Source organism: Danio rerio, chromosome 11 (assembly GCF_052040795.2).
Source record: "Danio rerio strain M-AB ecotype USA chromosome 11, GRCz13ab, whole genome shotgun sequence".
NCBI lineage: Eukaryota > Metazoa > Chordata > Actinopteri > Cypriniformes > Danionidae > Danio > Danio rerio.
In genome coordinates, this window is record NC_141031.1 from 21,920,001 (window position 1) to 22,122,014 (window position 202,014).

General features: G+C 35.2%; 6 protein-coding genes and 2 long non-coding RNA genes across 16 annotated transcripts in view; 5 read left to right on the forward strand and 3 right to left on the reverse strand.

Annotated features, from left to right (window-relative positions):
- prickle2b (prickle homolog 2b) overlaps positions 1-52,523 on the forward strand; it is a 211,650-nt gene extending 159,127 nt beyond the window's left edge. For 2 of the 4 annotated variants that reach the window (XM_087271905.1, XM_087271906.1), the window contains 7 exons: positions 27,207-27,390; positions 39,906-40,019; positions 40,122-40,259; positions 43,588-43,791; positions 46,265-46,451; positions 48,053-48,913; positions 51,093-52,523. In XM_087271905.1, coding sequence (XP_087128031.1) covers positions 27,207-27,390; positions 39,906-40,019; positions 40,122-40,259; positions 43,588-43,791; positions 46,265-46,451; positions 48,053-48,913; positions 51,093-51,979 — 2,575 coding nt within the window. In that variant the 3' untranslated portion in view covers positions 51,980-52,523. 4 annotated transcript variants of the gene reach the window in all.
- Positions 52,524-55,392: 2,869 nt separating this feature from the next.
- Positions 55,393-58,099, forward strand: LOC147841767 (uncharacterized). Its single transcript, XR_015502554.1, has 6 exons — positions 55,393-55,430; positions 55,751-55,863; positions 56,713-56,842; positions 57,018-57,103; positions 57,417-57,459; positions 57,557-58,099. It is a non-coding gene; the product is annotated as an uncharacterized LOC147841767 (long non-coding RNA).
- Positions 58,100-79,129: 21,030 nt separating this feature from the next.
- slc2a9l1 (solute carrier family 2 member 9, like 1) lies at positions 79,130-92,596 on the reverse strand. Of its 4 annotated transcripts, none has more exons than XM_087272649.1 (13): positions 92,428-92,596; positions 90,067-90,165; positions 89,615-89,710; positions 88,190-88,350; positions 87,134-87,258; positions 86,915-87,044; positions 84,463-84,611; positions 84,195-84,382; positions 82,583-82,693; positions 82,366-82,467; positions 82,216-82,291; positions 81,063-81,190; positions 79,130-79,676 (listed from the first exon to the last, which is right to left on the reverse strand). In XM_087272649.1, exons 2-13 carry the CDS (start codon positions 90,088-90,090, stop codon positions 79,491-79,493), a joined length of 1,476 nt encoding a protein of 491 aa, XP_087128775.1. In that variant the 5' UTR covers positions 90,091-90,165; positions 92,428-92,596; the 3' UTR covers positions 79,130-79,490.
- Positions 91,671-101,477, forward strand: psmd6 (proteasome 26S subunit, non-ATPase 6). Its single transcript, NM_200291.1, is given in 8 exon segments — positions 91,671-91,903; positions 93,178-93,383; positions 95,224-95,369; positions 95,453-95,672; positions 98,172-98,280; positions 98,434-98,602; positions 98,847-98,924; positions 101,279-101,477. Coding segments are annotated over 8 exon segments (1,161 nt in total). The 5' UTR covers positions 91,671-91,767; the 3' UTR covers positions 101,376-101,477.
- A 1,331-nt stretch (positions 101,478-102,808) lies between these two features.
- Positions 102,809-188,169, reverse strand: atxn7 (ataxin 7). Of its 2 annotated transcripts, none has more exons than XM_087273582.1 (14): positions 187,994-188,169; positions 174,396-174,491; positions 165,472-165,696; positions 165,243-165,311; positions 132,477-132,581; positions 117,822-118,041; positions 117,424-117,701; positions 117,228-117,310; positions 114,706-114,974; positions 114,356-114,548; positions 113,958-114,079; positions 112,989-113,872; positions 109,412-109,554; positions 102,809-106,916 (listed from the first exon to the last, which is right to left on the reverse strand). In XM_087273582.1, the coding sequence occupies exons 3-14, from the start codon at positions 165,686-165,688 to the stop codon at positions 106,899-106,901; spliced, it is 2,601 nt and encodes an 866-aa protein (XP_087129708.1). In that variant the 5' UTR covers positions 165,689-165,696; positions 174,396-174,491; positions 187,994-188,169; the 3' UTR covers positions 102,809-106,898. The 2 variants fall into 2 exon arrangements, with proteins under 2 accessions (XP_087129708.1, XP_087129709.1); XM_087273583.1 differs by having other exon boundaries at positions 104,251-106,916; positions 114,868-114,974.
- Positions 138,208-143,781, reverse strand: LOC147841768 (uncharacterized). Its single transcript, XR_015502587.1, has 2 exons — positions 141,059-143,781; positions 138,208-140,038 (listed from the first exon to the last, which is right to left on the reverse strand). It is a non-coding gene; the product is annotated as an uncharacterized LOC147841768 (long non-coding RNA).
- LOC147841769 (uncharacterized) lies at positions 179,304-183,708 on the forward strand. Its single transcript, XM_087273698.1, has 2 exons — positions 179,304-183,371; positions 183,644-183,708. The coding sequence occupies exon 1, from the start codon at positions 182,486-182,488 to the stop codon at positions 183,074-183,076; it is 591 nt and encodes a 196-aa protein (XP_087129824.1). The 5' UTR covers positions 179,304-182,485; the 3' UTR covers positions 183,077-183,371; positions 183,644-183,708.
- Positions 188,170-192,845: 4,676 nt separating the features above from the next.
- thoc7 (THO complex 7) lies at positions 192,846-201,098 on the forward strand. 2 transcript variants are annotated; one of them, NM_001003429.2, is given in 8 exon segments: positions 192,846-192,895; positions 193,510-193,630; positions 193,764-193,891; positions 196,051-196,137; positions 196,223-196,280; positions 196,529-196,595; positions 196,689-196,758; positions 200,907-201,098. In NM_001003429.2, coding segments are annotated over 8 exon segments (609 nt in total). In that variant the 5' UTR covers positions 192,846-192,876; the 3' UTR covers positions 200,966-201,098.
- Positions 201,099-202,014: the final 916 nt, after the last annotated feature.

Below are 202,014 nucleotides of genomic sequence, written 5' to 3' on the forward strand. Positions count from 1 at the left end.
GGCGCTTAATGATATCAAAGATAGCTGACGATGCAAGAGAAGTGTTGTTGGTCTAGCCAGGATGCTGTTAGAATATAAAACAATGTCCTTGCCTTTTTAACATAATTGTAATGTTTTCTTCTCTTCTGCCAGCTCATGCTGCTTGCTGTTATTCTACGTTAGCAAGTGCATTTGTATTATTGTACAAGACATGTAATGGTAAAAGTGCTTGTTATCAAACATGTGTCAACAGAACACACATGCTAGCTGTTATGCTACTGACCTCTGGCCTGAAGATGGTAATTCACGATAAGCTTGATGAAAACAGACACAGTGCCCTTTTCTCCTGTTGCCTTGTGTTTTTGACACTGACCGTTGCATTTCTTTGTGTTTATGAGTTCAAATTCAGGGCACGATAGCTAGAGTTCAGCACAAACGAACAAAATGGGATAATTATGTCATATCCTCTGACTTGTTACGCCCGCACAGTGACGAATCGCCGGAAGGGGTGACAGATGCAGCATTTGTCGGATTGGTCTCTCGGCACCAGCCGTGAATGATAAAATAGAGTGATTACATATTCCAGCCACAAGCTAAATGGTTTTAACATTTTAATCAGTAATTACATCAAGTCAAGAGCCGCTGGGGTGCAGACAAGCTGGATTGAATTTTTCATTATGCTACATGGTGTTGTTATTCATTAGGATTGTGATTTTTAAACTGAAATCTTTCGAAGTAAAAGCTCAGTCAAACACTTATTAATGACGCCTTTAAGTGTAGCAGTGTTTCTTTCAATGTTCCAGTACATTTGCCTATTAGATTCAGTGTTTTAAATGGCTCTTTTTTGTTTAGTGAAAGTGTGCTATTTATGTCCCTTCTTCGCCCACATGCTGGGGGTTTAAGAAACAGCTCTGATATGGCACAGCAGAATTACAGCCTACCTTCTCTCAGGCGTCCGTAGAGGGAACTGTGAGTTATTTCAGATTTCAATGACTTTCACCCAGCAATTAGCAGGGATAGAAAATAGCTCTGAAAAGGCAGGTGTGTTACATCAGAATGTGAGTTTGGGGTTTTAAGACACTTAAAACCATAGTTCATCCAAAAAATAAATCTTTCATCATATACTCACCTTCATGTTTTGAAGAAAATCAGTTTTTTTTCTTTCTTTTGAAAACAGAAGTAGAAAATTTGAAGAATAGAGTCTATCATTCCTGTTTACTTATATAATATGAAAGAAATAAAGTCAATAGGGATCATGAACACATTCTTTAAAAATAGGTTCTTTTGTTATTCAGCAGATGACAGAAATATCTGAACATTTGACATTTTTATGACAAGGTCTAGCTATTTTAAAGAGAAACAATTTACTCATCCACAAGCCATTCTACAGTATGTGTACACTACGTGACAAAAGTCTTGTCGCCTATCCAAGTTTTAGGAACAACAACTTAACTTCTAGTTGATAATTTAGTATCAGAAGTGGCTTATATAGAAGGCAAAGGCCTCTAGATTACGCTTATTTTACCAAAATAAAACATGGTCATATAATCAGCTTGATTGATTTCTTAGACAGAAGTTTTGTCACTTATCAGAAATAATGTACAGTATAGAATATAAAGTCATGGTGCAGTGGAAATAGATTTAATATTGTGTATGACTCTCATGAGCTTGGACAACTGCATCCACACATCTCTGCAGTGACTCAAATAACTTACTAATAAAGGCATCTGGAATGGCAAAGAAAGCGTTTTTGCAGGTCCCCCAAAGGTTCTTTGAATTCATCTTCAATGGCTCCTCCTTCAATAATGTTGATGTCTGGTGACTGGGCTGGCCAATCCTGGAGCACCTTGACCTTCTTTGCTTTCAGGAACTTTGATGTGGAGGCTGAAGTTTAAGAAGAAGCTATCCTGCTGAAGAATTTGCCCTCTCCTGTGGTTTGTAATGTAATTGGCAGCACAAATGTCTTCATGCCTCAGGCTGTTGATGTTGCCATCCACTCTGCAGACCTCTCACATGCCCCCATACTGAATGTAACCCTAAACCGTGATTTTTCCTTCAACAAACTTGACTAATTTCGAGAATCTTGGGTCCATGCGAGTATCAATAAGTCTTCTGCAGTATTTGTGATTATTGGGATGTAGTTCAACAGATGGTTCATTGGAAAACTCTACCTTCTGCCACTTTTCCAAATAATCAACTAAGTCAAGATATAATTTGTTGCTCTTACAACTGGGATTGATGACAAGACTTTTGTCTGGTAGTGTACAAGTCTTTCTTCTTTCACTCCCAGTTTTGTAATTGCAATGGATTGTGCCCATGTTTTAAAGCTCCAAAAAGTGCATTTGTCTATTTCAAAAGTTCTGTAATCCATATAACTACAACGAGTTGATGTAAGCCTTCTAAAGTAAATGGATGGTTTGTGGTAAGTAAACTTTCTCAGTTGTAATGGCTTCTAGCAACATACGTTTACAAGAGAGTTGAGTTACAACCTATGGACCAAACTTGGACACCATTCATGGTTATTACAAAACTGTTAAATGCCAGGATATTATTTGAAATGTCTTTAATAGCATGAGAGCAATTTGTGGGATAAGTAATTTTTTAGCTTAACTTTTAAGTGTTAGTTTGATATAAGTAACAATCTGTTACTAAAAGTACAATTCTTCTGAAAGTCTAGCAGCTCTGGATCTCACAGCCACCCCAGAATAATCTCCATATTTAATCATTGGCAGCTTGCTTAAGGAGACTGCGGAGATTTGGAGCGGCTCCAGTCAATGCCATTGTGTGGCAGACGGGCTGTTTTCCATATGTGGATCAGATCTGGCCTGACAATTCCCACAGTGCCTCGGTCTCTTCCTGCTAAGTAAGGAAAATTAGCAAAGACAAAGGAGGGTTTAATTCCAAGACTAAGAGGTTTGGGGAGCGTGTGCTACTCCAATCTAGCCCCTGTGCTCTGATCCGTCTTTGGGACGTCCTGTACAGAGAAGCTTCTGTGTGTGACACTCAGAAACAAGCACACTTCATTTAAGTGAGAAGATATGTGTGAAATGGACCAGGACCTGCAGTTTAACACCCAACCTTCTCCATGTCCAAGTGTCCCTCACACATACACACGCACAAACACTCCATCCCCCATCTTTCGCAGTTCAAATAAACACACCAAAATGGTGTGTGTGCGAGTATGTGTGTGTGTTTGTGTGCTCCGCTTTCTGCCTGCTGCCTGGGCCATTAATTCCATGTAGGGTGTAACGTTCTTCTTGAATTCATATGAGGGAAATGTAAATAAGCAGAGACCACAGGGTGAGATTTAGAGAGATGAGGACTGTTGAAGTGCAGAGAGAATTTATGGAGCCAATATGAGAGAATAAAGTCATCTTTCTTTCTCGCTCTCTTTAGGTCCTGATTTATTACCTTGCTCATTTTTCATGTATTTCTACTTTTTAACTGTTGCATTCACTACTCTTTACGAGAAGTGCCATGGGATTTTTAATGACCACAGAGAGTCAGGACCTTGGTTTAACGTCTCATCCGAAAGACGGTGCCCACTCACAGTATAGTGTTCCTTTCACTTTACTGGGGCATTAGGACTAACACAGACCACAGATTGAGCGCCCCCTGCTGGCCTCACTAACACCACTTCCAACAGCAACCTAGTATTTATTTATTTGCTTTATTTTGTATGTGGTCTCCCATCTAGCTACTACTAATCAGGCTCAGCCCTGCTTAGCTTCAGTGAGTAACCGGTCTTGGGCTGCAAGGTGATATGGCTGTGGCCATATAGGTGAATTGTATGATCTAAACTGGCTATAGCGTGTATGTTTGTGAATGAGAGACTGGATGGGTTTCCAAGCATTGTGCTGGGTTGTGGCTGGAAGGACATCCGCTGCTTAAAATATATATCAGAGTATTGGTCAGTTTATTCTGCTGTGGTGACCCCTGGTAAATCAGGGATTAAGCCAAAGGTAATTTAATGAATATATTTCAATTATGTCATTTATAATGCTTTATGATAGTTAAGCTACAATTCCCTTTTGACACTGCTCTCTGATTGATGGAATTTTTTACAGCATCATGGGTAATGTAGTTTTTTTTAAAGCAAAAAAATGCTATTGATATTTATCAATGCTATTAAGCAATACTGTTTCTCACAATAAGTCTGTCTTTATGGTCAGTTATTGTTCTGAATACTTTAAGGGGCACCTAGTTTAACCCTTTTTAAAGATTTAATATTAATATTATTTATAATTATTATTATTATTATGGTATTAATATTATACTTCTGAATGTGAATTGTGATTTGAGTCAGTTCAAATCACAATTCAGATTTTTTTATTATAATGTGTTAAAAAGTGTCATTTTGGGGGGGTGTACGCAGGTCGCTGTTTTAGGAGTGTATTGCTTCAAATGAAAATTAGTTTTGACTTCCCACATAACTTAACAAGGGGGCGGAGCCAAGAGCTCCCCCGCTTTGTGTATGGCAACAGACCGGCAGGCAGAGAGAAGCAACATGAGTGAGAGGACCAGCAGTCAGCCGTACATGTATGACTCGGACACAGACCAAGCAGACTACAAAATCCCTTGTGTCTTTGTATAGTTTTACAGCCAACTGTGTGATAGTTTAAAGTTTCGAGCTTGTACACCGAGACTAATAACCATGCACACTGAATTAACTTTGACTGAGGCTATAACTAAAGGGTGTCACACACCGGATGGGTCGGACAGCTTCCGACTTGCGGCACCAGTGTGTGTACCCTGATAGAAACCTATGTTTAGAATTCTAAAATGCATGGTGCTGCGTGGTGCGATGCTGTCCGGCACTTCTAGTGTGCGACCTGCTTAAGGCAAGTTTGTTATTTCCAATGGAGAGGCACGCACATGAGGCAACGCGCTCGCACTTTACAGCTGCACTTAGTTAAGATGACGGAGCTTCTGTGACCGAGGGAAATGCAAACAGCTGAAGTTTAAGAAAGATGCAATGGAAAGTACATGTTTGCAATCCCACCTAAAGTTACAAACAATGACGCCAATGAGAGCTATCATGTTGTGAATGTTGATCTTGTTTTGAACCCAATAAGCCTTGCATCTAAAAATAGAGCAAGGTTGTTTCTTTGGTGACATTGCTTTGACTCACACGTGAAAAAAAATGATGGACGTGAAACAACAAACTGAGGATATGGTAATGCGCGCCTGTCTATCAATATTGGTGGGCAGGGGGACCGCACTCATACGTCAAGTTGCGGTTGATCTCAAAACCGCTCTAATTGGTCCACCGTTTTTATGTTGTTAAATTGAAAACAAAGGACTGTGTGTGTTTATATCATCCCAATATGACGGTCTATACAATATACCCACACCATACGTCTGTCCAAACAGCTTAAAAAGTAGATTTTTTACCATAGGTGCCCTTTAATGGATAGGGATATCATTTAAACAGCATCCATTTGTATCTTTTGAACATTATACATGTAAAACTGCCATTATTGATCTATGAAAGGATTCAAAAGTACTACCCAAACAGTATAAAAATGACTGAGCAGATAAAGCAACCCTCTACAGAACAGCCCTCTGGCTTTTTTATTTGGAATAGTTTATTATCAGATTGAACTTTAAATGCACTTTTCAGCTTTCGATTTGTGCCTTTCAACCCTATAATTGTCAAAGAGTGACACGCTATTTAACGTGCTATCTTCTCCATTCTCTAATCTTTTAGCATCTATAATTTAATTAGCCCATTTTCCACCATGTCCCATGCTTGTTTCCCTATCTTGCGGATTTCTAGCAGTAACACAAATGAATTTCATTTTCCCTTCACGGTTTAACAGCTGTTTAATGATAAAGTCTCCTCCCTAATATGTCAATCCTAAAACTTCTTCTATTTTAATAGCAGCCAGAGCTTTTATTCTCCTCTAATAGATTGTTGTCCATTTCTGGGTGAAGTCCAAATATAATGGACCCTCGTGTTCTTGTTTTTCCACTGCTGGCCTTTGAAATCTCAAAGGTGCAAGGCTAGTCCAGAGGTAATATATCTCTTTTAAAGACAAACTGTTGAAAGTTAGTCCTGACACAGTTTGTCCATAAGAAGGAAGTGTAGGTAAAGCATTTATGGCTGAGAGGTCAGACGTCTCTGGTAATATATTCACCAGATGGGTGATGAAACCAACCTATTAATCTGACAAGTTAAATAATTTTTAAAAAAGTCCAGTGGCTTTTTAAAATGTGCTTGAGAGCTTTAAGGTGCTGTATTATAATGACACAAGGTTATCAGTCATGAAGTGGAGTATAAGTGTGACTCAGTTGGAGTTTCTGTTTTCTGCCAAAATGTTTCCAAACAAACCTAACGTGGACATTTATCTTACCGTTTCTCTCCAACTTACTCTCTTCCGGACATGTCAAGCTCATATCTCAGTCCTTGCTCTGTGTAAATGACTGTTCGCTGGCTGCTGCAGTCTCCCCAAACTAAATATTTAAACAGGGAATACTTGCTCACCCGTTTATTTAACTTTAAAGTTTAACTCGCTGCTTTAGAATGATCTTGAGGGCAAGCTAGAACAGTTTCCTCAGTGATTTCTTCACATTATTAGGTATAATTATTCAAATATTCACTTTTGGTTCTGTTTTATAAGTCGTTACGCTTAGGTGTGTTTTGATTATACATGAACATAAGCAAATATATAATTGACAACTATAATCATTCAGATGCCATTGTAGAATTAAGAACACATCTGAGATTATAATAAGTGACTTTTCCATAAAACATGGCCAGTACTGTACCTTCATATATTGGACTAATTTCTGCCTTCAGCACTGTCTTAATTCTTCATGGCACTTTGATGCCATTCCTTTAAATTTTCAGTCTATATTGACTTGAAAGCATCACATGGTTGCTTCAGATTTGTCGGCTGCACATCCATAATGCAAATCCCAGCATCCCAAAGGTGCTCTGATGCATTTAGATCTGGTGGCTGTGGAGGCCATTTGAGTTAAGTGAAGTTGGTGTCATGTTGGAGAAACCAGTTTGAAATCATTTGAGCCAGTAGGTCCTGGTAGATCAGTAGTTTCTGAAATACTCAGACTAGCCTGTATAGAATCAACAACCACTTTAAATCACCTTTCTTCTTCACTCTGATTCTTGGTTTGAACTTAAGCAGACCTCTTTGATCATGTCTGCATGCCTAAAATGCTAAAGCCCTGCAAAGTTTCAAAGCTCAACATGTTTAATAAAATAAGTTATTGTCCTCCAAAATAAAAAAAATATTCTGAATTACTGAAACAAGTCAGTATTTTCACTCTTACTTACTGCACAAACGTTTCTAACAAGTCTTCCTAATGCAAACCTATGCCTCTTGCTTGAATTTTTGCAGTAAAATCAATGCTTCATTGTATACAGATGCTGAGAAAGCCTCTGGAGCTAATACTTAAATATCATAATAGGCATTTTGACTTAAATGGAAGTGATTGACCAATCATAAAAGGCTTGGCCATCTGACTAATCAGAGCAGAGTAGACTCTCTGGAAGGCGGGGTTTTAAGAGGCCAGGGGCCTCATGTACGAAGACTTGCGTGGAAATCTTACTAAAACATTGCATACGCACAAAGCTGTAAATGTGCGTACGCAGAAAAAAATTCAGATGTATGAAACACTGCGTACGCCGAATCTCACATTCACACTCTTATTCTTTTGTACATCCGAATGAACTTGAAACTGAGCGCAACATGCACGAGCACAAAACCCCTCCTTGCCTCCTCCCCCATATGAATATGCTAATGACTATGCTAATGGTAAAACCCAACGAAAAAGCAATGGCAAAAGCAAGCAAAAAGAGAAACTTTGAACAGAATGTGAATTGGAGGTGCTCCCTTCGGAGGTAGACCGGAGAAAAGTGGTCTAATTTGCAAGTTTTTTTCTCCGGAATTAACAACAAAAGAAAAAAATAGAGTGGGAGAGTTTAGCTGATGCGGTTAACACAGATGGGTCTGAACATCGCACTGAGTGAATTAAAGAAGAAATAGTGTAGTTTATAAATGTAAACTGTTGCAGTATACTTAACAGTCTCAGTGGCGCAGCTTGTTAGACACATGTCATCATGTTTTGACACGTTCGAGCGTGAACTCGGTTCGAATCCAGCGTCTGATGAACTCTTTCTTCTTTTTTCCCCCCGCTACATATCAGATTTTGCCAACTTTTTATCACGAGAAAGACAGGTAGGAATCATTAATAAGTCTGTGCATCATATTATATTTTCACATTTATTGAATGGAAATGTTTCTGATTCACGTATGCAAATTCATCTTCAGATAGTGTCTTTATAGCAATGTGCGAGCAGTAGATAGCTCAGATTACATTTGGAAAACAGGCTACCGCTGCAAATTGCGCTTTAATGTTTAGCTGGTCAACTACGTGGTATGGAAACCTTATATACCTGCTAGATGAACCTGTCTCATACAGCTGCCATTGCAAGGCTCAAAGACACTTTGTAGAGTGCAATTTAACACAACTGCCTCTAGGAGTCGCCAATGGAAATAAAACAGACACGCACAAAAAATGTGCGTACGCCAGCCAGAAAGCTGCCGTGAAGCTGCGCACATTCCACCATTCAGTTCATTGTTAGTAAATCCAAATGTGAGCGATTCTGAGCGTGAAACCTGGCGTACGCAAAGTTTTTGTGCGTACGCAGCATTGATACATGAGGCCCCTGGTCAATGAACTAACCATTTCTGACCCTGGTAAAAAAAAGAGCTGATGCTGAAATGTAGATTAACAATTTCTAACAATTATATTGTGCTTTTCTAGACACTCAAAGCGCTTTACACATTGGGGGAACCTCCTCATCCACACCTGGGGCCTCATGTACGAAGACTTGCGTGGAAATCTTACTAAAACATTGCGTACGCACAAAGCTGTAAATGTGCGTACGCAGAAAAAAATTCAGATGTATGAAACACTGCGTACGCCGAATCTCACGCATATTCTTTTGTACATCTGAATGAACGTGAAACTGAGCGCAACATGCACGAGCACAAAACCCCTCCCTGCCTCCTCCCCCGTATGAATATGCTAATGACTATGCTAATGTCAAAACCCAACGAAAAAGCAATGGCAAAAGCAAGCAAAAAGAGAAACTTTGAACAGAATGTGAAATGGAGGTGCTGCTTTCGGAGGTAGACCGGAGAAAAGCGGTGTTATTTGCAAGTTTGTTCGGCGGAATTAACAACAAAAGAAAAAAATAGAGTGGGAGAGTTTAGCTGATACGGTTAACACAGTTGGGTCTGAACATCGCACTGAGTGCATTTAAAAAAGAAATAGTGTGGTTTATATCTGTAAAATGTTGCAGTACCCTTCGCAGTCTCAGTGGCGCACCTCATAAGAAGCATGTGATCATGTACTGACACGTTCGAGCATAAACTCGGCTCGAATCCAGCGTCTGATGAATTCATTCTTCTTTTTTTTCCCCGCTACATATCAGATTTTGCCCACTATTTATCACGAGAAAGACAAGTAGGAATCATCAATAAGTTTGTGCATCATATTTTATTTGCACATTTATTGAATGGAAATGTTTCTGATTCACGCATGCAAATTTATCTTCACATAGTGTCTTTATAGCAATGTGCGTGCAGTAGATAGCTCAGATTACATTGGGAAAACAGGCGACCGCTGCAAATTGTGCTTTAATGTTTAGCTGGTCAACTGTATGGTATGGAAATCTTACATACCTACTATATGAACCCGTCTCATACAGACGCCATTGCAAGGATCAGACACTTTGTAGAGAATAATTTAACACAACTGCCTCTAGGAGTCGCCAATGGAAATAAAACAGACACGCACAAAAAATGTGCGTACGCCTGCCAGAAAGCTGCCGTGAACCTGCGCAAATTCCCACGTTCAGTTCATTGTTAGTAAATCCAAACGTGAGCGATTCTGAGCGTGAAACCTGGCGTACGCAAAGTTTTTGTGCGTACGCAGCGTTGATACATGAGGCCCCAGGATGATGCGATGTCAGCCATATTGCCCCAGACCGCACACCAGCTGATTGCTTTTTTCAAAAGACATCCTGGGATTTTTAACAATTCAGGACCTCGGTTTAATAGTCCCTTTCACTATACTGGGGCACGATGACCCACACAGACTACAGGTTGAGTACCCCCTGTTGGCCTCACTACACCACTTCCGGCAGCAACCTAGCTTTACCATGTGGTCTACCATCCAGGTACTTAGCTTCAGTTAGCGACCATGTGAGAGCTGCAGAGAGCTAGCTACCGGCAAGTTTGAGATCAATCTTGTGTTTTATGAACTTGGATGTAAATAGACGTATTAAAAAGGACACAAAAACACTTTTGTAATAGTTTTGAATAATAATTTACATTAAAAAAAAACATTTCTTCTAAAGGTCTGATAACATTTCTTTTAGACAAAACTGATTAGAATAACAAATGTTTTCATTTGATGGGATTGAAAATAAGGATTATTCCACCATATATGTTGTTTTCTTAACCCGTTTAAAGTTAAAATTGGCATTGATATGAAATACCAATTGATGTTGCTATTGAATATGACAAATTTATATAAATATGTCTGAAAACCAGGCAGCTTTTTTTATTTTTTATATAAAATTTGATGGTTTTGGAACACATGACTATAAATCGCAGATCAACAAAACAATTAATTTTCTGATGGCTTTTTTTTGTATGAGGGAAGCGTACACTTAAGCCGGCTTTAAGGATTTCTCTTTCTTGGCTGCAGTGTGCCAATTTAATAGCATATAGTTCTTAACCTTATCAAAAAGACCACTGGCAAGACCCTCTCCTGTGTATTTTGTGTGAAATAACATGACTGTGCTGTGGGATGTAACACCTACAGCTTTCTCTGAGTGGATCTTCTCTAGTACTGAATGAATGGGCTCAGGAAGGTGATGTAAGACCCTTTAAGAGTCACTGACCGAGCCCCCTCACATTGTTCTGACTGAAAGCACATGTTTATATTGGTCCATATGATTGCTATGTGCAAGAGAAATGTTTAGAGCAGATGAATCATCAGTTTGGTCCGAATGCTTAAGTGTATTTTTAGACACTTTATTGTTCCTTCTTAAAAACAAGCCAAGTGCTGTATTAAATGTACAGTGTAATAATAGTTCATGTGTCATGTTTCATCGCCACTTGTAACTCGGTAGAAAACTTACAGTCAAAGCAAATGCCCCAGTTTTAGGTTGAGTCAGGAACATGCATGTGGAGGGCTCAGAAAACTTCCCATCGTGCTCTACAGCTGCTATCCTCCCTTTAATCTGATGCACTGATGGATGTGGCACAGCAGCACTTCCGTACAGTGAAGAGCCCTTTCAGAGTGGAAGAAGTAGGGCAGAAATAGCCAGCCAATCTACAAGGTCATGGAGGCGCTCAGGGTCCCAGTGCAGCATTGGATGGCTTAATGTATTACGCAGCTTGTCGTTCTTTTCCTCTCTTTGCCTGTACAGGCTTTGAATAGTTAACGAAACTCTAAAGCAAACTGAAACACACACACACACACACACACACACACAAATAAACAATTTAAAGGGATAGTTCACCCAAATATAAAAGATTAAGATGAAAGATAAAACAATTAATGAAGAGTATTGTAGGCATATGCGATATATTGGTGGCCAAATTGGTAAGACGGAAAATTACCGGGAATTATCTGGAAAGAGATTATGTGTAAACAGGCCCTTTTTAAAAATACCTTTTTGAAAATACTGGTAAATTAACTAGGTTAATTAACCTAGTTAAGTATTTAAATTCCACATTAAGCTGTATAGAAGTGTCTTGAAAAACATCTAGTCAAATATTATTTACTGTCATCGTGGCAAAGATAAAATAATTCAGTTATTAGAAATGAGTTAAACAGAAATTGGAGAAAAAACAAAAACAGGGGGGGCTAATAATTCTGATTGCAACTGTATATGGGTTAAATTTAAACAAACAAATTCAGAAATGTTTGTTAAAATTTAGCCCAAATTAATTGTTTACAACCACTTAACCTAAAAAATTTAGTAAATGCAAGGAATAATCTTTGAATCATTTTTTTCAGTGTGCACTGTGTGAACACAGAAGGAAAACTTTGGATGTCTCTAAGACAAAAGCAGCTGCATGAATGCTAAAGCTTTAAATAAAAGTGAAAACATCAACAAATGTGTTATTATATTATATTTTATTATATTATATTTATACAAGCGCAACCGTTAAAGGCAATTTCTGATTAATGATGTTAGAATTTACTGCTATTTTGCAATGGATGTGTGAATGGTCTTTTTCGGAAAAATGTCAGATAGTCTTTGTCTATGTGAGCAGCGCTTTTTTAAATTAATCGGTAAAGTTCTGAAAATTTTCAGGATGTATCAGTATCACTGTTTGAAAGGGGCTACTGTTTTTTATGTTATCAAGAAGTTCAAGTTGTTTTCTCTACTTGTTTGCTTTTTGTTAAAAAATAATGTTACATTTTTTTTTTTGTTTTTTGTTAATTACTTATTTACTAGATATAAAGACTTATTAGTTCTCAATAGCTACTATCACATTAAGTGATAAAAAAAATGTACAGGAAATGTACAACTTTTGAAGTTTAACCTTCATTGTCACTTTCATTGACACATTTAGTAGTTTGAAATTATATTTGGTCTGGGTTTAGTCATATCAATAATTGAAACATATTATGCAATATATTCTTAAAATGTCAATAACACCAGTATTAAAGTGATGAGTACAATTAACATTTAAAGTGTCCTATAACTCAATTAAAAAAATAGAAATAAATGGAAAACGCTTGTAAATCATCAAATATTAATTAATAGATATGTTTTATTTGTTTTTTTTTCATCTAAATGGCACATGTGTGTGTGTGTGCGTGTGTGTGTGTGTGTGTGTGTGTGTCATAAATAATGTTTATTTCCTTGCACAGACCAATATTTTCTCCTTATAAGACCTGTATGTATTCTATGCAGTGACATATTATTATTTATTTTCATACTCTCAAACAGACCTAATCTATTGTTATGACTTTCATTTTATGAATCACCAAGGTCAACAATTTTAGCTGCAAATCTGTTCTGCTGAAGAATAAAAAATATCAGACAGCAAAATTGTAAGTTTTTAAAGCTATATAACTTTTGAGAACATACATAGAACATACATTTTTGCACATAATTCAATCTGACGAATCATTAAAATAAAGTTCAGGACTGCTTGAAAAGCTGTCCAAAGACATGGATTACAATGATATCAGCATAATCAAAAAATTGGTAGCATAACTTTTATGATAACTTGCTTTATGATTCCTCGAAGCTCATTCCCCTGATGGAATTTGGTTATCTCATCCTGAGGTCGCACCAAAAAAAGAGACGTAAGCATTCCTCACCAATCAGCTGTTGAGCTTTACAGCTGCTCGAGTGTTGACTTAGAATGATGGCTATCAGCATTTTTTGCTCAGGAAAGGGGGGCGTGGTGGTGCTTTCATGATAATAAACCAACATCTATTTTAGTGTAGCTCTGGGTTTTAATTCAAACAACTGCTACTATGAAGAAGGGTTATTATTGTATATTATTGTATTATTATTATTATTGTATTGAAGTCATTTTAACCTCATTGATTAACATTTAGTAGTTTTGTAGTTCTTCAGAAGTGAATTAGTTTTTCTTTATGAATATTTAGTGTTTTGGCCAATTTTTTTGTTTGTTAATTTTATATTTTCTTTTTGTTTCAGTTAATGTTAATAAAAAGTTAAGTTAAAGATCTTTTTTATTTTAGTTTTAGTTAATCATAATTCTGGCCAATAGCTGAATGGGAGACCACATGGGAAAACTAGGTTGCTGTTTGAAGTGGTGTTAGAGAGGCCAACACGGGGGTACTCAGTCTGCGGTCTGTGTGAGTCCTAATGCCCCAGTATAGTGAAGGTGACACTATGCTGTCAGTGAGCGGCATCTTTTAAATGAGATGTTAAACGGAGGTCCTCACTCTCTGTTGCACTTCTCGTAAAGAGTACGGGTCTAACCCCGGTCTCCAGGCCAAATTCCCTTCATTGGCCCCTTAACCATTAGGGCCCCCCAATCATCCCTATCCACCGAATTGGCTCTATTACTGTCTCTCCACTCCAACTATAGCTGGTGTGTGGTGAGCACCCTGGCACCGTTGTCCTGTGGCTGCCGTCACATCATCCAAGTGGATGCTGCACACTGGTGGTGGTGTGGAGAGACCCCGCTCATGATTTTGAAGAATTTTGGGTGTATATTTACATTAGTAAGCCTTTTAAAACTAATAATAAAATTAACAAAACATTTCAGTTAATTGAAAGAACTTCTTCAAGGTATGTAACAATAAACATAAACAAGAAATAAAAATACTAAAGATTTTTGAGAATATGTTTTAATTAAATAATTAACAAAAAGATTTATTTGCAACATGAATAAAGCCTTTAATCGTGAATATAATTCAAACTATGACAGAGATTAACCCCTTGCTTTCAGCTACACTGGGTCCATGCAGATTTGTATTGTACTCATTTGATGTCAAGAATACAGTGGTTTAGCACACACACACCTATAAGCAGGATCATAAAAGAAGCCACTCATCCACATGATCTGGGGGCAGTGGCTGTTGGAGATCCATAGAAGCGCAGGCTTGTGTCAGTGTGTGTTAACTCTAAAGCCTAAAGCTCTGGGGCAGGCGGGGGTAAATGATACTACTGTGTGTTTGTAGTAGTTTGATTCAGGCTGGCATAGTACATGACAAGCACGGGCCAATAAGAGATGCCCATCCACACGGACAATTCAAACCACTTGGAGGTTAAAAAGGCAGCTGCATTCAAATAGATTTATAGACGTTTTATTAAGTAATTTAACCACTCTTTTTTTCCTTCTTTGTTGTGACCTGGTGTTGGGAGAAAGCTTTTGATATCAGTATTGATTTACTCAACCAGGCGTAGCTCATGCTGCTAAGCATCGTCTATGAACGATTTGTGGTGGTCTTTGACTCACCATGAGATTTCAGATTAGGGGAGAGTAGGGTGAAATGTGTCAGTGGGTAAATTGATGTTTCTTTTAACCTTGCAAACAATACTGGAATAATGGCTGATGTTAAAGGCAAGGTTCGCTCAAATATTAGTAGTAATTTTCAGAAACTCTAAAAATAACAGAGAAATGCTAAAATGTATTATTAAAGATCTTTTTGTTATGAAAATACTTTTAACGTATTCAGTGAAAAGAGTTTCTGAATACTATTCACATTATGAAAAATACTCTAATGTATGTGTTAATGTTCACTTCAACATCAGTTTATTCAGTTTTTTTTTTCAATTTATTTCTTTTTAAAGGAACTGAGTTATTTGTGTTTACTAACAGTTGTATGTCTGTTAACTTAGGCTAAAATATAAATAAATAAAGTAACAAATGTAATTCTTAATGTTAAACAATGCTGATTAATCAGTCTTTTTGGGATTTTGTGAAATCGGTGCTTCTTTTGATTTAAAAATAGGAAACTTTTACAAGATTACACAAGTACAAGAATTTAAACAAATAATTCTTTAAGTTTAAATAAATCCATCACAAAATCAGTCATTTTATACCACAAATACATATAAAAAATGCCCCTGCAAAGTCCTGGAGGGACTGGTTAATGCTTTAATACTTCACTAAACCCAGTGGAGCTTATTGTAAAGTGTTGCCATGAAACCGAAACAGAAAAACGAAAATAACGTGCACTCCAATAAGTTTATGCAATAAAATAAATGAATAAATCTCATCTTCATAAGTTTTGTCACGTGATTAAATGTTCTATGTTTATATTAGGCGCAGTGATTAGCACAGCAAGAAGGTCGCTGGTTCGAGTCTTGGCTGGGTCAGTTGCCATTTCTGTGTGGAGTTTGGTTTCCCCCACAGTCCAAAGACATGCACTATAGGTGAATTAAAAGAACTAAGTTGGCTGTAGTCTATGTGTGTGAATGTGAGATTGTATGAGTGTTTCCCAGTACTGTGTTAAAGCTGGAAGGGCATCCGCTGTGTAAAACATATGTGGTATAAGGAAAATGAATTAATGTTTGTATTAATAATATTAATAACTATTATTTATCATTTTAAATAAAAATTATAGTAATAAAAATAAGTCGAAAGAAAGTCGAAAGTCATGTTTTTGGCCAAGTATGGAGACCCATACTTGGAATTTGTGCTCTGCATTTAATCCAAGTGAACACACACAGCAGTGAACACCATGAACACAACCCTGGAGCAGTTATAGGAATACTATGTGTCCAAAAAAAATAAGTCATTACAGGAAAATTATAAACAATTTAATTATAAATTAAATAAAATTAGGGCTTTCCCAGAGATGGGTTGCAGGTGGAAGGGCATTCGCTGCGTAAAAGATATGCTGGATAAGTTGGCAGTTCATTCCACTGTGGCGACCCCTGATTAATACGGGATTAAACTGAAAAGAAAATGAATGTAAGAATGAATAATAGTAATAATACTATCATTACTTATTTATTAAAGTTCTTTGAAATAATTAAGCTAGTTTGACCTACATCTTTTTTCTTTTTGTGCATTAGTAATATACAAATACAGCAAAAACAGGTAACCAACAAAATTTCCAAGAAAAATTTAAATTAATAATTTATAATTAATAAAAAACACAAAACAAACAAACAAAAAACAAAACAAATGGAAGATAAGACGCTAAAAACAGATTCATTATAGCTTACAATAGACAGAGCTTTTGAATTTTTATTTTACAGTTTTAAGAGACTTCATTAACAGAATAAGTTTGTTGACAAACACCTTGTATAAAGGAGGGGATTGTGAAAGTCTACATTTGTGGATAAAGAATTTACCATTCAAAATAATAAAACTGTTAATTTTTATCACCCTTTTCAAAATAACAAAAAAAAATTTTTTTTGCATTAAATGGTATCTCTTTATTGCAGAATAATCAGAAATCAGTCTTTCCAAAATAACTGCAAACTGACAATCAACAAATAAGTGACATAAGGATTCCTCGCTGTTTTACAAAATGAACATTCTTTCTCGATGTCTGATTAATATATTAAGTAAAGTGCTAATTACGTGTTTAGGTTTGTCACACATAATAGTCTCCAATTTATAAACACAGCAGCCCCTCTGTACGTCTCCATATTATTTACACATAAACAGTATTCTTTACCCTGCTCCCTTTTTCTCTTTATTCCCTGTGAAATGCGTGTATTGCCTCGGGTCTTTACAGTTAAGGAAAGTGACTGATTTGCATGTAAATGATTCCAACAACACCAGCTATTCGCGTCGCTAATTAAACTAATGTAGAGACGGTGACTTGCTGACATCACGGACGCTCATTAACATTCACAAGCTCGAGTGGGCAGAGCGAACACAAGAGAGTCACTGAGCGGTTCACTGAGCTTCCACAGCCTGCTATTGACGAGGAGAGGAAGAAGCGCAGGCTGTTTATGGCTTTACTGCTGGATAAACCACGGAGAGTCACGCTGGATCTGCGGGGACCCTGGCGTTTTTATACATGCTTTATCAAAAGTATCAGAGCTTGAGACATGCCTTTCAAGGAACATACCTTTGCGCGGACTAGAATGCTGGCGGTCAGGAGCGCTTGACAAAGACTTGCGGGTTGAATCGTTGCGAGCGCTTGTTTGTGGAGAAGTGAAAGTGCGCCAAATGAACGCTTTTTGCGGTGGAAATGTGTAGCGCGTGCTTTGGTCGATCCACGACGAGCGACACCGCACTCTCTCGTCTTCATTTACGGTAAAAGGTGAGTGTTTGTGGCTCTTTTGTTAGTTTAATCGGGTTTGCGGTTTGAACTCTGCGTGGTGACTTTCTTTTCGTGCGCTGCGTGATGTGGTCGAGGAGGTTTTTCGAGAAAGTTGACCTATGAGCTTGGTTTTATAGCTACATCAAACGCACATACTTTATGTACAGTTTAGTTTATTCGAGAGTAACTTAGTCGTTTTTCGTTGCTTTTACTTCTATAAATGTTTGATTTGATCTAATAAAAGTGCAAAAATGACTGTGAAAGACGCGGGATTTGATACAAGTTTTCACTATAACTATCTTGTATCTAGTCATTGCTCGTTGACCTGAAATGTCAATCGGATTAAGTCTTTATTTGGTGTTGTTTTGCTGGATTAACACATTAAAAGACAACGTTTAGAATAATGCCAAGAAGAAAAAGAAAGCCATTGCAGCTGATTTTGGATATAGGCTTTGTTTATTTAAGCTTTTTTTTTTTTTTTTTACCTCAAGTAGCCTACATTCGCATTGCTTTTGATTCGCATTGCTTATGGATATTGTATAAATACATCATATTTTGTTTTTATATATATATATTTAAGTGGGTTCTTGGGTCATAAATTCACTCATTAAACCGAGTAATCTTCTGCTTCAGAAACTAGAGTCAGGAATTGAATATGATAATGCCATGATGCAATGATTTCTCTGCAGTTTTTAATGAGCTTTCTAATTCTATGAAAATTTACATGCCAGTTATAACTATGGTGACAGATAAAAAAAAAATCTATAGTAATGAGTAAGGGATACTGTACATTCAGCCGGTTGTTATCGCAGAATAAAGCCAGGCAGGCATATCAGAAGCCCTACACAAAGCAAGGGTAATAATAGCAATACGATTCATTTTTGTATTCCAACCACAAGTGGACAATAATGCACAAGTGTAAAGAGGATCCAAAATGCCAAACACTGACCTAATTCTTAAACATTGTGGGTTGACGTTTTCTATCCAAAGAGAATGTGCCTTTGGCTGCCTGAAATTGTAAGTGTGAACATGAAAAATGTCAAGGAGGGTTCAAACATTGTTTTGCAGCTATTGTTCTTCATACAATATCCTGTCTTATCTGTTCAAGCTCATGCAAACTGCACTTAATTTGCTAAATGAGATTGAAGAGTCTTGATAAAATAAGAAAAGTGGCTAAAAGTGGACAAAGATGGATTTAAACACAACATAGTCGTGGATTTGTCTTGCTCATCTGATTGTGATATGACTGACTAAAACACATCTTAATACCAAGTGTTGGTCTTAGATTCATAGTTGTATTTTTGGTGTAATAACCTTTAGGATTTCACTGATGTGGTGTAAATGTCTTCAATGGTCAAATCGAAGTACAATTTCATTGTATGACAGTTTTGTCAAAGCAAACAAAACAGTTGGTTACATATTCAGCTGTCGAGGATGAAATGCAGTTACACAGTGACATGAAAATAACAGATTTTTTTTTAACCATTCATCGAAACCAGTTTGCAAAATGGCATGGACTTTCCATTACTGTTGAGAAGCTTCACTCACTTGCTGTCAATGGGAAGTTACTCCAGGCTGAATCCATCTTATTTTACAGCACTATTCCATTAGATCAATATCTGTTCCTCCTGCATCCCTCACCCGTTTAAAGCAGCCTCCATTAAACTGATTTCTTTTTCCTCAAATAATTGATTTATTCATCCGTCTAACTTCATACAGTAGTAGGTCATCGTTCACCATTCAATTACTTGTATCAGTATTTATATTATGGTAGCTTTTAACATCATGAAAGCTCAGAAATTTGAGTATTGAAGTTTTCCTGTGAATACAGCTGCCCTGTATTCTGTGTTATTGAAGCACAAACTAATTCAGTACCCCAAAACAATGCTTGAATATGAATTCAGTTAGCTGGCTTTTTGAAGAACGCCAATGTGTAATGTGGGAAAAGTATACAGAGTTGCAAATATACAAAAGCTAAGTGAGAATAGATGGTGAATTGGCTTTCAGTAGCACCCAGCTGTGACCAGCTTCTTCACTGTGTGTTGCCCTTTAAAAAAAAAGGTTGTTTAATTCATCCGGAATGATGCCATGGAAAAGCCTGGGAGCCTCATCTGAGACTGGAATTTCGCTAAAGCTACAGACTGTTATTTTAATTTCGAGTAGCATTCTTTTAAAATGGTTTGGTTTTAGTTAGATGTAGGAACCCTGGGTACAGCAGACCTCGTTTCTCACTTTTTTAAATGACAGCTTTATTAAACATGACAATGCCACTGTGTCTAGCCATAGGCTATTGTTAAAAAGAATTAGATGAGATTGTCTGATGATGGCACAGGCCTGGTTTTTAAGGGGATAAGTTTTCCTCGAGCTAACAATAAGTCCACATCTGTTGTTGTCTGAACAATTTAAAAATGCAATGATTAACCCACAATAAGCAATTGTCCGATCAGATCATAAATCACATTTACCCCGTTCCGCTTGGGCGCCTCAGGGGCATAACAACCTTCTGTGTCATCCCTAGATTACATTCCCAGTCTTCCATATTTGCAGTCTTGGACAAAACCTTTCCAAAGGCTCTCAGCGCATGCTTGTAGATCACATTGACCAGGTCTGAGCATGACATTTGTAATAAAATCAGCATGCATAGTTGCAACCCGGCATCCATTTTAATTCAAATCACATTTAGATGATTGGAAGAGCATTATCGATGGAGCGTGCAGTGGTGTTGAGCCTGGAATTTGCAGTCATGTGTGAAGCCTGTCAAAACGTGGAAGGAGTTTCATTCTATCCTTTACTGTGCGGTTGAGAAGGGAATTACGGTGACCTCATTTTAGTCCAGATCATTTATCTGGACCAGACCGGCATCTCCACGGAACTCTTTTTAAAGTCATCCCAGAAAACCCGCCACAGCTTAATAGGTTAATCCTTTTCAGATATGCTGCATGTATTATTGGTTATGATTGGTTAAAGTGTTATGGTTGAAGACTGCACTCACGAGTGAAATCTTTTTTTTTTTTTTTTTTTAATGAGTAGTTTTGCTCTACAGAATGTCTGAGCATTATCGCAGGCAGTGGATAAGTTTCTTAGTAGTGTTTGGTATTCACAGATAAACTGTTGGAGGGTTTTTTGTGTTCCTGTGAGTGTTCAATATTAATGCGAATTGCAAAGTTGCCACCCTCAAGTAATGCAGGTGAATTGTCCTTGCTCAAGGGTGTAGGAACTGTGGAGAGAGCAGCTGTGTGCCCTATATATAAGTCTTCTCTATATCACCTCATACAGAACCTCCAATCTAATGTCCGAGTCATTCATTTTGATTCCGAGAGATGCTTTTAAACAACTTTCAGTTTGTGCAAGTCTAAAAGCACTTTATCCATTTATAGATTGTTTTTGTTTCTTTCTCTTTAAATATTTATAATGAACTATTGTGTCCTATCCCAGTGTTTTCCAACATGCTCTTGACTTATTTGACTTCACTAATGCCAAGGAATGTCTTCCTTTTGAGTTATATTATCCTGGAGTGTCATTTGGCTCTGTTACGATAGAATGAAATTGGAATTGAATATCTTTTTTTCTTGTCTCTCTGAATGCATTGTAAGCTGAAGTCTCTGGTAATTAATGCCAGATTATTCCAATAATCTAACTGCAAGTTTGCATTGAAATATTAATCCATTAAATCCAGAATCTATGGATCTAATGAAGTCCCTGTTCTATTTTTTTCTTTTGAATAATAAACTGATTTGTTTGGAGTTACATTACAAGTTATAAGTTACAAAATGTTTTCCTACTTCTGTTGCAGTGCGACAATTGTTTGTTTGTCCTCAAGTTTTGGTCATTCTGCAGGCTATCATGGATAAATTTTCCCTGAGAGACCTAACAAAGAATTTGTTAAATAATCAAGTCCAGATGGGATGTTAACACAAAAGTGATTTTGCTTTGCACTCAGTATATGGTTTTGTCAAAGGAAAACCATGCTAAAACAACTGCTGTAAATAAGGACTGCATTAAGTAAATTTAGGATTTTTAAAAAAATTTATTAGGCAAGAACACATTACAATCATAAAGTAAGAATAAATACATTTAAAATATAGAAGATTTTATTTCAGATCAATGCATTCTGTTTATCGAAGAATGTATTTAAACCATTTCCATGATGTTTGTGAAACAAACCCAACAGCTTGTCCACCAGCTCATCTTCAGGTGGAGAAATGTGAGTTTGCGAGGGATCCAAAAAAGATGGCTTGCTTGCAAAGCACCGTCATGCAAGGTGATGTGCCAAATAGTCCATCTACAGTGAAGATATATACAAGTGCAAAACAAGCAAAAATCCAAACATACCAAACAAACAATAAACAGATAAATAAATCTGGAAAATATACTCCATATAAATCTACATAAATTATAACAACAGGTATCCACAACATAAGAGTTTGCTTGAGGCACCACAGTAGCAATCTTTTTTACGTGGATTCCTGTTGTTATTATTTTTGTTGATATTTGAAATATATATATTTTTCTGATTTTATTTTCCTGTTTATTGTTTCTTTGGTATTGTTTTTCTGTATTTTTGTTTGTTTTGCACTTGTATATACTTTCACTGTGAAGGGACTATTTGAACGTTTTGCCAAATCCCTAAATTTGAGATTTTGTTTCTTTCTTTTTTTTTTTTTTTGCTTTTATTAGGCAAGGAGAACACTTTAAAATCCTAAAGTGAGAAATACATTTACAATATAGAAGATTTGATTTCAGATATATGCTTTCTATTTATCAAAGAATGTATCCAAAACCATTTCCTTGATGTTTTAATGTTTATAAATGCAATTTAAAATTTGATAAAATAGAAAATTATGTTTATGGTTAGGGCCAGGTTTGGTTGTCTGAGTAGGTGTGGCTTAAGGTAGAAGGCATGTCTCAACAGTTTATTCATAAATGTAATTACAGAAAATAATTGCAAAATGTAATGTCATGTAGATAATATTTAAATACTTACCTATAATAACTTGTGTGTACATAAGTGCATTGTACCAAATAAATAATTGAACTGTAAGTACATAGTAAATAATGCCACTTAATAAAAAGTGGGTCTGAAAATGTTTTTTATTTTTGAAATTCTCATCATTCACTGTTAACAGTATTTTTCCCTAAACAGTTATTTTAATAAAATAAATCTAAGAATTATTATTTTTAAAATATAAACAAATAATTTAGACCCCAAACTCTTAATTTTTTGTGTATGGCAAAATAATTTTTTTTTTTAATTTAAATGGCCCTAGTTGAGAGCTAGGGCTGCACGATACTGGAAAAATCTGACATTGCTATATTTAAATTTTTTTTTTTTTGCAATAAATATTGCATTATGAATACAGTTTCACTAGATTTGTTTGAATTCTCTATTTGACTTTTTCTAGGGAGTCTAACAAGTATTTAGCTACAGAAATGGAATAATAACAATGCAAATCACTTAGGGGTTGCTTTGTTTCCAGTCCAAATATAAAAATATATAGATTTTTCTTAACACTTTCAAAAATAATTATTTAAAATTAAGTGAGATTTTCCTTAGCAAGCTAAAAAATCTGCCTATGGGGTAAGCAAAATAATTTTGTTTTAGGTTAAAGACAATGCAGACATTTGGACATTAAACAATAAAAAAACTATTCTAAGAAATGCCTTTTTTAAAAATAAAAATTATCACTATCATCTTCAGTGTATAAATAATTATTAAGATAATAATAATTCATCTTTGTTACACCTCCAAAAGTCATAATTTCTTGTGCCCAAATGTTTTAAACTTTCTTGAAATGCTCCATCACAGGCCTTAAAAACACAAGCAAATGGTAAACCTTAACTTTTATTATGGTTAATCTTGGCACTGACTCTAAAAATCCTATATTTTGTGGCTCCTGGTCAACTATGATCCAGACTTAATATTGTAAATCCTGCAATGTGATTATTGCGGATGCGCACATTAGCCGCATTTCCACTATCGGGCCGGTGCGAGCCAGGGCTTTTATCGGGCCAGGCCGGGCCAATCGCCCGGGAGGTTGAGTAATGAGGCGAAAATTATGTCGCGTTTCCACTGTCGGGCTAGTAGCTCGCAGTGCGTCACGCAAACACTGCCCCCAGAACGTCCCCCGAATCAAAACATCACACAACCCTCCCACTTCAGCGGGAATCAGGCAGATAAGGCACCCCATGGAATTATGACAAACAAAACCATTAAAATGAAGACAACCTAAACAAACAAATGACATGTTACTGTACAGCAGTACATTATATGTCTATACGCACAGACCTGTGTATTTCCATTCATTACATTTGTTTACTCACCGACTGTTGGCATTCTGCATCGAACGGAGGGACACAGCACAGTGAGCGCACCATCCATAATATAAAACCACAGAAATTCTCCGTTATAACTTGCTATGAAATGCATTTCATAACATCCTTGTTTTGATAGACGTCGTGTTAAGTGTTTCAGCACATAAGAGCAAGTAGCCTAATAAAATATAGGCATATTTGTTGCGCTCAGCAGCTATTCACTAAAGCTCTTCATTTAAAGTTTCATTTATAAATTTGACCTTGTTTTATAAAACATAAACACTTGTTTGAGGACACAGAACACATTTTTTGTTTAGACTTTTCCCCAATGCGTTTAAGCGGCGCTGCGCTGGACTGGGTGACAGAAAAAAAAAGTAGGCTAGATTCTGCTTTCACTCACCCAAAAAATGCTCTGTTTGCACAATTTAATATCGTAGTATCCAAAATACTTTCTAAATAATATTTCAAACCTTCTCCGGTGTTTATTGTTTTTAAAAAATATCTAAAGTATTTTTTTTTTCAGAGAGGCCTTTGTAAAATGAAAGTTATATGTGGCTTAAAAACATAAAAAAATTCTTTAAATTATATTTCAGTATAGCTTAGGCTATTTTATCAATGTATAACACTATATTGTTTAAAGTCTACGAAAGTGGGCACGAAATTTGTAAAGTTTAATGCCTTTCAGTTGTATTCATGTTGTGTAATATCTCCAAAATAAAAAATAAAAAAGCTGCTCGCGGCATCAACAGAGCTGTAAAGGGAGCTCTTTTTCTCGGTCTCACACACATGCAGGCATGTAAACGCGCACAAACACACCTTTTAAACTTGACAAAAACTCTCAAACCTTTACTGTCTGGCTGTGTCTATAATATTGTGTAAATATTATTATGCATTATTGAAACATCGAGGACACAGCAAAGAATGTCACGATAAATTAAAACTACTTTATTATTTTATGCAATAACCTTACATTTAAAAGACCCCATAAGGCTAGATGTTTTCTTTCCCTCATTTATTTATTTGCGCATGTACTCGTGCGATCGGAAAACTGTGTCCACCTCTCCTTTCACCCTGCCCTGAAGCCCCAGTTGGGTCTCTTTGGCCCAAGGTATTCGGCGGGCCGAAAAAGGCCAGCCGCTGCCCCCAAGAAAGCCCCGCTTTGGCCCGATTAGGCCCCGGAAGTGACAGTGGAAACGCCACATTGGAAAAGCGATTGTGATTTCAGTACTAAAACGATATACTGTGTCTACAACAATACTGACTACTACAAGCATAGTTTTAATTAAGTCACAGTGGGTAATAATCTATCCAAGTGTGATCAGATATTTGTTGAAATAAATTAACATTGCATCATCTCTATGAACCAAATCTACAATATCAAGCCTGCTATGCCAAATGAAGCCAAACCACAGTTGCATTAACTCGGTCTGTTAGTCAGACTTCAGATAAACCAGACAGTTGTGATGTCACTCACATTACATGACATTTTAAAAAGACAAATCATTTATTATTCAGAAGGAAACATTACATTTGAGTGTGTGTTAATGGAGTTGAAGCTTGTTGAAGAAATGCCATGACTCAATCTTCATATCCTTAGGACAATGGAGGCACGATGACACAGATCTGCTGACGCCTTAAACTCAACGAACAGAATCTTTTTTTGTCTTGTTTCCATAGCAACTGGAGTCCTTTGACATAAATGATTTTATGGATTAAACATGTTCTGAAGTTAACCATCTGGCTAACGTGAAAACGTCACTCAATCATTGTGCTAGTGGCCGGTGTCTGTCTTTGACACCTTGCAGCCTGTCAGAGGTGCTAATGGGATTGGCCCTAAGTAGGCGGCTTTCTCTTCCTTTGGTCTAAGAGGTTAGTTAATCTGACCAACTGGCCGGCGTGCTCAGAAAGTGTGGTTTTGGCAGAGCTTGACGCCTGTGTCTGCTTGTCTGGACGCTAACCAGACGCTGCGTGTTTGACTGGTGAAGTGTGTGTTTCATCGTGACATGACTCACTGATCGTGTTGAGGGTTTTTGTAGGATTTTTTAGGCCCCTCTTGGTTATAGCCAAATGTAAATCTGTTGATTGACAAAGTAAAACAATACAAAAACTAAAACTAGGTAAGAAAATGTTGAGAGGTTTAATTATAACTTGAGATTAATTTGCTGTGAACAACTCGTTGTTGTTGTTGTTGTTGTTGTTGTTGTTGTTGTTGTTGTTATTATTATTATTATTATTATGATTATAAGTTGTCATCTGAGCTGTATTACCATTTTATACTTTGTACTGACATGAGTTTTTGGAGTTTTGTTTTTTCTGACATTTTGGTGCTTTTTCTCGCAAAATGTTCTATGGTGATTATCCGAAAGGTCAGAGAATAGGTGCTTTATTGTGTGCACTTAATTTAATTGTTCTACTTGAGTATTTACTCTAAGAATGCAATATGATCAAGTGACTGTTTTTGATGTGTACAGCACAAATATTTTGACCCCATTGATATCTATCTTTAGCATCATCCATTCATGATTTGTTTGACCCTAAGTTCACGTTTAAGGATGCTAATGGCTAAATATGTCTAATTAACTAGTTTCTAGTTTTCAAAAATAAATGAATATATATATATATATATATATATATATATATATATATATATATATATATATATATATATATATATATATATATATATATATATATATATAAATAATAATAATAATTCTAATATATATATATAGTTAGAATTATTATTTTTTTTTTATTATTTTATTTATTTATTTTTTTAAAGGTTGCATTTGCATGATGTGGCACATTAAATGCTGCAGAGTTTTTGCTTGAGGGAAGATGAGATGTAGACACTTTTCACTATGAAAGAACTGCAATTCGTAAATGCCTTCACAGAAGAAAGATCTGGATCTTGAATCGCAAAAAGAAAGAAAGACCTGGATGTTTTCTTGCTGTGTCTTTGTTTTCTGGGGAAAAAAAATCAATACATGGATTAAAAAAAAAATTCATGTATTGGCTTCCACATTTAAGCAGTTATTGATAACTATCCTATCAAAATATCCATATCAGTGCATCCCTAAAATAAACAAAAATCAATTATACTATTTAATTAGTTTTATCTGACAGTTTTTTACTTTGCCTTCTAGGAAAATCTGTCTCCACTGTAAGTGCCCTCGTGAGGAGCATGTTGTGACTGCCATGCCTCTGGAGATGGAGAAGACGGTGACCAAACTGATGTACGACTTCCAGAGGAACTCTACATCTGACGATGACTCTGGCTGTGCTCTTGAGGAGTATGCTTGGGTGCCACCCGGACTCAAACCTGAACAGGTAATGCAGTTTACTTATCTTTTTTCAAAGTAGACTTGTGGCCTGTTTACATTGAGTGATACGGTATGGGTCGGTACGGGTCACCTTTATCAGGCTTGTGTTTCCACTGCCAAAAGGCTACCAATGGTATGACACAAAGTTTCATTTGACGTCATCCTTGCTCATGGAAATGTCAAAGTAAAGCAGTACAGGTCATTCACATGTCATATGAGAAGCACTTCTCACAAAACAGATGCTTTATACACATAAATACCTGTGTATAAATGTTTATTACTAATCCTTCTATAAACATGATTTGATTGTAACTGCAGATCAATGATTGAGTGCGATACTGTAATTATATAATGTACATAAATAAATGCAGCACATATATGAACACAAACAAGCCGCTTACAGTTTCTGACATGTTACCAATTACAGGAAATCTACACACAGCATAGATTTAGTCCTTATTTGGGTTAAAAAACAACACGCAACATATAGCACACATTAACCTCTCATCTGTATCTTTAATCTTCAGCAGCACATGTAACCTCTGTTAGAAAATAATTCCATCATTCCGAGTTCATAATAGTCCAAAAGGTGATGATAATAGTTAAACATGGCAGTTTGTTTATGTTTTAGGTTGCATCACTCTTTTGTTTTATCTGTTTCTGAAAGGATGTCAGAAGCACTTCAGTAATCGCTCACGTTATTATCATCAGCTCAAGAAGTTAATTTCAAATATAGAAGTGCACGCAAGCTCTCTAGAAAAAGTAAAACCCCTTGCACTTTTAGACAGCCTCGTAAACAACAAGAGGACATACGGTGGATTCAGCTCTTTTTCTTGGCTTTGTGGCTGTTCATCAAGACGAAGACAAGGTTTGTTTCAGCTTGGAGCGACCATGGCTCATTATATGTATATGATATTACAGTGTATTTTCTTGGCTTTGTATTTTAAAATGCTGCTTACTTTGTTTTCATTCTCCTGGCCTGTGAACACGCTTAGTGACGTTTCACTGTAAACCAATAGCGTTCAACTGCACATCTAGCTCTGGTTTTTGGTACCCTTTTGTTGTGTTAGGTACCCTTTAGAAAGGGTAGCCAAAAATGGTAGATACGGTTTGCTTTTTGGTACATTTGACAGTGTAAATGGCCATAAAAGCATACTTAACCATACCATACCTTACCACTCAGTTAAAATGGGTCAATATAGTATCGTACCTTCAAAAACAGACCCAAGAATCTCAAGGTTTTTGGTAATATTGAAAAAAAAATCCCAGTTAAGTTTGCTCATATTTGCAGTTAATATTGATACAATGCATAAGCATAAACATCTTTCAGTGAACTTTCTCACAACACTTACCTTAATTATTGCATGATTAACCAGTAGGCGAAGAGTAGGCTGTTTTCAAGTGGCTGTTCGAAAGCATTCAACCAAATGAGTGTTTACACCACAAAATCAATTCAAAAAGTGGACAAAGTCAAAAGTTTAGACCTTGTTTATACCCGTATTTAGTGTCCTTCACTTGGGATTTGATGATTGAATCAACAAAAAATACATCATACTAGGTATAATACTTTTGTTAATTAGGACACTTTATAGATTGAGGGTGAAGATGTGTAAAGTAAAACAAAATATTTATATTTCAAATAAATGCTGTTCCTTTTGAGAATTTTACTCGCCAAAAACTTCTGAGAATAGATATTTACCTGACGGCAAGGTGTTTTATTTATAGACTCATTAATAGATGGACAATATTATGTTTAAGGGTGTTTTTCTTTTTTTTCATTGGCATGTTTAAAGCAACATTAAGACATTCTGAATACAATTTTGACAAGGCTTTAAACGCTCAGAATTCAAATACCCTTGAGATGAATGTCTCTTTATGATCGCTCATTCTTCCTCTGCTAATGTTTGTTACTATAGCAATGCTCGACTTCACAAGGCTGGTGAGTGTGTGAGGTTTATAAGACACCGGTGTGTGTAGAGCTCTTTATGGGCCAGTGAAATCATTTATAGATGTGAGTTTTATTTTCATGATGAACTGAAGAAACTCTTGTTAATGCAACTGCAAAACGAGTCAATAAGTAATAAAGCACCAGTAAAGCTGCCAGCCATATTAGGTGTCTGGAGGTCACATGATGTGCCTTGGATTAGTTTTAGTTTATTAATTCACATTTGCTATCCTGAATGGTTCTATCTGAAAAAGATAATAAAACAGATGGTCAGTGCTGGACTGATATTTATATGTTTATTATAAACACTTGACAAAATTGATGGTAGCCAGTGTATATAGCAGAATAATCTCTTAGATATTCAGAATTATACTGATGTCTGATTGTCTAGGCAGCTTTCCAAGAGCCCTCAGTTTGTGGAGGCTCTGGTTTAAGTCAGTACCCACAGTTTTTGCAGCATTCACACAGATGGATTGGAGGAAGTTGCTGGGATACAAGAACTCGGTGTCCATGCATGTTATTAGCAAGCTATTAATTATGCCTTTTCTCTGCGCTTTGAAAGCTGGTGTCTGCAGTTTCACCCAGAGACAGTGATTACCTCAGGCCATGACAAATTAGCTTTGCTTAGACATAGAGTGGAAATTTAGGCCATCCACATCCATAATAAGATAAGATGGCAGATCCCTGCTGTGCATTTCAGAACATTTGGGATCTGGTTTTAGTACATGAAAATTGTAGCTGAGGCATATAGAAACTGAAGAAAGGCTGCATGGGTAAAATGTAAAATCTTGCCCTTCTTTTTTGTTATGTTATTCATTTAAAGGAGTGAATATCTTGGCAATATTACTGCATTGCAGACTCCGAAATCTTTTTTAGACACCTGCAAATGTTCATATAAGACAACTTATTTAATTAATTCTTGTTTCTACAAATGTAATTGTCCATCAACATAGTTGGAGGTAACTACACTTTCTGTATTCTAATGACATTTTTGGGGAACGCAGTATTGTAACGAATTGTATTTTAAAATTGTGTAATTTGATTACAGTTACTTCAGTCTAAATTTGAACAAGTGAATGATGATCTCTTTAAGTCTTTTGAATATGTCAAGCTGCTGTGATCAACCCATTGTAAGGTTTTTTAGTGAATATCAAATTACTGAAAGAGCTGCAGTTTATTTTGTATTTTTATAGGTATATTTTGTTTTAAAAGTAACTTCAAAGTAAAATAATTAGTAATCTGATTACTTTTTACATTAAGTAATTAATAATGTATTCAGATTACAATTTTCCAGTAGTAGTCAGTTATTTGTGATCTGTACTTTTTTTAAAGTAACTTACCCAACACTGTCCATCATTTTGATTTTTCCAAGTTAACCTGCTTGCCACAATATGCTGTATTGTCCTTTTCCTATGTACTGCTGTGAAATAAAATAAATAATATATAAAACATATACAGTAAATACATTTTTCAAGACAACACTTGAAAATGATCTGTTTCCCTGGATTTACTTGAATAATTAGATATGGCTTTTAGTAACATAATAATATTTGTTTTATTCTATAAAGGCCTGATGACATTTACTCCAACAAAAAATCATATTGTGGTTTAACATTTTAAATAAACAAAATAATCAATAAACAATTAAAGGACTATTTAATTGTTAGTTAAACTGTTTTGATTTATTGTGCTTGAAAATGAGCGTTATTTCCAAATTATTTATTTCTTTACATTTTTTAAACTTCCTTTATCTATATTTAATATTACATTTTTACTTTTTTTTTTTTTTTTTTTTTGGTAACATTTTAGTTTAAATATCAATTCTCAGTGTTAACTTAGAACTGGCTTATTACCAGACAATTATTAAGATATTGATTGTTTATTATTATTTATAAAGTACATGATGTCATTCTAAATCCCTAATCCTAAACCTAATTTATACCTTAATATATATTAATAAGCAGAAAATTAGGAGATTGAGGCAAAACTCATTGTAGTAGTGTACCTTACATAAAGTGTGAACAAAATTAGTAATTAATAAAGTTTACAGAATAAACCAAAATGGATGTGTTACTCAAACACCTAACTTTAAATCGTAAATCAAGATGAACTGAGATGTTGCCTCTTAATTTTTCCATGGTTAGTTATACTTGTGTCATAGCTGTGGAATATTCACACAAATCTAATTTAGCATGACCTCTGTAGTCTTACTAAGAATTACTAACAAACACCCCTTAAAAACTGGCCCCTATGATTCAACTTATGTAAATTAATAATATTTTACGTCTATATAGAGTGTAAGTGTTAAGATAAGGTACTGCCAACATAAGTTTTTTAATCAAATTCTATGTCTGTATACAGTGTAAGTGTTAAGATGAGGTACTGCTAACATAAGTTTTTTTTTTTTTAATTCTATGTCTATGTAAGTGTTAAGAGGGGATACTGCCAACATAAGTTTTAATTCCCTATTAATTTTATAAACTTTATTATATTTACATGATTTGCCTGTAGCTTGCGATAGGCCTGTGTGCATTCAGGATCATTTTACCACCAAGAGTCACAATTCATTTTAGTTATCTGAGGGCAAAAAAAGTGATGTGCGTGCAATTCAGTTAAAACTTGATTAATGTTAAAATATATATATATTTAAATATGCAGTTGAAGTCAAAATAATTCTCCCTCCTGTAGATTTTTTTATTCTTTTTCAAATATTTCCCAAATGATGTTTAACAGTCCAAGGAAAATGTCACAATGTTTCCTTTAATGTCTTTTTAATTCTGGAGAAAGTCAAAATTCTTTAACCTAATATTATAAAAGCAGTTAAAAATAAATTTTCTAATAATTTTAAGGTCAACATTATTATCATATTTCTTGGGAGGATTGGCTACAGAACAAACTACTGTTGTCCAATAAGCTGCACAATTTAGCCTCATTCACACTACAAACGACTTGCAGCGACAAGCGACCTGTTCGTTACAACGGAGAGAGAGCAACTTTCGGCGACCTCTGTCTATGCGAGCGACAGCAACCATTGGTGACCAGATGGGCATGTCGAGCTACGCAACAAAGTTGAGAATCCTTTAACTTTATGCAAATGAAAAAGCGGCTTTCTTGAGTGACAGCCAATAGGAGCACCACCAGAGCTCGCATGATCCTCTCTCAGCTCCTGCAAAGACCGGTTGTTTTCTCTGTGCTGTAAAATTATACAGACCTGCGTTTGCAGCAGATCGCCACCTAGAGCAACAGGTAGCTAAAAAGTTACTGCTAGTGTGAATGAGGCATTGTCCTAACTTGCCTAGTTAAAGTAATAATCTAGTTAAGTCTTTAAATGTCACTTTAAGCTGAATACTAGTACCTTGAAAATATGTAGAAAAAAATATATTTACTGTTGTAATGGCAAATATAAAAAAATAGTTAGTAGAAATTAGTTATTAAAACTTATGTTTTTTATTTTCTTCCTATTAAACAACACTTGGGAAATACTTTTAAAAGAGTAACTATAACAGGAGGACTAATACTTTGGATGCCAACTGTATAAACTAACCTTTTAAAATCTTTTGTTGTTGTTTATTTTTGTTTTGGTTTTGTTTTAGCAGCAAATTATGGTTCAGATTTACTGTGTCATCCAGTGTATGCTGTGTCTCTTCTCTGAGGCGTCAGTTTCTTTTATTCAATGAAAACAGCTGTTAGGGCTCTGGATATTTCACCCAAATCAAGAGCTTTTGCCTTTTTTTCATCCTCTCTCTGCCTGACACAAAATACAGTTGCCAGATCCCTTGACACCAGGGCGGGTTGCCAGATCCCTTCCTGCTGATTATAGTTATTTCCACAAGCTGTTCCTCTGTGTGAGTGCTTTGGGCTCTGGGTCCATGTCCTTCAGATCGCTGCGTCACAACAGCTCTTTTGCTGGCCCAGGGAATGTGTTATTGTTGGACGTCTGCACTGTAATTTACCAAGACCAGACCACAGTTGGTGTTTCGTGAAATTTTCAGCTATCCCAAAAGAACCTCTGCACGAGTCTTTCAGAAACCCCTTGCTAACACTATAGCGGCCAACACAAGCAAGGGAAGAGCCATCAGCTTCTTTAAAGAGACAGCTTCTTATTACAAGGAGGCATTAAACACCGGACATGGACACAAATGAAAACAAATCCCACGCCTAACCGAAGCTGATGATTTCGTTTCGGAGCGTATCCCAAATGTTTCCGGGCCTTTGTGGGAACACTTTGGGACCCTGAGATTAACAGTATTTCATCTCTGTCTTTAGATATCAGTCACTCACACAGACATATAGAAGCGCACTCTAGTCGTGTTGATATTTAAAGGTGATTGTGTAGTTTTTGCACCCCTAGTGGGAACAAATATAACTGCAATCTGTTTGATTAAACAATTGAAGAGTAAGATTTGGTAGTGCAGGAGTATTATTTAGTAAACCAATCATTGCTTGCTGTTTTATCAGTCTTTTGTTTTGCAGAATCTGTTTAAGTCGTGACGTATGGAATATGGTTTTCGGATCCAAGTCGCTACTCATTTGAAATGAAAAAATATTTACTTATGACCATTTTTTAGTCATGGTGAACACAACAATTTATAAAACATCAATTACTTTCTGGCCATCCATGATGTCAGACTTAAGAAGTGGATAGATGCTTTGTAATTTTTGAAAAATTCTTCAGATTTTTTTTTTTCAAATTTGGGCAATATTTTTGGGCACTGTAAAACTGCTGGCCAACAGGGGAAAAATTTACTGCGGTGCCCCCACAGAGGAACAAAATCACACAGACATATGTATGTAAACATGTATTTATTTGTTTATTTATTTATTTATATACATAAATATGCATATAAACACCAAAAAATATACTTAAACATTTACATTACAAATGTCTTCTGCAGAAATATTCCTAAATTTAAACATTTACAAAAGGTAAGGAATAAAGGCATCTCTGTACCTGTAGAGTTGGACAGTCTTCAGTGCTGCATTCTGTGTCATACCTGTGCAGCTGCTGATGCCTCTGGAGCAGTGCTGGTCAATCCACCTCATCTTATTCATGTACAAGACAGAAGAAATCAGTCATTTAAAGGAAAAACTCATGACATATCATTAAAACTGGGCTAGTCAAGCACTCATCATAATGTGTCTAAACTACAACCAATATGTAGATTTAACTTGTCTTGCACTATAATTTATGGTGACAAAAGCTGATCCTTGCTCTCAGTATAAATCTAAGATATTTGTTGTTTTTAGGAATAAATGAGTGTATTTTTAAGCAAAAAACTTTAACATTCAGAAAAAAAGTCAACATTAATGAATTCATGTAATAAAAATGGTTTCTGGCCTGTGGCTTACCGTAATGTGACTCATTTTATATTATTGATCTTTCAGAAATCACAGAATATTAGTCAGTTTTGTCGTTTCACCACACCAATCCACCGATTTAAAGACTAAAGAGACCTTATTGTCATTGCAGTGATACAAGCAATAACAACAGCAGCAGCAGCAATAAGAAATATAGAGAAAACAATAAACAATGATATCTGCAAAGAATTGTATAATATATAATTATATAATATAATAACTATATAATAAGAAATAAAACATACAGTGAAATAATTGTGCAGTGCATGTGTATGTACAGTAGCTGGCGTGTAAACAGAATTGTAAAGTATTGCACAAGTTAATAAAAATAATTGAGTTTGTGTAATTATTAGCAACATGGGGTAAAAGGGGAAACTCAAAGTTATGGAACATGTCCTGTCATAGTTTAAAGCACAATGCACAGCAGCAAAGCAAGAAACTGAACGTAAACAAAAACACAAAGGCAGATTTGTGCAATTGATGAGAAGTTTAAACATTAGCATAACTAATTTACTTAACCAAAAATATGTTTTCCAGATTCATTGAAGTTACCTGAAAGTGATACATGTGATTCATCTTGTACTTTTTTCTTCTTCTCGGCTTCAGACTGCTGTTGTCTTTTCACAGGCATAGAGCTGCAACTTGCATCAATTTTAAGTATATACTGCTAGCAGCCGCAAAGATAAGTGGACCGGGCCACGTGCGCGCGCACACACGCAAACATGAAAAAATTTACATCGCATGTTTGTTTTTTGTGTCCGTCATTTTTTAAAATGTATTTAACATGTTATCTATATATATATATATATATATCTATATATATATATATATATATATATATATATATATATATATATATATATTTCACACTCAGTTTATGATGATATTATTAAATAAATATCAATATTTTTTTTAAGCAGCCGAGATGGTGCCCCCCTCCGGAGTTGAGGCTCTATGCAGCCTGCATACTCTGCGTATAGGGAGCAGCGGTACTGCTGTAAATACACTGATTGGTTCCAAACAGTCCGTTTGTGTTGGGACATCATGAAGGAATTAAGTTAACTAGCAAATTTAAGTGGATTTAACATAAAATGATTAAGTTGTGACAAAAAAATATTCAAGAATCGTGTTTTCGCAAACGTCATTTTTTGAGTGTAGGGATTAAGGATTATTTTGATTTCTTGACAGCTATGTATATGCAATAAAGTCATTTTTATCATATTTTTGGGTGGTCCATGTTTGTGTATGTAGGTATATATTAGTACCAGGCAATCTGTTTTGGCTGTTTTGTGTCAGTGTCCAGGGTTGCTGGAGCAACGGGGGCGGAGCCAGCACGAGCAGGCTCACACAGAAGACAACAAGATTGCTAATGAGTGCATACTTCTACTGTTTAACATGACTGCGGGGAAGGCAGCATGTTGTCTGTCACATCATTTGGGATGCCATATTGAAGGTTGCTGCACGGAAAACTTTATATTTTGTACTAAATCTCTTTTATCTTTTTAGATATTAGTCTGAATCGAATCGTTCGGTTCGTAATGCTTACCGAACCGAAAGTCTCGTACCGAAAGGTTTAATACGATTACGCGTATCGTTACACCCTTAATATATATATTAATAATATAATATATATACACATATATACATATATTACGTAAAAATTATCTTTTATTTTGGATACAATTAAGCATAATTAATCTTTGCCCAGCATTAATATTGTAATGGCATGACTTAAAGTTAACAGTTTAAAACTCTTCACACTGACTTCAAGAAGTTGCCAGTACAATGTTTTGTTGAATTAATTTATTAGAAATTGTTTTACAAAACAATGTTTCTTATGGAAGTGAAGGGACATTTTTTTTTCATGATTTTTTTTTTAAAGCTATCCGCTTGTTAAGTCATAACGTATGGAATACTGTTTCAAAATCCAAACCGCTACTCATTTGAATTAAGAAAATATTTGCTTATATAAATAACCACTTTTTAGTCATATTACACATTAAAGTAAATGATACTTTGTTGCATCACAGACACCAATATTTTTATAATTCTTAAAAAATGTATCACTTTCTGCCCAACAGATATTAGGCATGGATACATACACACACACACACACACACACACACACTCGTGTGTGTGTGTGTGTGTTTGTGTATGTATATGTATATATCGTGATTTTCGTAAATAATACAGCGCTTGTTAACGTTTATGATTACCATTTGTTGAGTCTTAACGAACAGATATGTTAATTACTATACTTCTCTGGACTAGTGATTAATTTATTTTGATATATACATTTTTTATATGTTTAATTAGATAGTTCTTTTAAATATTAAATATTTATTCTTGCATGTGGATTTTTGTCAAAATGTACATATTGTAAAGACTAATGAATAGGGGCATATTTGACTTCTATTTCCACCTTTGGTGATTTTAGTACTTAAATAGTTTTGTTTCAGCTATTTGCCAGGTCAACAAACATGATAAAAATGTTTTGATGGATTTAATTGTTTTGAAGCTGTAGCAAAACTATTTGCAGCATTATTTTTTTATGTCTCAGTTGCTCTTTATCATGTTTTTATTCTGCTTGTTGTTTATTATGGTATGGCGACAGAGGCAGATGGCCCCCGCTGTATATCAGATTAAATCATTAGGCATCAGATCTGTGTAATAGGTTTGGACGGGTGGTCTGAGGCTCCTGCTAAGTCTGGACTCTTTACTGGCCTGTTTGCATTTTTTAGAAAACGACTCCCCAGACAATTACATTATATAGTAAACCATAGACTCGTGTTATCACTATTTGGCCAATTAGGAAATTAAATGTGAGATTTAATTACACTTAAATAGATAAACGTTGATTAGATGCCTTTTTTGATTTTCTTGATTTGACATTTTCATCCAAAGATGTAAAGCTTGTATGGTTAATTAAGTTGAGATGAGCTCTGTCTTAAATGCTTGTTATTTTGAGATAAAGTATCCTCCACATAAGCAGCACACAGGGGATAAAAGGGGCCGATTCCATTAACTCATTCTCTGCTCCTTCATAAATCACTCTGACTGTTATAGCTGTGTGTGAAAGGCAAGGACGGGGGTCGAAATGGGGGGAAGGGGTTAATAACAACAGCCATGTAGAAATTCCACCTCTGTGTTTGTGACACCATCACCTAAGTGCCAAAATCACAGTATTTGATTAACAGACCATCTGAAAACAAGACTTACCTGCATTTAAACCTGCTGCTGCTTTAGTGGAATTTTTTATATATCTTCACCTTGGAGTTTTAAGGTTCTATCTGCTTTCTTAACAATTTTGAGATATTGAGCTTCAAAGTTTTTGCATTCCATATAGCAGGTCTCTTTCATACATTAACATGACAGTGACCCTAAATGTACTCTAAATGTAAAACATCAAAATTCCCTTAAATTTGCAAGTTGGGGTAAAACAAACAGGGCAAATGCAGATATTTATTCATTCATTCATTTTCTTTTTGGCTTAGTCCCTTTATTAATCTTCCAGCTGCAACCCATCACTGGGAAACATTTATACACACTTATTCACACACATACACTATGGACAGTTTAGCTTACCCATTTCACCTCTTTGGACTTGTGGGGGAAACCCGGAGGAAACCCATGCGAACGCAGGAAGAACATGCAAACTCCACACAGAAATACCAACTGACCCAGTCGAGGCTTGAACCAGCAACCTTCTTACTACCTGCTGCACCACTGTGTCACCCTCAAATGCAGATAGTCATTTTCAAGTCATTTTCTGCTTAAATTATATGGTTCTGTCTAGCAGATCATTACTTGGAGTGTGACTTTTTAAGAAATAAAAAGTTTTTGTTTTTGTTTTTTTATACTACAATATCTCTAGCAGAAATGATGCCGTTTTAAATTGTAAAAAAAAATCGTTTTTTAAAACCAATGCAGACAGTGAAATTCAATAACTCATTTAGCCTGACGTGTTTACTGCTCTAAAATATTTGAAATAAAACCGTGATATTTTTATCCAAGGTTATCATACCTTTAGAATCTAATGGTATACCCATGCCTATTAAGTATACAAGACTGTGCTAAATATTTTTTCCAGTGCAGATGTTACTTTTATGTAATTAATATGGTAATATTTATTGAATTATATACTTTATATGAATTATTGAATTATATGATTCATAAATGAAATTAAGTATTTGCCCTTCAAGACTTAATATCAAATTAAAATTAAAAATTTTATTTCTTTAATTTAAAGAACACAGACAATGAGCGAATGAGTTTAAAAAGGATGAAGACTATGTAGGTCGAAATTTTGTCACATTAAAAAAAAATTGACAGTTAAAGTGGCAGTGTGCCGATTTTTATTTTATTTATTTTTTATTATTATTATTTTCTTTTGATCAAATGAGTTTAATAAACACAGAAAAAAATTAACTGACTATATATACACAAATAAAAATATATTTCACATTTAATATATATGTTTTTTATATTCATCACATTTACACAAATCTTTTCAGTTTCAGGTTTCTTCTCAATTTTGTATGGTGCAATATTATTTACTCGACATGATTTTGTTTTTTGTTTTTTCTGGTCTTTCCCACTGTCAATGGAGCAATCCCGCAAAATGACAAAGAAAGCTGATAAAAATCCTGATTGGTCCTTGTGTGTGCCTTCGAAATGCTGATTGGCTCACAGAAAGAACCTTTTAGAGCAAAGCTAGAGTTTGACTTTATAGAGAAAACCTTTTTTGTTTTTTAAAATAAAGTCTTAAATTGTAAACCACTTCATATAAAAACATTTAAATAAGGTTTAATTAATAAGAATCAAGTCATTTAATAAGAATATGTAAACAAAATTTTGACAAAATATAATATATATTAATATGCTTTGTTTTATTTTATAGAATTGTTATTTATTGTTTTGAGTAGTTTTTTAAATTGTATTTATTTAGCATTTAATTTAGTTTTTTTTTACAATTTAATATTTATTTTATTCATTTATATTTGCGAATTTTCTTTATTTATTTTTTTATTTAATTAAATAAATAAATATTTTTATTTATTTATTTTCTTTTTTTTTCACACAAAAGCCAAATGTGTCACTCAAACCTACGCATTTAAGCTTGATTGATTTAAAAAATAATAATTTTTTTGGTTGTTATTTTAAGTGAAAGAGGATTGAGAATAACCCAACAGCGGTTTCTCTCTCTGTTGTTGTTCCAGGTCCATCAGTATTACAGCTCTTTGCCGGAAGATAAAGTACCATACGTGAACAGTCCTGGAGAGAAGTATCGCATCAAACAGCTCCTGCATCAGCTTCCACCCCATGACAATGAGGTATGATCAGCTTGAAAAGGTCACCTTTCACGGTGCATGTATGTTTGCACCTTCACATGTTCACCTTTTCATGACACCTCTGACCTGGGCTGTTGTAAGCAGGTGAGATACTGCAACAGTCTGGATGATGAGGAGAAACGAGAGCTCAAGCTCTTCAGCAACCAGAGGAAGAGGGAGAACCTGGGCAGAGGAAACGTCAGACCCTTCCCTGTGACAATGACCGGAGCCATCTGTGAACAGGTGGATATATTATTTATTAGAGATGTTTATCAGCAGAAACACCAACTAGTTGTCTAAATGAACAGACAAATTAATGTGGGAAAAAGACGGCATATTTCAAATCATTTTGTGAGATTTGTCAATCTAGAAATCAGTTTTTATATGTATTCCCTTAAGAAAACAGAAGTGCCCTTACTGCTGTCTTAAGAGTATACAGTTGAAGACTTAAAGTTATTAATTATTCTTTTTCAAGTATTTCTAAAGTGCAGTTAAATGGAGAGAAGATTTTTAAATGTAATATTTTTAATAATAAATTCTAATAACTAATTTATTTTATCTCTGCCATGGTGACAGTACATAATATTCTACTAGATATTTTTCAAAATACTAGTATTAAGTGCTATTAAAGGCTTAACTGGTTTAATTCCAGTAAGTTAACTGGGTAATCTAGGTTCATTAAGCAAGTCATTGAACAATGGCCAATACTAAAAATATATATCAGGTGATATGGCTGTATTTTGGTGCTGTTGGGAGGTGTGCCTTAGTGTCCCACCAATGATGATATATAGCCGTATCGCACTTCTACTCGTGTGATATTGCATTTATACAACAATTTGACAGCACAATCGTGTATATAGAAAGATCAAACACAGAAAGTCTAAAAACCCTTTTGTAAGAACTACTTTCTTCGGCCATTCTTTCACATCTGCAGCTGACGTTAGAACAGCAGAAACCATGGCTACTTCACAAATGTCACTTTAGAGCTAATGTTTGAATGATTCTCTAGTGTAATGTCTAAAATTATGACAAAACAGGAGATGTTGCTCACATTTTACGATTATAAGGCTGAACAGCATGAAATACCACCAATCTACAGAGAAATCTCCCAGTATTTTTCTGTTGCAATCGAGATATCACAACAATTAACCCTGAACAACGTTAACACTACCAGATGCAGTTATTATTTAAATTAAATTCTGTAGTAGTATTAAATTCTGCTGTAACGAAAACAGGAGACTCACTAGAAACAAACAGATGGCCAACAAAAAAGTAACTCAGGGTTATACAAAGAGTGGCCAACACAAAATACATACAATCCTGATATCTGAGTCCAATCTCACACTCAATGCACTACAACTACAAGAAAGACACTTAGCAGTTTTATAATGATTTGATAAGCTGTAATTTAAAACTACATTGGGTTTTTCTCCGTTAAGGGCTTATTGTGTGTTCTTTGTCGCCATCTTGTGGACGGTGGTGGATCTCAGTAATTATAAACATTTTAAATAGGCACTATCCTTATAAATAAACTGCATAGTTGCAATCTAAACAGCTACATTCTCACCTAAAAAGTCTCAAAAGTACATTATGTTGTCCAACAGCTGCAATATTTGTCAAACTGAAGTGAGTTTATTGTTCTGCTGTCACTTTATGTAGGCGGAGTATTACAGAAGAGTGACGAGTTCTGATATTGCAGAATATTGCACAACTATCAGCCAATCTGATTCAAGAACCAGAGAGAACTGTACTGTGTGTGTGTGTGTGTGTGTGTGTGTGTGTGTGTGTGTGTGTGTGTGTGTGTGTGTGTGTGTGTGTGTGTGTGTGTGTGTGTGTGTGTGGATAGATAGATAGATAGATAGATAGATAGATAGATAGATAGATAGATAGATAGATAGATAGATAGATAGATAGAATCAAACTAAAAAAGCTTTCTCCAGAAGAAAAAATATAATAGGTATATACTAAGAAAATGTTAAAAATCACAGACCTTATATTTTTGCCTTTTACTATAGGAAAAAATGTTCTTGCATATAATATATGAATTAAGTAAAAGCCCATTTCAGTTTACATGTAGAGAATCATTTCTATTGCAAGTTTGTGTGTCTCTTGATCATGTGTATATTTGTTCTATTGTATTTATTTGTGTGATTTGATGTATTTTGTTCATTACTTTTAATGTGCTTATTACTGACTGTTCACTCCTCTGTCACAATGTTTTAACGTTGTATAATTTAGGTTAGTAGTTTCTTCTCTAATACTGAGATTGTAATTAAGAATCGCGAAATCTATTAGCATACTAAATGGCATACTTTATCAGAATGTTACACGGCAGCTGAACAAGAGAAAGTATGGGTAGGGCAAGCAAATATCTAAACAACTGGCCTGACTGGACCAATAATAAAAGTCTGTAGCATTGAGACATGCCTTACCTCAAAAATAAATAAATTAAGACATGCATTTCCTCATGGTTTTGAAGATGATATCAAGTTGTGGTCATTTGTGTGTATTGTTCTTGTCAAAGTTAGAATTTCAAGTATCAAGATAACATTAGTTCATTGAAACTTATGCATATTTTCATATTTAGTTTTAAGGCTTCCTCTGTAGGTTTGTGTGTGTGTCGCCCACCTGGGATACCATGTTAGTGCCAGTAAGTGAATTAGAGCTGAGTCTAAGCTGGATATGCATGTCTGTGACCACCTGCCTTGTTTCTCTCCCCTTCTGCTACCTCTCAGGAACAGATGTCACACTGACACAGTTTGTCTTTTTTTCACGTTTGAAATGTATCTGTGAAACACGTGAAGCCCCCCATTTAGCCCCCACTGCAGTTAGAAAGATGCAGTCTTTCTAATAAATATTGGTCTCGAAGGCAAATAATGTACAAGTGTGTGTGTGTGTGTGTGTGTGTGTTTGTGTGGAGATTCATGCATCTGTCTGTCCCATTAAACATTTGCTGAGTCTCGACGTAGCACATGATATTGAAAAATGCTGAAGCGGCCTTTAATGGAGAAAGCAGCTAATATCAGCTCTTGCATTCTGTTCTTAGATTCAGCACGGTGGTCACAATGTTTTCAGAATGCTAGATGTGCAAAAATATTTTAACACAAGTTTGATGGCAGGATGATGTTTTTTTTTTTTTTAAAGAAAAGGCTATATATTTAATCAAACAGAATACAATGAAATTGATGATTTAGTTGTTATTAAATAAAGATAAGAAATATTTTATTAGATTAATACAATAAAGATGACTATCATGTCATAAAATAATTACATTTGTTGAAGATATTTAAGAGAATTTAATGAGGAATTGAAAAAAATACATAAATATTTAGCCTGGAGCACACATGTAATCCTCTTAAGATGTATTTTTAATGTAATATTTTCAGTCACTAATAAATAATGTGGTCACTTTTTTATATTAGAACTTCAGCTAATTATTTGGTGGACAACAAATTGAACTGTAAACAGGTTACCCTGCTACTAAATCAGCCGTAAATGTCAACACACCTCTTTTTAACCCTTTCCTTCCTGTCTTGTAACTCTCTCCCTCCCACTGTTCTCTTATTTTCAGTGTGGAGGACAGATCAATGGAGGTGACATTGCAGTCTTTGCATCACGAGCAGGTCATGGTGTTTGCTGGCACCCCCAGTGCTTTGTGTGCAGCATGTGTGATGAGCTGCTGGTGGATCTGATCTACTTCTACCAGGACGGGAAGATCTTCTGCGGTCGCCATCATGCAGAGAGACTCAAACCCCGCTGTTCAGCCTGTGATGAGGTTAGACACTTTCACATTGACATTACTGGACATGAGTCTCTATATGCTAAAAATAAACATCATTACTAAATGTAACATTGCAGATATTTAGATTCAGTCCTTTGTAAAAATGCTAGTTGGATAAATTATGAACAAAACTAACATGGAGCAAATTAAAACATTAAAGAGAAATATATATATATATATATATATATAATTACACCCACCGACCACTTTATTAGGTACACCTTACTACTACCGGGTTGGACCACTTTTGCCTTCCGAACTGCCTTAATTCTTCATGGCATAGATTTAACAAGATACAAGATTTTGGTCCATATTGACATGATAGCATCACGCAGTTGCTGCAGATTTGTTGGCTGCACATCCATGATGCAAATCTCCCGTGATTCAAATTCTACCAAATCCCAAAGGTGCTTTGGTGAGATATGGTGAATGTGGAGGCCATTTGGGTACAGTGAACTCATTGTCATGTTTTAGAGTTCCATGTGTCCTGCTGAAAGTAGCCATCAGAATATTTATACACTGTGTTCATAAAGGGATGGACATGGTTAGCAACAAAACTGTGGCGTTGACACAATGCTCAGCTTTGTAATTATGGGCCCAACGTGTGCAAGAATATATCCCCCACACCATTACACCCCCACTAGCAGCCTGAACTATTGAGACAAGGCAGGATGGATCCATGCTTTCATGTTGATGCCAAATTCTGACCCTACCGTATGAATGTCGCAGCAGAAATTGAGACTCATCAGACCAGGCAACGTTTTCCCAATCTTCTATTGTCCAGTTTTGGTGAGCCTGTGTGAATTGTAGCCTCAATTTCCTGTTTTTAGCTGACAGGAGTGGCACCCGGTGTGGTCTTCTGCTGCTGTAGTCCATCCGCCTCAAAGTTGGACGTGTTGTGCATTCAGAGATGCTCTTCTGCCTACTTCTATTGTAACGAGTGGTTATTTGAGTTACTGTTGCCTTTCTATCAGCTCAAACCAGTCCGGCCATTCTACTCTGACCTCTGGCATAAACAAGGCATTTGCGCACAAAGAACTGCCTCTAACTGGATATTTTCATTTTTTTTCTGACCATTTTCTGTAAACCCTAGAGATGGTCATGCGTGAAAGTCCCAGTACTCAGACGAGCTCGTCTGGCACTAACAACATGTCAAAGTTCAACGTCACTTAAATCATCTTTCTTCCCCATTCTGAGGCTCTGCTTGAACTGCAGCAGATCGTCTTGACCATGTCTACATGTCTAAATGATTTTAGTTGCTGCCATGTGATTGGCTGATTAGAAATTTGCATTAACAAGCAGTTGGACAGGTGTAGCTAATAAAGTGAGTGTATAAAAATAAGTAAAAATGTATAGTAGCAAAGTGGAATATAATGTAAATATATTGCATCAGGCAGATGCTATTAAAATGTGGGATACTGAAGCTGCTTTTGGATGTGGTTGCTTTTTACGTTCGCTATCGAATTTATGAATTATTACTGACTCCTCATTTTACAAGATATAAAATTCCTAAAATTCTCTTTCCTCTCTATAAGCATCAGACACTTCCTTATAAAACAGTTTATGATTCTACACAAAGCAATATGCAATTCTGAGCTTGGTTCATGCCTGTGAGTGGGCTTGAGAAACCTCCTGTAGGAGATGCTCTCTTTCCTCTTCGTATGTACCAGACGCTTATAAACACACTGTTACAAAGAACATATAAATAATTTTTCACTTATAAACAAGCAGCTTTGTTGTAGTAAATGAGTCAGATTTTATTTGAAAATCAAACAAATTTGAATGATCACAAAATTAGATTCCTATTGAGGTTACTTGTTGGTTGCTTATATGGTTTTATTTCTCATTTCTCTGAGAAATTTTGTTGACTTAAATCAGTCTGAACAAGAAGTTGTATGTTCATAATTGTGTCAAAAACACTTGATGTTAATTAAATTTGACTGCATTAAATTGTGGTCACATTTATTGTTCCTCTGCTAACAGGCAAATTCCAGATGAGATCTCATCAATCTTAAGTTTCACATGACCAGAGGTCTTCATTGTGTCAAGATTTAGCAAAACCATGTTAGGAGTTAATTAAAACTAATTCCAATATGAAATCTGATTCCTGAAATTTAGTGGAGGAACTGAATTGAATTTGTAGCATCAACCAACAGAAAGCTTCTTTGTTTAAAAGCAATGCTTCATACATCTCTATTCTATTCACGATAGATAATGAACCTTTTCTTCCTGCAATTTCACTAATAGGACCATGCTTTTTGTTGTTAAAGTAAATGTAACCACACCTTTAAATCTTTCATTGTGTAGTTAAAGATTGCACACAATGATGTTTTTCTAGTCCTCATTTGATGTTGAGGCCGCCGAATATGTTGCATGATTACCATGGTTACAGAACTTCATCTGTGTAGTGATAATAGAGTTGTGCAGAAACAGCACCTGACTCTTTTTTTCTGCTTGTGTCTCTTAGATTATTTTAGCAGACGAGTGCACAGAGGCTGAGGGCAGGCACTGGCACATGAAGCACTTCTGCTGTTTCGAGTGCGAGACAGTTCTGGGCGGCCAGCGCTACATCATGAAGGAGGGTCGGCCCTACTGTTGCACCTGCTTCGAGTCCTTGTATGCCGAATACTGCGACTCCTGCGGGGAACACATCGGTAAGAGCCCATCCATCAGTGACGACCTGAAATCCTCTCAGTGTCCATGCAAGTCTGGTCCACTTTGCTTTTGCAGACATTGCATCGTAGTTACTGGCTGACCTGCTTTTAGTCTTTTGTTAAGATATTCAATGAAGAAGAGCTGCAAACAAAACAGTTGTTTTTTTATATTTTATTTAAGAATGATAACTCTATATTATATTATAGTATATTATAGTATATATATATATATATATATATATATATATATATATATATATATATATATATATATATATATATATATATATATATATATATATATACTATAATTTATTTTAAAATATCTATATAAAAATGCAAATCATTTATAGTTGCTTGAACAAAACCTCTTTTACAATCCAGATTTTTCTATAATTGAAAAAAGGGCCTTGTTGATTATGAATATTTGAAAACTTTTGTCAACATGTATGCATGTACTACACTAAATAAGTGCAAATTATGCAAAATTATGCAAAAAATGCAAATATAGTAACTTGAATAAAGCCTATTGTAGAATATACATGATTTACCAATAGTTTTCAACAGGGAACATCCATTACCTTGCCACATTTGTCAACACTAATGCATCTGCTAGATGATGAATGTGTCATAAAACAATCAAATTATATTGACAAATATAATATAATCATACATTAACTTGAATAAACCCTCTAGGATACTCATGGTTTCTACGTAATTGAGAAAATAAAGTCTTTGCTTGCCTCTTATAATAATAATAATACTAATAGTATTAATATTTGTTATCTTTTGTCAACACTTCTGAATGTGCCACAGTCAATATGTGTACTGAAAATGATCGAATTCTAGCATTTTTCAAGGTTAGGCAAGGTCGTAACAAAAAACGTAAGAATAAAACGTGGTCAGGAGACGGCTGATCCTGCTTTTTGTCTTTCAGTAACATATTAAAAGAGAAGAGCTGCAGACGATAGTTTAGTCTGGCGTTCACGTTCAGCATTTGGCAGCCGGTTTCAGAGAAATTCAATCCGGAATTACTTTCCACACAGGACCACAGAAAGTAAATTGGTGAAACTGATTATAAACAGGAAGCATCAGGGCGAGTTTTCAAAACAGATGTTGTCCATTAGAGCGTGGCTGCTTAAAGAGAGCTGTGATTAAAATCAAATGCATTTCTGCAATATGTGGCACACCGTATAATCAGTTTGCTCCAAACACATCTACACCTCACCAGAGCCACGCCATCCATCAAAAACCTCTTTGTTCTGTACTTGTTTACTTAGTCATTTCAAATGCACAAGATCTGAAGGTTATGTAACATCACTAAATGTTCACACAGTGCTGTTAAGTGGCTTTTTGGAGCATTTTCTAGGACTATTGGAATTTCTGTTGAAAAATGTTATATTTTTTCTGTTATTAAAAATGTTTCATTGCTATGTTTCTGTCTTTAAAAATGTAGTTTTTATTATTTTTTTAAAGTAATAAAATGCAAATCATGTATTTAGGAAACACATTTGTCTGTTAATATTTTTTTTTCATGTACTAAGATTGTCTTTATAAATAATATATAAATATATTAATTTATTTATGTACTGGTTGTGCAGGTATTGACCAGGGCCAGATGACGTATGATGGTCAGCACTGGCATGCCACAGAGGCTTGTTTCAGCTGTGCTCGCTGTAAGAAGTCTCTGCTCGGCCGTCCTTTTCTACCCAAGCAGGGTCAGATCTTCTGCTCTCGGGCTTGTAGTGTTGGCGATGAGCAAAACGGCTCTGATTCCTCAGATTCTGCATTTCAGAGCGCCCGTTCACGTGAGGCCCGTCGCAGCAGCTCCAAATCCAACAAGAGCAACACTGGAGGAAGTGGAGGAGATGGACACCAGAGTGGGAAAGCTTCAGCTATGCATTTCTCTGCTGATGTTGACCCACTGTCTCTGCAAATGGATTTGCTCAGTCTGTCCAGTCAAACTCCTAGCTTAAATCGAGAATCTCCATCCTGGAAGACGCAGGCTGAGATGTTTGGATATGAGGGCCGTAATGAACTCTCCACAAATCCTCTTCATTTGCTCAGTCAGTGCAACATCCGGACTTCCTATTCCTCAAATCTGTCCCCTGGTCACCTATCAGATCCAAGGCCCAAGGAGCCTGCGTCCTCTAAGAGACCCCCTGTATCTGCTCTAAAAGGGAAGTCTTTGAATGAGAACTGGTTCCAGCAGGGACCAGAGGACTATTATCCACCTGCACTGCGAACCCAAGCGAGCTTTAACGAGGTTCCACACAACAGCTTCATGGATAAGCGCTCTGTAAGTCTGCATGTGTTCCAGAGGGAGAAGGAAAAGGATGTTGGGCCACAGATGAGCCGCAGCAGAAACCCCATCAGTGCACTTGGCTTTAGTGAACAGCTCACACCACTGGAACAAACACCACGCGGCTCTATGGAGTCACTGGCTCTATCTAATGCTACAGGTACTTTTTTTTTAATGTTTACATCATTTTAAAGTCAGCATATCTTACCAACCACAACCCTTTGCAAAGTAGTGTCTATTGAATATTTGGGTTTCTAGGATAGAAAAGCCAAAAGGTACTAATATGTACACTTTAGATACTTATATGTACTACATTTAAGGTATTTGTTTTGCCCATTTGATGTACCTTTAAGTGTTTGTATCTACGTTTACAATGCCAGTTTAGAGTCTTGCACTCATTTAACCCTTTGATGCATACAATCACACATGACTAAAAGGTTTGGTGCTTTGCATGATCAGCTGTTAAATTAAAATCTGCTATCCCACGATGGCTGATCTAGAGCCACAAAAAGACACAGGCAGTGCTTGTTATTAATGACAATTTGTCACAGTTCAATCAAGCAACTTTTTTAGGTTTCAGACATTGAAATACACTTAAGTACTTGCAAAATATAACATTTGTTTTGTAAAATACATGCTGATGTCTATGGAGACAGCAATAATTATTTTTTAACATAATCAGAGGATGTGCTGTATTCATATCAGATGCACAGTTTAAGTTAAAACGTTTATTCTATATTCTCCTCCTATTTAAACAGCCACTTACTTTCATGTACTTCAGCAGAAGTTGATGATGAATTAATATGTTGTAATTTAAGAAGCTTGAATCTCTCCACTGCACCACAGACTACAGTTTTTCTTAATTGCTTTGGCACATTTTTCAAAACAGACTTAACAATCTAATCTGTGAGTGCAAATCTCAAAATGGTTTGCTGGAACTTCAGAACTTTATTGCATGTCTGCAAAATGTAGTTTATACGCCTAAAACGTTTAATTCATGCTTCAAAACCTAGTTACTGTCTCAGTATTTTGGTCAAGGCCACCAAAAGATAAAGCCTTTGCAATTGGCCTAAATTAATAAGAAATCACAATCTGTTGTGAGCAATAATATAATTGTTCAGAGAACTTAACTTATTGTTTCGGAAAACAAAATTTCAATCGAGAATTGAGCCAAAGCAACTCAGAAAAACTAACATGACAGCGCCCATTACCCTTAAAATTGTATAATATCATCATTAAGCTGTTTAAATGACAAGATACATGTTTTGACGCATATTTGAGAATTAGAATATCAGATATTTCACAATATATTCATTCGTTTTCTTTTTGGATAGTCCCTTTAATAATCTTGGGTTGCCACAGCGGAATGAACCGCCAACTTATCCAGCATATGCAGTGCATGCTCTTCCAGCTGCAACTCATCTCCGGGAAACATCTATATACACTTATTTACACACATGCGCTACAGACAACTTCGCTTACCCAATTCACCAATACCACGTTTTTGGACTGGTGGGGGAAACCGAAGCACCCGGAGGAAACCCACGAGAACACGGGAGGACATGTAAACTCCACACAGAAATGCCAACTGTCCCAGCGACCTTCTTGCTGTGAGGCGATTGTGCTACCCACTACGCCGCCATGCTGCCATTTAACAATATAATTAGAGCTTTTGTCAATGTTTTCAGTAAAGGTCACATTATAAAATTACATGTTGCCATGGAAAACATTTCACAACAAGTTCTATATAATGGACACATGAAACAACTCTTGCTAGGTGTAAAAAGGGTTAAGTTCATTTTCATTTCAACACAGTGACCAATACCGGCATTTCCACATCACTTAAAAAAAGATCTCCATCAACATCACATGACTGAAAGGGCTAACCCAAAATGCGTCTTGGTCTAACCCAAAATTGCCTCTTGAATGTGTAGGCAGCTGCAGCATTATAAAATCCTGAGTTTAACCGCTCAAAAATGACTTCTAAGATGGGCAAAAAAGTAAACATAGCTTGCAGTCCTGTCTCCAGGCTGGTCAAATAAATTCAATATTGAATTCATCATTCAATGGTTATTAGTATATAGTCGAGGGATAGATAGGCAATGATCCAGGGGAGCCAATCAGGGAGCTAATGTTGTTTTCAAAAGTGCCAGTTTTGGTTTGTCCACTGAAACGAAAGCATTTTTTTTTCAACCAGAACACAAACACCGGACATTACCATAAGCTACGCTCTTTAAAATGCTGCCTCAGAGGATGTAATTATTTGTCAACTAATGCCACACTTAGTTTAAAATGCAAGAAAATATTACAACCATGCAACATGTGTTTCCTGTCTACAGGCACCTCTGCAGATGGCGGCAGTAAAAGGCAGGAGCACTTGTCTCGCTTCTCAATGCCGGACTTGAGTAAAGATTCTGGCATGAACGTGTCTGAAAAGAGCAACATGGGCACCCTGAACTCCTCTGTGCAGTTCCACAGCTCTGAATCTCTGCGCAGCCTGAACTCGGCTCAGCCCTACCTGGAGCTCGAAGCTCCGGTCCAAGTCAGGTTTCCTGTGCAATACCCCCGAGAACCTTCTGGAATTAATGCTTTGCCGCCTGGTTTTGCCTATCAGGAGGAAGATCGCGTAAGTTTGGTTAGCAACGCCAATAATGCTCGTCTACCACCAATGAGCGAACGCACCCGCCGTCGTAGTATAGATCACGAAGAGCCACGCAGACGACACCACCACCATCGCTCCCGCCGCTCCAGGCGATCCCGTTCAGACAATGCACTCAACTTAGTCGCTGAACGCCGCCCAGCTCCGAAACGATCTCAACTTCACGCTCGTGAGGATTACGACCAGTTCCCTCTTCCCCGTGGATCTCGGGACACTTACGGAAGTGGCAGACTGAGGCAACAGCCTTTCAGACCTTGCCCTCGAACAACCTCTGACCTCACGCTTCAAAACCCCGCTCTCCACCGACACCAGGGTCCTTATTCGTGGGATCAGTATGATTACGATGACGACTGGTGCTCCACATGTTCCTCATCTTCCGAGTCAGAAGATGAAGGGTATTTTCTGGGTGAGCCAATTCCCAGACCCATCCAACTGAGGCACATGACTAGCGAAGAGCTGCTACGCAAATACAACTCTTCAGGACTCGGAGCATCCGGTCAATTCGGCAGTCGAGGACAGTTACATATGCGCAAACGTAGGAAGAGCAAGAACTGCATTATATCTTGAAAGTCACAACTGCTGCTGAGTCCTGCACAACATTGCACAAGATTTTCTTCTCCGTCAATATAGTTCGAAAGGCTTTTCAGTGTTGTGAGGTTACCAGTGAATAATACGCAGTAATTTAATTTGCTCACGGCTCAATTGCATATGCATGCTTCCCATGTGATATTTACAAATGAATCTGGATGTTACACTTTTATTTTTAAGGACTTCTTCAATCTGCAGCACTGTTGCCGCATTCGTTACAGCTAATGTGCAATTTTTTCTATGTAATCCATTCAGGCACAGTGATGTTTTTTTGTATGGTGTTCGCTTTGGGTTTAATGCCCCTTAATAAGATGTATATACGCAAATTAATGAAGAAATACACTAAGTTAAGGATGTAATGTAAATTATCTGTAAATGATGTACCACATATTTTTATATTTTGTATCAATAGAATCATTTATGTACTAAACATACTGTAGAGAACATAGTAAAGGCATGCACGTTCATTTGCTGATTTTTTTTTTTTGTCCTGTATCAAAAATTAAAGAGTATTTCTGTGAGAGATGTGATTGACGGCTCTTGGTTCTTCATCATCTGTGATCTCTGACTCACATCAGACACCAGCACACTCGCCATCTGCTCAATGTATTAATGCAGAAGACCACAGTTCAATGTTGGATCCAAATGGCTCGACTCGCTTAGTGATACACCTCATTGCTAATGACAGCTTATGAAAATTCAAGGATTCATTTCCAGTTCATTTTTACTGGGGATTTTAAAGGTGGGGAAGCGTTTTTACATCCCTAGCTTTAACTTCGAATTCCAAGCTATAATTCTGTCAATAATGCTGCTGTGAAAGCAATAAGATACAAGGGTATAGTTTTACAAATTCAGAATGCTATTTTAGCCGCTGGCTAATACGCTAATACATATGTGGTTTTCAGATATGCATACATAAACCATGACCGCTGTCTCTTGTGCTATAAGACTGAAATATGTATCGGAACGTATTTTAAAGTTACCAGATTTAATGTCCCCTACGGGCAAGAAATATGAGACGCTTTCTGCTACTGTGTGAGGAATGTTTGTCCTCATATATACTGAGTAGTGGTCAGAAGAGTCTTGAAGGAACGTTTAGATTACGATCTTATGGTATAACCAGCTGCATAAACCTCATCTATGGACAGATTTGCTTTCTGTATCTCTGCCGACTTTCCTTCACTCCTTCTATCGTTCTGTTTCCTCTCCTTTACCTCAGAAATTGATGAATGGCAGTTAAAATTATAACATCTATTGAAAAGACAGATTTGTACTTAGAAACTGATGATAACGTAATGCACAGCTTTCTCGTAAGGCATTATATGTTTTGAAAGGTTTCAAAAGATTTCTAAATTAATTACTAAATTAATGTAATGATACAACATGGTTCATTTTGGTTAGGTTTATGAAAGCCATAGAGCAGTATTCAAGCTAATAACTTTGGGTTGAAAGAATGTTTTGAGAACAGTAGTTTCTGGTTTCCAGAACTAGGCATGGGATGATAACCGGTTTCAAGGTTTACCGCGGTTTGCAGAAGTCAGTTTTAAACTGCCAGAATTTTCAGTTTTACCAGTCCTACAGTATATGTCCAGTTTTTGATTTGTTTTTTTAGGGCAACAGGATCTCCAACAGAAAAGGACCGTCCACATTAAAAACTACTGGTCCAAAATATTTTAAATGTTTCTTAAAATAAAATATGTTGTATTCAATTTAGAGAAAAAGATGCTGTTTTTTTACCCAGACATTAAAAAAAAAAAAACTAATTTTAGTTCAGTAATCGCAATACCCATATGGGGGTCCCATATACCCCTATACCATACTTATACTGGCCCATGCCTATGTTCAAAAAATGGGCTTTTGCTGTTTGTTCAAATTACTTATTTCATACCTCCCACAGATTTACACAGGCAACTGCTAATAGTGACTGTCTAGTGCCAAAGTGTAAGACCTCATTTAGTCAATCTGTCTTCTCTGTAAAGGAAGCCAAACTGTGGAATGATTTACCGGTTAGCTTAAAATCAGAAAGTAATAAACATGTTTAGTAGTGTTTTTAAAAAGTGGTTAAAAACAAAACAGCAGTGTTTGCACAAATAGTCTACTGTTAGTTGTTTTGATCGTGTCACCTTTGCTTTTGCCTTTTAGTAATTTTATGTAAAGAATTGTAATGTTGTGTATGTGTTTTTATTTTATTTCCATTTTGTTAATTTTTTAAGCCTCTTGGTGTTGAGAATTAGCAAGTTTGCTAAAACACTTAGACAAATGCATTTGGTTGTCCAGTGTAATTGTGATGTTGATGTCAAATAAATAAATAATAAATAAATAAATTTAAAATTCTATTCAACATTGAAGTTTTGGAGTTAACAAGATGTATACAAGGTCAAAGCAACGCTTCTAAGATGTAAAATAGAAGTAAAAGTGCTTGTCGTAATGTACATCTGCAAAGAAGTTTATTTTCACTTCAGAAAATAGTCAATAGCTTTTATTTCTATTCATTTGGAATTATCTAACTGTAAATATTGATTTATTTCGTTATTTTTAAACATATAGCAGTAATTTTACCAGAGGCTTAGATTTTCTTGGCTAAAACAATTGCGACTTGTAATTAGATTTTGTCTATGATTTTAACCCATTTTTAGGCATTAATTACTCAATTATACCATACTTATAATGGCCCGTAGAACATTGTTTAGGACATTGCTTTTAGGTTAGGAGAATGTTTCTGGAACATTTCATTTACAGTATGAAGCAATGAAATTGTTTGTGTGTGCTTTTGTTTAGTTGTTTGGTTGTTTGCTTTGCTTTAGTTTTACCATTGAGTTTTTACATTTTTAGTCACCAAAAATAAAAGGAATCTGCAGATAATATTCCCAGAACATTTATATTTGTTGGTGAACATTCTGTTTGCTGTGATAATTCTGTCATGACTCAGTCAGTTGTTCAGAATATTTTCTGCTCGTTTTCTTTTTCTGTAATGTAAGCCAGTATTACATATAATATACAACACAATATACAATAGTGCATATGATAATTCTAAAATAATATTTCATTCATTTTTTTTTGGGCTTAGTCCCTTTATTAATCCAGGGTCGCCACAGCAAAATGAACCGCCAGTTTATCCAGCATATATTTTACGCAGCAGATGCCCTTCCAGCTGCAACCCATCACTAGGAAACACCCATACACAGCAAATTCATCTGAGTTAAATTCTCGGTGTTGAAGCATTTCAGAGTAAAGTGTTGACGTTAAAGAGTTAAGATTTTGATAAATGAATATAATAAGAGTTAGAATTGATTTTATTCAGTGCGAAATCAAGGAGTTATCTTTTCAACACTTGGTGGTGTGAATTCCAACATCCGGGAATTCATGCAGCCCCAGTCACTGAAGAATTTTCCAGACGCCATTTTCCATCTGAGGTTTAGAACAGCAACTGGTGAGTCAAACTACCTAAATGTTGGTATTTTACTGACTTTCTTTAAGGAAATACAGTTGTAAACATATTGTTAAGTTAATAACTTTAGAATGGAGTGACAATTTTAATCTTCTGCGGTTCATTCATGGTCGTTTGTGTATCTAGCTTAACTGCATTACTATTCACTTCTTTTCAAGAATGTTTTTATATATGCTCACGCATACATAGTGCATAAAAACATCAAATGTACATGTTCAACACATTTCTGTCACGCTTAATGCCATTTTGTGCGTTGTTACCCATCTGTAAAATAAAATCGACACTTCTCCTTTAATTCGAAGCAAACTAGCGAGGGAATCCCCGGAGCCGCCTAACGTTAGCCTACTCTGCCCGGATGCTAACGGCAACACAGGACGGTTTCCATAAGCTCTGGAGAGTTTCTAAAACATATCTGGTGAGTAAATGAACATATGCTTACTTGTAAAAGGCTTCCTGACTAAAACATATGATTGTTTGTTATTCGTGTACGTTAATTTGGTTATTTTAAACACCGCGTCCCTTTTAAACTGGTTCATTCGTGGCCGTCCATATACCGTTAGTTCATAGACTCGCGTGATAACGTACGCTTGAATTATATTAAGCGTTGACAACCATTAAAGTCGGAATGTTAACATTAATGTCTTTAAATGACCGCGTTTGCACTTTCTCAGACATTTAACGTTACAGAAGTCTCCCGGAAGTTGCGGGACTAACGTTAACGTTATGCCGCAAATGCACAGAGACTCCCAGATGCCCAAGTAGATGCCCGCAAATGAATGATAATCTCCCGGAAATCGCGCGTCTCCCGCCCGGTCATTAAACACTTTGCACACCCCTCTCCACCGCATCCCTCCCAGCTCTTCAGGTACGTCGCGCGCAAGTCACCCCCACCGCTCTTCAGGTACGTCGCGCGCAACTCATCTCATTGCTCTTCAGGTTCTCATCTCTCCCGCTACCTCCCGCAAATCAACTCTGTATCCCCCGAAAATTACTTTTCCCAACTCGGGGTGTCTGACGTTAGTAAGTTAGGCTATTTATGTAGTCAGGAACATCTTAGTCAAGCTTTTTCTCCCGCATGATATTGTGCTTAAAACTATAGGCTAAACTTAGCATGTACTGTACACAACATTTCCTTTTTATTAAAGACAATTTAGTGCGTTGTAAACAGCCACCTGTCTGTAAAATTAATCAACTGATTCATATTTGAGCAGCCTAATGATGATACAGGTTTGATTTGTACTAATTTTTTGTTGTTTTTTAACAGCCACAGTTCTCTATACAATAACACAAGACCCTGTGACAGTGGCTGATTAGAGACGGATGGTGTATTTCCAGAGTTGGTGAAATGACCAAGCACACCTTCTTGGTCATATGTGGTAATAATAATAATTAAGGTATGTTTGATAAAGTTCTGTATTTGTTTCACATAAGCTGAGAGGGTATTAGAGCATTAGAGAATAACAAATGACATGAAGGTGATAAGTTTTGTATTGTGGGTGAACTGTTACTTAAATAATGTTTTGCTCTTTACTTTGCACTTTTCCTCTTCTGCTTATCCTAATATTTTAGATTATATTTGGACCTGAAACATCTGCTAGACTCCAGGAAAGGTGGCGTCAATACTGGACCTGAAAGGGCCTAACAAGTTGAATCTGGTAAAGAAACATGCACGCACACACACACACACACATGCACGCACACGCTTACAGAAAACTGTTGTTTATGAAGTTTATGAATATTTTTTACACTGTGGCCAATATTTTGGGGAAGTCAGCATCACTAAATGATATAAAAGATTTTAAGCTCCTCTAAATTTTGCTCCAAGTGTTGTGTTAAATTCAGGATTCTGGACAGACAGGTGCCTGTTTTTCCAGTTCTAGTCAAAGTGGTTAACCTAATTGTTTTTGGAGATTCCAACAGTGATGTATGTGTTTTTTCTACTTTTCCATATCCTTTCACCTCAACCAGCTGGGAGAGTCAAGTTGTGGATCATGATGAAGATTTTCAAAAGGTGAGTTTATATTTCTTGACTGTTTTATTTACTTTAAATGTTCTTTTAAATATATCATAGAATTTGATTGCAATTTGTTTTCAAACATTTTTCTTAGTCATGCTGAAGTCTTGAAGAGTTCTTAGATGAGCATCACCCTATATCCGTGCATCAGGAACCACCAGACGAGCGATCAGCAGCTGCTACATCGTCATGGATAAAAAGGTCATCCTGTGGCTGGGAATCACTTCATTCACAGGACATGCTTGATGAGATTTCCAAGCTCCAGTTTGTTTTTACACAAGTTTACAGCATTTATACCTTCATTTAAACTGCTGTGTTTGATATGGAGGACCAAGGAAACACCCGAAGTGAAAGATTTGCACGCCAAGTTGTTTAAAATGTAATTTCACAAGAAAACTATGAGTTCAGAAGTAAACTATGAGTGACGCTATATTAAACTTTCAAATTGCTCTGATGAAACATCAAGTTTGGACCAAAGGACTGAAACAGCCTTTTTGAGCACTGGTCATACATATTTTGTTGATACTGTCTGTACTAATAAAACATTTAAAGCATATTTGACATTGTTGCATTTTAAAAACTGAATGAATTGTTGAAGTGGTGAATGTTTTCAAATAAAATGTTTTTTCTTTTGTAATTTACAGTCTATTTTACCTTTTTACCATATTTACACTCAAGAGAGTTGAATAAAATAACAATATATTACACCAGGCAGTTTTAAATATAGTTACATTTTTTAACTCTGCCCAGAGTTAAAATTAACCCTTACTTCGGTGTCAATGTGCCAACCCTTTTGAAAGTGTTGATTTAACTCTGTTTTGAGTGGACCCCATGAGACACTTTCAAAGTGTTGAAATTAACACCCATAGAGTTGTTTTGGGTCCCCATATTTTGCTGTGTACACTCCCATTCACACACATACACTACGGACATTTTAGCCTTGCCAATTCACCTTTACTGCATGTCATTTGGTCTGTGGGGGAAACCGGAGCACCTGGAGGAAACCCACGTGAACACCGGGAGAACATGCAAACTATGCACATTTTTAAATATTACTAATTTGTGAAGTAGTTCTTCTAATAATCTAATAACAATGAGTTGTGAAATGAACTTAAGAATCTGATTTGTGGACCAAACATTCAGACCAATTTTGTGGAAAAAGATCAACCGATATTTTTTTTTATTAGATTTGCCTCAAAAGAATGGTTTATTCACAAACTACACTGAAACAAATGCTTCAGTACATCAAGAACTTTTTTTACAATTTCAATTTATTTTATCAAAACATTCCTAATGCATTATTTGTTAATTATTACTCCGTAACACATTTCCGTGAACCACATTTCTGTTTGATGGTTATTTAGCCACATGGTTTGCATAGCAAGTTTTGCTAGATGTCATGGCCAATTTTGAAAGGGCTGCATATTGGCACAGACTGCACAATATAGTGTTAAAAATAGCTCCCAGAGGTCCACCGAGGGCTGATACTGCCGACAAAGCAAAAGCATGAAATTGTGAAACAGCCCAGGCGTGTCTTATAGTCATAATGGAAAGTGTCAGACCTGTCTTTGCCGTTAAGCTCGGTGGCCCGTGTCAGTTTTTCTGACAATTTCAAATGATTTGCAAATGGATTGCAATCAGCCAATGTTTCTGTTCTCCTGGTAGCTGATGTGATCGTGAGTTTGCATACACAAATGCCCCTGTCTGTGCTCATCTACCACATTTTAGGGGGAAAACCTTGGTAGTGTTCTTTATTTTATCTTTCCTCTACCTACAGAGAGATCAAGTACATTCATTTTATATCTGATAAGATCACAAATGTTTTAGATAACGTGTCAATAACCATTTTTCTCCTTTAAATCATTTGTGAAAAGATAGTCCAGAATCTCTACTGTATTTTATTGAAGGAATACCTCATAAAAGCAGAAAGAGACTCTCAGGGTTGAAATTCATCCTACTTATGACCCTATAATAATCTGTGGGCCATGACTGAAATTAATCTAAGGGCCAGAACCCTGAGCAGGCATTATACTTATAACCATTAAAACAATATAAAATATGTGAGTTTATAGTCTATCCATCTATTGTGGAAATGACATGTCGGTTCAGCAATTTGTGGTTTAACTTTATGCTTTTAGAGCATTTATGTCAGAGGTAACTGATGTAGAAAGCACTTTTCAATGACGTGACATGACCATCGCTGTCATTATTTCATGACTTGAAAGAGCCAGCTGCTGGTATTGCTATTTAAATGTTATTGTCTTATAGCCAGAGTTTTGAATTCTAATTTATCTCTCAAGACATTGAAGTTAGAACCATTAACCTTTGCATGAACCACTTTTTAACACAATTGCTTGTGTGTATCAAAGCCCTGTTTGAAACTCAATTATTCAAAATTGAAACTTTAGATGTTTTGAAGGCAATAAGATGTAGCCAAAGCAACGTTTGCAAGGTAAAATATGTTTAAAATACTTGTCATAATGTTAATCTGCAAAATAGTCCATGTTAGGTAGTATATTCATTTCAGAAAATAGTCAAAAGTCATGCATTTGTTTTGTTTTTCTATTTGTTTGAATATTTTATATGTACACCACTCTAATCTATTTAAAATTTACATTCATGTAACCAAATACTGATTTATTTAGTCTGTACTTAATAAATAGCAGTCATTTTAACACCTAAAATGTTCCAAAGAGGTACATTTTAATGATTGCAACTTTTTAATCTGATTTTGACTATGATTTTAATCTATTTTTAGGCATTAACTAATAAATTAACAGTGTAGTTTTCATTATGAGGTTAGTTAAATTAGCCGATGTTGACTATTGGAGCCTCATTGAACAGTGTTAACATACAATAGTCCAATAAATAGTCAAATAATTGTAGTATGGACATATTAACGTTAGTTTTTGCCACACAAAAGTATTCTAGGATCTTTATATGAAAAGTTTTGTGAACCAGTGAAGTCACATGGAAGTTTTAGCAATGTTTTTGGTATTTTCTAGGCTTTGACGAAATTAGAGAGCTCTTGAAATTTATTTAAATTGTCTTAATTTGTGCTTTAAAGATGAACGAAGGCTTTGGAGTGACATGATGATGAAAAATAAATAACAGAATTTAAATTTTTGGATAAACTAACATTTTAAAATGGAAAACACGGATGTGGAAATAGGTTGAATCTTTTGTCTTGATCTAGAGCTCTGTATTGACAGTATGTTTAGTCACTGCTCTAAAAAGAGTGAAAAGTGCTTGAGCTTCCTGCTGTTACTATGGTTACAGTATCAGGCGGAAACAATTTGTCTGTTTACCAGTGAAAAATGTGAGCTGACTAACTTTATACTGACTGAACTCATGCAGGCAACAAGAATTGTGAAATGAACACGCTGTTTGAGTGAAAGATCTCAGATAATTAATGTTTGACAGTAAACATGTTCATTTCAATGTGCTCTGGGAAACACACACTCACCGGCCACTTTATTAGGTACACTAGTACCTATTACTAATACCAAGTTGGACCCCCTTTTGCCTTCAGAACTGCCTTAGTTCTTCGTGGCATAGATTAAACAAGGTGCTGGAAATATTCCTCAGAGATTTTGGTCCATATTGACATTATAACTTCCGTTCCACCACAACCCAAAGGTGCTCTATTGGATTGAGAGCTGGTGACTGTGGAGGCCATTTGAGTACAATGAACTCATTGTCATGTTCAAGAAACCAGTCATAGATGATTTGCGCTCGTAGCCATCAGAAGATGGGGACACTGTGGTCCTACAGGGATGGACATGGTCAGCAACAATACTCAGGTTGTGGCATTGACACCATGCTCAACTGGTACTAATGGGCCCAAAGTGTGCCAAGAAGATTTCCCCCACACCATTACACCACCACCAGCAGCAGCCTGAACCATTGATAGAAGGCAGGAAGGATCCATGTTTTCATGTTGTTGACGCCAAATTCTGAACCTATCTGAATGTTGCAGCAGAAATGGAGACTCATCAGACCAGACAATGTTTTTCCACTCTTCTTTTGTCCAATTTTGGTTTGCCTTTGTGAATTGTAGCCTCAGTTTTCTGTTCTTAGCTGACTGGAGTGGCACCCGGTGTGGTCTTCTGCTGGTGTAGAACATCTGCCTCATGGTTTGATGTGTTGTGCATTCAAAGATGCTCTTCTTTGTACCTTGATTGTAACGAGTGGTTATTTGAGTTACTGTTGACTTTATATGAGCTGGAACCAGTTTGACCATTCTCCTCTGACCTCTGGCATCAACAAAGCATTTGCGCCCACAGAACTGCCGCTCACTGGATATTTTCTCTTTTTCAGACCATTCTCTGTAAATCCTACAGATGGTTGTTCATGAAAATCCCAGTAGATCAGCAGTTTCTGAAATACTCAGACCAGCCCGTCTGAACCCAACAACCATGCCATGTTCAAAGTCACTTAAATCACCTTTCTTCCCCATTCTGATGCTCGGTTTGCGATTTGAAATGCAGCAGATCGACTTGACCATGTCTGCATGCCTAAATGCATTGAGTTCCTGCCATGAAATTGGCTGATTAGAAATTTGCAACCAGTTGGACAGGTGTACCAAAAAGCTGGCCGGTGAGTATGGTATATACTTGTATTTTTTAAAATAATCATAGAAAAAGAGTAAGCAATTATATTTTGCATATATAGCAAATATTTTGTTAATCACAGACCAATTAGCCTTTTTATAATTCAAACCTCATCCTTATGGAATGTGCAATGATGGTTCTTTTCCCATATAGGAGGTGTTATTGTAGACTAAATAAAAAGATTTAATTTCTGCATGATTTTATCCATTGATGAGATTCTCATCTATCCAGCTGGATGTCACCATCACATGCCAAATACTTGACATCAAACACCTTGAGGGTCTTATTTTGCTCCATAAAATGAAAACCCATACATCCATCCATTCAGAAGAATCTATCATGCATATTGCTAATTTAAAACACTGGTCACACTTTACAATAAGGTTCATTAGTTAATGTTATTTAATGCATTTACTAACATGAACAAACAATGAACAATACATTTACTACTGTATTTGTTCATATTAGTTAACATTAGTTAATGAAAATAGTAGTTCAGTGTTAGTTCATGTTAACTCATGGTGCATTAACTAATAGTAACAAGCATGGACTTGGATGTTAATAATGCATTAGTAAATGTACAATTATGATTAATAAATGCTGTACATGTGTTGTTCATGATTAGTTCATGTTAGTAAATGCATTAACTAATGAACCTTATTGTAAAGTGTTACCAAAACACTATGAATGTATTATCTGAAACACTGATCTACAATTCAGAACGCATAATGTGCAGACTCAGTGAACCAAAATTAAAGAGATAGTTTACCCAAAACCAAAATATTATAAACTAAAAATTCTCACAATTCACTTGTTTTGACACCTCTTTGAGTTTCTTTTTTCTGTTGAGCACAAAATACGTTATTTTAAAAAAGTTGGAAACCGGTAAATTATTGACTTGCATAATAATTTTTGATATTTCTACTATGGAACCGGAATAGTAACCGGTTTCTAACATTCTTCAAGGTATCTTCTTTTGTGTTCAACATTTATAAAAAATAAATAGAAACATATAAACATTTGAAAACACATAAGGTTGGGTAAACGAGTAAATTCTTATTTTTTGCGTGAACTGTTTCTTTAAAATCTATTCAGAAATACCAATAGAGCAACCTGTGGTATTTGTCCACAATAACAACACACAAATCCGGTACAATGACCGGTGTGTGTCTACATTGTGATGCCACAGGAGCTAAATGGAGCTATTCAGAGCTCATAATCCTGGGATCAGGAGGTCTCCGGACTGTTTAACATTCATAGAGACATCCATTCCACTCACACATAGGAGATAATCCCAAAGTGCCAAAAGCCCTGTGATTTCCAGCTGCAGCCCCAGTCATTTTACAGATGGTAATGACCTTACTGAAGCATGCCCATCTGTGCACGCACACACACACACACAGGCCTACTAATGCACAATTACTAGTGCATTATGGTGATCTACATGAACCAGCTGATTATTGCATCAGTTTTGACATTTCTGCCATTCATAATGTTTAAATAGGTAGTTCTCCTATAAATGAAAATATGCTGTTAGTTTAGTCATCCTTAGAGGCCAGTTCAACAACTTATGGTTGCAGAGTTATTTTCGAGTTGACAAATCCAAAGAAATGCAAACTGGTTAAGTTTGCTTTAGGTTAACTGGTTTATTTTTCACTTTAATAATTAAATGCTCAAGAAGAGATATTACTTATTCAAAAAGATGTATTACATATTCAAATAGTTTACCTTTAGCTGGAAGAGATCATATGAAAAATGATATGTAATAACATAATGAATTTAAATGTTTCCAGAGCAGTACATTTTCAGTGCTTTTTGTTTTGTGATTGTACTAAAAGATTGACATATAGTTTGAAGTCATTTGTAAAAGTGTGACACATGCAGCAAACAGTCAATCAGAGAGAGTCAGTTATCATTATCAGAAATAGAATGCATTTGAACACATAGACACTACGTCTTGTCGCCTATCCAAGTTTTAGGAACAACAAATAACTTGTAGTTGATCATTTGGTATCAGAAGTGGCTTATTTGAAAGGCAAAGGCCTGTAGATTACGCTTACTTTACCAAAATAAAATATGATCATGCCTTGATTTTTAATTATTTAATAAGGACAGTAAGGTCTGACTTTGCTCAGACAAAAGTCTTGTCACTTAACAGAAATAATGTACAGTATAGAGTATAAAATCATGGTGCAGTGGAAAAATGTTTTGTATTGTGTATGACTCCCACAAGCTTGGAGGACTGCATCCATACATCTCTGCAATGACACAAATAGCTAATTAATAAAAGCATCTGGAGTGGCAAAGAAAGCATTCATGATAAATAAAGGAACTAAGCCAAAGGAAAATAAATGAATGAATGTTTTCTTATGGTCCCTTTAAAAATCAGGGGTCGCCACAGCTTAATGAACCGCCAACTTATTCAGCATATGTTTTATGCAGCGGATGCCCTTTAAGCTGCAACCCATCACTTGGAAACCAACGCAATCTCACGGCAATTAGTAACTTTTTGATTTAGTGGCTAATTCCTATGAATTTATACAATCTAATTCGTACAATTTAGTATGATTTGCTTATCACCCAATGATGGTTGGGGTTATAAGGGTGGGGTTTAGTGCCATGCCTCAGTGACCTTCTTGCTGAGAGGCGAACTTGCTACCCACTGGGCCACAGTGCAGCCCTGAATGAATACTTTTAGTGTAAAATACTTTAGTCTTGTAAAAGACGCATGGGCACTCAAAGCTGATTGGTCTGGTTTGGGTCTTTAGTTGTGTAGTGTAAGTTGTCATGGTGATGAAACCTGATCAAACCCAATGCAACTAGCCATGAACTAAAAACCAAAATAGTTTTTGTTCAACAGGCCTCATCGAAGATATAAGATTTTCAAAACATTTTAGCCAAAATTATGGTTCTTACTAATTTACAATAATAATAATAATTCCTTACATTTATATAGGCTTTTCTGGACACTCAAAGTGCTTTACACATTTTTCAGGAATCTCCTCAACCAATACCAGTGTGCAGTGTGCAGCTGATTGGTGGAGAGAAGACAGAGTGATCAAATAGTATCTGAATGCAGCCTTTATGATGCAAGCTGAGATTGCATCACTCAGCGACACAATGTCAGAGACAATGCACTCAGTGGAGTGAGTGACATCACAGTGACAGTTAGGGTTAGGGGTGGGGTTAGGTGAGTGCATTAAAAAGCATTGGATGCAGCTCAGATTGCACTGCACCAGGTCTGCATCCAGACCCCTCTCGAGTTATGAAGACAATTATGATATGGGGATGGTTGGGAGGCCATGATGGACAGAGACCAGAGAGCAAATTTGGCCAAGATGTCAGACCAAAGGACATTTTTACGACCACAGAGAGTCTGGACCTCGGTTTAACGTCTCATCCAAAAGACGGTACTCACTGCGCAGTATAGACTCCACTACAATATACTGGGGCCTTAGGACCCACACAGACACCCCCTGCTTGTCTCACTAACACCACTTCTGGCAGAAACCTAGCTTTCCCATGTGATCTCCCATACAGGTACAGACCAGGCGCAGCTTTAGTGGGCGACCATGTGAGAGTTGCAGAGAGCTAGCTGCTGGCCGGCATTATAAATGCAAGTAAGTGGCTACAAACACCTTGAGAATAATAATAAAACACATATGAGCGACACAGTGGTGCAGTAGGTAGTGCTGTTGCCTCACAGCACGAAGCTCATTGGTTCAAGCCTTGGCTGGGTCAGTTTGCGTTTCTGTGTGGAGTTTGCATGTTCTCCCTGCATTCCCGTGGGTTTCCCTTCGGGTGCTCCAGTTTCCCCCACAGTCCAAAGACATGGGGCACAATTGAATTGGGTAATCTAAATTGTGCGTAGTGTATGAGTGTGAATGAGTGTGTGTGGATGTTTTCCAGAGATGAGTTGCGGCTGGAAGGGCATCCGCTGCGTAAAATGTGCTGGATAAGTTGGCGGTTCATTCCGCTGTGGCGACCCCAGATTAATAAAGAGATTAAGCCGAAAAGAAAATGAATGAAGAATGAATGAATAAAAAGGCTAAATCAATATTCATGGCTACTGATGATACATTGATGTATTATAAAATGAAATGATAAGACTGTGCCAAAAAACATTATGTATAACATTCACACCAAACCATTCACACTAAGGTTGAATATTTGCTTTGCACGTTGACCTTGTGATGTGGAAGTGAGTGCATCTGCTTACACACTCATTTACAAGATTAATGATCGATTTTCAGTTATGCACTCGACAGGACGGCAGCTGAACATTAATAATGAGCTGAAGGAATGCTAATGAAGCTAATTATATTAACATTGTCTGACCGTCTCCTAGCAGATTCAGAACCATTATGTCATTTGCCTGTGCGGATTGGCTCTGATTAAACAGAAGAACAATTACTGTGTTCTGCTCTGTGGTGTGTCAGTGTGTCGGTCAGCTATTATTAGCACCCTTGACTGATTTAACGCTCTCAGAATCTCTTAACATAAGCACATCCTTAACATCCTTTAACTAAATCCATACTGGAGTCACATTGCAGTTAACACAATTGTGCTTTTAATCAGAACAGGACGTTGTCATTGTCATTGAGCAGCGACTAATGTTAACTTATTTTAACGTAATGTAAGAATTATAGGTTGTTTTAAAGGGTTACTCTTTTACCTACTTTACAAGATGTAAGATAAGTCTTTTATGTCTCCAGAATTTTTATACAAAGTTTCAGCTCAAAATACCCATCAGATCATTTATTATAACTTGCTGAAAATGTCTATTTTGGGGTCATAGGAAATTGTAGTTGCATTTATAGCCTGTGCCTTTAAATGCAAATGAGCTTGTTCTCATCGATCACCCTTCTGACATGCATGGGTATTCAACAGCAGTCATTGACAGAGGCAGACACAAATTATTTAGAGGTACAGTTTTTTGAGTCAAAAGACTGAACTATTTTCCTAATGGTTATTTGATGTATTTGCTGTGAAGTTTAGTCAAGCCTTTCTGCAATGATGAGTCACACTAATGCCCTAACAAAGTTCGCAGTACAGATTTTGCACAGCTATTCGTGGCAAATGTGACAGGATACAAGTTACTATACATTTCTGTATGTGTATCCATTATGTTACTGTACAAAAAAAGCATGATTTAACGTCCACAAATCAAGATTTTGATGTGTGATCAAAGCATCCTTGTTTGTAGTTGCACTATAAACACAATGCAGATGTGCTGATTCCAGCATACCGATCTTTTAACTTTATTTTAAACATGCTCTATTTTAAAAATGTTTTACACATGTAGAACTCATTCATGGGGTTCAGCTGATCAAATTGGAACAGAACTTTTAATCCAGGTTTCTTTGCAAACCCTGGCTTGTGGATGTAATTAAACCAAGATATGTTACTGTAATATGCTCCTGTCAATCCATTCTGTGGGCAGGGAAAATTGCACTCCTACATCACATTGCAGTGGGCCTCAAAATCAGTGCACCTGCACACAGTTCTTTTCAAACAGCTTCTAAAATAAAATTTTGCATAATAGGAGCCCTTTAGCATGTGATATTGTTCATTTAAAGCTCACATTTGTTATGTTTTTTTAGTTATTTGTTTGTTTGTTTGTTTGTTGGTTTGTTTGTTTTAGTATTTTGATGGTATATACATTTACTTTTTAAACCAATAATTGTATTATTTTGTAAAATGTAAATGTGTAAAATGTGATCTTTAATATTAATAATAATAATAATAATAATAATAATAATAATAACAATAATAATAATAATAATAATAATAATTATTATTATTATTATTATTATTATTATTATTATTAGCAGTAGTAGTAGTAGTAATAGTCCCACATTTTTCTTGGTGACTAAAATTATTTTGTGATAGCTTTTCTCAACACTTTTGGCATTGTTTGCCTATATATATATATATATATATATATATATATATATATATATATATATATATATATATATATATATATATATATATATATATATATATATATATATATGTATATATATATATATATATATATATATATATATATATATATATATATATATATATATATATATATATATATATATATATATATATATAGTCAATTTAAACAATACACAAGGGTTAAAATAGTAAAAGTAAAGATACATTGTTTATCAACCTTTTTTTGTTAAATCTTTCTTATGGCTTAAATAGGTTAAAACTTAACTTCACATTTTAAATAAAAAAAAATACTAAAAGCGCCAACATAAGTAAAATTGCAAATAAGAGGTGTTTTCAGTGTAGTAATCTCATATATAACGTTCAATGAATTTAAAATCTCGTTAGTTCTAATTAAAAGCTGATTATACACTCTGCAGCTTTCCTGTGGACAAACAGCGCCACCCTGTGATTGTTAAAAATACTGGACAATAATATAAAAAAATAAATAATTTTAATATGTACACATTTTATTTTATATCGGGGATTTTCATTTTTGCTTTGTGACAGGAGTTGAATTTTTTATGAGGGTTCAAATAAAGCTTCTTGGAAATTCATACATTCATCATATTTTTACCACATTTTAAATGCTCCCGTCCACACTAAAAAATGAGTTGAATTGTTTTAACCCAACATTTAGTCAAATATGGACAAACCTGTGTTTTATTTTAAATCTAAATTACTTTTTTTACCCAACTGTTATGTTTGTCCACATTTGATCCAATGCCCAGCATTTTTTTCTTCTACTTAAGTCTATTGCTTTGTCCCCAGTATTTAAATATTTAAATGTTCAAGAAATATGAATGCATATTTAACTATCTCAGCAAACCAAGACAAAAACACTTGAAAACATGCTAGGTTAATGTAACATATCCATGTGGGTTAAATACTGGCAAACCCAACCATTAGGTTAATAATTTCATTTAAAATAATTTTACAAATTAACTCAACAGTTACACTTCTCCATATTTTACCCAAAATCTGTTGAAACAACACTGCATTTTTATTTATTTATTTATTTATTTATTTATTTATTTATTATTATTTTATTTTTTTTAGAGTAAAGGAACCCATAGTCATTTTTATGAAAGTACAGAAAGTTCGGTCCCACTTTATATTAAGTGTCCTTAACTACTATGTACTTACATCAAAAAATAATTACAATGTACTTACTGTGTTTGTAATGTATTTGAGAACACTTGTGGTGCTTTTGAGTTGGGATAGAGCATGGGTTATGGACAGGTTTGGTGGTATGTTTAGGTTTAAGGGTGGGTTAAGGTGTAAGGGATGGTCAACATTGTATTTGCAAATGTAGTTACAAAAGTTAAATACAGATGTAATTACATATATGTATTTAATCAAGCATAAGTACACAGTAAATACATGTATTTAACAATAAGTACATGTTAACAAACTATTTAATCCTTTATAAGAACATATTAGTTAAGACCACTTAATATAAAGTGGGACTGAAAGTTCATTATTTAATGTTAGCTAATGTTTTTACAATCGTTAACAAACAATAAACAGTTAATTTAGTATTCATTTATATTTGTTAGCATTAGTTCATTTACTCACAATACATTAACTAGCCTAATATAAACAACCACAACTTAAGATTTTAATAAAGCATTAATAACTATTGAACTATGAATAATAAATGAAGTAAAAGTAATGTTCATTCTCAGTTCATGTTAGTAAGTACATTAACATACCTTATTAATGTATTAATAATTAATTAATGTACATTATTTACATTAATGATCATATATAAATGTGCTTTTATACCTAATATTTATAATATTTCCAATAGGTAATGTACACTCACTGGCCACTTTGTTAAATACACCTGTCCAACTGCTCCTTAGTGCAAATTTCTAATAAGCCATTCACATGGCAGCAACTCAATGCATTTAGACATGTAGACATGGTCAAGACGATCAGCGGTAATACGGTAATACCTCGGTATGAATTGCACAGTACGATATTTATTGAATCATTTACAGGAAAAACAAAACTAATAAAAATACCCCAAAAAAGTGCGAAAAGTGCCAATAACATACAAATTAGCCATCTATCTGTAAGCTTTAAAACAGGAACTTCAATTTTTCAATTTTAAAGGGTCACGAAACACCAAAACACATTTTTTGAGCTGTTGACAGTCGTATATGTGTCCCACACTGCTAAAAACACTATTAGGACACCTATATTTCACTAAAAAGTGTAAATTGGTTGTTTTTGCGATATTTCAAGCAAATTCGTACTTCCGGTTTGAAACGAATTTTTGAAGCTGCGTCACGACCATGACATAATAGCGTTGTTGTATTCCTGCGTGCAGACTGGACGTCTGTACCAGAGTGTGTCTTATTACGTCTTACAGTGTGTTGCATTAATGCATGAGTAAGGCTTGGTTCAAACCAATCAGCGCGCTCTATTGTGCAACTTCATTAATATTCATTACTGTCAGAGTGTAGACGGCAGAGACGCCACGTTGTGTTGGCAAAACAAGCGTGAAGTGTTGCTTTTATAATTTGCTGCAGTTAAGTTTTGTTTTCATTTTCTCTCTGTGAGAGCGCAGCTGGAGTCACGTGTGGATTAACAGTGTACGCGACGCTCGACAACAATAACTTACGTGTCTAAGGAGGATTATTGTTTACCTGAGAGCTGTTCTCATCTGCAAACGCTGAGATCGGATTCGCTTGTAGTCTCCTCTTAATAAAGACGCGGCTCTAGCTGCTGGTGATTGTTCTGTCTCTACAGATTTGGTAAGTGAGCGACCAGTGCTCTTTGTTTATTCAGTTTGTTCGTATCGAACTAAGTTAACTATTGCACCGAGTGTAAACATGTTAGCACCACAACCAAACTTTAACTTCGTGTAGGATTTTCGCCGCATTTTGTGAAAGGAATAACACGCGGCTTTCTGACACTACCTGCTGTGTGCATCTAAGTTTCCGGGAAATCCGAAGGTTTTTTTTTCTCTCATTCGCCGTGCTGTATCAAACGTTGCATGAAAAATACACGCTTAGAGCAGCTCCTCGAATCAAATATCTCGTTTGTCGCGAGGGGCATGAATGAATTCCCTGAATGAAAGAGCCAAACTGCAGTTAAAGTCCACCATTTAATAATTTGGCAAATAATTCAACTACAGATGTCCATGTAAACACCATCAATTTCTCCCGTGTGTGTGTGTGTGTGTGTGTGTGTGTGTGTGTGTGTGTTTTGACTCTGAAACTCGCTCGTGCCCAAATAGACACTCCCACACCATCCCACTTTAGTTCCTCCGACACTCCCCCCTAAACAGAGCTGGACACGCCCACTTTTCTGACTTTTTCCAAAGTAGAGGTGTGAAAACACCCTGATGAAACAAGGGGGTTTCATGGCCTTTTAATAACAAAAAATCATTAAACCATGTAAAAAAAATAAAGTTTCAATTTAGTATTGTTTAAAACTCATCACATTCAACATTTAATCACGCACTCACTTAGATAGAGATGGGTTTTAAGGAAAATTATCATATAACTATAATCTGGAAAAAGCTGGGATCTCTGGGCATGTCCCCTGCAACAGAAAAAAACCCTCTCATTTGGGACTGAGGTTTCTGGGACAGAGATATGACTTGGCCCAGGTTGACAGCAGTGGGTAACGTTGTGCATTGTCTTTCCCCCACTTGAGAGGACAAGCCATGAGTGGTACAAGTCAATGTCTGCATCAGTCTGAACAGTGTGCTGTGTTTTTGCAGTCTCCATGACTGTTATTAGTCGTATTCCCCGACTTGCAGGCACGTGCACACATAGGGCTTAACCTGTGCAGTGCACATGCCCTTTTTAGTCTTGGATAGAAAGTGCCCTTCCAAAGTGATCAAAAGTGCCCCCGCGACGCGACACACCCTCCGTCCCGCTTTACAGTATGCGCGCGACAACACAGCTGATCAGAACGCGCGCAACAACACCGATATTCAGTACGCGCGCGGCGACAACAACAACACTCCCCCCCCTTCTTTTTTTAGGGAGAAACCGAAATGCTTCCACACATCCGATTTAAAACCCGATTTAGGTTCGATCATTTCCAGCTCTTTTTCATCCCCGCTACTAGCAGCACACTCCATTTCCGCATTACTGGATCTGTAGCGACAACAGACCGCAAAGGTTGATGGCCACGCCAGGGCTAATGGGAATTGTAGTTTGAATTGTAGTTAGTCATGCGACTACGGTAATATTGAAAAAAATTGCTATTGCGGTATGACGGTATTTACAATGGCGTTACATCCCTAGTTATAACCGATGTATGCAGAAGAGCATCTGTGAGTGCACAACACGTCCAACCTTGAGGCAGATGGCCTACAGCAGCAGAAGACCACATCGGGTGCCACTATTCAGTTAATAACAGGAAACTGAAATCACACAAATCACACAAATTTGGACAATAGAAGATTGGGAAAACATTGCCTGGTCTGATGAGTCTCGATTTCTGCTGCAACATTCGGATGGTAGGGTCAGAATTTGGTATCAACAACATGAAAGCATGGATCCATCCTGCCTTGTATCCATGCTTCATATTTTGTTGGTGGTGGTGTAACAGTGTGGGGGATACTGTATGTTCTTGGCACACTTTGAGCTCATTAGTACCAATTGAGCATCGTGTCAACACCACAGCCTACCTGAGTATTGTTGCTGATCATGTCCATCCCTTAATGACCACAGTGTACCCATCTTCTGATGGCTACTTCCAGCAGGATAACGCACCATGTCATAAATCATCTCAGACTGTTTACTGTTCAATGTACTCAAATGGCCTTCACAGTCACCATATCTCAATCCAATAGAGCACCTTTGGGATGTGGTTTAACGGGAGATTCACATCATGGATGTGCAGCCGACAAATCTGCAGCAACTGCGTGATGCTATCATGTCAATATGGAACATATTTCCAGTAATTTGTTGAATCTGCCATGAAGGATTAAGGCAGTTCTGAAGTCAACAGGGGGTCTAACCCTGTCGTATCTAATAACACCTGTGAGTGTATATTGAGGTTACTAAAAGGCATCAAAATAATTGATTAAATTTAGTTTAACGTTCTGCTTCAGGGTTAGAATTTATTCCCTTATTTCCAGCGTTTCTTTAGTGTTACAAGCTTATAACATTGGTTTTCCCAATGGACATTATGTCATGCACATAAAGTCTTTCCAATAATTATATAACAGTGTGTTTTGGGATATCCATAATCATTGTCAGTCAGCTAAATTAATCCTATGAAACAGCTGAAGTGGCGATAAAGTATCTAGTTGTGTCAATCATTATTGGTGTGTGAAGTTCACTCAGTACATGTTAAACAGTTAATAAGGCTGGGAACCTCATAGAGCCTGTGCGGGACTGATAAGACAGAAAGTCCCTGATATGAACCTCAGCAAACCCAAAGCCCCTGCGCAGCAGTACGGGTGGGCAAGCTCTTAACCGGACCAAATACTTCAATTATATCTATCAGCACTATCCCTGAGAAATAGAGAGAGTTCGCTTTATAATGTGTGATGGGCTAGTTAAGGAGTAACTGGAGAGTCTACATTGATTTAAAAAAGAGAACATTTTTGTTTTCGGATGTTACATAATGTAGTTAGACATTTTCAGCTATTGTGAAATAAATAAAAGAATCAGTAGTTTTACGTGTTTGGATAAAACTTGTCAAATATCTCTCAGCAAATCAAAGTGCAGATCAAAAGCAGAGAATGTTTCTTAGAAACACCTTTGAATCCATTGAACATTAGGTCACACTTTAGTTAAGGTACAACTCTCACTAATAACAAAAAAAATTATTTTTGCCTTAACAAACTCCTAATTTGTGGCTTATGTTTAGGTATTATGTAGAATTAGATCAGGCAGAACATGTGCTTTATAAGCTGTGCTTATGATCAGTCAATAGCTTAATAATATGCAGGTAATGAGCCATAGTTTGTAGTGAGAATTGGTCCTTAAATGAAAGTGGTAAAACGATTGTTGTGTCATCTTTCCTATTACACTTCTCTCTAATGTCTGAATTATATTAACCGTTTTCTTTCAGATCTGTTTCATGTCTCTGCTGTCATTTTATTTTCAGAAAATAATTAACTGCCTGCTCTACCAAGTGGTTGACCATATTTTGACTTTTTAAAAAATAACTGTTAAAGTTATTTAAAGAACGACTGTTTTAATTAATGGTTTACACATGACATTGTTGGTTTACAAAAAATAAATAAATAAATAAATAAAAATTTTTAACATAATCCTGTTGTCACATCTGTTGCTGTGCCCTAGTTTGGACATTTGAGGGCACTAGTTTGTTTTGTAGTTTCACTTCATTTCCCATAATCCTGTGCATTACTGATTGTTATGTTACAGCTGTTTTGTGTTTGTTAATTTAGTCCTATCTTTATAAACTCTTTTTATCTCTTGTTCTCTGTTTTAGTTGCCTTAGGATTTTGTTAGTTCCTCACGTCTGGTATGTTTGTCTGGTTATCTAGCTTTTTGTATTACGATTATTCTTGGATTCCTGTTTGTGTTCGTTTTTGTTAGCACTTGTTAGCACTCCTACCCTGTCCTTGTATTTACCCGTTTTTGGATTTTTGTCAGTTCCTTTGTCTGGTCATCAAGTTTTTGTATCTTGCTTATGGTCTTAAATCTCTGTCTTTTTGGATACCTCTTTTTATTAATAAATTGCTGCACTTGGATTTTTGCATTCCCCATTTCGTGACATGATCCTAAGGCCATTTAAATCCAGCAGCAGAATTTTTTATTTTATTTATTTATTTTTTGTGAGGATGAGTTTCAAGATTCTCTTGCCTGCAAATGAGACGGAAAATTTTCCAAAATTGTCGTCACCCCCGGATCTCCACCTCAAACAACTATCATCCCAGAGTGTGTCACTGAGGCTGTTGAATGTTTTGACACTCTCTGTCAAAACATTCAAGCCTCTGCCTAAATCAATTGATTCTTTAGGATTTCAGCCTACAGTGAGCACTAGTCCAGAGAATTTGATCAAGTTTACGGTTTATCCAGGACCTCTTTCGATGATGACATGGAGGCTTTCCTCAAGAGATCTGCTAATCATGAACCTTTCAGTAAGATAGCCATTACTCCAGATTTTTTGCCCAGGATTGTCACAACCTTACAGCCTTTGCCCAAGGTGATCAGCAGTTCAGACCTTTTTTTCAGTATTCCTGCTCATTTAAGTATTCAGCCTGAGATGACTGTCAGTTTAGTCTCTGCTTCAGAAATCACTTTTGAGTCCTCATTCTCTATTGCTCTTGAACTATTTTCCTTGTTTTTTAATTCTGTTTCTAGACTCATTGAACCTTATTTTTCTTATATTATTCAGTCTTCATTTTTAAGTTTCTTTGAGTTTTTGCCATCAAGCGCCGGTGAGCCTTCGTCCTCAAGCGCCGGTGAGCCTTCGTCCTCAAGCGCCGGTGAACCTTCGTCCTCAAGCGCCGGTGAGCCTTCGTCCTGAAGCGCCGGTGAGCCCTCGCCCTCAAGCGCCAGTGAGCCCTCGCCCTCAAGCGCCGGTGAGCCCTCGCCCTCAAGCGCCGGTGAGCCCTCTTTCATTTCACAACCCAGATCTAGGGGTAAGCCTCTTCCTAATCTGGAAAGGCCCTTGCCACCGAAACAAACCTTTGTTCCAAACAGACCAAAGTTTAATTCATCACTGTCTGGGTGGCCTTATACCTTATAGGCTGGCCACCAATCCCAGCATTTGTACCACTATGGTGGCCTTTAGATTGGGCATCAAGTCCTCAAAGCTCAGTTGCTCACTTCTTTCACGGACTTCACCTTGGCTTGTATGGTTTCACCTTGTTTCCATTTATGTTATAGTTTTGGTATGTCTGACCCACCATCCCTCCCCCTAGTCAACCTCCATTCCACCTCCCTTTTAGTTAAGTGATCTAGTGGGAGTGTCTGGAATCCACTCCCTTTGAGCGGGGGTAATGCCACATCTGTTGCTGTGCCCAAGTTTGGACATTTGAGGGCACTAGTTTGTTTTGTAGTTTCACTTCATTTCCCATAATCCTGTGCATTACTGATTGTTATGTTACAGCTGTTTTGTGTTTGTTAATTTAGTCCTGTCTTTATAAACCCTCTTGTTCTCTGTTTTAGTTGCCTTAGGATTTTGTTAGTTCCTTACGTCTGGTATGTTTGTCTGGTTATCTAGTTTTTTGTATTACGATTATTCTTGGATTCCTGTTTGTGTTCGTTTTTGTTAGCACTCCTACCCTGTCCTTGTATTTACCCGTTTTTAGATTTTTGTCAGTTCCTTTGTCTGGTCATCAAGTTTTTGTATCTTGCTTATGGTTCTGTGCAAGATTTGGAAACCTTTGTCTCTTGGAAATCTGCCTTTTTGGATACCTTTGTCTTTTTGTGAATAAATTGCTGCACTTGGATTTTTGCATTTTGTGATCATTCCCCATTTCGTGACACCTTTTGCACTACTACACTTGATTTTGGTTTTATTGTAAAAAAAAAACAAAAAAAAAACAAATGAGAATCTGAAATGTTTTAGTGCTTCCAAAAATAAAGATGATTTGGTGTTTATTTTTTTAACAGATTTGTCTTACATTTCAAATTTTCTGCTTTTAATAGTATATGTATTAATTCTGGTACTTTTTTATTGTAAACCGACATTTCAACCTTTTGCTAGAGGTTGATATTTCAGAAATTGTGAGATATGTTGGAGAAAATGCATTGAGTGTGTCAACAAGTGACATTAAGGGTTAAGAAATGCAATCCAATTTTTTTTCTTGGTGGGGCAGTTAAAGGGTTAATACTTTGAGTACTTTATTTATTGTGTCACAGTTCTTTCAAAAATATGACAACAACAACAATAATAATAATAATAATAATAATACCAGCTCAAAACAGCAATTAAAAAATATATATGTATTTTTTTTCTGTGAAAAGTGCTTCACTCATATAAGAAATAGAGCATTTAATTATGGTTCAGGAGCAGTGACTTTACTGACAAAGATTTTAAGAGCCACAATGTTAATTTGTTATTCAGAAATCTTCTTTTGGTGTGGTAGCTGTTGAAGAAAACACACACACAACGTTTGTTTTTGTGAAAAGTGGGGACATTACATAGGTTTCATTCCTTTTATACTTTCCAAACCGTATATTGTATTGCCCTCACCCCACCCCATCCCTAAACCCAACCATCACAGGAGTCAGTGTGCAACTTTACTCTGATTAAACTCATTCTGTAGGATTTATAAGCATTTTGAGAAATGAGGACATCACCAATGTCCTCATATTTCACCTCCTTTTTGTAATACCTGTTTCATACCCATGTCATTATACAGATTTGTGTCCTGATGTCACAAAAACACGTACACACACACATAAATTTTTAATTAGCTTTTTTTTTTTTTTTCAACTAGGATTTCCTGTAAATCAATTGACATAACTAACACAGACATCTCTACATAAATTCAACCCTCCTTTCAGATAACAGCAAGACTATGTGGGTAATAATTGCATAGATCAACAAAATAGATGTAAATATAGCTCATTTTACATTAGAGATTCAATATTGATGTGTTAAACTTAGCTCACACTGTCAAACTAAACTGTTTGTCTGTTCTGAACCTTGCGACCAAAATGAACCAGTTGGATCTGGATTTCACCAGTGGATCTATGGAAAATGTTTCTGCATCATGTTTGACAGAAGATTTCCTCTTACTTTATGCTTACATCTGGTTGCAAAAACAGTTACGGAAGAAGTAGAATTAGTAGAATTAACCTTTATGCAGGTCAAGTGCTGAATGAATCATTGTTTTTAAATGAATAAGTTGGGGTCATTCAGTGATTTACTCATTAACCGGGTTTCCATCCTAAATCGAAGCAAATCTTTTCAAAGTTCACCAAAAAAAAAAAAAAGAAAATCCAGATGTGAATTAGTTGCAATAGAATACACAAGGCTTGTCACCCGTATAATTTAAATGAGGAAAAATGCAATGGTCAGTATGGACCCTCTAGTAAAGGAAGCAATTCATCTAATAATGGAGCAAATCATTGATCAATCTGACTGACGATTCTCAGATTATACGCTGGTTCGTTTTGGCAATCCCTGTCATTTGGTGACTACTGTGTACTTGCATTGTTTTAGACAGTAAAAATGACATCTCATTACATCCTGTCATGTATCGTGTCTTTCTGTTGTTGTCCTCTGTTTGTTTTCTCTTGGTTTTGTCTTCCAGATTTTGTAACTGTCTTCTCTGATTACCACTGAAACAGCCGTGAACAAGATTGATGTTGTAAATTACTTGCCAAATTTTGTACAAACTACAAAAGTAGTGAGACAGGATGTTTTAGATATTGTTGTTGATTTGTATTATTTCATTTAAAGGCCACCTATTTTAACCCTTTTTCAAGATTTAATATAAGTCATTTGTCTCTCCGCAATGTGTCTGTAAAGTTTTAGCTCAAAACACCCATCAGATTTTTATTATACCTTTCAGAATATTGAAATGTTGTGCTCTGAACAACTTTTGCTGTTTTTGTTAATAGTATCGGGATGCAGCCTTTATGATGCAAGCTGAAATTGCATCACTCAGCGATGCAATGTCAGACACAATGCACTCAATGGAGTTAGTGACGTCACTGTGATGGGTGGGGCTAGAGGTGAGCGGATTAAAAAGCATTGGATGCAACTCAGATTGCACTGCACCAAGTCTGCAGCCAGACCCCTCTCGTTTTTGTTGCCTGTGCCTTTAATGCTACAGTAGTTCTCCCTGCCCACCGTTCCCACGTGCCTGACAGGGTGTGTCTTCATCTCCGCCTCAGGTGCGTCAGATAAACAGCACAGTGACAGACATGAAGGAAGCAAACCTCACGTAACGTTTGTGAGAAATACTACAGTAAGAACTTTCCCGATGATTATGTGATGTATTTGTTGTGGAGTTAATTCAATCATCATATATCAGATAACAAGGATTTGAAGTGTCACACCACACACAGTTGACAGAATCATGATTATAATGGGTTGTTGCACTGTGCAGCACATGTCTAATGTAAACTCACTGTAACATTAGAAAAAAATGCATTACATCTGTTTGTTTGTACACTTTATTTTATGGCAAATTCATTCCTACACCACAAAAAATACTTTCAAACAGACATAATCAAACAAACGCAGAACACTATAAAAATTACATACAACATAAATAACCAGATAAAAACCAATAACCAGGTGTATTCTACATATGTATTGTCTTTAAAGTTTTGACGTGTTGAAATGAGTAAGAACTGATCCTATTATGATTACTGTTATAGTAGCTGGCAGTAAATGATCCCCTTAAAGTAGAATTAGCTAAACAGTCTGTCTTAATAAATAATATATTGATAAATATGACAATAATGTAACATTCTGTGCACCAGTCCATACACCGGAGACTGTATTTCATGAACTTTACAGCTTGGTCTCTAGGAACATGGTGTCTTCTTTGGTTGATCCACACACTCTGATCCTCTGAAACTCTTGTGAAATCTCAAGGATGGTTTTGCCTTTTGTTTCAGGAAGGATGAAGAAGATGTAGAGAGCGGCTAGCAGACATATGCAGGAGAAGAGAACAAAGCTCAGAGACTTCAGAACGACCTGCGGAAACAGAGGAGAAATGTGCTCTTTTGTCAAGGTGAGTTCCTCTGTGAACATGGAGCAGTTTTCAAAGGCGCACCTGAAAGCCTGGTATTAAACATTGTTTAAGAAGAAGACATACAATAGGGGATGCATAAAATAACCATTTTGTATTTCATTTGGTACTTTATGATCTTTAAAAAAGATTGACTTTGAAAAAATCATGATCACTAATAGAAAAAGATTTGGAAAATGTAAACCCAGAATGGCATTACGAATGCTGCATTTGTGGAACAGACTGCAGGATATGTTTTAGTGTTATTGAAGTGGAGTGAAGTGAATTTATTTTCTTGGCTCAGCTGAAGTAGTTTGGATATTCTATATCACTATGCTGAATAATTTCAACTACACTGCTCAGCATAAATGGCGACGCAGTGGTGCAGTAGGTAGTGCTGTCGCCTCACAGCAAGAAGGTTGTTGGGTCGGTGGTTCGATCCTCAGGTCAGTTGGCATTTCTGTGTGGAGTTTGCATGTTCTCTTGTTCGCGTGGGTTTCCTCCTGGTGCTCCAGTTTCCCCCACAGTCCAAAGACATGTGGTACAGGTGAATTGGGTAGGCTAAATTGTCCGTAGTGTATGAGTGTGTGTGGATGTTTCCCAGAGATGGGTTGCGGCTGGAAGGGCATCCGCTGCGTAAAAATGTGCTGGATGTGTTGGCGGTTCATTCCGCTGTGGCAACCCCGGATTAATAAAGGGACTAAGCCGACAAGAAAATGAATGAATGCTCAGCATAAATTTACAAAAGTACACTCCATTTTGAAAATTAATATTTGTATCCATTTCTCAGTGAATATGTTTAATATATTGATGCATTTGAACAAAACAGAAATATTAAACAGATATATTAATAAAAATTATATATTAGTCACAGAACATATTCACAAATGGAAATATAATACATTTAAATTCATGCAAAATATTGCAAAACAAATTACAAATGAAAACATTTCAACAATGTATATGTCTATCCTGATTTTTGATTTTTTTTTTTTTATATATATTTTTCTATAACATAAATGTGGGCTACTAATTTAAGAACCATTCTTGTAAGTTATTTTGTAAGATAAGCTCCAGATTTGGACCAGCAACTGTCACTTTGTCAGTTACTATGGATACTACTAATGATCAAAACTATACCTGTGCAATAAACTATTTTATTCCACACGTTCTAGCCAATCAGAACCCAGAATTTCAGCAGACCATGAAATAATAGATGATAATGCAAACCGGAGGCATCCCCACCTCACTGTGTACATTATTTTTCTAACAATTCAACAGTCTGTTGTCTGTTATTCCTTACTGAAACTCCAAACATTGCTTTATATTCAAATGCGTATATTTTGACTTACAATTAGGAATGGGAAGACGAATCCAAGAAGGGTGAATCCTACCCAGCGCAGGATACCGATATACACAAATGCAGCTGGACGGTATGATTGGATAAACATCTCATTGCACACCGCTCCTACTGTTGCAGCTGTCAACAACAAAGCAGTATGAGTTGTTTTCAATAGCTGATGTATATTCACATATGCTTATTTTAAAGGGCTCCTATTTTACCAATTTACAAATAAGTCTTTGGTGTCTCCAGAATGTGTTTTTAAAGTATCAACGCAAAATACCCATCAGATCATTTATAATATGCTTCAGAATATGGCAATTTTCAATTCTGAGGACAGTGTAGTCGTTTTTGTAGCTTGTGCCTTTAAATGCAAATAAGCTGGTTCTCTCCATCCACCCTTCCCATGAGCAAGCTTCTTTCTTCTGCTGCTTCACATGAGATAAACAGCCGTCAGTGACAGAAGTGGATGAAGCAGATTCAGGATTTATTTTATGGATTATGGATTTAGTTTGAGTCAAATAAAGCAAATTAGTTTATTTTATATATTTGTGGAGTTTATTCAAGCAAACGATAGAACAATAAGTTACACTCGAATGCTATTGCCAAGTTAGCAGCACACAAATGTTTAACTTCAAATTGTTGCATGTCTACTTGAAGCGTCCTCGTATATATGGACAATTGTTTTCTATGCAGAATAAAGGAGCCCTCAGATTTCATATAAATACATTTAATTTGTGTTCTGGCAATGAATAAAGGGGGTTTCTAAGGGGTTTAAAATATTATGAGGGTGAATCATTAACAAAATAATGTTTTATTTTATATGAACTAACACCTTAAGACACTCTGAAGTCAAAAAGATGTCCAAACCAGTAATATCAAGGTGTAGCGCAGAGCTACCTTCCTGCAGAATTCTGTCCCGACCCTGATCAAACACACCTGAACCAATTAATAGTACCTAAAGCAGCACTTGATAATTACAAACTGGTGTGTTTGGTCAGGGTTGCAACTGAAATGTGCAGGAAGGTAGCTCTCCAGGAACAGGGTTGGTGACCCCTGGTGTAGCGTATAACAGTAAAATAAATACTTTTGGAAAATTGCCCAACCAGACAAATTAAAGAACCAGAACTTGTCCCTAAAATATAAAGGTATAATCAATTTACCTGGGCCTCCACCATAGAAAATCATGAACAAGAATATAAGAAAGACGGTGAAGTATGGAATCACAAAGCTGTAGTCCTGCAGATGAAACAAAGGAAATGTGATGAACGTCTGCACTGTTTGCTGTGGACCGTTAAATGATAGAGACTCACCCTTAGGTACAGAGTGATTATGATTAATGCCATGACGACTGACATGCCCCCAAACCCTCTCCACATCAACGGTTTTCTCCCCACTCTCTCAATGAACAGGCCCTACAAATGCGCACAAGCACAGATAACGTTAATAAAAAACACAAGTGGGCCACAGAGATGATTTTTGATGCTCTTCTGTGATAATCCATATTAGTGTTTCTCTAGTACTACTCACACAGGTTATGGTGATGAGAACTTCAGATGCTCCTATTCCCAGAGTGACGTAACGGATCTTGTCTTCTGGAATACCCGCTTCCAGAAAGATGTTGAAAGAGAAGATGGTGATCTGTGAGCAAAAAAGAGGAAAAGATCATAACATTTTCACAATAAATCTGGGATGCATTTCCCAAAAATCAACATAGCTCGCAGCAGAACTATGAAAGTACGATGCATTGTTTGGGAAAAGAACGATGTAGTGTCGAGTGATCCATTGTTTAAACCACGTTAGTTATGATGTAAGACATCAATAATGACGCTCTAAACGGGGTGGGGTAACAACTTCGTTAGAGAAAAGCTCCATATATTTTTGTGCAAATGATATTGTTTTACATGCACACACATTTTTAAAAAAAATCCAATAATTGTTTTTTTCATTTTAATTGAAATATGTATAAATGGAACATAAAGGGCCCTTTGATTCCTTACAAATATTACTGAGAATATTCTATTATTTGAAACATTCAAACCACTGCAGAAATGTTCTAACCAACAGGCCCATGTCATATACAGATACATTTCTTAAAAATAACATACTATAAATTAAAACCATTAACATATGCTATATATTTTTGTTTCACAAGCTTTGGAGACATAACGTATATTCCACTTTTAAATAATAGGTCATCTATAGCTTTCATCATGAGCCACAGCTGCGTTCAAAATGGCATTTAAGGTTTTCTAAGTGCACTGTGAAAGGACACTATTGTAAATATGAAGATCGCTAAAAAAATACTTCAAAAGCAAATTAAGATGACTTTAATGGGTTTTTTTTATAATTTTAAATGTTGAAACATTTTAAAGGAATAGGGCATAGGGGGGCATCGGTGAATAGAACACAACCAGGAACTATGCTTCTTACTACAGCTATGCAGGTGTAGTTGTAAGTGTACATGTTTGCGACCCAGTTTGCGAATGTTCATTGGAACAATGGATTTGGGAAACACCAAATCAAAAAAGTATGTTTGTAACGACGGAACTTGTGACCTTAGCTAACAATTGTTTTTGGAAACGCACCCCTGGTTGTTCTGTACTCTGTTCTGATGTCTTGGATAATATTTGTGACTTTAAACTACAAAAACAAGTGCTGTTTCAAAACACTTTTGGACATTGAGATTTATGCATCACATGAAGGCGGAATAAGCTGTCCATTGAGTTTTTATTTTAATATAGGATATTATTTGGCCGAGTTATATCTATTTGAAAATCTGGAGTAAAACATACTTAAAAATAAAAAGAAATACAAAATAATATTTTGAGTTGTCCAATTGTAATGCTTAGCAATGCATATTACTAATCAAAAATTTTGTTTTTATATATTTATAGTATGAAATTTTATAAAATGTCTTAATGGAAGATGATTTTTGCTAATTTTTCTAATGATTTTTGGCATAAAAGAATAATCAATAATTTAGACCCATACAATGTACTTATGGCTACTGACTAAAATAAACACATGCAACATAAGACTGGTCCAAGGTCACATTTCAAAACATTTTGACACAGGAGACTCAGAACATGTTACAGAAACAATATTTGATAAAATATATGATGAAAGGTAAATGATTTACAGCAGAGATGCCGCTGAACTGGATCCCTATGCTTAAAACCAGCAGGGAGATGACCTGCCAGCGCACACTTTTATCTCTCAGCAGATCCAACACGCTCTTATTTTGCTTCTCTCCAATGACGGCCTGCTCTTCTGACATCTCCTCGATCTCCATCTTATATTCACCTAGTCCCCATAGATACTGCAGTGCTGCAAGTGAAAACGCAAATATGATTTCACACAAATACATTGACCAGATGGATAAATTGATTTGGGTGAACATAACATACCTTTTCTACACTGTTCAGTGTTGTTTTTTTCAATCAGAATATATCGAGGGGCATCAGGAAGGAACGGTAAAACTGCCAACTGGATCACACAAAACACACTTGGGAAGCACAACAAAATGTTCCACCACTCTTCACGGCCAAGAATTTCTCTGGGAATAAAGTTGGAAAGTTTACAGAGGTTTAAAGAAAAAAACATTTTTGTCAGAAGCCACATGATACTGTTTTTTTATGATATTATTTATCATAATTTTTTAACGTCCCATCCCTCTTGCAGTGATATTTTTATCTTTGTTTCATGAGATCCACCAATACTTTAAAAAGGCTGGATTCCACAATCCATTTGTGTTGGAACAACATGAAGAATTAGGTTAAATTAATGATTATTACAAATTTAAGTGGATTGAACATAAAACAATTAGGCTGTCACAAACTCAGGCATTGTTTCAGCTCATTTTAAATAAGTAGTTTAAACAAACAGCAAAGTCTTTTTTTTAATGGAATAGCAAACTACAGCCATCATGGTCCAATCAAATTGCAGTGGACAAAATACATTTGCTCTTGGTGCAATGGGACAGAAATACTGTTGCAAGTAACAGATGCAATCATAGAGTGTACATAAAGAGACAATATGTAAGAATCTTCAACTAACCTTAGACCTAACCTTTATACTGACCCTAATTATAGGTACATAAATAATGTTAACACTGTAACAAGGACACCATAATCTTTTTTTAATTAGTTGACTTGTGTGTTGTGACTACACTCTAAATTCTAACAGTGAAAATCACTAAATGAAAATAGGTTAGTTTAACTTATCATTTTAAAAAGTTACTATGACTCAATGAAAAAGAGTTATGGTAACTCTTAAACTGATTATATTTAGCAGAAATCAAATCTAATGAGTTATGAATAAATGAGTTTAAAAAAATGTGCTAACTTATCTCAGTACCAAACAGTATCAAACAATTTGAGAGGCTATATATGTTGTTTGGACTTCATCCAAGTTAACTAAACTCATAACTTAAAATTAACGTCTAACAACTCTAACAATATACAGCCACATCACACTGTTATGAGTGTGGTATTGCATTTATACAACAGTTCGATGGCATAATTGTGTATATAAAAAAGAAAATTAAACACAGAGAGTTTCAAAACTCTTTTTGTATCTGCAGCTGATGCCAGAACAGCAGAAGCCGTTGCTACTTCACAAACGTCACTTTAGAGCTAGTATTTGAATGATTCTCTAGCGTAATATCTAAAGTAATGTGCTCACATTTTGCTCACATTTCAAAATTATAAGGCAGAACTGCATGAAATGCCATAAATCTACAAAGATATCTCCCAGTATTTTTCTGTTGCAATCGTAAGATCACCATATTACTATGGTATGAATAAAGCACTACAACATACAAAAGAGAGAGAGAGATTGATTTAGAAAGTAATTTGCCTGATTTATGATGATTTAATCAGCAGTAGTTTGAAATTATGCAGTTTTTCTCTTAGGGCTTATTATGTGTCTCTGTCGCCATCTTGTGGATGAACATCGTCAACCATCTTTACTCAAAGACAGGCTAATGGCCACCGACGAGCTGTCTCTCAGAAATTATAAATATTTAAAATAGGCACTATCCTTATAAATAAACTGCATAGTTGCAATCTAAACAACTACATTATCGATTTAAAAAAACCTCAAAAGTACATTATGTTGCCCAAAAGCCCAATGCCCAATATTTGTCAACCTGTAGAGTGTCCTTTGCTTGTTGCTGTATGTAGGTGGAGTAATACAGAAAGGTGGATTAAGAGGCTGGGCGAGTGCTGTACTGGACGAGTGGTGGACGAGTGCTGTAACCAGACAGAACTGTTGTATAAATATAGTTTAATATAGTCTATAATAAGTTTACAGTACTCAAACTATTTAGTTTCAAAACTTAAATGGTTTGCCGCAATTAGTTTCCTCAAACAGTTTGAGTTAACTTAATCGGATTTTACAGTGTGTATTATCAATAGATTGCAGGATGGAGTGCACTTAATGGCCACTGGTGTCTCTAAAAACAATGCTTCTTAATTCTATCGTCCATTTAAACCCTCCCTCTTTTCAAAAATGGACTGTTAGCTTACATTTAGATCTGCCTCTATACAATCAGTAACATGTTATCTAAAGAGAGCCATGTCATATTTTTTTCTCCATTTTGCAATAATATCTGGATGCAGCCTTTATGATGCAAGCTGAGATTGCATTACTCATCGATGTACGTCAGACACAATGCACTCAAATGGAGCGAGTGACATCACTGTGAGGGGTAGGGCTAGTGGTGGGGTTAGTTGAATGCATTAAAAAGCATTGGATGCAGCTCAGATTGCACTGCACCAGGTCTGCATCCAGACACCTCTCCCAGTTAGAGCAGAATCTCTTACTGCTTAAATGTTCAATTTAACACGAAAATTATACCTGAGGCCAGCAAACTGTCCTGATAGTTTGCCAAGGGCCAAAAATATAGCGCTTGTGAGCAACACCACACCTCTGATCTTTTTTGGTGAGCTCTCGCCGAGGTAGATGGAATGGACATTTAAACCTAACCCTTTAAAACAAAGAGCAAAAGTAAATCACAATGCACATCACATTTTATTATAAGTAATAATTACATATATTATAGTCTGATGAACATACCTGCTATAAAGCCAAATAAAAAGCGTGCTATGAGGATCAGCTCAAATGAATATGTGGGTTTGCTTATGTACATGATAATTGAGGCCACAACCGCTATAGCACTGTTCAAGAGGGTGGTTCTTTTTCTGGAAAGAGAACATATACAGTAAACAAATGGGAACCACAAGGGGTTTTCAAGTCAAGTCAAGCTGTACTGTGATTCTGCTACATGTGCAACACAGTGGAACAAAATATCGAGTTTGAATTACACTTCAGAAATGCACAATATTTCACAGTAATTTTCCCCCTCCTCCTCCCCCTCACTACACAACAACCCAAACTGAGTGTTCCTCACACAGGTGAGTGGGCTTTACAAACAACCTGTAAAAACACTCTTTCATCTCTCTGACACCTTAACTGGCACTGCACCAGTTTTTGCACATTTGCACCAGACCCACAAAAGAAAATTGCATTTATGAAGTGTGCCTCACACAGGTGAGTGAGCTTGACAAACCACCTGTAGAAACACTCTTCAATTACAAAAAAAAACCCAGTCCCTTACTCTAGCGTTTAATTTTCTAAACACTAACAGTTTCTTTGTTTAATTTATACCTGTCAACACTACAGTTTTTCCCGAGAGTTGCCGTATTTCAGACCCATTTCCTGCCACCCTCCCGTTTTGTTATTTTGTTATATTTTGTTATTTATGTTTTTTTTTTATTTGTGGTGTAATTCAGCACTCTTTGTGTTGATTTGCTGAATGTCTTCTCAATTCTAAGTCACTTTGGACAAATGTGTCTGCCAAAGGAATAAATTTTAATGTAAATTTCACAGAAAAATTTAGTGCAAAGTTCTCCAAATAACATTTTTTTCCAATGTAAAAAGAATCATTTTGTGGAATTAAAAGATTCCATTGATTTTTAAAGGTTCTTGGTGGAGCCATTAATGCCCTTTATGTTTAGGAGTGTATGGTAGAAGTGGTGTGACAATGCTAGTTCTTTTCACAGGTACTTTCAAAGCTAAAGTAAAATGTTAAAAGGCAGATTGTAGAAAAGAGGAAGGATGAGTGTAATTTACCTGCCCAGGCGTCTAGTTAAGTATTTGACACTTGAGGAGCCAATAAGACCCCCTAATCCGTACAGAGCAACGACAGCAGACCAGATGAAGGTGATGGTACTCTCTTTTGGAATATCTCCATAATGATATGTCCAGCTGCTGTTTATGAAGCTTTGAATATACTGGGGACAAACAGATAACAGATTTTAAAAAGACTTACTATAGGTATTATAATGAATTGGCAATATCAAAATTCTGTGTTCTGTTCAGGCTTTATTTTACAGAGCCCTCAATCCTTGTAAGATGACCTCTCCTCCCACCCTTAATATTTTCCCACTTGATCATAAAAATAAATATTTAAAATTGTTTTTCAATGAATGCATACACTGTTTTTAATCATTATTTTATCTGAAAGTCAGCATTTTAGTCTGGCAAAACAGTTTTGAGGTTATTGTTTGTAAACTGGTCTCTCACTCTGATAAATAGTGATCTTTTACACGGTAACATTTTGAATATCAAGATTTGTTCAGTCTTTTTGGTAATGAAGAATTTGTATGTACATTGTTATTTTTAATATTGTAGTTATATCTACGTGGGGGTGGGGTATTGTTATTGGAGTACATTTAAATGTACATTTTAATTAACTTTTTGGTGAAATGCTGAGTGAAATTGTTTGGTTTGTTTGTGTTGCTATTAAATATTCAACTAAAATATAGCTATATACACATATTTGATTGTAAGTAGAATAAAAGTCTCTTGCAGGTGACTCTTTTTCTGTCAAATCAAAATCAAATCAAATCAGTTCAATTCTAATAACTGTTACATTGTGTGATTCGTGGCCGTTTTTGCCTTATTTAAGCTTTAATTACATTGTAATGCTTCTTTTGATGTTGAAATGTTTAACAAAGTGACTTATATGGGCATTTTTAAGTCTTTCAAAGTAATTTTTTGGTGAATCTTCAGATTTATTTCAACATCTATTTTTATTATTTTCTAATGTATTGCAACAAACTACTAAAACGTCTCTTTTATAAACTGTAAAGTCATTGCATGGCAGGACGTTTGCTTGTGAACGTGCCTGATTATGCAACTAACCCAGCCAGCAAGCACATGTTAATTATTCATTCATTCATTTTCTTTTCGGCTTAGTCCTTTTATTAATCATAAGTTGAATAAACCGCCATCTTATCTAGCATAGGTTTTCAGCCGCAACCCAACACTGGGAAACACCCATACACTCATTCACACACATACGCTGCAGCCAATTTAGCTTATTCAGTTCACCTGTACCACATGTCTTTGGACTGTGGGGGAAACCGGAGCATAAGGCATGTTAATTATTATTATGTAATTAGATCTATCTCACAAGGATCCAGTAAAATAAAGTGAAACCTGATTTCTTAGCATAATAATTGGGATAGATTGAGCAGAAACGCAGGTGCGTACCGGAGTAGGAGAGCTGATGGATGTCAGATGAAATCCATTCTGAAATGATCCACCGAACCCCAAAACAATGATTAAGACCACTGCTTTCCCACCAGCCTAAAAAAAATCCTCATTGATAATGTACTCAACAAAACTTTAGACATTTCACTTTATCTCCAGAGCTAGAACAGAGGGATTTTCTTTCTCTCTCTCTGATGCAGAGGCACATTGAGTAAATGAGTACACTTTAGTTAAGAGTTCTGTGCTTTGTTGAAAGAAATAAGAAATTATATAGTTCACAATAATGTATTAATAAATGTGTTATTAAATGTATCATTTTTTCACTTCGTTTAGCATTTATGATTGTTTTGTTTTTAAATTGAGACAATAATTCTGATCCATCTATAATATTTCTGATTTCATCAAGTTTTAAAAGTCTGGCAAAAGAATTCTGAAGTCAAATAAATTCTTACCAGCTGCTTCAGGAGTCTCGTCATGTTTATCCTCTTGGTTGTGTCATGAAGCTCCTCTGCTTTTCTCCAGTTTATACACTGTCATGTCTGTTAGGCATTCTGGGGAGGATTTGGATTAATTTTTGACTCCTGAATGACTTGTCACTTTTTGTCTCATCTACATTTTCTGACATAAAATATTGTATACTCATCCTCCACTTCTTCCAAACCTGTTTGAGTTTCTTTCCTTTGTTAAACAGAAAATATATATATATATATATATATATATATCATTTGAAGAATGTTACACATGTAACCATTGCATACCTGTCAATATGGGATGTAAAAATACGAGTGACCCCCCCAACCAATTAGAATCTTATCTCGCATTCCCTTTAAGAGCCAGATGCGTCGCGCCAAGAGCGCATTCGCTATTTACAGGATGCAAAGTATATAAGTCTAAGTGGAAAAAATGAGCATTTCACAAGCAAACAGTTAACAGTAACAGTTTTTATTAACAGAAAACTGTTAAACAGAGCATCTACTGCGTGAGAATGAGAGATAATGGATCACTTTCATATTCGCTCTTGGATAGGGAAACCTTCACGCACAGACATCAATTAGTCTATAAATAATTAACTTTGTTTGTTAAGCGCAAATATTCGTTTCAAAACTATTTCTAAATTCAGTTCTAATTTCCAGCAAACGAATAAATGAATAATAATAGCAAATTGTGCTCAAAAACTTATATCCTAAAACACATGCTGTGCCCCATATGGTCTAAAACCTGACAGGTGGGCAAATCTAAGCTTGTTTTTAATAAAACAAATATACATATGGATATAATAAATAATACTGCTAATAAAAAATAACATTATACAGAAGCAAATTGTTATGAATGAACTGAAAAAGCCTCCCGAGATGAAGAAGACATAAAAGCAGTGATTTTTCATATTTATGTAGGCTAGAAAATAATATGTTTTGTAATATTTTAATCCTTTATATTTATATCCTATATCTATTCTTATTATATCCTATATATATCCTTAATATTTAAATTTTTTCATATGTAAAGATGTTTGCCTATTGCTCTCATGTGTGTATTAAACAGTGCATAAGCGAGGCGCAACTCTGCGCTGGAGTTTAGACCGGGTTAGTTTTGGTCTAATGAAAAATCTATTATAGATTTTCAAAATAGCAACGCGCCAGCGGTCCGCCTCAGAACGCCTTCCTTTTTAGACCAGAACGCCTATGCGCGCACAAAAAATTTTAAATACGGGAGAAATTACGATAAAAAATCTTTACAGGATGATAGCGGAATAGAATTGTAAAATACGGGAGAATCCTGGGAAAAAGGGAGGGTTTACAGATATAAACCATTGACTTTCATGGTATGTTTTTTTTTTCTTGTTTTTCAACATTCTTCAAAATGTGTTATTTTGTGCTCAATCAAAAAAACAACTCAAGGAGTGAACTATCCCTTTAAATGAGTAGTTGCGATATGACACATAACCAGACGAGGGCGGCGTTGTTATTTTTGCTGCGTAGTTCAACATTGCTCGACTCTCTTTTCTCTGCGTCGTTTTGTCTCTCAGGCGGAAATGAATTGACACATTTTTTTGTTTAGATTCCCCATAGTCATCGTTGCCTCTAGTTTACCATCATCACTCCCAACCATAACAGATTCCCGTCCCTCTTTAGATTTCACTAAACTCTGCAGAAATGCCTTTGGAGAACCTGGAGGAAGAGGGTTTACCTAAAAACCCCAATCTGAGGATCGCTCAGCTGAAGTTTCTGCTCACTCACAGACAAGATGCTCAGGTTAAAAGCGAGCTAATGGACGCCATCAAACTCAACAGTGAGTTCTCCTTATAACATTATTTTTCTTTATAAATACTTATTAACAGGGTATTTGGGCTGCTACTTTGTATTCAGCTGTTTATGCACGAGCGCTGTCATTTTCATGCCGTTTGATGTGTATTTAGCCGGCAGGCTAAGCTAAGTAACGTTAGCATGTTAGCTCAATGGCTGCTAATAGATTTGACACATTTTAACGAGTTTTTTTTTCTTTTTTGACGCTTTTGAATGTTATTTAACGTTATTTATGTTTATTGCTGCATTAGTTAACCGCGTCCTGTTTTTACACTTTATATATTTTAGTTTTCTACATTATGTTCTTCTGTATTTGTCAAGCGTTTGCCACTATAAGGAAATTGAATTAGCTTGATTGGGAACGTTATATTTATATATTTTTCCGAGTGTTAACGTCACTTCACAACCTCCCAAAATTGCATGATGTAGTCAAACATTATGCTTAAGATGCTATCATGTTAACCTGCTAATAAATAGTTTTACTTTAACTTGCATCAATTTTAACGTTACATCTTTATAAAGCGTGACAGTTTGCCGCAATCTGGAGTTAAGCGCGTTATACACGTAACTACTTTACAAAACAGGTGTTTTTATTTTATTCAGAGAGCCTTTAATATGATACTTTTCATCCAAGCGACCCCATTAAAAATGGTAAATGCATCTCGTGTCCTGTTGAAAGACCTAGTTTATACTTTGACGAATTAATATTAGCAATTTGTCCAAAATATTTTTTGATAAATATTTAGTTTGCTTTTGTTTGTTTTATTGTATTAATTTATTTGGAAATTTATTTGATCCAGTTTTGTTATTTGCTTTAATCTTATTGATTTTCTCTTATTGGTTTTTAATCAATGAAACATCATTTTAATTGTACATTTTAATGTAACTTGTATAATTTGTTTTAATGTTTTATTTTGTATTAAGTTTTTAATCATTTATTTTAGCCTGTTTATTTTTCTGTTATCAAGCTTTTTTATTTGTTTGTTTTAGGTGGATATTAAAAAAAAATAACTTAATAAACTTGCAAAACAAACTAAACTGAAATTAAATAATTTAAAAATAATATGACTGATATTTATTTAATGTAAATTTCAAATTAAAATATTTTATTAAAATATCAGGGTGGGGGTCCCTTAGATGAAGATAATCATATTTTGAGGTTTGTGGCTGCAATTTCTAATATATTTCTATGTCTATTTGTCTATTTTTGTTGCGTGAATTATATATGTAAAGTGTGTATCTGATGATGCTGTGTTGTAGATATGGCCCCGTACTATGAAACCCTGTGTAAGGAGCTGAAGTGGCAGGCGGACACTGATCTGTTGAGTAAGATGAAGAAGGCAAATGAGGATGAACTGAAGCGCCTGGATGATGTTTTGGAGGATGCAGAGAAGAACCTTGGAGAGAGTGAGATCAGAGACGCCATGATGGCCAAAGCTGAATATCTCATACGCATCGGTGACAAGGTGCACTGTAAATGATGGATTAAACTGAAGTTGATTGAATGGTCCCTGAGGAAACAAAGTTTGTTAAAATAAGTCAAATGTTTCGTTTAAAAATCTTTTAAGCATCATGTGCGTTTCATTGAATGAATAAGCTTGTTGGCTTACAATTTGGACTTTTTTGATAAATAGAATGCTTTTTTTGACCTAAACTATGAATACACTACTGATCAAAGATTGTTTTAATATCATGAAATAATTATTTTTTAAATGCTCGTTTTATTCTGAACCAGTTGGCATTTCTTTGATTGAAACACCATAAAGTAGGGCTGCACGATATTGGAAAAATCTGATATTGCAATATTGTAATTTTCTTTGATAAATATTGCAACATGAATACAGTTTCATAAAGTGGTTTGAATAGCTTTATTTTAAATTTTTCTGGGGGTCTTTCTATGGAACCAGTCTCAAAAATTATACAATTACAAAATACAATTCAAAGGGTCCACAACACAATTCACTTTCACAAAATCTAATATGTAATTCAAAACACGATTCAATAATAAACTCTCAATTCGTAAATTCAAAACACAATTTAAAAATACACAAATCTAATTGGTCAAATAAAAAAAAACATCATTCATACATGCATAAATCCAATTGGTCAAATCAAAACACGATTCATAAACACACAAATTCTGTTCATTTGCTGAAAATATTAATGATTTTTTACTCATGAATTTGCAAACTGTTTACAAATTTACAAATTGGATTTTGTAAATATGAATCGTTCTGTGCCTGTATAAGTTACATTTTGTAAATGTATCATTTTTGAGAATGATCTGGCTCCATACTTTCTGTATTCCGGTACAGAACTTGAATAATCACAATGAAAAAAATTATTTTCTCACTTTGTTTTGTCTCATTTCTAGTCGAAATATTCTAGTAAATCAAGTAAAAATATTGTTTCATTTTCACATTAAGTCAAGTTTTTCCTTACAACGAGCAAATTGATCTGTTTGTGGGAGAAGTAAAATAATCTTGTTTATACTTTGAAATGTAGATATTTGGACTAGAAACAAGACAAAAAAAAATCCTATTTAATTAAATGCAATTAATCTCCAAATAACCTCCAAACTTCATACTTTTTTGTGCCCAAATGTTTTAATATGTCTTGAAATGCTCAGTCACAGGCCTTAAAAACATGCAAATGATAAACTTTATAATGTTTGAACTTGGCAGTGACTCTGTGGCTCCTGCTGGTCAACTAAAATTCAGACTCGTCATCGCATATCTTGTGATGTGACACTTGCGGATGTGCACATTGCAATATTTATGCCGAAAATATATATTGTGCAGCCCTATTATAAAGTGTAATATGTTTTAAAATATTTTTATCATCAATGCTATTAGTCAAATACTTCTTAATCTAAAATAAATGCTTTGTTTTACAATATTTTAATATATAAAATCATTCCAGTCTTCAGTGCTAAGATTCTTCAGAATATCATCAGTGTTATTAAATATGTTAATAATAGTATTATTATTTGGAAAACATTTTATTTTATAGAGCAAGTCTGAGAATTTAGTCATATATTTTTTTGTTTTTAAGTTCATATTTGTTGTTTGTCTTTTTTATTATTGCATTTTTATAATATCATTTTATAATAATATGAATATATTTAAAGTAACAAAAACAAGAAAATTCTAGCTTTAAATGTATTAGAATTAAATTAATGATACAGATAATTTACAGACACGCATTGTGTTTTATTACTTGTATTTGATTTATGTCAAGCTTCTCTGTATTGACTCAATTTTCATCTTTATATTTACTGATTTAATTTCTCCTCCTATCTTTCAGGAAGGAGCCCTGACTGCCTTTCGGAAGACCTACGACAAGACTGTTGCTCTCGGTCATCGCTTAGATATTGTTTTTTACTTGCTGAGGATCGGCCTGTTTTACATGGACAACGACCTCATCACCCGCAACACTGAGAAAGCCAAAAGGTTCATTATAGATTTCATACTCATTTTATCTTATCAACATCATAGATGTTAAACATTGCTTGACGCATGAACTCTTTATCCAGTTTGATTGAGGAAGGCGGTGACTGGGACCGGAGGAATCGTCTTAAGGTTTATCAGGGCCTTTACTGTGTGGCCATACGGGATTTCAAGCAGGCAGCAGAACTCTTTCTGGACACCGTGTCCACGTTCACCTCCTATGAGCTCATGGACTACAAGACGTTTGTCACATACACCGTGTATGTGTGTATGATCGCCCTGAAGAGGCCCGACCTCAGAGAGAAGGTGAGATTAATGGCATTATGTGTAAATTTATGGTTAATGTCAAAATTATTATGAAGTTTTAGTGCTGATGTCATCAAATATGTCAACAACTTTTGATTGAAAGTCCCAAAGCATTCAGTGTGTGATGAAGCCTGTTAGAATTAACATGCAATTCAAGGTAATGAAGATAATGTATTGATGTGTTTTGTATTAATAATGGTATATTGAAGTAAAATCATAAGCAATATAATTTGTTTTCTAATATCAGCATGAGCATCATCACAAATGTGATGTAGTTGATACCACAGTTCAAAAAGTGTTATCTTCTTCATGAATCACACATTAATTTGACCTGCATGATATTGGAAAAGTTGAGATTGCGATAGTTTGTTTTGCTGCAGTTTTATTGCGATATGAATACAATTTCACCAGATTGAATAGCTTTTTTTTGTTTAAGAATTCTTTCATTTAAACCAGTGGTTTCCTAAGTGGGGGTCGCGGGACATTGAAGGGCTTGAATTCCAAAATTCAAATTCATTTTATAAAGCTATTACACAGGGTTACCGTGGGGTCCTAAAAATGCTAAAATCTCTTAAGTCTTAAATCTACTGAAATATTGTGTTTTAGGTCTTAAATCTTTTTTTTGCAGATCTTAATTTTCCCTTGTTCATGTATTGCTTCCCAATCTGGCCAATAACACCCATATAATCACTAATGATTCCAATCTCAGTAAAATATTTAACTTTCTATTTAAAAACAAAACATTGAATTACTTTTCTTACAGTAACATTTGTTTGCATTTTCTCAACTTATTCAGTTACTGACCAGGCCTAGCTTTTTTTTTAATAATTTTTTTTAATATTACACATAATGGTCTTAAAAAGATTTAAATTTAGCTTGGTAAAACCTGCAGAAACTATGACTAGAATTATAATTTTATCCGTAACTCACTGAAGAACAATATAGTACTTAATAGTAACAGTTAACATGTTAATAATAAACATTAAAAGCCACATGCCAATAAAAAGCCATCAGTCTTCCGATATATATATATATATATATATATATATATATATATATATATATATATATATATATATATATATATATATCGGAAGACTGATATGTAATTTTATTTATTTATTTTTTTTGCAAGCCCTGGGATTATTATAATAAAGAGAAAGCAAAAGCGTCAGATGCAGCATGTTGATTAAACTTTACATTTGGTTAAACTTTCTGACCTCTTTACGGCACTCACATACATTAAAAATAAATGCAGGCTACAACTGAGCGTGGAGGAAGGTCTCCATGTGGCGTTCTTCGAAATTAAACGATGAATAGATTTGGGCCAATTGGTATGTGTGTGCTGTTGTGTGCAAGATTTATATATTGATAACCACCTCAGAGAATATTGTGGGTCCCATGTTGCTGGCATTGTTATTTTGGGGTCACAGGCTGAAGAGTTAGGGAACCCCTGATTTAAACTTGGGATTATTCTGTAAATCCTGCATAAAATTAATAAACCAATACTCTAAAGCATAAATAGATGCAATAAAACAAAGATAGAAGTGAAATATTTTACATTCACAGTATTCAGCTACAGAAATTGAATAATACAATGTAAAGGAACACTGTATGGTGTTCATTGTATACATAATTCTAAAAAATGCATCTTTTATTAAGAGTTAAACAGAGTACAGGGGTGTGTGCCTGAATGCTTACACAGCCACTGGCTTTAAAAGCACATGCAGACGATAAACCTTTTACACCATTATGTTTAAACTCTTCAGTAACTCTAAAAATCTGTGTTTTAAAATGTGGCTATTGGTAAATTTATAATCCCAACATATAAACTCAATATTGCACTTCCTGAGGTGTGACACGCAGATGTGCACATTGAGATATCGATGCTGAAGCGTTATTTTGTGCAGCCCTAATGTAATTTATACATCAGATTATTTTCCTTCATTAATTTTAAGCAAATTGTGTTCGTAATATAATACTTCGTTTCGTCATTTTAGTAAATCATAGCCAAAGTGTAACAAATTGTCCCCCTGTTATCATTTAAGAATAACGAGGGACCAGAGTAAAGACGGAACAAACTGATCAGCTGTGCTGGGAGATTCTCCATTTGTGGCTACAGTTTATCTAAACCCAGTGAACAAATGAGTAAATCATTTCAAGATGAATTTTCAACTAGTGCTCACTGTATTTGTAATTTTTCCTGTCATGGGCACAGATTTTTTTTATTTAGATTTAAATTTCAGTGGATTATTTTATGTAAAGCTATAGAATAATTCAGACAAGTTGTTAAACGGTCAAACAAAAAGGAAATCGTAAAAATCAACTGTGTTTTAAATATTTTGTTTTGTTGACAATCTCCACCAAAAAATAACAAAAAAAGCTTTATTAACTAATGCTTTTATGATTTTTATAAAGGACAAAATGGCCAGAAAGCAGCTTTCCCTGTATAATTTCATAGCTTAACGTCATGAATGATTACATTTCTGTTCTTCTCAGGTGATCAAAGGTGCCGAGATCTTGGAGGTGTTGCACAGTTTACCTGCGGTGCGTCAGTATCTCTTCTCCCTCTACGAGTGCCGTTATTCAGTATTCTTCCAGTCACTGGGTAAGTAAACTATTGGTGGAACAGCGTAATACATCACGTCCAAAAACATTTGAGGACAACGTTGGTGCTCAACTGCCCACATTGTTATTTATTTACAGTGTTTAAAAGCTCTTCTGTCACAAAAATGGTGTTGCGTCTGTGTGTCTTCTGCAGCTCGAGTGGAGCAGGAGATGAAGCAAGACTGGTTGTTTGCTCCTCATTATCGTTACTATGTTCGTGAGATGCGGATCCTGGCCTACAGTCAGCTGCTGGAGTCCTACCGCTCACTCACGCTGGGATACATGGCCGAGGCTTTTGGAGTCAGCACAGAGTTCATTGATCAGTACGCTACGCTTTCATAAAAAACTAAAAAATTATTGACAGGCACCAGATATCACTTATATATATACATATATATATATATTACATGCTGTTCTGTTCTATCAACTTCATTATATTTTATTACCTTTTGCTAAACTATGTTGAGAAAATCTAGATTATGTGAGAAACGTTGAAGTAGTCTGAATAAATACTGAACTTTAACATGCTATTTTCTACACTCACTTGGCTTGTTTTCCTTCCCCAAGGGAGCTGTCTCGATTTATCGCAGCAGGACGGTTACATTGCAAGATCGACAAAGTCAATGAGATCGTGGAAACTAACAGGTAAGAATACTTGTTTGTCATTTAAAGTCGTCCATTTATATATACCGTTCATGTAGTGTTTGAGATTACAAAAACAAGGTTTCTGCAGGTTTCAAATCAAATTTTAAGATTTTTATGACCTTTTTTAGACTATTATGAATGAAATTTCAGACTTACATAAGGCTAAATGAGGCTAAAGGTTTTTTTTAATGGCTAAGTTAAAACCTTAAAAAAAAACCTTAAAAACAAAGGTTATTGTAAGGAGGAAAACTAAACCATGTTTATAAGTAAATAGAGTTAAGGAATAAAGGTTTCTTAACCTTATTCAAATGAATTGTTAGCGATTGTCATGGCCGTTGGCCCGATTGGGGATAGCTTTACATAGACAATTGGAAAAATAAGATCAGAATAAGAACATGGAAAATTAAGACCAGTTTAAAATGATTTAAGACCCACAGCGCAATATTTTAGTGGATTTTAAGGCCTAAAACTTGTTTTTTGAAATTCAAGACTTTCAAGACCCCAGATACCCTGAAAAAGTCAGCAAATATCAAAGTGTGTTTGGTTGTTGTTTACGTGTTAAGATGACATTGTGCTGTAAAAACAGATCCACGGGATGAGGGCTTGCACTTAAACTGATACCTTGTGTTTTTTGTAGTGAACATGATGAAATGCTGCACACTGTCTGGAGACAGACACGTGACAGCTTGACTAGACCAACAGAATAGGCTATCTGACCCAATACACTCGGAAAGATGCAGTTTACAGTAGTAGATGTGTTTTTGCAGGTTTCACCTAGTTACATTTAAGTAAAATTTTAATTAAAATTTTGTAATATCCCAGTTAGGAAAGATTTTCACTTACCCCATCAAAATGATCAAAATTTTATACATTTATTAATACACCAGGGTCCCCGCAGGGTCTTAAAAAGTATTAAAGTCTTAAATTAAAAAATCGAAATTTATGGCTTTAAAAAGTCTTAAATTTGCTGTTCTAGGTCTTAAATATTTTTGCACAGGTCTTATTTTTGCGATGTCCATGTAACGCTACATCTAATGCTCATTTAAATTCTTTTTGTTGTTGTTGCTAGGTTTTTGGGGTGTTGTAGTTCTATATTTCACAAGTCCAATTGTAATTAGCGGTATTACAACTACAAAAAAGTCAACTTGCAATAGCCAATCAGCTTTCTGTTATTAAACACAGTGCACGCGGCGAATGTGACGTCATCGCTGTGTTTGCGGAAGTTCGCTTTGAGTGCGCGTGACATGATTTCGGCTGGCAGACTATGCCGTTATTTCACTGACACATGTCGCAAGCGCAGTTTTATAAGTCGGGAGCGTTGTAATGCGAAAGAGCGAAATTTAAATAACTTTATTTTACCCCTAATTTTGTGCTTTTACATTTTCTCTCGCATGTTTTTGATATTGCGATATAGGTCTTAAATTTAATACTTAATGGTCTTAAAAAGGTCTTAAAAGGTCTTAAATTTGACATTATGATATCTGCAGAGACCCTGATACACTAATAATAATTTAGTTTGAATATTTTTTATGTACTTTTAAATATATCCATTCACAAACCCTATGACCCTTACCAAGAATAGAACTATGCATAGCTGCCAATTACTTCAGTCTACAATAATAATAATAATAATAATAATAAAAATAAGTCAGTTCAGTATCCTCAGCAGTAATCAAATGCTGTTTTTAAATAAAACGTTTCATTGAGGTAGATTATTGGTGATTGTATGGGTGTTAATGGCCATATTGGGTAGCTATACATGAACAAAGGAAAATTAAGACCTGTAAAGTTTTAAATCTACTGACAAATTGGGTTGTTCGGCCTTTTGCCTGTAAATGAATGAAATCTGTCCAAATAGAGCTCATCAATTAATCTGGTGAAATTATATTCATATGAAAATTAGCTTTTGAGATTTTAGCCATTTTAAGACCCCACAGATACCTATGCATTATTATAGGCACATGATGTTGGAAAACTGACATTATGATATATATGCTGCATTATGATTATCATTTCATCAGATTAATTGATCAGCTGATTTAGACAGACTTGATCATCTCAATCTATGCAGTGCGTTTGCATAAATTAGAACAAATAAGCATATTTAAATACAATAGAGCAGAGAAAACAGTTGAATAGGTGCGTTTTGGTTTGCGGTAGACTCTAACAGTATTCAGGTATGGAAATTGAACAATTAAACAAAATGGTCATCATTGTATAAATTTAATAATATCTTAATCTTGAAAGTAATCATGTTATCGACGCTCAAACAATATATTGTGCAGCCTTAAGGTTCATTATAATCCTTAGCTGAATTCATCATGAACTGTATTAATTTATTTATTTTTCTCCAGACCTGACAGTAAGAACTGGCAGTACCAGGAAACCATAAAGAAGGGCGATCTCCTGCTGAACAGAGTGCAGAAGCTCTCCAGAGTGATCAACATGTAGTCCAGCACCAGGCGTTTGACCAACATCCACGTCTTTTCTTGTGAGCAACTTGACTTTTGTTTATGTACAGTATATAATAAAACTGAATTGGAGGAAACTCTTTGTCAATGGTGTGTATGTGGTGGGGGGAAAAAAAGAGTCAGACACAAATTTCTTATAAATAACTGTATAAATTATTTTTTTTATATATTTACAGAAACTTGTTACAAAACAAATATACTATACAATCTTTTCTTTAAATATTAAGTAAATCTACCCTACTGTGTTTGTTCATGAATTACATAGCAGCCAACACACAAAAGTCCAGCTGATCAAATGATTTTTGAATATGTATACAAAAAAAAGACAAAAAAAAAAAAAAAGAAATCAAAATATACACACTTGTACATGTTTATATGTAGAGGCTTCTTCCCCAAAAAGCAAACTGTTTCGTTTTTTCCTCTTCTATTCACATTCCAAATCTGTGGTGTTTAATCAAACATCTTCACAAAGCTTTCAGCGTCTGAAAACAGTGGAGTTACAATTTCAAGGTAAACAGTACATTAATCTGGTTGAAATCATTGACTTAGCCACACACACAAAAAAAGTCTATCCCTCTCTCGCTATAAAAAGTAGTCATAAAAAATTACAAGGGACAGACAGGAAGCTTTTCTCACGCCATCAAGTAAGTGTTACTCCATGCATCTCATCCAAGAGTTACCACTCTACTTGAAGGGGAAAAGGGCGACGTATGAGATTCCTAGGCAGGTTTCTAAACCCCTATAGAACATTCAAGTACTGTGAAAAAAGAAACATCAAATAATACAAAGCTCTGCCTTAACAACAGTCGATGAGAAACTAATTCAGGCACTTTCTCTTTTTTTTGTTTTGTTGTCAGCGTTAGATATAAGCTAATGGATTAAAACGCAGTGAATTCAATTACAACATTTGGCAACATTGGTGCACGATCTGCGCTGTACAACTGTTTTTGTTCCCTCTCGCCCCATGTATCTTTTGGTCATTGGATTTTGATTTTAGAAACAGATTTTGAAAAATGAGCCGTTTGAGTTTAGTTTTAAATTCAAAAACGAATTTTAAAATATGAGCCGTTTTTCTTTTTGATGGTGAAAAAAAAATTTATTTAAACTGATTTGATTTTCATTTTATATTTTGAGTAACAAAAAAATAAAATCACCAGAAAACAAATATGAAAAAAGGCTTGTTTGTTTATTCTGAAACGAGACAGGCAGACTCATTTACGGTGACAAAATGCTGCCACGCACAGGCTAGCCTGGCTATTCATTTTTTTTCCCCACCCATTAATGTTATTAAAGGCATTTTCTTGTGATAAGATTTTAAGACATTTTTCTCATTAAGACGACACATTTCTCGTATAAGGGCCAGTTACAGACTTTCTTAGTTTTTTTTGTTAGCATGTTTTAAATGGAACAACCTTTTATTTTGACATTACATGAAAGCATGACGATGCTTTACTGAACACTTTTCTGAAAAGAAGGTTTTAATATTGTTAAAACCATAATACTTCCACTTCTCGGAGTTTGACCACAAATCATTTCAAGTGAGGGAGGCAATACAGTTCGTTACGCACATTTCACAAGTACGCACAAGTCATAGTATTTTGAAATAGAAATTAACAATTCATTTGATCCAAAAACAAGCATACAAACACCCTGATAAGCATCCCATGTCCTATCATTAAAGCTTGCGTATGAGTTGTGTGTGTGTGTGTGTGTGTGTGTGTGTTATCACCCAGGTACAGTGGGTATATAATTCCATATGCAAATATAGCAGCAGCCTAAACAATGGGCCATCATCCAGAGAGTTAAAACATTAAAAACTATACAATAATTCATAAAATGAACACAATTTATGAACAGGCTTTGTTTATTCATGAATAAAAGCTATTCTAAGCCAGCTGTTCTGACAGTCTATTTTGTTCTTTCAGTCTATTTATATTTATATACCTTATTTAGTAGGCTACTTTTAAATTATTTCATTTCCAATTCATGTTATATATTAGTGTAAAAGTAGGCCTATAAAGATTACTTTATAGATTATATTAGGCAATAGAATAGGCTGTACTTTGTGTAAAGATGCACACAACGGCGGTCTTAAAGCTCATTATCAACTGTAGCAAAGTTTTTGTATTGTTGTCATGCATTGGGATTCTTATAATGGTGTTTTTGAAACATGCTGAACGCCTTTCAGATTAAATGAATTATGTTTACTTTGATTACGAACTATAACGCAGAGAGATGACTTGTCGAAATGTGTCCAATGATTCCATACGAATGTCCAATGTTACTCTCACTCCTGAAGCGGAAGTGATTTTAACTTTATTTTATACAATAATATATATATATAATCAGCTTTAATGAGGAAAATATCTCTTAAAATCCTGTTATCACAACAAAATACCTTTTATAACATTAATAGGTGGAAAAAAATAATAGCCTATAGTAGGCTAGCTTGTGTGTGGAAGCATTGCGTCACCGTTAATGAGTCGGCTGGTTTTAGAATATTAAAAACAAGCCTTTATTCGATTATGTTTACTGGGGATTTTTTTTTCTTCGAAAAAAACAAAAAAAAACAAATCATTTTTGAATTTTGCTTTAGTTTTCATCACAATGAAATGAAAAACGGCTCATATTTCAATATTTGCTTTTGAATTTAAAACTCAAATCAAAGAACGATTTGTTTTTCAATATCTGTTTCTGAAATGAAAATCCAATGACCAAAAAATACACAGACCCCTCTCCCAGTTAAAAAAGTCTGGCAAGGTACATCATCTAGCCAGAAATCTTTTGCACAGTTGAACGGGCCATTTTGATCACATTCTCTGACCTCTTGATTTGACATGGAGGGACAAATAAAATATATGTTAACATTTAAAAAATATGATTTCCCACTACTGTGGCTACAATCTTTTCAGGGGAAACTCAGCATGTGACTTAACAAGAAGCTGTGTTTGGATAAGAGTGGCGTATTGCATTATCGGCTTGGCAGTGAACCACTTCTAATAGTCTTAGAATGTTTTCCATTTACTAAATAAATAATAATGATCTCAATTGTACCAAAAATCCTTTACGAAAATGCCTGTGCAAAAATACATCTCCATATGTACAATTCTTTAACAAAATATGTATTCTGAAATAGGGATACTTCAATATTAGTATTCGGTTTCGTGTACGAAAAAAGCCAAAGGAAGAAAAACAATACACAATTGCAGAACCTAAAGAAAAACTCATGCTCTACTCAGCTCGATTGCTGACTGACATCAGTGGAGTTCAGGAATTTACAGGAGTTTGAAAGAGAACTTACTGTCTCCAAAAAGAAAAAGGATCTATTGCCTTTTGAAATCGACAGAAAGACCCACAATGAAAATGAGATTTAAATCCAGCTACTAACCTCTTCCGGGTCGTAAATCAATGCAGGAAGGTTGGGTCGCAGTGTAAAGGTAGTGGTCATTAAATGAGATGCTGATGGCCAGACTACTGTCTCACAGTATTGAGAGTCATGACGTCTACTCCGTTGCTGAGATGATAGTGTGTCTGTAATGCTGCTCTATGGCTCAACGTCAACCAGCCACAAGCCCCTTTCTGAGTCTGAAACGGCACAAAGGTCACCAGGAAACTCGCCGACAATCATTTTTCCAGCAACAACTTCAGTTTCTAGTATCTTTAGATTTCAGCACATGCTTATCTTTAGTGCTAAGATGGGTTGCGTCACGTTCTCCATTTATCCAGCAGGAGTTAGGTTTGCACGTGCTGAAAACGTTACTGAATCAAGCCCTTACTGTACTCAGAGTTAAAGGTACATTAAGCCAAGTTTGATTTGAAAGCACCAATAAGAACGTGCCTATAATTCAACAGCGCCATCTCTGCTATCATAAGACACACCCCCTTACTGCAGATTGGCTGCATGTTAATGAGCTTGGTCTGACACTGGTCAAAAGTTTCACAAATATTCCTTAGTGCACCTTTAGGGGTGTTCACACTTTGTGAGGTTTGGTTCAGGTTAAAGCGGTTTGTGTATTCGAATGAAGTGTAAATGCTGCCTTCCAAACTTTGGTGCACACTTAAAAAAAGAAGACTGATAAGAGGTCTCTGTCCACTTCCAAAAAACTCTGATGCGCTTTGAGTGAAATATAAACATAAAATAGACCATAGACTTCTAAACAAACCAAAAAACATCACTTTATGTCACAAAATGTGATGTTTTTCCTGTTTTTTTTTAATTGACAATCACAATGTTGCCAATTATAATTCAATACAGACGTGGTTAAGTAATTCCTGGCTCACCATTACAGATATTATAAACTCTTCACTGATTAAAACCACAATTAATAAACAGAAATGTATGTGTAGGCCAGAACACAGCACTGTTTGCTACGAGTTTTGGTTTTGCATCTTTAGTTTCGGTTGTGTATATAGAGAGTAAAACAAGACTAAATGCATCAGTTTCTTTCTTTTTTTTTTTTTTTTTGGTAAATAAATCTAGAGAACCAAACTTATAAGTGTGAACACACCTTAAGAAAATGACAGTGTTTTCTAGAGTGTGTTTTAAGAGCTTAGAGATGACTGTTGCTTAGATATTCAGTAAAGACATGCTAGGCTACTGACATCGATGAAATAATTCCAAATGAACGTCATGAAAATAAATAAAAAGCAAGTGCTTTAGCTAATGCAGGACGTTGGAGTTCAATTCCAATTGGATTTCTATGTAAAAACTGCAATAAAAATCAAACTCTCTCCGTTAGCATCTCTGAAGTAGCCTGAAATCCTTAAAAATTCCCTTGCAATAAACCCAGAATCTAATCTAAAGTTAGACGTATACTTTCCAAAAGTAATGAAAAACAAAAGTTGTACGATTAATGGTATTTTGATCTGTTTGCTATACATTTCCTAGCCTGTAAACAAACAAAGAAAATCAAGGTTTGCATAATCGTAGGTTTGCTCGTGTTGAAACTCCACTCCAGTCACGTGTATCTGCTCAATGGATTGAACGGAGCCTTCCAGCGAGGGCTCGTGTGTCATGATTTTAGTTGATTGTGTGTCTACTGTAGGGATGTTCCTCTCCTGTACACTTCCTCCAAGGCTGTGTAGGATTTCAGTTTCCAGTATTCTTGTTTGTCCAAGCTTCCCAAAGAAGCTCATCGCACCATCCGTCCTATGCATGGTAGTGTTGGTGAGGCTACGTACCAGCCCAAATCTGTACCTTCAGAGCCCAGCCATCACGAGTGCTCGGGCAGCTCATGCTCGGCGCAGCAGGCGTTGTACCCAGTGGTGCATTGTATAGATTCATTTTGACCTCCGACAGGAGAACTGTGTCGCTCTGGCTTATTATCCCCTGCATGGCTTTGGGAGGAGATCCCCATGAAGGACATCAATGGGCCACCCAGTGTCGTTCCACCCTGAGGATTGTGGGAAGAGTAAGAGAAAAAACAAGGCCTCGTGCAGAGTGGCGTGAGGGGGCTGAGGGAGCTCTGGGTCCAGCCTACTGCTCAGAGCCTCCACACCTGTGTCAGGGACGAGCCTTTGGCTGCGGAAACACACAAATCTCATGTGAGAGAGGAAACATTTTCTAAAGTAAAATAAAAGTAACACTAAAGTGCGTCACACACCGCAAAGTCAACACAGCGTGCACATGACAGTCGGAAGTATCGCACTCCAGATGCGCACGTTCACATGCCATTTAAAATGATATTATTCAGACGGCGCTCTGTGGCGTGGCAGAAATATGAACAGTGTCCCGAGCCGTAGCTGGGTGCCGCGGACTAGGCATGGGCCGGTATAAGATTCTGACGGTATAATAACTTTGAATAAAAATATCACGATTGCACGGTATTGTGATTACTGCCCTAAAAAAGAAAAAAATATATATATATAAATATATATATAAATATATATACATATATACATACACACACACAAAAATACGCCATCTATTGATATCTTTTCTGCTGGATCTACTGTTGTTCTAAAAAATACAAATCTTACACAAACCTTAGGAACGGTATAGCAGAAAATTTTGATAGTTTTAAAACTATGACTTTTCCAAACCGCAGAATACCTTGAAAACGGTTATGGTCATATGCCTACCCCAGACAGTCACCGTCTCGCGGCGCCCGTGTGCGTACACTGATAGAAATCTATGTTTAGAATTTAAAATGCGTTGCCCTTCAGGGTGCTTTTACACTTGGTCCAGACCTAAGTTCGATTGTCCACTCTCGGCTGTACAGCTATTGCTGTTGTGTACAGCTGTTGTTAGGTGATGGCCATGAAAGCAAAGCGCAAAAATGGAGGCGTCCACATATTATGGTCATTCTGCTTTTACTGAATCGTTTGCTTTTGTTACCAAAAGCAAAATAGAGAGAGCCACTCGTGTCTATCTGCCACAAATAAAAACATTCAGAACCCCACGCGATGTCTGCAGAAGCTGTTTTTGGTGGAAACAAGCAGACATTATCACTGTTTGCACTGGGTCAGTCCCACTTGTCGCCAAGGTAGGTGATACACAGAAATACACACACTAATGAACAATATGAAAACTAAAGTTAGTTGTACAGTTGGCAGTTCACTTCTGTTATTTGGTATGACTGCATTCATATCAGAAGTGAACCATACTCGAGTTTGCACAAACCTCTTTCAGCTGGACTCGGGTACAGTTCAAAGGTGCGCACCGAAGTTCAGAAGACAGCGTTCAGACAAGCTAAACACTGTACTCTGACATCAAATGAACCCGAGTGAGGACCAAAAGTGCTAGTTTGAAAGCACCCTAAGTCCCAATCCACACTACTAACAAACCATTTACTAAGACTTTTAGCTCAAACCATTAATTAGCTGTTTATTAATAGTTAGAAAGGTAGTAGTTGGGTTTTTATGTTGGGTAGGGATGTAGAATAAGATCATACTTTATAACTGCAGGTAATAAGCCAGTAGTCAATTTTGACTTTACATAAAGTGTTACCAAAACAGACCGTTTTAATCTGGGTTAACATGTGCTCAAATGTGTCTTTTGTGTTCAGATGTCATCAAGATCTTTCCCCCCAATTTTCTCAGTCAAAATCACTTTCACAGTGATGAAAGACTTTTTTTGTGCCCTTTTTACCAAAACTTCCTGTAATAATCATGTATTCACAATTTCAATCTCTACAGATGGAAGAGGTGAGCGATATTGTCCAAAATGTTTTTTTTTCTTCCCCTATAACAATCAATATGCGATAGTAAATGTTCATTTCTATTACCAATGATAAAATCAGTTTTATAGATGCATATCTTTTAATAAGGACCAGCCCATTATTATTATTATTATTTTTTGGATAGGTGTTTGATAATATATTATGTTTAAAATAAAAATGTAATTAATAATAATTAACTTAATGTTTTAAATAATGAGAGTAAAACTATTAATTGCATGTAATATACGCTGCTCAATAGAGTTGTATAAATTAATGGATACAAAAGCTAACAAACAACTTTTACTATGTTTCTTCAAAATAATACTATTATTATCAGTACTACTACTGTTACTTTTAGTAGTAAAGTTTAGTTAAAATTGCAAGGTAAACTAAATTTTTATTTGGTGGGCTGTAGTAAGCTCTCTGAGCTTCAGTGTGTAATTGACTAGTTTTTCCCCTTCAAATGACAAGTGACTTTTGGGCTTTTCATTACATTTACATAAACATATTAAAGATCCTAATATGATACTGTTTATTCCTCAGTGCTATTAGGTGCTCTTTAGTGGCTGTTTAAATAAACTTCACCGCATGAGCATTTACATAAAAAGAATCCAATCCAATCAAATGCCACATTTAAAACATTGTATATCCAGTTTACACCTGAATTTAGCATTATCCACCTGACTAACACGCATCTTAATATCTGCAAACATCTAAAACTTAAAAAAATTAAATTTGGGCTCTTCACTAATTTAGACTGTGAAGTTTTTAAATATATACTTGGCTAACAATTGCAAACAGGTCATTAGGGTCAATGTAAGCTTATGAAGCAGTCACACTCTATAAACAAACTAACCTGATGTATGAGTGAATTATTGGGCAGCCCTGGAGGTCCAGGTATAGAGCGAGCGTGTTTGCTGTGAATGTTGTTGATTGATGGAGATTTGGCCATTTTGGGCCTGCCAGGACCTTGTCCACCTCCCACTCCTGTTCCAGATGCTGACAAAGAAAATACAGAAGTTCAGCACTTTGGGATCAGGTGAGTAAATGGCAGAATTATTCTGTATATTAAGACCACAATTACATTAATGTTTACAGTATAGCATGAACTTTTTTGAAGATGTTATGAAAAAGAAATGAAAACAAAACTAGAGCTGTATCTGAAACACAATACTACCTAAACATACAGTACGTGAGCAGAGTAAAATTTAAATTCACAGTATATGTAAAACAGTAGATGAAAGGAACCTGGATAACCTACTATTTCTGGCAAGATTCTAATGTGTGCGTCCAGAGAACTAACCCATGAGGCCACGCAAGAGAATTGATCAATAGTAGACATGCGATTATGACAAATGGCGGATTGTAGTACATTTGAATTCCATCCATACTACTCATATTCATACTATATATACTAAACAAAAACAACTGTGTAGTAAGATCAAATTTAAATGTAGTATCTACTACAGTAGTATGTGATTTTGGAAGCAGCTTAGATCAAAAATTATTTTCAGAAAGAGATACTTAATAATAAATTGTGAAATCCAAAGTGGATCGACTAAAAGTGAAACTAAGAGTGGATCAAAAGTAAATATAGGGATGAAACAGAAACTGGGATCAGATTACTGAGCAATTAAATGAAAACTGGATCAAAAATCTCAACTTTTACTAAATCTCAACAAACTGCATAAACACAAAATTAAAAGTTGAAATTAATCAAATGTTTATCTTTGCTTTGTGTATAAAACTTTAAATGTTATGTAATGTGTTATATAGCGCATTTATTGTGTATAGCAATACACCCAAAGCGCTTCACAATCATGAGGGGGTCTCTCCACACCACCAGTGTGCAGCATCCACTTGGATGACGCAACGACAGCCACACACCAGCTATAGTTGGAGTGGAGAGACAGTAATACAGCCAATGCAGGGATGGGGATAATTGGGAGGCCATGATGGGTAAGGGCAGATGGAGAGAATTTGGCCAGGACACCGGGGTTACACCCCTACTCATTACAAGAAGTGCCATGAGATTTTTGATGACCACAGAGAGTCAGGAAACTAAATGAATTAGAAAACTGAAACCAGAAAAAACGTAACTCAAACTAAATAAAACTGAACTGAAATGAATCACAACATGGAACAGTAAAAATGACATTACTAAACTAAAATAAACCAAAAACCCTGTTAAAGTTAGTAAAATTAAAATGAATCTAGATCTAAACTAAACAGAAAAAATTATTTGGACTGAACCAAAATACAAAGAACCCAGATTAAAACAAAATCAAACTGAACCTCAAACCCAATTTAATCCAACCAAAAGAAAACGTTAAAAATTAGTTTACACAACTAAAATAAACCAAAAACCATATTAAAGTCAGAAAAATTGAAAAGAAAAAGAAAAACAGAAAAAGCTGGATCATACCCATAAAACAAATTAGCCAAAAAACAAATTAAAGTCAGTCAAATGAAACAGAAACCAGATCAAAGCTAAAAAAAAAAAAAAATTAAATTAAAAATAGAAAAAAATGGACTGAACCAATTGAAAAGAAATGGAAATCAGATTAAAGGTGCCCTATGATGAAAATCTGGGTATACCAAGTATAATAAAAGATCAGTATATGGAAATGGGCATACTGTGAGCCTCAGACACCACTGTTTCCTCATTCTCATAAAAATTCCAGGAGTGTAAAACCCTAGTGGACAATGGGCCAATCAGAAGACAAAACAAACTGTGACGAGACTCACAGGCCATCCCCTCCGCATTTGCATGCATGCCTAATTTGGGTCAATTATCCAGACCTGACGTCAACACGTCATCAAGCTCTGAGATCATAAAAAAGCTCTGAGATCTTTAATATGCACGCCTCATGCAACGTTTGATAAGCAACAAGGTTTTCTAATGAGACAACAGTGATAACTTTTAACACATTCGTACATTTCACTTACAATGCAAGCGCCAATTTGTTTACTGTGCGTTAATCGGCAATGACAGCATTAGGCACATCCAAACAAAGACTATAGAATATATAAGGCATGTCACTCATTTAGTTTTGAACAGGAAAAGTGTAACGTCTATATGGTGAATGAAGCCCTGCCTACTTGTACAGGAGCCAATCATTGATCACTATAGACTGTTGTTTCTCCGGGGTAGAAGCTCAGACCAGACGTGTTCTTTTATGACAGTTGGGTGATCAACAAACGCACTGGAATCTCAGCGAATACTTGCTTCACAGACATGAGAAATATATTCAAATAAGACTGAAATCTGCACTTTTAAATGAACTAACTACTCTTGAAGACAAAAGTTTTTTGGTTTTGTAATCGGTTTGAAACAAACGTGAGGTACAGTCCATTCTGTCAAAAGCAAATCACATGACAACAATTACTCAAATACTTACAAACTTGTAAACAAAGAGTTGCTGTCATTTCTGGAGGAGATTCGCCATCAAGATTAAGTTGTGGATTAGTTCAGAAGAGCAGCGCGATCAGACAATTATTATCCAGAGGATGATAACGTGTAGAACGGCCATAAATAAGATTGGTGTCGTGACTTTGTTCCTTTCAATTGTGCATGCTCATTATCTCGGTGATATGATGATTTTGTTTGATTCTAACGTTTAGAAATGAATCTTACGAGATAGTTGTTTAACTTTATTGGTGATTCCAAATATGTAATGTAATCGTAAGCTTGCCAAACAGTTTTGGAGAATTTGATGTTTCCCTAATCGGACAGAATTCCCGAGCATACTGCCCGAGAGGCGATTTTAAAGGTGGCCGCCGATGGAAAGGACTTGCTTTAAAGGCACTTTAGTTCAAACTGACCTCAGAGCGCAAAATGCAAGATTGAGACATTTATTCATCTCCATTCTGAATAGACATAAGATATGTTTAGTTAAATTTTTTGTAAATTTATTGTGTAATTTGATGCGTATGTTACAACAAACACGAGTAGACTGCTGAATTGTGTCGTATCGCTCAGCTTAACTGTCATCTGTTCATGCAGAGGTTGATATTAATTCCCGGCTGTTGTCTTTGACTGTAGCTTCAAAATACAACGCCATATACTTCTATCACTCTCTTTTGTCAAGTTTAATTATATTTTAGCCTTTATCCACAACTGAACTAGAGAGCAAAATAGGTTAACGTTGCTCTGATTGGCTTTATATTTGTCCATGTTCAGCATACATGTGAGAGGCATGTCATTAACATTTACAACACAATATATGTATGGTCAATCATGGACCTTCTGATTTTAGGGGTATTTTATGGAGTAAAATATAAGTTTATAAAACCGTGTCTGGAATTTTTTTTTAAGTTACCGGAGCCATAAACCTACTATGTAGATATTAGAGAACATTTTATTAGACTTCTTAAATTCATCCAAAAGGAAAAATAAAAACGTTTAATCCAGACTGACAAAGTGTACACACCTGTGCTGTTGAGGCTGCTTGATCCGGGCGAGCCCTTCCTCCTTTTGGCTTCCAGACGTGCATCAGTATGATGATCACTGCTCTGATGAACAAACGGTCCGAGCGAGAGCGTGGAGTCACTGCTGTTCATCACCACACTCATGCGTTTAATAGATTCAGCCGGGCTTCCTGAAGGAGGGCCTCGTCCTGTCGACTCCTGCTTCAAGCTCAGAGAGTTGGCCCTGCCTGGGGTACAATTTACCCCTACACTGTACACCCCACTATGGGATGATGACGTTGTCGATGATGATGATGAAGTTGAAGAAGGAGTTGATGCGAGCGAGGAATGGTAGGCGGTGCCCACGCTACCAGAGTTTATCGTACAGTTCTTCTTAAATGATGAGGAAGATTCTGAGGTGTAAGTGCTATGGGACGTTAGCAGGGAACTGGTTTTCCGTTTCTTGCCTGCACTAAGGCTACTGCTCGCACTACTACTGACGCTAACACTGCTATTAGTACTGCCCTTGATGATAGAGTTGCTTAGGCTAGAGGAAGGCTCCCGAGCCCTGAAGGATTTTGTACCAGATCGGGATTTAGGGGTTCGGTTGGAGCCCAACGAGGGTAGCGAGGACAAGTGGGCTGAAGGCATCTGGGGTGATGAGGCTGACACTTGTCTAGAAGAGCCACTGTAAGCAGGTTGCTCGGTGGCGGAGGCTTGCGGAGAGGAGCGAGCGTTCAGGGTGGTGCCGTACGACAGAACTGGCTTACTGTCATAAGGCGGCGGTGAGGACAGGCCGAGGAAGCCTGAGGATACGGAGGAGGACGAGGAAGAATGGGAGTTTGTGCTTGTCCGGTGAGAGGCTGATGGTGCAGTTGTAGAGTTTTCCAAAGCCAGTGGGATTTTCCTACAAAGTAATGGTGAGAAATTACAATTGGGATTGTGTTAATTGGAAATAAAGTTGCTTGTGGGAGGCGTCTCAACACACTCACTTCCACATTTGGGAGTTGACATGCTTGTCCAACATGGTTGTCAGAGCACACCGTACTTGATCCCAGCGCCGGTCGAATGCAAAACAACCTCTACCGTACAATCGACTTCCAAAAGTGCAGTACTAGTGAGAGAGAACATGAATGCTACATTTAGATAAGAGTTCTACACATACATTCTCTTCATGGATTCAGATCAAGGGCGAATCAAACTCTAAAGATTTTGGTTCGCCGGCAAATTGGATTCAAATGAGGCCCTGGATATTCATTTGAATCTGATATAGAATAGCTCTGCCATTCAAAAGCTGAAAAATGAATGGAAGTGACTTTCTAATGCAGGCACTTAAGAAAACACTTGCTAACACTTCACAGGGTAAGATCACAAGGTTTCTTGTACTTACAGCAGCTGGTCGTGGGTGGTAACCTGAATAATGGCAGTCCAGTTTTTCTGTGGCCTCCTCTCTGTCCTCGTTCTCCCCCTCGTCGCTGGACACGCGGCTCGTCTCGGGACCGACAGGGGCTGGGTGAGAGTGGTGGGCCTGGTCGTGGGCCATGGCTGGGTCTCCTCCACTGTGAGAGTTACTGCTGTTGATTCTGAAGACAAAGATGAGCACCAAGAGGATAAATTTACATTATTATCAACCACCTGGGTAAACAAAAAGCAAGAGGAGCTCTATAATTATGAATAGAAACTGAAGCTGGCTAATAAAAGGAATTTAAAGGATTAGTGGGGCAGGAGGAAGCCACTTACCGCGGAAGCCCAGAATTGTGAGGTTTGGGTTTGCTGGGGGGCAAAGGCTTGGTGGCATCGGCAGTGCCATTGCCATGGGGGACCGGGTGAGGGTCCTGTGAAAGGCGGGAGGGGGGAGGGTGAGGGTCCCTGAGAGGGGGTGCTGGGTGTGAGGGGTCCAACCTGAACTGCAGCTCCTTGTCACGTGTTTTGCTCTTGTGCTCAGCGAGCAGCGTGTCGAAGCGTTGCCGTCGCCCAAGCACCGCCCTCCTCTGGCTTATGGAATGTGACTGTGGAGAAACAGGGGAGATAAATAACAGTTATCTATTAAGTGTCTCAAAATTAATTAATTCTTCGATGCAGATGCGGACAATTTGGTATTGGTTCAGTAGTAGATCATAACTAGTTATTACGTGCTGATGTCATTTATCACATATGCGCTATGCCACACTAGAATACTATGGCAAAGTAGATTATTGTGCACAATTCACTGCTTGTAAGTTTGCTGGACAGACTTTCACGGACACTTAGAAAGGAACAGCACGAGCTGCTATTTCACTACTAGGGAAAATTCTGTAAATCTCCATGTCTGCTTCTCTCTCCCTCACTTTGGACATTCGATCCATTGGCATGTTTGTGAGGTAACACCTCTCCTCTTGGCTGCTAAAGCAATACTTGTGGATCCAGGCATGAGCGTGCGTGTGTATTACGGACTACTTGTGATAACCGCGTATTTTCCTTATTTAGACAGTGACCGCCACTGTTGATTGTGACCTCATCAGTGTTGACTGTGACCTCATTGGTAAACAGCCCTTTTATTTTTAGAGCCAATATAAAGACAATATTTATATAAGACAGTATTTATAGATTTAATTGATGTTGGCTAATTTTAAAGTAAAATTCAAAAATTCTGACTTAATGAAATAATGAAATTAGCATCTATATAGGGCTGGTAGATTGATCAAAGGTGATTTTCATATGCATTTTGTCAGTACTAAAAAACTTTGTTTTTAGTAAAATCACGATTTTAGATACCGCAGCATTTACTACACAGATTCAGAATACACTGACAAACTATGTAAAATCATGTGCAAAATCGATTCAATTTAATTGGACACAGTGCTTAATTTAAGCCGGATCTTGCCGGATTCTCTTCCGGAAATTGTCAGATATTGTTTTATACATGTTTTGCATTCTGGTAATTATTTGAATGGATCAGGCATTAACTTGTGCATGGTGAATACCTACGTGTGTGTGTGTGTATGTGTGTGTGTATGTGTATGTGTATGTGTATGTGTGTGTGTGTGTGTGTGTGTGTGTGTGTGTGTGTGTGTGTGTGTGTGTGTGTGTGTGTGTGCGTGTGTGTGTGTGAGAGAGAGAGAGAGAGAGAGAGAGAGAGAGAGAGAGAGAGATTGAGAATGAATGCATACAAAGGCTGTTTGGATTGGATACACAGTAGTCAACATGAGCAAGTTAAAGCAGAAAGCACATTTGACTAATGACCCTCACCAATATTTTTTAGCCAATCTGCTTTTTAATGTTTACAATCACTCTCATTGGTTTGTGAGTTGTTTAGTGCGCATTGAGCAGCGAAAATAAATAATGGCATAGTGGTTAACCTAAATAATATTAGTATTGTCAAAATGGCAAAGAGGCAGTCACACATATTCTTGTTTTTTTTTTTTGTTTTTTTTTTTTAAACCATGAGTAAACCTGATAATGAACTTGATAAAACGAGATTTCGAAAAGATGAAACTGCGTGAATGGATCAGGATAGCGGGAGACAGAAGCAAAAATTGATCTCAAGTCAGACAGAAAACATGACAGAAGGGGTAACTTTTCCACTTGGCAAATAATAGTGAAGTGAACTGAATAGTGATTGTAAATACAATTTATGTTTGTAGCTACATATTTGTATCATCCATGACTGACCTATAATGTTATGTATGGCAAAAAATAGTTAAAGACCGTTCAGAAATGCTCTTTTTTTGTGCTATCACCATTTAATAACGTAATGTTCCAGAAAAATGTAAACTGTATGGTGGACGTCTGTCTCTGTAACGTTTATTTCCTGGTCTTGTTCCGGGAATTATTCATTAACAAATTAAGCACTGATTGGACAATAATGAAATCGAAATAATGATTCTGTGGTGATGACAGTTCTAAGTAGTAAAAGCTGCAACAAATAAAAGCATGTGAAAATACTATAAACTTCATAACGTCAGTTGAATGTTTAAAATAAATCCTTCTGTGGATTCAGTAAATTATTTAGTAGCTACGACGATCAAATTAAAGCAGTTATGTTTAATAATCAACAATTTTTTTAGGAATTTCCTGGGTTTGGATATTTAGAACTTAAGCACAAGAGCACCACTATTTCACGGGAAACGTGCTTCCCAGACAAGATTTTGTTTAATCATACCTTTCGTATTCTATATTTGCAAAATAATTTTTATTAATCTCCCCCCACCAGCCCTATATGTATATGGAAGTTTTCATAGTACACCCATAATTAAAGTTTAAATGTGTAGAAAGTGGCATACCTTGCATGTTAAGGATCTTGTGCATGGCTTACGTGCTGTCATATCCATAACCCCACAATGGATATCAGGATTAAACTCTCGCTCTGGATGGAGGAAAAATACACAAAAATAAAAAACAACACTCAAGAAGTCTACTGTACATTTTTCTCCTGAATGATCTGACATTAGCAGCAGCAGTGACAGAATGAAAGTTCACCTTGTCTCTTGTACAAGGGTCTTCTGCTACTGGCATTGTCCTGTTTCTTGTCTTGGGACGATTGGTGGCCTTTTCCATTGGGGATCTGACCAGGGGCTAGCTGTGGAGCCTTTGGTATGGAAGGGAAGTTAAGGCCTGACTTTAGGGGAGAGGTGCTCACAGTATTGGAGGAGGAGGAAGAGGAAGAGAAAGTGGAAGAAGAGGCGGGCACGTGGGGGAGTTTGGCTGAAGATTCCACCTTCAGATGGACCTTCTCTACTTTAACTGTAGGGATTTGGCTGAGAAGCAGAGAAATAAAGACAATCTGTAACTGTGCCAAAGGTGGGAGTGTTTCTGATTACACACAAATTATCTTCACACAAAATTCATATTCACTCCATCAAAACACACATACACACCTCTCCTCTGACGGCACCCTGAAAGGGAAGTGAGGCTTCCGGTGAGGCAGCTTCTCTTTGGTAGATTTAAAGATTTTCGTGGGGACACTGCTGTTTGCGCTGGAGGGGCGAGCCAGTGTGCTTCCACTGCCCCCAAGACTGCCCTTACTTCGAGAGTTTGCGAACGCAGGGGAGCTGGCATAGCTGGATGGGGGCTTGCTGCTGGAGCTGTGTCTTCTCTCTGAGGGGGGACACATTTGAAAGATGTCACTCTCTGAATGATCAATATGTTGCAGGCAAAGATGACATACATGTTTACAAGGGATACATTTTTGATTCGGTTTAATTTTTCACCACCATTGGTAGTTTTATTTAGGATCTTTTCTGGATTCTGTTTTCAGTAATATCAGCCGAAAAAAAATTCAAACAAGTTACAAATGTCTTTCATATTATGATACAGTTGAAGTCAGAATTATTAGCACGCCTGTATATTTTCCCCCAATTTCTGTTTAAAGGAAAGCTTTTTATCCATTACATTTCTAAACATTATAGTTCTAATAACTGATTTCTTTTATATTTGCCATGGTGACAGTACATAATATTTAACAACACATTTTTCAAGATACTAGTATTCAGCTTAACTAGGCAAGTTAGGGTAATGAGGCAAGTCATTGTATAAAGATGGTTTATTATAAAATCAGAAAAGAAAAAAAAACACTCCAGGGGGCTAAGAAAATTTAACTTAAAATGGTTTTAAAAAAATGATAAACTGCTTTCGTTCTAGCTGAAGCTAGAAGCTTGATGTTGGATGCTGAAGAAAAACATTATAGGAAATACAGTGGAAAAATCCTTGCTGTTAAACATAATTTAGAAAATATCTGAAAAAGAAGAAAAAAAAAAGATTCACAGGAGGGCTAATCATTTTGACTCCAACTGTATTCACCTTATTCTCCTCCGACGAGCGGGCGCTGCCATTTGAATCTTTTTGGCTTGAGACTTCCGATCTCATTCACTTGCATTCATTTTTTGACGTTAAAAACTGCTCATTACGCGGATTGATGTTGCAATTTGATATTTTCTTATTATATTATTCTACTTGGTCTGTATAATCATGCAAACATTTGTTTGTAGAGCAAGTAGTTTGACCGTTTTCTGCCGTTTATTATTCCTAGTCATTTCTCCCATAGGCGACTGAATCGGAAGTTCTAAGAAAATCGCGAAAACAGGCGCACTTCCGCATTTTAGAATAAGGTCAATAATATAACCATGCAAAATAACTTATTGGGCAACATAAAATGTAGGAGAGACTTATGTTTATGTTATAAATTATGTTTCGCCATTAGTGGATCTTATACAAGTGACAGCTTGTCTGCCCGCACAAAGAGATGTTGCTTTAGTGCAGGGGTCACCAATCCCGGTCCAGGAGAGCCAGTGTCCCTGCAGGATTTAACTTCAACTTGCATCAACACACCTGCCTGGGTGTTTCAACTATACCTAATAAGACCTTGATTAGCTTGTTCAGGTGTGTTTGATTAAGGTTGGAGCTAAAATCTCCTGGACACCGGCCCTCCAGGAACAAGTTTGGTGACCAATGCTTTAGTGAGAGGGCAAGTTACTTTGAATAAAGATTACAAGATTCAAGTAGAATAATATAATAAAAACATCAGTTTGCAGAATCAAGCACCATAAAAAGCTGTTTTTAACATCTAAACATGAATGGAAGTGAATGAGATTAAAAGTCTTGAACCAAAAAGATTCAAATGGCTGCGTCTGCTCGTACAAGAAGAGTAGGGTCAATATTAATATCAATATCTAAAATAATTTGATTTAAATCATTCTTTTTCATTTTATTTAACTTTGAAGTCATACAAACGTCTTTTTGTTTAATTTTTCTAAGTATCAGCATATTTTTTATGTAACAGAAACAACAACAAAAAGAAAACACTTAAACCAAAAAAAGGACATACTTGCTTAACATTTGCAGATTTTTGGATTTGTCTTTGCACTTTGCTCAAGAAAAAACACAACCATTTTAATGTGCAGTTAACATAACCTCCTCTTACTCCAAGTACATTAATTCTCAGGCGCTAAATAAACTAAAACACATTAGCTTTCATTGAGTAATAATTACCAGACAATAAAACAAGATTTTCAGTCAAAAGAGTGGACATTTGTGATGTATTAAAACACTGGGATCTCTTCATTCTCGCATGCCAATGCGCGCACACACACACACACGCACGCACGCACGCACGCACACACACACACACACACACACACACACACACACTCATACTTTAGTCTGATGTCTCGCCTTTGTTTATCTGTGCTGATAAAACTAAAGCAAAAACCCAACAAAAGAAAAGGACACCAGGAAGAAATCCTTGACTTATTTATTTCTCACAGATGCCTGTGGCTTCTTGCTGGATTGTTGGCGCTGCTCCGAGAAAGTGAGCCAAAAGCAATTTGAGTAACCAAAAGCCCAATCGACAAAGCCCCAATTAGACCACAACACTCCGCGATATCATTCCGCCTTGTGTTGAAAAGCAATCTGGGATCGTTGTGAGGAAACTGTACACCAAATACTGCTACCTGACAAATGACCACAGGGAAATACCAACAAACTCAAGAGCCCAGAGCAAAAGAAAGATCAGTGTTCACAAAGGAACAGCACAAACTTATAGCATTTTGGCCTTTAACATAACAAGGAGCCATCAGCCCATCAAAACACACATCTTCAGGCTGTAATCGATAAAAGTAATTTATAAAAAATCTATATAAAAAGAATCTAAATGGTCAACACTGACTTCATTAGCCATTTGTCACAAGTGTTTGTCAGATATGTCCACATGAAAAAGCAAAATATGTTTCCAGAAAAAAAGGCAATCTAATCTATATACTCCAATAGCATGTTTGATTTTATTTTTATTTTTATTTTATTTTTTCTTATCTGTACCAGAAAAAAACAACAACATTTAACAAAATGTTTTAAAACAGACTGGTCCAAGTTTTAACAATGAGTTTAAATGTCTTAATCATCACTAAACTATAAATACTTCCTAGACAACTGTCAATAAAGTTGTGCATAAGAAAGTGCAATTGTAAAAACTAAAAATACCAATATTTGTTTCCAGACATTACTTGTACTGTTTTTAATATACCATAAAAAATAACAAAAACACATTTCCTTTGATTTTGTGAGATAATGTATGTACTATAAATCTTGATTCTTATCAATTAAAGCTGTCAAAATCAGCTTTTAATAACCAACCAAGCTGCCAAAATTGATTTTCAAGATTTTGTCTTGATAATCTCAGCTTATGTTTCGACAGGGTCAAACTAGATACACTCAAAAAAATAATGTTTGCTGCTCGTTCAAACTAGTTTTTTAATATGAGCAAAGAAAACTTAATTCTTAAGGTTTCTTTGGCACAACTTATTTGTTTTATGTTCAATCTGCCTAAATATGTAAAAACACTATTCTAGGGTTAAGCTTAATAAATTCTACCCCTCCTTCTCCTCTAAATGTAACAAATGTGAATCTGTTGAAGGCTCTTTAGGACATTTTTTTTTTGGTCATGCAAAAAACATTTTGAGATTTGGAGCGAAATTTTCAACTTCTGCTCTGAGGCTTATTCTTGTGAGCTCGCCCCTGATCCAGTAATCGCTGTTTTTGGTTGGTCTGACTTTTTATTACAACAGTCAACAATTTAAAAAAGCTGTTCAATATGGAATGGTGTTAACTGAAAAAAAAAAATTATTTATTCATTGAAAAAGGCATCAAAACCACTTTTCAACAACACAATCTTTCTGATAACAATGTTGGCTTTGAAGCCAACTGGAAACCCTTTTTTAATTATTTGTCAAATGCCCAGGATAACAGTTTAATGGTATAACCCTGTTATCATCTGCAAGATCACCATATTGCCTGCCCCCACTAGAATAGATATATATGTGTAACACTGTAGACCCATGTATAATATTAGAGGAAAGGATGTAATAATGGTTTTAAAATCTTCTTCTTAAGTTCTTTTTTCTGTCTTTATAATTGTTGTTGCTTTTTGTATGGCTCTGTGTTGCTTTAAGAATATAAAAATATAATATTAAAAAAAATGTAAAAACATAATTTGGGTAACTTAATTGACTTGTATTGGGCCAATATGCTACAATTGTGTGGAACCCAGCATTTTTTACAGTGTAGCAAACAAAACATTTATCTTTCCGTTTTTTTTTTTTTTAATTTTACCTCTTTTTAACATTTTAAGTGGAACTCGGTGAACATTCTAAAATTAAGAGAAGCAATTCACAAACCCTTTAATTATGAATTCACAAACACAAATAAAGTATACAGTCTGTCAACATTTCTACTTCATATTGTGAACTGTACCTTATTTAAATGTCTTAATTTCAACATTACTTGAAGTACAGTGAGATTAAATATCTAATTTAATAAAATAATAATAATAATGACCAATTCTTGGTATTTACAACTGTATTAGTGTATACTTGTCTCATCATATTGCATAATGCGCTGAAAATGAGCAAAAACACAGTTTCAGCACAGGGAATGTTTTGAAACCATTTTAGACTAATCAGCTCTCATGCAAATTCATCTTTTATTTATGAGGGGAATTAAACTATAAGCATTCTGAGCAAACACTTCTTGCTGTACAGCAAGCAAATGATTCACCAGATCTCAAAGGCACAGAATAGAATATTGTGTTTATATACGACACGTGTGTTGTTGATTTGTGTACACAGTAGTTGTAGCAAAAAAGAGAAAATTACCCAAAATGATTTTGGAACAAAAGGAGGATGACGATCAGTTTTGGAAATTTTAAGACATGAAGAGAAAGAAGCAGATCTTGCGTGTGTTTTTCCAGACAGGTTATTCAGTGTTTGAATTTTTTATATGATCATTTAGGCCCAATCCCAATTCTACCCCTTAAAAAATAGAATTGATATTCATATAGAATTTATATAGCTTGTGCAATATTGTCTCAAATCTGCCATAAAGCTATGAGCTATTCCTCACAAAAGTCAAACATCCGAAAAAAAAAAAAAAAGTTTTTATCAAAATAATCAAACTCTTTCTAAGTTGTTTGTGTGCGTGTCTCTGTCGACACTTTCAAACTATTTGATTTAATTGACCAAAGTCACACAAGTGCCAATTTCACATCTGCCTGAGCTTTTTTTTTTCTCATCTATTTCATCATCATATCATGTTTAATTATGGTTTGATTTTTTGTCATTGTAATTTCATGTAGTAATTCTGGAAAATGTTTTGGTCAACGGCAGTTGTTTTCAATGTGCTTTAAAAATAACATTTGTTTTGTATTGTATAAATGCAAAAATCAAATAAAATAATTTTTGTTCTATAAAGCCAATTCTTTTCTTTTGATTAGTATTATTTCTACAAATAATTTCTACAAAGTATGTTGCATAGAGTAAACTAGCATGCGTTTTTCATCGCATACATGTAACACGTTCACTTCCATCATTTAAAATCATTTAATCATCATTATGCAATAATCATTTAATTTAAAAATATAAAATGCATTTAAACAGCAAAAACCAGTCCAAGACACTGAAACATTTTAAAAATATATTTTTCATATTTTTTTCCACATTTTTCAAGTGCCTTGGACTGATTTTTGCTGTTTATTCAGATGAATCCCTTATCCAAAGAGCACAGAAACATTATTTAAGCTACCCCTGAGCATTTTTTGTTTGATTTTGGATTTTTTTTTTAAGCGCATTACATTTGATTAATATTTATCTGATATTTATCTGATCCCTTAACTCTGTGGTTAGTTGTTTTGGAAAATAAAAACAGATTTTTCAATATTGACCATATTCTTCAATGCGGAAGTGCACTTGTTTTGCGATTATTTTAGAACTTCGGATTCAGTTGCCTATAGGAGAAATGCCTTGGAATAATAAACTGCAGAAAACAGTCAAACTACTTGCTCTACAAACAAGTGTTTGCAGGATTATACAGACAAAGGATAATAAGATAATAGGAAAAAATTAGTTTGCAACATCGAGGAGCAAAACGAGCTGTTTTTAAGATATTAAAATGAATGAAAGTGAATGAGACCGGAAGTATCAAGCCAAAATGATTCAAATGGCTTTGTGGCTCGTACGCAGAGAATAAGGTGAACACTGTTAACAGATTCTGTAACATTGTATAAAAGTAGTGCAATTGTCACATCTATAAAGCTGGATTTCAGATTTGTTACTTCTTAAAGGCCTCATCAAACAGCATCTTTGTTATTGTTTTGAATAAGTGACCTTTAGTAGAAAAACTTAATTGCTGTGCCTTTAAAAGCACATAAAAGTAAGACTATAAGCCAATCAAAGCTAATCCTTTTCAAAATCATTTTAACATGCATTTAACTTTATGACTAGAATCTTATGTAGTCTGCTATACATATTGGTGCACAGCTTGTTTTAGCTCATTATGATTTATTGGTCCTCATCTCGGATAAGCATTTGCCAGAACTAGATTCTTCCCTACACTAATAGTCAAGCACTTGAGCGTTTAAAAGTTTCATGGTCTGTGTAGTTAATCTGCTCATTAATCTTTCAGTCTCTAAAAGAGTCCCAGTGTTCATAAAAGAAAACCCTTGCATCAAGTGAGTGATTGTGCAATGATCTCCAAAAAAAAAAGGATCTGCAGCAGAATTGGCCCAGTCCGAGTGCAATAAACAGATCGTACTGTGGAATATTTAAACTGCAGTGCCGTCATGAAAAACGGATCATCTGGAAGCTGAACAGAACGTCAAGTGCACTGATGTCGACATGTTTGGCTCTTAAGAGCACAGCGAACTTTCACAATCTGCACAAATGTTCAGTCCTGTGACATGTTTTAGGATTGGCCACAGGAAATCTTCAAATCCAATGATGGTTTCATTAATGCTCCGTCCAACAGCTGCACTGTGTCATGAATGCTTTGTGAATGTTTGGACACATAGAGAAAGCTGCTTAAACAACACTTTTCATTTTAAGAGAAACTAAAAACCCACATATGGGTATGACAATAAGATATCCAAAATATGCAGTACTAGAAAAAATAAACACTTCTAATTTAGGTTTTATTAGTGCTGGGCAAAGATGAATCGCATCTGAAAATATTATTTTTTTGGGCATAATATATGTCTGTCTACTTTGTATATTTATTATGAATATATAACTAAAGTCATGCATACATTTATGAAAAAAAAAAAAAATATATATATATATATATATATATTTAGTAGTGCTGGGCAAAGATTAATTGTGAGTTTGTTTCAACATAATATGTGTCTTATATACAGTCAGAATTATTAGCCCCCTTTGAATTTCTTTTCTTTTTAATCTTTTTTTCTTCCCAAATGATGTTTAACAGAGAAAGACTGGAGTAATGAAGCTGAAAATTCATCTTTAAAATTGCTGGAATAAATGATTAAAATAAATAATAAACTGCTTTTGAACAGTTATTTTATAGTGCAATAACATTTCACAATTTTACAATTTGTACTGTATTTTTGATTAAATAAATGCAGCCTTGGTGAGCAGGAGAAGCTTATTTTAAAACATTTAAAAATTGTACTGACCTCAACTTTTTGACCGTTAGTGTATTTATTTTGTATACAGATATAAATAAACATTCTCTCAAATATTTGCAAACATGTGTGTAATCATATACACATACAGAGTACACACACACATATTTTATGTAAAGAAAAATTACTTTTATTTTGTATGCGATTAATCGCAATTCTTTGCCCAGCACCAATATATGATACAAATATTTATGTTACAAAATAGTTTTGAATAGCTTTGTTGTTATGCATGCATGTATGTATGTATGTATGTATGTATGTATGTATGTATGTATGTATGTATGTATGTATGTATGTGTTGCATATACATTGTAAATATGAATAATACATATATCTATTATTATATACATATATATATATATATATATATATATATATATATATATATATATATATATATATATATGTATACACACACACACACACACACATACACATACATATATATATATATATATATATATATATATATATATATATACATACATACATATATATACATACATATACATATATATATATATATATATATATATATATATATATATACACACACACACACACACACACACACACACACACATACATACATACATATATACATATATATATATATATATATATATATATATACATATACATATATACATATATACATACATATATACATATATATATATATATATATATATATATATATATATATATATTAGGGGTGTAACGATACACTCAGCTCACGATACGATGTATATCACGATATAATGTTCACGATTCGATATGTATCACGATATTTGGAATAAAAATTTAAAATTAAACTGAAAGGCAAATTTTACCAAGTAAACTATTTTTTATGCATTTCTTTTGTTTCAACTTGTTAAACTGAACCTTCTTTAAGAAAATAAATTAAACAGGCCTGTCTCTGGAAAATAAAACAATTTAAAAACTTCTTAAAAAATATTATTGAAATGACAGAGACAAAATTAAGGAACAATTTAAGTAAAGGTGCAAAAAAAAAAGAAGCTTTCTATTCAATTGAATTTAACAGTAAGAGCTTAAGGCTTTGCTTAGTCACTTGCGTTTTTTGTGTGTGCAAAAAAAATCCACATTTCCAGGTATTTAATTCATATTTAATTAAATTCATTTAGAGATATCTCTAATTACAATTGTGACTAGTCAAAACTGCAAATATTTTTCAATGGAAGTCAATGGAGGAATATGACTAGTCATAATATATTTGCAGATATCTCCAATCTGATTTCGTACTAGTACAATTGTAATTGCAGATATCTCTAATTGTCATTCTGACTAGTTGAATTATAATTATGACTAGTCAAAATATAATTAGAGATATCTCTAAATATATTTATGGATAGTCAGAACAAAGGTTTAAATGCTAAAACGGCTTGCCATACGCGCGCGTCTGTCTTATTCCACCCTCTGTAGTAACAGCTCACGGTCAGCTCACAGCATGTGTGATTTTGCGGCCGCCAATACATCATTATATGAAGACAGAATGATATTTTAGGGTGAATTGTACCTTATAAATACAGTATGTGACTCTTTCAACACCATTAGTAGGTATCCATGTCGCTGTGCAAAGTATGTAAAGCACTGTGAAGACTTTAAAACTTAAGATGTTTGACCCAGTATGCGTGACAAAAAGCGGACGAGTCTAAAGCAATGACTGTACAACTGAAATGTTGCCAGACGTCTGATTTAGAGAGGATGTGCCATCCTCTATTTCAGCTCCACTCATCTTGGTCTGCTAACATTACTGCTGCTGCAATCTGAACTCACGTGCGACAGCAGGTGGAACGTAGCTCTATTGCAAACAGCTCAACTAGTAAGAGAAAACGGACGTCGTATCGTAATCAAATCGTCATAACGTCACGATGCATATTGTGACATTTTTGCATCGCAATAAATCGTACAACGATAAATCGTTACACCCCTAATATATATATATATATACACATATATTTTGTCAAAACTTTTATTTTATATGCAATTAATCACAATTACTGTTTGCCCAGCACTAATTTTCAGTTAGCGTGTTTCTTTTTTTTTTTTTTTTATCAACAAATGGTGCATTTATATTTTGAGTTCTGACATATTAAGTTATGTACCTGCTACAATGCAAAAAAGAAAGGAATTGAATCAATGAATGGAAAAAAGCAGACAAAACAGCACATTAAAACCCACAACAATCATACAAATTGGCTTTTTATATGGGCTTTTTGTTCTTTGACTCTTTACAGTAAGGCTCTATATAACATCTGTTCAATTACAATTAATGCAATGCCAATTACAAAAGTTTTTATTAGTATTATGCATTATCAAATAGGTTTTTTTTTTTATTTAATTCGTTTACTCTCAACATGTATATAAAATAATGTAACACACAAACTTTTTGTGTGGTTAATATACCTTATTAAAGAAATCTTTTTCACAGCTTAGGTCAACATCATTATAATACTGTATACCATGACAAAAGCTTCGGCAATTAAAGTAGCAACAAGAACATTTTATACAGGAAGAAGCCAACCTAAAACTGACATATTTTGCATTCAATTGATCTTGATTGCCTTGACTGTCAGATGCTACATATTGGGGTATAATAATTCAGTTATAAATGTTTGAGTATAATAATATGAATGTTGGGGTACAATAAAATGACAAATGTCATAGTGACATGATTTAAACTATGCTTTAAAGTATAAGGACAGCCGTCCTTCAGCATTCAGTATAATATGATTTAAAGTATAGCAGGGCTAACAGATCCAAAAAGACATGAAAAGAAATTTATATAGTAGTTCAAACTGTAAGAATAATAATAATAATAATAATAATAATAATAATAATAATAATAATAATAATAATAATAAAAATAATAGATAAGTAAATAAATAGATAGATTAAAAAAATTAACAAATTAATAATAATAATAATAATAATAATAATAAAAATTAAAACCAAAAATATTAATGCAGAAAACACACTGAGGTATAACCTGGCTTGTTTTGTATTTAGTTGAAAGCTCTTTGCCCTTCACATGCTGCATGCTGGAGCATAACACATCAGTTTGCATTTTACATTTGACAGTATCTAGATTATTTATATATATTTTATTTTTGTATTCTGCTGCCCTACTTTACAGTATGCTAAAAAGCACCAAGCATTTTGCCATTGGGATTTAATAACAGATTGGCTCCTCCTTGTGGTCAATACTGAAATAATCCAAGAGAACCAGCTTTTCTCTTTTTTTTTTTTACTACAAAATCTTCAACAACAAACTGACTCAGCATCTGGTAATGGAGACTTTGGTTCAAGGTTAATTAACTGTGTACAAAAAAACAGCTGTGACAAAGCAAGACCTTGACTGGGCCGAAACGCTTTTAAAATCATAAGAAGAACGAAGGCACTTTTAACAAATTTCATTACATGAGGAAAAAGACCCTGGTTCCGTTAGGAGACCTCTACTGAAAGACAACCATCTCATTCACAACACTTTCTTGAAAATTGTTAAGCATAAGCCAGATGATTTTGTAATGTTTATGAGCAAAATTAAATTAATAAATAAAAATACAAAATAAGCAATTTCCTTAGCATGGTTTTTTATTCGTTAATTGTTTTCTAGAGTTTTTACGGAGGTATTTCATGTGCTAGATTAGTTTAAAATGACATGATATGTACTATTATTAATGAATACTACTATTATACTATTATATTTTAAAACTATGGTACTATAATAATACTATAATACTATTTTGTATTATTAATACTATTATGATACAAGACTCACTTCACTTTTATTACTGATTCTTATTCTACTGTATTAATTTAATTCTTTATTTTTATTTTTTGCTGGGCTGTCAGTTTTCATCTGTTTTCTGTTTACAGGCAGCTTAACATCATGATTTGATTAGGTGTTACTTTTGATTTATAAACCCAAAAGTTCTGCAACATATGGCTAATTAATTTAATTATAACGCTAACTCAACATTTTTATTACTGTATTCCGCAATTTTGACTGCATTTTTTTTCCTACATTGCAGAAATCATGGGCTCTACCTTCAAGTTGGGCTCTAACATTAGAACATACATTAGAACCTATGCATGTGTATATTTATGTCTTTATGTACTACTACAACAAATTAAAACAACAACAATTATTATATTATGAGAGGACAATAATGGTTGAGATACAACTATTTGAATATCTGTTTTGTTTCCTAAATCTAAATGTCCTACTTTAAATACTGTATACAAAGTGTCATTTTTTATTCCTAATGTGCAATAAATGCTTCATTTAGACAAACTTAAAGGTGATTATCTTGATATTTAGATTTACAAAAAAAAAACAGATTCCAGATATTCAGTTATAGCTCAGCCATTATTGTCCTCCCATAATATAATATTTATTGTTGTTATTATTTTTATGCAAGTACAGCATGTATGTATGTATGTCTAATGCACTACTACTAAAACTAATAACAACAATGATTACATTACGAGAAGACAATAATGGCTCAACTATTGAGTTTTTTCCCTAAATTTAAATATTAAGAAAAGCACCTTTAAATTTGTCTGAATGAAGTGCACATTACTAATCGTTATATATATTTAAAGTAGGAAATTGACAAAAATATCTTAATGAAACATGATCTGTGCTTAATAATATAATGGTTTTAGCATAAAATTAAAATCTATAATTTTGATCTATGCCATATATTTTTGGCAATAGCCATGCAACATAAGACTGGCTCTGTGGTCCAGTCTAGGGTCATATATAAACAATATGTTTTCAATTTTAGCAGTCAGCCTTAAGCTGGGCCATATTGCAAAGAAATTCTCCCTATATGTTTCATAAGATTCAATATCAATAATTGTTGAATATTTTTAACAATACATTTAGGAATGTTAGGATTTTTTGTTATTTAACCAGTTTATTTTAATTTACCAATATTACCTGGGCAAACCGTTTAAATAGTCAAAACTAAAATATTTTTAAAAAGTTACTCATCTCTTTATAATAAAATAAACATAGGTGTTAAAGAGACTCTTAAACGATAAATAAAATGTTACAAAGTGTGTGCAATGGTAAATGTAGATCAACATTTGTAAGGTGTAAATAATGATACAATAGACTTCAAACTCTGTAAACAAAACAAATTATAATGATCAAATCTGGGCTTTCAAGTAAAGAAACTCTTCTTCTTCTTCGGCCTTAGTACCATATGGTTGCGGAATCAGCTCTTTGGAACAAGCCATTTTAGACTTGTTTAGAAATGCCAACTGAGCCGAGGTTCGAACCAGCGACCTTCTTGCTGTGAGGTGACAGCACTACCTACTGTGCCACTGCTTCGCCCCTTTCAAGTAAAGGAACTAACTTTCATTTTTCAAATACATATTGCAACATTACAACTTGTGAAGTTAAATGACTCAATAACTCACTATGCTAAAAAAATCTTTCAGATGGGGAGCTAGTGGCTGGGATGCACAAGAAAAGAAACCAAAAAGGCACTCTGGCGGCATCCTTACATCCTTTTTTATGTACAATCTCCTCATTGCTGCTATATGACTCATTTTCACACGTGTTGCTATTCTGACCTGAATTGACAAGCACGATCGCATGGATTCCTTCACCATTATTATAGGTGTCTCTCATAACTAGGCGACTATCAACTGTTTTCTCAGAGGATGACAAACGTATAAACCACTGCTGCAGCTCCAATGCAAATTTATGAAGAAAAGTAAAAAGCACTGCAGTGTTTGTCTGAGGTAATTAGTCTGTCGTTATTACTGAAATGTGTATATTCCATACAAATTGTGAAGAAGATTGGTTAGTTCTACTTGCATGAATCGCAGTGCAGAAAAAGTTCAGATGTTTTTTTTTTTAACTAGGTGTACCTGGAAAATGCGCCTCCATTGGAAATGACTTATACCCTAAGCTTATTGGCATCCTTCTAAGGCATGCACTCAGCAGCCGCATTAACAAAACTATAGCCTTCAAACCAAAACTTTATACTGAATCTTTTTTTTTTATTAATATTGACAATGGTGTTTGGCCAATAAATACTGATAGCGATTTCAGCTGACTTAGCCCAAACTCAGCCTTTGAATTGCAGAACTTTAAGCTTTAAACATGCAGGATTCATAATTAAACAGACCTGTTATGATTATTTGTAAGTGTACAGAGCAACGTTTAAATTATTCATCCAAAACATGACAAATTCTAGAACATTCTGCTTTTAAAAGTTAATTTACAATTTCTTTGTTGCTATCATATAGTGGTCCTACTTAAAGCCATGTTTTAAAATGTAAGCTTCTTCTGTCAATAATGCTGGGTTACACACAATCGATTTGTGTTAAGACAACAAGAAAAATGAAGTGATCTTATTACTTTTTACAAATTTAGGTGGATTAAATATAAAACAATCAAGTTGCCCACAAAACACCCTTAAGATGTTGTTTCAGCTCATTTAAAATAAAGTAGTTCAAACAAACTGCAAACATTATTTTTTTGAGTGTATGCCTTACATCGGGGAAAGAAGACTCTCTGTGTTCAATTATACATTATATAAATTCACTTTTGAATTAACGAACATCAGCACAATTTCATTTTTACAAACATTTACAAACAACTGCACAGTGGCAGCTAAAAAAACAACAACTAAACACCCAAAGCAAGCCATTTTCCTGAAAACACAGATCAGAGGCATGCAGAAAACGGCAGCGATTTCATTTAATTATTCTTTTTTTTTCATTCCAGGAATTTTCTGACGTCTGACGGGAGGTTTTTACATGTGCTGGATTGGATAAAACAGCGCAGACGTGCCGACTAAAAAGAGCACATCAAATATTAACTTGAGGATAGTAAACACAAGTCTGGCGGTGGGAATCAAAGGCTTGTGTTCTTCCCTCTTCATGTTATGATGGTTGAGGCAGAGCAGAGGTGGAGGCGGGAGGGAGGGATTTCTGTCTTAATTCCCTCGAGTCAGATTAGATTTTTTTTTCTGAAACGGCTCCAATGAAGACAGCAGGGAGAACAAGCGGAAGGTGGTCTTACCGTAATGTGCTTGGAAGGCCTGGGGTTTCACTACCTGACTGCAATGGCTGCACATGACCAGGTAGAAGTCATCCTGTGCAGGACACTGGCCGAAGATGGGCATGTCTGTGAAAACACACACACACAAACACATATTAGCTTGAGAGTACAAAAAATGGTGTGTTTCCCACTCAGTTGATTTAAAAAAAAAAAGAATGATGTGACGTTTTTATGCAGTTAGATGCCTAGATTACGTTGAGTTTAAAAGGCAATGCTGATAATTAGGTTATTAGAAAAACCCTAAATGTACTTAAATACAACTTCAATATTTAAATATAGACGAATGATGTGTGGTAATGGGGGGAGAATAAAATTTAAATAAAAGCTTGCGCTTCATCTCACTCCATTTCGACCATTTTGAAAATTATTTTGTTTAAAGAATTGTTTGGTGTATGATTTTTCTGTTCGAAATAAATAAATCAAATCTAAATAATGCAAATAAAAAGAGAAAATTTCTCAAATAATTTCAAACAGATGTCTAAAATGGTTACGCAAGTTATTAACTCTCAAATAAACAAATAAAAACGGAAAAGTTTTACAGTGGTTCCTAAGTTGTCCATTACATTTTATTGGAGTAAATCAATCAGGGCTTCAGATTATATAGAAAAAAGACTTGAGAACTTATGATTTATAGTTGTGTGTTTGAGGTAAACACAAATTAAATTAAATTCCATAGACTGCATAATGACATGTTTTATATTAGTTATTATTTGTAGACAACACTATACCAATGTTTCAAATAGGTCTGTGCAACATAACTTGTCTTGTTCTATATTATGCTTTATCATTTACATACATTATTTACTGTAATAATAATTTCTCATAATTTGGATGACTGCAATCATGCCGCTACAGGGGAGCAGACGGAAACATGAATAACAGCATGGTGAGAAAGTTGCCAGCTTGTAAGTACACTGTTTGCATTTTATTTAGCATTATATAATGTTGGGCATGTAATCATTACTTTTTTAAATTTGTTTTATATTTCATTAATATTCATTTGATATGTCTGAATAAAAATCAATCAATCAATCAATCAATCAATCAATCATAAACGAGATTATCTTTGAGTATCCAAAAAATAAATACCCAAGTGATCAAAATTTGAATGAATGAAAATTATAATTTAAACAGTATCATGATATGAGATACCTTGTTTTGTGACATGACATTTTTGTCAAATATCCAGGCAGTCATACAAACAAATGAAAACATTTGCTAATATGGTCAATAAATGTCATATTCTCTAAAAATAAAATAAAAATAGCTTTTTTATTGGAAAGAAATGTTACCAAAGCTTTATGCATAAAACAAATATTACAAATGTCCACAAGCCCAAGCATAATAAATACAATTCAGTAAATCTGACATATTTAGAGTTTAAGTTGCGATTATTTTCTTGCCTGTGGAAATGAATTGTTGTTAGAAGTTACACTGGTGCCATTAATAATTTTCCTGATAAGCACTGCCATTTTTTTTTACGTATGAGAAGCATGAAACACCAGAAGCTGAATGAAATATTCAACCACAAGCAACACAGTCCATTAGCTCAGATCCAAAAAAAAAAAAAATGTCCAGCATGAACTTAGAGTGATTGTGTTTACTTACTAATCAAACAAATGTCTTGTGATTTAAACTATAGTGAGATGAAACATTGCTGACGTTCTCAACAGACCTGATGTAAAATACAGAACAAACACTGTGCCAATCACCAACATTCATCATAATATCTAATCTTTTTAGAAATGTGGTATATTCATATCAACTTTGATTATGATATAAAGTCAAAATATTAAGTATGAAACAAAAATATAGCCATGAGTTTTTGTTTTTTGCAATTTATTTGTCCCAGAGTCGTATTAGTATTACTGAGCCCCTATTGTATTGTTAACTAATACTTTGAATTAGCTTCTATTTTGATATTTTCTGTTTTAATTTCAATCTTAAGGTTTAATTAAAATTTTGTTTTGGCCATTTCATCATTGCTCATTTTAGTATTTGTATTACACAAATTATTTAGTTGTAGATTTTAAGTGTTATTTTAGTATTTAGTTTTTTTAACTAAAAGATATTTAATGTCAAATCATTCAGGAGCTATTGCAAACATTCATTCATTCATTTTCTTTTCGGCCTAGTCCTTTTATTCATCCGGGGTCGCCACAGCAAAATGAACCATCAACTTATCCAGCGGATGCCCTTCCAGCCAAACCCGTCTCTGGGAATATTGCAAACATATTTATATATTTTAATTCCAAGCATTAGTAATCTTTTTTTTCTTAACAAATACAGTACCTGACAAAAGTCTTGTCCCCTATTCAAGTTTTAGGAACAACATATAATATTTAACTTCTAGTTGATCATTTGGTATCAGAAGTGGCTTACATGAAAGGCGAAGGCCTGGGGATTACGCTTATTTTACCAAAATAAAATATGATCATGGCTTGATTTTTAATAATTTAATTAGGGTAGTAAGGTCTGACTTTGCTTATAGAATATAAAGTAATGATGCAGTGGAAAAAGAATTATTATTGTGTATGGCTCCCATGAGCTTGGAGGACTGCATCCATACATCTCTGCAGTGACTCAAATAACTCATTAATAAAGTCATATGAAACAACATAGCGTTCTTACAGGACTACCAGAGTTCAACAAGATTACTTGTATTCATCTTCAATGCCTCCTCTTTCCTCTTACCCCAGACATGCTCAATAATGTTAATTTCTGGTGACTGGGCTGTCCAATACTGGAGCACCTTGACCTTCTTTGCTTTCAGGAACTTTGATGTGGAGGCTAAAGTATGAGGAGTACTATCCTGCTAAAGAATTTGCCCTCTCTTGTGGTTTGTAATGTAATGGGCAGCACAAATGTTGATACCTCAGGCTGTTGATGTTGCTATCCACTCTACAGATCTCTTACACACCACCATACTAAATGTAACCCCAAACCATGATTTTCCCTACACCAAACTTGACTTATTTCTGTGAGAATCTTCAGTTCATGCGAGTTCTTATAGGTCTTTTGCAGTATTTGTGATGATTGGGATGCAGTTCAACAGATGATTCATCAGAAAAAATGACCGTCTGCCACTTTTCCAAATGATCAACTAGAAGTCAACATATTATTTGCTGCTCTTACATTTGGAATCGAGTGAATTTAATCTGCTCCAGAAACTCTAAAATGTGTATCAATAGTATTACTTATTATTAATAGGCTACTTTATGAAGCAAGTTGCATTAACTTTATTAAAATGAAAAAGTTAAATCAATACAAATAAACTATTTTGCAAAATCAGTTTTTTAAACTTTATCAAAGGAATCACTGAATTTTAATCAGAATGTTAAGCTGAAAAACCGTTTTCAATATTCATAAGTAACGTTTGTTGAGAGCCAAAAACTAATATTCACACACACGCACAAAAAAATATCAGTAAATTAGCAGTTTTCTGATTTTTCCTCCAAAAGTGTTTGATGTTGAAGTACCTTTTGCTGACATTTCTAATGGTTTAAAGTGATGTATTTTCTGAGTTTGGGCTGGGCATATATTTAAGAATATTCACATTTTTTATTCAACCACTTTATTTTAATTTACCAACATTACTATGGCAAATAGTTTTAATAGTCATAAATAAATAAATAAATAAACATAAGTGTTAAAGAGACTCTTAAACTTGATACATTACAAAGTGTGTACAATGTTTGAAAATGTGTAAACAAAGTGTAAATGTTGAACAATTAAAGCAAACATTAAAGTGTGAATAATAGTAGAGTAAACCTCAAAAACAAATTATGATAATCAAATCTGAACTGTCAAGTAAGGAACCAACCCTCATTAATTAAATACATATTGCAACATTATAACTTGTGAAGTTATATGACTACACTATCCCCTATAAAACATCTTTCAGATGGGGAGCTAGTAGCTGGGATGCACAAGAAAAAAAAAAGCCACTCTGGTGACATCCTTAGATTCTTCTTTTATTTGCAATCTCACGAGCGGTGTGCACGCAGCATTTTGGAAAGTTTAGATGTTTTCAACTAGGAGTGCCAGGAAAATGTGAGTGTGTCACATGTGCACAGCTTGCACACCATGTGCGCGTCAATCCTTTTTTGTGCACGCAAGACATGCACCTTGATTGGAAATAACATTAACTTACACCTACACAAGATTATTAATAAAACTATAATGCTTCATACTGAAACAATGGTTATTGACAATGGTGTAATAAATACCGATACAGATTTTAGCTGACTTAAAACATGGCAATAAACTGGCAGTATTTTTCTGTTATTTTACAGACTTAATTCTTTCAACATCATTTATTAAACAATATCTGGTCTCAAACTACTAAAATGACAAAAGGAAACTTTTTGTAATCTGCAGTGTTTATTTTTTTTAAAGATAGAACTCCCATAAGAGATATAACACCTATAATGCACACACCAATAATCACCGCTGTAAACAAACACCATGTGAACCACAAAATACAGAACCTTATAATTAATGGATAATTTTTTACAGTGTACAATGACTTTTGGACATGTATGAAATTTAAAATGCAATACAAATGTCAAGTTTATTAAGCTCCATCAGTTAATGTATTTTGGTATCAATATGACCTGTATTTAGTACACATAATATCTGGCTTGTGCCCCCCTATATTTCCACTGCCCCCCTAAAACTTTTGCGATAAGCTTATAAACCGTACACCAAATTATCACCCGAGTCCCCTTTAAATTTGATATGAAAACGGCGGCAAAAAATGTAACTCTTAACGAACCTTTAGCTATTTTTATTTCAAAATGAACTACCAACTACCAAACACTTTACACTTTACAGTTTGTGCGGCATTAACTATAGGCTACCATACAGTCTTGCACAGAAAGGATTGAACACAGTGACCAAAGCACTTAGAGAATGTACTCGTTTTAACAGTCACTCAGTCACTGACAGAGATAGAAACATCAAGTGTTGTCTAGTATTAAAAAAAATACTTCTTATTTATTATTATCAATCAGAGCGTGAAATATGACAATTAGCCATAACAATACATTCATTTTCTTGTCGGCTTAGTCCCTTTATTAATCTGGGGTAACCACAGCGGAATGAACCGCCAACTTATTCTGCAAGTTTTTACGCAGCGGATGCCCTTCCAGCCGCAACCCATCTCTGGGAAACATCCACACACACATACTCATACACTAAGGACAATTTAGCCTACCCAATTCACCTGTACCGCGGGAAACCGGAGCACCCGGAGGAAACCCACATGAAGGCAGGGAGAACATGCAAACTCCACACAGAAACACCAACTGAGCCGAGGTTCGTACCAGCGACCCAGCGACCTTCTTGCTGTGAGGCGACAGCACTACCTACTGCGCCACTGCCTCGCTGCCATGTCATTTAATTAGAAAAGTGTCAGTTTACTTATTTAATACATGGAAATAAAAAATGCACTTGAAAATAGAAAATGGTTTTACTACAGTAAACAGGTGGGTTGATCCTATTTTTTTCTTACTTAGAACTCAAATGGCTATGCCTGTAATACAGTGGAATACTAGTATATACAACCCTACCATGTTAAACAAACATTTTTAAGTGTATTACTATTAAATTACTACTTAAAAATATAATATTAGGCTTTATATATATATATATATATATATATATATATATATATATATATATATATATATTTTTTTTTTTTTTTTTTTTTTTATTTTTTTTTATTTATTTTTTTTTTTACCTTAAAAGGAGCTGAGCTCCCCTAAAATAAAAATCCTAAATCGGCCCTGGTCAACAGACAAATTGAGTATAAGATGCATATAGAATCTAAACTAACCATGCAGTGAATAAATCCCAAATTAAATCTTCCTAATCTGCCATTAGATCTTACACACAAAAAGTCTAAATACAAATGTTTTCATGGAGCACATAAGTGCACTGTGCTGTTCAGTCAAACAAGGGTTGGTTCAGGTAAGGCCACTCAGGCCAATCCCGGGACGTTCCAGGAAAAGCGTCTGGATGAGTTTACGCGGTGCAGGAGGGTCACCCGCCACAGCGCTGCTCTGTTTTCATAAGGAAACAAATAAGCGATAAGGGAAACCAGCTACTGCGCCAGAGTTTCAAAGGTTGTCAGAGAAAGGGAGAGTAATTGAGTGGGAGAACGAGGAGGGGGAGAAAAAGCAAGTGAGATTGCAGATTAAGAGTGGCAGTTGTAAAGTTGTGAAATTTCTGCAAGGCCGAAAGATTATAAACAAGCGAGCGGAGGAGAGCCTTATAGTAGCTGGCATTTGGCTTTCAAGATTCACGCTTAAAGAAAGTGCCCTGAATTGACAGCCGAGTTTGAGGAAAACTGTCTACCCAAAACCACACAAATAACTGCACTGAAAATAGATGAAAGCAGTGAGAAAATATCTGCACTTTTAAGAAAGGAGAAAAGGAAATCGCTCATAGAGTCTGCTATTTATTGTGGCTTAATGTAAAACACTGCTCCAAATGCAATCTAATGTTTTTTTGTAGACTTCTGAAAAAATGACTTGACCTGGCAACATACAAATGACAACTTACTCAAATAAAGTATTTAATAAACTGGGAGGGGGGACAGTATGTCTAAGAGCAGATAATGTAAATAATCTGTTAGATACGAATGGGAAACTAAATTAAATGATAAAAAACATATCTAAAACTTTATTAATTTATAATTAGAATATAACAGAATGTAAATAAACTAGTAAATGTAAGTATCTTAAAAGTGTATTGTTTATTTTTTTTATTAGACGAAACAGACATTATTACACAAACCTCAAAATCACACAACTCATAAATATCCTGTGTATGAAGAATTAAGATCATAGTGTTTTTCCCAGACACATTAAAGCGTATTGTGACTTTTGCAAATGCTATTAAATTATTTGATATGACTCATTTTTGTTTTTTAGATTCTTCTAGAATTAAAATAAATTTTCTTCTAGATTTTTTTCTCTTCTAGAATTGTTCAAATTTAATTATTTTTTTAAAGCAAGTAAGCATATGTAAAATGGTAGACTAATATTAGCTTTTGTATCCCTCATTACTTAACTATTAAGACTATCAGAACGCTTTAGGGCAGAACTCCCAGAGATGGCCCTCTTCAGTCATGTTCACTCTTCCTAGAAGGTCTGCATATGCAAAGCTTTTTTTTTTTTTTTTGGTTTTTGTTTCAGTTAACTCGTGTTTTTATTTACTGTGACCAGCCTTTGGAGTTTGGAGAGATTCGGGTTTGGAGAAGTTGACATTGAGTCTTGTTCGATTCTGTCTTGTGTCCTTCATTTTAAAAAACAAATAATTAAAGAAATCAAATTTATTTTTACCGTGGTGTTGAGTAAGATGGGCATTTAAAAAATAATAACAATAATGATAAATAAATGATCAAATATTAATTAAATGATAAAAAACAAACAATTCATGTAATAAATATAAAACCTTAATGAGAATGACATTATTCTTTTTAAACAAATGCATTTTTTTTCATATTTAAAAAATGACTTTAAAAACTGACTGATACATGTACATGAGCAGAACCTTTAAAAATATTGAGTTATTTTAAAATTTGACAGCAGGGCTTCAGGTGAGAAGGCTCCTCTACACTGGACAGTAACTACGGCTGGAGGGAGAGTAAAACCAGCGTGATGAACACAGCATATGCTTTTTTGTCTCTTTTCAAAAAAGAGATATAAAGAGCTAATATTTTTAGCTGTTTTTCTCTTTCAGCTGAAAACCAAAAATTATTTTTGAAAAAAAAATAAATAAATAAATTTTGAAAACCATTTTTGGGCTGCCTAAATTTCAGTACATCTTCAATAAGATGCACAAACTTTCTTTATAAACTGTTACTACAAAGCATATTGAGTTTCAGTTCTTAACCTGGTGCATTCAAAATTTTACATTTTAGCCCAGAATTTTATTTTCAGTGTATCCCTACATTGTATCCTAATTCGTTTGGCTGAAAACATGCAAAAATGTGCCCAGATAAATAAGCGGTAGCTACCCCCTAAAAAGTTAAAGTCAGAATTATTAGCCCCCCTAAATTATACCCTGTCTATTTTTTCTCCAATTTCTGTTTAACGGAGAGGAGATTTTTTCCCCCAACACATTTCTAAACATAAAACTTTTAATAACTCATCTCTAATAACTGATTTATTTTATCTTTGCCATGACAGTAAAATAATATTTTACTAGATATTTTTCAAGACACTTCTATACAGATTAAAGTGACATTTAAAGGCTTAGGTTAATAAGCTTAACTAGGCAGGTTAGGGTAATTAGGCAAGTTATTGTTTAATGATGGTTTTTTTCTGTAGATTATCGAAAAAATATATAGCTTAAAGGGGGCTAATAATTTTGACCTTAAAATGGTTTGATTATTATTTAATTTGCTTTTATTCTAGCTGAAATAAAGCAAATAAGACTTTCTCCAGAAGAATAAATATTATCTCTATTAAACAAAAATTAGGGGAAAAAATGAACAGCTAATAATTCAGGGGGGCTGTTAATTCTGATTGAACTGTATATATGGCGTTAAAGTTGGCTACCTAATCTGTTAATAAAAATCCCAGTCTTTGCTGCAGAAGAGGGATTTAATCAAATACAATCGACCATTTTCACAAGACTGTGTGTGATGTGTTTAACGGTCATCAGCATCTTAAATCTATTTAAAGTTTTTAATACTTTTAATACTTTTTATGTATGTACAATTATATGTATTTACATATGTATTATATCATTTTTGCTTCAAATAATAAAAAAAAAACATTACCCTTATGCAAGGCATTTCTATTACAGCATATATGGGCGGCACAGTAAACTTGATGTTGTTCTTTTTTCTTTTTCTGAAAGCCTTGAGTTGTTCTTTTATTATTTGAGCAAATAGGATTGTAAAAAAAAACATTTGTTGTACTCTCCCATTCACTGTTCTGCAACTTTACCCGACTATGATGACCCAGAAATGTGAAAGGGTCCATAAACATGTTTCCAGTGCATGCTCTACAGTAGTGATTCCCAACCTTTTTTTTTTTTTTTTGCCTGAGACCCCCTTTTCCCTAAGAAAATATAGTAAGACCCCCTCCACATTTAATTATATTATCGCTCATATAAGTTTGCAGTAAGGATGACAAAAATGTTGTTTTGAAACAAATGCGTGTTTATTGCTATTTCAAGATTGGCTTATGCACAAATAATAGGCTAATGTAAAATATAAAAGCAAAACATTAGTAGGTCATGTAACTGAAAAAACTTAAGCCTTTGGCCTTTAAATTTGCCCTATTTGAAATTCAATAAGACAAATATAAATATTCACACTGGTGTATAAGGGGAAAAAAATGTAGGCTATTACAATTTAATACCTGCATGCTATTTGTTATGCTCTATCAATTAGTGTGATGATTGCTGTAAGTCTTTTTTGTGGAGGACGGATTACAAGTTTGTCCATTTTTGGTCAGCTAGTGCAGTGGTCCTCAATCTTTTTATCAACTGCGAGCGGGACAATGTCATCGTTATCTCAGACGATGACATTGACAAGCTGACAAAACATTGCTGTCACTCTGATACAAATTTTTTTTGTGTGTTTTAGGTAGTGTTTGGGTGTTTTGTGCTTGTCTGAGAAAATTAGTCCTACTGAAATGTGAGTATTCCATACAAGCTAAAGCTGATAGTTAAATTCTTGTCAAGTGACTCGTGGTGCGCTCACGGGATTCTTCATTGGCGCTGACGCGAGCTTGTCGTGCCACTTGTGTGCACAAGCCGCACACTTCCATTGAAAACAACAAACTTGAGCAAACTAAAAATACATATGCTAGCGGCCCCTAAAAGGCCATCGTCATTTGCAATCTCCATCAGTTGATCTTCTTGTAGAGCCATGGTGGATTAACTTGATTCGTTGACAACTGGGTTCAAATCTATACCTTGGCAGTTCAAGGGTCATTCACTGGGCCTTTTCCCCTTAGCAAAGAAACTTTTCAAAGATGTCTGTTTCTTCCTCATTTTACTGCTTGTTGGTTAAATTTTTAATGCAAGTCAGCAAGTACGGTCATTTTTCAAAAAAAAAAAAAAAAAAAAAAACTTTTCTAAATAAAAGACTCAGAAAATAAATAAAACAGAAATAATTAATGATTTCTTGTGTAGCCCAGTATCAGTTGATCCACACCGGTGGTTAAAGAAGCAACTTGATTATTCTCCTAATTATCCACTGCTACAAAATTTTTTAAATATGACGTGATCCCCCACAGACCTCGCTGAGGCCCCCTTGTGGGCCGGAACCCCCTTGTTGGGAACCGCTGCTCTACAGCCCAATACTTAGGGTCACAACCATGAGTTTAAGATTTCCTGCTCAGTATTTATACTGAATTCACTCCATTAACAGGCAGTAAAGTGAACATCTGAGTAGCGATTTTAAGTTTTTGACCAATTATTGCTGATTGAATATATATGTACACTAGCGATGCTCAAAATAATCGATTAACCGTTAACCGAAAGGGTGCGTTTGTGACCGATTAATGCTATCAGTTAAACGATTAAAATACAAAACATTCAGTTATTGTTGTTGTTGTTTTTAATAGCGGATTATAATCGCATCAAAACGTATTAAAAGGTAAGTGGATTATAACAGCGCAAACTTTTTTGTAACCGTATAGTGCTGTGTGCTATTGTTAAATCCTTTGGGATTACGTGCTGACTGACTGACAGGTACGCGATGCATGAGGCCAGCAAACACTCAGAAGCTTTCAGTTAAGATGAACACAGTTTCTATAGTTATACTTTATTTATAGATAAAGTATGACTCTATATATAATCACTCTTTCTTGCTGGAGTTTATAGCCTTTCACTTTACTTCAGGACGCATTATTGCCGCTCTGAAGGTCTAATCGCTGTTTTAAGTTATCCAGAGCTGTATGAATGTACAAATGAATATCATAATATTATTAAATATTACAATTTTATCAACATATACAGCAACACTTTTGCACAATCGATACCCAGCTGATTCAATCGTTTCATAAGAGGACCGTGCTTTCTTCTCTTGTTTTTTCCTTGTCAACATAAAGGCAGTGAGGTGCACCTCGCGTTTTTGGAATGAAAAAAGCATGTTAGCTGTGGTCGCCCACTTGTTTTACTGCAAGACATACTTAACTTTGCAGGACGATAACCGTGCCTACAGACAGATTTGCCAAAGAAGCAAAATGGAAGAAGAATATTGCTTGAAACAGACCTGTTGATGCCGAAAAATGAGCTGATGTTGACCTGGATCTGCATCATAAACGCAACAAATAGGATTTACCTTTTATTTTACAGCATATAAAGCATGTATGCACATTAATGCAACATCATATTTAAACAACAAAACTGTTTACAAAAAGTCAACATATGCGCGCGTTGTTGTTGTCTTTTCATCACGCAGCGCGTGCACTTGAGCCGCGATGGAGAGAAAGGAAACCATAGCAAGACATGATCTTTAAAATAATGATTTCTATTAAAAATGTAAAAGGTTTTGTGATTATAATAATACAAGCGGGGCAATAAATAAATGCATATTTTTCATGGAGCAAGCAATTTGAGGAAGTCTGCAATTTTATTTGACGGAAGACAAAAATATGATTGGAAAAAAACAGCCTATGCCGGTTATTAAAAATAATCAGTCAGTGTTTTCGATTTGTAATATAAATTAATTATTTAATTTAGGGCAGTCCTATTTATTTTATTCATTTTATTTAGTTTATTCTGTTCTTCTGTGCTAAACACTGCAGGTGCGTGAAAATGCTCTGTTGTATTGTTCTATTATTAATATGCTAGCATATAAAAATAAATCAGTATTTTATGCAATATTTAATGTGTCAGACACAAAATAGACACGTCAATTTGTTTAATATAAAATTAATAGTAATCTGACCAGTTAACCGTTAATAACCGATTAATGAGCGGCGGTTGTCGGTAAGCAAAATTAACCGAAATGAGCATCCCTAATGTACACCCTTATTATTGAGAATGCGTTTAGAAAGAAACTGTGGCCTAGCAGTGAACATGCTCAATTAGAATATGTGGGTTTGATTCTGGCTTGCATCATAATTCCCACTTCTCCATCATTCTCCTTAGATAACCAGTCTCCCACCTACTTCCACAGGAGTACATATTGAAAGCAGATGCACTGACGATACATCTTCACACATAATAACTTGCAACACCCCTTATAATCATTTCACACAAAAAAACAATAACAACAAAAAAACGTAAATGAGCAGCAACCATTATATTCAGAAGAATTTTGTCGGCTGGAAATGTGAAGTTCTGAGAGGCACTAACTGTCCATTAGTGTGGAGCCAAGAGGTTAATTAGTGTGAGTGATTAAGTGAAGGGACGGGAGCAGCACTGTGCCTGCTGGTCCACTGCTGCTCCTTTAAGCCTGATTTATACTTCTGCGTCAGGTGACCGGCGTAACCCACGGCGCAGGCAACGCGCGTGGCTGTGCATTTATACTTCTGCGCGCTGTCTCTGCCGGTCTGCATTAACACTTCCGAAACGCTAGTTGGCAGTTAGGTGTAAATGTTCCTCTGTGTCAAGTTTCTTCGCTACTTTTTTGCATTTCCTGAACACTTCCGGGATGTACAAGTGGCTCAAACTCGCTCATTTTGAGGCAGGAACCGGCGGACGTGCAACAACTTTAACTATGAGGTAAATACAAAACAAAACTTTCCATCCGGAGCTCCTTCACGGGACTCCACACTTGTAAACAATCGCTCGCGCGGCGTCGCGCCATTCGCGCGCCTCTCGGTCCCGCCCAGACTCGTCAGCGCTACCAAGCCGACCAATCACAGAGCTTATGCTACGCGTCGTTGCGACGTGTAGTTACATTTTTTGAGAGGTGCACGTCAGTGACGGCGATGGCCACGGCGAAGGGCTATGCGTCAGCGCCGTAGCATACGCCGGTGTTTGACGCAGAAGTATAAATCAGGCTTTACACAGACAAGCTTCATGCAGGACACTCCAAAATACTGTCTGAAAACATGCCATATACCTGTCTGCATCACCTGGGCGTACCTTTGTCACTCCCACAGTAATCACAATAGTCTCTTTAGAAATTCAGAACAAAGGCACCCAACAAGAACGATAAAGCCAGGGTTTGATGCACAGCTGTTATTTAAAGAGACAGTTCATCCCAAAATGAAAAATCTGTCATCATTTATTCTTCACTAGCTCTAAATGTGTTTGTGTTTATTTCTTTTGTTGAACACAAAAATAGACTGTTAATCATTGCCATTGACTTACATTATTGGTGTAACTCAGGGGTCGGCAACCCGCAGCTCTAGAGCTGCATGCGGCTCTTTAGCGCTGCCCTAGTGGCTCCCTGGAACTTTTTCAAAAAAATGTTTGAAAATGGAAAACATATTTTTTGTCTTAATATGGTTTCTATAGGAGGACAAACAATCTTAACGTTTTCCAATGCTGTAAAAGTGTGTAGAATATTTAATTTCAACATTTCTGTCAACGAAGATTTGCGTCATAGCCTGCGACACACGTTTCTATCAGCAGGGCGGGATGCCAGGCAGGTAGCTGTTGTAAACAAACTGTGTGATGCGCCATGGAGCGCAAGCTGTCTTTGCCAAAGATGTACAGCGGGGCACGCTTTCTCATTTTCCCTCCCTGAGAGAATTCTAAGAAGCCCATCCCGATCACTCACTCAACGGTGATTATTCACAAGGTGCGATCGTTGATATGCAAACCCCTAACCCCAACCGTCATTGGGGGAAAAGCAAATCGTACTAAATTGTACGAATTAGATCGTACGAATTCATACGAATTAGCCACTAAATGAAAAAGTTACGAATTGCCATGAGATTGTGTTGGTTGAGCACATTCCCAGGAATGACTCGAGCTGATCTTGAAATGGAAATGGCAGACTGCGTTTTATTGCACTGTTTGTTGCCCAGATAAGGGGCACGTTGTGCACGTTAATTTTGATGTTGTTTTTTGGAATCCTCAAAATAAAATAAAAACATTAAAAAATCTGATTTCTTTATTGCATTTCTTTAATTTCATCAAAGCAAAACATAATGCAATAATATTGTAATGAAGTTAAACTTGATCATTAAACAATTCATTAATATTGTAATGAAGTTAAACTTGATAATTAAGCATAATGCATTAAAACTGTAATGAAGTTAAACTTGAACATTAAACATAATTCATTAATATACTGTAATTAAGTTATACTTGAGACGGTATTGTACAACAGAGTAGTCACGTGGCGCGTCATTCTCTACAGGATGCACTGCAGGGAAATGAACATTTAATCATGAAGGCTCAGTATATATTTGTAGCCAACGAAGTCATTTTTATAGTAGGCTAATATAGCTAATATAAATACATACAGCATGTGTTGCCATCATTATAAGGCTTATATAAGGCTTTTAATTTTTTGCGGCTCCAGACATATTTGTTTTTGTTTTTTTTTGGTCCAATATGGCTCTTTCAACATTTTGGGTTGCCGACCCCTGGGGCCTGTTTCAGAAAGGAGGTTAACTGAAAACTCAGAGTATTTTAACCCTGAAATGAGAGAAACTCTGGGTTTTCCGTTTCAAAATGGCAGGTTTGTTAAACTCGAGAACGCAGGGTAAGTCAAGCCTGTTTCTGAAAGAGAGGTAACTTTAACTCAGAGTCAGTTACTGTGGTAACTTACTCTGTGAATCTAACCTGGTCAGAAGCAGGTTTTATTCTCTAAACTCCGAGTTTCCATCGGTCTCCTCCCCTTTTTTAAAGATGAAGCGGTATTTCTCGCCTTAGCCTTACGTTTCCACCCACCTATTTTAATGCTTATTTTGGATACGTGCATAAAAACGATTGATGGAAACGTCATGATGCACATAACTTTTTAAAATATGCATAAAAAACGCACATAACTGAGTAGGATACACTTTTATTCGATAGAAAATGTGCGCATAAACTACGATGGAAACACTTTTACTGAACAAATTACAGTATGTACATTAAAAAAAAGATCATGATCATATGATAATGAATGTGTGTAAATGAACAAATCAGCAGGCTCAGCACACTGTAAGACGTCTTAAATATTGTTTTAGTCATTCTAAAATGCCATAACTGTTTCAGTATTAGTGTATATTAATTACCTCCGAACGTCTGGTGCGTGAGTCTCCGCGTCTCATGGCTTCAGACGCCCCCACGTGTTCATTGTGTTTCAGCGTTGTCTTCTGACATCGAGGCGCAAGTACATTAATTAGGCTAAATAAAGAATCAATTGACGCAGCTTCTTCTACCACAGTAAATTCTGTTTTTACTGTTGATATTTGGTGCCAGTTTAATCAGAAAGTGACGATTTTTTTTCTCTTTGACTCGTTGGATGGAATTTTATTCGCATCTTTTATGCAATATTCCAGTTTTGCACATACATTTATGTAATATATTTGGATGGAAACATAGCTATTGCCTACATTTTAGTCACACAGGGAAGAACTGTACGAGAATGGCTTATCCTTTTTTAATAAATAATTAAATTAAATTCACCTTCAACATGCATGTAACTAGATTAATGGGATTATTATTCTTTCTAAAAATTATTTTTAGTACTGCTTACCTTCTAAATGTTATATTAACCTCTATCACTTGATCAATAAAAAGGCAAACACACAAGTGCACTGTTAAATCATTTAAAACTAATAAATGTATAAAAAAAAGTTTAGAAAAAAATATAAACGTCACAAATTACATTACTTATATTATTATAACTAAATATTTAAATACTTAAAAAGTGAAATTAGGCATTAACTTGAGCAGCTGTTTTCCCACGCTAACTGTCTCTTCTTCACTGATGGTTGCTTCTTTTCAAATATATACGCTCATATTTGCTATAACTTTGCATGAGAACATCAAGTTCAGCTGGAGAAAGAAATGGTGATCTCTTTTATAAGATATTGCCATAGTCACTCGTAATGTCTGCGCTCCATTGATAATGCCTTTTTAAAGTCACGGTGTGCGCGCTTAACTCTGAGTTGGTCTACTCGAAGTTGATTGACCCAACTCAGATCAGCTGTTCTGAAACCGAAAACTCAGAGTTTTTAATCTCGCGGTAAATCAACTCAGAGTTCAAGTTTAAACTCTGAGTTGTTTGAACCTCCTTACTGAAACAGGCCCCTGGTGTAACTGATGACAAATCTCACGGTTTGGATCACATAATGTTTTTAATCACAATGTTTTTTGGATCAAGAATTATTCAGTGGCATATTTTCGATGGCTGGTTGTCGCCACTTACTGGTTAGATAATGTAATTGCTGCCAACAACTTTATTTTTGAGCGCCATTAAATGCATATGATGCTGATTTCAATCTTTACCATAAACATCAGTGAACAGAAAACACCTTTAATGAAACCCACCACATCCCGAATAACCTACCACAGCCTCTTTCGTCGTCATTATATTTTACAGGAAAGCCTTAAAGCTTTCATACATGTGATTTTAATGACAAGAGAGGCGCTCTCTCTGTAATCGTTACAAATTTAGGATTAATCTACCAGTAAAAAAATGTATTAACCTGCAGGCAACATGTGTTCCCAACCATGAATTTTGATCCGCATAAATCACAGATCAACCATGATCCGTTAAACAACTTACTTACGTAGAATTTTTTTTTTTCCTAATTTCTACCGGTTTTCAAAATATCTTCAACAAGTAAACAGTGAACAAATTGACATTTTTTGGGTGCACTATGCCTTCAAGATTAGGTGTATAAAAAACTAAATCTTATTATTAGTGGTGTAACAGTTCAGTCCATGTACTCCGACTATGAATACAGTCTGTCCCACGGTGTCAGTCACTGGAGTTTAAAAATAAATAAATAAATAAATAAATAAATAAAGACCATCACACTGCAACAACCTAGGTGCCATTCACACAGAACATGTCTTTACTTTTGAAAACACAAGATAAAGAAATCAGGAAGGGTTGTGCCACATGCTCAAAAAAAATGTTGTTATGTGTATTTATATTTACATTTATCGTATATGGTCATACACCCAAAGTGGTTTACTATCACTCCACCATCCGTGTGCAGCATCCACTTGGATGATGTGACGGCAGCCACAGGACAACAGCGCCAGTGCACTCACCACCAGCTATAGGGGGAGTGAAGAGACGGTAATAAAGCCAATTTAGTGGATGGGGATGTCAAGCCAACTTGCTACTGTAAACAGAAGCTTGCACCACTGGTCTCATCTCTGAGTTCCTATGATTGGTCAGATTTAAAATTGCTATTGATGAGCACTGATGCATTGAAGTTGATTTTCTTTTTTACTTTGCACATTTTCTTAAGGGTTCATTCACATACCACATCCAAAACTGCCTAGGGCATACGAGCCATGCCATTTTCTTCACCAATTTCAATACGCTTCTAAGCTCACACCCTAATAGTCTCAGCCTCAGATGTCATGCCAAGCACTGCCCATGGACCTGTGGCTAAATGTCTGAGGCATATGGCACATTTTTCTAAAAACACTTCAGCAGATCCTCAGTTGTTTGATGATTGCTTTAAATATAGAAGAGTTCTGCAAGGCATACATGCAGAAATCCCCCGGGAAACAGGTCCAATCCGATAAAAAAGCTGCAATGTTTTTATTGATGGCCGTGCTTATTAATAAACCTGTATAACATGTTTTTTTTTTTTTTGTTAAATTTCTGTGTGGTTTAGTAAAAATATCTTCTGAGACATTCATGAATCAACGATTTACTACCAGCTCTCCTGCCAATGATTTTACTGCACATTTTTCGAAAGATAGTAAAAAAAAATAAATGAATAAATTCATAAAGATAAGAGTGAGATATCATTCAAAATAGTAAAATGATACTCACAAATACAACAAAAATGGCTTTTAAGCAAAATAGAATACTTTCAGTCATCTCATTCTCCATGATTTCTATCTAGAAATCCATCAACAAAATAATGAATGAATCTCAAAACAAAGTCTACATACGTGTTAGGGCTGAACGATAAATCACATGCGACATGCGCATTTGTCTATAAAGCCAGCTCTGTAATCAGATGTGAATCTCCAGCACGCATGTTCAGTTGGAGCAGTATTTACTACACAGAGCACAACATTCTGCCAAGCTATGTTAAATATAGCATGTTGCATTTCATAAAATGTATTATTTTGCAATGCATCCCACTCCTATTGCCACTTATTTAAAACACAAACATTGTTAAAAAGTCTCATCTCTGAAGGAGGAAATTGTTTCAAAGCTCACTTTAATATATTTCAGTATATAAACTGTCCATCTTAATCCCAATTTAGTGGATGCTTTCTATAAATGATGCTAAAAATGATAATGATATTCATCAAGGTAACGTTTTATATTAACTACACACTATGAACATTTATTAAGCATTAGCAAAAAAGTAAATTCATTGCTAATTAACTCTACATTTAAAGACATTAGTATCAAGTTTCTAAATATAGCTACAAATCCTGTATTCTAAACTTACAAGCATATTTATAATGTGCTTAATGATTGAATTTTCATTCTTTTCAAAATTATTATTCTTTCATTAATTATTGCATTATTTATAAGGTAGGTATTTAAAATAGTTGGTGCCATTTTAAAATCATTCAGAATAAATAAGCAAACGATTAATAAACTATTCAAATTAACATTCAGACATATTATTCAGGCATATACTAATACTTAATTTGTACGTTAATATATGCGTCAATAATTCAACTTTATCCAATTTTGTGACCTAAAGTGAGGACTATTTATACTTTATGAATCCCTTATAATTGACAATTAAAGGCTCAGTTATATTCTACACAGGAAAAAAGAATTTAACTTTATTAATTTATATTCAGGGGCGAAGCAGTGGCGCAGTAGGTAGTGCTGTTGCCTCACAGCAAGAAGGTCGCTGGGTTGCTGATTCGAGCCTCGGCTCAGTTGGCTTTTCTCCCTGCGTTTCCTCCGGGTGCTCCGGTTTCCCCCACAGTCCAAAGACATGCAGTACAGGTTAATTGGGTTGGCTAAATTGTCCGTAGTGTATGAGTGTTTGTGTGAATGTGTGTGTGGATGTTTCCCAGAGATGGGTTGCGGCTGGAAGTTGCATAAAAACTTGCAGGATAAGTTGCCGGTTCATCACGCTATGGCGACCACAGATTAATAAAGAGACTAAGCCGACAAGAAAATGAATAAATGAATAATTTCTATTCTTTTAAAGATACACAAATTAAACTTTATCAAATGAACAATAAATCTTTGCAATCTTGTATCTAAAATAAATTACTGTGCAGTTTAAACTTTCCTAAATAACATTGAAATGTTGTATCATAATATATTGTTAAATTATTACATTGTTGTTGTTTTATCCAATTTTATTTAGCTGTATTTATTTCTAATTGTTTACTGTTGTTATTCAGCAATGTTTAAAGTTTACAGTAAGTTTTCAGACAAGATTGCAAACATTTATTGTTCATTTGATACTAAGCCTTTATTTTTATTTATAAGCGATTTATAAAGCATAAATAGTTCTCACTTTAGATAGTCACAAAACTGCATGAAGTTGAGTTAATAAACCATTTATTAACATACAAATTAACTAATAACATATGCCTGAATAATAAAATATATAATGTTCATTTGAATAGTTCATTAATTGTTTACTAATTCCTTCTGAATGATCTTAAAAGCCACTGACTACTCTTAATTACAAAGGGTTTATAAATAATGCGATAATGAATTTAGTAATAAAGAATTACTGAGTAATAAAGTATGAAAACACAATTGCACAATATAAATGTTCTTATAAGTAGGGCCAGACAGAATGAAAATCTGTAATTTATGCAGAATTATTTTGGGAGTACATACACTCTCAGAAATAAAGGTATGAGAGCTTTCACTGGGGTGGTATCTTTTTAAAAGGCTCCAAGGCTACACATTATACCTAAAAAGTACAAAAGTGTTCCTCTTAAAATTATTAGGTACTAATATATACTTTTGAGGTACCGATATGGTTCCTTCAGGTACAAATTTGTACCTTTTGAAAAGGTACCACCCCAATGACAGCTCACGTACCTTTATTTCTGAGAGTTTAACTTTGAAATAAAAAAATAATAGTAATTAAATGATAATATAATTGTAACTTTTATTTAATGTTTACCATGCAAATCCATCTAGATCCACTTGGTAAACAAATCAAGTTTGGGGGGGGTTGTTGCGCGCATACTGAAGAGTGGTGTTGTCGCGCGCGTTCTGATCAGCTGTGTTGTCGCGCGCGTACTCAAAAGCGGTGTTGTCGAGCGCGTACTCAAGAACTCAAGAGCGGTGTTGTCGCGCGCCTACTGAAGAGCGGGACCGAGGGTGTGCCGCGTCGCGGGGGCACTTTTGATAATTTTGGAAGGGCACTTTCTATCCAAGACTAAAAAGGGCATGTGCACTGCACAGGTTGAGCCCTATGTGTGCACGTGCCTGTATCTACTAAATACAGAAATATTACTTGATAAACTGTATTGTAAATAAATTAAATAAACCCTTTCATACTAGGCTGCATTTACATGGTTCAAGTGACTCAATTGCGTTTCTTTTTTTTCTTCCATGTGTTACAGATAGTATAATGGCCCATGTAAATGAAAGCAGGAAATAAATCACATGTATTTCGATTTACTCAAATCAGATTCAGGCCTTGTTCATATGTAGAAATTTGTTCGATTAATATTCGCAGGTAGGCAGGTAGATCGGATTTTCACCTGTCAATGCGAGTGCGCGTCCTTATAAACCATAGCGAATGACGTCAACTCTGATGCTTTCATTTCAGAACAGACTTCAGCAGAGTCCCAAACCTTAAATCTCAAACACGAGGACTAAAAAAGCTTTTATACTGTCATATAGCACAAGCATGTTAACGAGAGAAAGAGGAAGAGAGAGAGAGAGAGAGAGAGAGAGAGAGAGAGAGTGCAACATCCGCCACGTAAACATTAAAAACTATTATAAAACTGTGGCATACGCCACGTGCATAAATCACACTATAGACATTACATTAAGATGCCTACTAGTTTAAAAGACCTAGATTAAAAGATGGCAAATTGAAAACTTTTCTGTCATAAGTTATAATATAGTAAAACAACTTGTCAAAAAGAATGTAAAAAATTAAACCATGTGAACACATTTAATGCAGGAATGGAGAAAAGAGCGCTGTTTTATAATCAGCTGTCAGTCAGCGCCCATTATTTATTATTTTTTTCTGGTTATTGCGTCTTTGCGGTGTGCTGTGTAAATACAGATATTCAAATACGAGTCATTTTTAAAACATGATGTAAGAAGGTCCGCAAAAATAAATCTGATACAGTTAAAAAATCGAAATTGACCATCAAGATCTGCAGTGTAAATGCAGCCTTAGTTAATATTAATACTGAAATTAATTTAAAAACTAAATATATATAAATTTACACACATTTACACATGTAAACAAACTGGCTTAAAGATGAGCAGAAAATCAGCAGGAAATCTGTGGACTTCTGCAAGTACAGATTCCGTGTCAGCCTATCTATAAGAATACAGCATTTGTAGCTGTATTTATAAACTGCTCACTAATGTCTATTAATGTAGAGTTAGTGCTTAACAGATATTGAATTCACTATTTGCCAATGCTTAATAGATGATTCAAAGTGTGTAGTTATTATAAAGTGTTACCCACAATCCTTTGGTAAAAAAGACACCCTAATAGATGAAGAAAAAAAAAGTTATTTAAGCTTTTCTTGTTATGCTGCACACAGAAAGCACACGTGTAGTTAGCGGTTAACAAGACACATGGAGCTATTTTCAGAAACAGTTTTAAAGGTTACATCCAATACATCTAACTATTGCTTTGAGGGATTCCAACAGAGGGAAACAGACATTTCAAAGAACGCGAGGACGGTGGTATCCTGCAAAAAAAAAATTCCAAATGAGCTTTCTGGCTTAACAAGGAAAACTGAGCCTTGGTGCTCATCCGGATATCAATCCCAACATTAGACAACAAAATGCTTATGACAGCATATCAGAGATGCAGACAGGATACGCTCGCTCCATCAGAGCTGGGTTGACTTGACATGAAAACCACAAATATTCTTGTGTCTCCTAATCATGTGTCTCAGGTCTGAGAGACAGACAGAATGTACTGAGAGAGAGAGAGAGAGAGAGAGAGAGAGAGAGAGAGAGAGGACAAGAGAGAGAGAGAGAGAGAGAGAGAGAGAGAGAGAGAGAGAGAGAGAGAGAGAGAGAGAGCGAGAGAATATGGATATGAAAATGAAGGAGGGAGAGAAAAAGAGATTGTGACAAAGAGAGAGACACAGAGATGGTGATAAGGTGAAAGAGAGAGAGAAAGAGGGAGAGAGAGGGAGAGAGCGAGAGAGACTGTGAGCGGATAATTTGACCATCCCCTTCACTGTCATTGATAAACGATCTAGGTAGAGAAGCTCTTAGAAGCCCAGTGCACGAACACACTCGCAGGTTTAACTCCACGCCTGGTGTGTCTGCGCCTCCTCCCCGTCTGATGAAGAGCTGCAAGATCAACAACACACATCTGTCCATCCAGCCACCTTTTACTGATCAGTGTTCAGCACGTGCCAGTGTTTCTTGGTGGTTGTGTGTGCGCGTTAGACAAGGTAGGATAACCAGTTTCAAGGATTACTGTGGTTTGGAAAAGTCAAGATTTTAAAACCGCAAATATTTTCTGTTATACCATTGCTATGGTATATACAAGATTATTATTTTATTTTTACTTTTTTATTTTGTTTTTTAGGGCAACAGGATCTCTAGAAGAAAAGAACCCAGAAGTCACTGGTCAGCCTACAATTCAGGAAAATTAAAAAAAATTAAAAATCACTTATTCACTAATATCCAAGCACACTATCAACCTGAACAGGCTTACTTTATATCCAAAGAAAAGAAAGTTGCCTTTTCAAGATGTAAATAAATCAGTGTTTTTAAAACTAATGAGGACAGCAGAAGTCAATGATTTATTTTGATTATTTAGCCTGACATGTTTACTGTTCCAAAATATTATAAATAAAATATTTTGTGTTCAAGCAGTAAAAATATAGTTTTTTACCCATAAATTTAAAAAGAATATATTTTAGAGCAGTATCACAGTACTGTGAAACCGTGATATTTTTATGCAAACTAATCATGCCGTCAGAATCTTATATCAGCCCTTGTCTAGTGTGCGTATGAGCAAACACCAGCTCAGATATCGTTGGTTTTGTTGTATTTCTTTTGGTTTGTAATAGGGATGTCCAGATCCAATCACACCGTTTCAGACTTGATCAGAATCGGACGTTACCTCCTGATCAGGACTCAAAAATATACACTGTATATATATTCTTATTATTTTTTTAAACATCTATAGTTATGCGGTGACAGAGTTAGACCTCTTTCTTGCCTTCACACAGAAACAGCAATGTATGCGGCATGACATCACTTTGTTGCAGAGATGCTATTGGTTAAATGCTGGCAAAGTAGAACACAGAAGCAGCTTGAAGCGGAAAGCAGGAGTATGTCTGCGGTCTGAAGGTATTGTAAAGTTGATGACGACAACATTGCCATAGCAAACTGTGAGATATGTAAACTTGGGATTGTCTGCTGGGTATATGAAGATGTGGTGCTATTTGTTTTTTAATTAGTTTTTTTTTTATTTACTGCTGCACTAAAGTCCAAAAGTGAAAAATTCAAGCTACCTTAGCGCTCTGTTTGTTAACAGAGTTGTTGAATGTTAAAATAAGGTAAATTTAATAAAAAATAATGAACACTCTGGATCTGTTTCTTCACTCTTCTTTACTCTTTTTATGTATTATTGAAGTATCGGATCGGGTTTTGGTAGATACTTAAAATCATGACTCAGACTAAAGGGCAAAAAAAATCTTATCGGGACATCTAGTTTGTAATCATTCTTTAACCACTAATGTAATTTTGTTTTCCACTTTTATAAACCTAGCCTAATCCCTTCTGATTGTTTCAAACCTATTTGCTGGCACTGACAGCCTATAGTGGACAGTGTGCTGACAAATAGCACCAGCACTGCACTCCAAGTTTCCGAGTTTGAGTCTCAGTTGGTGGACCTTTCCTAATGCCATCCCTTCTGTCTTTCTCCAACTTCGCTGATTGTTAAATATGCTGGCCTATGTCCTGAAAATGCACAAAATAAAACAAAACAAAACCCTGTTTCAGTTTCTTTCTGCATTTACACACAAGTGAAGATATTCTAAAGAATGCTGGAAAAATCAGTAGCCACTGATGTATATAGAATTTCTATAGATGTCAACAGCTTCTGATCAATCAGTTTCTGACATTCTTCAAAGTATCTTATTTGTGTTCAACAGGGAAAAAAAAGAAAAAAAAAACTCCACTTGAGTGAGAGTAAACTCTCTTTAAACCTGCTGATCTCAAATCACGAACTGCTACAATCAGTGGCAGTCACTCCTCAACAAAATAACTTTAAGTCAAACGAAAACTTTTCTTGTTTGTCTGAAACAAACACCAAACAGCGTTTTAAACAAATACACTCTGTTCTGATTGTTTTGGGTTTTAATTGTTTTTGAAAGAGACTGATATCTTCATCTGACATGATGCCATGTGCAATTGTTTCAATGTTGAAAATGAAAAGAGTTGTAGAATTTGTTTATAAAACTAAAATTAGCTGTACAAAATTACATGTCACAGAATTTGACAAATTTAGCATTATGGTGTTTTTTTAGAATCTTCGGTTTTATATCACATAGCTCCAGAATATTTCTAATTTGTAACTGTCACTTTAAACTAATTGTATAGTTTTCATGATTTCAAGTCATATCACAAGCTTTCTAGCATTTAAAAAGCAGTCCACAAAAAAAAGAAAAAAATTATTTTGAATACCATGAAATTCATAATGTCATAAAACATTTACAATGTCTCTTAACATGACTTGATAAGAGAGAGAGAGAGAGAGAGAGAGAGAGAGAGAGAGAGAGAGAGAGAGAGAGAGAGAGAGAGAGAGAGAGAGAAACTTATTGAGCAGTGGCCTTTTTTTAAGCTTCCAAAACTGCATAAATTCATTATGAAATGAACCCATACACGTGTACATGGGTTATACATCATATGCCATATATCATTGTGTTTTGGTAACAAAACATTTTTCTTTTTTATTATAAATTTAAATCACAGAATTTTGAATGTGCATTCTTGACAACTTCTTGTCTGACCTCTGTCTTGACGTAAGGCACAAGACGATGATGACGTAAGGCACGAGGTTTTAGCAAAAAAAGTCAACTCTTCTTCCCTTATCGTAAAGTCCTCTGACATAATAACTTCTCATTGCTTTAATTAGTTAATAGCATTTAATTATCCTCGTTTGTCTCACTCTCGCCACAACAAACATTTCAATCCACAGCAACACATCATTACAAATGTGTCATAACAAATGTGCCATTGTAAATGTCAGTGATGAGTATAATTTAAAAATCTGAATTATACTTATTATTATTTAAAAGAATTTTATGACAGATTTATGCAATTTTGGAAGATTCAAAAAAGGAAAGGAAGTTCTCTTTGGAAAAAGGGCCACTAACAACATTATACAGCATGAAAGAGCCAGGAAAAAATGTAATGCTACTCAGACAGTCTCAAAGAGTCATATACCTGTACTAAAGACGGCTTACGGTGAGTAAATTATGGAGCACTTTTCATCTTTTTGGGGTGAACTATTTTTGGGGTGAACAATTCCTTTTTTAAATGGTAGTGCATGTGTGTGAATTGACTAAATAATCAGTTCTAATCTGATTATTATCTGATATTATCTAAAAAAATCTTTACATCTAAGTTTATAATGGCATGAAGACAGCCAATTAAAACTGGGTTAAACTACATTTGCCAAACCCCTTCACAAAAGAATGATAACTCTGTGTGTTGCATGCACTGCAGTTTTGTCGTTTGCTATTTTAATTGCTTAAGCTATTTAAAGTCCACATGAACCGGATGCTGAAACCATTTTTTCTTTTTCGTAAACTAAATATTACACAAGACATATTATATGCTGCGAGCTGACTGGATGTATTAAAGTAGGCATTTCATTTACAAAGATCAGGAAACGGCTTTTAGAAGCGTTATTACAACCTAACAGACACCTCCTCCTCACCATTTCTGTTTGTTGTCAAAACTGACAGTTGGAGGGGCTTGCTTTAGTATGTTAACCACACCCAATACCTCAAAATCACGAATTTGAGAATTTAACTGAAAATAAACAGGAATTGCGTTTTCAGATTTTAATTTTAGATGAAAAGGGCATGTTTTTTTTTTTTTTTTCCTAATGACATGCGCAGATGAATTTTCATTATGAAACTGGCAATGTGAGCTAACAAAATAATTTCATTTCATTTGTACTTTAACTGTGCGTTCACACTAAAGGCTGCGAGAGCGTCAAAGTTTGCTCTGGCCACCCTGACAACAGCACTGTCTGCCTGCCCTGCTCCGCTAGCTAAAGTGTCAAAATTCGCTATATTGATCTTATATCTAAAGGGACCGTGGCAGCATATCAGCAAATCAGTTACATTTCCACATAAAAATGTGCTTTCTAGCATGAAAATGATGCACGCTTTTTATCATGTTCATTTCACTATGAAAGATTAAGTTGTTGTGTGTGGTGTGGCTTTGCTCCACTTATCTAATATGTGTCCATATGTCTGAAACATTCTGAAGCAGCAATCCTGTTTTGTCGTTAAAGTTAGCATGAGATTTCTGCTTTTTATATATATATATATATATATATATATATATATATATATATATATATATATATATATATATATATATATATATAACAAACACACACACACAAACCACCGGTCAAAAGTTTGGGGTAATTTAATATAATAATTTAAACAAAATTAATCTGTTTATCTAGGCGGAATTTATTAAATGTTAAAAAATTGTTAAATTGTTACTTATTTATTAAATATTTAATTATTACTTGTTGTATGTACTTTCAAATGAAATTATTACTCCAGTCATTATTGCTTTTATTACCATCACCATTATTAATAATTATAATATTAATAATAATAACAATAATGATTAATATTACAGTGATTTCTAAAGGATCATTTGATTCTGAAGCTGGAGTAATGAAGCTGAAAATGTATCTTTAAAATCATTGGAATACACTATTTTCATTAAATTATAAACTATTTTTAACAGGTATTTTATAGTGCAATAATTTTACAATTTGTACTGTATTTTGGATTTAAAAATCCAGCCTTGGTGAGCAGGAGAAGCTTATTTTAAAACATTTAAAGATCCTACTGACCCCAAACCTTTAACCGGTAGTATATATATAACATTAATGCACATCAATTCACCAATAACTTTTTTATGTATGTCACAGTAAGAAAACATCATAAATAACTGGAAATTAGGCAACCACAATAATTAAACCCTTGGTAACAAATGTGGTCAGAACCAAAGTTCTCAGGACTGTGTTCTCTAGAATCCTCTCAAGCGGTGGACTTTAACATTCTGATTGCTCGACGCTGAACCGCATCATAGCTCATTATCAAAAAAGTTGACTTGATTTCAACTTTCCTCGATGCCCACACCGATAAAGACGCACCACACCGCTCCTCATCGCTGGCTCCCATTGAAAATTAATGAATTCTGCCTACTACGACTCTCTCGCTGCTTTCGGTGTGAATGCACAGTAAAGAAGGACGGATTCTGATTGGCTGTTTTTATCATCTATCAGGTGGGAAAAAAATCCTTCTTTAAGTTGTTTTTTTGATTTATGCAAAAATAAGTTGTAAAATAAAAACAACTGTAAAAGTGTATATCTTTTTATTACAGTTATCGAACAACTAAAGGCAGAGCTGTGCCATGTTTATAGTTTGTTATGAGAGCAAAATCGTGGGCTTGGTCTTTTGTCAGCAGTAATATATTTAAAATAAATCCATCACAGCCATTTTTTAACACTTTTGGACCAGATGATCAACACTCTGAGCCAAGCCTCCTGTTTAAAAATTAATTATAGCTTAGTTTTTTCAGTTTGAGAGAGAATAAAGAACAGAAATTGGGCATGCAAAATTAAAATGTAGCTAATTATTTGTTACATCTCATGAGAATCATAACATTATATATTGTAAATGATAAAATTACTTTTACAGAGAATTTTTAAAGTGTACAGTGAGAATTTCCTGTCAGCGTGAGAATGCAGAATGTGGTTGTTAGTTTTTCTATTGTTGTATCATGATCAACAAGTGATTAGCTAATCTGAAGTCGAGTATTAATTATATGATGCTTTAAAAGCCAATAATGAAGTGAAACTAATGCAATTTGATGTGAGATTTCACTGACCAGAGGCTTTTTGATTTCATATCCATACACAATTGGTAATTAGTGAGCATTAGCCAAACAGTGACCATAAAACTTTCAGAAGAAAATAAGCAAATCACTCAGAGCAATTGGCTGAAAACTTTAGTTTGTTATTTTAGCTTTAATAAGCTGTCTAAAACCGGACAAACTGAACAACAAGGAAACTGAATGACTCATTTTCTTTACACGCTCTGCTTGTTTTTCAGTCAAACGCCGGCAACAATGAATCAGGTAATAATACAAAAACTCTAACACTCATTCAAGTAAAACTGAAATGTGAAATTCAGTTTTTTTTTTACTCTTGATATCATTTCATTTATCCATCTATGCTTTCATAACTGCCACAAGAAACTCAACATGGTCAAATGAAGTGGGATAGTGCCATATGTAGATATAGTTTGTACTGAAACTGAAACTGAGCTCAAAATAAAAAATAAAAAACAACCTTAAAATTGCCATCTTTTACTTAACATCTTTTTGTAAAAACCTAAATGGCTGTCTTTGTTCAGTGAAACAACCGATTAAATGGTTTTGGTACCAGTATCGATTATAAAACATCTTTCGCTTTTCAAAAACAAAATTGACAATTCAGATTTTAGTTTCACCATTATAATCTATCATATTAATTCATTTTTTTTTTCTTGTTTGACTGAATCATTCTGCAGAGCAGTTTCTATACAAGAGCAACAACAACATGTGGTGCTCTTAAGGTAAAGTATACAAGCAATAATTTCCACATCTACAGCTTGACATATGCAGCTTTCAATACATCCTCACATAAATATTTCAGAGGTGAAACTGAAACTAAAACCACAGCAGAGATGTGTTCAAAGCTTTGGTTTTACTCTGACCTGAGAACAGTTCAGCTTAAGAATCAATTCAGAGTTTAAATAGAAAACTTATAAAACCTGTGATGATTTCCCTCCACAGTGTGTTGTTTTCATCTTATGTAACCCAAAGGTTGACACATTTGACAAGATTCCTGTGCGACAACTTTGGGTTTTCCGAGACACTACCACAATTGACTCTAAAGTGTGCAATGGAGCAGCGGTGCACACATGATAGCTCAATTGTTTGTCAATGCAAATGTATGGTTAGGTAAGTGCCCTGACAGGTACAGTATCTCACGCTTCCTATACTGGCAGAAATAGAGCAAGAATGAGCCCTGGTGATGGCGTTTTTATAAATTTAATGACAACTTAGGATAAACCTAAGTTCTGTTAAAAAAAAAAATTGTAAATCGAAGAGATTCAAAATATATTTTAAAATGTGCTGCTATTTGGTGCTTTTTTATGTAATAATAAATTTGATTGACAACCATGATCATAAGACAAATACAAGTTAGTCACTTGCATTAATTTAAAGGTAATAAAATAATAAAATACATTTGGCTTATAATAATAATGGAATATAAACACAACAAGAGTGATCAGGATTGCGACCTGAAACAAATAATAAATAAGATGGATATAAAAATATGATCTGAGCTTAAATGATTATATTACATGAGGAATGTCCTGAATGGTGTCTGAAGAACCTGGCTGTGTTAGTATTTATCTAACTGATCATTTCCACTCTTATTAGATGGAAATACACAAATATGTGGATGTTAAATAATCATTTGTCTTTGAATAACAAAAATAGTACTTGCAGTGATACAGAATAGCAATTGTAAGACGTTATTAGACTAGCAAGGATCGATAATATGCTACAAAACGAGAATTAAATAATCTGATCGACTGCTGTCTTGACCATTAGACAAACAAATGTGTCCTTTAGGTTCATTTAAATGTCATTAAGAAATAAAATAAACTTGGACAGTCATTAACACACACACACACACACACACACACACAACACACATACACACACAAATAGACAGAGTGATCAGGACCTCATCATGAAGCCGCTAGTTAACAATTAATTAATAAATAGATGTAAAATACTGATTTGAGCTGAAATTATTTTATGATACAAGACAGAAAATGTCCAGACAGTCTCTGTCATGTCTGAACAACCTGTCTGTGTTTGTCCCTGATCGTTTTCCCACTTGTTAAATGGAAATTTACCAAATACATTGGCATTAATCACTGATTTTTTAAAATTTATTTATAGCAATTATAAAGTGTTATCTAATTTGTTGGGATCTTTAATATGCTACCAAAAAGAATGAAAAATACAACCGGATAAACTTTGAATATTAGAAACACACATGAGCCACTTGCGTTAATTTCAATCAAATTAAGAAATAAAATGCATTAAGACAACAGTTAAAGCAAAATAAACATACAAGGTGATCACCCACTCAACCTGAAGCAACTAGTTGTTTTATTATATGATTTTGGTCACTCAAAAATCATTCAAAAAGTATGTCATTTATCATTGTCGATATTATTTTATTACATAAAATGGAAAATGGCCAGGCCATCTCTGAATACATTATTCTCTGAATTCCCCCATTTATTATATGGAAACAACCCAAAATACACAAATACATAAGCAGTCAATACAGAATAAATTTTTTTTTGTAATTATAATCATGTATTTGCTTGCAGAAAGGCTACACAACACATCAAAACTATTTATGTAAATAATTGATTGCAAATGTAAATATCTTAATACATTAAAATTATTAGTCCTCCTGTGATTTTTTCTTCCTTTTTAAAAATATTTCCCAAATGATGTTTAACAGTGCACTGACATTTTCCACAGTATTTCCTATAATATTTTTTTCTGGAGAAACAATTAATTGTTTTATTTCGGCTAGAATAAAAGCAGTTTAAAAAAAAAAAACATTTTAAGGTTAATATCATTAACCCCTTTAAGCAATATTTTTTTCAATTGTCAATAATTTTTTCAATAATTCTGGCTTCAACTATATATATATATATATATATATATATATATATATATATATATATATATATATATATATATATATATATATATATATATATATATATATATATTAGCATTGATTTGCAACAAATAAGCAATTTTTTTTTCAATTGCAACTTTCTGTGCCTACCACTGGCACACACAAGGACTTTTCAGCAAATCAGGAAATGTACTTATATATTTCAATGTACATCTCTAAAAACAAGCAGGGCATAAAAGGTGCTTTTTGTTCAAAAATATGTAATAATTTTTGTATGGATTCTAAAATATGATCAAGCAAGCCATGTTAAGAAAGCAATAAAGCAAAAAATTATTATCTCAAGTTTTTCAACTGTGTAGTTTTCCTGATTTATTTCCTGATTGTTATTGTCAGGTTGATAAACCTAGCACAGTGGTGGTGATTTATTTTTGTTTGTTTACATAATTAAAATGTTCGATTTGTTGTGAACATGGCAGTTTACTAACAAAAGTTGATGTTTTCCTTTTCCTAAAACAGTATAAAACATATGTTGTTGTGGTTTTAAAATATTGCATCAAAAATCAAATATTAATCTATATAGACTTCTATCACATAACACTTTTGTTCAATACTGCACAGCCCTAACTTGAAGGGATATCAAGTAGTCTATAGTTGAATAGTCTTTACACTTCCTCAACTTACTATACTTACTAACTGAATGATGGGACTCAATTATACCATTGAGTTTTGTAAAAAACTAAGCAACATTTCCAAGTGTATAAACGTGTTACTACACCAAACTTATCCAAACATATTACTAGGTCTATAGGTGTCTATTCATATGTCACAACAAATGTTTGAACTCATTTTTAAATCAATTTCCTGCACGACATTTACACAATAACACCACATATTCCACTTGTAGTTTGTTTTCAATTCCATATCGCACAACTCTAACTTCGAATGATAACGAATAGTCTATAGTCATTTACACTTCCACAGCTAATTAGATTTACCCACAGAATGCTGCGACTCAATCAATTATTGCATTGAGTTGTGTGATAAACAAGAGAAATGTCCTAGTGTATAAACGTGTTACTACACCAAACTTATCCAAACATATGACTAGGCCTATAGGTGTCTATTTAAATGTCACAAAAATGCTTAAACTCATTTTTTAATAATTTTCCTAAACGACATTTATTCGAAAACACCACATATTCCACTTGTAGTTTGTTTTCAATTGGATTCAAACTCACAAGTGCTAACATGCAACCCAGAGCTGTTCTGTAACACAGAACTGTTCATGTAAACACACATTTAAGAGCTCGTTTTTAACATTAGCGACAGCAGACTTTAAACGCAGCACTGTCAAAAGTCAGCTGCACTTGTTTCACAGTGAGCCGGTGCCTGAAAAGTGTGCACACAGCACCAAAACAAAAACACACCTTTGACCAGAGAAAGCAACACTACTCACCGTCTCTGCAGAGTCTCATGGCTTCGCGATTTTTCCCGCACTCTTTCAAACTTTCTTCCAATTCTGTACCTGAGGAAGCGATTGGCATCGTGTTACATGAATAGTTACACTTGCAGGCTTGTTCTCGCGTTTCTTAATATTTCAAAACTGCACGCAATCGGGCGAACGCTCGCGATCTGACGCGGCTGCCCGTTGAAACGCAATGGCCGACGGCGGCCGATCAACTCACCGTCGCTCCCGTAGAGTTTCACAGCGTCGACCCAGCTGCTCCAAGGCTGTCCCAGCATTATTTCGGGACTAGGCAGGGATCTGCGCTCCGCAACAGTCGCCATTGCTGTGGAGGCTTCTCCCCGCTGGAAGTGTGGCTGCTGCTTCAGCTGCCTGGCCGCTCTGCGCTGCTGCTGCTGCTGCTCCCCCCTGACGTCATCATCGGCCCTTTCCGACATTCTTTCCGCTACAATGTAACAACACAGCAGTGAGCGCTTAAGGTGGCCGAGCGGATTCCTTCAATGAATGACATTGAGCCGAGCGACAGATTCATTCAAGGGATCTGCGGTTGTCTGTCGATATGAGTGTTGCACGATACACATACACGCTGAGAGATAAGACGCACGTTATGGAGATAAAAGTTTAAGGACGACCTCAAAACTTGCTTTCACTTACTCGTGTGCGCGAATTTCTGAGGAGATCTGGGTTTCACCTGAGTGTGGGGAGGGACTTTTAGCCTATTTTGCTGTTACATATATTGAAACGTACATATTAATGTTTTATTCATTAAAAACAACCACGGGGACTAACTAGGAATTCCCCGTTTTTCTCAAGGGATAGTTCATCCAAAAATGAATATTTGCTGTTATTAAATAATGATGCACTCTGTCATTCATAAAAAAATACTAGTCAATGACAAAAATTATTATCTGTGTTTCCGAACCATACACTAAGATCTTATGAAGCAAACTTAGAAATAATATTATTCACAGCACTGATGTTTAATCCACAACCTCTTCTGAAAGCATTCAAGACAGTCTGCAATGCAGATTCTGTCACATAATGGAGAAAACACAGGAAATCTGTGATATCTTCTCGATTGAGATCACACTCTTACATAGTATTACATTTAATATAAATTGCAACATTCAGCGCAAAATACATTCAAATATAAAGTGCAAATCATTATAGCTCAGTGTGTTTGTTAAAGTGCCAGTGAAATATATTTCTTATAAATGATGTTCATATTTTTATGATAATTTCTTGTGAAACTAACCAATGCCACCACTAAGCAATTTATCCATATTTATTTATTCCTATATATGTTATTTGGACTCAAAAAATTATATGAAGTGCCTGTAACCATTCTCTTGCATTGTATGAAACACTAAGCACTGCAGTTCCAGCAAAAAAAATATAGTTAACATTTGAATGAAGAATAAAAGTCACCTACACCTTGAATAGCAAGCAAATTATAACACATACATAAATAAATAATTTCTGGATGAACTATGCCTTCAGTATTGACACCTCTAAAAGTAAAACATAAATTTAAAAAACAAATGCCAAGTTAAAAGATCAAAAAATTTGGTTTATGTACTTTATACAACTTCTAAACTATAATACGAATGCAGAAGTATGTGGATTTCTAATTAACATTATTGTGTAAATAGTCACAAGTAGAGCAGTTTCATTTCACTTTCCGCATCTGAAAACAGTACAAACTGTAAAACATTTCAAATTGATAATTCATGTAAAATCATCATATCTGATAAACATTTAAATATCTTATATTACATCTGCCATTATTTCACCCAAAAATGAAAATTATGTCATTAGTAATCCTCATGTCATTCCAAATCTCGGAGACCTTCATTTGTCTTGACTGCAGTTTATGTAAAACTTAATCACAATACGTGTAAACATGTCATAGTAGAAACCAAGTAGGGATACAACGATTATAGAGTTTGATTGTACGATTATAGTCTGAGGAATGATTACGGTTATCATGATTATTATGCATTCATTATTTCAAAACTAGTTTAGTAAATCACACGAAACTCTAGATATTTTAAAGTGTTATTTATTGCTGCTCATTAGCTAAATAATACAGAACAAAATATAAAAAACAAACAATAGTCCATTTCTTTTTGCTCTTAAAAATAAGTGAAAGAAGCTTTTGCCATTTAAACATAAGTAATAATTTTACACTGAAAATAAATGAAAAAACTATAAATTAATAAATAAATAAATAAAAATAAGAAAAACAGTATTTGTCTAATGTAAATTCAAAGGCTTCTGAAGCGCTGTCTGAAAGGCACTTTTGATCAACTGTATTATGAACTTGTTTGGTTTTTTCATTATTATTTCATTTAGTATTATTTTTCTTTTTGGTGTAGAAGAAATGTGTATATTCCACACAAAGTATAAAGCTGAATGGTCAGTTCTTGTCATGTGACTCCTGGTGCACATGGAAAGCATGAGCTCGTCATGCCATGTGTGCACCGCGTGCACGTCACTCCCAACATGCACGCAAGAAAAGAAATAATGAACTTGCGAGTGCAAAAGATGTGAAGTGAATGACCCTTAGTTAATCGTCTTAGCCATAGGTAATCTACGTGCATGCATATTAGACTCGGTGTACACGCTCGGAACTTAAAACTAGCGCACAGTTGGCCACACTTTGTTTAGTTGCAGCAGTTTTGTTCCGTGAAGAAACGCGATGTTGAGAAGACTTTACTATTTATTAACCATGACGAATTAAAGCATGGTTGATCGAGAAAACCTATTAATCGCTACATCCTTAAAACCAAGACCCCCATATTGAGTGCTTGATTGGCATTTTTAAGTGTTTTTAGTAAACAGTGAAACACTCAGGGATTCCCATTCTGTTTCCACACAAAACTCGAAAGGCAGGTGAGTAAGTTAACAAGTTTTTGACTGCATTAGACTTATGTTTTTTTTGCGTATTAAACAATTATTGTTTCCAGCTTTCTGCTGGGTGTTAGCAGTCAATATTGGACTATTTGTTTCCTACCAGAAGCTATTTTGACCAGAAATAAATATACACACAGTATTTTTGCTACACTGAAATAATGACGTATGCTGTTTGTTCCAGCTACTTTTATAAAATAAGCTGAAACAACACAATTCTTGAGTTTTTTTAAGACAACTTAATTTGTTTCATGTTTAATCCACTTACATTAGTATAAATTAATTAGTTAGCTTATTTCCTTCATGTTGTCCCATTTTTTAACATAGTAGTTTTTTCAATGCATGCATTTTGCTAAATTCAGCCATTCATGGAGCAAAACACTTGTGTTCACTTCAAAAAATTGAGGATTAAAGATGTTAAGACAATAGTCCATATGGCAAACAATGGAGAGATGTCTAGACGGCAAGTTGGCAGGCCATTTTAATGACAGCCTGAGATTAATCATCTGATGTGCCGAGCATTGTTTTCTCACACAGGTATTAAGCATACATAAATTTGACAGATTTCCGACGACAGTAATTTATCCAATAACAGTTTGACTCAAACCACTTTCATTCAATAATTAAGTTGAAGATATAGTTCAAGACTGTTATAAAATATAAAATAAACTTGTACATGCTCCTAAATTATGTACTATTATAACGCACATGTTATAAATTGTATTTTGGAGCACAGGTATTAGCAAATAAGATCTAGGCTTAGCCATTTCTCCACTTTTATCAATTTTTTCATTCATTTTCCTTGGCTTAGTCTTTTATTTATCAGGGGTCGCCACAGAAGAATGAATCGCCAACTATCCATATATGATTTATGTTTTACGCTGTGGATACCCTTCCAGCTGCAACCCAGTACTAGGAAACACCCATACACACATTCATTCACTACCGGTCAATTTAGTTAATCCAATTCACTTATGCTGCATGTCTTTGGACTGTGGGGGAAACAAAACACCTAAATGGATTCTTTTTATGGACCACAATAATGTTTTCAGTTATTAAATATTTAAATCTAGCAAATCTAAAATTCCAAAAATTCATATTTTTTTGTTTTCTAAAATGTAACGTACATTTTTAACAATTTTTGTTACATTAAAAATTTACATCAACCAAAATTTATACTAAACTAAATCCGGCCGCCCAAGACGTAGGTGACATTTCCCTTCAGCAAAGCATTAAGGAAGATTTTTAGCTGAAACTGTGGCCATTAAATGAAAATAATTGGCTGCTGGCACTTTGGGGTTCGAGGAAATATATTCAAGCAATGAAATCAATTAATCAACAGCCTCAGGTCCCGAGCGTGTTCACAACATTCTGAAGTTTGAGCTTCTTAGAGCATAATAGCATCATCTCATTTAGACATAGACTGACGCTGTTTGCTTACAGCTAATAACTACAAGTAATTACACTGTAAATCACAATTAGTATTTTGTACAGACTGTAGTGTCAGGAGCCACTGATACATTAATTTTATTTTTCCCTGTTTACGTTTTATTTATTCTCAGAGTGCCAGTATTTGTTAACTTACAGTTAATGAATCACCAGGGAGAACACAGTTTCAGCTAAAATATTTTTTTTATATATTAATGAAGCAAAAAATGTGAACTGCATCTTGGATGGCCTGAGGGTGAAGAAATTAACCAATAATTTGCAGTTTTCTGTGAAATATCACTTAATAACTGCTGTATGCATGTTTCTGAAACAACAGCTGAGAAGGTAACGGTATACCTAACCTGTTTTGTAAATCATAAAAATGCTATTTATCATTTCAACTGTTTTCTTCTTTTGCTATTGGAGAAAATGGAAACACTAAAATATGTGTTGTAGCTATATTCCCCACCAAGTTTATCCAATTACCAAATCATCATCTCAAAAAAGTGATCTTGCAGGTTATATGATAAAGGGCTGCACGATATTGGAAAAGACTTACAATTGCAATATTTTACTTTATTTATTGTGATATTAATCTAATTTCACAAGATGACTTTTTGGAAAGATAATTTTAGATTGATTGGGATGACTTTGTATAGGGAGTATAATATCAGCATAAAATATATAGTCGAAGTCAGAATTATTAGCCCCCCTTTAATTTTTTTTTTTTTTTATATTTCCCAAACAATTTTTAACAGAGGGAATTTTCACAGTATGTCTGATAATGTTTTTCCTTCTGGAGTAGGTCTTATTTGTTGTATATCGGCTAGAATAAAAGCAGTTTTTAATTTTTTAAAAGCTATTTTAAGGACAAAATTATTAGCCCCTTTAAGCAATTTTTTTCGATAGTCTACAGAACAAACCATCGTTATACAATAACTTGCCTTATTGCCCTAACTTGCCTAGTTAACCTAATTAACCTAGTTAAGCCTTTTAATGTCACTTTAAGCTGTATAGAAGTGTCTTGAAAAATATCTAGTCAAATATTATTTACTGTCATCATGGAAAAGATCAAGTAAATCAGTTATTAGAAATGAGTTATTAAAACTATCATGTTTAGAAATGTTGAAGAAATCTTCTCTCCGTTAAACAGAAATTGGGGAAACAAATAAAGGGGGGCTAATAATTCAGGAGTGCTAATAATTCTGACTTCAACTGTATATGAAACTGCAGAAAAATATAATTACAAACTAAAATATACAAATTAAGCATATATTAAGACAATAAAACTGATATAAACAGTGATTTAAGGTTTTCTGTGGATTCTAGTACTGAGGTTCAGCAGTGCAATAAACAAATGTCAAATAACACTGTATAGTCTTCATTTTATTAATGATTAAACACAATTTACCTTTGCTAAAGCGGCAAACTTCATAATTTCTTGTGCCCAAATGGTTTAAATTCATTTAAACTCTTCAAAACACATCCAAATAAAAAATCATTCACACTATTGGGTTAGAGTGGCTTTGCAATGAGTCCACAAATTAAGTGTTCAGATCTGTGGTTCCTGGTTCATTTTAATCCCATCGTGATGTTGCAGATCCTGCAATGTGACTACACTTTGCGATATCGATGCCGAAGCGATATATTGTGCATCCCTAATCAAAGTTAAACCACTGAAGTCACATTAAATGTTTTGACAATGTATTTGGTTCCTTTTCTGGACTTTGAACATTTCAGGACCATTGCTGTCTATTCATCTATAGTATTTGAATTTGTGTACTGAGGAAGAAGAAAATAGTCTCAGGGGATTGGAACAACATGAGGGTGATTAATTAATAACAGAATTTTTATTTTTAAGTGAACTAATTATTTAAGACCTTGAATCATGAAAAAGGGTCCTTTAATGTGCACATATTAAACACAGGCCACGTCTGTAAGATATTATTAAACCTGATTATTGAGAAATTTTCAGAAAATAAATTGGATTAAAAAGATTTATTTTTCCTCCACACTCAAGTGTATTGAACCTTTCAGCCATTGAGAGTTAATTATGCTTGCTGTGCAGTTAAAAGAAGCTACACTGTAAAAAGTATCCCTAAATTACCAGTTTTCTTTTTTTTTTTGTGATCCACCTTTTATTTATTTTATTTAATTTTTGCTTTTGAATTGCATTATTGGACCTTGATTTTTTTCAACAATGTTCAACCTTGAAAAGTTCAAAAAGTAACTGGCCTGCACAATACATCGGTTCAGCATCGATATCGCAAATGATGACGTTGAGCTGATATTATAGTTTTCCAGGAACCACAATTGCAAAGTGTAACCATAATAAACTCTCAAAAATAAAGGTACGCGAGCTGTCACAGGGGTGGTACCTTTTCACAATGTACACATTTGTACTTTTTAGGTACTAATATGTGCCCTTGAGTTATTAACCTTTTAGGTATTTGTACTTTATATAATATAATTTGTACTTTTCGAAAAGCTACCACCCTAGTGACAGCTCGCGTACCTTTATTTCTAAAAGTGTAGAGTACAAAAAAATTACTTGCATGTATTTTAAGGCCTGTGTTTGTGTGAGCATTTGTTTAAGGGTCACGAAACACAAAAACACATTTTTTGAGCTGTTGACAGTCGTACATGTGTCCCACACTGCTAAAAACACTATTAGGACACATATATTACACTAAAAAGTGAAAATTGGTTGTTTTTGCGTTATTTTGAGCAAATTCGTACTTCCGGTTTAAAACTAATTTTTGAAGCTGCGTCACAGCCATGAGATCTTAGCATGTTTTCCAGCGTGTAGAATGGACGTCTGTACCTGGGAGTACCTTATGACTTCTCTGAGTGTGCTGCATTCATTCATGAGTAATACTTAGTTCAAACTAATCAGCTCGCTCTATTGTGTATGCGGTGCAACTTTATTAATATGCATAATAGCTTCGAAAACTGTTTGTATCTGAAACAGTGTTCAGACGGCAGAGAGACGACACGTTGTGTTGCCAAAAGAAGTGGCAAAATAAGAAGAATTGTATGGAGATACGGGTCGTCAGTGTTGCTTTTATAATGTGCTGCAACGAAGGTTTTGTTTTCATTTTTCAGCTATGAGAGCACAGCTGGACTCACATGTGAATCAGTGCACGCGACATGCGGCAGAAATATGTTTGTACAGAACATTTTTTCCGAGAGCTTTTCGCATCTGGAAATTGTGAAATCCGGATTTGCTGCTCGTCTCCTTTTAATAAAGACATGGCTCCAGTTGGTGTTGATAGTCCTGAATCTACAGATTTGGTAAATGTGTGCAATCAGTGCCCTTTCTTTGTTCATTCAGATAGCAAAGTTATAGTTCGTATCATCAGCAGTACTCTTTCAGTGTTTAAAGAGAGACCTTAGTTAAAATGATTTCTAAGTTACTTAATTTACTACCGTTATGTTGAATTTTCGCCGCATTTTGTGACAGGATAGTCACACATGGCTTTCTGACCTACTGAGTGCATCTGAGTTACCGAGAAATGCAGAGGTTTTTTCTCTTATACGACATGCGGTATCAAACATTTCACTGTTATTAAACACAGTCACTGTATTTCTCCCCTGCGTCTGTGTGTTTGTTTAGCCTCTGTGAAAATCAGAGCGTGCCCAAATGAAAACTCCCATCTTTATTAAAATCCTTCCCCCTTTCCCTGCCCCAACACTCCCACCTAAACAGAGCTAGACACACCCACTTCCCTGACTTTTTCCAAACTAGAGGTGTGAAAACACCCTGCTGAAAGAGGGGGGTTTCATGGCCCTTTAAAGCATACAGGCACTAGAAATATTAGAGTTTGTAACGTTATTAAAGATTAAATTTATAGAAGTATTAATATGTTGAAGACTATTCAGTGCTGTTTTACATGTTATTATTCAATTTCTGTAGCTGAATACTATAAGACTCCCGAGAAAATGGTAAAGCAACTTTTTTGTCACTTTTATCTTTAATACATTGTATTTATCATGCTTGAAATTAGTTTAACAAATGTTATGCAAATGATTCAATAGCTATTAGAACCATCCCAATCAAGCTAAGTTAATTAATTATTTCCAAATATAGCTAATAGTCATTTATATCACAATATATATTTTTAAAAAAACTAATAATTGCAATGTCAAATTTTTCCCAATATGATGCAGCCCTAGTTTAAAGTGATATACTGTAACAAAAAAGTTCCAATAAACTGCCAGTAAATTTTCTGTAATTTTACAGACTTATTTCTCTCTATAATAAGTCTTATTATATTATATCAAACTAATATCAATAAAAGTCATTTTGATGTTAAACTATAGAGATTATTTTTCAAAATCCAAAGTCTACAGAGCAGAGATCAAGGTCCCATAATGTAATTTACAATCGTAAATTAAAGGAAAACACATGTAAAACACAAAAATAGGGAAACTGATAATTAACATATATGTTTTAGAGTGTAGTGTTGCTGCAAAACTATTAAAAGCACAGTATTGTGCTTACCAGGCATCATTTTTAAAAATGTGTGCTTTAGACATTGAAAAGAAATTTTTTCATTTTCAAGTCCCAAAATTCTGAAGACAATCAAATGATTGGCCAAAGTGCACAAAACGTTTTCTGTTTTTAGTTGAAAACAGTGTAACAAACTCACGCTTGCACTACAAATTTTCTAATTTGAATCTATTAGGAATTTACTGCCACAACCCATTATAGTAATACCTGCAATGATTATAAGTTGTTGAAACTGAATGTTGCACCAACTCATAATTTCACCCAATCGGTGACATAATATTATCTCATACCTTGTCAAAAGTAAAAATGGGAACAAAACTGGTCAAGTCAGTTGATCCTCATCAGCTTTGGTGATTCCAGACTGCCACGCAAGCTGGTGAGGGAATCTGTGGAAAGGAAACAGGGGCATCAGTGCGTAACAATCACAGTTTAGGGTGTTAGCCCTTTGTTTTTGATAGAAGAGCCTTCGTGAACTAAGGCCAACAAAATCTGACTGCAGCTTTCTTCTCCACAGTTTTTACTAGCTCAAGATCTACTTATGGAGGAGCCCGTCACTACACAGTAATCCAATCCAATAACGACTAACCCCAGCTAACCATCTGAGAGCCCTGCAGTTGACAGCCTGATAATCCGCCTCAGGGATATAAGGAACCAGTGAAAATGTTTTGACTTTCTAACATATGCTCGGTCATAGGGCTGCATGATTCTGGGAAAATAGGCAATATTGTTATCAATTTATTCCTTGCAAAATAACATTTCCCAAGATAAAACTTTTTTTAGATTAATTAATGAGTAAGATTAATTTAATGTGGAACGCATTATATGAATATATGTGCCTATAATAAACAGACAAAGTTGATAAAGTTAATTTACATTTATTATACGTTTAAAATAAATTGCATTATGACTAAAAAGCTATGAGTGTCCAGCAGTTTGCATTGCAAATGCAGCCTGTGCAGCACTGATAGAATACATGCGATTTGTGCATGTATTTGAAAACATAATTTTCTGTAGTGCATTTGTTTGTTGTATAAGGCCATTTGGCAATTTCTATCATCATACATTAGTTTTCCTTCATCAGAGAACTTTTAGATCTTAGTGCAGCCTTCGATACAGTTAATAATGACATTCTTTTATTATGGCTTGAAAATTGAGGGGGCGTCAAAGGAAGTGCCTTTGCTGGTTCAGATCATATCCTAGTAAACATTTTTGCGGTACCAGTCATGTTGTCTCTTACCTCTGGTGTCTTTTTAAGGTTCTTTTCTGGTGCCTATCCTGTTTTCTTTTACATGATTCCAAATCTATTTGCTTATATAAAACACACTGACAAAAAATGGTCTAGAAACACACGTTTGAATTCTTAGCTGATGTAAAATCCAGGATATCAATAATTTTTTAGCATTTAAATGAGAGAGAGATGAAAGCTTTTATATTTAAACTCTCCGTGAGGAAAATAAAATCAAATTCTAACTATGGTCCTTTACACTTTTATAAAGTAAACAGGGTGCGTTTAAATAGTAATTAGTAGTTACTTCTCACAAATAGTAACTGAGTTAGTAATTGAGTTACATATATATTATATACACATACATACACACACACACATATATATATACTAATAATAAATAAATCTAACATAAGTAATTAAGCATCAGGGAAAGTAACTATTGCATTGTACAAAACTGTACACTTACACTAATCTACACTATTTTAATGAGGTGAAGAACAATGCGAGAGACATCCATTATTCAACATATAATTATAAATATTACCATAAACATTCTTGCCTTTCACCTTAACGAGGGAAAACTAGTGCTTATAGTGTATTTGGAAAGTATTCATAGCGCTTCACTTTTTCCAGTTTTTATGTTACAGCCTTATTCCAAAATGGATTAAAATCATTTATTTTCTCAACATTCCACACACAATACCCCGTAATGACAATGTGAAAAAAGTTTTAAAAAAAATTTGAAATTTTTGCAAATTTATTTAAAAAAAAACAAAACAAAAAAAACTGAAAAATCACATGTACATCAGTATTCACAGCCTTTGCTCAATATTTTGTTGATGCATCTTTGGCAGCAATTACAGCCACAAGTCTTTTTGAATATGATGCAACAAGCCTGGCACACCTGTCTTTGGGATTTTTTATCCATTCCTCTTTGCAGGACCTCACAAGCTTTGTCATGTTGGATGGGAAGCGACGATGTACAGCCATTTTCAGACCTCTCCAGAGATAGGATTTAGGTCTGGGTTCTGGCTGGGCCACTCAAGGACATTCACCAAGTCATAGAGAAGCGACTTCATTGATATTTTGGCAGTGTGCTTTGGGTCATTGTGCTGGAAGATGAACGATCGCCCCAGTCTGAGGTCAAGAGCACTCTAAAGCAGGCTTTTATTCAGGATGTCTCTTGCTGCATTCATCTTTCCCTCTATCCTGACTACTCTTCCAGTTCCTGCTGCTGTAAAAGATCCCCACAGCATGATGCTGCCACCATCATGCTTCACTGTAGGAATGGTATGAGTCTGATTTTCTCCAAATGTAACGCCTGGCATTCACTCCAAAGAGTTCAATTTTAGTCCTATCAGACAAGAGATTTTTGTTTCTTATGGACTGAGAGTCCTTCAAATTCCAGGCGTGCCACTCTACCATACAGGCCTGATTGGTGGATTGCTGCACAGATGGTTGTCCTTCTGTAAGGTTCTCCTCTCTCCACAGAAGAACGCTGTGACCATCGGGTTATTGATTACCTCCCAGTCGAAGGTCTATCTCCCCCGATCACTCAGCGTAGATGACAGAATGTACCTGAGCTCAATTTAGAGCTTCACAGCGAAGGCTGTGATTACTTCTGTGTGTGATTTTTCAACAAGGCTTGTGACTTTTCAGGTTGTTATTTTTAATAAATTTGAAATTTAACAATATCAAAACTCTTTTTTCACACTGTCATTCTGGGCTATTGTGTGTAGAATTTTGAGGAAATAAACTAATTTAATCCATTTTGGAATAAGGCTGTAACATAAAAAAAATGTGGAAAAAGTGAAGTGCTAGGAATACATTCCGGATGCACTGAATATTTCCAGTTTGCCAAGGCTACCTATAAACTTGTTGAATTTGCCATCATTCTGACTGCTGGTAGTTGGTGTGTACGACTGACTATGCATGTGCATATGCTTGTGTGTTAACACCCGCACTGCTCCATCTCTCACAATGTAATTTAGGCATGGGACGATAACCGTTTTCAAGGTATATAACAATTTGGAAAAGTCAAGTTTTTAAAACCGCCAAAAATTTCTGTAATACCGTTCCTAAGGTATGTGTAAGATTTGCTATATACATTTTTGTTTGGTTTTAAGGACAACAGTAACTCCAGCAAAAAAAAAGATATTAAAAGATGCTGTTTTAAATTGTAAAAAAATCTGTTTCTGAAACTAATGAAGACAGCAAAAATCAATGATTAATTTGAATTATTTAGCCAAACATGACTGCTCCAAAATATTTTAAATCTTTTAAAAATTAAAATATATTGTGTTCAAATGGGAATTTATTTTTTTTTTTATACAGACTTTTAAAAAGAATATATTTTGGAGCAGTAATCACAATACCAGGATATTTTTATCCAAGATTATCATACTGTCAGAATCTTATCCCGGCCCATGCCTAATGTAAATGTACTCTATTTAGGCCAATCATCACATTTTCAGTTACACTACTTTCACAGACCCACCAATCATCGTCGCTGGATGTTTATATGTCCCACCCCAGACCCAAAATTAAACACCCACCCCAGAGAGAAAAAGGTGAGGGTTTAGTGTTCTTATTTATAGTAAAGCACATTTTATTGTCAGCAACGGCAATGGTGTTGTAACAGGGGAAACAGTAATTCATTCATTGACGTATTACTGAAAATAGTATCGCCGTTAGTAATGTCGTTTATTTATAACACAGTTATTCCTATCACTGGTGAACAGTGAAAAATTTTAGCTGATTTTGATTTTGCTCTTAAATTTGACCAAAATATGAACTCTTTTTTTAATCCTAAACTTGTGTAAAAGGTTAAACCCTTACTATCTTTTATAGATCTTGAACATTTTACATGCCTTTGTTTAATCACGCATGGACTAGGCATGGGACGATAACCGGTTTCAAGGTTTACTGCAGTTTGGAAAAGTCCAGTTTTTAATACTGCTAGTTATACCATTCCCAATGTATATGTATATATATATATATATATATATATATATATATATATATATATATATATATATATATATATATATATATATGTGTGTGTTGTAAAGAAAACTGTTTAAACTATTTAGCCTGACATGTTTACTGTTCCAAAATATTATAAATGTTTCTTAAAATAAAATAAATTGTTCAATCGGGAAAACTTGCATTTATTTTTTTACAAATACAATTCAAAAGAACTTATTTTAGAGCAGAAATCACATTACCGTGATACAGAGAAACCATGGTATTTTTATTTAAGGTTTTCATACCGTCAGAAACTTATACCAGCCCATGCCTAGCTTGGACTCCTGTAGCTCCTTTTATATTGCTCCAGCCCAATCTTCTATGCCACTGCATCAAATAGTTCAAAATACCACTGTCAGATTTTGGGGTGGAGTTCGTAGGAAACACAATATTGCTAGAGCATTATAGGATTGAATGTAAAATGTTGTTGTTTGTCTGGAAGTCATAAGTAAATGGTATGGCTCCTGCTTACATGTCAGACCTTGTAAATGTGAATAGGGCAGCCAGATGTTTGTGTTACACAGACAGCATTATTCTGTCATACCCACACAAGACTGATGCTGAGAGGTGAACGTGCATTTTCAGTGGCCGGTTCTAGGATATGGACCAGTTTTCCGTTATTTGTGAGTTCTGCATTTTCTCTATATATGATTTAAATTATAGTAACAGTCTCATCTTTTTACTCCTGTGTTTAACTCATTATAATACTTGGTCTATTTTATTAATTTATATTTAAATGCATTGTTTTATATTTATCTTTCTATCTTCTGTACTGTATTTTTGTACAGCACAGTGCACAACAATTGTTGGCTTATTTGTAAGTAAACAGATGAAATGAAATAAATGAGAATTAAATGACTGCAGGTTAAAGGTTAAACAGCACAGTTCAAGCACCAATGCAGAACTAAAATGTACTCAAGTAAAAGTACACATTTTTAAACAATTTACTTAGTAATGTACAATTCTCGAGGGAAACACTAATTACAGTAACTAGAGTATTTGTAATTAATAACTTTACATGACCACTCCTAGGGAATTGGGTATAAAGATAGTAAGGCCTCATGTGACTGGTCAAATTTGAATAAACAACCCATGCACGCTTCACACAAATGTTTGGCACATAAAATAAGTTTAATGTATCACACCTTGCTGCAATAGAGATATTATGTTATTATATTTTAGATCATATATGTCATTATAACGATTTTTTGATATGATGTATGTACTGCTCTAATCAATGAATAAAACTCATAACCCAATTAATTTATTGTACACTCAATAAGCAGAATTTTCATTATCCATCATCAAGTGCATATCTGTTCATTATGTTTTACCCATAAAGTATACACTCACCGGTCACTTTATTAGTTACACCTTACTTCAGAACTGCCTTAATCCTTTGTGGCATAGATACAACAAGATACTGGAAATATTCCTCAGAGATTTTGGTCCATATTGACATGACAGCATCACGCAGTCACAGCAGATTTGTTGGCTGCAAATCCATGATGTGAATATCCCGATCCACCACATCCCAAAATGTGCTCTACTGGATTGACTTCTGGTGACTGTGGAGGCCATTTGACTACAGTGAACTCATTGTCATGTTCAAGAAACCAGTCTTAGATGATTTGCGTTATTCTGCTGGAAGTAGCCATCAGAAAATGTCACAGCAGAAATCAAGACTCATCAGACCAGGCAATGTTTTTTAAATCTCCCATTGTCCAATTTTAGTGAGAATTGTAGCCTGTTTCCTGTTCTTAGATGACAAGAGTGGCATCAGATGTAGTCTTCTGCTGCAGTAGCCCATCCACCTCAAGATTGGATGTATTGTGCATTCAGAGATGCTCTTCTGCATACCTCGGTTGTAACGAGTGGTTATTTGAGTTACTGTTGCCTTTCTATCAGCTAAAACCAGTCTGGCCATTCTCCTCTGACCTCTGGCATTAACAAAGCATTTACGCCCACAGAATTGCCAATCAATAGTTATTTTCTCTTTTTCGGACTATTCTCTGCAAACCCTAGAGATGGTTGTGCTTGAAAATACCAGTTGATCAGCATTTTCTAAAATACTCAGACCAGCCTGTCTGGCACCAGCAACAACCATACCCCGTTCAAAGCCACTTAAATCGTCTTTCATCCATATTCTGATGCTGGGACTGAACTGCAGCAGATCGTCTTGACTATGTCTATATGCCTAAATGCATTGAGCATATCTACATAGCTGTGTAACATCCTTCAGTGTTTAGTATAGACACCCACTCTTTGTCAACACCTCACAAGTGGTGCGTAAAGATACACTAACAATTAATATTCCAAATTTGAATGCACATCTGAAGCTGTGACATGCAAAGTTTGTTTACTGTAATATATAAGAACTAGTGAGAAACAGTGGGAGACATCAGAGATTTTGATCTCAAGAAATACTGCATTTAAGTGTTTATTTGCATTTATTACATGGCTTTCTGGAATAATTGGTCCTGAATGGTCACCATTTTGTATGTAAAATGTTTGAAATTGCCGTTTACCAAACTGCTTTCTTCACTAAAGCTTTGTGTTCAGTCAGTGAGCTAATAAATATGTCAACTCAAATCAATATTTTGTATCTTATTATTTACTTATGCGGGAAGCAGCCATGTAATAATAGGCAGAATAGTGTACACCCAATCGTTATCACAGAATAAACCCCTTCAGGGAGATAAAAGACTCCTTCAGAAATTGATGTACATCATCTACATATTATTAGAGCGGCATGATGATTTGTTAAAGATTGTGAACTCGATTCAAACACTCACTTCATGCAAACCTACACCGAAATGACAACGATTCAGCGATGCCTATTTTATAAGTATGTTTAAAGCAGAATTCCAAAGCTACATTAAACCTTGAGAGCAATTGTCATTTATAGTTTAGTTTAGTTTGTCTTCAGGTTATTCCACACAGTATACTTATTTGTGCTTCTAAATTATCAAAGAATCATTAGATAATGTTGGGATAAACATTTAGACTACAGATATTAACACTAATGTCTGCTTGTGTTAGAATAGAATTAAACGACTATTGAAAACAACTTCTGCTTCAAATTAAGATTTTTGTTCCAATAAATTTGTTATGGCAGCAGGTAGTGAAAAGGTTGGCGGCCAAGAGAACTTAAAATGCTGCAATTTTAACAAAATCACGTTCCATAACAAAAACACCAGCAAATTAGGAAAAGATCTTAATCCATTTGACAGCACACATGCTGCAAATCCTCACAACGCAAACAAATTAAAAATGCCCTGCATTTTCTCAAAAACGCAAACATATTACCAAAATGCGCTGCATTTCTATACAATGCAAACAAGTTAATAAAACATGCTGCATTTTCTCACAACACTTGCAAAAACAACGGAACACAATGGAAATATTTCAAGTGGACCCAAAAACATGATGGACATGGTTGTGTCTTTTTTTGTTTGTTTCTTTTTACTCTTTGATTTCCTTTTGTATTTTATTACCCAAATTAATCATAACCTTATATTCCGTGCTATTTTAAAGCGTTGTGAAAAAATGCAGCATATTTGTTTGAGTTGTGAGAGAATGCAGAGCGTTTTCGTAAATTGTTTACGTTATGAGAACATGTAGAACGTAGGGATGTAACGGTATCAGAATTTCACGGTACGGTAATACCTCGGTATGAATGTCACGGTACGGTATTTATTGAATCATTTACAGGAAAAAACAAAACTTATGAAAATACTCCAAAAAAGTGCCAAAAGTGTCAATGACATACAAATTAGTCATCTATCTGTAAGCTTTGAAACATGAACTTCAATTTTAATAACAAAAAATTATTAAACCATGTAAAAAAAATAAAGTTTCAATTTAGTATTGTTGAAAACTCATCACATTCAACATTTAATCACTCACTCACTTAGATAGAGATGGGTTTAAAGGAAAATTATCATATAAATATAATCTGGTAAAAGCCGGTATCTCTGGGCATTTACAATGTCCCCTGCAACAGAAAAAAAAACCTCTCATTTGGGATTGAGGTTTCTGGGACAAGAGAGATATGACTTGGCCCAGGTTGACAGCAGTGGGTAACGTTGTGCATTGTCTTTCCCCCACTTGAGAGGACAAACCATGAGTAAGATAGAGGTCTCATGTCTGCATCAATCTGAACAGTGTGCTGACAACACTGCTATTCAGTACGCGCGCGACAACACAGCTGATAAGAACTCGCGCGACAACACCGTTATTCAGTACGCGCGCGACAACACCGTTATTCAGTACGCGCGCGACAACACCGTTATTCAGTACGCGCGCGACAACACCGTTATTCAGTACGCGCGCGACAACACCGCTATTCAGTACGCGCGCGACAACACCGCTATTCAGTACGCGCGCGACAACACCGCTATTCAGTACGCGCGCGACAACACCGCTATTCAGTACGCGCGCGACAACACCGCTATTCAGTACGCGCGCGACAACACCGCTATTCAGTACGCGCGCGACAACACCGCTATTCAGTACGCGCGCGACAACACCGCTATTCAGTACGCGCGCGACAACACAGCTGATAAGAACTTGCGCGACAACACCGCTATTCAGTACGCGCGCGGCGACAACACCCGCTTTAGAGTTTTCCAGCTCTTTTTCATCCTCGCTTCTACCAGCACACTCCATTTCCGCATTACTGGATCTGTAGCGACAACAGACCGCAAGGGATGATGGTCAAGCATGGGCTGATGGGAATTGTAGTTTTCGCTACCTCCCGTTCGCTTCATTCGCCTGAGCAAATTTTCTCAGAAGACCTATAGTTTTACCGAGTCATGCGACTTCGGTAATATCGAAAAAAATTAATATTGCGGTATGACGGTATTTACAATACCGTTACATCAATAGTAAAACGTTTTTGTAAATTGTTTGGGTTGTGAGAAAATGCAGCTCATTTTAGTAATTTGTTTGGGTTGTGAGAAAATGCATCGCGTTTTATTAATTTGTTTGTGTTGTGAGAAAATGCAGCGTTTTAGTAATTTGTTTGCATTGTGAGAAAATGCAACACGTTTTATAAATTTGTTTGTTTGCATTATGAGAAAATGCATCATGTTTTGGTAATTTGTTTGCGTTGTGAGAAAATGCAGCGCGTTTTCGTAATTTGTTTGCATTGTGAGAAAATGCTGCGCAATTTCGGAAATTGTTTGCGTTGGGAGAATGCAGCACGTTTTTGTAATTTGTTTGGGTTGTGAGAAAATGCAGCACGTTTTTATAATTTGTTTGCATTGTGAGAAAATGCAGCGCATTTTCAGAACTTGTTGGCGTTGTGAGAAAATGCAGCGCATTTTAGTAATTTGTTTTCGTTGAGAGAAAATGCATCGCGTTTTATTGATTTGTTTGTGTTGTGAGAAAATGCAGCGTTTTATTAAATTGTTGCCATTGTGAGAAAATGCAGTGCGTTTTCGTAATTGTTTGCTTTGTGAGAAAATGCAACACGTTTTATTAATTTGTTTGTGTTGTGAGAAAATGCAGCACATTTTAGTAATTTGTTTGCATTGTGTGAAAACGCATAGCGTTTTAGTAATTTGTTTGCGTTGCAAGAAAATGCAGTACGTTTTTGTAAATTGTTTGGGTTGTGAGAAAATGAAACACGTTTTAGTAATTTGTTTGCGTTGTGAGAAAATGCATCGCGTTTTATAAATTTGTTTGGGTTGTGAGAAAATGCACTGTGTTTTAGAAATTGTTTGCATTGTGAGAAAGTGCAGCACGTTTCGTAAATTATTTTCTTTGTGAGAAAATGCAGTGCGCTTTTTTCATTTGTTTGCATTGTGGGAAAATGCGGCATGTTTTATGAAAATGTCTTGCATTGTGAGAAATGCAATGCATTTCCGTAAACTGTTTGCACTTTTTATAATGCCATGCGTTTTAGTAATTTGCTTGCGTTATAAGAAAATGCAGCACATTTTCTGAAATAGTTTGCTTTGTGAGAAAATGCAGTGAGCTTTTTTTCATTTGTTTGCATTGTGGGAAAATGCAGTATGTTTTCTGAAAATGTGCTGCATTGTGAGAAAATCCAATACATTTTATTAATTTGTTTGCGTTATGATAAACTGCAGTGGGTTTTCAAAAATTGTTTGCGTTGGGAGAATGCAGCACGTTTTTGTAATTTGTTTGGGTTGTGAGAAAATGCAGCACGTTTTTATAATTTGTTTGCATTGTGAGAAAATGCAGCGCATTTTCAGAACTTGTTGGCGTTGTGAGAAAATGCAGCGCATTTTAGTAATTTGTTTTCGTTGAGAGAAAATGCATCGCGTTTTATTGATTTGTTTGTGTTGTGAGAAAATGCAGCGTTTTATTAAATTGTTGCCATTGTGAGAAAATGCAGTGCGTTTTCGTAATTGTTTGCTTTGTGAGAAAATGCAACACGTTTTATTAATTTGTTTGTGTTGTGAGAAAATGCAGCACATTTTAGTAATTTGTTTGCATTGTGTGAAAACGCATAGCGTTTTAGTAATTTGTTTGCGTTGCAAGAAAATGCAGTACGTTTTTGTAAATTGTTTGGGTTGTGAGAAAATGAAACACGTTTTAGTAATTTGTTTGCGTTGTGAGAAAATGCATCGCGTTTTATAAATTTGTTTGGGTTGTGAGAAAATGCACTGTGTTTTAGAAATTGTTTGCATTGTGAGAAAGTGCAGCACGTTTCGTAAATTATTTTCTTTGTGAGAAAATGCAGTGCGCTTTTTTCATTTGTTTGCATTGTGGGAAAATGCGGCATGTTTTATGAAAATGTCTTGCATTGTGAGAAATGCAATGCATTTCCGTAAACTGTTTGCACTTTTTATAATGCCATGCGTTTTAGTAATTTGCTTGCGTTATAAGAAAATGCAGCACATTTTCTGAAATAGTTTGCTTTGTGAGAAAATGCAGTGAGCTTTTTTTCATTTGTTTGCATTGTGGGAAAATGCAGTATGTTTTCTGAAAATGTGCTGCATTGTGAGAAAATCCAATACATTTTATTAATTTGTTTGCGTTATGATAAACTGCAGTGGGTTTTCAAAAATTGTTTGCGTTGTAAGAAAATGCAGTGCGCTTTTTTCATTTGTTTGCATTGTGGGAAAATGCAGCATGTTTTATAAAAAGGTGTTTGCATTATGAGAATTTTCAGCACGTGTGCTGTCAAACGGATGGAAATTGTTTCTTAACTTGCTGCCGTTTTTTGTAATTGATTGCGTTTTCTTAAATTTCAGCAAGTTAAGCTCTCTCGGCCACTGTAGAAAAGGAACTTTAAAAAATGTATTAGCTTTTGTGCATATTTTTTAAAACTCCACCAACTTGTAATGCACCATTTGTTGTTAAGCTAATATTTGGATACTGACTTAAATTAAAAATGCTGTACGCTAATGCTAAAAGGCCCATTAATTTTTTTTTTTTTAAATGTGCCAAAAAAGGTGTGTGGCGTAACTGAGAATAATACTTTTTATATGAGAAGAAAACATTGATTCAAGTCATTTCAATGTATTTATTTATAAATTAGGGAATTACCATAGTAACTTCAATATTATAGTTTGGATTATTTAACTTCGGCCCACCCCCTAATTCTGACATCAATAAAAAATTATGTCTCACAGTTCATTGTCGTTGTATTTGCATCTGTATTTTGTACTGTCTGGAGCCAGCACCTAAGCTTTTCACTCATCATAGCACACGTGCTACTGATGATGTGACAACAAAAGTGATTTGACTTGATTTGATTTGATTAGCTGTTGCGTCATTCATTCAAGATTCTGTTCAAAAACGCTGATCCATTCAGTAATGAAACAAAAGAAGTTTTTATGTGAGTCACTAAATCGTTCATTAAAATCTAAAAAAAGTCGAATTAATTCAATATATTATGATAAACTACAGCAATCGTTAGTACATTACCATGTTATTTAGTTTTATTTCACATAGAAATTTGAAAGAATCCAGCAGCGAATGCAAAATAGGCCAATTGTTTCTGTATTTGCCATGGTCAGGTACAATTTGACAAAAATTTTGATTTGTCTTTTATTTGATTAATAAACTGCTAATAATGCGTCTTTTAACTTAAATATTACACTTTTGTTAGAGCTTAGACATATTATAAAATAAACCACAAATGAGCATTTTACTCAAGCATATATCTATTAATAGCAAATCCATATAACTAATAAAATCTTTAAAGTGGACTCAGATTTTTTCCCCCACATGTGCATAAGTACATTAACATATTTTACTGAAAATGATTTATTTAAAAAATATGAAAAAATAAATAAATAAAATTTCCTCCCTAAAATTATTGAAATTCTGCAATTGTAAAAAAAAATCATGCATTTTGTGTAAACATGAAGTAGTGCTTCCTGTATTTTTTTTTTTATTATAAATTATTTTATATTCTAAATAATAACCACAACCTAGGCATGGGACGGTATAAGCTTTTGACGCTATGATAATCTTGGATAAAAATATCAGAGTGTTGCTATTACTGCTTTAAAATATATTCATTTTAAAATGTCTTCATAAAACATTTTACCCTTTGAACACAATATATTTTATTTTAAGAAACATTTAAAGTATTTTGGAACAGTAAACATGTCAGGCTAAATCATTCAAATTTATTATTCCCTTCAGCTGTCTTCATTAGTGTCAAAAACACTGCTTTCTGTACAATTTAAGACAGCATCTTTGAATATATTTTCTGCTGGAGATACTGTTGTCCTAAAACCCAAACAAACACAAAAAACATTGAAAAAAAAATCTTACATACAGTATATCTTAGGAACAGTATTGCAGAAAATGTTGACGGTTTTAAAACCTTGACTTCCAAACCGCGGAATACCTTAAAAACAGTTATCATCCTATGCCTATAATAACCTCTAATGAACATAACTCATGTGATGCTACAAATCTGCAAAGATGACGAGTTGTCAAAACTGAACAAGTTTAGAAATTGCAAAATTCATCTAATCCAACTTTTATAGAGATTAAACACTGATACTGCGATCATATATGTGTGAGTTCATTTGAAATATTGAAGATCTCATTTTCGTCTAAACCAAAAATCCAAATTTGTATTAAAGAAAACATGATTATACAAAACAGTATACTGACAAGTTCTATAAAACCCCCAATCATCCTCTCCACAATAGTACGCCTTTTTTTATAAAGTTCAATTAACAACTTTAAAATCCATGAACCCTTCTCTAAAATACCCTTAAAGTTATAAAAAGTGCTTCATAATTAAAAACACTCTTGAGGCTCCATTCATTTCAACTCTCGTCCACTTGTTTGCACCCACCAGTGAACTTCCATTAGGCAAGTGCACTTGGGAAAGTGAAAGCAAATAATGTCAAGATCCAGCAGTCATCAGAAAGCCTCCAACAACAACTTTTCAGTCAGAACTACAAACAGCGGCTCTGTCACGGAGCGAGACGAACAAAGTAAACTTGAATATTACGTCACCAAAATAAAATGTTACACACACATATAAGAGGGGGAGGGGGGACGGCAGCAGGTTTAGCTTCTTTGCTAACAGAAACCAGCCATTGGTGGTGGCACTGCTATAGCATGCAACTGGCTAACTGGCAGAACAGACATTAGCAGCTGATCTCGATGTCATCATTGTTCTCTTACCAGTGCCCTGGACTTCGGGGGTCCCGGTGGAGCTCCAGGGAGAACAAAGGCGCAGGCTTTAGTGTGTATCGACAATGAAGATCAGTTCAAAGAGCGAGTGCAGTGCTCAGTGACTGTGGAGGTCTTCACCAGGTGCTTCCATGTCTGTTTACCAGGCAGCATTCTGGGACAAGAACGTCACTGACTGACTCCAGCAGCACGCATGCACAGAGTCCGCCTGTCACTGGACGGGCTGGCGGTGTGTCAATAACAAACGCGCTCACTTCGTAGACAGCATTCAAGAGAATCGTATGCGGGTTTCTAGCGTTCCAGTGCTGTTTAGGGGGGTGTTTTGTTGTTCGGGGTATTTGAACCCGTTTACGATACATTTTCGAGCGTTTTAGACGAGCCCTGATGCTTAAATATGCTGTCTGGTTAGGATGCTCGGTTGTTTTTGAAACACAGCCAGCGAGCTCACTTCGTTATATTGTTAGATCAATGTCAAACTGCAGGCATATTGAGGATTAAAACCACTAATCGGGGTCACATACGGGCTAGTCAACTTTGAAATGACTTTGGCGATATAATAATGGAAAACATACTTGCTGTAGCGATAAGTGAATCTTTGGGAGCAGATCTTTTTCAGTTGAACCGATTCACAAAACTGATTCGACTCGCCATCCAAATGAACTAGAAGAATGAAGCATCTCTTTTGGTTGTGTCTATGGTTAACTTATGGTTTATTTATTTCTGTTGTTGGTTGTTTTTTTTTTTTTTAATTAAAATATAATTTGTATTTTTTTTAAATAATTTGATTAAATGCATTTTATTGTTTATTTCTATCTTATTTTTTAATATTTTGTATAAGTTTATTTGATTATTTTAACACATTTTTAAATTTCGCTTTTGGCACCAATGCAGTTCCGGTTTGACAAAATTATATATATATATATATATATATATATATATATATATATATATATATATATATATATATATATATATATATATATATATATATATATATATAAATCCTAATGAATTTGCATACAGTTTTCACATTTTTTGAAAGTATATAATAATGAAAGAAACACAGCAAATCAAATTTATGTTGTGGATTAGGTTTTTCTTGTTCTTTTATTTATTCATATATTTTCTTTTTGGCTTAGTCCCTCTATTAATCTGAAGTTGTCACAGGGGAATGAACCGCCAACATATGTTTTACACATCGGATGCCCTTCCAGCTGCAACCTATCACTGGGAAACATCTTTATACGCACTCATTCACACATATTATACACCACAGCTAATTTAGCTTACCAATGTGGAGAACATGCAAACACAGAAATGCCAACTGACCCAGCCGAGACTCTTGCTGTGAGGTGATTGTGCTAACCACTGCGCCACCGTGACACCCTTGTCTTTCATCATTATAGAATTTTAAAAGAATTGTATGCCAATACATTAGGCTTTTATTTATGTATATATGACAGTAGTTTTCGAACTAATTTGTAATGAGTCAGTAACAAGTGAATGAGTTGACATGATATATTTACAGAATTTGTGGTGTTTTATTTATTAAAATAACATTTTGTTTTTGTGAGCTGAAACATGACTACAACAAATGTTAATAGCAACTTAAATGAAAGACTGAATCATTATTATTTTTATTATCGTTGGTATTTTCCTGGTTACGCAGTGGCGCAGTAGGTATTGCTGTCACCTCACAGCAAGAAGGTTGCTGGTTCAAGCCTCGGCTGGGTCAGTTGTTGTTTCTGTGTGGAGTTTGCATATTGTCCCTGCGTTTGCATGGGTTACCTCCGCGTGCTCCAGTTTCCCCCACAGTCCAAAGACATGCGGTACAGGTGAATTGGGTTGGCTAAATTGTCTGTAGTGTATTAGTGTGAATGAGTGTGTGTGGATGTTTACCAGAAATGGGTTGCGGCTGGAATGGCATCCGCTGCGTAAAAACGTGCTGGGTAAGTTGGCGGTTCATTCTGCTGTGGCAACCCTGGATCAATAAAAAGACTAAGCTGAAAAGAAAATGAATAAATTAATATTAACTTTCTATATTTTAAAGAAACACTTTTTAAACAGTCTTGATAAACAGTTTCCTAATGCCATAACTATCAAAAACAAATTGATTATACAATATATCTGGAAGCCATGCAGGAATGGCTTAAAACATAAAATGTATCTGGTCAATAACCTTGGCAATATAATGATGAGAACTGTCAGATTAGGTTGTAGATATGTGACACTCTTGAGTCTGATATTTTCTGTGAATAAGTTAAAGAAGATCACAAAACTGATTCAAGTCATGATGCAACCAACACTGAACTGAGAACTGCTGCTGAAATGAAAACAGCATAAATTAGACTACTGCTCTTACTACTATGGCAGAAACAGTAAGACTTTGTTCCATTTTGAAAGGCTCATCCATATCCCCTATAAAACCTTTGAAGAAGGGAGTGTATTAGAGGGATAAAAGGTGTTGGTCACAAAAAACCATGAAAAGAGTCTTTATCATTGTACACTTTGAGTTTCTTCATTCTTTTTAAGTGGGCAGTTTTTACCTTTTCGGTTTGGAACAAGTCTTCAGTATGCAATCCATAATTCTTTAAAAGTGCCCTTTAGAGGCAGATTTATCCCATATGGAACAGAGTCATAATTTAGCAAGTACATTTTCCAAAATAGAAGAGCTAAGTATCAATAAGCAAGTGAGCAAACAAGGCATTTTATTCATTCATTCATTCATTCATTTTCTTTTTGGCGTAGTGCCTTTATTCATCAGGGGTCACCACAGTGGAATGAACCACCAACTTATCCAGCAAATGTTTTACACAGCGGATGCCCTTCCAGCTGCAACGCAGTACTGAGAAATATCTATACACACTCATTCACTACGGCCAATTTAGTTTATTCAATTCACCTGTACCGCATGTCTTTGGACTTGTGGGGGAAACCGGATCACCCGGAGGAAACCTACGCAAACACAGGGAGGACATGCAAACTCCACACAGAAATGCCAATTGACCCCAGCTGGGGCTGATTCAGCGACCTTCTTGCTGTGAGGTGACAGTGCTACCCACTGTACCACCATGTCGCTAGCGCAGTCAAATAAAGTTGGTTTTATATTCACACATTTGTTCATTTTAGCAGTCTTTATATTGTTTACCATGCTAATTTGAATTTGCGTCTGAAATCTCATCTATGTATGACTTCAAAACAACATTAGCACAATTTAATTGACTGTGATCAATGTTGTAGTTTGGGGTGATTAGATTAAAGACACAGCAAAAGCATCAAATGAAGCAGATTAATTTTATAACACCAGGTAAAACCTTCTGACACCTTTATGGCAATCAAATACTTTAAAAATAAATACAGGCTACAACTTAACATAAAGGATGGTCTCCGAGTGGCATTCTCCAAAATTAAATAATGAATAGACTTGGGTCTATTGCTATGTGTGCACCAATGTGTAGAAGGTTTATATATTTATAACCACCTCAGAGGATATTGGGGGTTGCCTGTCACTGGCATTGTTATTCTGGGGCTCGCGAGTTAAAAAGTTTGGGAAACCCTGACCTACAGGTATACCTTGTATGATTACATAGAATTTTTTTGCAAATAATTCCTTTCTGAAATATAATTATTATATAATAATAAAATTATTATGGAGAATGTCCAAGATGTCCTAAAATCAACTTTACCTCATTCTCAGTCAAGCAAATTTAAAATATTTAAATTCACATTTTAATTCATGTTGAATTATTTTCATATCTACGTAAAAAGCTTTGTATTCATAAACTGAATCATAATGGCACAAACTGAACTGACGAAGCAAAAGAAAGATGGATTTTAAAACGTCTTATTATTTCATAATATACTATGTTATATGTAGCCTATGTAGCCAGAGGGGGTTCAGAAAAAAAACCCTTACTGACAAATGTGCAGAATTTTTCCCATTCATGAGCTCATATGTCGTATTTTGACTGCTACATGCCATCATAAATAGTAAAAATAACCCATTAAAAAGGCGTAATCCTCTGTTGGCTGTTGCTTCGGTGTGACTTCAGCAAATCAGTCTTAGTCAATGCTAACAAATGTTTTTGATGATCAACATCTAGCTGTGTAGGAAATCACACAATCTGACATAAGTGACGTCATCTTTCGCTACTGTTTGTAAACAGAGAAAACGTTTTACAAGTAACTTTTGTTCTAAATCTTGGAACTTATCTTGAAACTAAAAATGAGCAATAAAAAGGGCGGCCTATAGTAAAATTGATTTGAATACTAATTAGGCTATTGTTATCCTTAATTTTCAAATGCACTTTTTAACATGTAAGGCTAGAAAATTGTAAAGCTTTTATTATTATTATTTTTTTTATTATTGAAATGGCCAAATTCTGACTGAGGAAATTGAATGTGCTGGCTAGATTGTTATTTGCCTAATAAATGACACTAGACAATAGTTTTTAATTTAAAACTTTTTCAGATTCCAAATGTATTTTTAAAAAGCTAAATCATGATTCATAACTAAACTGACGATATTGCTCAAACAAATTGACGAGTCTTGTGGAACCACACTTTAAAACGAACTGTTCAAATGAACCGATTCGCGAAAATGAATCTCATTTCTCAATACTGTCAAAAACTAAACTAACTACCTACAAATACAGTATTTCTGAAAGACACGCTATCAGTCGACTAGTCTAAAACGAGTTTTCCGCAAAACATTTAAATGACTTTGTAATAATAAAGTAAAAGCTAGCCGTTCAGAAAACTGTTGTGAGCTCGGCGGGTTTGCTTCGCAACAGAGGCGGGGCGCTGATGCCTTGCGTGTCCGCGCGCGCCTGACAATAAAGTTTTTTCTAACAGTCCAGTTAGCCTGCTGGAGAATGGGCAGCATTACTGATGGTAAGATTTTCCTTTGTTTTATTTTTCTTAACTATCATGTAATTGTAATTTATGTAGCAAATCTGAAGGAATTATTACAGTAGCGTACGTCCATGTTTTTATTTCCTGGAAACTAAACGAACTCCTTTGAAATGTCTACATGAGGAGTCTTAGCTAACAGTTAGTTAGCCACATGCTAATACTGATTAACTAAAACAAGTTACAAGATGTATAAGTATAATTTATTACGCTGACTTTGGTTTTGGATAGGCATTACAGTGATATAAAATATATTGGTAAGTATAATATGTAAATACGATAATATGAAAATTTGATGGCACCCTTCTGACACTTTTCAATGTTGGATCAATCAGTTAAAACAAGCATCAATGTTGGAAAATAAACTGATTTTTGCTGAATTTAGAGATTTACTTTGTTTCAAAAATAATCAAGCAGAATATATATATATATATATATATATATATATATATATATATATATATATATATATATATATATATATATATATATTGTTCCACATTTAGTCACTGAATACAATTTACAGTATAATATCTGTGCTATGCTATTTAGACCTATATTTAGACTAAATAATATCTATGTCTCCTCCCTCACAGATGAGGTTATTCGGAAGCGTCTTCTGATCGATGGAGATGGAGCTGGAGATGACAGACGCATTAATGTGCTCATGAAGAGCTTCACCAAATGGTGCCACTCCAGTTTCTCACCAGAGGAGGGGTAATTTACATTCTGGTTTAACTTTATACACCTGACTTGATAAGATATTTTTTTCCTTTTCCTTTAAAATATTCCACTGATTAGTTACCACGACCTTGGGTGTAATTACTTTATCATTCATATGTGTCTGCAGGATGTCTCAGTATCAAAGAATGATGATGTCCTTGGCTCAGTGTGAATTCTCCATGGGGAAAACCTTGCTTGTGTACAACATGAACCTGAAAGAAATGGAGAATTATGAAGGAATCTATACCGATATTGGTAAGACTTCTTGTTGACTTCCCTGCTTTTTTCTTTTGGGTTGATTGGATTATATGCTGACAAGGGAGACACATTCCTGTTTGCACTCATTGTTTTAATCTACATCTTTTGACTATATTAAATATTACTTTGAGGGCAGGATATTAGGCATGGGCCGGTGTACGTTTCTGACCATATTATAACCTTGGATAAAAATATCACGGACACATGGTATTGTGATTACTGCTTTGAAATATATTCTTTTTAAATGTCTGGGTAAAAAACAAAAACTTTGAACACTATATTTTACTTTGATAAACATTTAAAGTATTTTGGAGCAGTGAATATGCCAGGCTAAATAATTCAAAATGAATCATTGATTTCTTTCCAATTTAAAACAACCTCTTTGGAGATCTTTTCTGCTGGAGATACTGTTGTTCTGAACTCTATTTATACCGTAGCAAGAGTAAAGCAGAAAATTAGGACTTTACTTTTCCAATGTGCAGTATACCTTGAAAACGGTTATCATCCCATGCCTACAGGATAAAAGGGTGGGTGTTTGTGTAAGCTTTTTCAATTATTTCTAATATCGCAAAATAACCTTGCATAATAGAAAATGATACAGAGTGCTGCAGCCTTCATTTCTGCTCTGATGGCTACAAAACTACACCAAATTCAGATCAGTGTGTTAAATCTGTGAATTGTTTATCGTAGACTCTCTTTGATCAAATAATTTGAATCAGTGAATCATTCAAGGGAGATACTCAGACTGAAAAGATCATTCAAATCAGTTATTTGTTGACTCGTAAACATGTCTATCCAATTCGCAAATTAATTGTTCAGTGCAATTTGTGAATTGATTTAACTGGCTAACTGATAAAATTCAGCTTGTTCACGAATCAAGTTGGATTCAAAAGTGCAGTATTTTGTTTTGTATTCTGATTTTCAATCAGAACTTTTCAATCTGCCTTTTATCAGTGATTTTTATGGCGAGTTCAGACTGCATGATTTTCAAAGTAGTCATTTCACAGATGTTTTCACCCTGTATGACTGTCGGGGGTAGCATTTCATCGCTGCTTTGTTTACCCTGCAAGATGGATTGGCAACGGGGGGTTCACACTGTATGATTTAGAATAGGAAGAATTGGCGACAACTTTGTCCCGGTCTACAAACTACATCTCAAAACCAAGCACAGAAGAAGTGACATGGAAATAATGTAGTATATCTTTTGTCATGAACTATATAATGAGAATAAAGCCTTTAGTGGGGTAGAAAATTTACTTATTTTGCTCACTTGGCCTTTAATAGGAATTAGCAATTTCTCCTCAACTTTTTCTTTTTCGACCCGGTTGCTCAGATGACACTTCAAACAGAAACGAGTGCTCCTGCCAAATTTACACTAGTTGTTCCTCCATTTTTTGGGGTCCAAATAGACAAAATAGAAGCACTTTTAACTTGTTCCCCAACCTCCCGCTGGCCTGCAGATTTCACACGGCATGATTTGAATCGTCGACAGATCCAGCTGTTTAGCACACTGAATATCTCACATGTGTCTACGACACATCATCGATTCTCACCGATTGCGTCTTTGATAGTTCGTACTGTGTGGTTGATACTTGCGTGAATGAGTACCTATTTGCCTGTGATTTCAGGCATTTTTTGCAATTTCTTGAAACCTGTTGTCGAGTCAAAAATCAGGGCTAAAATCATGCAGTTTGAATTTGGCATTATTTTGCTGAGTGTTCTGTATTTTTATAGTTATTATTTTTTTGTATTTTTTTTTGTTTAGAAAGGAAAGGTCATTTTGTTTGAGCTTACTGTTTGAAAGTATTATCTTATTATTTGTTAGTATGTTTTAAGTTATTTTTTTTAAACTAGTTAACACACTGCATTTTAGCATTAAAAAGCTACAATACAGATTATTGAGCTGAGGCTTGACTTCAAATTTAAATCGCAAACCAAATTGAAATCACAATATCTGTCGAAAAATCAATTAGAAATTTCAATTAGAAATTTTCGCCGGAACTGGTAAGAGAACATTGTGCTTTTTTTTTTGCCAAAACTTTTGAGAAAGTGGTTGATAGTGACAAAAAACATGTTAATACCAGGTGTACAAACAAACCATTAATACTTATTCAATTATTTACTGTAGCAAAATGTTTTTGTTTCTTCCAATACAGAGAAAAGTATTGCGTCAGCACATGAAAAAATTGCAGAGTGCAAAAAGGAAATCCAGAGAGCGAAAAGGATACGAAAAAACCGACAAGGTATACTACATTTTGATAATTATTTTTTTTACCATTTAATTTGATGACTTTTTTTCTGTCTCTAACTTAACCATTTTGTTTGTAGAGTATGATGCTTTGGCCAGAGTTATTAAGCAACATCCAGACAGACATGAGACCTTAAAGTAAGTTTGGTGGAGACATTCTTATTTCATTTAACACATTTGTATTTTCCAGAGAGTTAGAATATGTTATTTATATACTTATCTATCAAAGTTTTAATTTGTTTAATGCTAGGATTGGTGTGAAAAGTATATTTAGTGTATTAAATCAATAGTCTGCGTGTTCTTTATTTAAAATGACAAACAGGATGTCCAGTGGCAGAGATGTATATTGACCCACCAGTTATTTTGTGATCTCTTTTTTTCTGCAGGCAGCTTGAGGCTTTAGACAAAGACCTTCAGCAGCTTTCACACATCAAAGAGAATGTGGAGGACAAGGTGAGGCACTGTGCTTTTTCTACAAATTAAATAATACACCATCATAGACTAAAATATTTAACCTGATCTTATTTTTGTTTAACCAATCTTCAGTTGGAACTTCGTAAGAAACAGTTCCACGTCCTCCTTACCACCATTCAGGAACTTCAGCAGACTTTGGAGAGTGAGTAGTATTAACTGAATGATGGCTAATGGACACACATTTGCTTGTGAACTGTTTTGCATTGTCAACAATTAGTTTTTATTCAGATCAGATTTTTGCCTGTGGCCTGTTGTACAAAAGAGTTTGAACAAACTAAGGGTGCAGACTCTGAGTAAGTTTCAGGTTGACAAAACCAAACAAATCCCGACTAATTAAGATCAGGTTAAGTGGTTTCACAGCACTTGATATGATTGCTCTCGGGGTTTAGTCCAGTGTTTGGGAATTAAGCTGAGGTCACGCTGCACTTTTTGCTCCAGACTTCAATTCATACACAAGTGAATGCGGCAGACTGGAAAAGCAAGCTCATGCCACAATCAAACTACAGTTTGAGCATGCAAAATTCTGACGTATGGCTCTGGGAAAAGGGGTGGGATTTAACAAGATGATTTGACAATTAAAAAAAGCGGGCGATTGGTTCATATTTTACATTTCTGTCCAGAGAGGTCATGTGGTCTCATGCAGTCACGTGATGCCATTTTGCAGGTCAGAGTATACCAAGCTTGAACTTTGCAGTGCAGCGAACTGCGTAACTTGTGGCACAAGCTTGTGTTTCCGGGCTGCTGCATTTGCGTGGGTATGAATGGAAGGCAAAAAGTATAATGTGGCTGCAGCTCTTCTCTGGACCACATGCACCTGAATGTGTGATGCATGCAGCAAACAGCCAATCACATGAGACTTGTTTTTTGTGATGGGGTCAGTGCAGTTCACTCTCAGCTGAAGATTAAAGCCACGGTCACACTGCACTTTTCTCCCCATAGACTTCTATTCATATACATGCGATTGCAACAGACTATATAATATATAAAACAGATATAATGTATGTTAAAGAAAACTGGACTGACACAGTTTTAATTTACCAGAAATTCTATGTTAAGCTAATTTGACACAATCTACATTGAAAAAGTGCTTTAGAAATAAGTAAAGTTTTATGAATTAATTTTGAGAGGAGCATATGATATGATTAAGCATGGCTGGATTCTCATCCGTAATCAGTTATAATCCAATCAGATTGATCCAAACTTACCATAAATAGACCAATTTTACCCTACTGCTTTATCTTCGTTTTGGAAGAATACCCCCTTTTACCCCATCTTCTCTTTTTCCTCCTGAATTCTCGAGACCTACCTGATCTTGGACCCCCATTATATGTTTATTGACCAAACGGGAGCCTTGGGCTCATTTATCTCCGAGCTCAGGGTTCTCTTCTGGGACAGCATGCCAAACCTGCTATTAACGCCACAGTGTTTCTTCTAGGATTTTATCCACCTGTGGCATTATTTCAATGACAAATGCATCGAGTGCAGTATCGCAAGTCGAGATCGCATTTATGTATTGGCTGACGAGCCTTCGAATCTTTTTGCTTGCGCGTCGATTTCTTTTGCTCATGCACAAAACTTCTTGCATGCCTCCCTCAAATATATGCTGCTCAAGCGCAGATCTTCTTATGCGTTCTCAAATAAATGCTGCTGAAGTGCGATTTAGTGCGTTTATGTAACAAGTATGTCTTCAACATTTATTCGATTTGCTAGGAATATTTATGAATGTCTCCAATAGACCTACAGAGCGGCATTAATGCGTCCTGAAGTAAAATGAAACGGCTATACGTCGTGTTTGCTGGCCTCACACATCACTAACCTGTCAGTCAGCCAGCCAGCACGTCACCTTAAATGGTTAAACAAATGACGCACAGCACTACTACGATTACAGAAAAGTTTGCGCTGTACTAATTCACTTACCTTTTAATACGTTTTGGTGCGATTATCACCGGCTATTAAAAAACAGTCACGACTGAATGTTTTGAAAGAGAGGCTGTAATGTAGCCGTGGCGGGATTCATTTTGGCGTGGCGCCCTGCCATGGAGGAATAAATATAGAGGAAACCATATGCTAAGGACATCAAAGTGTCCCATTACTCACTCTTGATACTTGAATTGAATTGAATTGAACAGACCGGAAATGCAAGCTTGCACAGTTCGCTGCATTGCAAAGCTTGGTGAATTCTGTCCTGTGAAATCACATCAGGCAGGGTTTCTGCTTGGTCTTAAAAAGTTTAAAATTTCAAAAGCCAATTTACTGAAATTTTGTGTAGGTCTTAAATAATTTTAAACAGGTCTTAATTTTCCTATGTTAAACGGGCAGATCAATCACCAATCATCCTACTCAAAACTGTAGTTATCTTCCTTACAATAACATTCGTTTTTAAAGTTTCCATAAACTGTTGTGCCTAATGTTTATTATAGTTTTTTTAAAAACTATTATTCACTAGATTTTGCTTGTTTTGACACATTTAAACTATGTGGGCGAGGCAGTGGCGCAGTAGGTAGTGCTGTTGCCTCACAGCAAGAAGGTTGCTGGGTCGCTGGTTCGAACCTCGGCTCAGTTGGCGTTTCTGTGTGGAGTTTGCATGTTCTCCCTGCCTTCGCATGGGTTTCCTCCGGGTGCTCCGGTTTCCCTCACAGTCCAAAGACATGTGGTACAGGTGAATTGGGTTGGCTAAATTGTAGAGGTGTGAACCTATACTGGTCTCACGGTTCGGTTGGTTTACGATTATCATGGCTTCGATTCGGTTCAATTTGATATCTCGGTGCATCACTGTGCATTGACGATGCTTTCTAAATACAGTGTTATATTTTAGGGGGGAGGCTGTCTGTACAGACACACAGCACCACACTGTCTCTCATTTAAACACAAACATAGACAGCACCAAACAAACAAACAAACAAACATACACACACACACACACACACACACACACACACACACACACACACACACACACTTAAGCCCTCGCAACAGGGAGAACTCGCGCTGAGCGGAGCAGAAAAACGAAAAAAAAGGAGCACTTTTCCAACGGTCCCTTACGGAGAGCTCCTCTCAGTTTGAGCTCTCCCGGCTAAACACATATTGCGAGGGCTTAATGCTCGTAATGTCGAGCGAAAAAAAAGAAAGACAGCTGTGAAACATAACCAGTTTTGTCTTTTTGTAGGAAACACACTTTAGATCTTTTTAGGGTAAGAGGTTTTTGAGTTATTGCCGTCTATAACTGAATGTGTGTCAGGAAAATCGAAAACAAAACCAACTGAACCGCGCTCATTTCTGGCGCCCCACTGGATGTACAGCGCCCTATGCATATGCCACGTGCCGGCCCTGAGTTGCCTGAGTGTTGTAAATACTCGCGCTCACCTCCCTCGCGACAGAGCGCATAGGAGATAAATGACGTCAGTACATAATAACCGGTTATGATTATTACTGAACCGTTACAGAATTGTCCGCGTCTGCATCGCAATGCACCGAAGAAACAATTAATTTTGACACCCCTTCTAAATTGTCCGTAGTGTATGAGTGTGTGTGTGTGAATGTGTGTGTGCATGTTTCCCAGGGTTGTGGCTGGAGGGGCATCCACTGCGTAAAAACTTGCTGGATAAGTTGGCGGTTCATTCCGCTGTGGCAAATAAAGGGACTAAGCCGACAAAAAAATGAATGAATAAACTCTGTGGTAATCAAAATTTCGATGAGGCAAGTTAAAATCTTTTTCATTGGCCCAACCATAGAAAAACCTTACCACCATAAAAGTCTGAAATTTGCTTCATAATGGTCTTAAATTTGACTTGGAGAAACCTGTAGAAACCCTGTCACATGACTCCATGAGACAAATCGAAGACCCAAACATGACCTCTCAGGACAGAAATGTAAAATATGAACTAATCGCTCACTTTTTAAAAATGTCTAATTGTCTTGTTTAATCCCGCCCCTTTTAGCAGCACCTTACAACAGAATTTTGCATGCTTAAACTGTTGTGTGACCTTGGCATAACAGATAGAATTTTCAGAAGTTTTAATACTTTTTATAAGGCAGAAATAATCAATGCAGCAAAGGTTGGAGAAGCCACAATAAAAGCATGCCCCGGTGCAGATTAGTCATGTGCTAATTACCTTGGTGATGAGATCTGATCAAAACCAACCCACTTTTTTTGAGCCAGAAAACTTAATATAAATTAAAAGCAAACTTACCTGGGTAAAACCCCACTCTGGCTTTGTGCAACAGGCCTCAGATGCTCTGTGAATGTTCTGTTTATGCTATACTGTCTGTTGTGTCTTACACAATTTTTAGATGATGAGAAGATGGAAAGCGACGATACCCAGGACAGCCCGATGGAAAACGGAGACTAGACATTTGCATTTGTACAGTTTTCTTAAGATGTTCTTTTATTTTTCAGGAGCTCATATTAATTTTTTTTTCATTTTAGTCTGTTTTTTGATGTTGGCAATGTACAGAATTAAAGCAGTTTCATGATAAACTAAATCTGTTTAAGTTGAGTTTGTTTAGTTTCAGAGTATATGGCCTCTATAGGGGAATATTTGGAGTTTTGAGAACCACATAAAACTCTTTTTGTTATTAATTAAAAACAGTAATGTGCACATTAGTTTTGTGTTGTGTAGTTCAATCCAAAACCTTCATAAATTATTTCAACTGCAAAACTGTCAAAGCACAGAGACTATAATATAAACCGAAAAAGGTTTATGGCGGGTTATGTTGAGGTATGTTAATATCAAAATGACTTTGTATAAAGATGTTTGATGGATACAAAAAAAGGAAATGTAAAACCTTGCAAGCTGGCGCACATTAAAACTATAAACATATTGCTCCAAACATTGTGAAGAGCTGGAAGATGCTTACAATATTGTCTGAAATAAGACTAATTAGACGTTTTGGACCAATAAAACTGGATTAAAATTCAAATTGAAATAGAAGTATAAAACAAGAAGTGTTTTTTTTTCTAAACAAAGATTGGCCAAGCACATTTACACCAAATATTTATAGTAATTTTAAGCCATTTACTGGAGCGATGTATATGATAAGTATCTCTGAACCAGCAGATGTCGCTGTTGGTACAATGTTTAGCAGGATGTTTACATTATTACCATGTTACTGGAGTTTAAAGTCCTGAGGAGATAATAATCTATCTGTTTAGTCATACTATCTGTATTTCTGTTATTCGTTCTAGGTATTTGGAGTTTCTCATATCTATTTATACATTCACTGTCTGTCTGTCTATCCGTCCGTCCGTAATAGTGAAGTCGTGAAGATCTTAAATCAGTGTTAAGTATTGGTGCAGTGGCGCCCCCAGAAAATTTTCTTAGGGGTGGCCAGAAGAGGCCGCACCAAATCTTGGGGTGGCACACAAAAAAAAAAAATGAATTCAGTGTTATGTTATATT

What these genes read in the sequence shown, in the direction of transcription:
- LOC147841769 (XM_087273698.1), top strand. Translation starts at nt 182,486, where the DNA reads ATGAGTAAGATAGAGGTCTCATGTCTGCATCAATCTGAACAGTGTGCT.
- slc2a9l1 (XM_087272649.1), bottom strand. Translation starts at nt 90,090, where the DNA reads ATGACGAGACTCCTGAAGCAGCTG. An exon ending in TTTATTTGGCTTTATAGCAG is followed by an intron (nt 87,045 to 87,133) that starts GTATGTTCATCA and finishes TTTGTTTTAAAG; the next exon opens with GGTTAGGTTTAAATGTCCAT. An exon ending in TCGTCTTCCCATTCCTAATT is followed by an intron (nt 79,677 to 81,062) that starts GTAAGTCAAAAT and finishes CTGTTTCCGCAG; the next exon opens with GTCGTTCTGAAGTCTCTGAG.
- atxn7 (XM_087273582.1), bottom strand. Translation starts at nt 165,688, where the DNA reads ATGTCGGAAAGGGCCGATGATGACGTCAGGGGGGAGCAGCAGCAGCAG. An exon ending in CAAGATCCTTAACATGCAAG is followed by an intron (nt 114,975 to 117,227) that starts GTATGCCACTTT and finishes GTTTCTCCACAG; the next exon opens with TCACATTCCATAAGCCAGAG. An exon ending in GTCAACTCCCAAATGTGGAA is followed by an intron (nt 113,873 to 113,957) that starts GTGAGTGTGTTG and finishes ATTACTTTGTAG; the next exon opens with GAAAATCCCACTGGCTTTGG.